Source organism: Tetrao urogallus (genome assembly GCF_951394365.1).
Source record: "Tetrao urogallus genome assembly, chromosome: 20".
Taxonomy (NCBI): domain Eukaryota; kingdom Metazoa; phylum Chordata; class Aves; order Galliformes; family Phasianidae; genus Tetrao; species Tetrao urogallus.
In genome coordinates, this window is record NC_136833.1 from 8,615,084 (window position 1) to 8,892,691 (window position 277,608).

At 48.5% G+C, this 277,608-nt stretch overlaps 6 protein-coding genes across 10 annotated transcripts; 2 read left to right on the forward strand and 4 right to left on the reverse strand.

The window, feature by feature from the left end:
- Window positions 1-6,451: 6,451 nt before the first annotated feature.
- AATF (apoptosis antagonizing transcription factor) lies at window positions 6,452-46,939 on the forward strand (the record flags this gene model as incomplete). The annotated part of the gene is made up of 12 exons (XM_079545039.1): window positions 6,452-6,536; window positions 7,442-7,630; window positions 8,178-8,588; window positions 9,093-9,230; window positions 22,669-22,783; window positions 23,117-23,321; window positions 23,833-23,997; window positions 24,745-24,828; window positions 32,718-32,785; window positions 34,139-34,219; window positions 37,394-37,465; window positions 46,876-46,939. 12 exons carry the CDS (start codon window positions 6,452-6,454, stop codon window positions 46,937-46,939), a joined length of 1,677 nt encoding a protein of 558 aa, XP_079401165.1.
- Window positions 46,940-53,131: 6,192 nt separating this feature from the next.
- ACACA (acetyl-CoA carboxylase alpha) lies at window positions 53,132-150,060 on the reverse strand (the record flags this gene model as incomplete). 3 transcript variants are annotated; one of them, XM_079545010.1, is made up of 55 exons in its annotated part: window positions 53,132-53,258; window positions 53,807-53,943; window positions 55,713-55,883; window positions 56,084-56,238; window positions 62,538-62,650; window positions 63,614-63,791; window positions 67,549-67,684; window positions 68,312-68,408; window positions 70,233-70,329; window positions 72,490-72,610; window positions 73,345-73,488; window positions 84,647-84,757; window positions 85,211-85,331; window positions 86,459-86,556; window positions 86,909-87,178; window positions 95,478-95,624; window positions 96,200-96,355; window positions 98,214-98,417; window positions 99,875-100,030; window positions 100,530-100,745; window positions 101,267-101,308; window positions 103,879-103,923; window positions 104,233-104,289; window positions 106,297-106,404; window positions 107,598-107,694; window positions 108,256-108,399; window positions 110,416-110,439; window positions 117,012-117,130; window positions 117,576-117,665; window positions 118,054-118,167; window positions 119,492-119,605; window positions 122,563-122,687; window positions 123,392-123,480; window positions 123,632-123,732; window positions 124,306-124,494; window positions 125,000-125,146; window positions 125,972-126,106; window positions 127,381-127,531; window positions 128,414-128,559; window positions 129,230-129,311; window positions 129,581-129,684; window positions 130,237-130,387; window positions 131,180-131,343; window positions 131,899-132,060; window positions 133,631-133,801; window positions 134,327-134,536; window positions 134,857-134,967; window positions 135,336-135,442; window positions 136,029-136,127; window positions 137,560-137,641; window positions 138,086-138,195; window positions 138,539-138,677; window positions 139,254-139,386; window positions 148,920-149,172; window positions 150,018-150,060. In XM_079545010.1, 54 exons carry the CDS (start codon window positions 149,144-149,146, stop codon window positions 53,132-53,134), a joined length of 7,044 nt encoding a protein of 2,347 aa, XP_079401136.1. The 3 variants fall into 3 exon arrangements, with proteins under 3 accessions (XP_079401136.1, XP_079401137.1, XP_079401135.1); XM_079545011.1 differs by lacking the exons at window positions 103,879-103,923; window positions 150,018-150,060 and having other exon boundaries at window positions 148,920-149,110; XM_079545009.1 differs by lacking the exons at window positions 103,879-103,923; window positions 110,416-110,439; window positions 150,018-150,060 and having other exon boundaries at window positions 148,920-149,146.
- Window positions 150,061-200,076: 50,016 nt separating this feature from the next.
- Window positions 200,077-200,673, forward strand: DUSP14 (dual specificity phosphatase 14; the record flags this gene model as incomplete). The annotated part of the gene is made up of 1 exon (XM_079545030.1): window positions 200,077-200,673. One exon carries the CDS (start codon window positions 200,077-200,079, stop codon window positions 200,671-200,673), a length of 597 nt encoding a protein of 198 aa, XP_079401156.1.
- Window positions 200,674-207,185: 6,512 nt separating this feature from the next.
- SYNRG (synergin gamma) lies at window positions 207,186-239,624 on the reverse strand (the record flags this gene model as incomplete). Of its 2 annotated transcripts, XM_079545035.1 has the most annotated exons (23): window positions 207,186-207,317; window positions 208,431-208,466; window positions 208,912-209,022; window positions 211,129-211,277; window positions 211,420-211,516; window positions 211,886-211,939; window positions 212,696-212,859; window positions 213,201-213,794; window positions 221,120-222,064; window positions 223,912-223,974; window positions 224,150-224,265; window positions 226,279-226,415; window positions 226,670-226,924; window positions 227,774-227,970; window positions 228,655-228,732; window positions 229,742-229,966; window positions 230,695-230,994; window positions 232,197-232,308; window positions 232,911-233,016; window positions 233,375-233,505; window positions 234,860-234,978; window positions 236,259-236,299; window positions 239,536-239,624. In XM_079545035.1, the coding sequence occupies 23 exons, from the start codon at window positions 239,622-239,624 to the stop codon at window positions 207,186-207,188; spliced, it is 4,251 nt and encodes a 1,416-aa protein (XP_079401161.1). The 2 variants fall into 2 exon arrangements, with proteins under 2 accessions (XP_079401161.1, XP_079401162.1); XM_079545036.1 differs by lacking the exons at window positions 229,742-229,966; window positions 230,695-230,994.
- A 743-nt stretch (window positions 239,625-240,367) lies between these two features.
- On the reverse strand, window positions 240,368-247,006 carry DDX52 (DExD-box helicase 52; the record flags this gene model as incomplete). Its single annotated transcript, XM_079544978.1, has 15 exons — window positions 240,368-240,516; window positions 241,171-241,263; window positions 241,887-241,958; window positions 242,410-242,485; window positions 242,857-243,007; window positions 243,218-243,340; window positions 243,820-243,910; window positions 244,080-244,283; window positions 244,427-244,499; window positions 245,027-245,138; window positions 245,337-245,480; window positions 245,743-245,928; window positions 246,123-246,256; window positions 246,555-246,735; window positions 246,920-247,006. 15 exons carry the CDS (start codon window positions 247,004-247,006, stop codon window positions 240,429-240,431), a joined length of 1,815 nt encoding a protein of 604 aa, XP_079401104.1. The 3' UTR covers window positions 240,368-240,428.
- A 6,608-nt stretch (window positions 247,007-253,614) lies between these two features.
- On the reverse strand, window positions 253,615-269,960 carry HNF1B (HNF1 homeobox B; the record flags this gene model as incomplete). Of its 2 annotated transcripts, none has more annotated exons than XM_079545025.1 (9): window positions 253,615-253,635; window positions 255,230-255,348; window positions 255,690-255,881; window positions 255,986-256,118; window positions 258,731-258,894; window positions 264,360-264,601; window positions 265,145-265,331; window positions 266,514-266,713; window positions 269,623-269,960. In XM_079545025.1, the coding sequence occupies 9 exons, from the start codon at window positions 269,958-269,960 to the stop codon at window positions 253,615-253,617; spliced, it is 1,596 nt and encodes a 531-aa protein (XP_079401151.1). The 2 variants fall into 2 exon arrangements, with proteins under 2 accessions (XP_079401151.1, XP_079401150.1); XM_079545024.1 differs by having other exon boundaries at window positions 265,145-265,409.
- Between the last annotated feature and the right edge of the window lie 7,648 nt (window positions 269,961-277,608).

The window sequence follows — 277,608 nt, forward strand, 5'->3', positions numbered from 1 at the left end:
GTTTCATTGGGTGTCTGAGAAACCAAAGCAGCCCCGGGAGAGCCGTGCGTGCAGCTCAGTGCCCTGCAGAGCCCAGCAGCGCCGCTCCGCGCGTTGCTCAGCCGGCGGGATGGGGTGGAACCGGGCTGTGCTGAGGGCGAGCACCGAGTGCTCAGTAACAAAAGTGTTTGAGCAGCAGCAAAAGCGTGCGGATCTGTGCTTGTAATTGCTGAGAGGTCATTCTGGTTTTTTCCTTCTTTTTTTTTTTTTTTTTTCCTTTTTGTAATTGGCTGGTCTGCGAAGCAGCAAATCCTCAGCGTGGTTATTCTGTTCTTATTTCGGAGCTGACAAGGACTCAATCGTTTGATGTTGCAGTATTTGTGGAGCGCTCGGCAGGGTTTGGCAGGAGAAGCACGCGGATTTTCTGGGACAGAAATGAACCAAAGGAGGATTTCCTGCAGCCCGGAGCCGCGCAGGTGTGGCGGTTCTGTTACGGCTCCCTGCAGCAGTCCTGCAGCTCGGGCGGCGTTGGAGGGTTCGCTTCGGCTCTGCAGCATCGCAGCTCAGCGCAGCGCCTTCCACCCGCTGCGATAATGGGATGGCGGGGCGGTAATTGCGTCTTTCCCTTCATCTCTCTGCTAATTGTGATTCCGTCGGGCTTCTGTTTTATTTTCTGTCGGCGCGGAAATTCGCTGTGAGGCGCAGATTTCTCCGCTCTCAGCACTTGGGCGCTTTCTCTCTTTGCTCTGAACTCGCGATGCTCTCAAGTTGTGCGATCTGTAATTTCAGTGGCACTTTTGCTCCCCACGCCGTTGCTGTGCCCCCGTCCGGGTGAAGCAATGGTTCACCTTCAACACAAAACGTCTTTTATATATATATACATATATATATATATATATATATACTATAAAGACAAAAAGCAGCAGGGATCCATTGGTAGTGTTTCTAAACAGTTTATTAAAGGCAGGGAGACTTCTTAACCTCGAGGCTCAGCGCCTGGCTCATCCATTTGCCTTTTGTATCCTTGCCGTGATTTTTCCCTCTGTTTTGCATTTATATGAGCATACAAGGGGTAATCTCTTCATTACAAACTTTTACTTCTCTGTGCAAACGCTGTTTATAAATACTGCTATTTGTGCTACCGGTCTGTGCTGCTGTTTTATTGTCCAATCAATTATTTTAAACGAGGATCTCATTTTGCAGAAATCATGTCTGCCAACTGGTTTTTCCCTTTTTGTTTTTTTTCTCCTTTTTTTTTCTTTTTTTTCTTTTTTTTTTTTTTTCCCCCTGCACCGGGATGTTCGTACGGTTTATTCATGCTAATTTAGGCAGAGATGTGATGTGGTTCAGTTTAGGTCACCGGTTTCTAAAGGGATGCAGGAGAGCCTGCCTTGTTCCCCATGCTGCCGCTCGCTCTCGGAGCAGCTCTGCCATCACAAGGAGCCAACCCAGCAGTGGTTCCCATGCTCAAAGCCAAACGTGCCCATCACGGCTCCCGGGATGCAGCGTGGAGGCCCCAGCCCTTTGCAGATTTGAATTCTGTGCTCTTCAGAGCGGCGCTGGGTGTTTCTGAGGACCCTAATCCAGCAACAATCGCAGAGTCAAAACTCCTTTTGAAATCATTGTGGCGTCGGGTTCTTGTAAGTCCTCGTTTACAAGAGCGTTTCCATTGACTTCAGTAGCATTACTTGCGTGAATGGAGGGCTGCAGGAGGAGGCCCTCAGAACACATGTGCTGCTTGGAGGGCTTTTAGTGCGCATATTAATTCTTCCACTGCAGCAAGGCGGCCGCGCCACGTCCATGGCTGTGTGTGTGCAACGTGCTTCCCAAAGTGCGTTCAGAATAATGGCTCTGATCTTTTCTCCCTCGGCTGCTCCTTGTTTTGGTGCCGTCCCCCCCCAGCAGAGCGCGGTGCCGTGGGGCTGCTTGGTGCCCACACTGCAGAGCTGCCCCGGGGAGCAGGGCATCCTTTGGCACGGACAGGGATCTCTGCATACATGGGCCACGCTGAAGGTTTTGCAATCCCACACGTAGGAATGTACTGCTTTATTAGGAAAAAGGACACTGGGAAGACATTGTGAGTATTATTCATGTTGAGCTCATTTATTTGAAGGAGATACTTTGCAGGATAAAGCGCCTTTAGAATGCAGTGGGTTCACAGCACTCAGAAGCGCCGCTTCGGCCCCGCAGGGCTCCTCTCTGCCCTCCGTGCTGCTCTCCTTCCCATTCCCACTTTGCTCAGGCCCTGGCGTGGGGAGCGGGAGGGGGTTTGTAAAGCCGTGCACCCCGAGAGTAGGAACGTACTCAAACTCTGATTTGAGGCCAAATGGTGTATATTATTTTAATGTGTGTATTTGTACCCAGGCGCTGAGTGACGGGTGCATGATACCAATCTATAAATAAATATAATTTACAAGTATCAGCGGTGATTTACATGCTCCTGCTATTCTAGGAAGTGGCCTAGAGTTTTTCCCCGAGCAGGAATGTTGTGTTTAAGCCTTGCATGCTCATACATACTAAATATAAGCAATCAGTCTGGCTTTCTGTTCCCATCCCAGCATACAGACTAAGGTATACTTTCCTCTCTGTTCAGCACAATCGACCGCTGCGTATCTGTAGGGCCGAGGCAGATTACAGAGGTGCTTTTATTTATGTCTGTGCTCTGTATTCCAGATGACCACAAGATATTCCTGAAGTTCTAACTAAAATTAATGGGACCATTAAAGAAATATATTTTGAGTGCGAATCCATTTGGGATTGCTGTCTGCCTGTTTCGAAACGGTATTTGTTGTGCTTTCAGTCACAGACCCGGCTTACGATGCCGAGTTGCTTGTTGTCTGGAGAGCTTTTCATTCATTAATGGGAGGAAGGGCAGCCCTGCGTTGTGTGGCTGCTGGGCAGGAGTGTGCCAGAAGGGCACTCTCACCGACTGCACTGTGCTTTACCCACCTAATCCCTGAGCTGGCTGCTGCCTTGCTCCCATTGCACACATCCTCAGTGCGGAGGGGCATCGCAGACCCGAGCTCAGGGCTGTGTGTGTGCTCTGATGGTGCTCGGTGCGCTCTTTGGGCAGCGTTACTGGGAGCTGTGAGAACTGGATTGATGTCCTGCTTGGTTTCAGTACCAGCGTGCTTCCTGCAGAACGGCCGCTGTTGGAGAGGCTGATGGTGTCTCACTGTTTGGCACTCACTGCTCAGCTCCGTTAACGGGACGGCGGTGGTTCGAGGGCCGGAGCAGTGCCTGTGTCAGAGCTGCAGCCACACGTGTTGGGTGCGGGGAGAGGTGGAGGGGGAACCTCAGGACAGAAGCTGCTCCGTGGGGCTGGGCTGTGTGTGCTGAGGTTTCCTGCTGCGTTCCTCTCGGTGCTCCAGAGGCCACACACACGTGGTTCACCCTGGGAGATTTCTCTGGGGCAAAAAAAGAGGTTTTTGCTCCATCTGAAAAGGTTCTGTGGCTGTCGCTGAGTGGCCTTAAAATTCCTGTCTGCTAGGAGCATCCTCAGTCCGTGTGTCTATGCGGATAAGCTGTATTCATCATGTTTTTAGGTGTAAGAACAATTAAGAGTTGATCAAATCTTGGAAACAGTTGTGGTTTTTGACTGAATGATCATTAGGGATATTGGAAATACTCAAATAAATACGAAGTACATTAATAAATTCATCTGTAAGTCGAAACAAATATTTATAGGGAGAGATTTTTATTACAGACGTCTAAATTCACTGCAATGTATTTCCTTGTAGCAGATGGGTTTGGTGTGAGCTCTTTCCTTCTTCCCCCATCTCCTTCCTCTTCTTTTTCTCCTTTTTCACCGACGAATCAATCGCTGATAGAAAAAGAACATCTGAGAATAAAATAGTGCGGCAAAAACGAGAAAAGGACGGATTGGAAAATGACACTGGCTTGCCAAAATGTAGGAAAGGGCAGCTCTGTGCTGGCTGGTGGCCGTGCTGGGGCACACAGCATCCGTGGATGGGTCACGTCCTGCTGCTGTCAATGCGTCAATGTCAAAACACAGTGCGTGTGGGTGCTGCTGCTGCGTGGGTCTCCCAGAGCCCTGGGACGGATGGCTGCTTTTCTTTATAGACGTATTTAAGAAATGCACTGAAAGAAAAAGAGGATTTCTGTGAGTTACATGTGAGGGTACAGACACAGCAGTGTGAGCCCTTCGCTGCCGGAGCTGCCTCTGAATCAGGCAGTTTCCTGGAAGATGAAATGTTCCACCAATACGTGGGAGAAATGGAAAGTTCTGCTTGTAGTGCGAAAGTCCCTGTGACGTGCGTGGGGTCTGTTCCCCTTTCAGCAGATAAGTGTGTAAATGAAAAGTAAAATGAAGAGCAAGCATGCCGAAGAAACGATGTTGGGTAGTTTGATGGCTCCTGCCTGTAGCTTCTAAGCTTGGAGGGCTTGGTGGGATGCACTGCCTTGCAGGAACAGGCTTTTGTGATGGTCTGAAATTAAAGTGTTTGGATATCGTGTTTGTCCAAAAAATGGTTATGAACCAAATCCACAGCAGCGTGATTTGAGGGCACGCGAACCAGAAATTAAAACTGAGTCTGAGAGCCTGGTTTAATGACCCCACTAAGTGGAAGGCAAAAAGAGAGAGAATGGACTGTGAAGAAGGAACCTGTGCAGGTGGAACATTTTAACAACTCCGGACTTTAATACCACAGATTCTGCTTGATGTCCTTATCCGAAGCCAATCTTTTACTTACAGAAGTCATGCAACTCGCTGTGCATTGCTTAGGGATTGCACTGGGCACGTTCTGATGAAGCCCCTTTGTTGAGGGGGGATTTATCATTTGTTGGGGTTGGGTCGGAAACATCCCTTCTTCATCCATGAAGTGCAGAGCTTTGAAAATGCAATTATGCATGGGGCAATCACCAGTGCTTCTGTGGTTGGCTGAGTCCGTCCCAGGAGCTGCTCAGGTAAGCATTTGTTTCTGCTCCTTCACTTCCTCTGGATTTATTTCTCCTGCCTTTGTTTGTAACGGCATCTTTTAGTCTGGAAACAACACGGCTGTGAACTTGGAGGGGAAATAAAGCAAAGGTGGTTTGCATCTTCTGCTTTGGAAATCTGTGCGTAACAATCGTGGAAGAGCCTTAATTTCACATCACAACAGCAGCAAGCAAATCCACCTAAAATACAGTGCAGAGCATTAGAGCTGTCACTCAGACCATGAGAAAATAAATACAAAATAAAGCTGAAATAGAATCGTAATATTTGACCGCATAAAATCCAAGGCTTTTGTTTGTAATGATAACATGCATTTCCAGCGAGCATTTCTTTTTACATAACTTGAGATGCAATCCTCACAGCAGACGGTACTGCACGGGTTGCTAAGGAGCCGTAGGGCACCGGGGAGGGGGAAAAGGGGCCAAGTGCCCCCCGAGCTCCTCCTGCGGGTGCCGTGTGGGCCGGCAGGGAGCGGGAGCCGCCGGGCCCGTAATTAATGATATTCCTCTGCCCTCTGTAGGACGAGCGGCTGCACTGAACGCTCCTGCTGCGGGGGAACCAAAGTGGATCCCGGAGCCGTGGAGAAGCGCCGGGCCTGGCCTGAGCCTTCCTGTGCTCTGATTAGAATGCATGTCGGGATTAATCTTTGTAACGTTCAGAAGCAGATAAGCAGTGAGGGAGAGCCGGGTGCTGGCAGGAAGGGGACAAGTGAACCGCCTGCTTGATGCAGTTGAACTTTGCAGCTTGCTGCTAGCAGCATCACAAACCCACCGGTGCCACCACAAACATGGGGTCAAAACAAACCTCATGGGGCCCTTCCTGTGCAGGTGGGAGATTTGGGCCCCCATCTGCAGCTCATGTTTGAGAAGCCGATTTGGGTCCGTTCTCACTCTGTACAAGAGGTGCACCGCCCTCTATTCCCAGCCACCGTTTCCAGTTGTGTTTGGGGGCTGGGAGGGGGTTCCCAGCCTCTCATGGGGTCACTCATCCCGCACTGCTTTGCTGGGGTCCCGCACAGAGGTGTGGGATGCAGCACAGGTGTGGGCAGTGCTCCACAGCTCGCATGGCAGCACTATGCAGGTATGTGCTGATTGGGGGGGAAAGAAGAATAGTAGCATAGTGAGTTATATAAGACAGCTGTGCCGTAAGAGCCCGTCATTCTCTGCTTTCCGGCTCTGGAGCACTCGGCACGTATGAATTCTCACAACACGCTTGCGTAGGGTGAGCGTTCTCCCCGTTGTAGCGGTGGAGGACAGCCCGGCCCTCCGGAGGGCTCGAATGGTGGATTTCGGTTTTTTTATGGCGGTTGTTTCCGCTCGAACCACCGCGCTCACTTTAACGCAGACAAAAGACGAGGGGCGCGGGACGCACCACTGCCGCGCGGAGCGCCTAGGCCACGCCCCCACCGAGGCACCGCCCACATCCAGACCACGCCCATTCGAGGCCACGCCCACTCAAAGACCCCGCCCCTACCGGACCCTGCGCGCCGCCAGACCCCGCCCCCCTCCGCTCGGGAAGATGGCGGCGCCCTTAGCGCAGCAGCTGGAGGAGCTGCTCAACCCCCGGCCCGACTTGCGAGACCCCGAGGACGACGCGGAGGAAGGTGAGAGGGGATCGGAGAAGGGTTCCGTGCGGCCGGGGCCGGACCGGAGCCGGGGTCGGTTAGGGGGGCCGCCGTTTGGGGGCCGCACGTGGCGGCGTGGAGCATCAGCCGCTGCCGCCGCCGTGGGGGATGGGGCGGCTCGGGCCGGAGTGCCGCCCCGCTGTGCCTCGACCCGCAACGCTGCGGGCTGGGAGCCCCGGGCGGGCACACGGCTCTGCACGCAGCCACGCGGCGCTCCGCGAGCTGAACGTCCAGCCGCGGCTCCGCGCGGGCTCTGCTGCAGGCCGGGGCCGAATCCCGTTGGAAAGTTCTAGAAAAGCGGCCCCAGAAGCGTCCCTCGGAGCCGGGGGGGCCCTGCTGAGCACCTGCGGCTCTCCGTGCTGGCGGGCGGGGGAAGCGGCGCTTCGGAACAGCGGGGAGGTACGAGAAGAGCAATAATTGCAGTGCGGTTGTTTTGTCTCTTTAGCCGTCCTGAAATGTTTGTGCATTTATGTGATTCGGGTATATGGGCAGAGGTTAAAGTGTGTCTGAATCGCAGTTTTTCTCTTTGACTCGTTAAACGCAAAGTGAAGGCGTTCAGTGCTGTGAGTCCTGGGCACCACACTGCTCCCGAAGCGCCCCGTGAAGGGCAGGGCTCTGTGGCAGGGCTTCAATGGGCTTCACCTGCACTCAGCTTGCTGTGTGCTCTCTAAAACGAAAAGGAGATGGGGAGAAAGGTGTGAATGCAGGCAGTGCTCGTTCAAAATAAAGCACTGCCATCCACCTCACCTTTCCAGCGTGTTTTTGTTTGTAGAGGCGCGAGGAGTTTCCCACGCAGGAGGATGGCTGCTTTCTGCAGCTGCTTCTGGCCTGGAATTCAGTTTGGTTTAGACAACCTTCCTCCATTTCTATTTCTTTTCCTGTAGCCACAGTTGCTAAAGTGATTGACAGGTTTGAGGATGAGACTGCAGATGACATTTTACCTGTTGGTAATATACGGAAAAAAGCTTCGGCCTCCCTCTTAGAAGCTGATAAAAGGTACAGTGGAAAAGCAACATCTCGCAAAGCCTTGCAGGAAGAGCTCTGGGGAGATGCTCTGTCTGAAGAAGGATCTGGTAAGAAATCTTATTTCTTTACGCTTTTAATTACACTGTTTATAATTGCAGCATGCCAGACCGAATTAGGACCATCTCAACTGAGGTGAGGAACTTTAAATCCTTGGCAATCCTTGTTTGTAATAAGGTACAAATAAGTTGGATGTCTTTTTGGAGTGCCCTCCTGAAATTCAGGCCATTTTGACCATAAGGAAAAGGAGATCCCCAAAAGAGGGCTGCTGCTTCAGGGTGAGAGGGGCTGTGAATATCTCTGAGCCCTGGCTGAATGCTGTGTGGAGGGAAAGAAGTAGATCTTGAGGACTGTAAGTGTATCTTATTTTAAAGATACGTAAAGCAAATTGTGACCAGCTAGTTTGATTACTATGTCACTAATTATTGTCACAGAAGATGAGAGTTGAGATATTTTTCTGGATATAATCTCTTTTTTTTTTTTTTTTTTCACTAATTGGTCAAAACAAAAAAGAAAACAGAGTTTGCTGCTCAGATCAATAGCCATTGATGATGCGTGCTGCAGAGTGACAGATCTTTTTTCTCTTTGAATTAATAGCTGAAGAAACCTTAGATGAGTGGTATAGTGGCAGTGAAGATTCAGAAGACAATGGCAGCTTGGGCAGTAAAACAGAGGAGCAGGCCAGCAGTGCTGGCAGTGACCAGGAGGATAATATGGAAGATGATGGAGAGAGAGGTTCCTCTGCCAAAGCACCAAAGTTCAGTTTCCAGAATGTCACGGACTTTGAGAAATTTGCAGAGGGGATGGATGACATTGGGAGCAGTGATGGAGAAGATGAAGATGATGCCAGCATGGAAGAAGGAAGTGATGATGAGAAATATGAGGGGGAAGACCACGACCACATAAAAGACACCAATGACAACGAGGATGACGGGGGGGTGATGACGTTCTCAAAGGGACAAGCAAGTGATGAGGTGGAAAAAGGAAAAGCGGTGAAGAATCAGCTAGGTTAGTGCATGTTTACTGTGTGTTTTGATGAGATTCACCTTGCTGACACTGCACATGCTGCCCATGCTAGAGGAGACACTGCAGCACGTTAACTTGCCAAGTTGCAGCAGCCCATGTCGTTTGCAGATGTTGCACTAAATGTGCTGTGCGTGCTGGTGTCACTATTCCTACGAAATGTAATGTTATGGAGTGTATCTGCTGGCTTAATTGAACCTGCACTAAATATACTTGTAGTTTGGGTGGGAAGGGGGACTTTACATTGTTAGTTCTGTGCTGTGGTGCTGTGCTGTTTTTCTTCAAATGCTGAAGTTTCTTCCAGTTTATTCAGTCAAATTACCAGCGTCCATTTACGAGTAATTCTTCTAACCAGAGAAGCAAACAGAATTTTTGTGATTCTCAGGGTTGTGGTCAGGATCACCGATAGGATGGGGAAGGGCTGCTTTGTGCTTTGTCTTGTGAGATGGAATAACTTTTTTTTTTTTCTTTCCCTTTTCTCTTATGAAGCACTGTGGGATCAGATCTTGGAAGGCAGAATCAAGATGCAGAAGGCACTTGTAATAGCCAACCGGCTTCCTCAGCCAGATACTTTCCCCCTTTTCAGAAAGGAAGGTGGACAGGAATTCGACAGTGCTGTGGAGAGCTGTAAGAATTCTTCAAACTTCTTACTTTGTGTAGAGTCTGCTGTAGCCAATGTGTTTTTACCTGTGTGAGAGAGCATTAATAGGGAAGTGAGGGTTTGAGTTATGTATGTTTGTAGTATTAGCTGTCAGTTTATATTGCCTTAATTGTTAATTAGTGTATGGGAGCTGCTGAGTCACAGCCTGGACCACTGATTGAGCACCTGGAGAAAGGAGCCAGTCAGCCTTGGGAGCACAGGTGGAGGCAATTCATCTGTGCAACCAGGAGGGGTGGAGCCAGGCTCCACTCCTCTTAAATCTCATTTAAGGGCTGACTGCCACTGGGGAAGGATCTCTTACTAGAGGTCCTTCCTTTGTGGAATACTTCTGCAAGCGTAGATCTTCAGAGAGAGGTGAGCTTCCTTCTTTTTGAAACAGCTTCTCCTTGCGCTGCTCCTGCTGCTGTTACGATTAGGTGCTGTGCAAGCATGAAGTATTTCTGATCCTGGACCAAGAAAATGTCTCCCATCACCCATGTCTGTGTCTGTCGAGTTGTTCTCTGGCAGCCTGTGTTGTCACTTATGTGATGTTGGTGAGCCTCAGCTTGGGTCCTGCTGCTGCTTCTACTTTTTGTGGGTACTGAAGTTCATTTATCTCTATTGGATGTAAGGAATAACTGGCTTGGTTATCAGTGCTCAGTGAGGAGTTGGGGCGCTGCTTTGTCCTGAGAAACTGTGTAGATGCTGGGTCTGTGATTGCAGGGATTTGTCCTAACCAGGAGTAATGCAGCACAAAGGAGAGGGCCTGTGCTGTCAAAGCAACAGCAAATACCATTTCAGTTTGGAGTTGCTTCAGATGTTTGGTTTTTAGGATCACTATTAATGATACTGATCTGATGAGACTTGTAGCAGATTCTCCAATATGGCAAATACCTGCATGTTCCAGCTGATAAACACAAAGTATTCAACTTTAGTGCATTGTGGATCTGTTTAATTTATTAATGCTTCAGTTTGTATGTGCAACACTGATACCAGTGTGTTTGAGAGACTTTGACCTAGGCTGGCACAAGTTATCTTAAAACTGCATTAAGAACTTCTGCTGTGAATCCAGCCTGACCCTGGGCCTTGCCCCTGTGCCAGGGTTTGACTGTTATCTTACAGCTCACACCTGACCTGAGCATGCAGCTAATCAGCTTATCTGGAGTTATAGCAGGTGGGGCTCTTTGTTTTAAAGTTAACTCAGCTGCTTTAAATGAAGTGATTAAGGAAAAGAAGGTGAGCTCCCAGCAATACTAAGCTGACCTTTCAGTAAAACGCATGTTATTAATGTGTTTAATGAGATGCATTACAAACTGCACTGAGCACCATGTTTCATTACAGGTCTAAAATGCAATATCATTAAAGACCTTTAACAGAAACAATGGTTGACATTTTGATATTTCCCATAAGCAAAATACATCCAGGAACACGTAGTGTAATACCATGCACAGAACAGCAGAGAGGTTAATCTGCCAGTTGTCCAGAACGTTAAAGGAAAATCTGTGTAATAGCTGCACTGTGATCCCCTGCCCATCCTGTTTCCATAATCCAGACAGGAAAGTCGCAGCAGTTTGCTCTGCTGTTCCAGGTGATCTGTATTCAGGTTCCAGGTTGAGTGGGGAGGCAGCAGAACAACCCACCTGGGTGGCGTTAGCAGGGGACGTGCCTGGGCTGATGGGTGGGGAGTAAGGAGCTCAGGAACATTGTGATGCTGCTGTTTGTTTGTTGTAGCGTTTGCTGGTGTTCTCTAAGGGTCTGAGTTTAAACTTCTTTTTATATATTTTAAATACAGTCTGTAATTGTACAGTGAAGTAGGTTCCAGCAGCTGTTTGTGATGATCTGCACTGTTGTCCAAGCAGGTATTTCTCTGTTCTGCAGAGGTGCTCTTACCAGAAGTTGGGAAGTGCCAAGCATGAAACATGAGGCACAACTTTGTGTGCGCAGGTTTTAGGAGAGTCTAGGGATGCAGTGGGTGACAGTGACCAATTTCTCCCCATCTTGGTGGCGTTGGGCCCTGTGAGAGGGATCTGGGACATTCTAACTCAGCAGGGGCTTTGCCCCGCACGTATGAGCTGTGGCATGGTTTCTGTTAAGGAGCTCAGCACTGTGAAGCCTTAGTTTCAGTGAGTGAATTTAAGTCAATTAAAAAAAAGAAATACTTATATTGTAATCTATTTAAAGCTTTTCTTGATGGACCTTGATTTAGGAGGGCAGTCTCACTTTTCATCAGTCAGCTTCCAGAAGGAGCTCTGATTGAGAGCTTTGGTGGGTTCTATACAAATAAACTTCTAGAAATTGGATTTAATAGAAATGAACTTCTAGAAACTCAGTTCTAAAGAGTGAGGTTGTGGGCTGGGTGTACATCTCTGCACTCCTGCGTTCTCCTCTGAGTTGTTACCAGCTTGTGGGCAGGAGTCCATTCTTCAGACAGGAAAAAAAATGAAAGAATTGGGCACGAAAAGGTTTAAAGATGAATCATTTTATCATGGATTTAAGGCAAGGCTTTGTGAATGCTGGATGTTGAGCTTGTTCCATTGCACGTAGCATGCTTCAGACTTGGATGGGATTTAAGATAATCATGACATTGACACTGTTTTGGAATGGATGATCCTCTCCTTTCAGGGAAGCCTCAGCAATTCCCTCCAAATCCACAAAATAAATCTGGCATGCTTTCATGATCTCCTCTGAATGAGAGGAAATGATCTGGTGTGTGAAGCTGCCCGAAGTCCTGGCTCTGTGCTAGGAGTGCTGCAGGCTCTAGGCACACAGGTCTCTTACACCTCTTTCAGAGCTTCCCTAGCAAGCTTCTGGTGTTATCCAAAGCCCTTCCCTTGCTTGTGAAGGTTCTGCTCTCTGCCTGTAGGAAGGATGAGTTTGTTGAGGTGGAAAACAGCCCTCCTCTATTTGCCTTGCTGGCGTGTCCCACTTGTGACAGCTCTTTGTGCGGCTGGTGGTGGCGGCGAGGCTCCCCAGGGACTGACTGATGGTGTTAAAGAGCAGGCAGCAATGATGTATGTGCTTTTGCAGTTTTACAGCCAAACCTGAGCAAAAATGGGAAGGTCACACGCGTTTCCCAAATTCTGAGGTTGCATTTTAGGAAAAACTCAGATGTTTAATTTATTATTTTTGTAATCTTTTATGGAAACAAAAAAAAAAAGACGTACCTTGGACAATCTTGGATTCCTGAGATCTCAGGTTCTGGTGGATGATTTACTGCAAAATTGCTTATAAATTGAAGTAGAAAATGTTTTGCAGACCTGGCAGCTTTCAGGCTTCACACCCATTTGTCACCCAGCATTTCCCTTTGTGTATAGAACAAGAATTAATTAGGCTGCGCTGCAGGAAAAGTTTATGGCCATAATTTATATAGGATGAATTCCTGTTTAAAGAGACAGCATTGCTTTGTTTGCACCGTGTTACTTTTTCTTTTTTCCTAATCTTTAATTATATCCCAGATTTTTTTTTTCCCAATCCTCCTTTTTACCTGCACATGGCAGCTGTGCCCGTGCAGCTCGTGTTTCTTCCTGCTTTGCATCCATGGAGAGAGTCGGGGAGCTCTCTTAATACCAAAACCACGGCGGCTGCGCTCTGGAGGCAGTGCAAATTGTGAATGCACTGCACACGTGAGCTCCCACAGCTCGTGTTTGTGAGGTGCTGCTGCCCAGGGCAGTCTGTTTCTCCAAGATACGTTTGTATTCTCTCACACCGTATCTCCTGGTCTGGTCCAGGGCTTGAGATGTTGCCTCCATTCGGGGTCTTGCACGTTCAATTAATGTTTTTCATAATCAATGCAAGTCAGAATTTGCAATCTGCTCCTGATTTGCACATTAAAGAGACCCATTAATTAAAAATTCCAATCCCTGGCATGTTCCCGCAGGATCCTTGCATTATTTACATAGAAAAAGAGTGCAAGGTGCAAGTTTCTGTGCTGTGTCTCTGCGCAGATTGCATGCTTGCCATTCATGTTTCTGTGTATGCTTTCAGGCAGGAGGAAGGTTGGAAGTAGATGTTGTGAAAATGGCACGAAAATTACCTCAAGGGCAGGAAGGAGTCGGGGCAGAGGTGGAAGCCACGCTGGTGAAGCCGTATCCAGTGTCAGGAATTAAACAGTGCCGAGGTTTGGATCTCATTCAGTAACAAAAAGCCACAGCTAGCTCTGGGGAGGGGGGCAAGCAGAACTGTAGGCAAGATCTCTTGCTCTCAGCAAAGGCCAGGAGCTGGGGTTGCTCTGTTGTTGTAACTCCTTTCTCTTTACAGTCCTGGTTAAAAATACCTGGGGATGTGACAGTGATGCTTTGTGATTCACTAACAATAACGGGGATAATGCATTATCTTCAATTTTTAGTTGGAGAGAAAGCTAAGCAAGAACGTACAGAAACTCATGTGGGTCTCTTGCAGGTGGCAAGATGCTGATGCACACTGGAAGACTTAAAGGTGATCACTATTTTTTCGTACCCATGTCCTTTCACTTGCCTACAGTTAGGCAGCTCCATGAAATAGAAACTCCCAGCTAAATGGGGTTTTTTTGTTTTTTAACTTTGGCTCTGTCAGTGGGCTGAGAGGAAATACCAGACTGTGGGTTTCCTCAGTGTGAGTCCTGGAGAAATGGCAGAACACAGCTGTGATGGGAAGCAGGCAGGGTCTGTGAGAGTGGGTTGGCTCACGAGAGGAGCAGGAATGATGACAGTGCATCTTAACTGTTGTTCACACTTCGAGTAACTTCTGCACAGCCCCACGAAGATTGGTGATCAATAAGAAAATCTGAATGAAGTGAATCAGATTAAAATGTGTGTATTTAAAAAAAAAAAAAAAAAAAAGCAAAACAACCCACAGTGTAACTCCCCTGTGCTTGCAAGGCTGTTATCACCAAAGCTGCCTGGGTTATTAATGTGTTAGTGGAGCAGCAGCTCCTCCTGGCAGCAGCCTGCGTTGCTCAGCACAGTGTCTGAGTGGCTCCTAATGGTTACAGCATTGCGTGTTTTTTAAATTCTCCTTTAAATTCTACTGGAACTTGCGTGTCTCTTCCCAACTCGCAGTGATATTTGAGCTTTGATTTGTATTGTCTGTAGTCAACTTTATCTTCTTTTCCTGGTCATGATGGTGTTTTCTCTGGCATGGTGCCCACGCGCAGCTCCAGCGCTCCTTGTGCTCAGGGGCAGCGCATAACCCAGAGAGAAGCCCAGTTTCCTCGTACATAGAGCACTGGCATGCTGTCCCCTTCAGTATCTCTCCCAAAGAGCAGTGTGGCACGTTGACACACAGAGATGAGCACTGAAGGGTGCAATTTAGTTGTAGTTCATTGACGAGTAGGGCTAAAAGGTGCGCTAACAAAACTTGGTGGTGCTTGCCTGGAGCTGCACAGCACTATCTGGGAACCTCTGGGAAAAGGAGGTGCTGACTTCTTGTTCCAAGTATTGTAGTCCAGTCCAAACACTTCACCTCTCTTAGAAACGTCTCAGTTTCTGGGATGGAGTGAGGTTGCGTTTGTAGCGGGTGCAAAGGGCTGTGATGGCCTCGGGGCTCCGTGGACCTTTATAACGGTGGCCTGTGTTGGACTCCTGGTTCCTAGGGTTGGTTTGCTGCTCCACTGGCAGCTATCTGGCTTGTGACTGAGTGGAGCCCATCGGTGGAGAAGGCTTTTGAATGATGAGATAGAGAATCCCACTTGCATTGAAGACAGTGGGAAAGATTCAGTTTGCTTTCTCTGTAGTTGATCTTACGTTCACAATGATTCCCCATCTTTAAAACATATTTTTATTTACTATCCATGTAAGTCATGTCCAAGAAGTCGATTAAGTATTGGCTAACTTGAATAATCATGGAATCATAGAATGTTTGGGTTAGAAGGGGCCTTAAATAACACCTAGTTCCAATTCCCCTGCCACAAGAAGGGTCACCAATCACAAAATCGGGTAAGATCAAGGCTAAATCAAGATAAGGTTCCAGAGAACCTGTCACCTTTCCTGTACAAGAGGACGTGTTTGGCAGGAGGTCGTCTTCTCACTGCACAGCACAATGTGTCACCCCCTGCCTTGTCATTTTGCACACCTGGTTATAGGGAAAAGATGCCATGTGAAATGTGCTGTATCAACGTGAGCTTGGGATTTCTCAGAGAAGCCTGCAGGAATCAGCTGCCAATGATTTTAGTCAGAATTTTGTTATCATCTCAATTCGTGGATCACTCTCAAAGCTGAGATGTAGCCCTTACGTACGTCTGGAGCAGATAATGCTGTGATACAGTGCAAGGTGGGTGTCACAGGGCTGCAGGGGGAGGGATTGAGGCACAGGCAGATTATGTGGTTTCCAGTTACAGGATTAATTGGTGCTAGGCGAGATCATGGGCTTAAATATATTCTTGCTTTGAAGATTTTGCTGGGAGCCTGCACAAATGTGTGACAGCGGCACTGAGTTTCAAGCCTGAGTGTAAATTATCATGATCAGATCTAGCCCAGTTAACACTGGTAGTTCATTTTAATTGAATTGTATTAGTCTAGACACTTTAATACAGAAGCATTGTGCTTGTTGGTTCATGAGGTGGTGAGTTTGGTTTTAAATAGGTGAGGATGCAGGTATCCCCAGATTTCACCTTTCTCTCTGATCCAGTGAAGAATCTCTTCAACTCTGTGTGGGACCGAGCCAAAGCCTGGTGATGTTAATAAGGACTTTACTCTCAACTGAAATGAAGAAATAAATGAGGCCAGCTTTTGCTGAGAAATAGGATCTGTAAGGATGGGCAGCCATTCTGCGTATGTGGCAGCAAGAAAGATAGAGGAGAGACGAACTGCAAAGCTTAGAGAAAGCTACAGTTGTCAGCTCCACAGCTCTGCTTTGTGTGCTTATTAGTTGGGTCGTGGGGCTTTGAGGTTTTGTACGTTCATCCCAGTGTGGGGTTTGGGCTGTGTGAGGCACCAGAAGCATATTTTGGGGATTGTCCTTACTGCCTGTGGGTTGAGCAGCAATTCTGCACGAGGTATTTATTTGAAGTGGAGTTTGGGGCTTTTTTTTTTCAGAGCAAAAACCGCTTGCCCTTCCTTGCTGATTGTCAAGGCTGTTAGCCAGTGGTATTTAGTCATCTGGAGCAGAATTTGTATGTGCTTCTCTTGTACAGATGGGCTAAAATTGAAATGCTCCCATTGTATAGGTTATCTCCATAGCTGTGTGTGTTGGATGCTATTCGTGTTTGAGGCTTCTTTAAATTCTAGTGCAAAAAAAAAAAAATAAGGGAAGGATGTAGTTGTTGACCTGATACATCCGAGCTCCAGACTGTGGGATTTCACCACACTTCAGGAACGTCAAATGGGTTTGCTTACGGTTGAGTTTCTCAGGATAATTAATAGTTAATTAAATGGAGTTTAACTAAATACTTGTGCGCGTTAGTGTGCGTACCACACAAACAAGATGTGGGAAAACAAAGGCTTGCAAAGCATCCAGAGAGCATGTGCAAATGTCAGCTAACTCGAATTAATTGGCAATTGGTTACCTGGAGATGGAAACTCACTGCTTGTCATGATAAATGTAATTAATGACCCGGTATTATATGGGGAGGTCAGTCTTGATGGGCTACTGCTCCCTTCTGGCCTTAATATCGAGATAACTATGAAATTTCACATTTCTTCCTCCTTTCTCAATCCTGCCTGCGCACTTGGGGAATCCTGCCTGGCACAGACTGGAACACACAGTGTCAGCTTCTTTACACTTACAGTAATGTAAAACATCAGTTTTTATAAATCTCATTTTTACGAGCCCCATCCCTCCCTGCTTCGGGCTGATATCAAAAGATGATGGTCGAGGCGAATCAGCAGAGCATGAACTTCATGGAAGTGTTTCTTTCTCTCCTTTCTCAGCTTTCCCCCTCCCCCAGTCCCCACTAATAACATCCTCCAATACCAAACCTTTATTCTGTTGCTGCATATAGTTATTTGCTTTACTTTTAGCAAGCTCATCTATGTCTGATCCTGTTGTTCTTACTGTCAAATGCAGTAATATTTGAGTGAAAGGAATAAATTGAGTCCATTCTGTAACTTTGGGAGCGCGTGAAAGCAGTTTGCAATATTGGCTCCTTTGTGCCGAAGGAATAAAATTTTCCCCTCTGCAGAGACTTCTGCATCATTTGCATTCCAATGGAACCAGCAAATTGGGGCTCTGCTGCGGGGCAGATCTTTTCATCGCCATCAGCAGAAAGGTAGGCTTCTTTCCTCCCATCCTTCATAAAGAGCCAGGAACTCGGTGTCTTGGGAAGCGTGAAGGGAACGTTGCTCCAGTTATTTCCTAAAAACAAGCCGGGCAGACTTGAAGCGCTTCGTGCTTGCACTCAGCTGATGATGCTGAGAAACATGTTCACTGCGTTGGGTGCTGCGCTGCCCAGGGCTTGGTGCCCTGCTGCTCCTGTCTCTCAGCTCACTGCTGGCCTTGTGTCTCCACGCCACCTCTGTGTATGGGGGAAGCAGGCAGGACAGCAGGCTGCACCGGGAGCTGCGCTGCGTGGCCATGCTGCCCCGTGCTGCTCCCCTGCAGTGCAGTAGCAGGAGGGTGGTTGTCCTGAGCTCGGTGTTGTGGGATGCCGTACCTGGAGGAGCCCCTCCGCCCTTTCCAGGCTGCGAGCATCGCTTTGCTGCTGGGAATAGAGAGCGAGCTCCAGAAGTAACACTGACAGACTTCAGAATTACGATACGGTGGAGCTCCGGCGTAATTCTTTGTTGAAGAAGTTAGAGGCCTAAAATGTTAAGGCTTATTGTTATTCTGAGTTGATAATCTCTGCCTTGCTTTAATAATTTTTCCTCATGCCTGGATAGCCTGCGAGTTGCACAATAATCACTCACACAGCTTTGTAATCAATGCCCAAAGTAATAGGATTCCGCTGGCCAACGGCAATTAATAAATTTGTGTCTTTTTTAAAACACTAGCAAGTCGGGCCTGAAATACGACTGACTGGCTTTCCTCATTTGCATATTTATTGCAGTGGAAAAATTCTTGCCGAATGATTGATGTTGAGCCTGCCTCTTGAATTCCAAACAGCACATTATTATGAAATGAAAAATGCCGGCCATACAGTTGATTAAAGTTGAAGACAGTGGAATCGGTGTTTTTTAAGATTGTGGGAGAATTAAAGGCATATTTTAATAGATGTTGACAAGAAGTGAACTAACAAAAGCAAAGCAAAGGATTTGCTTGAAAAGATTTAATCAAACGTGTTTCTTGGGGGATTAATTGCTGGGGATGACTAGTGCAAGTGGCTGGCTGGTGGATTTGAATGAGAAGTATTGTTCTGGGGCCGGCGTATTGAGTGCCATTTTGACCTGTAGTTTAACTCCTGTCCCACCGCCGTTTGAAAGCAGAGAAAATTTCCCCTCTTCATCTGAATGTTGGGATAAATACGTGCACCTGATAACAATGCTTTTCATTATGCACAGCTGCTATAATAGAACCCATTGGAGCCCTCATTCCTGTTGGCACGCTGTGACCGGTGCAGCTCGCGCTGCGCGGTGGGGATGTGGTGGCTTCCCATGGTGGGACAGAACCCCCGTGTTTGGCAGCTCAGCCCTGGGAGGTCTGTGATGGTGTTACCAGTTTGCTGGGCAATGTGAGCAGTGTCTGTTTTGCCCATGAGCTTCCAAGTGCTGTTAGTTCCCAGCTGCCTCTCTCAGCGCTTCTCCTTCTGTGCGTAATGCATTGAAATCCTGGAATTTTGCCCCAGTTTTTAGGATTCCATCTCTGACCGCCATAACCACACATCTGTGGCTCGTAGCCCTGTGCTGGATGGAGGCAGCCATGCAGGGAGGAGCCTGCCTTGTGGAGCTGCTCCAGGAGCCTCGCTGGTTGGATCTCTGTGAATACCTCTGAAAACGTGGCCTCGAGGCACCCGCTTTTTCCATTGACTTGAAGTGTCTCTGCGTGCAGCCACTCCCTGCTGCTCCACGCCAGCTGCTGCTCTCTGCAGCTGCTTGGGAAGATGAAATGAGACCCCATTTTTAGAGGTCATGGCGAAGAGCATGGATGTTTATCTGCACGTGAAACTGCCTTGCTGTAGAAGCACTGAAATGACAGTGATGAGAGCCGCCAGGGCGAGCAGGGGGATGTGCTGATGGGTTGGTACCTGCAGCCAGGAGCTGGGGATGTGGCAGCAGAGTTGGTTTGTCTGTAGCCACTAGCATTGACAAAACTGATTTCTGTGGTTTGAGAGCAGTAGGACAGATTCCATCTCTGGTGGGGCTCCTGACACTTTGATACATGGCAGTGCTATCCCTGAATGGAGCTGAATACTCCAGGGCTACTTTCTGAATGGGTGAAGGGATGTATAAAATGAGAACGTATGAGAGAGTATTAACAGAAAGGCACACTTTGATTTACTGGTCCTGGCTCACAGCTTCCTTGGTGGATTGATGTGCTGTCTGCTGAATCTGGAACAACTCTTTCTCTCCTGTACACAAAATGAAGGGGCTCCCATAGACTCTTAAAAGTGACTCCTGCAAGTTAACATCTTACCCAGGCACTCCGAGTCCCATTGAAGCTGGAAGTTGCCTTCAAGCTACGTTTGCTGTATACTTGCTGCAGATGGATCCTGCTCAGCATCAATTCTCCTTTCCCATGCGATAGTGTTAGGAAAGCTCTGATGGAAGGGGGGGGGATTGCCTTTGTACTAGGGTTAGTTGGCCACTCCATGCATGGAGTATGGGTTGTTTGGGGATCTGAGTGGCTCATATTCCACAAAGGGATCTAGCTGCTTTTGTGCTGGGGCACCTGTCCTCAGAGAACATGGGTTGGGTGTACAGAAGTAACTTCTGCAAAAGGAGAGAGTTTTGTGGTTGTTTTCTTTAATGGTTTATGGCCCAGCGTGAGGGCAGGTGTTAAGCTGTACAGAGGTATTAGCTTTGTTCTGTGCATGGAGCAGGAGGTAGAAGCCATGGTTATCATGTGTGAGGATCGCTGGTCGGTTTTCTTAATGTATTGGTGTGCCTGAAAGCTCCGTGTTTGTAGCTTTTCTGATTGTCTGTTTCAGATGATGAGCAGCATTAAAAATGTAGGTATGTGCTGGGAGGGTTGGAGAGCAGGAGGGTTAGTGCCTGGCTTTCCTTCAGAACAGCCCAGCATGCATCTGTGGAATGGTTTTGCTTTACACAGCCTTTGTTCACGAGTGACTCAAGTCTTCTCCCCAGTGCAGGTGGTGTAAAAGCAGATGAGGGCGTTGGAGGGAGGAGGAGACAGAGAAGGGAAGGCGAATGGGAAGGAAACAGTCCCTCCAGGAACTGTGTGTGAAATGAATAGGGCTGTGTTGGGTGAGGAGAAGGCAGGGGAAGGTGGCACTCAGCTTCTGAAGTTGAGTTTACAGCGCACTTAAGCACCCAACGTTAACGGTGAGAAACCATCCAGCAATGCTATTAAATACACACGAATTGAAAGCAGGAAATTACTCAGCTGTAAGAGGCTCACGACGAAGCTGCTGTCTGCAATAATTAGCCCTCCCACCTGGTTAGATGTACGGTCATTGTCTTCCCTGCCCTCTCCATCCCCTTCACTCCAAATAAAATTGCTTCCCATCCCCACTTCTGTTGGGGTCTGTATTTCATAGCCTGGGGGAGCTTGAGCCTGTCTTTATTCCTTGCCTGCTTGCCGTGGCCCTGATATACCCCAGAAGAGCTGGAGTGCTACTCCAGTTGTAATTGACAGGATCAAAGCTGCCTGGGGTGCATTAGCACTGCTGCTGGAGGATAGACAGCGGGTAGAAAATAAACAGTTTCAGAAGCTCTGGGGGCATTTAGCTGTGTTGCAGGCAGTGGGAAGGATTTTGCTGTTGTGAGCTGTGCACTCAGGGTAGGGTGGGGGCAATTTCCTTTGGAAATGATGCTTTAGCTGCAGACACGTACAACAAATGCATTTTTAAGGGCTTTTGTCTGTTTGTCTCTTAGAATTGTTTTGATGCGAGCGCACAACTGTTTTACAAGTACAGCAAACCTAATCCGTTAATAGGTTTATATAGAAGAGCTGTCAGAATGTATCTGTAACGAACCCTGGGCTGGGGGAGTCCGACTGCTGATCTGCAACAGAAATCTGAAATCTGACAGCGTCTCCTCTCCAACATTGCTGTTAGTGAGGTCAGGCCATGATAGGTCTGAAGTTGGTGACAACCAGACGATATCACAGCGGTCACGTATTGAGAACTCTGCGTGTCAGGGCTGAGTTCTTCTCGTGCTGCCTGTGTCCGGCTGATGAAGATCTGCTGTTCACGTCCTCCATTAACAAAAGAGGAATCGGGTGGTGAGAATAAACATAAAGGAATCTGTACAGCTCCCTTTAGGGTTTTGGATAGAGGCGTGCTCTGTGGTTTTGCCTTGAAGAGCTGAGCCTGTGGTTGATGTACAGCAAGGTGCAGAAGGAGTGTTTGTGTACACCCAAACACTTGTTTAGATCAGGGTGTTCTGCAGGGGGCTTGCTGCATGCCACAGAAGAGCTATTTTTAAAGAACAGATGTGGCAGCAGCGTGCAGTTAACCCTTCCCTACAGCCAGCTCCACTGTATGCCCTTGGAGAACATAAGGTCATTGGAACAGAGATCATTTTCTCTGCATCCACATCTGCATCTGTTTTATAGATACAGAAAAATTACCAGCTCTGAGAGCCTTTGGATAGGGAACATCAGATCAACCTTCAGGATTTGTGGCCAGCAGTTCTGCTTTCCTGATCAGAGTCCTCTCATTAAACTCGCCAGGTCATTGTTTAAGTTTTCCCCGTAGATCACATCTTGCTACATTTAATTTTACTTACGATCTAATTTCTATCACCTCCTGCGTGGTGAGCACAGCAGCAGAGAAACCAGCAATAGTCACAGCCCCGCAGGAGTTCGCTTTTTCTTTGTGCCCTCCCTCCTCCTGCTCCCTATAGCACGCACACTGTGTACAAGAGAGAGAAGTCAGAGGTCACACGGAGAGGCGATGTGTTTATATACATTTTCCTTTGTGTTGCTTCATAATATTTGGCTGAAACCGACCTCTGTCCCAAAACTTAATGCAAAGAGAAGTTAGTTAGTCAGCAGAGAAGGCTGTTGTCAGATGTGTGTGTCACGGAATGCTTCTTCACATGTTCTGTGTTTCTTCAATATCTTACTCCTTCAGGCTGTGCGGACTGAATGTTTGTCAGTGAAACATTAGATCAGTGTACTCCCAATGTGCAGCCAGGCGAAGGTTTAGAAAGCAGCCCTCCCTCTCATCCTCCCTTTTTGGGAAAAAATTGTTCTTTATCAATGTGATGTTATTCAAGATTAACAGTTATAAATCAAGGTGAAGTTAAATCCACAACTCGGCTGGTTGGAGAGAAACATTTGATTGGACATGAGGCAGCAGTTCAGATTTGAGAAACTAGGCTCTGCAAAGCAAAGTTTTTATCAAAAGCAGCAATCAGTAGAAAGTTGTCGCTTGTGTCTCTTGTTCTGCAGGTTGTAAAGCCATAGACACATTGCTGGGAGTACTAGTGGACATTCAGGATGAGTTGCTTTATCAATGCCCGGGCACAAGGCACCTGGTAGATGGAAAACAATCAAAGCCTGAGAGGTAAATACAAAAGATCTTTCTGAATCCTTTGCTCTCCGATTAGATGAGAAAATGCCCAGCTTTCCTGACCACGCTCGTTCTCTGTTTTTCTCTCCATTGCCTTTGGATTTGGGTGACAGCCATGCTGGGTGAATGACGTTCCTTCCACCAGTGTGGGAAGTCTGTTTTGTAATCTTTCTGAAAGCAGAGGAGAGACAAAACTGCAGCTCCTTCCCCATCAGTATCGCCGTGGAATGGAACGAGTCTGACTTGTAGCAAAGGGGCTGCTGAGAATTCACACGTGTTGCCTTAGACCGGTGCAGGGTGTTTAGTCTGTATCTGTTTATTTTTTAGTGATGATGAAATTCCCAGCAGCAGCGACGAAGAGCCAGCAGGTGAAGCTCAGGAGAAGAGGAAGCGCCCTCCCAAACGAAAGCTGAAGGCGGAGGACTTCCCAGAGTTCATAGCCAAGAGGTACAACGACTACAGGACGTACCGGAACAGCATCCTGCAGAAATGGCATGAGAAGACAAAGCTGGCATCTGGCAAAATGGGCAAGGTGAGTCTCTGTGCGTGCCGACGTGTGGTTGGTAGAGATCTGTGGAACAGCACTTGGTTTGGAAGTCTCCTGTCGTGGATATTCCAAGCTGAATCAAGTTCTGCTTGATCAGCAAGTAGTTCATGTTTTACAACACGATTAGGAGTTACTATGCCCCTCCTCCTGTACAGCATGTATACTTTAATACTATGGGTAATCGTGTCCTCATAGGATCCAGGTTCTCATAGCATCTGTGAATTTAATATTAATCATTGAGAAGTTCATCTGAACCAGAGCAACAAAGGCATTTTATTATTAAGCCATGCCTCAGGCTACCTCAGGTTGGGAATGGAAGGAGAGAGAGAAATAAAAAAAAACAATAACAAAAACAGCAAAAATCTGTGCAACAAAACCTGAGCCCCTTCCTCTTGGAATGCTGTCTGCTTATCCGCTGACATGGAAAGATAGAGGAACATTGCTGCCTTGAGGAAAAGCTTTCTGCATTATCTGACACTAGTTAATGTTGTTGCAGGGTTTTGGCGCCTTTGAGCGTTCAATCTTGACTCAGATTGATCATATTTTGATGGACAAAGAGAGATTGCTACGGCGGACACAGACCAAGCGATCAGTGTACAGAGTGCTGGGGAAGAAGGAGCAGGATTCTCATCCAGCCCCTGAATATTTGCCTGAAAATTCGGTAAGGGTGCTTTGTTTGTATGGCTCGTGCTGTAGAACCAGTGAAACTCTCTGCAAAACAATTAGCCTTTAACAGGAAATATTCTTGTTTGTGAGACTGATGAAGAACCTGAGCGTTGATTCGTGTAATGCAGTGACTAGCAACGGTATGTAGACGTTTCAATTCCAGTTTTATGGTGTGTGTGTTACCTCTTGTGCCAGTTCTCAACAGGATAAAACAACGTTTGGTCTCTGACTGTGCCCCTCCTGTAGGAGCTGGTGGTCACTAAATCTGCCCGAGGCAGTGGCTACAAAGCTCTGTTTTGACTCTGGAGTTTAGAATCTTTAACCCAGAAAGTCACAGAAAATCATACTGCATGTCACTAGAGAGTGTATTGGTAGTACTTTGGTTATTAATTGAGTATTTAAGAATGAATAAACACTCAATTCAGATAGATCATGTGGAATTACTGCGCTTGCAAGATGTATTTTTGCCGTTACATTACAAATATCTGTAGTATTTTGCCAGTCAGACTTTGTGTAGTCCTATTTATTTCCTAGCAAAGGTATCATAAATCTGCTTTGGCATTGGCAGCATTTCTGCCTTGCCTTAAAATGTATTCCTAGTCCTTAAAAGCTTTCTATGATGGGAGCTGTTCTCCATTCCTTTCTATTTTCAAGTGTTTACAAGCTGCTACATGTGAAGTTGTCAGAGCTGGGGATGAAAGCACGTGAATATGAGCGTTCAGTATTTCCTTTGTGCTTCTAGGAAGTCCTCCCTGAGACAGATTCCAACAGGCACCTGAAGGACATAGATGAGGAAATATTTGATGATGATGACTTTTATCACCAAGTAAGTGTCAATCTGTGTTGGCATTATGACTGCGCTTAGTTTTGAATATTCACCAAGCTAATGCAGCTGGCTCTGTGGTCTGAGTCTGTCTGATCAGTGAATGTGAGTCAGCTCTTAGATCTGCAGTCTCTGTAGATTGTTCAGGAAATCTTCACACTCAGCTTTCCATATAGGGCTCAAATTTGTGCTGTGAATATGAACTTACTGCTATTCCTGGTGCTGCTGTGTTGGAGAATCAGGGCTCCAGCATTAGATCTCCATGCATGATTCTCACAGATGAACATTGCTACACAATAGAGAAAAATTACTGAATTATCCAAGGGTGGCTTCTTGTTGTTGGTAGAGTACAGTAATGAAAAATGATAGTAGTAGATCCTTAAAAGCACCGAAGTTATTTCATCTCAGCTGAGCTCATCTGCTTAGAATGGAAAAACGGCAGAGCTTCTGTGGAGCACTTTCCTTGGAGTTAGGCCAGGTTGGATTTGGGCCAGCTGTTCTTTTTATTTGCACGATTCTTGGGAACAAGGTATCTGTGCTAAGCACAGGAGGCTGAAGCTTAGGAAAACCTTGTGCTTGTAATGTATTTAATAAATGGCAGTGCCAGCTTCATAAAGTACCGAAATTGCCACGTGTTGAGGAGTACGTCTTATCTCAATGCATGAAAAACTGCTTTTGCTCTGATGATCCACGGAGTGTTTTCATGTCAGGACTAAACAAATATAATTATATTCTTAGAAAGGCAGACATTTCCAATCTGAATTAAAATAGGTAGCGAAGTGTGTGGGCAGTGAAAGAGAGCTGTCACCATGTAGCTGTGCTGGGTTGACTGATGTAGCCAGAAGAATTCAAATACTTCCAAAATTTGGGATTTCACGTGCAGAGCCAGGACTAGAGGTGAGTAAAACAACATGGTGACGCAGGTCTGGGGATGGGAGAGCACCTCCCAGCGTGGTGTTGGCAGCAGTGGCTGAGGAGACCAAGTGTGTTATGCAGTGAGATGACATCGTCCTGGGATTTGGGGTCCAAGTGAACTGTTAGGACAAGAACAAATACAGTAAGTGCAGTAAAATAGAGGAGTGGTCAAGGAGAAATGTCTGTGAGTGACAGCCTTCAGACCTGTGCAGGTAAGGTGCTTATTGACTATGAAACGTTGAAATTTTTGTAAGAAAACTAGCAGTGGTCTGTCTTCATTTCTAATAACTTTAACTTTGATAAATCCTAACTTCAGAATTATGACTAGTTACAGCTTAGCTTTTCCCCTCACTGGTTAATTGGGGTGCTGGGGTTAATCTAAATTAAAACTTAAACTAATAGAGGTCGTTGAGGGAGGAGAATCACCTGAGTAAAACAAATGGGTCTGCCAGGCACGACTGTGTCTTGGCCATTTCCCAAGAGGGAAGTGGCAGCAAATTGGAGTTGTTTCAGCATTCAGGAGAGGTGAAGGATGGGTGACACCAGTTTAATGTTCGGCACCTCCGGAAGCGTTCCAGATTGCATTCCTTGCTGTACCAACTGCTGCCTCCTGCGCACACTGAATGGAAGCGGGACCCGCCGACAACATCTGGCTGCACAGCAAGGAATGGGTGCAACTTCTGAAACCCCATGGACTCTAAATATGGTGCTTAGCCTGGCGGAGGTTTTAATCACTTACTACTCTTTGGCAGCGGGCTCCGACAGCTTATCCTAGCCTCGTACATCACGCACAGACATCTGCTGAGCCGCGAGGCAGCTACACATTCATTTTCCTTTCTTGTTGTTGTTTTTTTTTTTCTTTTTTTTTCCCATCCCTCCCTCCCTTCCACCCTTCTCCTCCCGTCCCCAATATGCTTCTTGGGAGAGATGATCTGTAAAGATTACTGCTTCATTGTGTGCGAGTAATTGTGGGGTTGCCAGCCCCTTGACAGACACGGCGCAGCACCTGTTCCGCTGACCTGGTTAATTTCTTCTGTTGAGTGGGATTTGGCAGAGATTGGAGCTGAAGCCAATTCAGTGATAAGGCTAAAGAAAATGGCTGTATGTTTTCTGTCACCTCCCAATTAAATTGGTTTCATAAAGTGCTTTCCTTTATTTGTCAGGGTGGTAAGCTGAAGCTGAACATTGCATTCAGAAAGGGTAGAGTGCATTACAATAGAGTGCTGACAATACAGAGAATGTGTTTTCTTTCAAACGGGTCATAACTGTGCAGTGCTTTGTGTGTGTATATGCGTGTGCTTGTCTGTGTGTACACGTATAAATATTGGGTAGAAAGGGCACTGCTTCTTCAGCAGTAATGGGCAGCAACATGGTTGGAGCTGAGGCTGCTCAGGAACAGTGCCCTCCATGCATAATACTTATTGCACAGCATATGTGTGCATCTAAATGGGGGCTTTTGTCTTTGTTTGTAAATTTAGGTCCAGACCTTTTTTTAGTATTGCTTTCATTTCTCTGAATGCCGTTTGGTAATAATTTATTTTGGTTGCTACTTATTGCAGAATGGTGAGATATATGAGAGGAAGAAATGTGGGTAAAGAAGGACGTGAGACACCAATTCCTGTATATTTCAGTGCAAAATTAAGCAATTAAAAATGAACGAGATCAGATCAATGCACACAAATTAATGGTAACAGAATGCCTAGCTGTACTATTTTATTATAGAATATAATCCCGAGCTGTGTAATGAATCTGTTTTTCCTTTGGATAACCATAATTTTCTTGTCCAGACTTTGGAGGCTGATGGAATTCACTGTGTGGGGCTGGGGGACCTTACAGGGGTAAGGTTGGGGTTGAACTCTGTTCTGTTGTTGGTCCCTCTTTGCCTTCCCTCATCTCCTTCAGTTGGTGATAAGCAGTTACAGCCCTTGTTGTGGCAGCCCAGGCTGAGTGCTGATGTATGGCTGGGCTGAATGGTGCAAGAACTGTTTCCAAAAGATCCTCATTAGTGACAGCAGCTGAGAGGCCAGACTCCATTTCCTTTCCTCCTAAACTCTTGTTGGTACGTGGTTTTAAGGAGAAGAAAAAGGCTGGATGTTTTTAGAAGTCGTGTTTACATGGAATTCACTACAGCCAATATTGCAGCATTAGGGCTTAACATTCCGTCCTGCTGCCTGAGAGCTGCTGCTCTGCCGTGCTACAGTGGAGATTTTATTATTACCTTGAAATACTTCGCTAAAGAGAGAGTGGAAATGGGTTTCTTTCCAACAGGAATTAGGGTAGTGTTCAGATGCTAAGAGTTGCACCGATGGCAGCTCTTTCCAGAACAAATGTTCCTCATTGATGGCAGCAGGTACGTCTAAGGAGAGGCAGGAATATACGTAATTCCTTTTTCTCTCTGTTTTCTTGCTCCCTCCTCCCCCTGATGTGGTTGTGTTGTGCGTCACTGTGTTTTCTGACAGCTTTCTTTGCTCCAGAAATGGTACAGAGCTGGGGATGGGAAGGGGCAGAGAGCTGCCCTTGGGCTGCAGTTTGTTGGGACACTGCATGAGGTCTGCATGGCAGCTGAGGGACCTGTTTGTGCCTGGGCTTTGCTCCCAGCAGTGGGAAGAGCTTTGTTCTGTTTGTTGTGCTGCTGTTCCGTGGGGAAGGAGTTGATGTCATGGAAAACTGTGGAGGAGCTGTGACTCAATCGTTGTTCCTTGTAGAGTGGCATCTCATGTACCCACACACAGGGTCAGAGCTGGCAGCAAAACGTGCTTCCTTGTTCCTAGCTTTGCATTTGGAATTCCTCCTTTAAACTGAGTGAGTGCAGGCGAGCTCCTGGCTCCCTTGCTAAGGTATTTGTAGCTCACTTTGTTCCTCTTCTGGGTTGTGTGCACTGTACAACTTTTTAAGGCTCTTTACACCTTTATATCCCAGCCAGGAGTGGCCCTGAAGCAGTTCCCAGTCACACGCCGTTTTTCTCTCCCAGGTATTTGATAATGCCATGAACAAGTGATTACTAATCTGGTAACTATTACAAGTGGATAATGGTGAAGAGTAGAGAGAAGACTGGCTTTCTGACAAGCTGGTTTACCTTAATTAAACTGGTGAGTGATTAATATGGACAGCTGATCCTGTGACTTTAATGAGACGTGTTTTGAGTTTTGTGTGAAGAAGAGATGTCTCGAACCATCCTGCAGGTTAATGGCAATACAGTGCTATTATGCAGCGTGTGTCTTTCAAATGCCTGGGTAGATGGTTAATAACACATTCTAAAGCTTGATTTGAAATGCCTCTTAAGGGGATATGAGAAAACACGGGTACGCCATCCCTGTTTTGTCCAAAACTGAATTCCAGCAAAGTTTTTTTTTTAAGGTGACCGTCCAGTGATTCAGCTTGTGCTTTCGGTGTGTATGTTGTAAACAGATGATGGGTAGTTAGGTGTTGAAGTGTTTCATGGGGAGTTCAAAGTAAAATTTGGGCTGTGGTATAAATTTTCTCTAGAGCTGCTGGAAATCCAAATGGAGTTGTGACCACGCAGTGCCAGCTTAAAGGGGAGGAGGAATGTCTTGTTTCCGTGTCCAAGCAGGGTGCACTATGAGGTGCATGCTTCATAGAAACCACCTCCTTCTTATTTATGCTGTTCTTAATAATTGTAAATTGTACGAGAAGGAAACAGAAAAATAATGTGACTTACCACGTCTGTCCAAAGAATAAAGGAGATAAAAGAAATAAATTAGAAAGCATTGGAATGGCACTGATAAAAGGCCACGTTGTCAACTTTCTGCTGGGGAGCAGAGTGATTTTGCATTTTCACCACCAAGGAGGGTAAGCAGTTGGTGTTCCTGTTCTTATTGCTTTACTTGGACTTCACACGTTGTCCTCAGCTTCTCTGCTCCTCACTGCCCAACCCTGCCCAGGGCAGCAAAGGAGCGCATGGCTCTGGTGTGCTGTAGCAGAAAGCTCTGAGCCTTTCCTGCAGGCTTTAATCACATCAGAGAAAAAGTGCTTCTCGTGTTCCAGTTCTGTTTCTAAGGCTTGTAAACTAAACTGTACCCCATGGTACACTACTTTAGCAAGATAGGAATGCAGAGTGGCCTGTGAGGGTGTAGAAAAGGCCCTTTTGTCACAAGGCTGCTTTGGGCTGCGTGTAGCTCTTTGTTCCAGCTGGCAAGTCCTCAGTCTGCACATCAGAAAGGTCAGCAAGTGTAGTACTAAGAACACTGATAGATAGTGCATGAAAATGAGACCTAACCTCTGCACTGCAAATTGACCTCTGAAATGAGAAATGAATCTCTATTACCCTTGAACAACACCCTGATGGCATTTCTAAATCCCCCTAATTTTGTACAGTGTGCTTGCTTCTCTTTAATCAGCAGAGAAAGGAGTCCTTGTGAGGTGAATTCTTCAGAAAGCACACATCCTTGACTCCAGTGTGAGCTTTACCAAAGGCTTTGGTGCTGGTAGAGGCAGACACATGGCTTCTCCTGGCTTGGAGCAGGCAGCTGAGCCACAGGCTGTGTTTGTTTGCAGAGCAGAGAGAGTTTGGGTTTCTGAAGCTCAGGGAAGATGGGAAGGGGTGAAGGAGGGAAAGCAAAATAGGATATGTTTCAAATCAAAACCTTTTGATGCTGACATTGCCTAACTCAAACTGTCTTCACACATCAGAGCTTAATTCTGATAGTGATTTACCTACACTTCCTAGTTAATAATTAGACACTGGGAGACACCATATATCACTCCTAATGGAATATATGGGGTCTGATGATAGTTTTCTGTTTTGACTAATAAATTTTAACCCGAATCTCCAAGCTTAATGAAATATTACAGCTTCGGAAGTGTTTTAAGTCTTGTGCTGTGAAAACAGTGTTACGTTATTCAGTAAATGAGTTTATCATTCATTCCGTACCCCGAGCCCTGGTGGCTCTGGAGCATGGGCTGAGTGCAAGACTCTGAACTAGAAAGCGGAAAAACTAATCAAATCCTTAAAGACCAAAGGCAGCGAGGCAGGTCTAGACTGACTTTTTCAGCAGTAGCCTCTGGCTACATCCGCTTTTATTTTAGTAACCATTGTTAGTATGATTTATAACGTAAGCCTTAAGACGTGCACTATTTAGATACAGCAAGATGCTGCACAGCTTTTATTTCTCTTTCCTTGTTTCCCTCTTGTGCCTGCTCCGCTGTAATTCCCCCTCACCTTTGTCTCCCCTGCCTCACCCCAGCCTGGCTGCTGGGGCTCCTTCAGTGCAACGTTCAGCATCAGTCCTGAGGTCAGCAAGGCTCAGTGCCCCACGGAGCAGCCGATCTGCTGGACGTCAGGGGAGCGCAGAAGAGGCAGCTGCCTGCAGGGCTTGTCACCTAGTGGTGCACAGGGTGCTCATGGTGTAGCTGCAGGTCTGTGGGGTCGGTGGGCCTCCAGGAGGGTCAGGTCCTGCTGCAAAGCCTTGCTGCTCAGCTCGGAGGAGTTCTGCTGCCTTACCTCTGCCTGCACAGCTCTGCACTTTTTCTGCACGTTGTGCCAAGGAAGCGAGATAAGAGGAGACAGTAAACACATCCTATTGCCAGTACAGGAAGAAACCACTGTAACATAGCTGCGCCTTTCCTTGCCACTGTTAAAACCCTCCCTCCCACCTTGCTTTTGACAGAATATTGACTAGAAACCAAGATCCCATTTCTGCTTAGCCTTAAGGGCAGCTGTTTACAGAGTGGCAGTGTTACATAGGTTTACTGTGTCGTATGTCTGTGTAACACTGGATTTGGATCTTGTATTTAGCTGCCAGAAGTGACGGTGATGGAGTGGGAGAGATAAACTGATAGATTGTGTGCCAGAAAGATGTTGGGAATCAATCAGATAAACGGGGCAGAGAAATAGCTTGCTGTTTTCTAGTGATAATAAACCAGAGACCTCAGTTCCAGGAATTTTTAAATGTAATTGCTGCAGTAATAATCTCTAAAAATAAGCAAATAGAAAGAAGTAGTGGCAGGGTTTTAATTGGACTGGAATTGCACTTTGTTTTTTGTTTTTTTTTTTGGTGCTAGAGTGTCACTGGTATAGAAATTAAAAAAAAAAAAGTCATAAAATGATTACTGCCTACTTTGATGGCATTTTCTGTGGGGTGCATGCCTTGCACTTCATTCCAGTGGTGCACTTATGTGCTCAGGAGATGCAGTGAGTTACGCAGTGCCCAGGGGCAGCACCCGTAGCTCTGTGGCTGTTGCTCAGCTGGGACTGACCGTGGTGCTCCAACCTTCCTCCTTCAGCAAAAATACAGGGGAGAAGGAAAGTGCCACTCATCCTGTCTTTAGTACGCTTGTTGGGTTGGCTGGGCCTCTCATTTCCAGGGCTGGTTCTGGTTTGGGTGCTGAAATGGGGGCATCTAGAAGAGATCTGTGCCCCTGTGTTTCTGAGGGTTTGTTTCTGTTCTCTGTGTCGCTGTGCAGGCTCATCCCGAGGCACAGCACGTGCCATCTACAGTGAGGGTGATAAACATGCAGCCCTGGTCAAGTATCCAAAAAGGCTGTTCACAATGTTCTTTGCTCTCAGGAAGTGAAAAGGACAAAACCTAACCCTCAGGATATGAAAAGAAATGGAAAAACCTGCTTGAGCATTCCTGCTCTGGCTGTAAAAATTACATTGCTGTTCTGTTCCTCAGAGTGTGAGCGCCGAGCAGCGCTTGTGTTCTGTTTTGTGAAGCCGTGTGGGGCAGAGATCTCACTGCACATCTTCCAGCGTTCCACCCCACGTCAATAGGAGTTGTGTACGGCAGCCTGTGAAAGCTCCCATGTTTTCACACTCCCAAAAGCCCAACAAACAGTAATGATCCCTCCAATGCAAACTCAGCTCTTCATTCTGCCCCATGGTGAGGGGCGGCCGTCTCCCTTGGGAACTTGGGGCAGCACATTTCTCAAGCTTTCGTGAGGAAAGTTTTCTTGAACCTGTTTGCATTCACTTGTCTTTATTCTGCTTCTAACAAGGATTGCTGTCTTTCTTCCAGCTCCTTCGAGAACTGATAGAGCGTAAAACCACTTCATTGGACCCCAATGATCAAGTCGCCATGGGCAGGTGAGTAGGAAGCTGTCTGCAGCATCACCAGCTCCTTCCCAGCCCTGAAATGCAAAACTGCTTGTGAGCTTCCAGTCCTCCCTGCTGGGAGAGGAGCTATGGGAGTGTGTGTGTGTGGGGAGGGGGGGAAAATTCATTAGGTGAAATTTTGGAAGTGAAATAACTTTTACCCTTGTAAAATACTACCCAAATTTTAGTGCAGTGTGTCAAATGTATTTTGTGTACGTCTGAAATACTATGGAAAGCCATTCACTATAATTTAACACGATATAGACAAAATTACATTTAAGTGGTGATTACATTGTACATTTATCTGACTTTACAATAAAATAGATTACAGTAATTAAGATTATATTAAGATTGCAGTAATTGGATTTTGGTAGATTTTTTTCCCCGATGTTGAGTTTTCGTTGTATAAATCAGGTGAGATGACGCTCATTTTCATAGAAAATATATTTATAACTTGGGGAAGTTTTTCCCTGCTGAGAACTTTTTTGGCTTGATGGCGTTCTGTCTGAGCACTTTGAGCCCTGCCTTCTCAATTCCATTGGGAATCAAGCAGCACTTTCTGAAAACGTTGAGTGCTTTTCTTTTTTTTTTGTAGTTCTCCTTTGTAAGACGTGGAATGATATGTGGGACTTCCTGCTGGATTTTCTTCCTGCTGGTTTAATAGGCAGAGATGGTGGGAAGAAATACTTGCTTATCATTCACCATGCTATGCAGAACTGAGGGAGGCAATAAATTCAGTGCATCTGCTGCACTGTGGTGATTCTGTTCATGAGGTTGGCATAACCTGTTTCACCTGAAGTGTCAGTTTAGAACGGGTCAGACCATCTGCTCCACTGTGGGCTTTCTGCATGGAGAAGAAGTCTCTCTAATGAGCAGTGCTGAAACAAAAGAGGAGTACCTTTAAAAGATATGTTTTTAATAGGTTTTAGCATTTGTATTTGGTAAATATTTTTTTCATAATTCTAAAGATTCTTGAAAAAAGATAATAATCTGTAATCATGAAAGAATAAAAAGCAGAGCCAACCCTGTGGCTCCCATGGGTTTCCCTGCAGATGAAGAAGGCTCAGTGAGCAGTGGTCATCTCTTTGGGACCAGCAGGACCCAGCTTGGAGCCTGGTGTGGCTGGAATGAGAAGGGCTTCTTGTTCACCTGCCACGTTCTTGGAGTGACTCAGTGACGTGGTCCTTTGGGGTTTCATACTTGTTGTCCTGAGGTCCTCATCTCCTTTATTTTTGCAAATGCAGCAATCAGAAGAGCTGGGAAAGGCCTCGGACCTCAGTGTGCCTGATGCTCGTTTGCCTTGTGGTTTTAAAAATCATGTAACTGTGATTTTACATTCCTCAGACAGTGGCTGGCCATCCAGAAGCTACGAAGCAAAATAAAGAAGAAAGTGGACAGGAAAGCCAGTAAAGGAAGGAAAATCCGGTGGGTGACAGCTTCTGCAGGCAGCCTGAAGTTCTGGTTTTGCCAAGTAGATTTGCACTGCAGCAGGTTGGCTCTGGGGTGCACTGGCACACTTGTTGATCCCCTTCAGGGCAAGATGGCCTGAGACTTCCTCTGGGGAGTCTTAATGTTCTTTGAGCCTAAGGTGAGGGGTTGGTTGGATGCAACCTGTGAGTGCTGCCAGATCAGTCTTAGCAAGAATGTTTGGTCTCAGAACACGCCTGCAGGGGTGTACAGATATCCCTATGCAATTTGGGGTTGTAACTTCTGGTGAAAGCCAATAAGCACTTCTTGTGCAGTATATATTTAGCAGGCTGAAATGTGGAGAGCAGCTTGAGGGGAAGACCTGTAAGCAAGCCCAAGTGAGGTGGATGCCTGTTTCCCACTGACAGTTGGAATGTAGAGTCTAAACTTTATTTTCAAGTCACACCACAGCTTTCTTTAGCTTCAGATTCTGATTCCTCAGTCAGTAATGCGGGTTTCCCATGGAAGAACTGTCCATTCTGCAGGCTAGAGAGGGAAAGCAGCCTGGAGAAGATAGTTGCTTGTTTTATTTTTCCCCTCTGCAGAGCAGATATATTAGTCTGCCTGAGTTTAGCATGACTGCATGATTTGTAGTGAAGGAGGTGTTTGTGGCAGGGAGGCATGCTGAAAAGCTGCACCATATCCTGAAAAATCTGCAACATTAACCATCCTTTTGTGAGTAAACTATAAATCGTGAGTTGAGATGGCATCTGATAGAAAGTCAGTGGAGTCAGTCTGGGTCAGGCCTGGCATAGCAATTTTTAAGATAGATGTCATAAGATAATTTATTAAAAGAGGGAAGAGCTACTTTGTTGGCCTGAAAAGCCTATAATTATTGACTATCAATATTCTTTTCTGTCAGCATCACGCGTAATTGGATATATTTATGATTCAGTCAAAACTACTGACAGCATCACACAACTGAGTCAGACTCGTAAACCTCCGAGTTTGGACTCGGAGTGATGGGGGATTCTCGTTGTGAGCAATCTGTGTGCTTCAGCGTTCCTGAGATGGGCCATCTTGCTGAGTCCATTGCCTCAGATCTTAGGTGCCTCTTTATTTTGTTCTCTGAATGAAAGTTGCACTGACCCCTCAGGAAAAATGTCAGTATTAACATGGAGGTAAGCTCCAGCATCTTGTTCAGAATAGTCCAGTAGAGCCCAAATGGGTATTTTTAAATGGATGTCACCCTAACCACATTGCTTCTAACATTGCTTAGCAGATGCTCTCTCTTCCCCCCTTTTCTCCCTTAGATTGAGGTAGTGGTTCTTACATTTCTTTTCATACAGGGTTTGGAGATCCTGGGAAGCAAAGTGTCACGCGCTACATTTCATCCATCTCTGTAATTCTTCGTTTTTTAGCAATGTTTTTCCAAACCTTCAATGTTAGAGCGTGTCCAGGTGAAATGTGCCAGTTCACTGTGTGGTATGAGCATCTCCAAGCGCTTTCAAAAGCATTTGCCCTTGTGCTTGACATGAGAACCTGTCCCCTTCATATGTGGGGAGGTTGAGGCACCAAGGGGAGAAGCAAGCCATTCCAAAAAGGGTGAGCTTAGGAAAGCTGGTGCCCAGCCCTGTGCTGTCCTGCTCAGACATTCCTTTGGTAGCTGTGGAGGAGCAGTGTGTGCACACTTTTGTTCTTGTCAGTGATGTCTGGTCCTTTGCTGCTGCAACATGGGATGTGGTCCTGTGGATGGAGATAGATAGCTTGTATCTGCTAGAGCAGGCTTTCCAAAGTCCTGCTTATGAACACATGGCAATAATTAGTTCTGAGCAAACAAATTTGTGCCAGAGAATTTATCAGAATTGCTCAATCCCAACAGCACTGTGCAGCCTGTAAGCTTTGAACTGTGGGAATCAATCAGTTGTTGATGTGAGCTGTTTCACGGTTCAGCCTGTTGACCCACTGTCTGTTGCAGCACTGGCGCGTGGTGCTGTGTCTGTTCCCCAGTTTGATCGTACTGTGTTAGGTCAGCACAGCTCCTTCCATTCCCAGAGAGGCCCTTGTGTGAGGGTGAGCCTGTGCTGTGCCTGAAGAGCCATTCTGAAATATTCTTGTAAGTTTAAAAAATCCCCTCAAGGGAATGTTCCTGCATAAGCAAACAAAAGGGAGTGCAGAGGTGACAGAGAGAAAAGGTGATTCTGGGCAAATGCTTGTGAATCCTTTTGCCTGCTATTTGTCAAGCTCTAAAAATAGCAGCAACTTGGATAAAACATTTCTGAGCCGGGAGGTGGTGTGGCAGCGTACATCAGAAGCTGCTGGTTTGGAACCTCCTGCACTTACACACGAGGGTCTGAAGGCACGTTCTCATTCTGTTAAATTGTGCATGTCAGGTCCTGAGTGTAAGTCGTGAACAGCTTCTGCCAGCTCCTAGCCCAGGACGGAAAGCAGGAGGGGATTCCTGTATCTGTAGGTGCACCGTAGCTAGCAGAAGTATTTTGGTGGGTCAGAAGCTGAGACAGATGCAGAGCTGCATCACCTTGGGCATGCCCCTTCTGTTCTTTGGGGTGGTCTTTCTCCTGCCTACTTCTTTGCCTCTTTTTACATCCAGTGCTTCAGAGTTACTCGAGGTAAAAGTTTCCAGCTATGGGTATTGCTAGGGGAGAAGGATTTTGATATCCTTTAGGTCCCATGCTACCAAAGAGCGTGGAAAGCATGATAGCAGATGGATGCTTGAGAATACCTGATGCTCTGGTGCTTCTGCTGCCTGCAGAGGTCTCTGGGCACAAGCTCCAGAAGGCGATTAAGACTCTAGCTGAAGGGCAGGCTGAAAGCAGGAGTTCTTGTTTCTCTGCCTGCCTTTTCAGGGCTATCTGTCTGGGAGTCTGATGAGGTGCTCACACACAATTAATGGATGCTGTATGTCCTCATTCTAGCTGTGCTGAAAAAAGGATTTGCTTGTTAGTCATCCATTCAGTTCATTGTATCATCTGATTATTCTTCTGTCCATGTTATAAGAAAGGAGGAGGAGGGAAGGGAGGGAGAATTGCCAACTGTCAGTAGTAACTCATTAGATATCAGCCACCAGGAGAACCAGCACTTCCTTTGCAGGGGCTGATATGTTTCTATTCAAACAGCAACTTTTCATTAGTAGTTACTAATGTGCTGCCTGCTTATTCCTGCCCTGTTTAGGTATCATGTCCATAGCAAGCTGGTGAGCTTCATGGCACCTATTGACCACTGTACGATGAATGATGATGCCAGGTGAGTAACAGATTAATTATGTTTCTCAAATGGCTTCATGACAGCGTGATATTGACCTGTTCTTCAGTCTGTCGCCCTCTCCATTTCTTCTTATCAGTTAACCATTTGTCACTGGCATCATAGCCTGGGTGTCTTGGCCACATCTGTCCAGGCAGTCTGCCTGAGCTTTCATGCTGTAATTACTGTGACACCAAACAAGAAATTTTCATAAATCTCGGTACCTGCGTTTTTACTCCTGCTTTAAAATCACATGGATGTTGAAATCTTTTAGTTTTGTAGAATTATTCTAGAAATTGTCAACTATGTCACCTAACATCTACTGGTATGATTGAAAATTACAAAGGATTTGTCTTCTGACAGAAGTGGCAGCTATTTTAAATTCTGTTCAGTGTGCATTTCGTAGTGCAGGTAACAGCTGGGATGGTTCTGTCAAGATTCAGGCAAGTCCTAAAAGTTGCTTGTGTTTATCGCTATTTAAAGGTGAGATGTTTTATTAGAAGACTGTACTGTTTTAATTTGCTAATTACTAAAGAGGGTACGAGTTAAGTTTTGTACATAGCTGCTAGACAGTTCTATGTAAACATGCATAGTTCTGCTGGGTAATTATGATTTTTTAACTAAATCTTGAGGTGGGCTTCTTGTGGGAGGGAGCTGCTGTAATCTTTACAATGACTGGATGTCGGAGGCTCAAGCAGTGCCTTTCCCCTGGGTTGTGGAACACGTCTGTGCTTTGTGAGAGTAAGATGTCATTTGTCACTTTGGGAAACGGGAACCGAATACCTGCTGCTCTTAGGTTGTTGCCTTGTGGGATATTTCACAGACTTCTGGGTGAGAACTGTTCAGAATGCTGGCACTAAGACATCTTCTGTGCACAGTTAGACCCGTGCTGTTTTGTCCTAAAGAGTTCAGGATGCTTGTCTTCACTTGCGTACAGTTCCTATTGCACTGCCCTGCAGGTTGGGCAGGCATGCAGGTTGCTGCCCTGTCCCCACAGTGAGGGAAAGCTCAGTTTTGTGATGTGTGTGACAGGGAGGTGGAGAAAAAAAAGATGCTGATCCTAATAATCCAAAGGTTATCACAGTGTGCTTGCTGTCCCCAGAGGTGACATTGCTTCCTCCTTCGCAGCCCACTGCGCTCACTTGTGTTCCAGAAGTTGTGCAGAAAATGCATTCTGCAAGCCCAAATTCTCCAAGTGCATGCAAATGGAAGGGCAGCAAACAGCTGGACTGTCATTTGGCTCAATGGGCTTCTTGGGCCTCGCTACACATCCTCTGCCTGCCATCTTCATAACCCTGCCTCCCCTTACCCCTCAGCAGGCACCTGCAGCCCTCCTGGGAGTCCAGCTGACCCTCAGAAGTATTAGAGCTAATGGGGTGCTGTCTGTGTGGTGCTGTGTCAACACAGTTATCATTGTGGTAGGGCCAGAGTGTTCGAGAGCATCTCCTGGGAGTTCTCTGCACTTTGGAGGGGTTATTACATGGCTTGCATGTTTTATGGGTTCTTTGGTGGCAGCAGCGTGGCAGCAGCTGCTGCTGCTTACTGTCTGACTGCAGGAACTTATTCCTTACATTAAGTTTATTAGTTGCTTTGGAGGCCGCCACACTTTCTGTTAATGGCATTTTAGTCACTTATCTCTTGGTGCTGCTTTAGCTGTCTAGAATGGAGCTGCCAACTGATGTGTTTGCACACCAGCAAGTGGGCCTGAGGGCTGCATTGCGTGTGCAGCTGTGTCTCATTCTGCCAGGATTGGGCTTTCAAGCAAACCCTGGGTAGGACAGGGCAGCACAGGCATCAGGCTGGGCAGTTCTGCTCACAGTTCTGCTCGTGGCCCCGTGGGTCGCCTTGGATGGTTGGCTCAGTGTGCTTCTGTGGCTATGAACTGGGATGCCTGGAGGTCTGCAGAGAGGAAGTGTAAAAAACAGTGGTTTAGTAATAGCAGTATTATTGCTTCCTCGTTATAAGCCAGCAAAGCTTTTGTTTTAGACGAGGTGGAGCACCGTACTTCTCTAACAGCACGCAGCCACATTGGACAAGAAGAATTCACATGTGCTTTAAACTGCAGGTGTATTAATAAGAAGGAGCCAAGCCTGTATACACGAGAGGGAAGCAGACACGATAACACCTTTCTTCTGTGACAGAAGAAGGTAACTTTATTGTTTCCACATGTGAATTACTACATTGGAAATGCAGTGTATGCTTGACAGGGATGTGATTGTGCTCTGAGCTGTTTTTTTTCTTGCTCAGGCACTTAAAAGACATGACCCCAAAGTAAACATGCATCAGAACAGCAGAGTGCTCTGTGTTGCAGTGTGAGAAATGTAAAAGTATCAGTGAGCTGTGCATAAAGAAGAGCAGCAATAGAGCCGGCTGAACATTTCTCCTTAAGTTCTACCAGTGGCCACAGTGTCAGGTAGATACCTGGAAAGTGGCAGTGAATAAATACGGATGTGCAGATGTGAATGGGCAGAGTGGTGCTCAGGCTCTGGTTCTCCTGGGGCTGTGCCAAGCCCTCACACCCCAGGTGCAGCCCCTTCACCACTGGGGCAAAAGCAGAAAGGATTTGTCTGTGACTGCAGCACTGCATTGCCCAGCCCCTTTGTGTATGTTTGCATGGATAACTGAACGTAGGGATAAATCTGAGGCCTGGTTCTCCTGTGCTTTTGAGCCATCTTACACTGCTCTGGCTGTGCAGAGAAGGGCATAGCTTCTTGGCACAACTTAAAATCATGCCAGGTGATGCTGGGGCTCGCCTGAAGGCTCCTGGGTGGCATTGGTGTGGCTCTGGACAGCCAGGACTCTTGGGCACATCAAGTTTAACACTGGCTGGGGAAACAAGGAGCAAATGTGTGAGGAGAAACAACCTGTGCACTGCGTGGGGAAGGGGATGGATGGTCACTCCAGAATTGTTTTACAGCCTGAATTTGAAAAAAGAAACGTACAAGTATAGTGCTGCCTTTGTCAACATCACTGCCACGTTCTTTCTTATCCTTGCTGCTGGTTGGAATAATAGCATTCGTGCAGGCAATTAATCTTCCACTTGCCAGTTTTTCATGCACCCTACGCATGGGCATGGCTGTTTAACCTCGTGCTCACATATATTATGTTGTAATGTGTGGGACACTGGTGGCCTCGAGCTCTCCTCTGTTTTAACCCCTCTCTGGTAGTATTTTAAAACATACACTGGAAAGTGATTTTTATGGTTATCTTGGGGTATATGTTTATAGACTTAAATACATTTATAGTACTCTTGGGCCAAGGTTCTCCTAATCGGTCCAAGGTCATTGCTATGTAAATGGGCCTGTCCTGTGACAAGGAAGCTGAAGGCAAAAGCTTGAATGTGAGTGCCCTGCAGTGGTGGATTGGAGGAGAGTAGTGGGCTCAGGAAGGAATGGATCTCTGTCAGCTTGTGATTCTTCTGGGCTTGAGAATGGCATCGTGTGGGTGTCACCTCCTGGGCTTCCCTTGAAATGTGCTTTTCCTGTCTTCTCCACCTGGGGTCCCTCCTTTGACACCAGCAGCTGCAACAGAGCTGGCGAGCTGCCTATCTTCTCTACTTTCTACCCTGGGAGAAGAGGCACAGGAGATGACAGACCGAGCCTCGAGGTTCCCAGTAAAGGTGTGCAGGTCCAGAGCCAAATGAGCGCATTTTCGTAGCTGCAGGAGTGGAGCCTCCAACCAGTCTAGTTGTGGTGAGGTCAGGTAAGGTCTGTGCTCCTGGGAGGACGTGAGTGGATTCTGGTGGTGTTACATCTCTCTGTCAGCTTTGATATATGGACCTTCAGATCTCTGCGCTGTACGTGTGTGCAGCAGAGACGAAACGTGGACATTTTGGAAGGAGGTCCAATATCAAATTACTGCTCTGTTTGAGGAACATCCTCATCATTTCACCTCTGGAGGATGGGGAATTTGTGAAAGAGGCATTCTTTAAGGACACAGATGTTTGGTCCGCACGCCTTTATCTCCTGAGACGACTCAGGTTATTCTGACAGGTAAAACAAGATTGTGCAAATATGCAACAGTGATCTAATCAGCTGGAACAACAGCAATATTTTAACTGGCGCTACCTTTTAACAGCATCATTAAGGGCTCTCATTACTCTTTTATTAGAGGCTCGCTCTATTTCTTATCAGATTACAGAATGAACATAACTCATGGCACTGATTTGATCTCTTGTTAAAGAGGATTACAGCTTTGCATTAACTTGGATTGACACGGTTTATAATTTGCTGTTGATACACATGCTGGTGGTGTCACATGTTTGACCCCCCTCCCCACAGCACCGCTGAGGAAAAGGACACCCATACATCATCATTAAAGATGGCACTGGTGCAGGAATGGGAGGCGAGGGGAGGCCTTCCTGCAGTAAGGCAGGCAGGACAAAAGAGGTGCATCCTCAGTGCAAGCTGAAGTTCAGTGCTGGCTGAAAGGCAGCTTTGGGATGGGTCCTTTCTCACCTAAGTTAGCCCACAGGTGGCTGCTTTTGGGCAGAATTGATCGTGCACCAGGACCCCTCTTTGCCTGGCAGAAGTTACGTGGTCATCGTGTCCTTGCTTGTAGGAGCTGTGGGGGCTTCAGGTCCTGGCTGTGTGCCCCTGCTTGGTACGAGAGCAGCCGGCCTGCTGTGCTTTTGGCTGCTTTAGTGCAAGCAGGCTGTGCCTGCTGGGGAGCAGAGTGAAGGCACAGCTTATCCTACTGTGGATTAGAGCTTTGCTTTTGGATTTGGCCAGGATGTTGTGCGCATTCCCAGGCAGCTTTCTCACTTTTGGACTTAGTGCTGTTGCTCTGTCGCAGTGTGTCTTGCAGCAAGCAGAAGGGGGTACGTCGTAGGAAATCCCGGTATTAAAAGATTAATTTACTTATGTGACACAAGATTTTAACGTAAGAAAAGTATAATAAAAAAAAGTTGGTGAGATATCAGCCTTTAACGTAGCTCACTTTGTGCTGTGGGTATTAAACACCATGAGACGAGATTAATGGGGGAATTTGGGTGCTGAGATTGTCAATCCAGCACCGTTCATCACGACAGAAGTCCCTGCCAGCAAGCAAAGCATTTCTTCCTGGAACAACTGCAGCTCCTGTGCTGCATGGCACAAGCACTGGCAACTGCTAATGAGAAGAACCTTCCAAGTTTGTACAGGCACAGCCTGGAAGAACATCAGTCCAGGTTTGCACCTGCGTTGTTGTGTGAAACAGAGGAGCGCTGGCATCGAGGGCTGCGTCTACAGCGTGACATTTTGGGCATCGTTTGTTTGGTGGATTTTGACCCCATAACTTTTGGCTCAGCCTTAGAAGTCGACTCGTGTCGATGCTGTTCTGTGCCCCAGGTGGCCTTAGGCTGCAGTGCTTGGAAGGGCTGCTGTTGGAGGAAGGAGTCGCCGTACGTTTGGAGGCTGGCAGTAGTGAGGTGGTACCCATGCCCCCAGCTTGTGCCAATGGGCTGAAATCATCGTGTCCCAGTGTCTGATGTTTGATGTCCCTGGTAAGAAGACAGACGCCTCTGTTATGGAAATTTCCTGTTTAAAGGGAAAAAAAAATAACCTGTTAAGAGCTGCAGGATGATTTGTCGTCCTTCCTTTGTGAGACAATTTGTCTTCTCCTGCATCAAATCTGTTATAAAACAGTCAAGCTGTGAAAGAGGGAAATCATCCTAGGAATATGGGATGTTAAGGTACACAAAGAATGGTCCCTCCGTGTGGGGTGTGCGCAGCGTTACGGTGCCTGCTCTGCTCAAATGCCCATCTGAAACAGGGTCCGAGAAGGCAACGTTTTATGGATTTCATGGGGAAATTAAAGCTGCTAGGAAACGTGATGGCAGAGCGTGCTGGAGCTTTCTGAACCTTTCCGTCTTTTGCTGCTTCTCCTGCCACTTCTGCATCTTTTATATGTCATGTTGTAAAGGCTCACATGAAACTGTGAATGCTGTTGGGACTGAAATCAGGATGAGAAACCTTCCTCTGCTGCAGTTGCTGATTGTGTCGCATGTGAGGCCGGTGAAGAGGCAAGAGGCCGTGTGCTGGCTTCAGGGGAGGGTGGGCAGCACCGGTGATGGGTGAGCATTGTGAAGCCTGGCAGATTCCACAGCAGCAGCCTGGCTGTCCACCTGTCATTTCCCACTCCCTGGCCTCACTGTGCAGAGTCCCTTTGTTTAGGGCAGGAACCAGCTTCCTGAAATATTATAAATCTCGTGCCTGGTCTCAGGAGACAAACCAGAGGTCACATGTCACCGCTCATAATTTAAAGCCATGGGGCTAAAAGCATTTGCACGGACTTGAAGGACCCAATCCTGACCTGCCTGAACGAGAGGGAATAGCAGCAGACCTTTCTGAATCTCCTTCAAGCACTGGGCACGGCGATGAGAGCCGTCTGCTGTGTAATTTATAGCTGGAGTTGTGTGTCTGGGGTTGGGTGCTGGGAAGTGAGGGAGAAAGAGAGAGAGAGTGCCATCTCGTGGGGCTGCCACTGGTGTGGGATGGTCATCGTGTCATGGGGCTGCCATCAGAGTGGGACGTTTGGCACATCATGGGGCTGCCAATGGCATGGAGCTGCCATCGACACAGAGCAGTCATCGTGTTGCGGAGCTGCCATCAGTGTGGATCTGCTGTCATCCTGTGGGCTTGCCATCGTCTCCCAGGCCAACCATCTTGCTGTCCTGCTGCCCTGCAGCCCCACATGACCCCACAGCACTGCAAGCACACCGCTGTGCTTCGCGCTGTGTTTTTGAGGCCCCTGGCTTTCAAAGACCCCCCGGTATTTGAGTGCTGCTCTGATGGTGGCTGCCGCTTGTTTTGCTCCCCATCATCTTAGAATTGTTGCTGCAGAAGTGTCAGAGTGGGCAATGCACGCTAGGTGTGTGAAAGCAGAGCCAAATCCCATATGCTGTGTGCTGATTTTGAGCAACACTTTGGGCCAGAAATTGAGAAGGAAAGCACTGCAGCTTATTGTACCTTCCTGGGTTCCTGCTGTGCTTGCTCAGAACCCAGTAACCTGAATTTCCTACTGGTGGACAAAAGATTTCTTAGGATACAGATGGAAAACTTCCCAAGCAAATGACAGGCAGCCTTCTGCGTTCATCAGGTGTGTGCTTTTCATCCTCCATTTCTTGAGGGGTCTTCATGCTGTATCTTCCACTGGTTTTTGTGAATTAAAAATGCATTGTTCCCGGTGGAGGATGTCACGAGCAATGGGGTAGTTGTAGTTATTTCAATACTGCTTGGGGCATCTTCTAAATTATCTCTTTTTTTTCATCCTGGAAGAGGAGAAGAAGGAAAAGGTACATGGGAAAAGGCACAGCGATGTGTTGGAGGGTATTTTTATAGAAGCAGCACAGCAGTGACTCAAGTGGCAGTGCTGTATTAATAGCACTCTGAAAAGAAAGAAAAGAAAAAACCACCAGAAATGGAATTTTTCCCCTTAATTTTGTTCTTCTACCAGCGTGCAGAACTGTATTTTTTTTTTTTATTTATTAAAAAAAAGGAAATGGCATGAATGTAATTACACCAAGTGGCCCGGCGTTGGCTGTTCGGTGCTGTGTGGGGATGGCTTTGTTTTCCCTTTTGTGTCTGATGGAAGAGGGGCCGAGCAGTGGAGCTGGGGAGAAATGCCCAAATAATGAAGGTGTCGTACTCACACACATACTTTATGGCACATGGCTCTGTGGCTCGTGATCATTTGTTTCCAGAAACGGGTTTTATGATAATACAGTAAAAATATTAAATTAGAAAATGCCTCACTAAGGGTGATAAAACCTTACTACAGTGGAAATAGGTAATTATCCCCTCTACAGCCTAAATGACAGTTTAAAAGAAATAAAAACGTTAGTGCTCATTACTTGCTTTTGTAGGTTGCAATAAAGGGTAAGTTAAATTTTAATTCAAGGAAGACCCCTGTATCGACCTGCTTCCTCGCACTCCACCTGAGCTGTGAGTGCTGTTAATTACTCAGCGCAGGTCGTTCCTCAGCACGGCGTTGGCACCGGTGCCCCTCGGTGCTTAAAGTCACCTTCCCTTGTCCGAAGGCAGCAGCCTTGTGCTGGGCTGGCTTGTCTCAAGTCGGTGGCTCAAGTCTGATGGTTAATAGACGTGGGTGGGGGAGAGAAACTGGATGTTTTGTAGCCAAAATCCGGGCTCATTACGCTTAGCCTTAAGGGGGCTGGGAGTATTAAAATCCACACTTACCCTGGTGAATTGAAACAGAGACAAGGTTAAACCTGGAGGATTGATGAGTTTTACTCTCTGCATGGTTAAATCCTGCTGAGGGGAGATGCTGTGAAAGAAGGGCAGCCTGGATGGTGGGAGGAGGGGGGGAAAGGAAGAAGGTTGTGTCGTCATGTTTTCTTTAGCAGGGTAAAACGCTCGTTCTGATTCAGATCGGAGGGACCCTCTGGCTTTGCATCCCTGCTGGGTGTCTGCCTGTGCTGTGTGCTTTCCTGGGCTGTTCCATGTTGGGTTTGGCATCGTGCTGGGAGGAGAGGAGCAGTGCAGTGGGCAGGGAGGCGCTGGGCTGGCGCTGCCTGCAGTGCTGCCTGCGAGCAGCAGGGCTGGATGCTGCCTCCTGGGCACCAGCTGTGTCTGAAGAGTTGGGAATGTGTGGAGTCTGTGCTGCCCCTGAGCAAAGCGTGGAGGGAGGGAGGGAGCAGTGTGTGTGAGCTGTGTTGTTTGATAGCCCACCTTCTCCAGAACACTCACTGCTGGAGCTCAGGGCTCTCTGGGTGCTGCTCACAGCACTGACCCCTGCTGTCTTGCTCTCTGTAGCTCATCACAGCTTTCCAAGCGCCCGTTCTGCTTTCTAGAGGTGCACTCTTGCTTTAAGGCAGGAACTCCTTCAGGCTCTGCACAAGAGCTGTTATCCCATGCGTTCATTTGCAGAAGGTAGAGCAGCCGACTGATGAATCACTTTCTGCACTGAAATTAAGAGATGTGACCCAGTGGGTTACGAAGGGCCCTGTCCTTGTGCTCTGCCTTTGTGCCACCACTGAGCTTCGTCCTTTGAAGCCACTGGTTTGTCCTGGAGCAGTGAGAAGCTCTCCTTGCTCATCCCACAGCTGAGTACAACCAGCGTATTTCTTTCAAAGGGAAACTTGCTCCTGTGATTTCAACTGCTGCCATGTTCGTTGCTTTTCAAGTACTATCAAGTGCAAGAAAATGTATGGGAAGTAAATTGTAGCCTCATGCAGGCTGTCTGATTGAATCTCCTTATGGCTCTGCGGTCTCAAACATCCTGTTAAAGTGCTCCATCGTGTTTTCTGACTTGAAGGCCCTATCTGTAAAGGGCAAACTTTCAGAAAACTTTCTGTCTCGAGCGAGTCCTGCCCTTTGCTTGTGTTTATTAATGAAGATCGTTAAATGCATTTTTAATTATAGACAAGCTTTCATTCCAGGGAATAACATCTCCCTCCTGCCTCTTCTCCCCAGGACGGAGCTTTATCGTTCACTCTTTGGAAGAATGATGCGGCCTGAAGACCCTCAGCGTGGTTAGGATCCGGCACCGCCGCACCTGCAGGTTCTGCCCTGTTCTCTTTGCAGCTTCCCGGCCTGCTCAGCACCGGCCAACCGTCGTGCCAGGAGAGGGATGTGCTGTCCCTGCACTTCTATTAAACCCTCAAAGGTTTTTATTTTGAAGATTGGTGGGATTTTTATTTTATTTTCTTCTTTTTTTTTTTTTGAGGCGTGCCGTTCTGTTCGTTGGCTGCGGGGCTGGATGGGGTGACTTGATTTCCACTGAGTCAAGAGGATTTAAATGTCATTTACATAATTAACGTGGCCTTAAAACAGAGGTGCTCTGCCTTGCAGCAGCCCCAGCTCCCGGTTCACGTTCCAGTTTCAGAACGGCCTCTTTGCAGCCATGGACGTCACCCAGCCTGTGGTAGGCACGCTGTGGGGACACACCTGGGGGTACTTCTGCAATTAGAACACATTGGTGAATTTTTCAGTCCAGCGTTGATTGTGGACACTTAATTATTTCTGCTGATTGTGACTGTGAGCCCTCTTCTCTTCGCTGTGACCGTGACACACTTCTGAAAGATGGCAGCACTAATGCAGAGCTGCCAGAAGGCATCACGCAGGGTTTGTGGGCTTTCTGTAGCCAAAGGCCACAGTTTGGAAATGAAACCTCCATAAAGGGAATCTATCAGCCTGCTGTGATCAATGTGAAACCGAGGTTATCTCGTGTAAATAATACGTGCATATATGTGTATAATGAGAATAGCCATTGCTTGTGACCACAGGAACTGCACTGTCTTTGTTCTGTGGGATTTAATTAAAGCACTTTGTGAATGGATTGTCCAGGTTTGGTCGGTGCAGAAATGGCACCAGCAGCTCTAGCCTCTCTTGGGCCCAGCAACAGCCAGTTCTTAACCGGAGGCTGTGGTGTCACTTTGCACAGAGCTGCCTGAGCACCAGCAGAGTGTGCACAGAGCAGCTGGAACTTTGCTGCAGAGCCTTGGCTGGTGCCTGTCGTGATACTGGTGTGGGGCACAGCCGTGCAGAGCAGTCATGGGGCCGGGGCTGTACAGCAGGAGCTCATTGCCTGCACTGCTTCAGATTTGGAGTAAGTTTGTAGATTTGCTGTATCTAAATATGTGAGCTGACTAGATTACGACTAGTTACAAGCATGCAGGCACTGCTGCAATTAAATCAGATGATACTTTTGCCCATGTAATCTCTGGATTTCCCTTCCTCACGCAGCAGATTTGATGTGGTTTCACAGAAGCACTGCCAGCACTGTCGGTTCCTGCAGGCAGGACATGGGGCTCAGCCCTCCAGGGGACGATGGGTGCTGGAGCAGCATTGCTGTCCACAGGGCCTGGGTAAGAGCTGCTGTACGGCCTGGTGGCTCAGCACAGGGCAGCAGCAGTTGAGACTTAGTAGCTCCATCAGGTCCCCAGAGCTGTCTGCAGATCTGGTATTAATTAATCCTTTTTACACCTCTTCATTACAGCTTTAAGTCTCCTTTCTAGTTACCTGCTTCCAGTAAATAGCTTCCTGGCACGTCACACGGTGTATTGAGCAGTCTGCCACAGCACAGGAGAACGTGCTGAGCTGCAGAGAGCTGGGGCTGCGTGTGGCACCTGGGGCTGGAAAGTGGACAGCAGGATGTGGGTGCTGCTCTGCTTCATCCCACCGCCAGCAGCTTGCAAACAGTCCTACCAGGTACAGAGGCACCTCTTTGGGGAGAGGAGGACTTAATTTACTCAAGGGTCCGTGACGTTTCGGTGTTGCTTTTTTAATGTGGGGAAGGAAAACTGTAATTGTCCAGTTAAGCCCAGCTCGTGTGTGCTGCTGCTCCTTTAGGTAATGTGCCTGGGGATGCTGTGCTTCAGGAAGCTGTGAGCCTGTGTCACATGCTGGCTGCACTCTGTGGGGCTGCATCTCAGCTGCTTGTCAGTGGGCAGAGCACGGCCTTCCCTGTCTCGCAGCTCTCTGGGCAGGCTTTGCCCCGTTGCCCCCACGGGCTGCTTTCCACAGCCCTTTCCATGTCAGGGTGCTGCTGACACGCTCTCCTTCCCCACAGGGGTGTGAGCAAGGCCATTAAGCCAAGAGCCATGCCCAGCATCGCACTGCTGCAGAGTCAGAGGGCCAGAACCCCACATCCATCCTCTGGGTGCGAATCTGGAAGCGTCCCCATAAGCTGCAGCGTGTTGGTTGCCAGCAATGGGCAAAGCAGCACTGCTGCAGCCCCACCAGTGCCCCAGGTGGTTCCCCTGCCTTCAGTGGTACCTGCACTTCTTTCCTGAGCAGCAGCAGAGCTGTGTGGTCGTCTAACATCATTAAAATCTCATGGTTTAATAACCGCAATTCTGAAAGGCATCAAGGGGAGTAAATTGGCTGCTTCCAAACTTTGTGTCGGTGGAATGGTTTCACGCTGCTGGCGCTGGCAGGGCAGGCATTATGGATGGCTGGCAGGGAGCGCTGTGCCCCTGCCCTGTTGGGGTTTGCTGTGCTGGCAGGAGGGCAGGCTGCTCTGCAGGGCTGCTGCTCTGACTCTTGTGTCCTTTAACGTGGCACCAAGATTCTGGGTATTATTTTTTTACATTTTGAGAGCTGGATGTAGCGTTAAAAGGGTAATGTGGAACACTTTAAATGTGATAACTTCTTCGTATTGTTGGAAGAGATAAGAACCAAAGCCCTGCTAAGCATGCTTTTGAATTCACTTATCAGTGTTTAAGCAGGCTTCTCTGCCCGCTGCCCCCACCACCTGCACGGCCCCGCAGCTCCAGCCTGCTGCCCTTCATGGGGAGGTCAGCACTGGTTCCAGGCGCAGGCAGGTGCTGCTGCTGAGTCCCTGTGCCCTGGTGGCAGCGGTCACCGTGCAGCCAGGTGTCGGCAGCAGCTGTGTGCGCTGGTCAGGGAGGGCACAGGTGTCCGGTGTGATTGCAGCTAAGTTTTCCTAATGATGCCAATTAACGGCCGCTGAGATTTATTTCGCTCCCCGATGGAATATCCGTTCTTTATTCATTCATGATACAGCTGCTAATGAGTGCCTGCACACCCGGCCCAGTGCCTCTGTGCAGCATCGCGCAGCAGCCAGGTGTGCTGTGATGGGGAACGGGCTGCGAGTGCTGGGGCGGCGCGGAGGGCTTCTCCTCATCCTCTCCCCCCATAATAGCAAAGAATTTCAACTTTCAGACAAACAACTTCATTTACAAGTGTGTCTCTAATTAGCTGCAGAATTAGTAAAGCAGAGTTTTCCCCCCATAGATCGGCCAAACCCCTGAGGGAGGCTGTGGAATAGAGAGAATCGCATTTCCAATTATTTTGTTGAATTGCTAATTTAGTTATTGTGCCTGGCGTAATTGTGATGGGTATTGGGTGTGCAATTCAATTTGTTTTAAATATTTGTGGGAAGGCTGATCAGTAATGGAGCTGACCTATTTCATGGCCCAAATTGAGAGAAGAGACTAAAACAAAAAACAGCTACAAAGCCACAGTTTGTCTCAGTTTTTATTTTGATGTCTCTCATCCCTCTTAAGACTGTTGATGCAACAAAAGGTTTACATTAAAAGATGATGGCACTTTGATCTCGGGCTTTTGAGAGCTTACAGCTTTGGTACTTCTTTTCTTGGCATTTTAATATGTAGATATTTTAGGCTAAAGAGTTTTAAATGCATTTCTGGAGTTCAATAGCCCCCTGTTTCCCCCCTCCCCCAGCTGTATTATGTTTGTTAAGGTGATTTGTGCTTTTACCCATCAGGATTCTGGTTTGAGAAATGCACAAGATAACAGCTGGGATTTTCCTGGCTCACGTTGTCCAGTTGAACACATCACACCTTAACCTTTAACAGGGAGAACCTGGAAGAAGGTGAGCAGGGAGGGTGTGCAGCCCAGTGTCATGCCCAGTGTCTGTCACAGGGCTGCTGTGCCACCTCCCTGGGGGGGCTGGTTAACAGGGGGCTGTGCCAGCACCTGCAGAGCTGCAGTCACTCAGTGTTAAAGAAGAAATCTGGGGATGGGAGCACCTGAGTGAGGCTCAGGGACGAGGGGTGACAGACTTACACTCCTGGCAACAGCGAGAGATGTAATTCATTCTTTTTATTAAAAGAAACTGAGGTAAGTGAAATACTTCAGCACCAGCAAGAACAGCGTGTACTGAGGGGGGGTTCCCGCAGTGCCAGACCCCTCACCCCGCTCACAGCCCGACCCACACACACATGGACAGGGCAGGGCACTGCAGCACTGTGCTGCTGGGCTCCAGCATTCACCAACAGCTGCTTTACCCCCAGTTAAGCGGTGCCTGAGCCCCTAACACTGAGCTGGAGGGGGCTGCTCTCGCCCAGCAGGCAGAAGAGTTTGGCGGCTGCAGCTCCCCCCAGGCACAGGGCGCAGCGTGGTGGCACCAGGACCTTTCCCATTAACACCTGCAGAAAGGCTGGTAGCAGACCCACGTGTGACAGACCCCAGTGTGCCACCACCACGTAGCAATTCCTGGTGAGGCGCCCCGTTCTGCCTGGCTGAGACATTCTCTGTCCTCGTGTCCGGCTGCAGCCTGGATTGGCATAAGTAAAAGCATCTCTGGGGGTTGTTTGGGAGGGAGCTGGAGGGCAAAGAAGAGCCTTTTAAGTTAAAGTTAGGGTGCTGAACTACGAGGATGAGGTTTGTCCTTTGGGTGGCAGCTCCTGGTCCTCTCAGAGAGCAGAGAGTAACCAAGGAACCCCAGCACTGCACCTCAATCTTACAGCATTCCGGCTGCTGTGCACAGAAGGGAGCAGCAGGTCAGAGGGAAAGAGCACTGGCGTGAGGCACTGGCTTTGTAATTAATTCTCTTGTAAAAGCATCCCTTCTCATTCGCCCTATGCTAAAAGAGGAAGTGTAAAATCTGGAATACTTTTAAGACAATCATTGGTGTAAGCCCCAGTTTTACTTTTCGCAGAGTTCCTGCCCCTCTGCTCTTGCAGTGCTCAGATGGGGCCCTGGACTGGCTCAGCTCCCTGCAGGCAGCCTGCAGCCCTTGCCCAGAGTGACTGGAGAGGTCACTGCAACAGGTGGAGCTGCCACTGGGTGTTAAACAGTGTGATTACCAAATTGCACCTCCCCTCCCTTTTTCTTTTTAATTTCTGTCTTCTTGTGTGAACAAGGCAGTTCTTGTGCTCTCCAGCAGCTCTGGGGCAGAGGTTGGTGCAGAAGAAAAGAGAAAAGCTCAGGTGTGCTGAACCAAATTTGCCCCTTGAAGTTCTAACCACATCTGTGCGTTGGACTCATCCCCTCCCTCTCTTGCCTTGGCAGGTTGTAGCTGCTTTTCTGCTTCAAGTCACCTATCCAAATGGAAAGAACTAATGAGCACTTTTAAGTATATGCAACAGTGGGTCTGCCCCAGAAATAAGCAGGGGAGGAAGAGCAGAAATGGGCAAAAGCCACATTTTTACTCCGCCTCCATCTCCTCCTAGAAGGGCTTTTCATGCCCTGATTTGCCTTTCTGATGGAGCTGTGCACACAGGCAGAGTACACAGGGCTCCAACCCCCCTCTGCCACGTCCCCATTCCTGAGTGCTGCCCTCGTGGCAGTGGACACAGCACTGCCTGCCCCCACGTTCTGTTGTAACACAGATGTTTGCAACAAAGCCCACAGGGGCTGATAGCAGAGCCTCTGCTCAGCCACAGTACAACACAGAGAAGTCTTCAGCGACCGCTGGGACGAAGGAGCTCCCACCGCTCCCAAAGGCAGAGCCCATCCTCAGCCCTCAGCAAATGCTCCTGCAGGTAAAACTGGCGCCTGCCAGCGCTGCAGGATGTGTGTGAGAAGCAGCCAGGGGCACGGGGTGCAGTGTGGGAGCCCCCCCACTTTGCTGTGCCCAGAGCTCATGGTACTGCTGTACCCGTCATTGCCCGGCCGTGCTGCTTTCGGTGGCAGCGGAGCAGCAACTGCTGCGTTGGTCCAGTCCCACTTTGTTAAATAAATACAGTACAGTTAGACAGCTGTAACTCAATCCCGCAGGCGCTTGTGTTTATACATCTTCCTCGTGGCTCTGGCCAAAGGACACGCTTCCTCTGGTCAGTCTGATTTGAAAAAATAAAAATGTCACTCTTCCAGCATTTCCCTGAGCCTCCCGTCTCGGTACAGTGGTTGCAGTTGAGCAGACAAAGGGCAATTCTGAGCCTTTTTTTTTCTTTTTTTTTTTTTTTTTTTTTTCCCCTCCACTGTACCGAGCAGGGGGGAGTACAGGAAATCGATGCTCTTACGTTGAAGAAGGAGAGTCCATTGTGGAGAGGATCCGCACGATCTCCGCTCGCTGGGTGGGTGATATATGCTGGGTCATGTGCACGATCGAATCCATGGCAACCTCCGGATTGGCCTGGACCAGGCTGCAAAGAGGAAAGAGTTCAGTGCTGGCAGCCCCAGGCCTCATCTGACAGCTCTGTCAGGGAGTGCTGACAGATGGGCTCCTTGGAGAGCAGGAAGCAGCGGGCGCTGCTGGTAGCTGACTGCAGGCTGGGCAGTGAGCTGCTGGCAGGGCATGGGCACAGCTCCCTGCTGGGCATCACTGCAGCACAGGCAGAGGAATGGACAGGAATGCCTGGAGATGCCGTGCTGAAGTGGGTGACATTGCTGTGCGTGTCAGCGCCCTCCTCTAACGCACAGGAGTCAGCTCTGTTAGATCTCTTCAAATCTAAGGCAGGGCTCTGCTCGTGGAGCTGCAAGGAGGAGCGCCTGTGCCAATGTGCGGTAATGCTTAGAGGCAGGAGGGACAGACCTGATTCACCACTGCTTCGCTGTCGGAGGGGTGTGTTTGCTATAGTTCTGTACTAGAATCAGAAGGGATTCAACATTTTATGGCACTGAGCACAGAAGCTTGCCTGCAAAGACTACAGCTGGAAAAAGATCAGTGGGTGGAGGCCATGCGGGTGCTCACCTGCGGATCTGCTTCAGGATGTAATCCCTGGAGATGTACTTGATGTTCTCATCCACGACCGAGCGAACCCCTTCCTCCTCCATCAGCTGCTTCTCCAGCCACTCCACCAGGTCCTTGTTGCTGTCCCACAGGTATGCCTGCCAACAGAGCACACTGTCACCCCCTGTCCCTTTGCTCAGCCCTGGCTCACCAGCACTGCTTGCAGCCACGTAGCGCTCTGGAAATTCGATTCAACTCGAGAAGTTCAGGGCTCAGATGCTGACCTGTGGGCAGGGCAGCTTCTGCATGGCATCCCAGGCCCAGCACAGTTGCACAGCCCTCCAGGAGGGGGTCCTGGCAACAAAACCCCATTTTCTTCTGCAAGATCATTTCACCTGATATTTGCGAGGTAGTTGACTACATAATAATTCAGGAGTGTGTTAGGTGCCTAATAGCCTTCTCGCTCCTCTCTTCTCCTCTCATTTTCTTTACAAATCATTTAAGAACCGTTTTGTTAATGGTTTCCGGAAAAGCAAGTACCACCATTAGCACTCATTCATATTTATGTCATTTTATTTGGGTAATTAAACACAAAGCTCGTCATTTAAAGGTGCACTATCCTTCTCTGTTATCACTAACAAAGTCAAAGTCAGAATGACAATGAGCTCCGCAGCCAGGGGGTGGCTGGGGCACAGGGGGACCCAGCACTGCACAAACCACCACGCTGCTTTTGGTTTTATCCATAAAAATTACGTGTGTGGCTCTCTGAACCTCGTGATGTCATTTCAACCCAAAGATTCTGCTTATTTCGTTGTTTTTTTTTCTTATTATTATTTTAAACTCATTAGTTTGTGCTCCTTGCTGCTGCCCCCAGACATGGCAGGAACACTGCCTGCATACAAAGTAGGGCACTTTGGAAGATTTCAGGAAGGAAAGAAAAGCCCAAGCAGCCGCCTTACGGTTGCAGACCTGCATAAAGCTAGATTTACCCAAGAATCCCAAAGCTGTTACTTTAGGAGAATATTTAATACTCTTATTAATCATTTTTAATCCGTTTGCTTTTAATTAAGAAACAGCATGATGCTTTCCTATCAACATATGCCAGGGAGCAGATTAATTGTGGCTTAAGATAACTCTCCTTGATTGGTGTAATGTATTAGCTAACGAGATGCCCGCTTTTAAAGACGCTCAGACACTACCTTGGAAAGCCTGCTGCCCTCCAGAGAGCACGTTCATCCCCCCTGCTTTCTGGAACCCCTGAGCGTTTGTGACTTTAAAAATAAAATAAAATGAAATAAAGAACTGAGATCGGAGGATTGCGACAAAAACAACCTAAGAGCTGTGCTGGAGATTGCTCTTTAGAGATTGCCAGTTCAGAGTTGGAGCACAATTAAAGACATCCTCAGCACAGCCATCGGATGAAGATGCTGCTGAGGTGATTCCCCACCTCCCCCCAATTCCCAGCAGCTAAACCTGGCAGTGAGTTGTGCCCTGCCTGCTGGCACACTGCTCTGCTGGCGCTGAGCAGCCCGGGGGCCATGAGATGGTGGCAAAGAGTGGGATGCCCATTTCCAGCTGTGCCAGCACCTCCATGCTGCCTTCCTCTCATGGCTGCCCTTCCTCGCTCTGCCAGCAGAGCTGCCCACCTCTTCCAGATGCTCACCTTTTCGTAATGGTAGTGCTATGTAGCTTCGTGCTCGGGGAGAAACCTATTGAAACTGATTGTTTGTGCTCTCCTGGCCTGAAATACGGCATTCCCATGAAGTAACTCATGATCTGGAATGTCCTCAGAAGTTCTCTTTCATCACCCAAAATATTTTTGGACACTACACAACTGAGAACCAAAGATGAAGTTCCACTTGGGAGAACTTCATTGGACTTACACCCACGGAAGACCACAGCCTGGCACAAGTGTGTTTCCACTTACCTTTACTGTCCCTTCCACTTCCACAAACCAGCGCCGCAGCATGGCCTGGATCTGCCCGTCGGTCAGCTCAGGGTTGGCATCATGGATCTTCTTTTTGACCACATCCTCCAGAAGAAGACGTCTCAGCCTCCAGTAGAAGAAGGTACGAGAAGTTTTCCAGTCTAGAATGTCCTGCCCAGGACAGAGATGGAGAAATGAGTGAGGGGCTGCATTTCCATGGAGAAAAGCTTAAGCCTTGCTCCGCACTGACGTGAATGGCTCTCATTCATACACCCAGTTGTGCCCTCACACAAGAAACACAAAAACGTCTCTGCTCAGCCCCCCCACCCTGGTAGCAGAGTTACTGCCCTGAGCCAAACCCCAGCACTCACCGTGATGGCACCCTTCTCCTGCATGCGGCCGGGTGTGTCGTGCAGATCAGCAAACTGCATGGCCACCTGGTGGTAAATGGGGATCAGGAATTCCTCCCGCTCCTTCAGCTTGCTCTCCAGGTCTTTTCGGTCGGCAGCACTCAGCTCAGGGGTACCTGCAAGCAGGCACAGCCACAGGTCAGCAACCTCTGACAAGTCGAGGCAGAAGAGCAGAGGTTTGTCCTGTTCCTGCACATGGGATGCCTTTGGCCAGGAGAAATGCCAGCCCATCAGCTCCAGGCAATGCCAAGAGCTCCTGAATCAAACCAAAGTGCTCCAGCCTGGATTTCCTGCCAATAGTATTCAGGCAAAAGCTCCAAAGCGGAGTTTCACCATGGAAACTCTATTTCATTTAAATGCCAAATGAGTTGAGCCATCAATTGAGTGACAGATTTACTGGAATTGCTCCTAAAAAAGAATTATGTTCCAGCACAGCATTCATTTCAGCCCAAAACACGGGCGGTGTGAGACCACTGAGCACCACTGCGTGCTTTCCTGCAGGCAGTGACACCTCACCACGCCATCCACTTACCAGCAGCCAACACAGCTCCCAGCCACAGAGCAACATGATGGACAGGAAGGAAGGCTGTGCTGCGACACCGTCCTCTGACATTCATAATTTTTCACTTGTTTTGAAAAGACCAAACTCCAATTAACAGTGATTAAAACACCTTAACTTCACCCTGTGAAGTACAGGAACCAGACTAAGCCAGGAACTCTGCCTCTGACACTCATGCACGAGGTCTGCATGCAGAGGCAATGTACTGAGAGCCAATCTCGGCTCAGTTCAAGCAAAGATTGCAGTCAGAGCCAAATTCCACGTTGGTCTCATTGCCCAACTGCACGGGGCTGCGAGAGCGATCCTGCACAGAGGGCAGCAGAGCCACAAAACAAAGAAGTGAGAGCAGTCGATGCGAGAGCAGGGCTGGAAGCTCCATCCTCAGCACCCCATCAGCCGAGCATCCCGACTGCTGCGTGCTGTGCCAACACACTGAGCGCTCTGGGTTTCAATCTTTATCATTAGGGGAGGAATACTGATTAACCACTGAGCTTTTCAACACCTCTCCCATCCCCTCAGCACCCCATGGCCGTGTCCCTGCAGAGCTTCCTTCCACCTGGGCACACACAGCACTGTGCTGCCCGGTCCCTTCAGCAAAGCTCCCCAGCCAAGGCGCACGTCTGAGTGCCTACCAATACAAATGCTGCCTAACCTTTCCAGTGCGAGTAAGAAGCTTTTAATTAAGAGCAGCGACTCTCATAACCTTCAGAATAAAGGATGGGACGTATTTATCCACGTTCAACTCGCCCGTTCCTCCAGCCCTGTTCCAAATGGCAATGCGTGCACTTGAGCCCACGCTGCTGCTGGATCCCGGCCTCCATGCACGCAGTGCACCCGGAGCAGCCAGGCCCAGTAATGATTTAGGTGAGATTAACAAATATGTCAATGTCTATTTTCTGCTTAATTTAAAAGCGGCGTCTATAAAGATTTTTGACTTCTGAACCCTGTTCTCCTGAAAGAAAGAAGGTAACAATGAGGAGGGGGGATAAAGAGTGATTATCCCATCATCGATCGTTTGTCAGGAGCATTTCTTATTCACTGGACTATTGTAAAAAGCTAAGCTCTCGATCAATCCTGTAAGCCCCCCGTACAATTAAATATCTTGGAATGGTTTTCTTTCTTTCCAAGCAGATCTCGAGGCCTCAGGGCTTTTCAGAGCGCTCGAGCCTTATTTATTTATTTCTCAGGAAAAGTCTCCTTCCACAAATCTCACTTGGCAGGGGGAGCAGGCTTAAAATATGGGATTCCTGTGCTCTGAAGGTACCGGACAGTTAATGAAAGCGTCACCGTTTAAATCATAGGAACATTATAGACCTGGAGGTATGGATCAGCTGCTGATCAATGGGGAACAAAGGAGCAGTGCTGTAGCAGGGGGTGCAGTGGGGATGTCGGGGAAGGAGGGCCTCCCTGCTCAGCAGGAACGTGCTCAGGTGGTGCTGGAAGTGCCCTCAAGGTGCCACAAAGTGCCTCTGCAGCAAAGCCCAACCACAGCACTACGTATTTCCCACCTCTTCATCCCACCACATCTCTTTTTTGGATCGATGGCAGAACTGCCTCGGACTGGCTGAGAAATTACCCTGGGGAAGCAGCATTCGTGCTGGGAGACACAAAAGATCACGTTCTGAGGGGAGAGGTTCGGGATGCAGCAGGGAAGGGGAGCCCCGCAGCCACCAACCCGCATGCAGACGGATGGGAGCTCCGTGCCGTAACTCTGCAGGCACGGCTCTCCGATGCTGAATCTCCATTTACGCTGCTCTCCAAAAGTTAAGGGGAGGCATCACAGCAGAGAAAGCAGCACCTAAACTATTGTGATTTGTGCCCCATTAAACAAACCCCCTCTGCGGGAGCAGCCCCCCACCTCCAATAAAGCTCCTGCCTTTGGGGAGCAGCTCCACAGGCCCATGAATCACGGCCTCCCATAACATTTAGTAGCAAAGCGCTTTTCTTAAATATGACCAGTTTAACAGGTTAGACAAAACAACTTCAAGAAATGTTATTGTAGGTTCCCTCTGATTGCAGAAAGTCAGGCAGCTTCTGAATCAATTTGATGGTTTATAGTTTCTAAGCTGTTAAAACGTGGGATTTTCTCCCTTGCCCTCTGCACAGCCTCAGTGTGGCAAAGTGTTTCCTTGGCCATCTGCTCACCTCAGACATCCCCAGGACCCGGCCCAGCCACAGCTGCACACCCACAGGCCCACCTGGGGATTTGCTGCTTCCCAGGTAGCACAGTAAGAGCCACCCAGTGACATCAGGACTTGCCTGTTTTAACCCTGGTCTCGACCGCCCCATCCCATTTCCAACACCTGCAAGAATCCCCATGAATCTCACCTTCTTTGCCTCTGCCTTTCCCCATCTGCTGCCGGACAGAGCCGGGGACAGGAAGGTCACTGTGAGCTCACGTCCCTGCACAGTGGGCGGCTTTGGGCCATCGCTTGTTCCTTTAAATGAGACTGCTTGTAATTGCTTCGCTAAATATTCAGCAGGATTTATGTTACAAAGGTGCAGTATGCAATAGCAGTGAAGGTCACACGTGCCCGTGACATGGGCTTGAGATAGCCTTGTGCAGCTGCACACACGGTGCTCTGCCCTGGTCCTGTCCCACTCTGCTCCCAGAGCTCTGTTAGCAACACAGCACGTGGGCCACGTGGCAGATGTGGGACTCCTGAAGGTGTATTTGGGGGGAATCCATTTGGGCCCTGCAGGGTTCAGGAATGCCGACGGAAGAGGTGGCAGCTATCAGCACTTGCTCATCTGGGCTCCTGACCACACAGTAACGATTCAAATGCAGCAGCACTTGCAGACAGAAACAAAGGCAAAAAAGTTACAGCTGCACCAACTGTGTTTGTCCCAGACTTCCTGAGAGATGGCACCAGCACAGCACCATTTTTCATAGTCATTGCTCAAGAAAACAACCAGCATTTTGATTAATTACAGCACAGAGCAACAACCCACCCCCAGAAAATAATTACCGGACCTCTGAGCCACAATCCTCCTTTCTGAGCTGGAGCTGGGAGAGGGCCTGGCCATGGCACAGTGTCCCCACTGCAGGCTGGTGGCTGTGTGAGCTGCCTTTGCATTCCAATGCAGACAGAGCCCTCCTCCCACAGTGCACAACTGCACCCGGGCACACAGCTTTGCACGGTGCCAGCACACAGCTCAACACTTCTATCAGGAGAACCACAAATACCCGATAACGTAACTGAGTCTCGCTCTAACTGGAACCATTCTGCCATCCTTTCACATTCCACCCAATTTTTGCTCACATTGCACCATACAACCGAAGCACTGCGTGCCTGGGATCCGCATGGCAAAGTTGGTATTTATTCCACTCCTGCCCGTTCCGTTGTAACAAGGATAAAATGAACGGCATCGCTGTGCTGCTCTGAGCTGTGCCCACGGTCCCCCTCACCCGGGGGAAGCGGGCAGGACGGACCGCCCTCCCTCCTCCCTGTTTGGGATCAGCACAACTCTGAGTGACACCGCAACACAACGCGGGGCTAATAAACATTTCAGGACTAGTGCCAGGGAATTGATAATGAACAGATTTATGTCAAATGATTCGATATCTGCCGGCCTCCGCTGCTCTCGCACTCCCCCACTGCGGCCGGAGCGCGGTGCAGGGAGATCCTCCAAGGGGAGCGCCGGCCCCGCTCCTCACACCGCGCGCCTCCCGCTGCAGGCAGCTCGGGGAGGGATGACAGCCACTCAGGGGTTAAAGAGAGGCAGTGAACCCCCAGCTAATGAGTAAGAATTCAGCAGGCAGTGTAAGATAAATGGAGCTTTCTCTGCTTCTGCTGGAGTCAGCATGAACTGCGGCCCTGCGGCTTGTTTGTGGCAAATGGAGTGCGCGAAATATCAAAGGGCAGTGATCCAGAAGAAGACCGACTTTGACAAATTTTAAATTGGCCAGAAAGAAAACCAGCAAAAAAAAAAAAAAAAAAAAAAAAAAAAAAAAATTATGCAATTCAGTGTGTCCTGCAATCTTAGCTTTCCTGCTACGGTACGGAATTAGCAGCAAAACAACAGCAATGATCGCCTGATGCTGGCAGCAATTACAGCCATCTAAGTGAGATGCTTATCAGTGACTGAAGCTTTTAGAGCTCTCCCTACGTACAGTTGTAAGTGACTTGCTCTTGTGTTGCAGTCATTTTAATTAAAGTGTATGGAGTTTGCCGGGAGTAATTGCCCTGTGCCGGAAGAGGTGGCAGAAGGGCCCACACGGCTCCTGCCTCCTCCCCCAGCCCGGCCGGGCACAGAGACCCCCAGCAGACCTGCCCCCATCCCTGTCCCCACACCTGGGCTCTGGGCAGCACACTGTGGCTGCTCCCAGCACGCCATGAGCTCTGCTCTCCGCTTCTGCCACTGCATCAGGACTGGGCCGTTCCCAAGCCCTGTGGCAGCTCTCCTGTGTGCTCTCCTGTGTGGGTTGCTGGGGACCAGGAAGGCAGCACCAGGAGCGGAGCTGGGAATTGTGGCCATGTGGGGAAATGAGCTGCAGTCCCTCACCCCAATCATGCAGCCCTGAGCTGCAGGGCCACCAGGACCCTCTCCTGGGTGTCCATGACTTGGCACAGTCACACTGTCAGCTTCCCATTGGATGCCATCAGTCTAACGTAGGGCCAAAATGGGTTTTGCCACAGCTACAAACATTCAGATGGTTTTCCACTCCAACGCAGGCAGACACAGGCAGAACAACACAACCACGGGACAGCTGTGTCCCCTTCCCCAGTTCCTGGAGCAGGAATGCACAGGAGTCAGACCAGCTCAGACAAATCACCAGACCCACACACTGCCCACCTGCTGCACACCAGAGAGGGAAACAGAGACTTTTAAACTACCATCAGAGAGGAAAGTCTTTGATGCCATCAAAGACATCAGCAAGAAGCTGACTTTCAGCAAGCGCTCTCATTCCCAACACTCCCAGCACCCTTTACAATTACTGTTCTCCTCCCAAGGCGTATCTGAACACTTGTTTTGTATATAAATTGTTGCACTACCATAAATTAAAAAAAAAAGCCAAATAATAAAATGTAACTGCAGCAACAGAGACGATTTATCAGTCATTTGCAGAACACTTCTCCTCCTGAAGGATCCCAGAAGGCTTTATAAATTCACTCCATAGCCCCGTAGCCTGCTTCCTCTGCGAAAATGTACTCAATTTTGGAGGTAAAAAGAGGTTCTGTAAGATTATACTCTTATAGTAAGAGCCAGTAAAGAACTCTTTAAGGAGTCTATTCTCCTGAGAGAGAACACGTCTGATATTAAGTGCATTTTGCTGAACACTCCGTATTTTGGGCTGTTGGGCATATACCAGGTGTTGGGATTGTTTGGAGTGAAAGGCACCATAATAACACAACACACACGGTGGCACGCCGGCTGCTGAGCACTGCAAATCACCCCATTTACCAAGGAGGTGAGGAATACGTTTTTGCTTTCTTAAAACTGAAAAGCAGACACCGTTACCTAAAACCGCCTCGGGCACACAGAGACAGTCCAGCAGCCAAAGTGTCTCTGGCCAAATTCTTAATTACACCAAATGACACCAACTGAGGGTTCGGCCAAAAACTGCTCAGATGGAAACTGGAGCCAAGCATCTGTAGCCAGCGTCTGCCGCAAGGCCCCATCAGTTAAATTCAGCTCACAAAGCCACCTTCCACCAGCCACCCCTACGTGCACCACATGCACACCGGTTTCCTCTCACACGCCCTCAGCCCGTCCCATCTGGTTTTCTTCCCAAGTTAGGTGACAGTCAATAAAAATTATCATGAATTTGATCAAATGCCTGAGTGCCCCTTCCTAAGGCCCATGCCCACCCTGGTCAGGCAGCAGCAGAACGCTCTGCTGCCCCGCACGTACCCAGCCGCTCGGCCAGCCGCATGTAGACGGGGTCCACTCGCCGCATCGTCTTCACCAGGTCCTTCCTGCGGAACTTGATTTCCACCGTCCCCTCTGGCTCCAGGATTCCTCCTCTGATCGGTGATGGGCAAAGAGAAAAGAAAGGCAAGTTCAGGTCATCGGACAAGGGGAAAGACAAAACGGGATGGTTTGATGTTGTCTGGAGAGTGTGTAGAATGAAGCAGAGAAGGGAGGAGGGAGACAAAACAAAGAGAGAACGAATCTCAGCTGTGGTTTACCCAATGCCATGCACACGAGTGCCCACCCAGCAGCACAGAGCGCATCCCGGCACCAGCACTGCTCCTGGCAGCCTCTGTCAGCTGCGACCTGAAAGCTTCTCCGAAAGGTAAAGCCTTGTGACACATCAATTAACCAAGCACATTCATTAGAGGAAGAGAAGAAGGTCAGTGCTGAGGTGGTGGAGCAGCACTGGCAAAGGGAATTATCACAAACGCACTGCAGTGTGTAGGGACAGGACGGCAGCGCTCCCAGAATTATCTTTTTGGCTACAGGAGCTGAGGGCAGCAGAGCCCTGCTCAGCACTGCCAGCAAGCAGGCTGTGTGCCCAGAACCTGCCTGCTGCTCCTGATGGCTGCGGGCGCCATCCCCAGTAACTGTGTGCCTGTCCTCCCGGCTCACCCCATCCTGCCCACTGCAGACAGACCAAGCAGGGCTGGCTTCTTCCTCTGCGTGACTGAGCATCACTATATTTTAGAGATTCTCATTTAAAAGTGTTCTTCCAAGAGTCTGCCTGTCGCTCCACATGCTGTAATGAGGACTTCACTTTTGCAAGCGAGTTGTAGTTTATGAAATGAGCGCGGTGACCCAGAGAGGTGGCAGCGCCCCATCCCTGCAGATGCCCAAGGTGAGGGGATGGGGCTCTGAGCACCACTCTGGCTGTGGGTGTGCCGTTAGCGGTCCCTTCCAACTCAAACGGTTCTATGACCCCATGCCCCCATCGGAAGGACAACACCAGGGGATGCTGCAGTGCACACTGACAGCTCCGTGCCCGGCACAGAGGCTCTGAGCAGCCCTACCTGCTCTCACGGTCCGCGTACATCTCCATGTGCCGGGGGTTGATGGTGGGGTCGATGACGGCCCAGGAGCCACCCCTGAGCTCTGCCTGCGGTGGGATGTAGATGAGCACAGGCTGCCGGTACTCCCGCAGGCCGTCCACGATGTAGGCACCAAACTTCAGCACCTGGTCGTACATGTCTGCAGGAAAAGGACACAGCGTCAGGCACAGTGGGTCAAACTGGAGAGAGGAATGCAAGCGCCCACTTTTGGTCAGCCCTCCTCCCCCTGCCGTGCTACAGCTCCAGTGGTGCTGCTGGCCCAGGGCAGGGTGCCCAGGAAGGAGGTGCACATCTATAGACCCTTATATGTCCTTATAAAAAGCAGTGAGAGCTGAGGGTTCAGACATGGAATAGCTCTCCTCCCCTCTTCTGGCTTTACAATCTATCCAAGACACTCTGCTGAAATTCTGAAGAACTCCACTGTGTACAGACAAAGCATGGGAAGTATCTGCCCCAAAGGTGATTTACATAAAAGAGAAAAGAATGAAGGCAATGAGAATTTATATGAGATGATACTGCTTGTAATGGATGTAGTTTGTAATGGAAACAGGCAGCCTCGAATACATATATTTTGTTACACATAATTATATTTGGAAGCATCAAATCAGATGTATAAGAAATGAGAAACACTTATCAGGATTATCTGGTCCGTCTCTTTGTCCACACAGGACCCCATCCTCTGCTTCTTTCCAGTGCTTCTTAAAGCCTCCATTTAGAAATCCCAAACCACCAACTCTCATTCTTCAGGGCCATTTCCACAGCATTCAGCCAAGTTCTCCTTCCTTCCCCATCTCAATTCATTTCCCATTGTTCCTTCTTGCATCACCCCACACTCCATCCACACCTGCAGTCCCAGTCATGAACAGATCGGTGCTGACATGCACCTGAAATCCTCACATCCTTTGAGAAAGCCATTGCTGGGGTAGGACAGACTCCATCCCCAGTCTGCACATCACAGCTTAATGGGGCGCATCAGCACACAGTTATGCCCAACTCTTTGGGCAATACTCACACAGTAGGAGTGCATACAAAAAGTGTAGGTATGTATGTACTGCTACCACAGGCTCTGCTGTGCTCTGCCCAGCTCACTTGCTGCTCGCAGTCCAAACACCCAAGAAAAGGAATTTCCTAACATTTAAGAGAAGCCAAATGCCAATGAGGAGGAGGATGATCTACTTCCACTAGTTGTGACTGACTCTGAATTCCAGCAAAGCAGCAGGCCTGGAACCAAACAGAGCTCCAACCTTTCCTGAGCAAAGAAAAAGACCTCAAAAGGGGTGACAAATTTATTACTAATTACACAATTATTTTATTATGTAGCACTAGTAATAAACCACTTGAAGTACTTTCAGCTAATTCTAGTGTTAAGAAAATAATTGCTCGATTCAAATTATTTTAACTGAATTAATTCTTTACTAGACATTTTTTACTAGAGCTACATAATAAAATAATTATGTAATTAGCAATCCATTTGTCACTCCTGCCAAGGGTATGTATTTTACTCAGGTTAAGTCCTGGAAGGGAGGCATCCCTTGTGAGAGGACGTGGGGGGCAGCAGAGGCAGCGCTCCTGCAGCCACGGCTCCCCACGCACACGGCTGCTCCCCTGGGGATCCTGCACTGCGCTGCTCCTCTTCCCTGCCGGGTCCCAGCACACCGTGCCTCAGGTTTTCTATATGGATTTTCATGAACTTCAGGTTTCTCTTGCACGCTTAGAACTTCCACCAAGGCCATTTTCCACCTTCCCAGATGCCCCTTCCTGCCTTCGACAAGCTACAAACTCCTAGCTGCTAACACTAGGATTAGCAAAATCAAAATTAAACGTGAGATTTCTGAGCCAAATTTCAGCCCTGTACTCATTTGAAGCCGAGCAAAGCAGCAACGCTGCAGCAGTCCTCCAGGAAGAGCAGTGCTTGCAGTTCAGCAGGGCAGAGTGCTCACAGCACACCTCCCCACGCCGTGCCTGCGGCGCACCGACCCTTCCCTGCGTGTGCAGGCGCAGTGCTGGGATGCAGCAGGCGTGCTGGATCGGTGCAGGCAGCTTTGTGCATTTGGGGCTGTGTGCCCTGAACCTCTGGAGCTGGAACGGATCTCATCAGCTTGGCTGGATTAGCAGATAGGACCCGAAGGTAAACACCGGGCGCACGTTGGCTGCAGACACATAATGAACCTCGTAAACCCATTACATGCAGCAGCACCGCCGTTCAGCACCAGGTAATCAGAGATTTAAAACAGCCCTTTCCTTCCGCTTAGATTTTTTTTTATTGTTATTTATAACCTGTCCCAGGGAAAAATAATAAGTGAAACATGAAAACCCAACCGCGAGTGACCCTGTAGCACAAGCAGCGCCGCCGTTAATGTCGCGGGGATTTGCATGCTATCAAACTATTCATGCCGAGTCCAAGACCCCGGTGCTAATTTCCAGTAAATTTCATGCTTGATGTCTCCCCGTCGTGGGTCACTGCCGGTTCGCCTAAATAAACCACTTCCAAATGGCTCCTCCATCTAAATACTCAAGCCAGTTTTTATAATTTAATTTTGCATTATGCTGAGGAGCCTCCTGGCCAGGCAGCGCTCGCTGGGGAAGCGCCGGCGCGTTGTGAGATGCCTCCATTTCTGTGCTTCCTTTATTTATTTTACTGCCCGAATCGGACCTCCTAGGCCGACGAGTAAAGGGGCTGGGCTTTTCTCCTTTGCTTGCCTTTTTTTTTTTTCTCCCTCTGCTAATGTCAATTTTCAGCATAGCAAGAGCTGTCTCTAATCTTTTCCTACTCATTACACACAATTTTGGAGTCATTTTACCCACAGTGCAGCCGGCTCCTGGCAGTGTGTTTGTGTGCACTGAGGGGTGGCATAATTGTTTATTTTCCCTCCCTGCATAATCCCCAGGCAGCGCTGAAACCAACACTGCCAACACGGCCCCGAGGAGCACAGCGAGCATCAGCAGGGAGCAGGGCTGCCACCGCCCCAGCAAAGGCCAAGCAGAGCAGCCTGGCACAGCGCACCCTGCGGCAGCTCTGTGTCTCCGTGCTCTGCCAGGAGCTGCTGTGCAGGTCTCTGGGGATGCACAGTGCAGCACTGGCATCTTCCCACAAATGAACACCTTCTTTTCCACCCCGGGCCTCCGGTTCCAGCTCAGAAGCCACCCAGTTTCTGAGGAACACTCACACTGTCACCACGGCAGCCCTCCCCAGTGAGAACTCCTGCTGTTAGTGGACCTATAATGTTCCTTCTGTGTGCAAAGTGCTGCACACAAGTAAAGGGCCGTAATCCTTCACTTATTTAAATTTTATGGTATCAATCTCACGTTCCTGGCACTTCACAGAATTTCAAGCAGCACTATGTGATACAGAACTCTAACTGCCAGTACATTAACTGAGCAGTTTTATAACTGCGTGAGCAGGCACTGCCACCAAAAGGACTGCCCAGGACAGGGAGCCCATCCCTGGACACACAGTGCTACCAGTGTGAGAAACCATCAGCAGGACAGTGCTTCCACTTGCTACAATGTGCCCTTCCATTACCCAGTACTGCTGGCTTACCCAGCCCCAGTTCTAAACCGAGGCAGAAGGATATAAAGCAGAAGAGGTTTCCTGAGATTACTGCTTAATTAGCCCAGGCTGGCAGCTGTAAATTTGGTCAGCAACTAGCCCACAGTTACAGACCAATCACCTGTTCTCACTGCAGCTGGTCTGGTCAGGTCCTGTAACCCTCCATTAGGGTACGTATAAAAATACAACAGTGTTGTTACGCTGAAAAGAACCTGATTTCAGATTTGCACCTGGCACATTTGGTGTTATTCCCACACTGGCTGTTAAAGACAAGAGCCAAGAAGGAAGGAAAGGAACAAAACCACCCAACAGGACAACACCATCAGGGTACAGAAGTGGCCATTACCTTTCATGCCACCAGAAAAGCCTCTCCAGTTGGCAAAGACCATCAGAGGCAGCCCCTCCCTGTTGAAGTCGTTGATGGCCTGGGCTGTCTTATAGGCAGAATCAGGGAACCACACCTGACCAGCCTGCTGGATTATCTGTGGGAATGAGAAAGATGAGCAAACCCTGTTACCTTAGCAGTCAGCACAAAAAAAAAAACAAAACACACAGAAACAGTTGCAGCATGAATTGCAATGTGGAACCATCAGTGCAGAGCAGAGCACACAACATGCACGGGATCTGCTTGTCCACAGAAAAACTGGGACAATCCTTCTGTCACCAGCATCAAAAGGAGTGATGTTGCTGATTTACCCATGGGGAGACGGCACAGGAAGCCCGATGCTGAGACTGCTGTAACAATGTGAAGGAGAAAGAAAAGCACATGCAAAGGAGAAGATGCAGAAGACATGATGTAGGGCCACAGCTGTGAAATCAGGCAGGAGAAAAGCAAAATGTCAAAGCAGCAAGAGCATGAAACACTACAATCACAGCCATGGAACAAGGAAACCATGTTTCCAATGCCCCACTCCCCATATCTCAGCCCACAGCAGAACTACTGGGGAATGAGGAGCAAACAGCCAACACAACCATCCCTGCTGCATCAGCTCCCAGCCAAGGACTGGCTCTACTTTGTGTCCTGTATTTGGAAGAAAAAAAATCCCACCGAAACAAATGCTCTTTTCTCAGAGACATTTGCAGAGGACAACCACACACACTCAGCTCACCTTGGCCTCTGAGTCCAGGTTTGCAGGATCAGCAGGGATGCTCAGCTCCACTGTTCTGGTTTCTACGGCAACTACTCCTACAGGTATTCCTCCCAGCCTGAAAGGAGGTGAGACACATCAAAATCCGTATTTTCTCTGTTACACAACTAGACAATTTTTCCAATTCACATCACAATACTCAGAAGAGACAAACAATGCAGGCAAATGGAGGAGGAGGAGGCTGCGCTGCGGCCTTTTTGAAGAGTTTAGGTGTGCAGCCGGATAATTTCAGAGCTGAATTTAGGGCTTTCACAGCAAAACCCAGTTCTAAAAACTGCCACGTGCCTCACTGAGAACGAAACAGAAGAGAACTGGCTGCACCTGTGCTGCTGCTACGACCCACTCTTGCTGGCAGCGGTGCGCAGAGGTTTGGGGCTGCCTGCCTCCATCCCAGAGAGCTGCTCCTGCAGCCACCCGAGGAGGGACAGCACGGCCAATGGGCACCAGGGGGCTGAGAACATTCCCATTCACTATGATTAAGAGTCTGCCCAGATACCCGTAATTGCAGAAGCCGTCTTAAATCGGTAACTTATAACTTCTATATTAGGGCCCATGTGACCTAATAAAGAACATCTTTATCCAAGTATTACAGTTATTTATTGAACTTGAAAACAGCTCAAAACAACTTCTGTTTTCCATTATACTTCATATAAATTTTATCAGGCTAGCACATGAAGATGCTACATCTTGTTTTATAGTGTGTCCCTGGACAAGTTGCCATAGAATAATAAAAGACAATTTACAGCCAACAGCACACATATTCCAAACATACATACAAAAGATGAGTTTTGGCAGCACTTATAGTAACAATCCCAGAAGAATATATTTGTATTTGTTTTTCCAAAGTGCCGCTGCTTTCAAAAGAAGTCGGTTTCATTTGTGTTATATATATATGTGTGCACGGGAGAGCCCAGAGCAACTCGGAATTTGTCAGAAGGAATTGCAAGAGGGGCTGAGAACCGGCCTGGACAGAGAGCTTCCAGCTTTGCCAAACCACCGGTTATTTCTTTTCCCTGCAACACTGCTCGATCTAAAAGCCTTTCCAAGATTACAGTACGTCGTGAGATAAAACTTTAGTGTGTTACAGATGGCAAATAAAAATAGTGAAGTGTATCAAAAGGTCAAAGGACAACCCGGGGTTACGTGCTGCAGTTAGGAGTGGAGTCTGCAGGTATTTCAAGTTCTTTTCGAAGATGTATGAAGATCAGACAATGTTCTGAGTGGAATGGAATCCCTGGGACCAGCAGAGGTCACAGACACAGAGAGATGGCAGGGCTGAGCTGAACTGCTCAGAGCCCTTTGGTTGGGCAGGAGCAGCCCACGTTCTGATATGGGATCGAAGGAAAAAGGCCTCCTCCTGATCACATTCTGCTCTAGGAGAGTCCTAAGGAAATCCCAATCCCATTTTGCCACACCTCTCTGCAGCACAGAGGAAACCCGAGATCATCAGGTGCTGCACTGGAAAATGCTGCAAGCAATTCCATGCAAGTCTCGATGTTAAGCTCTTCTGTCTCTTGTAATTTATTCCAGTTTTAGATGAACTTCTCTTGCAAGGCAAATGTGACCTCAGAGCACTAAGCTGTGCACCCTTCCTTTGGCCAACAGCTGTGGGAAGGCCTCACTGTGACCACGTTCCCAGAGAAGCAGGTTTTGTCTTCCATCATTTTTAACAACCTCTCTCTCTTTTTGGCTTTTGTGCACGTCCCCTCCAAGCAAAACAGGAGCAATGATCAGTGCATGCTCCATTCGTGTGGTAAAAAAGTATCCTATTCAAGTAATGACTTATTCTTACTATCAACTTTGAAATGAGGTTTCAGAAAAAAAGTAACGCCTGATGAAAACATGATTTCCACAAACGTCTAAAAAGTCTCTCAGCATTTACCTTGCTCTGCCAACCACAACTGTCTGTGCCCAGGGCTGCATGATCTCCAGGAATGAGCCATTGTCGAAGAAACCACTCTGCCACTGTCCTTTCTGACCTGAAAGGAAGGGGAAAAATGGAGACATCAGAGGTGGGAGGAGAAACGGGAAGTCAGCACACAGAAGGAGCAACAGAAACTTGCTTAAAAATGCCAACTGGAGAACGTGGTGCTGCCTTTTGATGTATTTATTTATTTAATTTTAAACAGATTATCATACAAGGGAACATTAGACAGCTGAGCATTTGTCTGCCTTCAGCCATCATGTCTTATTTCATTTGCCAGCCTGCATAAAAACAGTCATTTATCAGCAAAAGCATCATTTATTGTTAAACGATGGGGTTCAGATAGCAGAGGGACTTTGCATGCTTTTAAATAAATAACTTTTTTTTTTCGAGATAGGACAAACATTTGTCAAAAGGCAGCAAAGTCGTTAAAGATGTTTTTCAAAATGCCTGTTTCTATTTTAAAACTCAGCTCGCAGTTTTCTCTTGCTTCTGCCTGATCTCTCCTGCAAAGAAATGCAAAAAGTTCCGTAATGCTGGAAAATGAGATGGCGCATCCGAGAGCTTCACACATTCCTTGGGAAAACCTGAAATGAAGTGCTGCATATTGAAAGCCTGCTCTCTCTGCACAGATACCAGCTGCATCCCATAAACTGAAGCATGCTTTAGCTCCTAAAATGCTTTAGCTCACCATGCACTATCAGATCAATTCGTTGGCCCAGAGGAGGCAGTGACTTCCCAGTGCCTCGAGGAAATCAAACCCCTGAAGAGCACAATGCTGCCAGGCACTGCCCACCCAACAGGGACAAAACTGCTCTGTGGCACTCTGCTCTGCTCTGAGGCTTCATGAAGCTTCTGCCAAAAAAAAAAAAAAGCCAACAAAAAAAAACCTCCCAGCTTTACCTCTTGGCACAGAGCTTCTGAGGAATACTTTAATCTGAACAAGCACCTTTGCTTCTGCAAACCCAAGTCCAAAACCAATTAAAAGTGGAGATCCAAGCAAGCTAACCTCTGCTGACTTAAACAGGATGGAGAGTGTTTTATCAAGACCAAACTTGTAATTACTGTGTTCTACATTCCCTGCCTCTGTGGCCCCACTGTAAAATGTGACCATCCATTTCAAAATTATCTCTTTATCGTGAGCCCAAAGCTGATCGTTTAGATTCTGGCCTCGTGTCGGGCGTCAGTTTGAAGAATATCACGGCAATATCTCCTCTAATAAATGGCTTTAACTTTTCACCTAGGAGATATCTGCTTTAACTTATCACAGGGAATCATCTGCTTTCCTTAACGCTTCCACTAAATTAAAATCTGAAGTCACTCGATTTGGAAGGCAGCGCTTGCTGCGCTCAGACAGCTGGATGAATTACTTGAGAGATGATGAAAAAATATTATCCAAAAACAGAAAACTTAGTTTATCACAAATCTCATTTTAGCCTCCCAAACTCGTTAATAACAGCAGGCATAATGGTCACCCAGTTTGCAGCTGGTTCACACGCAGGCTGCACAACCCCAAGCGCAAGCGTGGGGGTTCAGTGGTTGGCAGTGCCTCCAGTATATTTACTCTCCAGGACCTGCAGGAATGCTGTGCATTTCCTCGAGTATGAAGACTTTTGTATTTGCACTTTCCTCTGAACTGCAAAAAGAAGGTCTATGAAAGTAACTATTACTTGTAAGTGTTCCCAAGCACTCAGATGCTCAGATGCCAAGCACTCAGAAAAATATGCTATTTTTGTATATTGCATCTAAATCCCTTAGAACTAATCATTTCATAAGCTCTGAAATGTACTTGGGCGCAGGCCTTGGACTTCTCTTCCCATTCCAGCCAGCCTGATTCTTTTTAACTACCCACATTCACAGGGTGCCTGGCTGTGGGCTGGAGGCGGAACGGAATGCTTCAAGTCTGGAAGCAGATGCAGAGATCTCCAAACAGAACAGACAGATTCAGGCTTCAGAATGCACCTGGCTTCACTCAAGTCCTAAAGTACCACAGAAAAAAGATCCAGATTGACAGGGTGAGCACACAGGGCCTCCTGCCCCATTTGCTAACCATACCTTCATTCTTTAGTCTTTGTAATTCTAATTATGCAACAGGCATAGAACTCACCAGAGTAATAATAATTTGATGCTGACAAAGCAGAAACAGATGTGGAGCTTTGAGTGTCTTGAACCAAGACACAACACAACACGTCCTGACCACCAAAGATCTACGTACTTGGATTTGGGCGTCCAGCCAGCATCCAGCGAGGATCATAGGGAGTCTTGGTAGGAACAAAGTCTATGGTTCTGTCTATAGGATCCTTGACCTTGAGGATAGGAACAGGGCTGTATACGCTCTAAGGAAAAAAGAAAAATATTTCAGGTAGTAATTCTACATAGCTTTGCACCAAAACCCAAATCTAAAGCACCTGGTCAGAGTCTGCTTTCCACCACATGGTACAACCCTGTAACATGGGATCACAGAACCTTGGTACGAGTCTCAAGAAGTGCTCCAAATACTCTCAAAACCCTCCTTTCAGCATCATCTGATATGCACTCTGCTATACTTGTTCCTGAGCTTCAGGCACTGACAGCATTTGCAAGGCGTTGCAATTTAATTTCTAAAGGTGACCAGGCCATCAGACTCATTCATGCAGTCTTTCCTGAAAGAAGGTGACCTGCATGTTCTTACCGCTGCCTTCCTGGCTGCGGAGCAGCTAACACACATACATCAGCTGCTTCCAATTACTGCCTCAGAGAGGAACTTCTAGAGTCTTTCCAGGAAAAGACAACCCACTGCCGACATCAGGTCCTGCCACCCAGAGTACTTGAGATAGGGCTCCAGGATGGGATGTGATGTGGAAGTACACCCAGCAGAGCCGGGCTGCCCCCATCCCAGCTTTGCAGGTCAGAAGCTGCTCTGTGGAGTTCAGTATCACAACGCCCAACTGCTTCAATCATGAGTCTAAATCATTTTGCTACAAACACAGGATAAGAAAAAGCATTCAAAGAGCCTGCCCTCATCCCCAAAGCCCTGTGAACAAAGAGGACACGGAGTGACATGCCACACTCCTGCAGGGCCAGGAATTACCTTGGGCATGTAGGAAAGCCACAGCAGAATAGTGTAGACTCCTTCAAAATCGTCGCACACGGTGCCGTGGGTCACCCCGTTGTTGTGCATGATCTGGATCCCGCCCAGCTGGTTGTTGGAGGTGTACACCTCCCGACCAAGCACCTGGAAAGGAAAAACAGGGAAGCCATCAGGGGATGGGATGCGGACTGCAGGTGCAGACTGAGGAGGTGCGTACAGCAAGTCACGCTCACTTCAGCAGCAAAGGATGGAGCGATGGCTCCCAACTGACCTTCCTGCACATAGCTGAGATCTGCAGGTATGGATTTCCAAGGGAAACTGCACTCGTGGAAAGCTGAGGCAGCCGTCCCACCTGCCCTTTCTGAGCAGCTGAGACATGAACAGGTCTCCTGAGCACTGACCCGGGTGCAGAGAAACCCTTAACTGGGCAGAAAAGCCACGTGCTGCAGAAGGCACAGCAAAGACAAAACCCCAGCTCTGAGAGGTTGGGAGATCAGATGAGTGCTGCGTCTGACTCTCCTGGCTCCATCGCCAGCCTCAGCCCGGGCTCTGCAGCTCTTTTCTCATTCCCCTGCTGTCTCTTTCCATTTGCCCTCTTGCTGACTGATACACTGATCTCTCGGTCACTCGGCTTTCTGCTCCACTGAGTCCATATTACTAATAACACCTCTGCCACGGCCAGTTTACCTCATGAAGGCAGGAGCACATCATTACAAAATAAACTCATAACTTTGACATTCTAGCAAATATATGCCGTTTGTTATTTTTATGGGTTGTGTCTTTCTAACAGACAGAGGGCATTACATACCTGCTTCATTTAGATCTTAAAACCCCCTCAGATGCAGGCAGACAACTCGTCCTCCCCCAGCAACCCACCAGCACAGCTCCATTCAGGATGAGCACCCTCGGCGTGGAGCAGCCCGAGCCCAGGCAGGGCAGCACCAAGGATGGGGTGCTCAGCTCTGACTGCTTCCGAGGGCAGAACAGCCGATGTCCTGCCAGGAGAGCTGCAGGGACACGGAGGTGCTGCACTCCTCAGGATGCGATCCTTTGGGCAGAGAGCAGAGGTGTCGAAGGGGTGGGAGAACAGAAGCTCTGAACTGGCCGTAAGCTGCCTGCATCAGCAGTGCTCTTCCTGCACACACCGGTTCATCGAGGCTGGGGGTGCCCTGTGCCCGCCACTGCCTAACTGCAAAGGTGCAACACCACCATCTGCCAACTCCAAAGGAAAGCACGGATCTCGGGATGCCAGTCACCAGCCTAGCTAAATGCCTTCCACATAGGAAAATAAAAATAAAGAGGATTTAAGCTCCCCACCTATGAACTAATGCAAACGTATGCACATGCAAAATGGGCCTCTGCTGCTGCTTATCTGGAGACCGCGCCAACAGCGCAGGTTTACCGCCGCTGACAGGCAGTGAAAGCAGCCTAATATACCTCCTGCTCGTGGCCCTAAATCCCTTTTTGGAGATGAAGACAGATACGCAGCTCCTTCTCCTGAGTGCTGCAGACATCTCCGTGAAGTGGCAGAGCACTGCGAGGGGCCGCATGAACAGAACCCCCCCGCAGCATTCACCCATCAACGCTTGTCGGCGGCGCAGCCCCGGGCTGCACTGAAGGCTGTGCAGAGGGGTGATGTGCTGCCCCGTGTGTGCTGCTGCAGCTGAGCTCGGGAGCAGAGGTCAGGAGGCAGCGAGGGGCCAGCGGTGAGCACAGTGATATGGGGCTGGAGAAAAATGAACGCTATGGCTCATCCATTCGGCTCCGCTAACCGCCTCATCTCTGACCTTGCAGGACTACATTTTTAAAGGCTGACAAGTAATTCAATCTCCAATTAACAATTTTAAATGGTGCAATGCATATTGCTGTATAAATGTTTCTGCAAGAAAATATCCAAGGGTGAAAGAGAATACGTCTGCTGGAGGAGCCCAGAACTGATGCTTCTGCAATTAACCGATTCAGATATTCCTCATAAGACACATGGTCAGCGGAGGCATGAGTGGGTTTAGAAATGCTCCAATCAGTTAAATGGAGAATGCCAAACCAAGGAAAGACTGCATGGGATTAAATCCCACATGGAACACAACACAAGGGCTGAGTGTGCAGAGTGGGTCCCTCCTGGCAGAGAGGTCACTTCTCCAGGGACAAAGATACAGCGACTACAGAGCAGAGATCAGGAAAGGCACAGCGTGAGGGGTGGGAAGGGACAGGATCCAACTCCCACAGCTCTGATATGCATTGCACCTGAATTATCAGTAATGCTTAACCTCTGATCTTTCACCTTATATGATGGGAAGCCAGACAAAGAAGAACATCCATGAACAGCAAGGCACTGGACAGTAAACTTCTGGCTCCAAACTAAAATTCCATCCACTCACTCTTCTGCCCACCCCCCTCTGACACGCTATCAGTAACGAGGAATGGTCCCACACTGGTCCATTCTGAGGTTTCCCCGTACTGTACTGCAGCATTCTGGTGCCTGGCACTTGGGATAACATCTCCAGTTTCCCATTCATTGCAGCTGCTGATTCCTCTGTGCCTCCATCTCCACAAAAAGATGAGGACATCAGTCAAGTGCTCCAAAGGAGATGGGAGATCTAGAACTGCACGTGTTAAAGCTCAGCCCGTGGCTGTAAGAACACACACCACCTTCCAGACAGTGCAACCCCATGTTTAGAAAATACCCCAGCAGAATTGCCACCATCTGTTCAGCTCCACAGAAGCCTTCCTAGGAGGACATCACATCTCTTTCCACTACACAGGATCTTTTGGGCAGTACAAAGGAGAGCAGGGTTCTAGCAGCCCTTTCAGCCTTCAGAAGGCCCTTCCCACCAGCCCACAGCCACGCCACGTGCACGCTTATTGTTTTCTAGCACTCCAACCTGTGCTGACCAGCAGCTCTCCCTGCACTTTGCAGAAGCTGAGCTGCTGGAGCTGAGACATTCACTGCAGAGCTGCTCCGGCTGGAAACTTGATTGGCTCAAATGTTTCATCAAAGATGAAAGATGTGAAAAAATGACAGCAGAGGGCTTGAATGGGAATCATCATGTAACATAAGTGCTGTTATTATTCAGAGCATATCATGTGTTTATATCAAATATAAGTGCCAGATTTTTATCCAAATAATTTCAATAATTGCAATTCCCATCCCACAATTTATATTATCTGCCTGAAACCTGAAGCAGAAAGGCACATGCACATACTATAAATAGCCTATTTTTCATAAACAGGCAGAAATGATCAGACGAATGTCTCATCAGAAAACACAATGTAGGAACTTAAAACCTGACTGCTATTACGTGCAGTCAAGCCTCAACAGATCTTACGGCGTTCATTTCCATCCCTCAGCTCTTCCTCCACACGTATCGTGTCATTAGAGGGCAAAAGAGAAGCAACCCCAGGCAGAGAAGTGGGCTGGGGGAGATGCTCAGGAGCGGGTGCTCTTCTTGCATCTCTAATCTACCGGCGTGTGCAGTTCCTGCACTCTTAATTTACGAGCGTTCGGTGGGGGACCCTTCTGACTTGGGAACATATTGGCTCGGTCTAATGCTTGGAGATTATTAAAGTCAGAGCTATACTCCACTATCAAGTCTACAGATCTTTTATTTAGAAGATATGGTGCTCTAAATGCACAAAGAGCTCCCTGTCACCTTCACATTAAAGCCCCTAGTGCCTGGTAAATGGAATTATATAGCTGTCATCTCCTTTCCCCAAAGTTTTAAGAGTACAATGGGCTCATTTTTTCACACTCCATCCCGGCTTCAGAACTAAGAGACCTACTTTGTATTGATTTAAAGTCTCAGAAATAAATAAACCTGCTTCACCAATGTGATTCACAAGAAATTCATGATACACTATTGCATGATATATTTCAAGCTGTGGCTCCAGCTCTTTTTTTCCTTTGGTGAGTGATGGGGGAGGTGGGAGGCAGGGGGAGGTGGGGGAAGCTGACAGCCTGACGGTTATTGGAGATGGCTCCTGACTGCAAATCCAGAGCAGGGCCTGCCGGTGGAGGCCTCTCCTTGCTTTAATTTGGGGAGATCAGAGGGGGAAGGGGAAGAAGCAATTGCACGGGAGGCAGCAGGGGAAGAGGCATCCAGATGGACGCTGCTGCTGCAGCTGGCCTTGCCGTGGTGCCTTCTGCCTGATGATCCCAAAGCACCTGGCTAACGCAGATGGCAACACGGAACGTTTCTGGGAGGAAATCACCTCCTTCCTGTAAGAATTTATGGGGGCTTTGGAACATCTCCTCCTCTGCACTGCACAATTTGCAATCCCAAGATGTGGCCAATCAGACAGGATCATGACTGCTTCTGACATCTTCGGTGTAGGACATTAGAAATAAAAGTTAATCCGAAATGAAAATTCAGTTGGAACAGAAGAGCTTTTTGTTTGACAAAATGAAAAAATTCTGAACAAGGAATTCATCAAAATCAGTACCTTTTCCTGAAGAGTTCCCATTCCATTGAATTGGCATTTTCAAATGAAAAATGTCTTGTCAAAGAATTCCTGCCCAGCTCTCCTTCTGCAGTGTAGGGAGACGGCATGTTCTGCTCAAGGTCACTCCAGCAGTCAGTGGTAAATCACAAGGACTCAATACATTTTGCAAACTAAAATTACAGCCCCCTGTTCTACATGGTGCAAACACCCATAAATCCCTTCTGTCCCAGCTAGGGGTTCCCTACTCTCGACAACAGCCCTATAAACAGCATTAAAAATCGTCTCCATGATACTTAGTGATCTTGCTTTTTTGGTCATTCCTTTGGCCACCTTCTAAGCCCCATCAGAACCCTCTTGTTCAGAAACCAACCCAGGGGCAGCTCCAGCACAGGACAATGAAACTTTGCTCACTCTGTATCATGGTTTTGGGTTTAACCGTGAGATTTTTCCAGAGCAGCTCCTAAAGTTCCCACTCAACCATCCAGAATGGCAGAAAATGTGTCTCCAATTCACAGCTGAGAAAAGCCATAGGCCATCATCCTGACACGCTCCCAGGGACGCCCCCAGAGATGGGAGGACCAGCTATTCTGGGACACATCTGAAAAATGTCTCCTTCCATTCAGCTCCAGTGGGATGTCAGGTGGCAGAGCACTGCACTGAAACGTACCTTAAAGGGTCACCAGGAACTGGGATGCAATTCCTGCTATGTGAAATGTATGCGGGGTTTAAAACACAAAGAGTTTCCCTAGAAGGTGCAGGGAGAGATTTAGATAGGCAGAATAGGGGCCAATGTGCACAACTGCTGCTCAGTGGGAATAAATACCGCGCGCCCACACCGTACAAGCACCATCCACACAGATAAACTGATCGAGATCCATATTAAAAATGATAAAAGGAGGGAGGAAAAAAAAAGTCAACAGAAATCTATTAGACTTTCTTCCCTAAGCAAACATAAAGGGACCGATAATGTGATGTCTGGAACGTAAATTGTCTCTAATGGGAACAATACACAAATATCACCACTTAAAGAAAGGCAATTAAAAATAAAATGTAGAAATGAAGGCCGGCGCTTGTTTATTTGCTCTTGTCTGAGCTCAGGCACCCATCCTGCTCACAACTTCTCTAGGCAGAGTGAAGCCCTTTATGCCACCAGCCCAGGTTGTGCCCAGTGCCACGGATGGGACCTTGAGCCCCTGATCTGCCGGGGTGCAGCCAGTCTGCAGCAGGGGTTGGGGCAGGACGGACCGTAAGGCTCCTTCCAACTCAACCATTGCATGACTCCGTAACTATTCTGACCTCCGTTCCCAAACCAGACTGGCTTCGTAGGGGTGTGAGCACTGGTAACCTACAGCAGGGGAACCTCCACCACCCAAGGTCCTTCATCTGCTCTGGGTGAGCACAAAGAAGCAGCCTCCACCCAGGAAACCGCAGGGCTCCACCGTGACCCAGTAGTGGGGGAGCCCCTCCTGCCACTGAGCCAGGAGCAGGACAACCTTGGGGATGTCCCCACGGAGCTGCTGTGAGCTCCTGGCTGACACCTCTCAGAGCCCCTTTGGGTCAGTATCCTCCAACAGCCCGCACCCTAATGTGTCTCCCTAATAGTCTTGCTGTGCCTCTACAGAAAGATTCATATCATGCATTAATAATTATAATGCTCCTTTGAATGACAGGGATGGCACTTGCTGTTCTAACTCATATGATTTCTCTCACATGATTGCTTTGATCTAATCCCAAGACTGGAGTCATCTGGAGCAGATACTGAGCTATCCTGCCTTGAATCTCAAAAGAAGAGCTTTTCACATTCTGTATTTTACAGTAAACCCCCCGAACAGCATCAATCTCACCAGGCCTTTATTTATTTTTCCAGATTGTGAAATTGAAGGGTAAATATTACTGCCTGCGATGCTGAAGACGGATCACTCGCACGAGACAGACTGGCAGGCTGTGAGCCTCCCATTCCTCACCCGCAGCTCCTCCAAGGAGCCCCGTGCTGCTGCTCCCCGTGTCCCCACCTGCTGCACACTCCAACCCAGCCCCAGCAGCCCCAGGAGGTTCTGCAGTTTCCTCAGCAGCAACCTGCCAACATCTGTATATTGCCTCCTGAGCTCCTCCAGGCCTGGAACAGGCCATAATACCATCAGATATCATTTAAATGAATATGATTTTGAGGACGAAAGAAAGAAGCCCTGAGGATGAAGATACCACCAAAACACCACTGCTGGCAGGTGCCTTCCCACACACCCTGCAAGCACAAATGGATTAAGGCTCTTGGCAGCTCCCACTTCTCCCTCCAGTATGACCATCATTTACTTCCAGTCCATCTGCTGCATGCATTCACCCAACATTTTAGGAGTGCCCAAGCAGTAACAGAGGCCACAGCGGTTCCTTACCTCCAGATATCCACAGCACAGGGATCCATTCCCTTGGCATCTCCCAGCCCCCTGCTACGCAGACTCTTTGCAGCCCTGTGGATGCTCTCTGACTATTCTTCCTATGATACAGAGCACCCTTCTTAGGGGGAAATTTGCTACAATAAATGGAAGAACTTCTTTCTTTTTTCAGAAAAGAAACCCTTTAGCGACTCTCACTGATCCACACGGTTAACAATGCCAAGGAAAGAATTTCAGAACGGTATGAAAGATTTTGGAGACAGCAGGCAGAGCCCAACTGTCACACCTCATCCCATGACAGTCACAGAGCCAAGGGGACACTGACATTTTGGGCAGGCGGCACTTCATGGGACGGGCAGCGATGTGATGGAAAGCCACTCTTTGTTTGCATTAATGAAACAGCCTTAAAGACAGGATTTCTTTTCAACACGAAAGACAAGGAGAAGCAAACTAATTAAAAATAGGTCAGCAACAGACTTGGGAACATCCCTGGGAGGACTGAGATGAAATGTAGTCCTGGAAGCTCGAACCATGTAAGCAATGCATAAATTGGGAGTTCTTCAGCTTACTTCTATTAAGAAGAAAAGCACTGGAAATTAACCTGTGAGTGCACAGCAGCAGCACGTCACCTGCCCTCGGAACCACAGCACGATCAGCTGGTGACGAGGAAAGGGAGCTGAGGGAGGTGCAGGAAGGCACAGGGGTGGGAAAAGGGGGAGGCAGCCAAAGTTAAAAAAAAAAATAAATAAATAAAAAAATCTCTGCCTCAGCAAAAGTTTTCATTAAAATTTTAGACAAATGATCTCTGTGTCCTTCTCCCATGCTGCCTGGGGCTCCATGCTATTTCTATGCAAATAACAACCTCGTGGTTTATATCTTATTATTTCCACCGGAGCTGCGGCGACATGACCCGAGACGTGTGTGAGGTAGACAGCGAGAGAGAGGGAGAGAAAGAGAGGGAGAGGGAGGGAGGGAGATGGAGTGGCTGCTCGCTGAAGTGTGAAAAAATATTGTCAGGAGTGAGCGGCAAGAACAAAAAAAAAATTGCAGGGATAACGTGTTTATTTCAGCCCCTCTCCCCATGTGAACCAGCACCTTTTAAAATTCATTGGGCATCAGGCGATCATGCACAATCCATCTGCTTTCACTTTATCATTTGCATTTCATGCCTCCTGGCTTTTGATGTGCTGATACTTTGATGCAGTCAGGAGACGCGCATTATCATTATTTCAATTTCCAGGGGGGTCAGCGGGCTCAGCACAGGCGCGCACACGCTCACGGGAGAGGAATGAAATGTCATTTCCACCTCTCCACCCCCTGCTGAAACGCGCTGGCGAAGACAAAAGGGGTGCAGATGAAATGCAGCCCGGAGCCCAGCGCACCTCTTCTCGGCCGTCCCCTGCCCGCAGGTCTGGACCGCAAACAAAGACGGCTTCATCACCAGCACAGGGAAACCCGGCACGGCTCCCGCGCTTTCTGTCACCCATGCGGGCAGCAGGGCCGAGAGAATGCCGACCCTGCCTGCTGCCAGGGGCCTCGCCGGGACGTGCCTCCCCACGTGCAGCGCGGTGCCACGGAGGCAAACAGCCAGCATGCCATCAGCCAGATCCAGCAGCACCAGCCCCTGTTAAAGCAACGCTGACCTTGAGCTCATCGCCTACGTTCCAGGCCACAGCCTGATGCTGGCAGCCGGACCTCCCCCTTCATGCCCAAACTCTCCAACTGGGTTCACATAACGATAACGAACGAATCTGCTGGCAAGTAACGCTTCTCACAGTTCTCCTCTGCTCCCCTTCTACGTTACAAACAACCCAGCATTCCGCAGGAAAATTAAAAAATCAAAACTTTCACTGCTTTTGGCAAGCCCAACTCCCTCCATTGCTGGGGGACCATTTTTACATCGCGTTTTCAAGATACGTATGCAGAACACAGCTCTGCGTATAATGTTTGCACAACGTCTTCTTTGAAGGCAGGAATTAAAGTCAGCAATAAAAGAAAACAGTCCCACATTTCTGACACCAAATTGGGAAAAGCCCAAAGATTATTTGAATGCAGCTGTATTAGAAACATTCATTTCTAACTGCCATGCAAGACAGCAGTCTCCATCTATTTATCTCTGTTGCAGGCACAACCCTTCCCCAAGTCCCTGCCCACTGAACTGGGGATCACCTGAAGGCCACAATGCAAAGCGCCGGCTTTCCTGCACAGGGCTCTTCTCAGCATCTCATCCAAGAGAACAACAAGAATTGAGGCTCAGTTGCTCCACAGAGGCAAAACTGTAATAGGTTCCCACCATCAGGCTCTCCTGGAACCTGATCCATGCACTGGTAAGAAAGAACACATCAAACTTCATGCCATCAAAAAGAGCCCCTGCATTCCTTCAAGGGAAGACTCCACTTAATTGCCTCCTGGCTGATGGAGACCCAACTTCTAGCCAAAAGGGAATGCAAATAAAACAAATAGTCCATCCAAATTCAAGGGAGAAGTGCTTAAAGGTTTACGTACAAGAACAAGGAGACAGAGTGTAAAACTTCAGCAGATACTGCCTCCATGGCAAGACGACACAAACACATCAGCTCTCACCATGTGCTGCGCACCCTGCTGAACATCTCAGCTGGAATGAGCTTCAGACATTTTAGGAGAGCACTGGAGGTCACTTCACTGCCTCAGATGGGACACAGACAGAGCTGGATCCATTCAAGAAACTCTCACCAGAACAGCAGGGATTGAAAAATGAAGATCATATAAACTAGCAAGATGCATCACAGACACATCCAGATGAGTGGGGACTCCCAGCCTCCTGCTCCTCAAGGACAGCTAAACTTTCTCGTGGGTCTGCGCCTCAGCTTCTTACTGGGAAAGCTGGAGAGAATGCAATAGGCTCCTCCTTTGCCAACCTTTAGGCAGCTGGAGGTTCAGTGCCTACATAACAGTACATGCCTTTCCAACAGAGCATGGAAAAAGAACACAATCAGACCACTAAAGGCCTTGGGATAGGACGGGCTAAGTTACACCCTGAAAGCATCTCCTTCTGCCTATGCCTTCTGACAGATGTCAGGTGCTTAATTTAGAGTAAATCCTTAATTTTTAAGTGCCTAAACCTTAGTGAGATTAATCTGGTCACATAGAAACAAACATTCACTCCATGTGCAGAGCATGCAGTTAAACCCAGAAAGAAGAGAGAAGAAGAGAAGACTTCACAGGCTTGCTGTGCCATCTGGGAAACTCTGCAGGACCCTGATCACCAACAAATGACAGCTGGAATCAAGCAACGTACTTCACTTCAGCAAGCACTAACTGGCTCAATCTCTTTTTGAAGGATGGATCTTCAAATGCCTCTTTTCCTTCCATTGATGCAGGTGTGTGTGATGTGTGTAAGAGATCTAACTGAGGGTACCGCATCCTGGAGTTGATAGGATCAATGCTTCATTCTCTGCAGAGCCCCCTTTATTCAGGGGAATAATTCAACGAGAGACTATTTTCCTTTTATCTCCCATTGTCGGGCAGGCACTCCTTGAAACGCAGCTTGCGATGAAGCACAACCACCCCAGGTGCTGGAGAGTGCCTGCGAACAAAGCTGCACAATGGGGAAGGGCACCGGCGCCAGCACAATCCTAACTGCCATGTAAACAAAGCCCTCAGTGAGAGGGACAAGAGCTGGGCTGGCTGCGAGCCGCGTCTGATGCGCACAAGGAGCTGGAGGCTGGGATATTAATAGGCAGGGGGCAGCAAGGGAGAAAAATCGCCTCTGGTGAGAAAATGGCTCTGGTGAGCCATTTTAGTAGTGAAAGCACTAAGTTTTCTTACAGCCTCAGTTGTTCCTCCCTGCACCGACAGCTGAGGCTTCCAGCAGGTTTCACCCCTTGAAAATCACCATCCGCTCTCTTTCCCAAGGCTTCAGTGCTCTCCCAGTGCTAACACCAAGGTCAGGGCGATTCTGGCCCATGTATTTGGAAACATGGTCATCCAGATACTGGAAACAACTCTGCTTCTCCTGTAACAGTATACAGGGGGTGAGAAGGTGCTGCCCAAAGGGCTTCTGTCTTTCAGCCACTGCGCACAACCTGTGTTAGAAGCTGCTCCTCCTTCCTCCCTTTCACCTGGTTCAGGCTCAAGCCCTTCAACCTGCAGTGCTGCCCAGGTCCCCTGCCCATCACCAACCAGAACGCCTGCAGCAGTGCCTCTGGCCATCAACGTAATGTTCTTGTCAAGAAGAACAGGTGCAAGAAAGGACTTTTCTCACCAGAAAAGAATAAAGAGACTAAAAGTCATTCTGGATGAACCCTGTACCACTTCTTCTCCTTGTCGGGGCTCAGTCCCTGCGGCCCTCCCTTCCAGCTCTTCCAGAAGCTAACAGCAAACGGGTCCAAGTATGGAGCAGGTACAGTGATGGCAGCTCGAGTGTCAGGCACAACTCACAGAAGCAGCCATTCAGCCCGCATAGCTCTGAAGACTGACGTGTGAACACTTACCTTGTTGAGGGCTCCACAGCCAGTCAGGATGATGTGAGAGTTCTCAACCTGGATAGTCCTCTGCCCTAACCGAACGAGGTAAGCCCCAATTCCAATTGCCCGACATGTAACCTTAAAAAAAGGATAAAAGAAATCACATTGATTTCTGTCCTACCACACAGCCAAACCCTATTGATTCAAACATCTAGATAAAACAGTAAAACTAGCCATGTTTGCATTACAAAGTTATAAAACCTACTCCTTACTGCAAAACTCCAGAACCTATTGTTTCATAAAACACAGCATCTCACCATCTATGCATTTTATTTAAAAAAGGGAGAGAAGTAGTAATTTACTGACTGAGCAAACACGAAGCCCAATGGCACCTTTCTGAAAAGTGTCTTCCATTTACAATGAATGGATCCAGCCTAGTACTGGTGTGCAAACAGTGCTGCTCGATGCCTACAGGAGTCAATTTACATCAACCAAATGTCTGATCCCAGGTGTATCTCCTGGATATCACTACAGGATTTTTAGCTGAAATAGATGATAAAGTTTGAAGAATAGAAAGCAGCAAGGGATTACCAAGTTGATGGTGATAATACTCTCATAGGCTAAAGATGATTCTCCAGCAATCATGCCAGATCCTCTGAGGTTCTCTATTCCAAGTCCGTCTTCCTTCCCGATAATATCTGTTATCTTATACCTGAAGGAGACACATACAGCCTTTGAGTCACAAGGTCCAGTGATTTGCTGAATCAGTTTGCTATGAAGAAAATGAAAAGTGACTAAATATCATTAAGGCTCTGAAGAGCAATGTGCATAAAACCCATTTCGGACCCACAGAGGAGCTCATTCTGCAGCCTTGCTGAGCATCATGAACAGCCCTATGTACATGCGAGGTGAGCAGCACTGCGAACAGGAAATGTCAAGGGAGAGAGATCCCATGAAAAGCATTGTGTCACCCCCACAGGACGTGAGATGCAGTCTGATTGTAGAAAAAAAAAGGCAAGAAAGGAAGAGAATGCAGCCAAAAGAAACAAAACAACAAGAGATTACAATGAAGCTCTCACCTTTACTTTCCTCTTTCATGCCTTCCTTCCCCAGCACGGACCCTTCTTACTCAGCACTCTCAAACTGGCCTCTATCTCCCACACTAGGCCCTCGCTAAGCAAAGCACTTGAGCATGTGCTGAAGTGCCTCACTGAAGAGCCGCTGACTTTCGGTGCGCAGGCAGGCAGCACGCAGCCCCACACCCAGAGCCATTCCTTTGTTCTCCCAGAGCCTGCCAGGCTGCAGGCCAGGCTTTCTTCTTCCCACGCACATCCTCCTCTCTCTTGCCAGCAGCAGCACTCCTGCTTCAACTAGCTCTGAAAACTTCTTCCCGCCTCATCTGCAGATGAGCTACCTCTGGGATGCAGCTGAGAAAATACAGCCGCCTGGAGCAGAGACGTGCATGGAAAACCTAATGCTGTAAGGCAGTGCAACCCCCAGAAGAGGCAGAGGGCTTAGCCTTCATCCAGGAATTCTTCTGTCCTTACTCTAGAGTCTACTCAAAAAGCAATTTGCAAAATTTAGACTGCAAGTCCCCGGGTAGAAATCATCATCCTGGTGTCAGAGCATTTACCACTGCAGGACCCTTGGGAACAACCTGGAGCCCCAGGCAGCACCACAGTGTCAGCGCAGCCCTTCCTCAAACAACTCCTCACACCCCATGCCCTGATAACACAGAACTCCAGCTCTCCAGCTGAACACAAGGGTGCGACACGCACCACCCTCACACTCACCCAAGGAAGTGCAGACAGCTTTTAATTCAGACTCATCTGCGCTTACCTGGACTCTCCATTGTCCTCCACATGTTCACAGTGAACCGAGTTCAGAGCGCTGACTTTCTTATAGTCTTGTGGTGTCAGGTACAAGTACTTGTATCCCTGAAGGGAAAAACAGCTCATTGATTCATTCCCATTTGTAGGCCCTTCCCGTTTCCCAGCAACCCTACCCAAAAAGAGAGTTTCCAGGGAGCAGAATTTAATTTAAGAGTGAGGCAAACATCCTGTCTCAATATCAGAGCTCCAGCTGAAGTCACTGGAACCTGGGAACGCTTTCAGCGTTCCACACTAACTCATTCTGGGTAATAGCTCTGTGCCTGACAGATCCAATACCAACTTTGGACCTAACGGTCTGGCAAATACATAGCCCATCTCGATTAAGACAGGCTGTGTAAAAACAAGATAATCTCCTGAGCTATGCAGACTTTCATCACTATTTCCCGTGCCTCCTTACTTTGTACGGGTCATCTGGGTCCTCCCATGCAACGTGGAACATGTGTCGGATCTCCTCAGCCAAACCAATCCTGGCTCCGCTGTTGGCAGCCACGTAGATGCGGGGGATGCCGTGAGTTCGAGCAAGCTCTGAAGCCCTCAGGAACAGCACGTCCTCCTGAGGCCCAAAAGAACCTATCCTGTATGTAATGTCATTGCCAATGACGATGATATCACGGCCTTCAGGATACTCCGGGGTCTTGAGGGTCATTTTCCAGGCTACCATCCCAATCTGCAATAAAGGAACAGAAAGCCACAAAAGGTCAACGAATACTTTCAAGATGTGAAAGCAAAGAATTGTGCACGGGTTCTCGTGTATGCTGCACTTCAGTCTTTTCCTTGGGAACCCCAATAACAGCAGCATGCTTCCCTCTGACCCTGTCCTCATGTTAGCAACTTTTTCATTTCCTCCCTCCCTTATTTACTGTCCTTCCTTTCATCCCTCCGGCTCTTCCCCTTCTCCTCCACAAATACTGCAGCAGTTTCTTCCCAAGCCCGCCAGGATAAGTAATGCTTTTTGCTGCATATTTTTCTTTTTAACATCACTAGACGATTTCTTCTGGCCCATCTTATGGAGATCAGCAACATCTGTACCCCACGTCTCCCATCCCTCAGCCGCGTCCCCGCGCTGGGGAGTTGGCCATCCCGGAATGCCATTAACAGATGGGAATAGCAGCGTCCCTTGAAAGCCACATGCATCACCCAGTCTCTGCTTGCCCAAGGATCATAAGCTCTGAGTACACATTCCTCAAGCCGATTGCGCATCCGCTGCAATCAGGGGTTTGAAACTCTCATTGTGGAGACTCTGAATTCTGAACATGATGAACTGAAACAGGAGGGGGAGAGCGGAGAAGCAGCAGATAGATATGTGCCATTTAATCCAAATCAAAATGGCACAATATATAGTTGAGATCCAATCAGTATCTGCAGTAAGATATGCCATAACAGGCTCATTAAAAAAAATAAAAAGACAGAGGGATTAATCAAAGGGTCACGGGAAGTAAAGCAGGCAGCAACCCAGAAATCCTACAAGCGGCAGATCCGCGCCTTCTGCCTCCCTTCCCAGAGCTGAGGCTGCGGGTTGGCAGAAAGATGGTGTTTCTGTTCACCTTCTCCTTGGTCTCAGTTTCATCCACTGCTGTTTTGAAGGATATGTCACACAGGATTAATTTGTTTGTTTGCTTCCGAATATTTGCAGATTTACAGTTACATCTCAGCACCCAACTGCAGCGTTTGGCAGAGAGAGACAGCGCAGCCATTTCAAACGCAGGAGCATAAATCCCTAAAAGGTCAGCAGGTTGCTTTGCTGCAACAGCAGCACGACAGCAAAGTTGTAACGCCCCAAAACAACGGAACGCGGCTGTTGTTGGGCACACAGACCTCCACCCAGGCTGGTGGTGGAATCACCGTCCCTGGAGGCGGTCAAGAAACATTCAGATGCTGCGCTAAGGTTACAGGTTAATTAGACAGGCTGAGCTAATCACCTAAGAGCACCGTCAGAACAACAAAGAGTGATGGCAAGCGGCAGGGGCTCCCAAGCGGGCTCTGTGCAGAGGCAGCACGGTTTGCCTTCTCCAGCCACAGCTCTCCTCCCAGCACACCCAGCAACGAAGGGGAGAGGGAGGAAAAAAATAAAAGCAGGAACCGTCTTATTTAACTGTTTTTATGTTGGCAAAATGATTTGTGCCACGGTATTTCCATAGGAAGTGGGACCATTATTCTCCTGTAGGAACACATTTGGTTTGAAAAGTATCACCGGACAGAACGTGAAAATCAAACCGGATGAATTATTCACAACCCCCGATCAGAAGTGATCATTATTTCTGATGTTCCAAACTGTGATTAGGATTCAGTGCTCAGATGCCATTTGCTCCCTGAGTAACACCAGCGACACAGAATTGCACAGCACACATACATTACGCACCAGTTTTATATATATAATTTTATACACATCTTCTCCCAATAGATCTTTGCCTTAATGTAACCATTAACAGATAGTAAAAACATGATATTAACTAACATTCGTTTTCATGGCTCTCATAAACGCCGTTCGTTTGACACACAGTGTCAACACTAATCATGGCCTAAAATTAACACCAAAATTGACTTCAACATTAATTGCGCTATCGATGTGAGCAGTAATACACACACTGATGCAGTGACAAATTGACTGCTGGCGGCAGCCGGGGCTGCTGACAACGTGCATGGAGGGAACGGCAGCATGCCGACCTCAGCCGCCCCGAGAGCGCGAGCGTGGGGCTGGGGAGCCAGCAGGGCCATCGCGGGCAGGGGGACATTCCAGGCCTGTCATCCCTGGAGCAATGCGGCTGGAGGAGAACCTGGATTGAGCTGCAACTGCGCAGTGTTTGTCCGCAGCTTGAGCCACGCAGCGGTGTTATTTCCTCCTATCCCACCACGAGGATGGTGCTGATGTACTGAAGTTGTCATAAGGAAGGAAATGTGGCAGCTGTAGAACCCTGCATGTGAGGAGCAGGTGCCAGCCCACCCCTCCTGCCATGCACACTCACCCCAACGCTGGGAGAACACAGGTACAGGCACTTGTTTCATTCCATATAGCCTGTCTATCCCAAAGCTAAACCCAAACAGTGAATCACTGCACAGCCGTGGGCAAGGTGTGCTTTATTAAGGGAACAAACACACCCCCAGAAACTTTACTTGATGCAGCTGTACCATTTTTGTGTTTTACCATTGGATCCCAACACCCAGAAGAAAGCCTCTCCACACTCAGCCATGACCAAAAGCCAGAACGCTATTTTCAGCACGAACCAGCTCCCAAAAGAAAGGCACAACAGACTGCTGAGGCCTTTAGCCTTACTGCCTTGACAAAAGGGGAACAGCAGAATCCAGGATCCCTTCTTCCTCTTCCTGGCTCTGAAAAAGGCATCGTCAGCAGCAGGAGGTGCAGCCGAGCTCACAGCAGGCGCAGTGCTGCACAACGCAGGGCCGTGAGGATGAGGCACGGGGAAGAATGGCTCCAGGAGATGTGGCAAAGTGCTGCTCAGTGCATGAGCTGCAAGGCATTGGGACTGGAAAGAACCCGACATGAATTCCTGCTGCCTTGGCTCCTTCCACCAGACCAAGGGCACTTGGCTGGCTGATGACCAGCGAAAGTGGGTGGACGCACAGAGCTCCAAAAGGAAAGCTCCAACAACTGCTGGAGACTGCAAAACTAGCTTGGACTGCATCCACACCTGTGTTGCAAGGTTTGTTGCAATCTCCGGGATAGCTGAAGGCATCGTGTTGAACTAAACCACATTCTCCATAAATTCAAGCTCCTGTCTGAGCCCACAGATTAATTGGGAACATCACTGCCAGCTTTTGCATCAAAACACAGCGCTTTGGATGAAGGTTTCCACACAAAATGCTAATATCTTCTTCCAGGCAGGTGTAAAGCTTGAAAACTTCAGCCAAAACAATTCACATCTCATAAAGTAACAGACCGATGGATCACACAGACCACGGGGCAACCTTCATTAGGAACTTCCTGCACTGTAGGCAAACGTGTGTCCAACTGTTCAAATATATACACCAAGATACAAGTTAATCTTTGCACCATCACTTCTGAGCTCTACTTACAAAGGTATTGGAATAAAACCCTGCAAGAAATTTGGGCCATTCTCTTATAACATCCAAAAATTTGTATTATGTTCCAATCACCACCAGACATTCTATCTTTTGCTTAAAAAAAAACAACCTCCTGTTTGCAGCAAAAGCATGCTGTGCACCAACCCAGCCACTGCGCCTCGTTGTGACACCCAAGCATCTCGCTGATGGGGGCTAAAATCATTCTGCCAATGGAGGATCACCTCCTGAAATTGTACCGTGTTGCAGATGAGGAGCCACCACTTGCTGTGCAGCACAAATAGTTGTCCAGCTTCCCTGTTATTTAAACCTATTCCCAGTGCCACGGGGGCCTTCAGGTCAGGATTGCTCCCACAACTCATCAAGAAGAAGGACTGGGAAATAAAAGGGAATCAACTATTTTTCTCCGTTAGGTTTGGGGTGTGAAGATGGGTGGGTGTTTCCGTTCACCTTCATGTTAATTCCCCACCTTCGCCATCCACATTCTCGGCTCTCTCAGAAGCGCTTATCTGCCTGCTGCACGGAGCCCAGCGGATGTTTTAATGCCCTGTGCCTGTCATAAAACGCAGGGACATGGGGTGACAAAGCAGAACGTGCAGTTCAACTGCGAAGCTGTGCTCGTATAAAATTCATTAGCTACACCTCTGAGCCCCAGGCGATCCACGGAGCTGGAGAAGCAGCGCCGCTGCAGCCCTCAGCCCAGCGCTGGCTGCAATGTCACCTGGCCAGGGAAAGGTGCCTGCCAACACACCTCCAGCTAGGATTACTTCTGAGCCTCACGCTGCTGAGAAGGAAAAACTGTGACATCTAGCGCCAAGAGGGGAAATGACACATTTACAGAGAGACTGAGCTGCAGGGCGACGCGGGGTGCTGCCGCAGGCTCTCTGCCCTTGGAGCTCAGCTGGCTCTTACCAGCGGGTGGTGAGGCCCTGCTTCTGGGACTGCCCAAACCCATCCCTCCCAACATCAGCACGTCTCAGCCACACGCTTCTGTCCCACACTGAACCCGTCCCACTCCTGAACCATGTGAGATTGTGTCACCGTGAAGAAAGGCTCCCATTTTTTTTTTTTTTTTTTAAATTAAACTTGCAGGAATGTTAGAAGTCTTGTGCTGTAATCGAGATCTAAGCATGGTATGAACTTGAAATTTTCCTGTGAAAAACACTTCAGTGTAAATGTACTTTTGTAACCTAATGCAAGTGGATTTGTTTCCTTTCACCTATATTAACTCTGACCATTTCAAAGGCTCATGTCTAATAAACTGAGAATGGAGATGAGCTGAGCATCCACCTTCTGCTGCTTAGTTCTTGATGTGGTCACAGTGGTGCATTAAGTGCCTCATTTGTCCCACAGTCCTCATCCAGCAACACACTCAGGAGCATCAGAAGGGAGCTACTGACTGGTGTTTGGTTCTGCTGATAAAATACTGTCTCCTTCAGCTCTCTTACATATACCTACCAGCTCTGAAAATTATTTGCAAATTGTTCTTAACTTTTTAGGATTGCATATTCCATCTTATCAAGTGTGCCGGCCTGATAATATTCATAACTGAAATGTTACGGCAGCAGACAGAGCTAACTGGAGCAGTCTCACATGTAAGCAGAGGTGTCAAAGCAGCCAGCATTGTAACAGAGGACACATAAGGAGGAGTAACTGGGGACCAGAAGACTGTTCATGAGCTTACTGAGAAGGATCTGGAACAGACATCGTCTCACAGACAGCTCGAGGCAACATCCAGGATTCTGTCTGCAGCCCAAAGAAACAGCAGGTGTGTTTCAGCAAGAGCTCTGGCTGTACTGAGAGGGCATGGGAATGGAAAAAGGCCCAGCATTAGCGATGCCTTCTGGGCTATGAGAGCACACGGCACGGCCAGCAGCACTGCAAGCTCCCCCGCGTGGCCATGACAGGACAGATCCTCTGCTCAGAAGGAGCAAGCACTGCCTAGGAATAAATAACAAGTTGTATTTTCATGGTCCATTAAGTCCTTGGCTTCTTTGTTGAGACTACCAGCAAAGAGATAATTAGTGCCAAATGAGGTGGTGGGTTACATGAAGTGGTCATAAGCTAAACGGAGAAAAACCTCTCACATTGTGAAAGTTCTTCGAGATTTCCCATTTCACAGATCTCTCTGAAAACAAAAACGGCATCAGCCTGGTTAGCCCAGAGCACAGCCAGCAGAGCCTGTGGGGATGGGAGACTCCCTGCTCTGAGCTCTTGCTCTGCCCAGGATCAGAGCAGGGACTGCAGCCTCTCTTGTTGACATCCAGCTGAATGCAGTGGCTGCAAATCTCCAGATTTTATGCTAGCTTCTCAATTTCACCGGCTGGCTAAAACAATTAGGGCACTTAGCTGAACTGAATGCTTTAAGAGGAGGAGTGTCTTGACCCCTTTTCACATGGAGAAAATGTAATTGTTCAGACTGCTTAGCACAGCCCCAGCAGAACAGACAAGCCCTGCCCCAGCACAGCTGATACCAGGCTGGAGAGGCGCTCCTCACGTGGGGGAATAGCTCTGTTTGAATCTCTGATATAAAACAGGTGTAAGAGAATGACAGAACATCCTGAGTTAGAAGGAACCCACAAGGATCCTCAAGTTCAACTCCCGACTCCACGAAGGATCACCCAAAAACCAAATCCCATTTCTGACAGCGTTGCCCTGATCTTCCCAGCCACCAGCAGGCAGAACAGTGACAGAGGCCTGAATGTGCTGAGCAGCAGCTGTACTGATTACAGGCAGAACTTTCCTCTATAAAAATAAGTCCTGCTCCCCTGGAAATGCCCTGCCCAGCAGGCCCAGCCAGCAGCTCACCAAGGCTCGCAGTGGAGCAGCTCACAGCTTGGGGCACTGCTAGCCAAACCTGGGGGAGCACACATGCTGTAACAACCAGCACCCAGCAAGCACAAATTAAGACTCTTAGAACGTATTTGCTTAAATTATCCTTGCAACAGTCCCAAGTATTTCCCCCTTTGAATTTGAGCAGCCCTAACAAAGGTAAGGCCCCTGCCTGAACCCCGCCAGCACCCCGCCTCCATCTCTGCTGGACAGAGAGCCTCGAGCGCACGCTTGTGAAAATTTGTTTCCTCAGCTGAGCGAAATTAAACCCTGAAAGCCTCAAGTCGGCTCATCCTGATAAAGGAAGTGCAGCGGGGAGGAATGAATCCGCTCGGCAGCTCGTCACCCCGTGAATGTCACCTGTCCTTCAGAGTGCCGCCGCAGCCCTTGCTCAGATTGACCGCTCTCCCATCTGAATGAGCACCATTGTGTGCAGCAGCTATTGGTAACAGAATTCAATACCGACGCCTCAAACCTCATTCCAGCTGCACAGGGTCCCACGGCAACTGCCTGGCAGCTGAGCACCACCGGCCGTGGGCTGCACGCCGCACCCCTCGCTTGCACCGCTCGGCACGCAGCCAACCCAGCGCTGCCCTCCAGGCCCCCACCTCAGCCCTGCTGCTGCTGGAAGGCAGGGCGGCACTGCTGTGCACCTCTGTAAGAGATCTTGAGGAGACACAAAAACACGGGGCAATGCTGCATTTCAGTGTCCTGCTTTCCAACGGCTGAACCCCTCAGCCTGGCTGCCCCAGGAGGGTCGGATCCTGCACAGGACATAACACCGCACACACAGCAACAGCCACATAGTTTGTTTGCAGACTGAGGGCAACGAAGTCTACCAAGGGTTAAATAAAACTCCTAATTTTTTTTTGGTGGTCTTTGGGTACAAAATCTCTTATAATAAGACTATTTGTATTCATACTGGCAGAGTAAACAGTACATGTTCATGCCCAGGCAGCTCCGTGCTTGTAATTTCAGCAAGAGCAGAGCTACGTCCCCGAGGGACTTTGCTGTTTCCCCAGCCACCATCCACTCAGACACTGAATGAGTGCAGAGAAAGAGAACGATGATGGCGTGAGGCTCCACAGCAGCACAGCCCCGGCCTGGTTTAATTGTCCTGCTTAAGGAGGTTCTGCCATAGGCCAGCGAGGAAGCACTGCTCTCGTAGTCACCACTGACTAATTAGGTTCAATCTAAAAACACTATTTTCGAAACCTTCCCCCAATAAGAGATGTGTAATAAACAGTGATAGCAACCCCTATTTCCTCTCATCACCATCCTTGATGTTCTCAGTGTAACAACAACGTTTGGACAAGTCTTATGTTCCATAACCAGTAAAAGGCACTACGCTGGTTCAGCAATGCCAAAAACATCAACACCATCATTAGAACAGTTCAGATTTAAATTACTGCAGAAGCATTCACTTATGGAATCCCATCTAGCCAAGACCAAACACAAACAAAAACAACCCCAAACCTGCTACTAGTTGGCTATCTTCTCAGGCTGCTTTAATGCTGCAACCCACGGCTTGCTGACACAACACAGCAGCAAAAGCCCACAGCTGTCCGGCCTCCTCCACGGGCAGCTGAAGGAGCAGCAATTAGTCTGGCAGCATTAGCAGCCCGTTAGTCCCACGGAAATCACTCACTAGAGGGGGATGTTGCACACACCTTGCCCACATGCTACACAAACATGGCAGTATTTCAATGGCAAGCATAAAATTGGTTTTTCATTTTTAAGCAGATGAAAACATTTCTATTTAGTCTTGTAAAACATATTTGGTTCAAACATAAACCCCAGTTACCTGGAATAGCTGAACGAGCACTTTTTAATTATGAAGGAAAAAATAGCATAGGCACAGGTTTGAAATGGAATCATTTACTATGGAGTTTAAAATATCCATTGTATGGAAGGTATTAATTTTTAATGAAACAAAAATCCCATTTCCAAGAGGGAGATTTCATCTATGAAAGACTGAATGAATAGATTTTGTGCCTGGCTTGGTAAATTTTCATTACAATTGTCAAACCTAGTCCAAGACACAACGTACTGCAGGACATGGAAAGGAAAGCAGTGTTAAAGGAAGTGCAACTTGCCTCGTTTCCTCCTGGCAGCCTGTTCATGTGCACGAGCTGGCCCTGATCATCCAGCACCAATTCAGTGTACGTCAGTATGTCAGACGGCAGCGGCGGTGTTGGCAGGAATGCGTGTTCATTCATGGAATCCCAGAGTTTGATTAAAGACTAGAGAATGAAGAGACAAATTCTTGTTGAGAAAATGCTTTTGTTCAATCCGCTGTGAATTAACATTCAAGACAGAGCCCTCTAAAATCTCCCCTCCCCACAATTTGACTGGCAGTATTCAGTGGATATCACTTATTTTGGAATTTAAACTATGAAACACAGTTTCACCCAAATTAGCATAATTCAAATTATGTGATTCAGGACAGAACCCAGCAAATCAGATACACAATCAATTCTGAAGCTCATTAGCACGTTTTATAATGCATGCACTGGCCAACCTTCAGGAAGGCTGGATAACAGGGTGCTAAAACAAAGAAACACAAACAAGAAACGCAAGACGGTTTACATTTCAAGTTCTGCTGTTAGATTTATTAATGGAGCTACAGCAGCAGTGTATCAAGAATCCTCATTTTTTTCAAAGCCAGCGCAATTCAGAGTTGTGCAGGCCCTGGGGATCCACTGTCAGCCATTCCAGGCCACTCGTTTCCCAACAAGCAGGGATGGCAATGCACAGAAGTGCTTTGCAGATAGAGAAGTTCAGAACGATCCACCAGGCCTTAACAAAGAACTCTCACCTGCCGAAACATCTCAGGAATGTCATAGACATAGGACGTCCCTAAAGACTGTGCCTGGAATCTCTTGGACTGAAGAAGGTCCTTGGTCACGTATGGGGTATTTATCAGCATCCCATGAAGTGGTCCCTGTTTATCCCCATAGGCCTGGAACATAATCTGCAGCAGAAGACACAGCCAATTACAGCTTAATCCACCAGTTCCACAGACCTGCCTCATTCATATTTTAACAAAAATCATCTGGATATTCCACATTGGCCAGGCTTGCTTCTGTTCCCTACAAATATGTTAATACTCACATACCCTATAACACCATGCCTCATCATGCATTACTACCCTTTGGAGACAGTGCTGGACCATAACTGTGTGGATCTGAGCATCACTGACTTATTACTGCATTACAGCAGAAAGCAAAGTGAACAGAGCCACGTCCCCACAGAAAAAACCCGGTGACATAGATGACTTCACATTCACCAGTATTTCCCCTGACACCGTATCTATGCCGATGGATTGTGATGGCTGGGAGCAGAGAGGAGAACTCTGTTATTTATGGAGTCGAACAGCACTGTATCCGTATCTCCACTGACTGATCATGGAAGCTAGGTCAAGACTTGCATATGTCATTTGGCTTGAAGTTTTGATATTATAAGTTTAAAAGATTTTCCCAGAGTAGCAACATGAATTATCAGCTGCCATGCTTCATGGCACTATATATTCCACTCAGCCAGGACTTGGAAGGAAATCTATTTCAACTGAGAAATAAACACGAGGAGCACTGCATAACTGGGACAGGGCTGCACAAATGCTGCCTCACAGAAATGCACCTAACAAAAGCAACACGATCGGGCTTTCTTATCAACAGAACAGATATCAGATCTGATACTGTGAACTACAGATGCTTTCTAATTGCGGGGGAGATAATTGAAGAATTCCACAAGAAAGAAAATTCAGCAAAAAAAGTCTATTTCAGGCTTTATATTCAAAGGAACAGTTCACACACTGTTTTCAAAAACACTCCTCTGTGAAGCTGCTCTGGTGATGGCTATCTGCTCAGGCCAACACGCATTTGGGCCAGGGTCCCCGTTAGGAACCCGTACTGATCCACAGTGACCTTCACAAGTTTCTAACAAAACTTGAGGGCAAAGCTCAGCTACTGCAGATTACTGAAACGTTTTTTCTCTTTTCTTGTCCCCACTCAAAGGCAGAAATGAAGCAAAACGTGGCTGCTATCTGCTCGGAGATCTCTGAGAACTGGACAGGCTGTGCAGCCAGGCTGCAAGAATTCAATGGAGGAGAGGGGGAGAAGAGGTGACTCAGCACTCTGGGCTGCACATTAACGCTGCCCAGGCAATTTGTTCTGTTGCTACTTCTGCATGGCAGGAAGATTATTACAGCAGGAGATGCAAACATTCCTGTATTTAAATATTTTTCATGCTTCCTATGGTTCGTGCACTTCAGGATACGTAAGGATTTGAGTTAACCGCAATATTCTCACGCCATGAAAAGCACAAAGACCTGAGAACAGCTGTAACCACTACAAAAAAGCCCATTACGCTTAATAAAAATGACATAAAAGCACCTTCCACAGTTTTATAGCACCCTACCCCAGTCATTCCCTACACCTTCAGAATCACAGAGCATGCTGGGCTGGAAGGGACCCACAAGCATCAAGTCCAGCTCCCGGCTCCAAACACGACACCCAAAATTCACACCGCGCTTCTGAGAGCACGCACAAAACAAGTAGGGGACATGCACTTTTAGGGGACATGCACTTTTAGGGGACATGCACTTTTAGGGGACATTATATTTACTACTCCTATGTTCCTCTTGCAATTTCTTTACAATGATATGCTCTTCTTGGTGTGGCGAAGTTTTATATTGCTATGGCTGTTTTATATTGCTATGGCTGTTTTATATTACCTGAAAACACAGCAAACCACAGAAGAGCCCTATCAGGTGTAATACGCCCCCCACAAATACTGTGAGCACGAAACCACAGAGCCACGTGGAACCATACCTGCGCTGTCCTGGAATCCGTCACCTCTTTGTACAGGCTGATGTCCAGGTAGTAGCCCGACTCGTTGGTCAGGAAGAGCCGAATGGGGATGGCCTTTCCTGTCGGTGTCAGCCGAATGTTGATCTTCAGCTCGGCCTGGAGGACGCGGAGCTTCCACAGGCGGCTCCCATAGCGCATCACCATGCTGCGCACGGATTCCTCGATCTTAAAACACAGCAGAACTTGCCTCACCTTTCTGGACACAGCACCCCGCGGCTGTAAGCTTCTGCTCCAAGGGCAGCCCAGCATTTTGGGGCCGTGGAAAGAGAGCTCCAAACAGCAGCACACGAGCTGCTACCAGACCCTTTCTCATCCTGACAACTCTTGATATGCAGGAGCAGGACCCAAAACGCAGGGATGGCACTGAACTCAGACACCTCACTCCCCAGCCAAGCACTGCGTCCCCTGCACTGACCTCTCTCCTGCAAGCACAGCTCAGAGCTCAGAATTACAAAACACAGGAAAGTGAAATCCTTGACAAACAGTTGTATAGCACTTATATGCACAATAATCATGTTTCACAGCACACACGGTACAGTGCTTTAAATCAACAAAGTAATTACTGCTTGGAGCTTGGCCTTCTGGTGTTCTATTAAACTTTGTAATATACTACTGTTGGCAAATAGCGCATATTAAAAGAAGGCAATTTATAGTCTGTTTTTAACATTCTTTCCAAAAAAAAAAAAGTCTCCTTTCCACTGCTGCTCAGGAAAAAGTCACGGTGTGCATCTGAAGGCTGCCCAACATCCGGGGCTGCACACCCCTGGTGCTCCTGAGAACTGATGGGTCAGGATTCACTGAGAGCGCATTTATTCAAAAGCAATTTAAATCACCAGTTTTTAATCATGAGTTAAAGTCAGCAAGCAAGAGATCTTTACTCCGATAACCAATTCATCTTTTTAAACTTTCAGTTATTCTCAGGAGGAAAGGTCAGCTCTCATATCCTTTGGTAACCATGAGCAGAATGTTGATTCCCAACCAAACGCAGCCATGCAGCCTTTACAGCATATTCAGGACTTGCTTTGCAGTGGTCTGCTAACCACAAATGTAATTTATGCCTACAAACTCTCGTTTATCCATTCTAATCCCTCGTCTTTAAAAGACATAAGGAATATGAGAAGTGGTTCTTGCAAATAGCACAGGTGTTAGAGCTGTTTTTACCTAAAAGGCTTCCAAAGCTACCCCTAACAGATCTGGGTTAACACACAGCATTACTCTCTTTCTATCTGGTAGTAACATGCACTACCAGCCCATTCCCAAGGCAAAAGTATACTCCATGTGACTTACACTGACAAGAAGAAATCAAAATTAGTCATTAAATAACTGAACAAGCAGTGCAGAATCTCTCAGCACTCCCATGGCTCACTACTGAAAAGCAGAACTCCAATATTTGGAGGAATTAAACAGACCCTCATGTTATCACTTGTAACACTAGTCCCCAACTTCTTGTGATTTCTGCTGTAAAAAGGCTGGTAGGAACTGCACGTCATTCACCAAGCCATTAAAATGCACCCAGTCAATAGGTGCAGTTACACAGCATAGAGAGACAACAAACGACCGTTTATTCTGGCGAGCAAAGCCCAAGAAAAACAAACAGTTCAGGGTTGGCAAGAAGGCCATACCTTAGATGGGTCCATGATGACAGTAGGCACAAAATTTAAGAAGATGTGATTGCAGTCAGTGCGCACGTTGGTATTATTAAATGCCACCTCCAACTCATCCATGGCTTCCAAAAGCAATCGCTCTCCCTCGTTTTGCAGATACTCGAAGGAGGCTTCCTGCCAGACATTGTCAACAAATAATTTACCTTCTATTCAAAAATCACAACCCAAGTAAACAGCCTTTGAAAAACTGCAGAAGGACTTGACTGAGAAAATAGGTTACATTAGTATCAGCAGGATGCGCAGCGCTGAAACAGATCAATCACAGTCACAGAGGCAGTACTCCCACCTTCTGGGTCCACATATCCAGCTGACTTGTTTAGGTCAGCATAAATACAAATTTGGACAGGTAAAACTATTGCATCAGTGGCAGGAGGAACAGGGAGAAATAACTACTGCAGGGATTTCTGACTATCCACAGCCCAAGAAAAATCTCTGTAAGGTACAGGAATATGGCCTTTGAAGACATGCTGCTGCAAAGCCAGTGTGAGCAAAGAGAGGGCACACAACTGCGGCACTCTATGTGTGCTATAGGTTTTCAGGCAGATTCTCAAGTGATTTACAGAGTTTTATAGGCTGTCTTGGAAAGAGAGCTCAGCTGGGTGACAAAACTCACCTTGGTAACTAGGTCTGAATGCCTTATAATGGCCCTCACAAAGAACCTGTAGTCTGTCACTTCTGTTCCTACTTCAACTTTAGCTGCTCCCAGGTAGAGATGCATTTTGTGGTTGGCACACGGAATGGCAGTGAGGTCAAAGTTTCGCATTCGGTTCAGCTCCAGCTGAAAAGCCAGCGCTGGCTCCAGATGGCGGTAGATTCTGTCTTCTTCAAACTGAAGGAACGCAGCATGAGCAGAGAGGGAAGGATGTAAAGAGGAGGTGGGTTAAGAGGGTGGAACGCTGAGGATGTAGAAATCTGGATGATACCCACTGCATTCATTCGTACATCCATTATATTACATTCACATGCCCTAAAAGGCTACAAATTCAAACTAAATTGTTGAACTACTAAGAGTGGAACACACACTGTAAGACAGCAAGTTCTCCAGCTCTTTCCCCTCTTTTTCAGGGAAGCCAAGAAGTTTGATATCGAATCGTTATACAGCTTCTACACTTCCCCTGTTACGCTGTGAATGAAACCCACAAACACAGAAGCTTTAAGTCAGGTTCCAAATGCATTAATTTTTATGACTCATCATTGTTCCTGGAATCTACTGCTGTGTGGGAAGGTGAAGATACCACACTGTGCAGTGAAGCTGAGCTGAAGCAGCTCCCTGCAACAGCAGCACGAGCAGCTATGTGAGAGGATACAGTAAATGCTTAGAGAAGAAAGACTTTAGATTGTACAGCTTACCTTATCCCGGGCACGGAATGTGAAGAACTTTGGGAATTCCCTCTGAAAACAAAAACGATGACATTAATCCTCCAAAAGTTATCCACCTGGGGTAGCACCGTAACAGAGGAGATCACTGAAGTTGTTCCCAGCTACTTTTGCAGCATTACAAAGCAGTGGAAAACCAAGCTACCCCCAGCAAGGCAGCAGAGGTAGTTCAGGCCTGTCTTCGCCGTCAATGCAACAGATGCCACTTGACTGGCTTTTTATTATTGTGGTCAAATATCAACAGACAATACAATTGAACTTCTGCTAGTTCTGTTATTGCTGCAGTGATTGTGGAAACGTTTGGGAGCTGTACAATCACGTTAACACCTTGTTATGTAAGCTGATGTACACAAAACAATCTATATTAACTGTATGAAGTTATCTTCACAGCCTTACTGTTAGAAATGCCCTCTTTCCAATGAAAATTATGAATTGTAATAACAGAACTTCGTTCCATGTGGAAGTAGAACTCCAGAAAAACCTCCCAGCTATGGTTAGGTTTCTCTGTTATTCTATTGCTCAGATGATATCCTAGCAAAATGTAAAAGGTTTGGGTTTTTTTTTTGTGGTGCACTGAATGTCTCAGAGGGCAGCAAGTCTAGACAGCATCCTGCTGTGTGCACCCTCAATTCCATCCAAGAAGTCATCTATTTCTGTGGAGCTGCACTCGCACTGCGCGGAGGAACATTTCTGAATGCTTTGCACCAACACGAGAACACCAGCCACTGGTACTTCAGGTAATAGAAAGGAGCACACCCAGCTGGCCAGAGCTCTCACTGAGAAATAAAGGCGGTCTCTGACTTGAAGTCACTGAATTTCTGAATCACATTCTCACCATCAATAAGGGCGTGCAAGCGTAGCTTGATTCAGTGTAACAAACAGCAGATAAAATAACCACCTGGTAAATCATCCTAACCTCCCACAAAAAACAGCCCCTGGAATGCCACCTGATAGCTCCCAGCTGAACAAAAGAATCTGTGTTTGACTGGAGTGTGTCTTCTGGACCAGCCAGAAGTAAGGGAACCCTGCCTGAACATTCAGACACCGGGCACATAGGTGAGCCTACAAGGACCAAGCACTCTGCAACAAGCACAGGCAGGACTTCCATGTTTCCTCACTTCTCTTCCAAATCCCTCCCACCTGTTCCCCCCTGCACACTGCCAATTTCCCCTAATATCATCCATGCCCATTCTATCACTAATGTAATTGCTTTCAAGGCATTTGACTATTGTTGTGGGCAAATATAATAATTAGATGTGCACACAAAAAAATTGTCAGTGCTCTGGTACCAAAATCCAAAAGAGTGCTCCATTTCCTAGGCAGAAGAATTATACCCCTGCTGTGTTCTCATCAACCAACCATCATCAAGACAATCAAAATAATTTGCCTAAATTAGCCAATCAAGACACCCTGCAAATCGCAGAATGTGAAAAGCTACAACAGAAATCATCATAGTTGATTATTATACTAATAATCACGTTAAAAACCTAATGAGATGAGGAAATTGGAAGCTTGCTGGAGCAACTCTCTATTACCTCAACATGCTGGGAACTAATTATATAGACTGTAATTAAAACAAAAACAAACCCAAGCCTGGGCCCTGGCTAAGTTAATAGTTGGTCCAATAATAAACGGAATAGAACAGGAGATGGTAATAAAGACTGACACAAAACGTCCCAGCGGTGCTCTAGAAACTTTGCAGGCAGATGAGATGTGCAGTGCACCCTCTGGCTCAGGAGCATCCTACCAGCACATCACATCAGCACAGCTCAGGGCCAGCACAAGGCTGCCTCGGTCCAAGCCTGATCTCTGATGCATGCTGCAGAGCTTATCCGTAGACTTCTGCTTTGCGTTCTTCAACTATCAATCCAACTCTCTAAAAATTCATTTTTTCCCATCTAAAGCTAGGGTTTCCTTCTAAGAGTCCAATTCCTACATAACCCTCTCACCAGTACCTGTCTGTGCACCGTGGTCACGGATTCCCAGCAGTGCTCAACTTGCTGAACCAGGTTCATTAAACACAGGATGAATTTCTTGCACTTTAAAGACTCCTAACAACCTCCAGAGTTGTAAAGCAGCTACAGAAGGGCTAAAAATACTCTTTATGCTTTGCATTGCCACCTTGAAAACAGGGCCAAGCTAAGTCTTGCTGATGCCAAAGCCCAGGAGAAAGAAGTAATTCACAGCAGCAGAAGCACCAAACATTTTCCACGTCATTAAGTCATCAGACAAAATTTAGCAAGTCACTTCAGTCATTCCTCTAAGTTATACTGAAATCAGGGAGAAGACTGAAGGAATCCCCACAGCATGTATGAAATAAAAAAATGTGATTGCATTTCAGAATATAGAACGATATGAATACAATGAAGACCTTGGTCAAAGTGCCAGCCATGAGGTTAGCCAGGCAATGAGCATGCAAGCAGCCCTGCTGAATGCAGCAGGTCCAGCCTCGTAGTGAAATTCAACTCTGACACAATGCTGGCATCAAAGGCCTGGCTAAGAACCAAATGAGAAACAGAGTCGCTTACGAGTCTCTTGGCCTCTCATCAGAAATACCACCATGTTCCAGAGCCTTTTTTACTTACGTGAAATCTCTGATCCACCTCACAGTTGACCTGTTTCCTGAAGTCCTTACAAACGAACCACACAAACACAGGAAGAGAAAAAAAAGAAAAAAAAAAGCAGAAGAAAGCTAGCAATTAGAATGAAAATCAAAAATGAATTATCAAGATTACAAGAGGTGCCAAGATTGCTTACAATTGTAAATTAATTTTCTTAAGCAAATGCATTAAAACAATCTCCAATTTTAAAGAACAAAAACAGTGAAGTCAGAAATAACTGCAGTTATTGGACTTAATTTGTGTCAAGCACAATAAATTCAATGCTTCTATGAACTAGAAACCAAAGAGTTTTTAGCAGCATGAGAGACACCAAAATACCTTCTGTGCCACAAGGAACGTCAGCCTCCGGATGCCATGCTCAATCAGGACTGATTTCTGCAAAAGGAAAAGAAGGAATCAAGACTTAGCTTCACAGAGAAGGAACACAGTAAGAACGTGTGCAAGTCTTCTCTGAACCAGAAAAGCTCTACAGATGCTCCTGCATCTCTGTTGCAAGTTCATTCCCAGCCCGTTTTGATCTACTCACAGCTACGATCTCCCATCTGCTGACTGCACTGCAGCACACATAAGCAAATTCATAAAGTCTGCAGTTAAGTAACACAGGGCAAGGGCAAAGCACGCAGCTGAACCTTGCCAACAAGCAGAGCAGAAGAGTTGGCTACAAGTCTTGAAGGGCTTTCTCTCATGGCCAACACAAGTTGGTCTTTTTGCAAAGATTTCTTTCTTAGCACAAGATAGGCATGGCGAGGCCGTGGAAAGTGATCCTTTTAGAGGAACTGACCCAGCGAAGCACAACACCACGTACTGTTTGTGCCAAAATCAAGTACATGAACAACCCTGACCGAAGGACGGATCCATCGATATCACAAAGGTGACAAATGGTATTTGTACACCGTCCCTCAGATACCTATCAGATATGCCCATTCTGGTTGCTTCTTGAACCAATTCCAGAAAGCCACATTGCAAATGAAAGTGGTGTGATGAGCATTTGCCACATCGCTGGGTTTTTTTAAGCGTTAAAAAACTCGTAATTTTGCCCCTTTAAAACTTTATCCTTTCTCCTCCTTTTTCCAATTGAAAAGCAAAAAAGATCAAAATAAAAAAAAGAAGAACAAAAATGAAATGAGAACTTTGCTAGCCCAGGAACAAAACAGCCCCTTTCAGCACAGACAGCAATGTTTTACTAAGGTTAAGCCCTTTGAAAATGAGCATCAGCGACTATATTCATAGCAAGAGGAAGAAAATAACTTTAATAATTCCATGATTTAAAAAGCAAAAATTGTTATTGCTTTTAAAATTCCACAAGTGGCAGACAATAACAGCATAGCAACAGGATTCTGATTACATCGTAATAATGCGGGTCTCACAGCGAGTCCACAGCCATTACAGAGCGATTAGCCATCAGCACCTGGAGAAACTCCATTTACACCGACTGCCTCAATCTCCTCCACAAGTCATTTACAAGTATATGATCCTAATTTCTATTAGAAAAAACACACACAACATGCTGGGACGAGAAGATTATTTGGACAATTTGGATCAACCTATTTGATAGTTTAATGTGTTTGGGAATTTTTTTTTTATTTTTTTTTTTAATTTCTTTCCTTTTATCCCCTCCCATAAAACGCCTCGAGCATGATCAAGAAGATGAAAAGTAAAACTAGTTTTAATTTTTATATTTGATTATTTTCTTTGCTTAAAGAGGCAGGAAGCTGCTGAAGTCTAGCAGGTACCAGTCCCACCTGGGAACCCCTCTTCTCTGCAGAACGTATGACTAACTTTCAAGCTGGGAAGTGAAGTTAGAAACTGCTCCCTCAGTGCTCTCACAGCCACTGCAGGTAGCATGGATGCAGCAGTGCCCAGAGAGCCATTCATACCAACAAGCCTGAGTTCTTCACGCCCATCAGGAAAGCAAGTGAACACAGGCACCAGTGGCTGTCCTCAACACAGCCTTCTCAGAAGTGGCCACAGGATCAATACTTGATACCCTGAAGTGAATCTCACAGAGCAATAAAGCATACCAAAGCAATTCCACTTGGTGCAAAAAACATCACCTGACAAATATATATATATATTTTTTTAAGGTCTTTTACCCTACCAGAAATTGAAAGTCCTGAGGTGAAGGATTAGAATGGACCACGAAGTACTACAAACTAAAATGAGAGCTGTGTGGTTTTCAGTGTCCACCTTGGAGGCTTCAGAAAGGGGTAGCGATATCCAAACAGTGAAGTGGTAAGATTTTAGATGGCAGAAATTAAGGATGCAACTATTGCATTTATTTATGGAAAAAACATCTGAGAAGCACAATGACTTCCCAAAGCAGCCAGACCTGTCCTGAACAGCCAGCCTGCTCCAGAGCGGGAGAGAACTGAGCTGACTTACCTTGCTCTGTGTGAACTCTCTGAACATGGCTGCCAGCCCATCATCATCAACGTCCCCATCAGTTTTAATAGCAACATTAAGAATGTGAATGGGCTCCTCACGGGCAGCCTGCAATTTGAAGAACACATGCCACATAAATAAACTGTGAACAACAACTCTTAAACTCAGGTCCCATAGGAAACAGATGACTTCAGCAGAGTTTGCTATCAAATAAGGAGAACTACGGAGGAAATCCTTGATCAAGCAGCCTCACAAGTTCATGTTTCAGAAGTAAGAGAGAAAATCCACAAACAGAAAACAGGAGCTTCGTTTGGAGGATCCAGTTCTGACTTGGTGAACTCAAGCATGCCTCATTTGGATGCAAAACGAATGCAGGGTCAGGGCCTCTCTTCACGAGATGCAATGCAGGCAAGGCATAAAAGGGCTCTGGCATCTTGAAAGGTAATGGCATTAAGTAAATTTAGTATAAGAGCAAAACATTGTGCACTTTCACATCTGCAACAGAATGAAATAATGTAATTGGAAGTGTCAATGACATCGGAGGTCTGAGAAGTGACAAACGTAGTGCTCAAAAATTTGTGGTTAACTCTGACAAACTGAGTATGAACTGAAAATTTTCCTTGGTGAAATGAGGAGTTAAAGAGAAAGATCTGAGGACATTAAGGTTGATGGCAATGCTCTGGAACAAGGCCTCAGTATTTACACACATCCAGATCAACAGCTAAGTTTAAAACCAAGCCCTGCTCTGAACACAGACTGTACTGCACCAGAGGTCCCAGCTGCTGGGGGCAGGACTGAGCAGTGAGCAGCTACCTGTGGTGCCAGGGACAGCAGTTCTTCTGTCACTAAGAATTACAAACCATCTGCTTCCTCTGCACCTGTTCTCCATGCCAGTACAAAAACTGTCAGGGCTCCAACTCTCTTTTTTCTCATAAAAAGAGTTCTAACTGGCAAAAGAGAGAGAACAGTCAGAATGTAAAGCAAGTGGAAACCTACTCTGTCTGAGCTCTCAGTTACACTGCCATGGATCCAGTAATTCTACTGATGCTAAAAGCAACAATCTGAATTTACATGGAGAGTAAGACATAACTCTGGTTTTAGAACAGTCAGGAAATGGCCACCTACTTTTATTCACCTGCTGTGAAAAGAGCAAACAAAACACATACATAAATACATAAAGCTCTTAACTCCTGCTTCCAGCACTGGAACAAGTGGAAGGTATCTAGCCTGCAGTCACTGCAGCATTCTGCATGTCTTCCATTTCCAAACTGAGCAACCTCCAGAGAGAAAAATTACTGTACCTTGTCTTCATCATAGAGGGAAGCATGGCCAGCTTCAGGGAAGGTTGGGCTCTGGGGAGGAGAGTCGCAGAAACAACTCATCACTTCATCAAAGATTCTGAAATACACCAGAGAAGTATTAGTCATAAACACACTGCTGTAGCTCACTGAAGGCATACAGCCCTAAAATCCACAAATCACATTGCCAAGAGGAGAGGAGAGAAAAGGACTGCTTCCATGTGCAGGACTGAGACTCAAAAGATGAGGAGGCAGCATCTCCTCCACCCTTCCACCTGAGCAGAGCCTGCATCTTCCTGCACTTGTCACAGATCCTATGGCCGCAGGCACTCATGACTGCTATGAGCTCTGCTGTCTTTTTTGTCTAGTCCAGAAACACTGAAAGCACAAAGAATATCCCCTCCCCTGTGTACAGGAGCACTGGAAATCAGCACAGAAGCAGACGATCTCCAGCCAGCAGCAGTTCTGGATGCTGCTCCTTCTGGCCGCACGCTGCTCTGGCAGCGGCCTGAAAATTTCCATTAGCTGAAGGAGGCAGATGAGAGGATCCCAACAGACACCCCAAGAGCTGAACAAACAAGCTCAGGATCGCTTTGAGCCTGCTTCTAAACAGTCCCATTTGCGCCCACCAAGGAACACAACCATCAGCCTCCCCACATACCTGACAAAATCCTCAAACGTGCGGAAGGAGACCATTCCGCCCATCCGCTGGCACGGCGGAGTGAACGAGTTGTCCAGCAGCACATCACTCACACTGGCTACGTGGACCATCCCGTAGTGATTGAGGTTGGAAGAGAAGGACATTCTAAATGGCAACGCAATAACAGCACAGTCAGTAGGGACAAGGGAGAGAAGGTCACCTGAGGACAAACGTCTGTGTGTGCGCACGTGCTCCGACCACCCAACGCATGGCTGTTTATCCTGAGTGACACTGCAGGACTGCTGGGTTCTCGGCACGCCAGAGCTGCTGTGCTGCCATTTCCTAGGGCCCTGCAATGGTGGCACGTGTCTGCTGCCACTGATTCTCTTACCTGGACATCCTCCCCAGGCACAGAGTCAGGAAACAATGTTATAAGCCCTCAGAACCAGTACTTCTTAGGGTTAAGTGAGGTGACAGGTGAACTATGACTATGCAAAGCTGAACACATTTTTCCCCCCCATATGGTCCTTTACTTTACAAGTGGAATAGCAGCCACTCCTCTTCTGCTCCTGCCTGTACAGTGAGTGCAGCACTCATCCAGGGCCAATTCCTGATGTCAGTGAGTGGCACCAGGACAGATTTACACAAGCTCAGAGGAAGGCACCAAGTAAAGGACTTCTATTTAGGGCAAAACTGCTCACTGCAAAGGTCAGTATTCTTTCCTGGAGAAGGCATGGTCCTGTGCACATTAAAGTATCACTGACTTCTCAGATAGTTCAACAGCTGTGGCAGCATACACTGTTGTGAAATTGCTGGTGTTCATTTGGGCAGTGAGCTTTTATGTTAATTTGGGCAGCGAGCTTTTGTCATCTGTTTCTTCTGTGTTTATTTTTCTGATTTGCTTTTGTTGTTGTTACAGCTCCACGTTGTCATGGCCAAGACTAGCAGAGGAAGCTCCTTGCATGTCAACACAAATACTCCAACCAACTAAACACCCCCTCTCCAGCAAGCAGAATGGGGTTTTGCCTTCTCTGGAGTAAAGGGGAACACCACTCATTTCTGTACTGCACACTACAGACCCAGCTGCATTCCCTGCAAGATGGGCTCCTGCAGCTCAGGGCAGCCCGCCCTCCCTTCCCTCCCCTTGGGGCTTAGGACACATCAACAAAGTCAAGTTCTGTCCTCCCCAGGTGGTGCCGTAAGGGCAGGAATGAGGGCACTGATTCAGCACAGCACCACAGCAACGTCCACCTCCTGCTGTCCCACCAGCGCTCACGTGGTGCCGGATGGGCATGGCTCACACTGCTGCTTCATTCACTCCCCTGTCCTTCCCACAGAAAACCACTGTGACACGGCCCTAAGAACACCAATAGCCACTCTAAGCTATCATCAGTTTGATTAATAGCTCTCCGTGTATAAAGTCAATGTTTCTGTAATTTATCTCTGATTAAGAGCCATGAGACTTTCGAGCCCGTTTGTACTATTTTCCCTAAATAGGCATGTAAGCAATAATAAATAATAAGTATTCATGTTTTGAAAGAGAAAAATGTTTCAGGACATGCCTTGGTGTACATTTCTTACAGCCAATACAAAACATATCACAGAACAGTAACTAAACAAAGAGACAGCAGACATTTTTCATGTATTATTTAAAACGAGAAATACTTTTCAACTGAGACACGGGAGGAAAAATTAGCATCCAGAACACAACAAAACATGCTGTCAGCTGTTGGAGATGTAGATTCATCTATGGCACGAGGGAGGTAAGACAGCCTCAACGAATTCTAAGCTAGTTGCGAGAAACCAGAGCGGCAACAGGTGTGCTGTGAGCCCGAGGCAAAGCCCTGCTCCCTGTGCCACCCCACAGAGGGACCAGCTGGGATCCCGTTCCAAAAGGAGAGACCCACGCAGGAGCTGCGCTCCGCACTGCGGGCGCACCGAGCCACCGAGCAGATTTAACTGTGGAGACTGCTGCATGCAAAGCTGCTTTTGAAAAGGGTGGTGAAAAGCTGAAAACATGTTTTAGACAAAGGGAGAGGAAAAGGGAGGGAGAAGAGTTACGTTTGAGAGCTTCCGAAGCAAAGAGAAGGGCACTACAACAAAACATGTTAGAACATTGAGCACTAGACTACTTCTTTCTAGTCTTTCTGTTCAAGTTTTAAAAGATGATGAGTACCGTACCTGTTTAGCGTGGGGATGTTCCCTCTGTAATCAAACAACCACAGTTAGTTACAGATTGGTTAGTGAAAGCCATCATCAAAAACTATCATCAGGCTGGTCCGCAGACCAGCGGCACCTTTAAATTGACCGAACCCAAATTTGTCCAGCAGAAATTAGGCAGAATTCAATTTCATTGACCCTGAGGAGGCACCCACCACCTGACTTGCCACGACTGCCACAGGAGTAAACACAGACCATGCACATGACATGCAAATAACACATATGAGGAAAGCACGCTGCATTCGCAAGGCACCCTGCATGCCTACAGCACCTCATGGCACTGCTGCAAGCCCTGTGCAAACATCAACGGAGCTTCAAAGGTCAGAGTGGGAGTCAGCCCCACCTGACAGAAGAGCAAACAGCAGCACAGATGCAGAAGAGTGACTGTGTCCCATAGGGAGACTGCAACAGGTTCAGAAAAAAAAGCCAAATCCTCATTGCCAAACCTCCCCAGTAAGCAGCAGCCCACAGGGCGAGAACAAAGCAAATGCACACAAACACCACGGAACACTTGGCATTTGCAGCATCAAGGCCGTGAACACCAAAAAGAACAAACACAACTTGAGACCAACTTCAGCAAAATTGAGTGGTTCTTTCATAACATCAGCCCACAACTCCCCGCATTTCTGCTTGCAAACCACAACTCAGCAATGGCTGCGAGCTTAATGGAGCTGAGGTGCACAGCTTCCCAGCAGTGGTCACACTTTGCCCATCCATTCACAGGAGCACAAGGTGGCAAATGGCTCCATGCAAGATGCAGAAATGGCTGCAGCGTGGCATTCAAAATAGCAAGGATTGAATCAGAAAAACACACATGCGCCCAGGAGGCTTGTGCAGAGATCAGCAACGTGGAAAGGTCAAAAGTAAAGCTTCAGGGAGCACAGATCTGGCCATTTGTCCTTCCCTCCCTACAGAAACCTGGGGAAGATCAAACTACAGAGTTTCCTAATGCCTTTAGCCACAGGCAAGGCCCTGGGCTGCTGGACATGAAATCCTGGTGATCAGCGACCACAATGTTTCCATGGTCACAGCCCTCGGTGAACTCAATGCACAAAACAGATTTTGTTACATCAGAATCAGATTCACTGTGAGGCTGTACGTTCAGTGCTTTACTGACAGAGGCACAGAAGTTCCCCTGACTTCCTTAAGCCATAGGGCAGAAAACAAAACTTCTTGGGCTGAAGACATGCCTATCTGCTGCTTAATGACTAAATTTAAATAACTCCATTTGCAGTCTGAGGGACAGACAGTTTGCTGAGAGCCTGCTGCTAGGGACACAGGGATGCAGGGTTTTGTGCCTTTTTTCTGTCTTGCTAAGTGGTGGGAAAGCTGCATGTGATCTCCTTCAGATGGAAAGAAAACAACAGCCTGGTGAGAACAGGCAGCTCCTACACACGGTGCACTCACGTAGTGCTCCCTGGGACGCTTTCAGAAAACTGAAAGAAGAAAGCCAACCAAACAGTGCAACAAACACTCATTTCTGCCTCAAAGAGAGCACCCTGCTGCCCTGCTCTGGGAACCACTCCCAGACCACTTGGAATGCAGGTGGAGAGATTCTGGCAAGAATCACAGCAGGAAAACAGATCTCAAGAAGGAGCGGAGCGCAGCAGCAGGGCTGTGCCATAACCACAGGCACGGCTGCAGGAACCCTCCTGTATCCCAGCTCAGCTGTCACTGTCACCATCCCACACCGAGAGCCAAGGGCTGATGCGTGCAGCACAGGCGGGCCCTGGGGCGAGGTGTGACTGAAAGGCATCGCGCCTCCGCAGCTCCACGAACAAGGCTGCAAAGCTTGCAGGGGAACCAGCAGGAGCACAGCTCTGGCACAGCGCCGCTGCCATGCGGCTGGCCACGACCAGGAGCCCTCCCACCACCCCTCACCCTGACGTTCACCAAGTACCCCCCACCCGGGGGGCTGATCCCACAGCAGTGTGCCCCAGCCCCATGCAAGCAGCACCGCACGGCCTCATGTCGCAATTACTCCTCCTGCTCAAGCAAAGGAAAATCCCCCCAGGTCCTTCCTGCACCTTCTGGGTGAATTTCCATTCCTTCCCCCACCCCCGGCAGCTCTGGCCGTGCGTGCGAAGCGCCGCGGGTTGCAGCAAGCTGTGATGGAGGTGCCGGCGTGGGGCAAAGCTTTTGAAATCAGGCAGCAAAGCAGAATCAGCAGAGGTTGGCTGAATAACCCACTTGTAGTTATTAACAGCAGTAACACAGGAGAAAGAGCAATTCCACTGGCTGTGACCAGTGGCACTCCTCTTATGTTTCTTCATTTCTGTAGAAGAATCTAAACAGAAGGCTGTGAAACATGCCTCAAACCATACATTTTGATTGGGTTTTTCCTCTCCCTCTTTCTTCCCTTATTCTTCTGCTCCCTCTGTGATTCAGCCAAGCTGAATCTGCTACTGAAGTCCAATTTGCATAAAATTATCATCGTTCCATTCAGTTTGCTGCCCCTTCAACAGCCCGTTCTTTCCTCCGCTGGAAGATTTCGCCCTTTCTGAAACAGCCAAGCCAAGGGAACTGCAACCCATTACTGCTGCCTGCTGTCTAATTAACATCAAACCCTCAGCACGAGGCTGCCGGGATTTACAGGTGTCCTGGAATCATTCCCCCCTCCCTCCCGGCAGCAGCCGCTCTCCTGCAGCACGGAGGGGACCTCAGGCTGCTGACGGCACATTTTGGGCTGCGCTCGGCCCGCAGCAGAGCAGCTCTTTCCACACAAGGAATCCAATGGCTGAAACAAGAGGCTGTTCTAACAGCTATTTCAGGCCACAGGAAACATGTTCACTTTGTTAGAAATTCAGATCTCCTGACTGTGCCATTGTAAAATGATGAGGCAGGCTAGTGGGAAGGAACTTAAAGCTCTGCTCTATCTGTATGCCAGTTTGGGCCCTTGATTCTTCTATAAAAACCACTGTTTGGAAACATCAATGTAAAATTTGGCTTTCAGCTTTCAAAATGGTTTCAACCTGTAAGCTAAGGAAGAGGCTGACAAAAAGAACAACCAAAGTACTCCATAGATGACAAAACATCAAGAGACAGCTCCAAGAAACATGCATCGCTCTTAAGCTTTGAAATCAGCAACACCAAAGTCCAAGGAAGGTGCCAACAAACATCCACAAGCACAAAAAAGAGATACTGGGCAAAAACAGGCACAAGATAGTTGAGACATTGATGCTGAGACGCTTGGAAATACAAGACAACCAACGACAGGACCCAAGTTCCACTCTCAGAAGCATCAAGGACAACAGAATGCAGTTCCAGGAAGGGATTCAGACAAACCTAAGGCATCTGCTTGGATGCACGTTTGTGAGTTGCGTGCATTCTCAACTCCAAACACAATCAGAGTTAGCAGTCCGTTTGAGCTGCCAAATAAAACTTGCTTTAAAGCTAAGTAAGACAATTGTCAAATCTTAAAGTCCTTGGTGGCTTGGAATGTACCCAGAGCAAACCTGCACCACTAAAACCTTCCATCGCTTCCACCACCCGATCTCGTCCAGGTTTGAGATTCTCCACGACATTTCAAGGCCACCTGTGTGGCACAGGGGACAAAAGCCCCGTTGAAAAAACACTGTATTTCCCTCTTTCTCTTCTTATACCAAATACACAACGTTTCTTTGAACAGGAGTTTTTAAGCCAAGAACAGGGGAGCGCTGCTTCCCGTGCTGAACACCTAAGAAAGGCCTCTCAGTGCCCGTCACCCAGCTCGCCATTCTTACAAAGGAAACCAAACCTCTGAACAGCAGGCAATATCCCACCAGTCTGCCACCTCAGCAGGGCAGACTGAACAAAAGGGAGGCAGAGAGCAGCTCAGATCAGGGCTTATTTCAATCTCACAGGCTTTCTCACCAGGACTGGAGACAACAGAAGGAGGCAGGTGATCCCAACACCAGGGCTCTGCACACAGGCTTGCAGTACCCTGCTGCATCCCGGAGGTGCCCTTGGATTGCTTCCTCCAGATCCAATTACTGCAATGCTCTTTACTTGGAGAGGGCTGGGAGGCTCCATTTACTGCAAAAGGCACCAGATGGTTGCACCGTGCTCCTCGTCTGGCTTGCACTGGGCAAGGAGGAACGCTGGGCTTGATCTATACAGCCCTCTATGGTTTCAATTATAAGTTTTTCTCCCTACGCTTTGCCCTTGCAATTAAGATCAGTGGGGATTCTTACAACAGGATGTTTTCTATTAATTTAAACAAATAATTCCTTCCTTCAGCTTCTACCCACAAAACCCACCAGGAGCGGGTTGCATTTCCATGATTTTGATATTCAGAATTAACAGTTTTTCTTTCCTGTTTCCACGCAAAGTTTTACTGGGGGCAGCTGATGGCAATCATTCAGTGGCCACAAATACAGAGTCTGAGTGCCTCCTGTGACCACCAGAAGTAGCGGGTGGGATTGTTTCAGTTGCAATTAAGTGAAGTTATATAAGGGTAAGTACTAATGGCAAAGAATTTAAGTATCCCACAGCCCTATCAGTCTGCAATTTTCTCTGCGTAAAGATTTTCTCCATTAAATTGTTCACAGAAATCAGTCAAAAAAGGGCCCAGGGTTTACAATTATCTGATCACATGTTAGAAGATGTGTTGCATCGCAAAAGAACAGCTCCAAAACAGAATGCTGCCTTTGGGCCCTCAGGTACCCATTTCTGCTTGAGCAGGACCCAACCCTGCAGCGTCTCAGGGACATTTACTCAGCTGGGATACTTTGGCCTTGGGATTTGCCCCTTATTCCATCTGTCCATGCTAAAGAAGATAGAGAAGAACATATGAGGGTCTCAGAACATGATCAAAAACAACGAAGAAGACTTAAGCAAGGCAGTGGCAGAGAGTTTGGAGATTTCATTGCTGCGTGTCCCAGGATTACCATAAGGCCTGCCTCAACGGGGTAGCTTAGATCTGTACATTCTGAGCTAATTTAATTCCCCAGGTATCCATACCCTGTTATCTGTTGCACTTCAGCCACACAATAGCTGCACAAGGCGGTATGCACTGCAAACAGCTGCATTAAGCAACAGGAGCAAAATTCAGCACCAACAGATGGAGGTGCACTCGAAGGAACAGAACCTGCCTGTGCCAGCAGTGAATTTGTCCCCAAAGCCTGCTTGCCTCTGCACAAGGAATGCAATGCATTTCCACTCAACCATCCGCGTGCTGACTGTTGAAAAGCAGCATACAGCTTCAGAACATTGCTCCAGCAAATTCACAATAAAGAGGAGAGGAGATTTCAGGACAAAGAAGCTGTTCCCCAGGCAGGTAACAGTTCTCATCTCCCAGCTGACCTTGTCCAACTATGCTAGCACTCAGTACCAGCACAGTGGGCAGTATGGGCAGCCCACGCAACCCGCAAGCAGAGGTGACAGACTAGCAAAGAGAGGAAATAGAGAACGAGGGGCTGCAAGGGAGGAGTATTGTAAAGAAGTACCAAAAATAGTATGCAATTATTTACAAACATTCTAGAGATGTAGGAAACAGATGAGACCAAATGCTTGTCCCATTTGTATCACGAGTGTTTTGCGCTGCTTGTTGAGGACAGCCATTCATTTCTAGCAAACCAGATTCTGAAAACCATTTCATAAAATGTACTGATGGATTCTCAATGAAGCGAGACTGGACCCCATTGCCCAGCTCTACCAAAAATAAAATAAGGAAAAAGATGCTTGGAAACAAAGGAGGAAAATAGCACCTGTACCACACTGCCACCCAGCACAGATCAACAGCGGCACCCGGCGGCCACGGAGCAGCACTGCGCCTCGGCTCCAGCACACTGCAGCCCGGGACAGAACCACATTCTGCCCCAAGCACCTCATGAGGAAGACTCTGGGACCAACTGGCCTGACAGATGCTGGAGAAGTTCTGAAAAAAAAATCAAAGCTTTTCTTAAAATACCCTCTGCACACACGAGAAGACGTGACTCCTCCACAGGGCACAGCAGGGTACGGTTGGTGCTTTTGGTTGCAACTGTAAGATTCAGTCATTGTGAGAAATACGTTCTGAAAAATACTGACTGAAAACCAAAGTATTTCAAAACTCGAATGCTTCCGCATAAAACACATCCACATCTCCTCAAACAAACAAAGGCTGCTCGTCCTTATGCCATAAAAGGTGTAACCACGTCAATAAAGCCAGGTTTAAAAGCACAACCAACCACAAAGAGTTACAAAAAGCTGGCGAGGGAGCAATGCAGCAAGAGGAAAGAGCCCAGCTGTTCTTTCTGCCTGGACCTGCATCTTTCAGAAAGCTCAAGATTCTGCCAGAACCGATTCTGTAGAGGAAAGTTACTACACAAGCTGAACTAAAAACTGGAACACATATGAAGACTGCAACATATTTAAATGAATCCAAATTGCTGGAACTACTGCCCATAGCTCTTGAGAATTTAAATAATTTAATAGAAAGAACTGGGTAACGTAGGGTTTTATCCTAAGAAATGTGCGCTTATTTGATGCCCTGGGATCATCCTTTTCTCTACGAGTTCTACCGTGAGATTTCTGTGCCAAGATAGCAAATCCCTCACAGATCCCCGACTCCAAAGGCACTGAATGCATGATCTGACCTGTTTGGGTGGGAGGTGGGCAGCATGAACTGGAACTCCACCACGCAGGTGTTGTCCTTCAGCTGGCGGTGCTGGACGCTGTTCAGCTCGTAGGCAATGTACGCCCTGCGAACGTACACCTGGTTAAAGAGAAACCCCGTCAGCTGACTGTGCTAAGGAGGCAGAAGGAGGAAAAAGACTAAGGACAGATCAAGAGAGATCATAAAAACACGAGTTACCTCCAGATGAATATAAAGACCTAATTCAACTAGAAGGATTAAAATATCGTTATTTGAGAAAGGCCGCTCTGGTGGCAAGCAGCCACAAGTTATAAGGTGGGCCGACCACATTCTCTGACAGCAGCTTCACCTTCCATCCCTTCAACCATGCGAGTCTTCTTCAAGCAGAGAAGATAATTTGCATCTGAAATTCCAACCAACTATGAATGTTAATGCTGTTAAATGCCAGACTCCAACCACGCCAAATCCCACACAACCTACAGCTCCCAACCCTGCAGGGTAACACTGATTAAAAATTAATTTAAAATTATAAGTACTTGTTTTTTTCCCGTGGGCAAAAACTTACCTCTAAAGCTGCCATTCTCACCACCTGGTTACTGTGGTAGAAAAAGTTGGGTAGCACATCAAAGATGGATGTCTCTGACAAAATGAGTTTCTAGAAGAGATGACATGAAGAAGATAAAATAGCACTGCCTGTCTCGCAAACATGATTTGGCCAAAAAACAAACAAACAAAAAAAAAAAAAAAAAAAAAAAAAAAAACAACCCCTACCCCCTCCAAAAAAAAAAAACAACCAATCAACCAACCCTGGTTGGTTACTGACTAGCTCTATTTGCTTGCTTCTCCTGCCATTCCATGAGGACTAGGATGTTTTCATACTACATGGTATCAGCGTAGTAATGGAAACATAAAGAGGGGAAGTCAGGAACCAGGCTGATACAACTCAAAGCCACGAGGAACTTGGGACCACACATGAGTTTTAAAGCAGCAACCTGAAGCTCAGCGAGAAGGGAGCAGGGAACCAAGAAGAGTTTGGCAGATACCTGCAGGTTCTCAATGCAGAACTGGTGTCCATACATGTCAATGGCAGACAGGAAGATGGACTCCACCTGGTTGTGACGCAGCTCGTAGGACGGCAAATGGGAAGCAATGAGAACCTGGCAAACAGCAAACACAAAGCGTGTGGGTGAGGGGAGCTCTGCCGGGCCACAGGCAGCAGGCCGTAACTCCAAGGCAGCAATATTCTGCTCCATCCAAGAAAAGGCTTCTCCTGTGAATTCGGTGGCACCTGGGTGATGCTGCAAACTCCCTCCCCTCCCCAGCCTCATTTGTGTATCCGCTCGGTTTGTATTATTGGCAATTCCCCACGGAGAAAAGGAACGGCTTCAATCAAGTTCCATCAGTGCATGTGATTTAGCACTGCAGAGCTGTTAGTCCTGGGGATTGCCTGACCGGCTGTTAATTGGAAAGCAGATCTGGCAGGCAGCAGCTGTGGGGAGGCCAGCGCTGGAGTCCGCCTCGCACAGCTTCTGAGCAGAGCAGGCAGAGCTGCTGGTGCCAAGTATTAAATGCCCAACATGAAGGGTACGGAGATGGGAAGGGGAAGCAGCTTGCAGGGGAAAATGAAGTGAAGGAGCAACATAAAGACATCCACAAGGACTGCAGCACTATCCCCAGCATGCTGCTGAGAGGTTCAATAACTCTGAATGGTTCAAGGACACAAACACAATCCTGAAGGAAACATAAGGTCACTGAGCAGCTTCAAACACCACATTCATTTTCCACAGTCAAGCACTGAAATAAAAGGAGAGATCCCCATAGTGTCAGCTTCCCTGCTGAAGACTTTTAGAATGGAGATTGGGACTGTGGAGTGAGAGGAGTGATCAGACTGTGGGGTCAGCCCTGGTGTGAAGTGATTATGCCCTCACACTCCTCCCTGGCTACACACTCACTGCTAACGAGGAAGCTCACAATCATGTACAGGTGGATGTTCTGACATCCAAATTACTACCTGTACTCTTGGATATGACTAAAGTTTTTCCAATTATTTTCAAATTAAATTAACAAGAGTAATTCAAAAGCTAGAAAAAACTATATTTAAAAAAAAAAAAAAAAAAAAGAAAGCAGCAACATATTCATTGCAATAACAATAATTCCTCAGGAACATCTGATTCTCATGTAAATTTCTCTCACTGTTCTCTGCCCCAAATGATTCACTTTTGTAGGGCAGCTGCTGAACCCAGACAGCAAACCCTGCCTGTTCCAGGCAGCCTGTGCTTGGCAGGTTCACAAAGCCAGAAGAAACCACAGTGACCATGGATTTTGTCTTCCCTTAACACACAAATCAGTCATTCCTTTTTAGGTCAGATAACACTTCTGGAGGAACAGAGACAGAGGAACGTGGTCCTAACTTAAAATGCAGTGGCTGGGAACCCACTGATGCGATTGGAGGCTGAGCCCAGCTGCAGGAGCGCTCCTCACCTGCCGTGCCCGCAGTGCCACCTTGGCATTGGTTGTCTTGCTGAGCTGCGTCAGCTCCGTCAGAATATTGATCAGCTCGTCTGTCAGGGTGGGGTCACGGCCACAGAGCTGGTCCTGCAAACAGAGAGAGCTGAAAACATCAGAACTGGAGAAAACCATCCTCCTTCCTCCCACCAAGGGGCTTAAACACGACATGTGTACACACAAATGTTCTCTGATGCTGGCCACAGAGGTCTCTGAATTACTCTGTAACTCTATGCCATCAAGGGTGGAAGTATTAGACTTTCAGTAAGTTCACATATATTAAAAAAATATATGAAAAGAAAAACCTTTGTGCTATAGGTTAATTTCCCTGGCAGGTTTATCAAAGGAAAAAAAACAACAATCAAAATAATACAAGTTCCACAAACCAAATAATAAATAACAGCATATGCCAGGTGCAATGCTACAGCTAACTAGCCAGCCTCCTCACACAGTTCTGAGCCCACGCCAGCGTGATGCCATCCCCAGGAACGATGCCATACACCTCTCAGGGACAAAGATCAAATTAAGGTTTTGGTTTTTAAAGTGATCGATGTGAACAACTCATGAGTTGGCATCCAGGGCCAGCAAACACTGCAGTGACTATTTCCAAAGAAAGTTCTGTGAATCTCATCACTACAGACCAACGTGTGAAAGCACAGCAAATAATTTCAGAGCTGCCTTCGTTGTAGTTGAGGTCTGAATGCCTGGGTGCTGCTACATTGCAGCTCAAGGCAACAAAATCCCAGCAGGACTCAGGACAGCAGCACAGCATCAAACACGGGCGCTGTGGCCCAGTTACAGCTAGGATGTGCATACAGCAGTCAGTTAAGTACATAAAATGAATACACAGCTTCGAATCGCACTATATTTCATCAAATACATGAAAGATGGAGTAGTTCCCATCCTGCCTTAAACGCCTGCTAGCTAAAAAGGTGAATGATGGCAGCATAACACCATTACTAAAACCATCCTCAGAGCCTCTTGTTAATAATGGATTCCTAGGGATACATCAATAACAGCAACATAGCATCAAGGTGTTCTGACACGACATCTGCCCTTGGAGGACAGCTTCACCATCGCGCACAAATGGCCTGGCAACCCAGAGAACACCACAGCCTCCGCCACCATTACCAGATGTGCCAGGGGGCCCTCAGACATGAGGAGTAATGTGAAGCAGAGGGGAGACGAATGATGGTCTCTCAGTTAACAGAGTGAACTGTAATTCAGCAGAGCAGTTCCTCGCTTTGCCATAGACAGCTCGGTGCTCAGAGGTATGCTGCCCTTCTTAAGCCTCTGACACCCACCTGATGTGAGCAGTCCCCATCACATCGCCCACGTGAGGGCCCAGCAGAGCCCACACAGAGGTACCTCAGCTGTGCCCCTGCCGCGTGCAGGAAGGTCTCCCCAGTATGCTTCAAACTGGGATGCTGGCCTTTAGCTGAGATGAAATATCTGACAGCGCTGAGAAGAAAGAGCACGCACAAAAGACAAAGGAAAGCTCAGGTGGTTTTTCATCTTCTGCTCTTCCTGGCTCCCAGCAAGCTCCTCGCTCCCTCAGACATTGTGCCTACCAACCCGAAGACACAGCAAGACTCCATCTCTAAGACATGGCTTGCATGGAGGTGAACATCTAGACAAAAAGTTCCAGTCCTATTTTAGCAAGAAATAATCAGGATGACAACAACAAAATAAAGCAGGTAGCTGGCTTTTGCCTGCACTGATTGGCAAAGGCAGTGAGCAAAGCCTCAAACCAGCTCTCTGACAAGGCCTTAACGCCTCCCCGGCACCCCCGTGTAATTACACACTTGAGTGACTGGACTCTGAAGAAAATTGAAGGCCTGAGCTGCGAACAGCTGCCATTTTCTCTCTCCATCACGCCAGCATGATTACTTGAGAAATGAACAGCCCCGGCTCAAAGCTACTCCAGAATTCTCAGAGGAAATATGGCTCCGTGTTCAAATAATGAGATTCTTAAGGCAAGCGTTACTTACAATCACACCACACACCAAAAAGGAAAGGGAAAAAAAAGGAAAAAAGGAAAGCCAGAAAGAAAGAATGCCAGGCTCCTTATATCTTACAAATTAGAATTCAAGAAACCCAGCCTCTGACCAGGACAATTATGACCCTTTCTATGCTTTTGAGAGTAATTTTGTGGATGGCTACTTTGGAAATACTTTTCACTGTAACAGACCACGTTTTATTATTTTAAAAAGGAAAAAAGAGCAGGAGGGGATTGGAGGGGGGGGTAATGTTGTAATTAGCCTCTTAACAAGCAGTACACCTAACTCTAGTCTGTGCTGGAAATCACGCTGTAGCTGAATTCATCCTGCCCTGAGGAATGTGGATATTCACTCTGCTTCAAAGCCTTAAAGTGGAGGAAGGATTTTCTGAGGCTTTTTAGGAAACATAAAAAGAGAAGCAGGACTCAATTGCTGGCTTCCTGTTTATTTTCCCTGCAAATGTAATTTAACGGGGGGGTTACCCATTAGAGAGCAGTGGAGGTTAATAAAAACAGAGATTTTCACAAGCCAGTGAGAACACGGATGATGATTCCAGCATAAGGATTTCTGTGCGTTTCTAAGCTAGAATCTGTGTCCAGGAGACTCACCATCCCTTCCCAAGCCCTCTGGACAGCCACACACAGCATCCCAAGGGTGAGACACCTTGCCTGGAGTGACCAGCTTTGTGCTGAGATGATGGGTCCCAGCCAGATCCTACCACACAGCCCAGAGTGCAGCTGGTCAGAACACACTGCAGCAGATCTGCCACGAGACACTGAGCCTAGAGCCAGGAAGAAGGTAAGACAGCCTATGAGATCAAACATGGCTCATCAAGAGAAAGTGAATCCACTCTTGAATGTCAATACAGGCTAATGCCATTCACCAAGAAGAGAACTGGAAGAAATTCCACATTGCTGCTGCTGCTGCTTCAGAAGCTAGAAAGTTAGCATCTTTAAGGATGAGAGGTGTCAATTCAGTACCTTTCAAAGCATGAAACATACAGTCACAAGGAGAGGCAAATTTCTAGAGAATAAATAGACAACTTACAATGAGCATTGTGACAAGCAGGTTCTTCTTGGTGACCTGAGCATGTGAGAAGATGTAGTTCAATACAGCATTCATGTCGCTTTTATTCTCCTCCCGAAGGGCAAAGACACACTTGTCGTAGTGACCTGCGATCAGAAATGCACATTTTTTCAGCCTCCAAACTCTGACATGGAACACGAGACTAGATGTGCCTATTTTTTTTTTCCCCACATACATTTTTCACATGTTTTGCATGATCTACACAACCAGCTCTGGGATGAAAGCATTCCTCCCAACACATCTGCCCTCAACAGAAAATTTAAAGCATCCCATTCTTATTAAAACAGCCAAAAAAACAAATTCCTCCCCTGCGAGTAGTTCAAAAGAACAGAATAAGAACAGAAAAAAGACTTGCACCATCCTCTACCACCAGCAAATTGAAGTGGAAGTGAATCTACAGTAACATTACTGTAGGAATAGGGGCAGGACAAAAAAGTGTAACAGAATCTAACTGAATCTAACTACCTGTGAGAACTAGAGCCTCAACATCAGCCAGTGCATCATTGCCACCTTGTGCATGGACACAGTAATGCAATACACTTATTTCAATTGTGAGTCAAGCTGAGGGTTTGAGGTTTGCTCCTACGAATGCTGAAAACACCTCTGTGTTATTTCACAGCAGGTATTTTCCTCTACAAAAAAAGAAAAAGAAAAAGAAATCTGAGAGACCTTTGAAAGAAAATCCAAGTGGCTCAGCCTCTTGGATTTGTCTTCCTTGAGGAGGGTAAATGGCGAGCTGCTGGAATCAAATGTGGGTTTTTCAGAAATCAAACACTTGAGAGAGACTCACCATGCTGAAACTGAGTCTCCACCTTCAGATACTGACGGAGCAAATCCATTACCACTGCCTTCATGTGGCCCCGAATACCACTCCGGTACCTGTGGAAACAAACAGATCAAACCCAGTGCTCAAGCTTGATTTAAGACAAACAGGCTCAGGTCTTTCAAGTAGAAAAGGGAAACTGGGAAAAAAGGAGAGGAAAAAGAAGGGAAAGGAAATAATTAGGGATCACCCCTGAAAACAGCTCACCTCTGTACAAGCTGCACGATGCTCTGAGTGTTCATGAAAAAGACCTCACGCTCTGATTTGCGGTTCAAGGTGGCTGCATGGCTATCCAAGATATTGGCAATCTGAAACAGAGTGAGTCTCATGACAGCTCCTGAACAGAGGTGAGACAATCTGGCTGACAACTAGTGACAACTTCCAGACAAACCAGACCAGAGCTTTAGCAGACTCCAGAAAAGGCCAGAGCCTCAAACTACGTAGGAAGATAACGACGATACAAAAATCGAAGCATGACATTGCATAATAAGGAAATCATCTTCCAACATCTCCTTGACCAGGCCTTCTTAGTTTCACTCATTCCTTTTTAAGGTTATACTGACACTAGAAACGGCAGTGTAGCACACGTACCAGCCAAAAAGCAAGTAAATAAATGCCCACAAGGCCATTCTATGATTAAACTCTTCCTAATTCTTAAGCTAGCCTCTTTAAAGCTACAGTGAGCAGAGAACACACAGCCTTCAGCACAGGAAAAGTCAGCAAATAAGCTTAAGTGATACAATCAGTATCTTTCATCACAAAGATTCTACATTCAAATGCATCCTTAAGTCCATCTGATCTCCAGTTAACTTAAAAGAATTTTCTCTCTTTACACCAACACAAACCAGTTTTGATCCCTTTATACAAGTGTGGTTGATCACCTGTTGGCTGGGAAACTGGCAAAGGACTGATGTGATGTTGCTGGCATACTGGGCCATCTCCTTCTTGATGGACTTCTCCACGTTGGGTGGGATGCGTCCAGAAACACTGGTCATGATGTCCTGCAGCTCCAGCAGAGGCAAAGATGGATCTCTCAGTGTCTTCATTAGTCGCTCAACCCAACCCTTCACCTACAGACAAGTCAGCATAGAGGCAAACATAAGAAAAAAATAAGCAGCAAGAAGGGAGAAATGGAAAGCTCTCAGTGAGCTCTCTAGGACTCTGCATCACACAGGTAGCACAGGGGCTAACCACGAGAACTGGAGCAGCTGCAGTGCCACCTTTCACCAATAGCTTGCTCAGATTCATTCACCTTCATTTCTCCTTCCTCCAGACTTCCACCACAGCTGGCTATGCAGGTAGCTCATGCTTACAAGGCTGCAGGCACGAGCAGTAAAGCTCAAGCTCAGCTCCTAACTTACACTCTTTTTGGGTACCACAGATGGAACTCTCCCATGTTACTCTCTGTTGAGACTGGCTATCAGGAAACGTAAGAAAGAAAACCAAGGCCAGCCAGCACTAGCAGCACAGTACTGCTACAGTCTTGGTCCTCTGGCAGTGATGTGCCAACTGGCCAGCCTTACATTCAATAGAAAGAACATTTGCTCCCTGTCTGAGCTAAGAAGTAACTGGTACCTTGCTGCTGAAGTAGGGCTCTGGCAGGCAGTAGCCGTTCATCACGTTGACCAGGTTATCCAGGACATAATGGAAGATGCGATGGAGTTTCTCGCCTCGAAGTGCTGTGCTCTGGATCTGAGGCAAGGTGCCCGTGTGCAGTTCAGCCTGGAAACACAGCAAATACCACAGTGTCAATAATCCTCCAGTTATCCTCAGCTGGAGGCTCAGAGTTAACCTGGAAGAATTCCCCAAGTGGAAAATGCTCATGGGGAGAGAGAGACAGAAGTTATGAGCTGGATCTGCAGCAATTCCAGGTTATGTTCACCCACAAAAAAAGCCTCCAGCCTCTCTCTAAAATACGTTCCAGTTCATTTATATCTCTACAAAAACTAGAGGAAAAGCCAGCAGTTCGATGCTGACAATTACTTTCCACCCCCTGCATGGCAACTTCTCAGTTTCCTACTAGCTATTGCTAAAGGAACAATAAATTCTTTTCCACTGTCACCAGCTACATCCCAGGCTACGAGGCCTAAAGAAACGCACGTTTGCCTTAAAGAAGATCCAGATTTGCTACAATTTGCAGGGCCTGACACTCTTGGAGTTGGATTATCTACTCCTGTCCTCCAGAAGAGGGCCAAAAAGAAGTAAAATAAGATGAAAAAAGAAGTGATAAAAAAAGAAGTAAAATAAGCATGCAGACAAATAAAGCAGATGTAAAGATCCAGCCAATCTCCAGTGTCACATACAGCCATGGACCCACAATAGCTTTGAGGTAAGAAGAGAACAAGCATGGGACAAAAGCTTTGCCTGAATCAGAGGACCACACGATAGTCTGAGCCCAAATCACCACGAGACAAAGAATATGGTGATGTTTCCAGTACAGTGCACAAATCTAAGACTGGTTCAGCACACTGGACCATCTTACAGCACTCTCAGCATTGCTCCCCTATAAAAACACCACAAAAATCTGTGCTTCCTGCAACTTCTCACCTGCTGAACCCTGCTGGGATCATCCAGCTGGAGTTTGGCAATCACACAGCCTGGATCCAACACTGCCCCAGGGCGTTTGACATAATGGATGCAGCCTGATTCTCCTGCTGTTAGTGTCATCACCATTTTCATCACCTGTAGCAAGGAAAACAGGTTACACACTCAGCTTCAATAGTCCACAAATGGTTCTAGTTTTGTGAACTAGCAGCCAATAGCCTACCACAGACAAACTAACCTGCATGAGCACCTTTTGCATTCAGTCTTTCTCAAAGGTCTAAAAGCACATACACTGTGAATGAAATTCCAACTTAAGTAAATGGAACAAATTACCAGGACACAAACCAGTGCAGCAGGAAGCTGCTTGGACCAACAGGTATTTAAGAAGGTCCTACATTCAACACAGGGAACAAAACAGATACAGATCATTGCAGCTGCTGCACTCTCATTGTTTGAAATGCAAGAGCCACTCTGAAAAGCTACAGTAAGATACTGTGCTAGCAGAGGAAATTAGGATTACCTTCCAGGGGTCACAAATCTCAGTCTGCTATTCACAAATAGAGATGCTCCCACAGTTTAGCCACAGAAGCTCTTGCCTTTAAGCAGAAGCGCTAGGTTTAGGGAAAGGCAATCTAGTTTTACTACTGCTGTAGCATATACCACAACTGGGAAAACAGGAATTGAGTAGGTGGTGCCTCTTTAGCCATGGCTCTGTTGCAGCATAAAAGCATTTACATGAAAGTATCCAGATCTCTGGCTTGATATTCTTCTCCTACACAATCTTCCCAACTAGTTTAATTGCCCCTCTGCCAACACACCCTCCCTTCCTTCATATCTGTTCAGAGCCATGCACTCCTACTTTCATGCTTTCCTCACTGTGGTGCAGCAATTGTTCTTCACCCTCCTCCTCTCTAAGCATTAAGTAACTTCCAGGGGAGAAGGCAGGAGTGACACTTATTTTCAGCTTAATTTGTCTGATCAATCTGATAAATGATCAGGTGATCAGAGAAGTCTTAACTTGTTCCTTAATACCACCATATGCCTCTTCTGAGTCTCCTTAAGAGCTAAGTAGTGGTTTACAAAAGGAAAGCCTTCTTCAGTGTACTTAGAAGACATGGTACACTCTGCTTTGGCACCATGGCAAGACAGTAACTGTGGTCTCACTGCTCAGAAATTTTACTCATCACTTAGTGAAGTCATTAATACTCAGATTTCAGCTGTTAAAAATTTATCCCCCACCAAATTATTCCATTTGCTGATTCCTGAATTAGTCCAAATTAAAACACGGATAAAATTTAGAAAGGAAATGCTATGAATTACTTCTCATTCTCACTTTCCAGTTCAAGAACATTCAACTTTTTTTTCTCCCCAGCTTCTGCCTGGACAGCATCAGCAACAGTCGAGACTTTTACCTCTATTTCTGCAAAGCATTGGCCTGCAAACACGTGTCCCCCATCCTCCACCACATACTGGATAAGCTTCCCAGCCGAAGGTGAGCGCAGAATGGAAGGATCATTTTCCTTTTCAAACACACAAGTCTTGTTACCTATAGTGATGCGATACCTGGGGAACAACAGGCAGAACAGAACCACTGAACCATTTAGGTTGCAGAAGACCTTCAGCACCATCAAGTCCAACCATTCACCTCACAAGACAATCCACTGCTAAATCACAGCCCTACACACCACGTCCACGTCTCTTAAGTGCTGCCAGGGAGCAGAATGCTACCGCTCCCCTGGGCAGTCTGTTACAACACCTAACTGCCTCTCCTGTGAATGAATTATTTCTGGTATCCAACCTAAATCTCCCCTAGCACAACTTGAGGCTGTTGACTCAAGCCCTATCATTATCACCTGAGTAAAAAGACTGGCATCCACCTCACTGCAACTCCTTTCAGGCAGTTGTGGAGATTTCAGCCTGCACCTGAACACGAGTTTACCATTCATGTGCTGTGGTTAGCTTACGGCATCACTGTGTTCTGACAGCAGATTTAAAAAGCACTCTGAAAGGATACCAATGTCACTCCAGTCTCCTTTGGGAAAGTTAATCCAGTGTACAAGCATCCGAGCCAGCAGATATTTTAGATCACAAACCACGAAGCTTTGGGAAATAGGAATCTGAGCTCCTAAACAACCCCCAAATCAGTTCAGCCAACTGGAGGTCAGAGTACTGGGTCTCTTACAGGTAACCACACGCAATCCAAAAGGGCAGGAGATCACAGACTCCCTACTGGTGCACTTACACAGGAAAGGTCTGAATGCATCCCAGACACACGTTTCAGATGAAAGCAACTTCTCCCTTCAAACTCATCAATAATAACACATCTAGGAATCCCTTCCTTGGAAACAGTTCCATTTCCAGCTGTTCATCAGGAAGCATAAGGCGAGCAGTACACCTAATCTGGACTGACACACAGATGTTATACAATAACCTACAAGTTGTTACCTGTCCACTTCTTCTTTCATGTAGGTGGTATAGCTGCTACCATCGTAAGACAGGAGCAGCCCTCCGTCGCTCAGTCGGTGCACGTCAACTTCCACACAGGAGCTGTTCATGATGACCACGTAGGAATTGGGAGACTGTCGGGTCACCTGCAGATCCACAAGAACAGGAGGCAGCACATGAGAGAGACACAGCACTGACACTGCTTTGGTTGCCACAAAACATACAGATTTCCAAGTGTTGCAATGGTGGCAAATAAAGAAGTGGAACAGAGATGTTTGTTCTCATCTTGGGGAAAAAAAACATGAAAAAGAACTTGTATGCTTCCTTTTGCAACCTTTAAACAGTATTCTTAACGCTGATTTGTTTGGGTTTTTTTGTTTGTTTGTTTGTTTTTGTTCACAGCAAAGAAAAAGCAATGCTAAAGAGAAAAATTGCTACAAATTCTACCACGCTCATGAAACCAGAGCCAAACACCCAACACAGTGTATCTAAATATTCAGAAACATCAACTGAAAGTTTCAGACAACCAAAAAGCAGTGGGTCCCATATAAAATTCTGGTCTAATATCCTCAGCACATGCAGAGGGGACTCTTGATTCTGAAAAATTAACGTGTTTACAGAGATGCACAGAGATATTACAATAAAAAGATGTGACAGGTGGTCATCTTGATCATGATTTCCTAACCCCACTAAAGCAGAGCACATACATTTTACACAGATTTAATTCCAACAATTACAAAGATTAAGCCAGAGCAGCACACAGACATTTCCAGCTAGCAGTGGCGTGGGGATGGTTTCCTATGCTGTGCAACATACCTTCAACACGTATTTCCGTCCTTCATAGATGAGTTCCACATCTACAGTGTTCAGCAAAGTATGAGCAGGCAGGACTTGGCCCCTTGAAAGAGAAGTACAAAGCAAAATTTGCCATCCAGAAACTACCAAATGACTACCAGGGACCCAAGAAGGCTCAAAGAAGCATGCAAGGATTTAAAAAACACTAACAGAGACAGAGCAGGCCAGTTTTCTTAGGCCTGTAGATAAACAGCTTCTTGGGATTAGAGAACAGACAACAAATAACAAGCTCCATGCATTTCTGGATTGTACTGCATTCGAACAAAACTTCAAGTCAAAAATAATTACTACCTACCAGACAAGCAATTTTACCTTTCTAGAGAGTGCAGGAAGTTTGAGACGCTGTTCCGAAAGCTCACATCAGCCACATGAAGAGCTCCACACACCACCCCCAGCATGGTGTCAGGCCTTTCAGCCTAGAAGGAAAGGGCACAATAATACAGTTACACCTTTGTTAGCACCGCTCTGTTCCACACATCCACTTGTAGAACCAATGGTCTCAACTCTACTTTTGGCTCAAGGCCAATCTTCCACTAAAATTAAGCTGTTGTAGCACATATCCAAATACTACACAAAAGCAATCACCTCTATAAAGAAAACCACTGATCTTTGTTCTTTCTGAATCAAATCCTGAGACTCAATCTATTTGAGCCTTTCCATCAGCATCCATTCCAAGCAGTATAGTAAAATACTAGCCTTAATTCTCACATACACTAAGATGCCATTATGGCCAACTCTAAGACCACTTTTCCCTGACAAGGCAGTGACGTGGAATTTTGATACGAATAAGAATCAAGCCCAGTGAAAATCTTTATTTGCAACATGTTAAGTGGAAATTAAGTACTGCTAAATACTCCTCATAAACAGAACATACCAAGCTTTCCAATCTCTCCTTTTCTCTCTCCACCCCACCCTTCCCTCCTCCTCTCCCTCTCTCCAAACTAGTCCTGTAAAGCACACAGCTGCACCTGCACTTTCTCAGCAATCAGCCGATCCAACCAGCCGGTGTCAATGCGGTTCTGCTGGAAGCTTTCTGTTTCCAACAGTTTTATCAAGTATTCAACAGTGGTTCGGAAATCCCCTCGGATGGACAGCTCCTTCAAGGCCACCACCATGTTTCTGAAGGAGGAGAGAAAACCTGTTATCTATCCCACACAAACAGTGCAACCCAGTAACTCTGAACAGTTCCCCGTGAGTTGCCTGGAAAAAAACAGGCTGAGGGTAACAGCAGAAGAACACGTGCACTTGTGCAAGACCCCGTATGGTATGCTTGGGAATGAAACAACATTGATTTTCTTCAGTCTGCTGCCAGTGTGAACCAGAGAAACTCAGCCAGCACTGGCTCTGAGAACAGGAGTTCCATTGTTATCAACATCTAAGCACCTACTGCGTGTGAAAAGTACACAGAACGTAACAGACACTGTCACCATCCCACCCAGAATGGAACAGAGGAAACACTCTGGATGAACAACAGCACGGATGGCAGGTCAGACAGTCCTGTCTTATGATAAGCTATTTATGTCCCACATCACATAAGAACACTCAGTTATTTATAGGGCATTGGCATAGCCAAGTTACCAATGCTCTTCCTGTTAAAAGCCTTCCACCTGAATGCTTTCAAAGAAGGATTTCAACACAATGGTATCTTACCCCAGCAGCAGGCACAGAAGGCAGAATGAAACAGAAGAGAAATAAACTAAAGAGAAGTAATCAAAAAGTGAGAAATGTAGGTGCAATGCAGTGGGATAGCAAAGCAAGACAGGATCGGGAGCCTGACCACAATGTGTAAAGTGAGAAGGAAACTTCTCTCAAAAACACCAGAACTAAAGAGTCTGGTTTCATCCATGGCACTCTGCAATAAAGAGGAATAAAATGAACAATTTCCAAGGCTTTTTTGATTATACTACTTACGAGATGGCTTCTTCACGATTCTCTCCCCAAGAGAAGCAGTGACCAAACTGAGAATCAGCAAATTCATGAAGCCCTCCTGCAGCAGCAACACTGAAATAGCCCCAGACATTCTTATTGCTGCGGAAATTCAGTTCCTGGACTGTACCAGAACTGGGCTTAAATCCCTGTAAAAACAGACAGACATTGCTATACACCCTAAAGAAAAAGTAAATAAACCAGGATTAGGGAAATAATTAGAATTGTAAAGAGCACCATTTTGTTTTGCAACACAACGCATACACAGCTAAGCTGATCCTGCTCACTGCCAAAGTAACAGCAAAGGTCTGTAGAACACAGAAGCACAGGAACTGCTGTCGTTCAGAAACTACAGGGAACTGAAGACCTTAGCTTTTGTGAGGTCAGTAGCACCTTGGCAGCTAATAATGACAGTGTGCCTGGGGGACAACCAAGTCACAATAAAGAGGATTTATAATCCTAAGGCACAGATAAAATCTGTTATACTCTGGGAAGTTGAGGAGATGAAGGTGAAGATACTGTACAGTGCACCTGTGTCAGTCCACGTTCTTCTAGCGCCTAGCCACAGTGTACAGAAGCATCAGCTAAGTAAGATAAGGGAAGAATCTTTTAAAGGTGCCAAACCTTCCTGGAACAGCAGCAGAGATTGAACTCGCTGAGGTTATCATAGCACGATAAGGAACTACAGAATTTAAAACACTCACCTCATCGGGATTCTCACTGGTGATACGGGCAGCAATTACATGGCCACGTGGACAGGGGACATGGGCTGAATTCTCAAAATCAATAGATCCATCTCCCCATGGGGAAACGCCGTACATCACTCGGATATCCTTGATCCGGTGGAGTGGAATCCCCATGGCAATCTGAGGAGGAAGAACAGCATTTGCCACTAATCAGCAAGTTGCCATCTTCACAGAGCGCCTCTTGTCCTTGCGGAATTAACCCCACCAGTTTCTGCAGAAGCTCATGCTGCAGTTCTCATACAGCAAACACATATTCCTATTTTCCTAAGTAAGCCCTCTCCACTGACATGCCTTGTTACATTTGTATTTCTCAAGACAGCTGAACTCAGTGTAACATCCACCTTATGACTTCCAACAAATATTTTCCGTTGACTAAAAGACTTCAAAGAAGGTTGGTCACTGCTAGGTCAGCCAAGGATGGGCCTGAATTAAGCCTGATAAAAATATACTGAGGTGCCAGATGACCCCTAACCAGTTGTATGGAACCTTTGAGGATTTCTGTAACTATAAAATGCAGACAGTGACCTACAGAACTGGCTGCTGACTGGAGCCTTATGGACCCAATTCCCAGCTGTTCTGGTCAACAAGAAAAAAACCTACTGGTTCACACAAGCCATAAATGTCACTCACTGTGATGATTTCTCCTTGAAAGAGTAATAAATCAAGACAAATTCTTGGTTGCTTTGCCACATCTATTCCAGTGCCTAATAATTAGGCACAAATCCTATTTTGTAGAAAGACTTGAAGAGCAGGGACCTCAGCCAAGAAGAGGAAGCATCTGCTATTAGTGAGGGACTTGGAGAGGTGGAAACAATTTCCCTGGAAGTCAGGAACTGCTAATCAAAATTAAAAAGACCAAAGTCACTTTCCTGAACTTCAAACAACTGCTGAACTTGCTGAAAGATGAAAAAACCAATCGTCTGCTCTTTTTTCACTCCCTTTGTCATTGGGAACTCTGGGAATACTGTTATCTCTTGGAGGCAGTGGACTGGGCAACGCACTGCTCCAAACTGGCACAGCATTTGATTGCTCTGCTAGCCTCAGAAGCCAATTCATTTGACAAAATAATTTCAGGGCCTGCTGAACTACTCATGTCTAAAGCCTCTTAAGACAGAGATTTTACACACAACCTTACTTAAACCAGTTTTCTTACCTTTATATTTTATTATTCTGCTGCTTCACGTATTCTTTATTTTTTTGTAACTAATGGTTTCTCTAAGAATTTCAGGAGGAACAACTAGAAAATTACTTCTGTTTGCTTTCCAAATCAGAACAGAAGGGGAAGAATATTTTGGAACACAGAAGCTTTGCTCCTGAAGCCACAGAAGATAAATCCTAAACTGGGGAAGTAACAAAGTTGCTCCATTAATTAGATGACTTGGGTTGGGAAAAAGAAGTGGAGGAGTCAAATATCCCCATCTGCGTGAGAGGACACAGGCCATATGTGGTAGTGCTGATAGCTGCCTTACACTCTTCCCTCTCTAAGTATTAAGATCCAGTCATCTGCTGAACATTGGTATGGGATCCAGTTTTAACACAGAAACCTGGCAGTGATTCAGCAAGAGTCCGATCCCTTAATTTCACTCGGGCTTCAGCAGAACAGGTTTTTCACGCTCAGCTTTCTTCACCACACCACAATTTGAGCACTTCTGAAATCCTCCAGAGGTGCAGGAATTGGGTCCTGACTCACCTGGAGCTGTGCTGCAGGAAGATTCACATCAGCTACCATCTCGGTGCAGGGATGCTCCACTTGCAGACGGGGATTCAACTCCAGAAAGTAGAAGCTGCCATCCTGGCTGTAGAGGTATTCCACAGTGCCTGCACTCACATACCCCACCATTTTTGCAAGCTTCACTGCACACTAGGATGCAGGAAAGAAGAGCATTTGTTTTCCACGCCCCACATTCAATCTTCTATGCCCTATTCACCCACCCTACCCACTTTAGAGTTTTTTTGGTGGCATTCTAAAACATCCAGCATCTTCTAACGTGCCCAAAAGCTGCTCAAAGCAAAGCACACGGCACCAGGGTTTTGGTTCCCAGGTTATTTTGTTTACACTGTTCACAGAAGGCAGAACTGAAGTATTTTTAACAGCCAGCATTAGAAAATTCATATAACTCCTGCTGCTCACTTTTAATGTGACACTGCACATTTAAAACACATCTCTCTCATTTTTGAGGTGCAGACATTCTCAGTGGAGCTCAGCAATGGTGGACTCAGTTTTGGAAATGTCAGCGGTTGCACACAAAGCAGTTTACAACACATTACCTTACGCTGCTCTTTTAACAGAATGAACAATGCAAAATTATTGCCAATGACAAATAAAAACATCCTGGCTTTTCCTGGAGTCTCACATGAAAAAGAGAACTTGCAGAGCCACTCTCACCTGTTCCATGTGCTCAAAAACCACTGAAGTTGCAATGGAAGCAGGTGCTTCCTCAATAATCTTCTGGTGCCTGCGCTGCACGGAGCAATCCCGACCAAAAAGAGAGATGGCATTGCCATACTGGTCTGCCAGGATCTGCACCTCCAAGTGGCGGGACTGTTTGGCCAGCCTCATTACAAAGATCGGAGAGCCTGGGACTTCAGCCTGAACCTACAGCAGAGACACCTTGTAAGTGGACAAATCATTTTTTGTGAACAACCGCCTTAATCCCAATCATCCCCAGTTCATTTCTTGAGTAACAAATGTCCTGAATATCTACTCAGGTCACTTATGACTAAAAACAACCCGTGCTCACTTACATTTAATTACAGCGAGGTTAAAACCACCTCAGCTTTCCTAAATAATCCATAAGCTAAACAAGGCTCACAATAGTGGCTTCTTCATTTCCTCAACATCTCCCATTTAGTGCTCTCAGAATCACCCAACCTGAGCATCTAGAAAAAGACAGCATAAATCAATGGAAAAGTTACCTGTCTAAATAGGTTGGGGAAGTCATCTGCATTATTAACTTTCCTAATTCCTTTCCCTCCTCCTCCTTCAGAGGCCTTGATCATGACAGGGTAGCCAACTTCCTCAGCAGCCTGATCAAGATGGGAAAAACATGGGTAAGTATAACAAGCTAGCAGAAATAAGTTGAGAAGACCTTTATTTATGAATTATTCATGCCCAAGTCCCCACATTTTTTGACTCTGTTTAGCAAACTAGACATGAACGAGACACAAATCACATATGCTATTTCAGTAGTTGGAAAAACAAGGGAACAGTTGCTGCTACTGCAGCGCTCTCGTTTCTTTCTCCTAATCCCACTAATTCTGCAGGCTGAGCCCAAATTTCCAAGACTCAGTCCAGTCCTGATCTGTTCTCCCATTAGAAATAAATTAATCCTCCAGGCAATCTCCAGGTATGCATGCAGCAGGCTCCAACCAGCTCTGAACTACCAGCCACCTACCCGCAGGCCGTCGTCTGCATCTTTCACATAGCCTTTTTCATACAGCTCCTGAGGAACGTTCAGGATACGCTTCTGAAGATCGTTCTCCTGCCAATCCACTCGAAGACCTGAAACATAAGCATGGCCTTCTAGCCTGTTCTGCTGCAAGGCTCACTGAGAACTCACACATCAGACACTGGTGAAACAAAGGGCTGTAACAGATCCTTGAGGAACCAGTCTGGAAGCACGTACAAAAGAGAGGATGCTGAACACAAGCAGATTATTACTGTCGTCTGGGGAGCAAAGATTTTTAATTGGAAAACTAACAACAATTATGCCCTCCACTTACCCTGTGTAATTCTGAGAAACAGGCAGTTATTTACCATCCTACAGAGCTTTCACAGAAACAGAGTATTGGCTGCGTGCTCCAGAATTACTGGACAGATGCTAGAGAAGTAATGGCTGCAGAAATACCAGATGCCACAGCTGCACTGTCAGACTGGCAGCAAGGTAAGGAACATGTCCTTTTTGCCTGACATATCCACAAATACCACAGCCACTTTGTCCAAGCCTTGGATAATACAAGTTTGAATCTATTAGCAGATGGAACACATGCAACTGACCTTTTTATGCACAGATACTTATTAAAGATTAGGCATGTTGAAGAAAAGCGGATTAAAATGGTCTTTATATGCTGGGGAATTTCCTTCTTACCGCTGCCACTCCAAGGAAGAGTTGGGATGCCAGCAGTCTGAGCCACTATTGACGATGCAATTTTATCTCCTAAAGCCCACATTGCTTGGCTTGGAGGACCTGCAAGGAGCAAAAGCAACGCATGGAAGAGTCACAAGTGGTATCAAACTCCAGGGAAATGCCTACAGGCTTGATTGGGATCCCATGTACATGGAATAAATAAAAGCTCTCAGCAAGCCTGACGCAGGCCACAACCCAACTGGTATAAATCAATATTTCCAAATCAAACCCAAAAGCATTAACAGTGTCAGCCAGGAATTTAAAAGCAGACTGGAGCACCTTTGACCAAGAAAGAAGAAAAGGCAATTGTAACTACAGTCAGATCACAACAGCTTGTTACAGAAGCCTTGGAACACTCAGCTTGCAGGCACCACTATCTGTCCACGTGTTTCTCTTCAAGCTGTGCCAGCTCTCAGAGATGGCAGGTGCTGGTGATTGGTATTAGGTGTGCACATCACATGCTATTGGAATAGTAACTCAGTGCCCTGATTTTCCTAGAAACATGGCTAATGTGGGACTGCAGCACATGATTGGCAAGAGATTTAAGCTGGAATTAAAACGCAGATTTAAAATTCACGCCTATTCAAAGGTTCAGAGTATTTCCACAGCTGTGGCTCAAGTTATTACAGATCTGCTGGAAGTCAGAACACAACACAACTGCCCCAAAGATAAAAGTTATGTTCACACCATGACTTTTACCACAAGTCCATCTTTAGTTTTAAACACAGACCATGCCCAAAGCCTTACCCTACATTCAGATATGGAAATGACTCTTACTGCATCAAACACCTCCAGGACTCAATTAACTACACTGCTAACAGACCACAAACTTCATGTGCTGTCTGCAGAAAACTCAATAAAATTTAACTGTGAACATTCTCTTTAAACTGACAGCAGAAATATCCACTGCTTTAACACTGTGTTCTTTGATTTTTTTATCTCAAAATACTCAAAGACATTTTGGAGAGCTTGCCACTTCTCCCATACAACAATTACTTCCCAGCACATGTCCAAACCTTACCCACTGCCATCTGCAAATAGCTGTACCATCATTTGGAGGAAACAGCAGGAAACATTATCATAAAAGCCCAGCATGTCTAAAAATGGATAATTTCTGAAGTTAACTTTGCTCACCTCTATTTTTAATATGAGATAAAGAAAGGCTTACAGCTCTTATTACAGTCCTCATGGAAAAGAATCTGTCCCTCTCTCATCTTCCAGACCCAGAGCCTTACTGAGCTAAGCCCTCTATCATAACCCAGGGTCTATTCCAATCCAGTTTCATTAGCCTCAATTACTGGAAACACATTACACTGCTAGACAGCATATTCTGTTGCTCTGACTACTGTAACGAACAGATCATCCATCTTGCACTTGCAAACCGTACCTCGTGGCTCTCTTTCAGGCTCAGGATTTTCTCTCATTAAACCCACCCATCTTAAAATAAGGACTAAACCTCATCAGACATCTGGTCAGAAGTACATCTGCTCACCCATGAAAGCAATCCCATTTTTGTGGAGAAGTTCTGGTAGTTTTGGGTTCTCAGAAGCATGGCCCCAGCCAGCCCATACAGCCTGCAGAAGAACACAACATAATTCACTCTTAGTTATAACAAAACAGGCACACGAGCAAAAATACAAAGCATGCAGATGCTTCCAAATCTTTCTTTTCTCCACTGAACAGAAAACAGCCTCATAACATCCACAAGCCAGAGGATGTTATGAAGTACGCTCAGGCTTACTTTAAAGGGCCAGAGCATTGCATCTGGCAGACAAGACCAAGAAGGCTACTAAAGGAAGCTAGGCATGGGGAAGTGAAAGGGTGACTGGAACCTTCTGCCTCCTGCAGATATTCATACCAGGAAACTGACTGCATTCTAATATTCACTGTCCTTACTGCTAGTACAGGTTTGTCAGTTCCATTTCTTTAACCTGCCTTTTCTCCCAGATACAACTCATTATTTGAGGAGAGGGGATTCCCTAGTGCTACCTCATGACTTGAAAACTGGCATTTCTCACCTGCACTGGAATGCGTTTAGCAATGTCAAGGATGAGTTCCACATTTGCATAGTTGTTGTTGTTTGGTCCTCCTGGAACTGGCACGTAGTGATCTGCCATTTTAATGTACTCTGCAAATGCAACAAAGGTCACAGGTAGATCACAGATCTGGTAAATGGTACTTAGGTCTAAAACTTCCCAAACCTGCGGCATAACCAAATCTGAACATCCGTATCCACACTGCTTTCTCATCAATCCCAGAAGTTAATTACAATTATCCAGTGGTATTTCCTACACAATAAAATACCCACAGGCAAAACTAAACTTAATGTCTCTAAAGCACTTAATATAAATTCGTTCCAAAATGACCCAAAGCCCTCAATCCGCTCCTGGTCAGAGCGCTGCACGGTGCAGTGATGTCCTCTCAGCCTCTTGCATCCCCCTGGGCACAGAGGTCTGTGCACCTTCACTCACCTGCGTTTGCTTTCAGGTCCTCAGGAGTCACCATGACAACAAATCTGATCGCCCGCTCGTTTCGGAACATCTCGTAGGACCAGCGCCGGATCGACCGCATGCATTTCACCGCTGCAATCCCGTTGTTGGCTATCAGGACCTGCATATAAGAGATGCAGGGACGAGACAAAAGTCTAAATAGCACAACATGCTGAGCAATAATGAAAACAGACATTTTCTCCACAGGTTTTTCAACCCCTTTTTTGCTGTTCCGTTTTCTCAGTTGGCTTTCAACTCAATAAGGAATCAGCTCTTGCTTGCCCATGAAGATATTAATGTCTTATGCTCTGTTGGGATTAAAGAACAGAAGGGCCCTTCAGAACTGGCATAATGAGTTGCTAAAACTTCTGTCACCTGAATGGAAGAGACCTCACTGTTACGTGTTTATGTATTTTGAAATAAAATTCTCAGTGCTTTGTCCAGTCTGCATTTGTTGTATCTGTCTGTAAGTCCTCCTCTATCAGCAGAGGCTCATTCAGATTTTTCTTCTGTCACATTAAACTAAAACAATTTATCACATTTAAAGTTAAAACAGAATGACTACAGGCAGAAATACAAGTTGTAAGTTCAGGAATCTCAGTATTTTCAATATGCAGTACTGAATAAAGAGAAGTCATAGCTCTAGAGAAGGGAACAAGAATGCAATATGCCAAAGCCCGGAAGGCCAGCAATTTACCTTTTCAATAACTCTGTTCCCTCCGAAACGAGTAACAAATTCTGCAGGAGAAGCCACAGTGAAATCCCGCTGCACGTCAACTTTCTTCCTGTCCCGGCCTTGCTTTACGAGGTGCAAACCAGACATGCTGGGCCTGAGGGAATTTGAGGGGGTCAGAAAAAAAGCAACACTGCAGTGCAGATGAACACAAATAGAGCAGAGTACGATGGTAATTTCTACCTGTCCCCTTGACCACATTCCCCATGACAGGCAGAACATTCCCCACTTCCAGTTTGCAGCTCTTACAAGCATGATCTCGTTTTGCAATTAACTGCAGTTGTATCTCAGCACGTTTCAGCCCATCTGGGGAAATTCGAGTCATGCCAATACATGAGCAGATGAAAATGCACTCACTGCACATCACTGCCCGTCACAGAACAACTGTTAAACCACACTCCATGCTGCTCCTCAGTCTTCCAGGAGAGCTGACTAATGATAAAGTTTCCTAGCTTTGGTATAACAGTGTACTAAGTCAGATTCCATGAGGAAATCTTATTAGAGAACCACAGCAACTACACTTCAGGTGTAAACGAGAGGCTCCGCCATCCCTGTGCCTGGTTACTCCAACCATTTCCCAAGGATGTGCCCAGCAGCAAGGCCAGCTCCTGGGGGCCGCGTGTTCAGTTGGAATTGGCTCAGGATCCTCTGCCTTCATCAGCTGAGGATGAGAAACTCCATGGGGAGATGGGAAGAGATGGGCAGAAAGCGACTGACCTGCTGGGGAGGGCATGAAGGGCAAACAACAGCAGCAACAGGCCTGGCTGCACAAGTCCCAGCCCACTGCTGCTCAGCCCTGACTCTGTCAGGACGTTCAGAATAAAAAAAGCACAACAATGGCACTTCACAATTACTTTGGAGCTGAATTTCAGCTCATCAATCTTTATCTCACACATGGGATATTCCCATGGCCTACAGTCAAGGCGGTAGAGAGCTCCAAGCTACAGGCTTGTAGAGAAAGCAAATCTGGAGCTTAACTGGGAAGTGAAAACCTGTTCTAAGCACAGCAACAGAAACATTGGAGCAACCCCTGAAGCCAAAGATGGAGAAATGAAGGGTAACAGAGGGGAGAGCAACAGAGTGAAAGAAAGAAGGTAAACAAGCCTGTCTCCCAGTGACGTGCTGGGAACTACAAGTGTCTGTACCAGGTCAGATCAAAGTATATCCAGTTCAGCAACCTGTCTCAGAGGCAACAGCTGATATCCAGAGAAGGGCAGGAGATCACACTGAGCGTACACAGGTACTTCCCAGGAACACTTTCCCTTCTTCCAGCAAGCTGCAATCCCGAGAGGCAGTGTCACTGTACCTAATGGGGCTGCTGTCAGCAAGAGCTCATGGACTGCACTGCAAAAATCACAGCCTGCAAACTTGAGGATGGGGGCCAACAGGCAAGAAAGAAAGCAGAAGTGTAGGCAAGATACAACTTCTCCTAAATTTGTCTTTAAAGAAGATCAGAATCTACAGCTTGGCAAGGAAGGAGTACAGCCCAAGAAATCAATGAGACAGGTTTGCTCACTGAAGGCTCGTTGCATGCGGTCTCAACCAAAGAGAGACCAAAATTTTGGGGTCAGAAGCTGTGAACACGGATGAATGCGGATGATGCACCAACTCACCAAGTGCAAATTACCACACAAATGAAGATTCTGCTGCAGTGAAAATGACAAGATAACCAGATTTTCCATCATTCCGAATCAATTGCAAACACTTGTTTATAAACAAGTATAGTTCATTTTACTCTGTGATGGGAAGTATACCAAGAACATCAAGTTTTATTCAGTAGCAATCACAGGCTGCCCATCACAGCCAAAGCAGGAAAGATTTTCTTCTTTTAGCAACGTAAAGTGCGGGAGAAGCTGGGCAGCCATGAAGGAAGAACACTGAGCCCTAAACAAGACAGAACAAAAGGCAAATGGGTAACAGCCATCTCTGCTGTTCTCCAGGTCACACGTGCAGTGCTTTCTCAGGTAGGAGCTTCCAAAAAGCTCATCAGTCCTTCAGTTTGTAGAGGTTAATGGTTGTACAGAACGTCACACTTTATAAACAGATTCTGCACCTAAAATGCAGTCCAGCGCCTTTCTTACAGACTGCACACACAAATGCCTCACGGTAATTCAGGATGGCTTCAGGGGGATAAAACAGACAGGGGAAAATATCAGTTTGAATTTCTAGCACAGAGTGCCCAGCTGTCTCAGCCCAAGACGGGTGTTGCTCTGAGGAGACAATCATAGCTGAAACTCTTACCTCTGCAGCATGTGATAGATCATTTCCTGACTCTGATCTGCAGGCTCCTCCATGCTGTCTGTGAAGGAATTAACAGATTGCAAGTGCTGCTATTTTGGTTTTTCCAATACTGCAGCTCAAAACCCAGCAGCGCAGAGCAGCGAAGAGCCTCCCGTGCTCGTATGGTTCTCCTTGAGGCAGCGGCACTTCCCGGATTGCTTCAGTCTTTTAACCTTTGTCCCCTGCCTTCTACCAGCCCTCTGTCACTCTTTCTTCCTGTGACGCAGCACACACAGCGGGTGAAGCAGCCTCCCTGCAGCGCAGGGGGAAAGCAGCTGATCAGAGACAGAGGAACCCCCAGTTACGTAAGGAGCTTTGCACAGCTCTGTGCTGTGTGCCGGAGCCCCACGAGACGAGGATCCCGCAGGGAAGCGGCTGCACAGCTGGCTCCCTGCCTGCCCCGAGCCCCCAGCAGCCAGCACAGCTCCTGCTGCCAGGAGGCAGCTGTCACAGGCCGGCTGCAGTGCCCATCAGCTAGAGAATTCATTCAGCAAGCAGGATTTTGTATCAGGTGTGCACAGAGGGTGGGGAGGTGACAAGGAAAGCACCTCCATGCAGGCAAGCAAAGCCCAGCGGCGATCCGGGCAGCAGAGCACACAGACGCCAGCCTGAAGCTGGGACAGGTCAGCCAGGATTTCAGCAGCTCAGTTTCTCCACCCATTAAAGAGAGACGAGCTCGCTCCAAACACTACAGGAATAAACGCCCCCAAAACAAAGGTGCTGAGGTCCTGCAGGGCCTGTAACAGCCCTGCAGAGAGGATGCAAGTTTGCTCAGCACCAAGCACATGCAGGAACAAACTGCAGGTTTGGACTGGAACTCGACACAGCAACTGGGCTACACTTTGAAATTTCATGACATTGGGGCCTGCCTGAGCGTAGGGCCATCCATACCCAGGCAGCACAGCCCTTATTTGAGGCACACACTTTCCAAGAGTCTGAGCAAAAGCTATGCAATTATCCAGGAAAGAATCACTCAATAATAATAATAATAATAATAATAATTTAAAAAAAAAAAAAGCAAATACCCGGAGAAAATAGAGACGTTATGAAGACAGGCAATGCTGAGCCCTGAGCAGCAAGGCGAGGTCACTTCGGGAAAAAGGGACCTAAGAATAGCCAAGCAGTGTGAGCAACGACCGACAGCAAGCGCCGCGTGTCTGATAAAGCACAGGCAGACAATTCCTGCAGATCCAATTCCTGCAGGCATTGTCAGCAGGAGGGCAAAGCAGCACAGCGACATGCTGTGGTGGTGGTGGTGAAAAACGTCACAGGGAAATAAATTCAAGCCAGGCAGCAGACAGGTGACAGTGAGGGAAAAGAGAACAACCAAACAAAAACCCCAAAGCCAGGCAGGTCAAGGATTTCAGCTCCTGACAAACGACGTGCAGCACAAAAGCCACGCAACCCTCTCCCACGTGGATGGCTGCAGAAGAGAAGTCCCAGCCCTGCAGGTCAGAGGGGACTTGCATCAGCATCGTGCCATTGTATAACACTGGTTGTGCTGGAGTAAGCCAAGAGGTGTCAGATGGAAGACACGATAAGATGGCCCTGCACTCTGCATGGGGAACAGCCTGGGGCACAGTCCCTAAAGAAAGATGTAAAGCATCCAGAGAAGAGCAGATGAAAATGACTGCGGGTCTGACGAACAGAGCCCAGGAAGTGAAGGGACTGCCAGCATTGGATGGGCCTGGTGAGGATGGCCAGTGACAGTCTTTAAATGCAGGAAAAGAGGACAAGGTTCCTGAGAACGAGAAGTAATGAACTTAAATTATAACATGTTAGCAAAGCTTTCAAACAGCACTGCAAATGCCAGCAGTGGCAGAAGGACTGCACAGATTGCTGCTGGGAACAAGGTTTCGCACCGGGTTCATGCAGTCCCTGATCAGGACCAGCTCAGCATCCAGATGACCAGACCTTGGGGCAAACACACAGCCCAGATGACTCCTGGGATCTCTTCCAGTGTGATACTTTATTAATTCCCAGATAGAAAGCAGAGGTTGTGTTTGAGTGCATTACACACCTGCCTAGTTACTGAAAGCCTCTCTCAAGTGCCAGCTTACTCCCTCTTTGAAGAAACGTTCAGACCACCCAAGAGTGGCAGAAATTCCTCATTTAATTCATTGTAAGACAGAAGCACGTAAGAAGAAGCCCCCTGTCTCGAGGTACCTTCCAGCACCAAGTCCATCCCAACAGCCCCTCAGTTCAGCACAGACCCCACTCCTCCTGTATGCACAACCCCATCTGGATACCCACTTCCCTGAGCTGTGCAAGCTCCTGCTCCCACAGCCCTGCTGGAGGCTCCCACCAACCCACCAGATCCCAGAAGGCCATCACAAGGGCAGAGACTTAAGAAATATCAGACTCAGCTTGATAAAATCTGCACTGCTTTCTCTCCTAAAGCCCACCATGTATTCAGAGACTTCACTGGACACATATTGCATACAGAAAATGGTACATTCCACCTCTTTCTAAATAAAGTTCTTGCATGATATTGAATTTCCTCAGTTTTTGATCCTGTCTTTAAGATTTATTCAATGTAATTGGAATTTATTTTTCAGTTTTGGTGAAATCTCTTTCCCAAATATTTGCCCACGCTCCAAAAAAGCCTACTCACAGCTCCCAACCCCAACAGCTTCCAACCACTGTAGCTGCAAGGAAACAAATCCCACAGCTCCACCAGCCTCATGCTAGAGAACAGCTTCAGCTGGGTTAAAAGCACTCATTGTGCTTCTGCTTCAGCATCAATGGAGACGATCGGCCGCAGCATCCCACCAGAAGCGCGGCACACGAGGACGCGTCACGGTGACACAACACTCACCATCACTCGCACAAAGCCGTTCCCTGCACAGCGCTATTCAGAGCCCCGCTGGCAAACGGCGCGTGCAAAGCTCCCCCCTCCCTGGAGCCTCAGCCACAGGCAGACAAAAGGGAAGCCTGGGTGCTTCTCGGCTGTTCTGAGCAAACCCGCGCTGGTTGCACACGTACCTGACGCACATCGCAGCCAGCAGCCTGCACTGATCCCAGCACTGCAGCATGCCCAGCGCTGCCGGTGACGCTGCACTCTGCTCCAGAGGCAGCGATGCACGAGCTGGCGTGTGTGCAAGGCAGCCGTAAGGAGGCTGTAGCACAGCCATACACACACACACACACACACACACACACACACACACACACGCCCTGAGAAAAGATTATTCTTCTTTTTTCCCCATGTTTGGCCTTACAAGGTGTGGAAGCAGGGCAGCTCTTATCACTTAGGGATTTTGTAATGTGGCCATGCAGATGCGTGCGTGCATCCGGTCCGGGTGGCAGGACTTTGTGAAGCATCCACAGAACCTGCCCTAGTGCCAGGCCTGCCCCTGCAGCCTGGTCCTCAGAGAGGCATTGGGAAGGAATGAGCACACACGTAAGCCGGCAAGCAATGCAGAGCTCTGCAGCCAGAGCAAAGGGCGGCTATGGCCAGAGGAATGGACGCTGGGAGGCAGCAATCCAGACTTATTCAAAGACAGTCTTTCCTGCAGCCTTAAAGAGACAGAACTGTTAGCTTGAAGGCAGAAATTGCCAGAAGTCAGTGCCTGGATACATTAACCAAAACCAAGAGTCTCATGGCAGCGCTGATACGAGGCTGGGCCCAGGAATTTCAGAAAGCAACAAAGGATACAGCACAGATTACAATGGTGAGGTTACAGCACAGATTACAATGGTGAGGTAACTTCACATTCAGACTGATGCAATTTTAAACAGCAATCAAGGCAGGTATGCAGCCTAAAGCAGGAAATTCGGTTCCGAAACTACAGAATCCAAACTAGAACACTGCTAGGACTCCTCTATAAAAAATACAGAGGAATTGCTGAGTACTGTGGCCACAAGCCCCTTTCCTCTCCTTCAAACTTCTCTTTCAGAATCCATTTCTCCATCACACCCTTCCTGCTGAAACTCTGGTACCCAATTCCTAGCACCACATTTCAATTAAAATCCATACTCCAGTTCCCAAAACCCCCAAATATCCTCACTTTCACATCCCCAAGAAGCATGAAATTCTACGTGTTCCTGCAATAACAGCTTAACGCTGTCCAGATGAAGCCTCACCACCGAGATAAATGCAGTAAAAGACAAGTTATGCAGCTGAGAGCAGATCTGAAGTCCTTTCACAAAGTTTTGGACAGATCTGCTCTGCAGGAAAGACAGAATGCATGTTTTGTACCAACCAGAACTAAGGGGTGGGTGGGAGAGTTTTGTGCTGTTTGTCACTGACAGCTTTTGCCTCATACAGGCAGCACAACAGGGCCCACCTCTGACTGCAGGCACAGTCCCACCGGACATCTGGTCTTAAAGACAGAGTTACAACAGGTGCCAAGAGATCCACAGCATTCTCTACCCTGGGGATTCAGCATCACACAGCGACACTTAAGCCAACAAAGGGATGGAGGTAAGTCCTTTGTTTTGGCAGGGCTTCCAACTGATCACGTGCAAAGGAAAACGCTTTAGCAAACATCTTATTGAGACTGTTCACCAAGAAGTACAATTAACGCTCGGCACAAAGGCCAGCATCTCTGTGGGTGCACTACCAGAGCTACGAGCTGGGATACCTCTCAAAATGTGGCTTTCAGTTGTTGCAAGTAGATTGCCAGGTGATTTCCTACACCCCTTTCATTGCTTATGAAACCAGTGCCCTGATAGACAAATACCAGAAGGCACGCAAGATTTATTCTATTTTAAACAAGAATTTGATACTGGATGCTATCTTTAAAACTAGGAATTAAATATAGCATCAGCCAAGAACAATTTATTAAACAAAACAAACTGACTCAACACGTGGCATTCACAGAGAAGTTACTTTATCTCCCACTGCCTCCTCAGCAACACAGCTAGCAGCCCTGCACAGCACAAAGCACCACGTCCATGGCACTGCTGCCCTCAGCTGGAGCACCGAACTCAAACACAACACAACTACACCCAGAAACAAAAAGGGAAAACAGTACATCCTGCTTTATCACCTACAGGTGCAAAATGCAACAAAGAGCAAATTTTGTTGGCATTAGCTGTATGCAGCCACTTTCTTGAAGGATGCCCCTTGTCGTAATTAACTGAGCAAGGAAGACATTTACACAAGCTTTATCACTGATACTCTTTAAATAAAATACAGCTACAAGAAAGGAAAGAAACAGAACATTCATGTGCACAGCTACTCTTCCAGCACACACTTTTGTTAAACACTGGTGTAACAGACACTGATTTGAAGTTCATTATCAGATCATGGCTTTCTCAATCCCATCTCTAGCAGTCAGCTAGCTCAATCAAAGGCCTGCACGGATATCTAGTGGTGTGAAGCCTGTATTGTACAGCCTGTCCCAGCAAGACCGGCTTTAGCAACAGCATAAACACTTACCCAGATCAATCAGGCGATGGATGGAGCACAGCCACACACGCTCCGCATGCTCAGATGAAGAAACATGAGCTGGCACCCAGCCTGCCCACAGCTGGGCCAGGCCCTATCGGTCAGGCACCACAACCCGACCCCAGCAGCCCTTCCCAGCTCAGACAAAAGGCCTGCGAGGTTTCAGGTACGGAGCAAACGCCAAACCGCGCAGTGAAGCACCACCCGCCCTGCATGAAGTGACAACGCGACGCTGCTTTTTATTTGAATGCATGTCTTTGCTACAAAACAACAGCTCATGTAGCTAATGACCAAGGAAGAAACATTTCTAGTTAGCAGGGTCATTTCCACAGGGCGCTCCTTCCAGGAGTGAAAATTTGCTTGGGAGATCAAGATAAGTGCTGGGACAGCCGCTGCACAGAAGGCACAGGCACCAGCACTCAGTGTTACAGGACAGGATAGACACAGATAACCTCCACAAAGCAACAAAATGTCCAAACTTCAGTGATCTGGAGCATGAGAGGGAAGAACAACCTCATAGCTGACAACCAACCCTGCTCTTCCAGGCCTCCTGCGCCGCAAGAAGTAATCTCTTTTCTCCAGCCATCAGAGCAATGGGTGCACTGCCTGCCACGCTCTGTGAAGAGGTAACGGATCACTCAGGTGCTCTCACAACCCTCCTGTATCTGACTCAGTTCTCTAATTTAGAGATAATTGCTCCCTGAGAAGGACTTCTCTGCAGCAGTCACTCACCTCAACTACAGGCTGTTTCTGTGGTTAGCTAACCAAACCTTCCTGTGTGGTACAGCGGGGCTAACCAGAAAATGGAAAGATTTTTGGCAACTCCTCACAAAGACATTCTCCCTCGGATCTGCAGCTTGTTTGAGCAATACTGCACAGAGCTCCTCACTCAATTTGTCTTTGACGCTCCAGAAAGAGTTGCACCTTTGTGATTATCAAAAGAAAGCTGTAAGCAAGAATGCCAGTGTTCCATTGATTCACTGTCACACCGTGACTGCAAGCAAGTGGTTTACCTTGTCTGTGTCTCAGTTTCTCCATCTGCAAACATTATTTGGAAATCTTTTGATGAAAGAGACTACCATCCTGGAAAACCATTTCAATTCACCTAACCTTATCTTAGAAAAACAGCCTAATGCTGTAACTTTTTTTTTTTTGTTTATTTGAATTGGCATTTCCCTCCAATTTAACTGAAAGTCAAGTACCCTCAAAACAGAATGCCAAAGTAAGCACGTTACAACAGAGGTGCTCAAGGTTGCACATCTATTGCATTATAGCTCTCTCGTGCCAGGCAGTGTCCTCGAAGTTGCACACAGACACTGCCTGATTTTCTTGCTCTCCCGTTGCCTGTTTCACACTAGAGGTTATGTCTTCATACAGCTTCTTCTGTTCCTCAAATGTATACAGTTACAAGACTAGAGCTTTTCCCACTTCAAATTTACCTTTTTTTAGCTGCCTAATTGTTACAACTGACAGCCAGGGCAAAGGCAATCCCCTTCACATTTGTGTAAGGTTTTCTATCACCAGCTGGCTGACCATACCCAGGAGCCTGACCAGAACAACTCTCAGCTACGGACCACTGTCGCCCTCTGGCCCCAGCCCGGACTCTGTGCATGTTTTCAGAGGCTGTCTCCATAAAGTGACAGTGGAACCATCAACAAAAGGGACAAATAAAACAGTCCTCCCAGCTGTGAGGCCAACATCTCCCTGAGCTGCAAGCAGTAGCTACTACATTAAGCTTTGGTTTACTGCCACTTCACAGGTTACCAATCATTTCTTTAATCAGAACTTTCTCTATCCAAAACAAAAACCATCCAAAAATCACAGCAAAAACTTTTGAGGCCAAACCCAGAATCGAGATACAAAGGTGAGATTAATTAGTATGCAGCCTGCAAGGAGCAACTTCAGACTTTCTTGGGAACTGACAGAGAGACTGCAGCTGAGATATTTATCCATACCTCATATGGTTTGCCAGGCCATCTTGAGTGCTAGGAAGACCCAAGTCTGAAAGCGAATCCGAGCAGACAGAAACAGGGGACAGAGACCTCTCTTTCTCCTCTAGCAGGTCAAGTTTCACCAAGGAGCTTGTCTCATCTTCTGAGTTATCCTCTGACACAGAACCAATAATAAAGCGAGAGTGAGGGTTCATCTCCAGGGGTTTAGCAGGCTGGGAAGACTCTTCCATGGCTCTTCCAAATTGAGCTCTCAGCACTTGAAGGGACAAAAGAAAGAAGAGAAACAAAACTCAAGGTTAATATCTCCTATTGCAAAACAAATAAGGCAAAGCAAGGTTTGCTTCCAATTGGAAATGCAATGGTACAACACCAGAACACAATAGCTGAACCTAGACAAGAGTCCAGGGAACAGTAATTTCTGTTACAATCACTGACTTTTCTGTTTGCACAAGGACTCTGAATTCAAAGCAGCTGCAAAACCTGCTAGTTTTTGCAAAAACTGTAAAACTGCAAAAGGTACTTAAAAGAAGAAAATGTAAGGCATTCTTTCTTACATTTTTTCTAAGCACCCCATGTTACTTAGGATTCTTTCAGGAATCTGAGCTGCCCTACTGAAAACTGGGGAGCAGACAGCACACAGCTCCCAGCCAGCAAAGCAGGACTGCTTTATTCCTAACCTGAAATGCCCAAGTTTATAAAGACTTCAATCTCCTAAGCTCACTCACATCTGAGGACAAGTTGCAACAGGATGACTTCAGCAGCACTAACAACACAGTACTGTCACAGGGCAAAGGCTCACTCCGTTCATCCTTCCCTCTTCCCTCCTCTGCTCCAGCTACATGCTCACACTGCAACTCCCCAGCAGCTCTGAAGCTTTCCTGACCACTTGAGTGCAACAACTGCCACCAACAGACTAGTATAACTTCCTGTGAGGTTAGCAAGTAGGAAAGAAAGAAAATGAGAGATGGAGAACAAAGGAGTACCTCAGACAGGTGGGATGGTGAATTACTGTCTGACACGTTCAGCTCTGCCCAACTTTGATGCATCTACACACAAATGGAAATCAAATAATCAAAAAACCAGAAATGTTTATGCACTAACCTCTTGTTATTCTTGCAATCTGAGCAGTTATCCACTTCCAAAATGAACTGGAAAACAAAAGAATTAACAGGTAAATATTGTTATGAAAAATACTCTGCAAGTGATTAGAAAAACAGTAGAGAAGTGTAGAGAACAGAAAGGCCCACACATCTGGGGCCACTGAGTAAAGCAGGAGCCAAACCTGTGATGCCCCAAGGAGCACACATGAGATAGGAAGACCCCAACACCCTGCAGGCAGTTTTGCACTGTTTGTATAGGAAATGACACCCTGTGCCACTGCTACCAGCTTACGGCTTTTTTTTCCTCTGCTGTCTCTGAACTTCTCAATCTGCTGGCCACTATCAGCTGAATCTGATGGTCAAGAGCAAATCCCAATAATAATTAGAACCCTCATGAAAAACCAGGAGGTAGAAAACACAGCTGAGATACCATAAAACCAATAGTTACCTGTAAAAAAAGTGTAGTACCGGCGATGCAGCACTACAGACAAGGAGCCACCCCAGGGCCCAGCCCTTCCAGAGGGACGTTACCATGCAGAAAAGATGGGCTTGGTGCCTTCAGCACCTCGCTGCCATCCCAAAGGAAGGAGGGCCGTGTCAGCCCTGCCAGCACGGCCGTGCGATGGGGCAAGCACAGAGATGCACTGTGAGCAGTTTGATGGGAACATGACAGCTTACATCCGGTGCACAGGCAAAACCAGACCACGTTATAGCACTAAACAGGATACAACCTAAGCTCTAATTAGAACACGGGCAAGGAGTTTACAGATACTGCAATCCTTGAGCACCATTTCTTTCCTCCCATCAGTAACTGAAAATTAAAAACAGATCCAACTGGCTTATGCAATTTTACCGTGACCGTACCGACTGAATTATTCAGACCCAACTCTGTGTTGACATCACTCCTCCCACAAACTCCAGTTTCACCCGGGCCAGGGGCAGTTCATTTTACAGGGAGATGTCCTTAACCATTTTATGACTGGAAAGCCACAGGCGCCCACCCGATGCAGGTGTTAGAGGGTGGAAGAAGGAAACAACAGGAAGCGTGACTGCGAGGTCTGCGTGCCTACCTGAGAATGCAGAAACTAAACCATGAGATTCCGTTACCAGGCTGCTCAGATGGGGCTCATTCCCACTGCTCAGACAGAAAACCTTGACCACGTTGGCTTTGTACACAGAAACTTGAAGACAGTGTTATGTGCACACGCACTCTTCCATCACACAGTTCCCAAAGAATTTCATTCAGGTGGATTTACTGTTGGCAAAACCAGCACCGGATCTGGGATGCAGCCAAAGTAACACCAACTCTTTCTAATAAAGGAAGGGTTTTTTTAAAGAACTTACACTTTAATAACTATATTTTTAAGGCTTTACTTTTTTCCCTAAGAAGGAAGCAGAGCAACAAAAGGGGAGCGCTTCAGGCAAACGCCCCATGAGAAGCACCAAACCCCAGCACTGCACTCCAACAACTGCATGCACGCAGCTCAGCCCCACAGCAGCCAGCTGCCCACAGCCCCACTCAAGGGCACTTTGATGCATTTCTGACCCCCACAGGTGCGTCCCAAAGCCGTGAGCTCTGCCGAAGCCTTGTGACCAGCTGTGAACTCAAACTGGCATCAAACTGGACGGAAGTTCAGCTTGTTCTCAGTACACTGACATTCATTATCCACATTTTACTTAACCGTAATGTTCTCGGGGGGCAATTAAAACATATAACTTCTTAGAGACGTCTCTGCAGATGCTGTTTGCTCTCCCTGCTGCAAACAGAACACCGGCGTTTCACCAAAGCATGGTGTGCTGCATCGGCCTCCTGAAGCCCGGCTGGCAGAGCTTGGAATGCAGCTCCTCACCCCAGCAGAGCACCGCCACACTGCCTGTGTGCCGCAACCTTTGCAGATGTTCCAGGTGTGTGAAGAACACTGAACAAGTCACTACAAAATAACTGTCTGCCTCCTCAGCCATTTACACACCCTGTGCTTATTTCTGCGAGTTGCAACTGTGTCAAATGGGCTCACCTGCAGATGTACACTAAAAGAAACTCTGTACGCTACAGCGGGATATGTCCTGAGAATTCCATTTTGCAGGGATTTAAGAACATGTAATGTCACGCACCGTGAGCCTGCTCAATTACACAAACATGGGTTAAATCACAGTTTTATCTTGCAGAATCTGAGCCACGCTCCTCCCTCCTGAAGGAACCAGCTCCCATCAGGAGCCAGAGCTCCATAACACGTTCCTAACTCCCCAGCTCTACAGACATCAAGGTATTTAATACCCAAATCAGACTCTTTGTATGCCTAATGCTACAAGCAATGAAAATTCTACAGTCCAAATTTACAGATAGACTTGTTTTCGCCTGAGGGAGAGCAAAACTCAATTATTTCTCCACAGCTCTACAACCATAAAGAGACAAATCTGGCTTGCCAAAGAAACACACACAGAAAAACATTAGATCTTCACAGAATCACCAAGGTTGGAAAAGAAGTTTTCATAACAAGATGTTTTATTCTTGTAAATTATACCCAGGCATGAAGCTTACTTAACAGCAGATAGAAACCAAGTTCTGAATGTCTTTCAAGCCACCCCACAGAGAAAGGATTTACACAGCTGAGTAGAGCGGCACAGCGCCTGCAGAGGGCTGGAAGCTGAGTCCAGAGGGCAGAGATGCTTCTGTTCCCACCCAACCTCCTGAGCCACTCTCTCCTGCAGTGTGGCTGCTCCATGTGTGCCGTGCCCCAACCACGCACTGCCCCACTCAGTGACCATCCAACTCCCAGTGAAACTCTTTTGCTTTTTCTGCATTTGCAAACTCTCGCATGCATCCACAGGTGGAAGTTTTTATGGATTTTAAAGCTCACGACATCTATCTGAAACACACAGGTAGCTCAATACTCATTAGGGGTATGCGCTTCCAGGTCTTCCCAGGTAAAACATTTACCTGTCATTTCCACCGAGGAAACATAAAGCTAAGAAGCAGAGCCCGCATTCACGCCATTCGCACTTTGCTAAGTCACCGGGGGCTGCGTCCAACTCCCACCGCCTGAGAGCACCGGCACAGCCGAGCACCCGCAGCTCACTGCTCCGGATCGGGCTACGATATCACTTCGAACCACCAATCGACGCGGTAAGTCGCACCCGAGAGCCCTCACAAGAAAATGCAAAAGCACAGAAAGAGAAGAGCGCAACAACGCGGCGCGCCGCTCCCATAAGGCCCGGCCCCGCGGAGCTCAGCCCACCGCCGGCTGCGGGAAGGACCGCGGTCCCACGCCGCACCGGGTCCCAGAGCTCGGCCGCGCCGCGCCCATCCCCGCGCACGAGGCGGCGCGCCGCCCGCATCCCCGCGCCGCGAAGGCCGGGAGACCCGAGGGGGCGACCGGAGCCCCGAGAGCCGCGCCCACGCGGGACGCCCGCGGAGCCTTCCGCTCCCCCCGGGCCGCGCGATGCCGGCGGGCCCGGCCCCACGCGCTCCCCGCGGCTCGGGCCCCGCCGCCTCCCCCGAGCGCGGCTCGGCGCTCATCGCCCCACGCACCGCCGCCCGGCCCGGCCCGCCTCGCCGCTCACCTCAGGGTGCCGGGCGCAGCGGAGGCGCCGCGGGCCCCCGGCCTGGCGCAGGGCAGCGGCGGTGCTGGGGGCGCGGCGCCGCCCCCCCAGCCCCGGTCCCGCCCGCGGCCCCGCCCCCCGCCGCCCGGCCCCGCCCCCCGCCGCCGCGGTGGTGTGATGCGAGGGGTTACCTCGGGTCAACCACCTCTAACCCCTCCCCTCCCGCCGCCCGGCCGTCCGCCGCTCCCATTGGCCGGCGGCGGGCGCGAAGCGGGGGGCGTGACCAATCGGGCGGCGCCCGCGGGGCGTGGCCAATGAGGAGATGCCGATGGCCTGAGCGGCGCGGCGCGGCGCGCCCATTGGCTGCCGGCGGAGGGGGGCTCCCCCTCTCGCGGTGCCTCGGACACGTGTCCCTTCCCGCGCCGCGCGATCCGGGGCGCCGCGGCCGGAGGCCCTGAAGATGCATTGAGTGCAGCGCAGCCCCGATGCGTCCTCACGCGTGGAAGCGGGAGTCTGCTGCGGGGCTGGGTGGCCCGGTCCCCGTCCGCCACTCAGGCACGGGTGGCCGGCCGAACCCCGCCTGAACCCTCCCTGCGCGCCCCCCGGCCGCGGCAGCACGCGGTGAAGAAGCGCCCTCTGACTGCCGCGCCCTGCCGTGCGGGGGGAGCTGCAATTCTCGTGGGCGCCGCACCACCACTAATTGCTGCGCTCCGAGGTCCCGCTGTCGGGGCGGGCCGGGTAGCTGCGTGCACACCCGGAGACCCGGCTGCTGCGTGAGAAACCTTTCTACAAACTGGAGAGCTTCTGAAGCAGACCAAAGGACGGTGATGGCCCCAGCGTACGGTGCTGTGCCCAGCATGGCGGCACGGAGCAGTGCCTGCAGCACTGACAGCAGCTACACGCAGCCTTGCCTACCCCGGGTAACCACGGTGCTTGGCTCATCCCGGCTCTCGGAGCACGGTCATGCCATAACCTGCAACTGCTCTGCCCTGCCCACGTCATCCCTCAGCTAATAAATGCTATCCAAATATGCTGGAGGAGTGATTGCTACATGTCATTAAATCCTGTAGCAATTCTCTGGTTCAAGGGCAAAGAGAGAAAAGGATGCAAGAAAATAGCAAGAAATACATCAACATGAAAAAGCAAGCACGGATTTGGGAAGTGCTGCTGGAACGTGGCAGGAATAGCAGCCCGCGGCCGCCCTCCCAGCAGCAGCTCATTCACCTCTGACAGCCATGTGTGGCCTTTCCACAGACGGATCCCCACACACATCCCACACCAGGACAGCCGCCAGCAGCCCGCTGGCAGACATGCAGCACAGAGTACCTCCCCAAATATTAAATTATGCCACCTGGGCACAAGCAAATAAAAGCTTTGGACTTTCTATATCTCACAGCTGTTCCTTCCCACTGAAGCCAGCTGCAATTCACTGCTCTTCATTGTGAGAAGCACTGCTGGGAGACTTTTCACAAGAAATGCCATTTGGGAGGAACTGCAGTAACTGATTTAGGGGTAATACAGTGCAGGGTAAGGAGCACTCAGCAATAATGATTTGCCATGCTGAATCACAACCTGCTTTTAGGCCCTTCAGTGAAATTTCTGGGACTTCTATAGCAGCAAAAATGCATTCTAGGTTTCCTATAACTTTAGATTGAACTGGCTAAAACACGTTCAAGGCTTCAAATTGTGGATAGCAATAATACGAACACAAATTCCACAAATTTCAGAGACTTTGCAACAGCAGAGAATTGTAACCACAGTTCAGGCCCTTGGGAGGAGGGGGTGTTGTCTAGACCCACATCCTTTTCCCACTATGTTCAGACCTGGGACCCAGCACCTTACTTTGCATGGCTTATAAATGCATGCACTGTTCACACGTGGAACCCCTCCTCAGATTCTCAAAAAAGCAATCACACCCTTAATAATGCAAATAAACCATTTTCCAAAAAAATACAGGCAAAACATTCTTACCTTCCATGAGGCCAAAGCAGGGTTCCATGGCTCTTCCCCAGGCTCTGATAACATCACCACGCACACACCAGAGGGATCATTCCAGGTGAGGGGGTGCTGAGGCCATGCACGCTGGCACAGCTTGCTTCCTGGCAGGCGAGGAGCAGAGAAAAAGGTCAGATCTGCTTTTTAAAGCAAAATCATGTTTTAGCTGTTTGCAGAAGATTTTAAACATCGGAAACGAAACACAAACCCTCGCAGTGGCAGCAGCTGCGTGTTCTCAAGGATAGCCATAACCCTGCCTCTGGCTGGAGGCTGAGCTGCCGGCTCACTCGGTCCATAAGATGTGCTGTCCTTGGCCCTAAGTTCTCTCACCGTTTCAGGAAGTGTCCTAAGATGTGTTGCAAATCTGCAGTTAGGCTTGTGCCAGAACTCCAGCCCAAAGAAACAGCAGAAAGAATCACAGAGTGAAACCAAGTGCTGGGATGGGAACACTTAGCAACAGCATTAGGCAGCCACATTAAAAATGAACATTTAGTTGCTTGAAATTATTTAAAATCTACTTCTCTTTTTAATACTTTTGAGTTTTTATTTACAAGGCTGAGAAACGCTGGATTCCTAGTGATTTCTATCTTGGGAACATTGCATAAAAATTAACAAGCATGGAAATATCACTTTAAAAGGGGATACAGACGTGAATTCTCTTATCCAAATCAAAAACCCTCCCCAGCAAACACCACGGATACTACAGACACATGCTCAGATGCACCGAGTGAGAACACACTCATTGACAAGATGATGAAATCCTCCTCTGCAAAGGATCCTGGCAGATCTCCCTGACATCTACGCACTACATTTCACAAGCAGAGAAGTGAGCGAACATTTCATTTTATTTGCAAGAATACACTATTTCCAAGATAAAAGATGAATTCAACTGCTGATTAAACGGTGATTTGCAGCTTCATATTCTTTACACTGTGCTCTAGGTGGGAGGGCTGGGGGCTGTAGCTCTCAGGAATATTCAGACTCTTGGTTTTTTTCTCACTGGACAATGGTGAATGACATTTATTCTATAGTCATCCTTTATGATGGGTGTAGTTTCAGCTTATGGTAACTGGATGTCACTTATGAATAAACTTGGCACCTCAGGAAAATATTTAGCAGTTTTCTCAAGTCTCTGGGCTCTCAGTCACATGAAACACCACGGGTCAGTTCAGATTCAACAAAAACAGTCTACCTTTCCTCTTGTGATCGGGGACATAAACCTGTGTTATTCAGCACTTAAAAGCCAGGGACTTTGGAGAAAGAAATTATTTCCATCGCCATCTTTTGACTAATGTAGAAAATGCCAGTTGTCCAAAACCAATCCACCCTGCGACTACAGCAATCTCACCAGGACTCTGGTTACAGCTGCACTCTGGCCAGGCTTCCCCACCCATTTTGGCTGCAGGATTTGCTGGGCTTCGCTGCCCCATAAGCTGTGGGGTTTCACTCTCCAGGGCCAGCAGGCAAGCACAGGCTCCCACCCTTTCCTAAACATTTGCAGCCCTCAGCATCAACATCCAAAGTCACAAAGAGCCTGGGCTGGAGATGAGGGTTCTGTTGGCTTCCAGAACAGCTGAGCCCTTAGCAGCCAGCGTCTCCACGGCAGCCCAGTGCCCAGTGCTCTCTCCCAGCTCCACACACCAGCATCACCCCTCGCAGCATGCAGCCCTGAAATCTGTGCTCAGGACCACACCTCACCTGGGACGAACCGACTGAAAGGGAGCTTGACTGACAGAGAAGGCTTCCTTCGGGTCTATTTCTTACCAAAGTCCACATTTTGCTGGACTGGCTCAGAACTAGAAATTCATACAACCTATCACGAATCAAGACATTCACTTTAAGCCCTGCATGAGTCAACCATTGTAAAGATACAGTTTTCACCGGGAATATATGATTACAGAGCTGTTCCGGGAGCTCTGCTTATCAGCACAGTATCTGCTTAAACACCTGTACTACAGCTCAGAGAAAGCAGTAAAGATAAAAACTGCTTCAAGACTGTGAAGAGCAGGCGCAATTATGGTCACACTATTAATACTCAGCTTGGTGATAGTGCACAAGAGTCTTATCAGAGAAGGTAAGTTGCTCACATAACTGCAAGTTCTAACTGAATATTGACTTTGCAGGAAATTTATAAAAATATTCATTGCTAATGTTACATATTTTGTCACTTTACTGTGCTGAATTGAATCTCTACGCTCAACAAAGTCTCTAATGCACTGACGCTCCCCAGATTCTAGCACTTTTGCTGTCAGCAAAACGTTGATGTTGAAAATTAGTTACCAAAAAGAGGGTAGTACTGACCTAACTGCATCGCAGCTTGAAGGCACTCATCCCTCACTTTGCTCCCTGCAGACCTCAGGGACTACAGATGCCACGTGGGAAACGCCTGGGCAGCCAGCCGCGTGCGAAACCTGGATGTCTTCCTGCAAGGTGAGAGCCCATGAGCAGGAGAGCTGTCACGGCTGCCAGGGGTACGGTGAGCCTTTTCTGTGGTCTCAGCTCTTCCCCAGCTACCTGGCCAAAAAGGATTACAGAGGTCATGCAGAATTCTAGCTCTGTATCACTAGAAACCAAAGAGACCATTCCAATAACCTTAGGTGGGTTAGTGTCACTTGCCTGCAATCATTATGTGCAACATCTGAAATTTTCAGCCAACTCTTGCAGCAAAGAAAGCAAAGTTACTGCAGGATTTACTGCAAAGCTGGACTGGATAGAGCTGCCCCTGCCTCATCACAGCAGGGTACCTGCACCCAGCTCCTGGCACCTGAGTGCTGGGGCTGAGGGCACCAGCTCCCACTCAGCATGAGACCACAGGGCAACAGGGACTCCAAACAGGAGGTCGGCCTCTGGCCACTGATCAGGGAGCTGCCCACAGCAGGCTAGGCTGCTGTAAGGTTAGCTGGTGCCAAGGTTGTCCTTGGGAATGTAACACTGTAACACTTGAGCGTTGGGTGGTCCAACATACAGAATAACAACAGAAATAAGAACAGAGAACCTGCTTGAATTCTCCTTGTTGTAACACTAACACCAAGCTGTCTGTGCAGATTTCCCTACAGCAGCGCATCCCTCACAGCTAACTGCTGGCTCGAACCTCTCGTGGGAGGAACTTCATCCAAACTAAGAGAAACCTTTACTAACATTTACCTCTTATCTTTTTCCAGCCCCTGGGATAGCTGAAACCAGAGGGACATTAAGCAGAAACCATAAAGTCACATTTCTGAAATGCTTTAGTCATCAAAGCTCTGTGCAAGTAAATCTGCTGCAGCTGGAGAAGATGCACGGAGATCTGACAGAGTGGGAAGCAGAGGGCTGCACTGTGGAGAGCCTGCAGGTCGTCCCCAGCACAGCCGGGGGAACCAACCACACCTGTGTGTTACGGACATCCACGAGAAGGCAGTTCCATAGAAGATTTATTTTCAGAAGCAAAGGTAAAAAGTTCAGTGTAACAAATGTCTGTTTAAGTATATGAAAGGATAGCAGTCTTCATTTTCATATAGTTCATACGATAGTGGTTATTTAAAAAATTACTTGTACCTTCTCAAACAAAGAAATGGAAACTAAGGAGAGAGTAATGGTGCAGAGTTAACAGTACTGAAAGGTTCACGTTAGGAACAATTCCACGCTGCTTTCTCCCTTCTTTTGGAAGAGACAGGAGATTCTGGCAAATATAGTTTCCAGTATTAACACAGAAGGAAAATTCTGCACACTGGGAAGTGGCACATGGCAGAACGCCCCGTGGCTCTGGTACTGCAAACTGCCGGTGCTGCATCACCTCCTGTCAGCTGCTTCAGATTCTTCAGTTCAAACAAATCTCTAGCTTCACTATTTGTCATTTCCAGTCTTTCTGGCAGTGATTTCGAATCACACCGTAACAGCAACACCACTCAAGCAGGAAGTGTTTTCCAATGGCTCATCTACCCCACGTGTGCACCCAGAGCAGCAGACCTCCCCAGGTAGGTGCCAGCTCTCCCTGCTGAGCCACAAAAGCAGTGTAATGGTAGGTGTAAGGATGGGAGGGGGTAGTGCCTTTCACACACACAGCTCAGCCTGACTCCTCTCAAGCAGTAATTTCTCTGAATAACAACACTGACCCAATATATCATCCCAGGTCCCTTCTGAGTCCACAGCTGTAATAAGAAATCAATATTTAAGTACTGACTTTCATCCATGTTCAAGCAAGGGCTCTTAGCTTTCCTTGAAAACCTCACTGGCCTTCAGCAGGAAGTTCCACAGTGCTCTACAGCACTTACATACCAGCTGCTTCTGGGGAGCTCTCAGCAACTGAAAGATAACTGAAATATTTTCAAAATAAAAAGATTCTGAGATTCCAGAGAGATGTACAGCTTCCACTGACAGCCGATAGGAGATCCTGCACTGTTGCTCTGCTCAACCCAATGTACTCAGCCCAGCCTCACCAAAATGAAGAAGATCTCGAATGGTCAAAGACTTGCAACGCGTCTAAAATATTCTTTTGTTATCTCATTTTAGAGAGAATTCCATCCACAAATGGCAAAGATTTGCTGATCAGACAAAATATAGGTATCATCATGAAAGCGTTCATCGTTTGCATCCTGTTAGCTCCCATGATATGCTACATCATATGTTTCATACATGAAATAAGCCACTTGGTAAGTTTTTGAAGACAACAGCTTCTCACTCAGTCCCATGCGCTGCCTAGCTGAAATACTGCTACTGAGTTCTGAGGGAGGGAGAACTGTATTTACAGGTGTGGACAGAACCTGCCTGCTCAGCCCAGTAGGACAAGAAAAACTCTCGCTGTGAGATGTACACGTGTCCTGAAGTCACTGTGCTGTGCTGTGCTGATCTCACAAACCCCTCCGTGTGCTGGGACAGTGCTCCTCCTAGAGGAAACACTGCTCCTCCTTCCCAGCAGAGCAGAGTAGCACATTAGCAGCTACCGCTTATGGCTGGCATGTCTTTTTGCTTGTAATAAGCTACAACCTAAATCACAGCTGTCAGTGCGAGGCAATTCTGTAGAAAGCAGCCCAGAACAGCCTTGTGCTGCTGGCCAGGTGCCAGATGTCACCCCGGTGTCACAGGAAGAACAGATTAGGGGACAGAAGAGCATAGGTAAGACTTTGGAAGGAAGCTTACCCTCTCTTTCCAGGCTGTAGGATGAACTATTTTAGCATACTGGTGAGCACATACATGCAAGAAGGAGACACTGAGATCAAAACACTGGGGCTGCTATGCCAATTTACTTCTGTGAAGTCGAATTACTTCGTTTCCCAAACATCCCCTAATACTCACCATGGCCTGACCACAGTCTTTTCCTAGCATTGAGAAGCTGGTATTGCCCACCATCTCCTACTCTAACTGATTCTGCTTCTTTCCCAAGTGCTCGTGCTGTGACCGGATCGGCAGCAGATGGAGCAGAAGCAAATGCATACCTGCAGCCTCTGTGCCAGCGGATCGCCAGTCAGGAACACTCTCAGCCCAGCTACCTGAGAACAGAAAGGAGAAGTCAGTGCTATGTTTTGCCTGACTCTCAGAATCCCTTCCACAGGTATTACCAGCCAGTGCCACTCAAACTTTGAGCAAAGGGTAGCAGGCCTCAGTGCAAGCAAATTTCAAAGTGAAAATGAGCTACTGTGTAGCAAGGAGATAGCCAAATCTGTGCCCAGGGAAGCTGGGCGGGCTCAGCCTTGCTGTCCTGCTGCAGCCGTTGGGGAGGGAAGCAGGTGCTGTCAGCACTGAGAGGATGCATGGGGCCAGCCTGCACTTCACAGTCAGCTCAGTTTGGGGGCATCTAGGCAACAGTGACTGTGTTTGAAGACTTCCTTCCACTTTAAAAAAAAAAAAAAAAAAAAAAACACAACCTAAATATCCCTGCAGCCCTGGAAATGAACTCTTAAGGTGCCTTTTCATGAAGAAATGATTTAATCTTATGCTTCCTACCCCATTAAGCAAATTACTGAGGTACAATTGCTATACTCTACTCCCTCCTCACAGTGAAGGAGTCTGTCACCTTCCCCCTCTGTTGCCTCCCGCTGAGGTTGGAGAGCTTAGCCTGCTGGCAGGCAAGAAACTCTCCAGATACTGCACATACAGAACAAACTGCTCAAGAACACTTAACTTGCAGGAGTTATCAGTAAATAACGAGGGGAGAAATGAAAATCACTTCATTTGTTAAAACTTCTGAGTAGGAAAAGGCAGAAGGAGAGCACATTATTCATTACAAATTATCCACTTAGACCTTCCTGGAGTGTAACAGTGCTGTGAGAAATGTGCTACAGTTGGGAGGTTAGGAAATTAAACTGGGACCCTTAAGAGCCATTTCCCACGAGCCATTGAACCATTGGCCATCAGGTGGTAACACATTTTGGCCTCTCCTAAACTGAAAACCATTCAAACAGAATTAGGGCAGAAGGCTTTTTATGTCACTGCTACCTTTAGTTCAGTTCAGCCAGGAGATGTCACTCCACTAATTACCGATTTGAAAAACAAAGCACAAGCACTGGTGGAGCTCGCTAGGAAGAGGGGTGCTTCATATTCCTCGTGATAGTTTTTCTTCCTTTGCCAGATCCTTACATGAGAAGATCCCAAATTGTTGTTATCCACAAAACCTACTTACGAAATGCAGGCTTTAGAGAAACACCCTTTTACCAACAAAAAATGCATCGTCTTCCTCCTCACCACTTACTGGAAAAAGCAGATTGAACATCAGCAGCTTAAATAACCACAGCTTCAACCGCTGCAGACTGAAACCAGACATGAGAAGCAACATCTACCTGGTTCGGAGCAATCACATCAATTCACTGCAAAATGAGCTGCTGGGAAGACACACACATGCCAATTCCTTCCATTAACTACCTGGATTCATGTTTTAATTCCCAGATACTAGAAAAACCTGTTGGCATAAGCAATAAATACTTCATTGACTTCATTTATTCATAAGCAATAAATACTTCATTGACATTCCAAACTCTGCCTCCCTCAACTATTTATTTTTTACGCACTCACTTAGAGCCTGGCAAGAAGGAAAAATAAATCAGTCCCAATGTTTTTTGGTCTTTGCAAACAGCTCAGAGCAGTGAACTCATCAGACAGCAGCACCTCCTCCTCCCCAGCCTCGCAGCAGCACTGTGGATATTCACTGCCCGGCTTTAGTCTGAGGCGCTGCACGTTTCATACAGCGCTCATACAGACTGAATCTCCGCTTTATTCCCCATTTCAATCTCACGCCATCTTCACCTCCCAGATACGAACTGCCAAAGGCTGCATCCGCCTGCCAGAGAACAGCTCTCATCTCCGCTTCCCACGCAAGGGATTAAACGCTTCAGAACCCGTATGGCTGAACGGGAGCAACCTGCGGCCTCACAGGGCGTTCCTCCAGCAGCGCCGCCATCAGAACCACCGCCACACGGCTGTGAGGGGACAAGCCGCCGAGCTGCACCCAAAATGGACGGCGGCAGCAGCCGGCTGCTGCACGGGGCCGAGGTGACACGGGACCGGCGCCCAGAGGGCTGCAGGCAGAACCTCGGCTGCGGGAGCAGCGCCGAGGGACGCGCAATCAAACTCGTAACGCGTCCTCGAGCGCCGGTGCCCGGCAGGCACAGCGACCTGCGGCATCGCCCCGAGCTCCGGGCTGCAGGGAGGCCGGGCGGGCCCCCGTGCACCCCCCAGGCCGCGCTCGGCACTTCCAGTCGCGCGGCCGCGTGCCCTCAGGCAGAGCGGGCCTCGAACCCGCGGCCCGACGGCGCCCCGCCGCCTCAGGAACCCAAAACGGGAACCCGACATCGGGGCTCCGCACCCCCCGCCGGGCGCGCGCACTGCCCGCAGCCGAAGGGCGGGGCGGGACGGCACGGGGCCGCGCACGCACAGCGCCTCGGCGCACGCGCACGGCCGTTACGCGGCCGCGCGAGGGCCGTGACGCGCGGGAACTGCCCCGGCGCGAGGTGAGAGGCGGCGGGGCGCGGCCCGGCAGCGGCCAGGGGGAAGTCGGGAGCGTACCACGGCGGGGAGGAGTCGGATCCGGGGCGGGGGAGATGGACAGTGCGGCGGACAGGAAAAGGGAGCGGGCGGGTGGCGGCACGCTCCCGCCGCTCACCTCGCGGCCTCGCGAGGGGGCGGGGCTTCGGGAGGGGGCGGGGGCTCGGGAGGGAGCGGGGAGGGCGCCGCCTTGCGGTGAGGGGAGGACGGTCCTCCAGGCTGTGGCCCCGTGTGGGACCCCACTGAGCGCCGCCCGTCGGACTCAATAGGAAAGCGCCCGAATCTGCCCGACGCAAACACGGCCCCAAGGTTCCCGGTGCCGCCATCGCTTCTGTCACTGTCTACTGGGGCCCTCGGGGTGTGTCCCCATCACTTCGCACCTCTGTCAGAATCACACAATCATTCAGTTCCAAAAGACCTCCAAGGTCCCCCACCCATCCCTCTGTGCCCTCTGACCGCATCCCTCAGCTCCACATCCCTGCACGGATCTGGAACACCTGGCGGGTCGGTGACCCCCAGCTCCCTGTGCCAACACCTGGCTGCTCCTTTAAAGAAATGATTCCTCAGACCCAACCGGACCTTTCCGGCACCACGAGAGGCTGACCCCACCTCTGTCCCTGTGACAGGCTGCTCACAGCTGCTGTCTGCTCAGAATGCTGTGAGGATTTCAGCCCAGAACACGGCTTTGGACGCAGCGCGTTTGGGGCAGCACAAGTTTCAGGGAGCAGCGCAGGATGGAGCGCCTGGCCTCCTTCGGCAGTGAGTACCGCAGGGCTGGGAGGTGTTTGAGCTGGGGAGGGAGACAGCAGCAGAGACGTCTGATCCCTCAAACCCTCAGCTGCATGAGGACAGCAGTGATTGCTGGCGGTTCAGACCTTGCTTCTGTCCGCTTTTTACTACTTAAATTGCAGTTTAGAAAAAATATGGCTTAAGACAGTATTTTGACTGTTTTGCAGTGAACTCGCAGAGCAGTGTCTCACTCCTCATTCAGCAGCCCGGGGTTTGGACAGGTTACAGAACAATCAAGCCAATGCCTTTGCAACCACAGCAATGTGCTTTTTGAGTCAGACGAGAAGGATGGATGGGAGAGTGCTGCTGTCTGTGCAATATTCTCCATAAAGCCTTGGGTCTGTGGGCACTGAGTCAAGTCAGCCAGCTCACAAAGCTGCCACCCCTGTTGAGCAGCACCAGGCGGCTGCTGCAGAGCTGTTCCTTGACTCCAGCATGATCGCACAACTTGCCCTCTGTACCAGGTCCATAGCAAAGCTTAAACGCCAATAGCTGTCTTACTACTCCAGCTCAGGAAGGAACTTTTATCAATAGGGAAGAGGTTGCACACAGCTGAGTTCATTTTAAATTGCTGGTCACCCAAAGTGAATTTGGGCAAAAGCAGCACCACGTTTGTGTTGCATGAGATTTACTTCTGGCTTTGCAGATGACCCCTTCGATAAACCTCCATGCAGAGGTTGCTCTTCGTACCTCACCGAGCCCTACGTGAAGTGTGCAGAGTGTGGGCCTCCTCCCTTCCTCCTGTGCTTGCAGGTGAGTGCAGGGATGAAAGCAAAGACATTCATTTGTCTGAGAAAGTCATCAAAGGCCGTCCGGTGCCACGCTGCTCCATAAACACATTAATAACGGGTCTCTGCAAACTCATATCAACACACTTATTTGCTCAGGGACAGGGAAATGGCAAAGAAAATGTGGGAGGCTGAAGAACTGAGACACGAGCAGCTGAATGAGACCTGGGTGAAGGCAGCCAGAGCTTGTTAAAGACATGCAGTCGGGCTGACTGTAACACAGCATGCCCCTGCACGTCTGGAGAGGCATTGTTTCTGTCACTTTTATGGCACAGAAAAGAAAATCCATCAAAAAACACCCTCTCCCTGTCCTCACACCTTTTTTTCCTTTCCTTTTTTTTTTTTTTTTTTTACCTCCCATATGGCAAAGAAAATCAGCAGGAAATTTGCAATATAGACAGTAATTCTGACCAGATTAAAGTTATTTACAAATTGTGTATGTGATCAGATCACTGCAGAAAGGATCGTTAGTTTTAATTATTTATGACTAAAAAACAGCAACGACTTCTAATACTGAAAAGGGAGCTTTCTCAAAGCTCCAAAAGGAAACCACTCTTTCAATACATGCAGAATGCTCAGAATTCCAGGAACGACACATAACATGGCACCAAGCTTCTTTCACCTGCCTAACTTGGCTATAAATACCTAACAGAAAGCGTGGAGGTGCACACGAGTTACATCTTAGTGTAAAAGACCAGAATACTGCACAGCTTCAAAGTTATAACACAAATTGCTATAACTGCTGTTACACCATTTTTCTAAAATGAAATCAGAAAAAATAAATATGATTTTCAGCATATCAGGTGGTCAGTTTTTATCAAGGTGGGTAAGCGATGGTCAGAGAATAAAGGGAAAAAAGAAGCCAGTCACAGTGTTTTCAGTGCAGAAGAGGGTAACATAATGCTCCTCTTTTGTTCTGCAGTGTTTCACACGAGGATTTGAATACAAGAAACACCAAAGTGATCACACTTACGAGATAATGGTAAATATTCCTTTTGGGTTACACCTACCCAATCCTGAGCTCTCATATTTCCCAGACCTTGCTTAATAACAGCACATAAAACAGTAACTGGCACAGTTCTTGGATTCAAAAGTTTGGACTATTAAATAAACGAAAAACTCTTCCTTGTGAGGAAAGAAAAATGTCCATCCACATAATGGAATAGTGGAGATGCTTCTGTGATGTTTTTCCTTCTGCCTGGACAGCACAGTGCATCTCCTAGACTTTCCAATTCTTGAACCATGTCAATTAATTTCAGTTTCTCAGTTGTTGTCCTCCCCAGAAATGAATTGCTTAAAAAGTTTTTGGCAATTTTTACTGTTTCGTGGCATAACGTTAAATTACAAGTGGCTGAGAGCACGTGTGGCAGCATACTGAGATCTGTAGTGACAAACTGGTATTTACTGCAATTGATGGACCAGTGACTTCAGTAATTTGACAATTATCAGGATTCATGACACAGTAGAACTGAAAAACAGCCAGTACTTCGTGCTGCGTCGCCCTGTAGCCTGCAGCTTCTTCTTTTCTTCGTATGGTGGATTATAATTGAGAATCACAGCAGTTTGAAATGCTGCTTTTTTTTTTTTCTTCAGACTTCAGATTTCCCTGTCTTGGATCCTAACTGGACAGCTCAAGAGGAAATGGCACTGCTGGAGGCTGTGATGGACTGCGGATTTGGAAACTGGTGAGCATGTGGGGGCTCAGCCTCCGTCAGTGAACGATGGGGAGATCTCCTCTTGTTTCACTGGATCTTACTGCTGAATGCATCAGTGCACAGTGAATGCTCTGAGTCATCGTGGGTGAGATACCAATTTAGCAGCTAAAGCAGAACATGGATTCTGTTTTCATCTCTTCTATCAGACATACAATTGGTACGGGCCTCTCGTGTATTTAATGGCACCTCTAGTGAAGGACAGAGCTCCCTCATGTCACACTGAAGCCACCAGGTTTGGAAGAAACTCAACTATTGCATGACATTTTCTTTACCTCAGTTTACTCCTATGTAAAAATCAAATGCAGAGTTTCTCTCATGTGGTTTCAGCTTGCTTACAGTGGCCCAGCCAGGAGTTGTTACTGGTTTCCTGCTTCTATGTCATGTTTAGAATAGTGTTGGAAATATTTAATATTTTCCTGTGTTCTGTTAATTTCTGTAGTTGCTACAGGATTTTTATGCATCTGTAAATAAAGGAGATCTGTGGTGATGTTATCTCTCTTCTCCATGAAAAGACTGCTATGATAAAAAGCACAGAACGCCAAACTACACAGAAAGAACTGTGTGCCCTTATGTAAACCTTACTGTTAACTAAGACTGAAAGCTGGTTGCAGTTGTGCCTGCAAGTATTCTGCCTAGTGCACCTTGCCCTCAGCAACACAAGTAATCTTAACTTTTTCCTTAAACATTTGGCTTTTTTCAGCCTATTCTGGATAAAGGGAAAAGTGACATTTCTTCCTGGAATCCCTTGCATCCAATTTTTACTGTAACAGAAATTGGAATGATTGCTGCTGGTGTTGCGATACGGTTTTTTTAAGGCTTCAGCTTACACAGCCATTTTACTAAGACAAAACACCAAGTTCCTCCTCTGTCACTGCAGAGCAGTTCTCTGCACGCAGTGCAGTCAGTTCAAAATTAAATTTACCTCTTCAGAATAGAAAAAAAAACCTCAACATTTCCGTGTTCTTTGTATTAAGCTCCCCTCTTTCCCCACTGCAGGCAGGATGTGGCCAACCAGATGTGTACAAAATCCAAGGAGGAGTGTGAGAAACATTACATGAAACACTTCATCAACAACCCCTTGTTTGCATCTACGCTGCTGAACCTGAAGCAGGCTGAGGAGGCGCAGCACAGTGAAACAGCCATTCCCTTCCACCGTGAGTACCTCCACCAGCAGCTCGCTGCTGTCTGCGTGGTCTGTGCTCTGCAGGAATGAAGCAGGCAGCCTGTGGGGGAAGGCACGCACCACACACACACAGTTGGTTTTCATTCCCAAAAGGAGAGCTGACTTGAACAGAATGGTCTTCTGTGCACTGTATTACATCACGGGGTATCAAATATAGCAGACTGCACATGCAGTGGGAACAGGGAGCAACAGAGTGGTCTGATATCACCATCAGCTGCTGAAAACATTCTGCCCAACTGGTGAAGGTGGTCATTCAGAAATCACCACAGCAAAAGCCTGGGTGTCCATAATGTTCAACAGACAAACCTCAAAGCTGCTTCACATGGAGCTCAAAATAACAGCACGTGCTCTTGTGATCACCACTGTGAGCAATCCCCCATCGCTGGGGTGGCTGCTCGTCTTGTCCAGACCTCAGGTTTCCACCTCTAGAACATTCTATCTGATGACCCATTTCCTGGCAGCCTGTTGGTTGGTGTAATCTGTCATAAAATCACTCTCTTTGAACAACGCTGATTTCACAGCTCTCTATTTAAAAGTGTCTTTAAAATGTTTATCTTAAATTTCAGCAATTGGAGGAAAACTGGTGCGTTTTGTGCAATCTAACATCTTTAGAATTCCTCCAGTCTGTCAATGCAAGGCTCTCCAAAATGGCTGGGCAAAAAGACTGCTTGCTATCTGGAAGTTCTGATTTCATGAGAAAGTGCTTAGGAGGAACAGGCCCATTTTGCTTCTATCCCTGGCTGCTGGCATTGAGTTTTATGTGACCTGTACCAAGAAAAATTCTGTGAGCTCCAGCTTTCTTTATCTGTAGCATGGGATTTACAATTCTTAGCTCCTTCACGAGTGTGCTGTGTGCCTCGGTCCATTATTGTCTGTAAATTCCAAGACCCTCAGTTGGGAAGCACTGTAACAATTCAGTTGTCAGGCTTTAATTGCAGTGCTCTGTAAACAGCACCCAGAAGATGGCAGATTGAACAGCCCTGCTCCTGTGCACCGAGAGCACGACTGCAGAGGTTTAGGGGGAATGCTGAGTTCTGAAATCTGGAGTTCATGTTTTATAGTCTGTTTATTGCATCGAATTTCTGTTTGACTTTTGAGAGTACTCTGCAGATCTCAGATTCCTGCCTTTTCCTCTGGATTGACTCGGGCTTTTCCTGACCATAACCCTGCATAAACCCCCAGTCGTTTTTTTCTTCACCTATCCCCACTTCTTTTGCACAAAAGTAACACAAGCCAACACACAGAGCAGTTTGCATCAGAAGCAGCCCATGCCCTACAGTGACTGAGCACCTTTCTTTTCCCAGCTGCTGATGATCCCCCCCGGCCTACTTTTGACTCCTTGCTCTCCAGAGACATGGCCGGGTACATGCCAGCACGGGCTGACTTTGTCGAGGTAAGAATTCCTCCTCCCATTATTGTGTATTTGCGACTGAGTGCAAGACCAGCAAACACACAGCTGCACAGCCCTGCCTGCAGGTGTGCAAGGCAGAAAAGCCACAGGCGGTGCTGGCAGGACGGCCGGTCACAGCGAGGAGGAACAGGGCAGTGCTGGGACGTGGCCACCGCCTGCACCTCTGATGTGAGCAGGGCTGTGAGCTGGCGCTCAGAGGAGCTCACGTTCTCTGTGCTTCTGTTCCATGTGCCTCAGATGTGGCTGTGTGATCCACAGCCTGCCTCATTTCAGTGCTCTAGCTGTGGGCTCGGCCATAGAGGTGCACGCTGTGCATTGCTTTGTTAAGGCAGCACGGTGACGTGCGTTGCTCCAGATGGAACCTTGTGCAGCCACAAATGAGTAAATGCCTCTGTTGTCTTACATGCCTCTGAGTGCTTACATGTGTCCTGAAACTCGGTACCGACCCTTTAGCACTGGCTAAGTGACAGTTTATTAATTATCTCTGAACAGGAGTTTGACAACTATGCTGAATGGGATTTGAGAGACATTGATTTTGTAGAAGATGATTCAGACATTTTGCATGGTAAGTCTTGTTTTTGTGCACTGCTTGAACAGTATTTCACTGGGTCTTTTTCTCTACAGACCTACTTTAAAGTGAACATTCATTTTTAATGATCTCGGGGGTTTAAACTAACATTTCTATGGTTTTCTGTTTCAAATCCCTTAAAAGCTCTTAATGAATTGATGTACAATTGGTACTTACATATATCATAAAGCACTTTACTCACTACTGAAACGTAATCAGTTGTAAAGTAGAGCATGACCCAAACAGAACAGTGTCTGTCAGTAATTGGCATCTCTGTAGGAGCAACACAAGCGATGCTTGATGCAAGAAGTAAATTATCTGAGCTAGCAATTAGTCTGGAAACGGGCAGCAGTACATCAGTGCTTGAATAAAGACCCACACAACCATTGCAACCAGAAGTGCAGTGCTTTCATAGCACCTCCCTCCATGCCTGAAGGACGCTTTCTACTCACATAACGCTTGTGAGCACTGTAGCAAGGCAAAGCAGAAAGAAGAGGAACACCTTCCCCTCTGCTGCTAGTACCCTTTTCCACTGCTGTATCTCATTTCTTAGAAGATTTGCCACTTATTCTAACTGCTCATTTTTAGGAAATCTGTTACTAAGATAGGATTGAGACTGGAAGCAAGGAGATGTGTAGGGTAGGACTGCAGGCAACACTTTGGAACAGTTACACTCTTGCAGTGCATGTTTTTCAGTTGTTAGACATGCCTGGAGTCTCAGCACATTAGCTGTACCTTAGGAAGTTCATTAAGAAGAAGAGTCACTGTGCGGGTCCAGCTACCACTGCTGATGTCTGTGAATGCCACTGCCTTAATAATACAAATATCAAGAAGTATTACAATTAAGCTTTAATCCATAGCCAAATAAAGATTACATTTACTTACGAATGTGGGAAAAAGTCTGATATTTAAAAGTTCCACATTTGTGTTTCAGAATTCCCCCTCCCTGTCAGGCAGCGCTCAGCTGAGGCAGACAGATCCTGTTACGTACAGACAGCCTTTCCAAACTTATAAAAATCAGTTTGAGATTTAGCAGTGCGCAGAGTTCTAAGGAATGCAATCTCCCTTGGTTCCAAAAAAGTTATGAGAATCATATATCAGTCTCTTTTCCCTTTTAACTTTTATTGAAAGAGGAACTGGCTTGTGGCTGTCACAGATTCATCATGCCCTCTCTCCACTGTTACTTTTTATTACTATTAAAACAGCCTTCCTTCTGTGTCCTGTAGTGAGTTCTGGCAAACTAAAAAAGCAAAACATTTTCCTAGTTCTGTGCATTAATGGATTGCTTAATGGTTTACCAACACTTTCTTCTATACCCCTCACACACATTCTTCCTGTTGCTGCACAGGTCAGCCAGCTGAGATGTCTCCTCTCAGCCCCCTCTTAAATCTCCAGTCTGAATGCAAACAATCACCTTTCCTCATCTCTTTGGAGCATCACACAGCTCTGCAGGGCCAGCCCACAGGTCTGCCTGGTGCCCTGTTGTCTCACAGCAGATGCACAGAAGAATGTAAGAAAAGTCCAGCTGATGCTTTTCTTGGCTTATCTGCCAAGTTTTGTGCAGCCAGATGTTAGTAATGTTAACCATAGACCATGTTCATACCATTTTGACCACAGTTCCCATCCTGCATGAACTTAGCAACTGTATGTATTTGTGATTTTCCCCTTAACATCCTGTAGCACTGACTTCCACAATTGAGTTAGGAGTTCCACAATTTCATTACGTGATGCATGAAAAAATACTTCCTTCTGTCGGCCCAATCTTTTGCCTGATAATTTCATTGGGTGTCGTTTAGTCCATTCTTTAGTTGTCTCCAGTATTTAGTATAGAATGTCAGGCATTCGCCTTGTGAAAACTCTGCTCAGAAAACTCAGAGCCTATGGAGCGTGACCGACTGCATTTTCAATCCCTTAGCTCAGAGGCTCTGGCAGCATCCTTCCCACAGCTGTTCCAGATCTGCCTATGGAGAGAGAATGCTTCTAAAAAAGTGAAGTCCCAGGGCCTAGCCAGCTGCTTTTCTCTTACATGAGGCACCTTAGGGAGGGAAATAATTATTTTCTAACAGCAACTTTGGGATCAGATCTTTCCCTTCTCCAGGCTAGCACAAAATGGCTCAAGGTGTGCATCTAAAGGAAGGGACGGGCAACAGGCTGACTGAAGTCCTTGCACTTTCCTGTTAGGGGCAGAGGAGGCTGCAGGCAGCCCTGGGGCTGTGCTCTCACACACCCCTGCCCCAGCCCTCCCTGGCAATGTTCCTGCACAGCACCTCACAGAGATGTCCTTGAAAAGCAGTGCTGTTGCTGCCCTCCACTACATCTGCTTGAGATAAACTCCTTGCTGGCCAAACAGTAAACTTTTCTGTTTTAAGGTACTGAGTTTTAGCACATTAATCACCCAGAAAAGCCCAGGTAGGTTCTGACAGCATAGATTGCACTTCAGCTTTGTGAAAAATTCCTCAGTCTGTTTTCCTGCTGTGTGTTGAACCTCACTGAGTCCAAGACTGATTTTTCGGAGTACTTTTATTTTTCATTTGCTGCAGGTGACTCAAGCTAGACCTTGCCACAGTGAGCAGAACAACTTCTGTGGTTTCTCAAGCCATAGATTGTGCTGCAGGGGCTGGGTTGCTCATAAGGCAGGAACATTTGGCGCTTGCATTGAAACAGAATTCCCCCTTCTTCCTTCCCATCACTGCTTTTCTTAAAACTATACAAAGTTCTGCATCTGAACCGCTTGATCTCCATTCAATAATCTCATTGGGTTTTCTTGCCACACTTCCCTGCATCACCCAGCATGTTCTCAGTATTTCCACAAGAAAGAAGAATGTTTGATGCGAGATCCTCCTTTGTGAGGAGCACACAAACCTGCACCCCCTGCTCCACACTGCTCCCACCGCTCTGGCATCGCTGTGCCACATCTTGGTCTCAGAGAGATGGTACAAATTGGATGAAATCCTCCAGATTTCTGTTAGTTTCCCAAACTGTTTTGCTGCAGCACTCACAGCCTGGTGAGTACATGCAAATAAATACTGCAGTGAAACAAAACCATAATGGACGGATGAAGTGAAACAACGAGTTATAAGTGGAATTCAGCCCAGAGTGCTTGAATATTTCATGAATTACAAGTTTTCATCAGACTGAATTATAACATAAGTCATTTGTTTTTCCCAGGCTCTTTCTCCCTCTCATGTAAATGATTTTTACTTCAAATGTGAGGAAGTAATTGCTGAGACTGCAAGTTTGGAAGTGTGTTGGGAATAGACTGCAGCTCTGGACGTACAGTAGTGACATTTTCATTTCATAACATACAAGACAGCTGATGTCCTAATATTCCATGATGCTTATTCTCTTAGGTCCTGACACAGTCTGAAGGCCAGTCCTGTGCTTGCTTTCAGCCCTGCTTTCTTCTGCAGGGGGATATCAGGTTGTGGCCATGAGGTTTGCACCACCCGAGGCACAACCTGTTTGATGGCTTTGCATTCCTGCCATTATTTGGCTCCTGCATGCCAAGCAAAGGTTAGCTAGAGTGAAACAAAAGTTTCACTCAGTGTTTGGAAAGGTTGTGCAGACTAAATGAGGCTGCAGAGGAATGAAAAGCAAAGAAGCTGTTTTGGATGCTGCCTTGGGAAACCAAAATATTTTGATTTTTTGGAATGCAGAAAGGAGCCTTGAATTTCTGCCTATCACTGGACCCCTCAAGGCTGCTGTGACCATCTCAAAAACTCTTCTTTCCCAAAGCTGGCACTTTGAACATGATGTCAGCTTGGATTATCTCAAGTTACCAGGACAAACAGCTGCCTCCCCAGTATAATCCAAGGGGAAAAGCAGAAGCCAATCATCTTCATTTGTAAAGCATCTCTTTTTCTCATTTTAATGCAGCATGTAACAGTGTAATAGTCTGAGTTATTCATGCATTCCAGATCTTGTAATAATCAGTTATCTCAGTATGAATGTATTAAAAACACAAGCCCCTCCAAAAGCACACATGGCAGCAAATACTTATTTTTCCTATATGCAAAAGCTCTGGTTTTGCCCTTCACCCATTCTCATGTGCTCCCTTTCCCCTCCCAGTGAATCAGAAGTTCTTTCAGAATGTTGTGTGCTCAAGTGAAAGCACTGAAATGCAGCAGTTACTGATGCACAGTTACCTGTGATATTGACAGAGGCTCTCTGTGCAGTTTCTGCACGTGCTCACGGAGCACTGCCCACACAAACCCCACAGGATAACGTGCTGCCTGGGCCTGCATGGGCCTTAAAAATACAGCGTTATTTTCCATCAGCTGGCACCAAAACTTTCAGATATATTTCATTCATGTTTCCGTTCTGGCATTTCCCATTCTCTTCTGCTCATGTTTAAACACGAAGGAAAATTTCCCACCCTTAAATTAGGGCTTATGAAAATACACAGGGGCTCCTGAGCACTCTGCTTTTGTAAGGGATCAGCAAAAAGAAGGAAGGACGTTGTACCACCCTCCTACCTTGGTGTGCAATCTTCTGCTCCTGCATTAGCAGCAAATCAGTTTGTATAAATTCAGGAGTTTCTGTGTTAGCAGAGGATCAGCAAGTGGAACGCGATGCTGCCGGCGCTCAGCACTGCCTGCAGCTGCAGCTGTCCCTGCTTGCAAGAAGTGTTGTTACCCCCAGGACTGCAGGGATTGATTGCTGCAGGCTCAGGGCTTCCTGCTATTTACACACAAACACGGATTTTTAAATGGATGCAAAACCACACAACCACACTCCTCTCTTCACTGCGCTATTCAGTATTTAGCAGGGAGTCCAGTCGATGAGGTGCCGCTGTTGGTTGTGCCCTGTTTGTGTGGCTGTAGAGAGGAGCACATCCCAGCTCCCAGCACATCCAGCCACGGCTCCCCTTAGCTGAAACTTCACACCTTGTCTCCGCAGCCTGAACCCGCAGTCAGGTTGTAAGCTTACTTCTGGGAGTGTCTGGAAACGCTTAACTGAAGGAACCAACCGACCCAGCAGTCAGCCAACCCCAGGCGAGCAATGGCCGAAAATCTGAGCACTACTTAAGAAAATGAGGGAAGTGATGCTGGTCACCTCAGCTTGTAGGGATGTACCTGAAAGGTTTATTGTCCCCATGGTTACAGGAAGGAGAAGCCAAGGATCTCCAAGGGGATCAGTCAGGACTTCGGACTGATTTCCTCCTGAGAAGGAAGTGGTTCCTAACGAGCGTGGCTTTTTCACAGTGTGCTGAACCCTTCTCTTTGTTCTGCCAGCAGACAGATTCATTTAGAAGTTAACGAGCTAAAATCTTGTAGATGTTTTCAAGAATGGTAGCAAAGGCTACTCTGATTCTTCTCAATGCAGAATTCAGCCTTTCTGTTTTCTGGAATCCTCTGTGTGTGCTGAGAAGCCTTGCTCAAGGTGAAAGCTGAGGCCCATCCATCTGATAAACTTGCTTTTCGGGAGAAGCGATGTGTGACAACAGCATGTACAAAGGAACAAAGATGTGCTAATAGTAAAACTCTCCAAGGTTGTGTAAAGGAGAGAAGTTCTTGGGTCTACCTAAGTTCACACTTAGAAGCAGTAACGTGTGTGAAAAGAGGAACAGAAAGAAAGGCTCTATAGTTAGCATATGCTTCTGGTGGTTTTATGTCCATGTAAAATTACCATGGGATTTTTAAAACATCAAAGTAAGTGACAATTTCAGCCTGCCATGAACATAAAGGCTTGAAAATTAGCATTAATACAGTGATTCGTCACGTATTTTGTAATCCTCTTCTCTGTTTTGCAGCTCTGAAGATTGCAGTTGTAGATATCTACCATTCCAGATTAAAGGAAAGACAGCGAAGAAAAAAGTGAGTTTTCAAGCAGCAAAGCAGTGACTGTGTTTCTTTGCTTCCGTGCCACGTTTGTCGCCCAGCACTGTCGCAGCACTGAGCAGAACTGATTCCCTGCAGCAGCCTTGCAGACTGCTCCCATGCAGGGAGACCTGCAGCTGGGAGGTTTGCATGGCACGGGTCATTCTGGACATGTAGTTCTCTTTCTGTGCACAGATTTACATCAAACACGTGGCTTTAGCAATGGTACCATGCCAGAAAACATATTAACAGACTGATACTTGTTAGGACATACGGGCGACAAAGGACATCCACACTCCTTTGCTCTCCTTTAAGTGCACTGAGAACAAATCACTCACTTAAAACCTGCTGTCCAGGACTCCCTGCTGCAGGAAAGTCTTGTTCCCATTGCATCCACACTGCTATCCCCAGTCCAGTTATATTGAGCAAACTAAGCTTCTGGCATGTCTGCAGAGCTGCAGGTTGAAATACTGCCTGGGAAACTGCTCACACACAGAGCCAGTACCGGGAAGAGGAGAGGAGACAAGTCTCTGTTTTCCTGTTCCTACGTAGTGCTGATGGACCTCACGTGGTTTATTTCCTGCTTTAGGGAAAAACAACCTGTGCCTGGTTGCCAGAACCCCCACTTTCTCCATAGGGCTGCTTACATCAGGATTTCTGATGCCCAGTGGTCCACGAGTTGGTTTTTCATAACACGTAATGAAGATAACTGTACTGCCGACATGAGTTTGAGTCATTAATTCAGTTCATTTGACAGCTTTTTCAAATGACTCAGTCTGTTCATTAAATTCATTTTTATTATTATTTCAAATACTTTCTTCAATATTTAAATTATATCTTGCTGCATTATTGCCTGTTGGAAGCATGAGTAATCTGTAGTATGACTCCTCCTTTCCTTCTCATGATACAGCATGGTGCTGCTGGAGGACAGGTTCAGAGGTGCTAGTTACTGACCTGGCTCTTTGTTGTTTATAAATTAAAAATACTTACATGCTATGATTTCCATTATGGTACGTTGTGTTTTACAAAAAGAAAGTGCTATAAAGCTCAGTTACATGACTCACTTTCTGTAATGTTCCCACAACAGAATCAGGAAAATGGCATAAAAACACTGAGGTCACTCAGAAAGTCTTCTCTGCCTAGGAGAGGGCCCTTATTTGTACACACTGAGGAAAGTAGAATGGATTTTATAGAACAAAGTCCAAGCTGACCCACAGGAGCCAGGCCTCACATATCTCCTATCATTTGCAGAAGTCAGATGCTGATCAGGTTGCCAGTCATGACCACACGGCACTGGCAGAAACCTGTGACAAATGCAGTTGTCATGCACTTGCACATATCTTACCTGCCTTCTTACACTGCTCATTTCCCTGTTCCTGTCACAGACATCTCAAAGTTATGTATAACCTAAGCACTGTCTCTGTAAAATCCAAGCTGCCATGGAAAAACACCACCATCCAGTTCCCAGTGGCAACATTTGCCCTTCATCCCTCACCCCTGCTCCATGAGAAGGACATCTGCCTTTCCCTGGAGCTGGAAGTCACGCTCTGTGACACATTCGGTGTCCTTCCAATTTTGGAAAGACAAGTTGTGAGATGCTGTAGATGTGAACTCTGTCTAAAAAAAGAAATTTCCAACCCTTTAAAGCAGCTGTGGCTCCTTTTGTGCTTAGCGCTGTCAGGGTTGGAGTGGTGCACAGCACTTTCCAAAACCTCCCTGATGAAAATCTCACTGCATCACACTTCTCAGCTCTCCAGCTCAAGGGCCATAGAGATTTCACTTGTTTGGTTTTAGGCCCATCTCACAGTTTAAGTCAAAGTTTCTGCTGAAGCCTCCGTATTTATGTGTAATACACAAGTTAATGCCTCTCATTAATACCATTTTGCTCCTTGTTACAGAATTATAAGAGACCACGGCCTAATCAACCTCAGGAAATTTCAGAGTGAGTATCACACGTAACTGCTTCCTGATAAAGTTCAGCGTTGCCATGAAAATACCTCTCTCTCCAACATCACCTCACCAAAGCGTGTCACTCTTTCCCCCCTCAGTTTTGGAAAGACGATACCCAAAGGAGGTTCAAGACCTTTACGAAACAATGCGGCGCTTTGCACGGATTCTGGGACCAGTGGAGCACGATAAGTTCATTGAAAGCCACGCACGTAGGTGTTTGGAGGGCTCTAACATCCATGTTCTTCGGTAGGCATAATAAGGGGTTGCATCATCTGCAGCCTTTCCTGCGCGCTGCCGGAGGGCAGGAAGTTGTTCCCCCCTCTGGTCTGACTACCTCAGGAAAACAGCTGTTTGTGGGCTGGTGTATTAGATGGACAACAGATGTTTCTTCCCACAAATGTGTGTCCCAGTGCTGTGACTTCTCAGCTGAGCAGAGCTGCTCACCTGCTAGATGAAGTGCTTTCTTACCTGAAGCCCACTGCTCATTTACTGATCTGCATATCACGGAGAGAAGAAAATCCCTAAAACTTAAGTTTGCATTGAGGAATAGGGAGCTGGCAGCAAAGTGCAAATTCTTTGAAAGATATGCGTTGAAACTATTCTGTGTGTGCATAATTACATAGCACAGCTGTCATTACGTTCCCTGCCTTAAAGGGAGAGGCATTGTTCCATCTCCGAATCATCTCGAGTTCGTTATGCATAATCATAGCATGCATTCAGTCAGATTCCAGCACGAGTCATTGCATCCTGCTTAATTCTGTGACTTAAATGGGGAAAATTATTGCTCATTAGAAAGAACAAAGCATTTCAGCAGTTGTGACTGTACTCTGGAGACACTAGTGTTAAATACCAGAGCCATGACCCTGCAGATCATGCATCCGACACGCATGCATTTATCCTCAGCTTCGTGTTGTCACTGCAGTGACAGCCAAACCCTCCAGCTCACCTGTGAGCTGCACACAGGCACTGAGCATGTCCTCTGAGAAGTTGAGGAAATGAATTTGAGACTGGCAGGCTTGCTCACTATAAAACTGGGCGATGTCTTGGAGCCAGCTCATAAAAGCTATACACAGTAAATAGTTCTGAGCACAAGAAACAAAGGTATTTAATCTCAGCAATCGCAGAAAAGGAGAATTTTCCACAAGGAAACATTTTGAGAGGTCCAGTTATGAAAACTGTAGTTTAAAGACAGCAGTGGATGCTATAAAGGAGCCAGGATGGAGTCGTTTTTCAGAGCTAGTGAAGCTCCTTCCAGAAATGCTCTACTGTTGTTGCTTGCCTTGGTGGGGGTATGGCAAAGGAACTGTCAAAGCATGAAGGAAAAATAATTCTCCTGAGCACAGGAATGCTAGAATTAGCTAACATCTGCCATCAAGGGGTGTAGTGGTGGGGGCAGAGAGTCAGGAGGGCTCACACAGGCTCTTGCAGAGAGGCTGGCCCTGCTGCTGTTGTGTACACTTCACAGCTCAGCTGTGCAGGCAAATAAGAGCAAGCCATCTTCGCCATCCCCACTGACCCACGTTTCTCTTTTTGGGTTTCCCCTCTGCTTCCCATTGGGATACAACAGTGGAATTTGAGCTGCGAAGGGAAATAAAGCGCCTGCAGGAGTACAGAGCAGCAGGAATCACCAATTTCTGCAGTGAGTACCTGATGCATTATTAAGCTGGTTCCCATTCATCAAGGTGTGGAAGGATGAGTTTGCAATATTTAGGATGTGTTGAATAAAAAGGCATTTTTAAATGTGTTTGCCTGTCACTTTAACTGAGCACAGCTCTGGCGGTGCTTTATGCTCTTAGAGCTGCTCTGAGACGTCAGCTGGGAGAGCTGCTGCCCAGCACAGCTCTGCTTCACTCAGCGCCCCTCAGAAGCCCCAGAAAAACACACCTTGTGGCACAGTGGTCTCCTGTGCCTCGTGCTGAGGCACTGTCACTGTCTGCCACAAGTGGGCTGCCTGGACATAAGGCTGCTGCCTCTCCACAAATAAAATGCCTGGCTTTGGATCATGGCAGCCTCGTTTGTTTGGTTTTGGCCTGAAATTGATGGTGGGGAGGGGCAAGGAGTGGAATCCAATACCTTCTCATGCCAAGTAGTTGTCGTGAGGGAGAATAGCAGAGTCTGGTCCAGAGCTGGAGAACAGTTTCTCCCTTATCCCCAAAGCAGAACAACAACAGTCTGAACACTTTGACCGAGGCAGCACACGAGGTTGTGGTATCTGTTACCCACAGGTGCGAGGACGTACGACCACCTGAAGAAGACGAGAGACGAGGAGCGCCTGAAGCGCACCATGCTGTCTGAAGTGCTGCAGTACATCCAGGACAGCAGCGCGTGCCAGCAGTGGCTCAGCCGGCAAGCTGACATGTATGGGCACAGTAAGGCCGTGCTGTGTGCTCCTGTTTGCTCAGATGGAGCTGAAACACTTTTCGGTCTGATAACGAACACGTTCCCAAGCTATTGCAGTAAGAACAGTCCGCACCACTCAGAAGGGTGAAAGGTGGGAATAACAGCAACAGCACTTGTTGGAGTTCAGGGACCGAAGGGCCTGGCGGGGGCTCAGCATCTCCGTTTTCTGCATTTTATATTTCAGGAGCTTAACTGCCATTAATGAAGGCGTGGAGGGAAATGAGGTCTTTCAGGATATTAATGAGAGCAGAGATGACACTTGGAATGTTTTGTGTGATTTTAGATGTGGCAGCATTATTAATGTGTCGTCACCTCACACAAGCACTTTGATTTCAGGAGCAAGCTGCAGTGCAAGAAGTGCTGCAGGGCTGAGGAGATGATTTGTCATTTCCCCAGCCGGTCTCCACTGAATTTCTCACTGCCCCCCCAACTCCACACATCTCTTTTTTACCAAAACAGGTTTCAGACATGGTCCTCAGCTGGAGAGTGGTAAATATTTAGAAATCCTGCTGACTTCAGGTTGGGTCCTGGGTTATGCAAGCTGAATTGTATAAGCATTAGAAGCTGGAAGAAAGTCTCAGGGCCAGCATAGACAGTCACACTTACAACAGATGACAGCAATTGAAAATTTCCTTTCTTTCCAGTGATTCCGGCCCGACTCCCGCAGCGCCGATCCCTTCCAATTCAGGTACGTTTCAGATGGTGGTAAGGAAACAGGCGTCCGTTGGGAGCACAGCCCAGCCTGCACCCGGAGCACAGCTCCCACACGGCTGCACGAGTGCTGGCCCTGTGGAGAAGCGCTGCCTTCCCCGATGCTGCCTCTATCTGAAGCTCATTCCACATGCAAAACTGACTGCTTTTGCTGAATTTCTGGGTTGTTCTGGTTACAGACCAGAAACCCATCTTGAAGCCACATGAACAAGGCAGGAAAGAAAATAATTTTCACATGAGAACAAAAACTATCTTTTAAAGATAAGCTAGTCTGGTATAGCACACATCACAGCAATATGAACTGCTGCTTTGGAGAGAATGCAGCAGCGCAGGCTGGCACCCAGGTGGGGATGGTGTCCCCTCAGCTGAAGGGCTGCTATGCAGGATGAAGTTAATTGGGAAGTATTTTGTGGCCGGTGAGGGAGAAGACCTCAAGAGAAAATGAACTGTTTTGCCTGTGGAATTCAGATAGCATGCAGTGTTTGCAACCAGTATCTTGTGTTGAACAAAGCCCAAACAAAATACCAAATAGTTGCTAATTAAATGAACATCCTGCATACTGAAGGAGGCAGGGATACTGTGGAAAAACTGCCACGTGTCTATAATTAAAGGCTGCATCATATTGAATATACAAGAGGGCAAATTATTGTTGCTTAACTTTAATTCTAGATTTTACGATCTTGGCTTTGCAGCCTTAATGTATTATCTTTAATGCAGTGTGTATGCATGTGTCATTTCCTACGTTCTTAGAAATTCAAAACCAAATTGTCCCATACAGCACATTGCTTACAGCCCCCTGCACCCTGGAAATCACCTGCCCTGCACACAGGCTGCTCACTGCAGCGCTTTTCCTCCCGGTCGCTGGGCGCTCGGCCCTCTGAGCAGGCGACTGAGCAGAGCTGCCAGCACCACACTGGGCAGGGCAGGGCCTGCAGCATCTTTGGGAAAGCAGAGCTGCAGATTTCCCAAGATCTCCTGCTTTGCCAAACCTGAGAAAGCTGACCTGGGACAGACCTAGCCCTGACAGTGCCAGGCATGCAGCCTGCAGCTCAGGGGGGCAGAAGACTCCAAACACCAATAAATGTCCTTCATTCTGCTCCACACCCTGGAACACAGGGGAAAAAATCCTCAAACCTCCTGGCAGTCTGAGCCACATTGGTTATAGCTCCAGTTGTGAACCTGAGAGCTGTCAGAGCGCCTTGTGGTAGATGCTTCCTTCAGAACCGTTTCTCATCACGAAAATAAACGCACAAACTGCATTTGTTTTGCAACACCTGCATCACATTCAAAGGCATTTAAAGAAAACCATGCTTCAGGAAGCTGCCAGCACAGCCCATGTCAGCAGTAGCAACCCCTGCATCCCACACTGCAGTGCTATGGGCAGCCCCAGCTCTGGGAGGTGCAGCTCAGCCCACCTGACAGCAGCCCTACGCCCACAGATCCTCCCTAACACCGGTGAGGCAGCATTCGCTGCGTAAGAGCCCTCATGCATGCATGCACAGCACTTAACTACATCTGTTGCAAAACCAGACCGTTTGTCAAAATAATGCCCTTTTTACGTTAAGCCCTAAATACCTCTGAGCATGAGCCCTCGGATCATGCAGGGTTAACGTCACCAGGATCGAATCACTGCGGTAACGCCCGGCTCTGCCGCTTCCAGGCCGCCCCAATGGTTTGTCAATGTTTCCCTCCCTTGTCCCCGCAGGCAGAAGGAGCGCCCCGCCACTGAACCTCACCGGGCTGCCAGGGACGGAGAAACTGAACGAGAAGGAGAAAGAGGTGAGGAAGTGAATGCTGCACAAAGCATGGCGCTCACTGCACGCGTGCACCCGCACCGTCTGCACCAGGTGTGAGGATAACGCAGCAGCTTAGGCCCTGGCTGCCTGTTCCAGCTCACAGTGGCCTTCCAGGCCTTCTGGGTGGCTTAATTTCAGTTAGTGCTGTGTGTGTGCTGTGGCAAATTAGCTTATTTAGCAAAGAAAGGTAGAGAGAGCCAAGGTGTCATTACAGGCAATTACAACATCAGAGATGGCATCCTGTCCTCCTCCATCAGGAGACAGGGCTGAGTGCAGGGGTGATTTTCTTGATGAACATCAGTTTTCAGGTTGGCAGAGGATTTTATTAGGGGCTGCCTGGACACCTCTCTGAACCTGAACGGTGTGGTTCATCTCACACCGTGCAGCTCAGAGCCAAGCCTCAGCCCTCAGCCAGCCGTGCTGTGCACAGGGCACACTCAGGTGCCAGTGAAACATGGGTCTGTTTCAGACTGCTCTCTCTGACTGGAGGTGCGTTTCCCATCACTGGGATGGTGGCACTGAAAGCCAGCTCAGAGGTTCACTGCAGAACGTGGCACTGCAGGCTGCACCCAGCACACACAGTTGTGGCTCAGACTGTGGTGTGTTTGGGGCACCTGTTTCCTTCTCTGCCAAAACAAAGTTCCTCTGAATTCTGCCATTTCTTACCAGTGAGAAACAATCATTAAGCATTTCCTGATTAAAAGGAGGAGACAGCCCACGTGTGCTCTGGACACAGCACCGTGGGGCAGCTGCTGTTGGAGCAGATGGGAGCACAGCAGCAGCGCAGGCACAGCTGGCAGCAGCTCCACGGCACTGCCCAGCACTGCCCAGCACACGACTTACAAATCCCTGCATGGTTTCCACCCTAGATTTCCAGAAGGCTTAACGTGTGCATAGCTGCTTTTGTAGAACGGCATTGAGGACTTTGTGTGCCAGGGATTAACAGGCAGATGCCCGCCGCGGCTCTCGCCCAGCAGGCTGAGCTGCTGCCTGCGCGTCTCTTTGGCATGCGTGCATCCCTGGTTCGTGGAGAACAACGCCCACACGGGACACACTCATAGCTACGCTCCTGTGGGCCCGGAGCTCGCTTTCATCCTCCTGCTTTGTTTCTCAGTCAGGAATGTTTTTGAATACAGCAGCCGTGGGCTCCTCCCTGCCCACCTGCGGCTCCTGGCCGCCATCACCGCCTGCCCCCCACCACAAAATACGGCACAGCTGTTCTCAGGAACACGACCGCGGCCTTACTGCCCCAGAACGGATCACCGAACGAGAGCAGGACAAGTGTAGCGCTTATTAACTTCCCCTTTGCCTTCCAGCTCTGTCAGATGGTGAGGTTGGTCCCCGGAGCCTATTTAGAATACAAAGCTGCCTTAGTGAACGAGTGCAACAAACAAGGAGGGCTGCGGCTCGCGCAGGCGAGAGCGCTCATCAAGATCGATGTGAACAAAACGAGGAAGATCTATGACTTCCTCATCAGGGAAGGGTACATCACCAAAGCCTGAGGAGCAACACGGCACTCTGCTTGGAGCAAACGGACACGGAGAAGCTCTGAAGTCACTTTGACAGCACTGAAAGATTTTAACAGTGTGAAATGAAGGACATTTTCTATTGTTTAAAATCTTTTGGACCTTTTTTTTTTTTTTTGTAAAAACAAGTAGGAAAGCTTTGTTAGACGGTATGAATGCTGACATTTTGTCTGGTTTCCTTTTGACTGTGCTGCTCAACTCTGCTGCTGTCAGAATTGCACACCACGTAGCACTGCCAAGAATCCCGCGCCGTATCAGCCGATCTGTAACGCGAATGGCCGTTCCTTTCCACATCTTGTGTAACCAAAGGAATTGCGGCACTTTTATCCTGGCAGTGCAGAGAACGAGGACAGGAGGGCAGCGCATGAGAGTCACACTGACTCAACCTGAGTACAGGCAAAAAACGCAGTGCCCTCCCTCCTCTACTCCTTCCTAAAAGTGTCAGCTTGCAAAGGAGATAGCACATGCCCCAAGGCTGCAAAAATGGAGCTCGCAATAGTCCGATCTTTTTAACTTAATTATGATAAAGGATGGGAAAGGACACTGCGGGGAAACTCCTGGGCAGTTGTTACGTTAAGTGATATTAGCACGTATTGCAGCACAAGAGTGCTGTGCGAACCTGTGGGCTTCATCTGCTGCCACTTCATTTGCCATGGTCACATTGGGTAGATTCCTTCAGCTGAAGTCTGGCGTGGCTGCTGCGGCTCCGTGGGAAGGCCATGAGGTGGATGGAAGGCTGTGTGTGACAGCCCCAGCTGCCTCACATCAACAAAAAGCCGCCCCGTTCCCCAGCATTCCCTTCCACCAAGGAGAGGAGAACACTGCGCACACCAGGCCATGGACTCTTAGCCCTCCTGGCTGTGATGCCCCGCTATCTCTGCTTCACTCTGTGTGTCCTCAGGTCTAGGTTCTCACGCTGCAAAGCCCAAGCTATAACTATACCGGTGCATATTTAAGATGTTTGGCTTTAGATTTTTGCTTCCCCTCCAGAAATGTAATTATCCTGTGTACCTGAAGTGTCACTGAATGTGCGGTATGTTGGTCTGCAATAAAATCAAGTTGATCTGAAACAACCTTAGATGGTATTCCTGGGCTCCAAGTGAGACAAAGCTGCTTCTGCTCCATCCAGCTCTCCGGTGCTGTGAGAGGGGAGAGCTGCATCCCTTTGGGTGGCAGGGAGCTAGAAAACAGTTCTCTTTCCCAGGGAAAGTAGGAAAGGTGAGGCAACGGGAAACGGGGCAGGGAAGTTTCCCTCACACAGCATCAAAGCAGAAAAACAACAGGTTTTTCTCCTCTTGCAGGGCACCACGCAAGCAGGCTCCCAGCCTGTGCCACACTCAGCACCTCCTCACTCCTGTTATTTCCAGGCTCCAGCACAACACTCCTGTGCTGCAGGACAAAGGGCAGGGAGCCGTGCTGAGAAAACGCTGTGGGGTCACAAACCTCTGTCCACAGAGGGCACACAGCACCATGGCACGGCCGGCCCACGCTGCAGCCTGCGGTCAGGTGAGCAGCAGTCACACCACGATGGCAGATTTTTGGGTCCAACCCTCGTAACACCAGCGGGAGGCTGACCAAACTGCACCAGGAGGCAGGGTGGGACCTCCACTCCCCCCCCAGGAGCTTTCAAATCTCTTCCAACACAATATAACGCAACGAGCAGACAAGTACATGGCACCCTCCTCTGCCATTCTGCAGAGAGGAGGCAGCGCTCAGCCAAACCGCATCCCCTGCTGCGCTCAGCCACTGCCAGGGAGGGGGACATGGGGACAAAAGCCACCCCGATCTGCCAGCCGCCCTGCTGCTGTGCCAGAACCTCCTTCGCATCCCAGCTCCTCTCCTGCTCCACAAAATGTCTCCGTGCCATCCAGCCCAGCCTCCAGGAGCTCACAGCAGCAGCAGTGGCATTGGAGGGGCTATGAAATGGGGATCTATCTTTATCAGCGCCGGGAAGCACCGTGTGCAGCTCTGGCACTGTTCAAGTAATTAACAATAATGAAAAGTTCACGTTGCCATGGATATGGTGTTCTATTTACAACACGCATCTCTCCCTGTCACCCAGACCCGCGCAGCAACCAAAGGAAATCAGAGCCCCATTCACAGCCCTGGTGCGGGGCTTTATTTATAACCAGCGCTGCTGCAGCATCACGGCCTCACCGCTGCCTTTCCTCACCAAGACCCCCGGTTCCCCAGGCAGCAGCTGCCCATAAAGAGAGACCCAGAAAGAGGCTTTTCAGACACCTCCTGCTAACTGCTCACATGGGTTTTTTTCAAACCATGCAGTCCCCATGCACTGCTTTTGAGAACTTTGCTGCTAATGGGCCTCATTCCTCACTGCAGGGCAGAGCAATATAAAGACAGAAGCAAAGGAGCAGAGGGTGCCCATGCTTGTTTGCACATGGGTCTTGCTCGCATGGCACTCCACGAATGCCAGCCCTCCTTAGCACACTGAGGGCACACTGCTAAGAATCGCAGTTGGCTTAATTAAGGACTCAGGTGTACATGAAAGATTAAATACGGAACAAGGCTGGGGAGGGATGGAAGGCAGCCAGTTTGGACTAATGTGCCTATCTGGGTACCTGCAGCATTAATTACATCCGAGCTCAGGAGATAGGGAGAGGCTGCAGCTGCTCCATCCCATCGCATTCCTGGTCTCCTGCAACGGCCATCACACAAGGCGTGTGATCTTTGGGGCTGTTATCTGCCTGCCACTAACAGCATTGCTGCTTCTGTCTGATTGCAGCTCTGAGTGCTGCAGTCACACAGCGGCGATGCGCTCGGCCTCTTGGTGATGCAGCGCCAGGAGTTCAGGGCTGCACACAGTGGGTCCCCTGGGCTGGCACAGCCCCAGCACAGCACTGGGCTCCTGCGGTGCTGCCAGGCTGCAGCGGAGCAGGTGATGCCGATAGCAAAGTGACAAGAAGTGCAGCTTTAGCACCTGCTCAGGTTCCTATCAGGTGGGGCCCGTGAAACCTAAACCTCCTGGACACAAACATCACTGCTCTGGAGCAGCAGCATTTCAGCGACAGCTAAAGGAAAACTGCAACTGTCCACTTGGCTTCTTTGAAATAAAAAGAGAAAAACTCACTTGGAGATGCCCCATAGCAATTTCCTCTGCTATTCCAACAAACAGGTTCAGCAACCTTCCGGGGAAAAACAGCATGGATCTGCCAACACGGAGAAAGCGCACACTGCGACCGGAGCTCACACCACGCATCCCCAGCACAGCTCAGCACACCACTGCAGCACTGGGTGCAGCAGTGCAGGAACCCAACAAGCACTGGATGGAGGAGGAAAGGGCACAATAAACATGGATGTGGAGTCAGTCATCAGCGGTGGCACAATGTTCTGCACTTTTACCACTCGGGAGCCATTAGGAAACACCTGCTCTGCCACAGGATTCCCACTGGCCCTGAACACGGATCACCTTTTGCACCACAGAAAGCAATCCCGCATCCCTTGAGCTTTCTATGAATTGCTTCTATCTCATTTCTTCCTTTTTTCTTTTTTTCCCTGAGCAGGAGGTGCCTGCAGTGAGGCAGTGACCTGGCACAGCTGTCCCAGACTGAGATGGGATGGGATGGAGCCACAGTGGGAGAGGTGCAAGGGAGCAATGAGCACCTTTAGAGGCTGAGCAGCCAGGCCAGGCCACGTCAGCCCATCAGCCCTCACTTGCCCCCAGTTGCAGCACACAGCGCTGGGGCGCAAAGCATTGCCTGCCAGCTGGGCCAAAGGCAGGCAGATTGTGGCTGCACGGCTCCGTAACTCAGTGGGCAGACACCTGGACGGAGCTCACCCCATCCTCTGCTGAGGGGACCCCAGTGCCCCTGCACCTCACTTCTTGCCAGCACGCAGCCTGCACCACGGGCCCTGCAGTTCCCATTCTCTGCTTTCACATCCAGCAAGAAACCCATCAACTCAACAAACAGCAGAGCTGTTTCCCATGACCCTACAGAGCCCACCAACACCCACAGAAGGGAGAACTGGCCCTGGCCAATGGGCAGGGATGCAGGGTGTGAGTTTGGCCCCGTGCTGACTCAGCCCTGGCACACAGCTGGGCGCAAACACGCACCTGGGCTGCGGAAGCTCTTCGCACTCCACTCACCAGCCCCATGAATCACAGCGCCCCATGCATTCAGATCAATCAGGTGCCCGGTGCCAGGGCGGCACTGCAGCCACCACGGGATGCAGGGACACGGCAGCAGAGATGTCCCCCTGCCAGGACACAGAGGACCCACCCTGTGCATTGGATACGTGGTGCTCTGCTCCCTGTGTCGCTTGAAAGCGAGCAAAACTACTGCTGTGCCCTGACATCCGCCTGCCTCCCCAGAGAGGCCTCTGGTGACCTATATTTGGCCGCTTAAATCATAAGCAGTGACCTCAATCTCGGGTCTTGTTTACCCCCATTAACAAACAGTGGCCTGAATGCCTGCTCAGGGTTCCCTCTGCTCCACACCGTCACCTCGCATCTAATGAGAGGCAGCCGGCAGCTCCTGGGCCAGAATCACCCACAGGAGAGCTCTCGCTGCCTCCCCACACGTTCCTGCTGGTGTCACTCACAAACTGGGGGGCACAGAGGGGAAAGCAGCCCCCCAGAACCACACCACAGCCTCACAGACCCCGCAGTGCCGCTCGGTGAGCACATTCGCTAGGAGGATGCTGTGCCACGTGCTTTAACCACCCCGCGATGGGGAGGCTGGTGCGGATAACACGGAGGGCCCAGCATCCCTGGGCTGCTCGCGTCACGCGGGGTCCCTGCCGCCCTTCCAGGGAAGGGTAAACTCCCGCGTAACCATGGAAACTGGGGAGGATGGCTGGCAGCAGGGCTGGATTCCTGCTCGCATGGCGCTGGGTCTGGTGCGGAAACCTCAGCCGGCACGCGTGGCCACCACTGATCACAGGGCACAGCAGGAAAACACCCCAGTGATTAAGCTAATAGCCCTAATGACCAGCTGATGAACCGAGGGCCAGACGCACCCTTTGGGAACGCACCCAGCACCGCACAGCGCTCAGCCCAGCATGCCAGGCACGGCCACACTGCGCCCAGCTGTGCTCAGGGCCCCTTCACAGCACAGGACGCGAGTCACATCCCAACCAACAGTTCTCATCTCTCTTCCAAGAGAAGAGCCCTGTGCTCAGTCCTGGGGGGTGCTTCCTTTGCTGTGCCCTTGGGTCAAAGGTGCTCTCTTTGCCTGCCCCGACCCACGCCGAAAGCACACCGGGCTGCAGCAGGCTGTGCTAAAGCCATCCACCCAGCCACGACACAGCCAGCTCTGCCCAGGAACGCGCTTCATGGTGCTTGGAGGAGCACTACAGGTGGCTGCCACCCCAAAACCATCTCCGAAGGTGACGCCCCGATCCTGAGGACCCGATGTGCCCTCTGGAGGACTGTGCCACAGGGAGAAGCCTCACACCCGGCTGCAGGCCCCTCACTGAGCATCGGCCCCGGGTCCATCCCAGCCCACAGAGCTGCTGCTCAGAGCGAGCAGAGGGAGAACAGAGCACATCTGACGTACCACGGAGGCAAAGCAAAGCCTCCAGCTCACAGAGCTGAAATCCTCACATCTTCATTTTTTGGCCTTTTGAGAGCTTTTTTTATTGTCTATTTTGTTGGGGTTTTTTTTATTTGTCTATTTTTGTTCCTCGCCCACCTCCACACTGAATGTGCTGAGCTCCTGGGCTGGAGAGGCAGCGTTTTAAGGGAGAACACTGGTGACACAAAGCAGAGAGCTCTCAGAAAAACAGCCTCTGGAGCAATAAACAGATTTGGTGCTGAGGGCTGTGAGGGACGGCTCCATCTGGGCTGCTGAGTCACAGAACCTACTGAAGTGAGATAAAAGCCAGAGGGCTGGAGGTAAGGGAAGCTTCCTATTAGGGATTTTTGCTATTTTGGTCCAAACACACGACGACGACAGCAGGAAGCAGAACAGGGCCAGGGCGGCGGTGCTTCGGCGGCCGCCGCTCCGCTCCGGCAGCCGGGGGGTTAAAACGCAGGCTGCCGCCGCCTCCTCCTCCGCCTGCCAGGCCCCGCTCGGCTCCCAGCCCCGCCGCCCCCGGCAGCCCACCCCGCCGGGAGGGCGGCGGGCCCGGCAGCCGGCGGCGCTCCCGGAGCGTCCTTGTCCCCGCAGGGCCGCGTCCCCACACAGCCCCACGGGGACGATCCGCGCGACCCAGCACGGCGCCCCGCAGGGGCTCCATCGCGCTCCCGTCCCGTCCCGCAGGGACCGCGCCACGTCCCCGCCGTCCCAGCCCCGCACACGGCGCGCGTCCCCACGGGGCCCCCTCCGCACCCTCCCGCACGGCGACCCTCGCTCGCTCCCCCCTCGTCCGCGTTCCCAGCGCCGCGCCGCGCCCCCCCGCGCCCCCGGGCGGCGGTTCGGCCCCGAGGCGGCGCTGCGCCTTTAAGCGCGGGCCGGGCGCCAGCTGCCTCCGCCCGGGGGCAGCGCCGGGCGGGCCGGGCCCCGCCGTAGCCGGGCAACCGCACACGGCGGGCGGGCGGAGGGCGGCCCCGGCAGCGCCGCGATCAGGTGGCAGCACCGAGCCCGAGCCCGGCCGCTGCCCGGCGGATAAAAGTGCCGCCCGCCGCGGGACGGCCGCCAGCCGAGCGGAGCCGCCGAGGAGCCGCGGTAAGCCGCGGGGCGGGACGGGACCGCGGCGGGGGGTAGGGGGGGAAGCCGGGCCTCTCCGGGGGCGCCCCGCGATGCGCTCCGGAGCCGGCCCCGCTGCGGGCTCCGGGAACTCCGGGTTCTCCGCGCTGGCGCAGCGCTGCTCGCGGCGCGGCCCGCCCCGCTGCCCCGTAAGGGTGGCGGTACCGGCCCGCATCCCGCACGGCCGCACGCCGCGGTGACCGCAGCCCGGCCTGCCGCCGCGGGGCTCGGCGCGGTCCGTTCGGGCAGCGCGCGGCCGTCCCCGCGGCCACCGCCTGCGCTGCGGGGTGGGCACGGAGCGCACGGCCGGACGGCGGAGACGCGGCGGCTCAGCGCGCCCGCAGCCGAGTTCGGGACGGGCTGCTTCCCCGGGGGAAGCCCGACGGCGGCGCCGGGCAGCGCATCCCGCCCGCCGGGCGCTGAACCCCGGCACCCCTGGCGGGACGGGGCCGCGCCGCGCGTCGAATCGTCGCCTGGGCGGCCGCCGGCAGCGGCGCGACTCACGGCGGCGGGGCCGTAACCTGTTCGACGGGACGGCAAACGAGCGTCGTGCCGCGCGGCTTTGCCTACTGCCGGGTACCCCGATGTCGTGTTGTGAGGTCGGTTTGTTCTTAACGCCGCAGGAACGGTGGAGGGGTTAGCGATGGCAAAACATTGTTTTCCCTTACGATAGGCCACATCGGCTCGGGCAGGGAGCAGATTGCTTCTCCCTGGGCCTCTCCACCCACCTCTAGGCACGCTGTTGCCTCCGGTGCCTGGGTTCTGGCCTTTAGCACAGCTCCAGCTCCCAGGCAGCAAAGGTTCAATAGCCCCGGCTTGGGGAGTGCACTCCAGCAGCGCTCTGGGCAGTGCAGCCCTGTGAGCACGGCAGATGGGAAGCATTTTGCTTAGCACCAGCAGGGGCTCGATGCTGCTTGTGCTTCCTGCCCCCAGGACGTACACGTCCCACTCCTCAGGGAACAAGCGAAATCTCAGGGATTTCATTCCTGCTCCAGGGTCTCCCGGCTCTGGCTCAGCTTCCATGTTGGTCTGGTCAACATGGGAAGTGGCACAGTTTAACCAAACAGCTGAACCCAACTATGTCTCAGAACTGGAGAGGTGAGCCGAGGCTGCTTTAGTGTTCAGAAATATATGGGGGGGGAAAGATGGAAACCCTCTACATGGGATATTATGGGAGAGAAGAACAAAATGCAGAACTCTATACAGGAGAGGCAGTGCTGGCTTTGAGCCAGAAACATCACATCTGGGACCCAGGTGGAAGTGAGGAGCAAGGAAACCCAGTGGAGTGAGGCAGAGCTGTCAGTGCGCCGCACACACAGCCCTCCTGCTGCCCCAGACCATAGGGCTGCAGGCAGCCCTCCCTCCTGCCAGGCTGGTTTCCCATAGAAAGCAACATTCGTGCCTCAAATTGGGTATGGGAGCTTCTCCCAATCCACTCTGTCTCTAGATGTATGCAACTGAGTTCCAGCTCCAAACCAACACCTGGCCAGGGCTCTGGTGCTTGGAAATGGATTGGAGGTCTCTGGAGCAGAGCCCCTGAACCTAGGGCCCTTCCCGCTGCTGGGCTCATCCCAACCAGCTCCTCTCCCCCTTTAAATAAGGCAGCAACAGCCCTCAGGCAGCTTGTGTTAAATTAAACCACCACAGCTGGCAGCTTCCTGCAGGACAGCTCACCAGTCAGGTGCCGGTGTCTCCAGCGGGGTGTTTGGAGACAGCACAGCACTGATGGGACTTCGTGTTCCCCCCATAAAGATTGCACCCAGCAGGACTGAGCACGGCTGCGTTTCCTTGGAGCCGGGAATCCCTATTCATGAGCAAAATTGGCATTCGCTGTGCCTTGTGCTGAGCAGCCGCCCATACCAATGGGAGCACACGGAGACCAGGGGTGCTGGCTCTGTGCTGTTTGCATGGGAAACATTCCCTGCTGCATGTAAACTTGATTTCCAGCTAATTGATTACAGTTGGCCTCCATTCCTGTTACCCTAAGCAACCTCATCAATGTGCTCAGAGCAACCTCATTCCTTCCAGCTGCTGCGGGCAGGAGGCTGGCAGGGCCAGGCAGCTGCTCGCCAGCCCCGCTCCACTGCTTTTCCTCCAGCTCAGCTTTCCACTGGTACAGCCCTGCACTGAACAGCCCCAGGGCCCTGGGCTGCCCGCGGCCCCACTCACCCACCCGGAGGGGTTCCCCACCACAGGCACACAGAGCACAATGCTCTGAGATCACTCAGGGAAAGAGGGCTGTACTTAGATGCACACTACTTGCAACAGCCTCTGGAAGAGGTCTGGGTGAGCATCGGCATGGAGGTGCCGTGCAATTTCTAGCAATCACAGCAGTGAATTCACAGCTGCCTTCAATTGTATGGGTTTTGGTGCAGGCTGAAGCTGAGCACAGAGGTGCTGCCCAGCAATGAGAGGCCAACAGCCTGTGGCAGCGGCAGCAGCCTCTGAGCCCTGGGTGCAAACCACGCCACCCCAGTCTTCAGCAGCATCACACAGGCATCAGAGCAGCTGTTTTTTGTGCAGCACATGGGAAAGGGAAAGCATCTCTCTTATCAGCTGGGCACATCCCTAGGAGAAGGGAGGCTGCATCACACACCCCAGGAAGCACAGCCCTGCCCACTGCTCTGCTCCACGCAGGTGCCCAGGCAGCCAGGGTCTCATACCCATACAATATGGGAGCTTCTCTGAGCTCTGCCTGCAGCCCAGATGCTGTCAGCTGGTGCCAAAATAAGCAGCATAGCTTTGGAACAGACACTCTCCCTCCCCTCTTGCTTTGAGAGACGTGGAATTGAGAACAGCCCCCAGAGCTCAGCCAGCTCACAGCCCTGACGCTGCACACAGCCATAGGATCCAGCTCACGCCGCCTCAAGGCTTCATTCTGTTTTTTAGAGAGCATTTGATGCACCCAGAGTGAGTTTAAGCAAGACACAGGTGGCTGCACTATGGGCCTGAGCAGCAGACACATGGAGTGCTGGAGCATCCCAGGAGCTCCAAAATAAAAGGCGCTGCCTTAAAAAAAAAAAAAAAAAAAAAAAAAAAAGGCAGCTTGCTTCTCATGGATAAAACCAGTTGCCAAGGGAAGCTCATCCCTGCATCACACAAGGGTTCATGAATACCCACATGCTGCAGGCCACGTCGCTCCAGCGCCCAGGAAAGGAGCAGAGCCGTGTCACCAGCTGTCACCTCGCAGGCAGTGTCACAGAGGCTGGGGCACCTGGAGAGGCTCAGGTCATGGGAGCAGCCCAGATTCCCACCGAGTGGAAGCAGCGCCACACCAGGGAGATAAAACCTCACTCTCTCCAACCAGATGTGCTAGATGCAGGGCCACTGAACAGCGATAAGCCCAGGACCTCTCACAGCCAAACCACGCACGTCCCCTGTGTGGCAGGGAGCCATGCCTGAACGCAGCACTGACAGCAGTGTGCGCCGTGAGCATGGGGGCTGTGGTTGTGCTGGGGGATGTGCAGGCAGCCGGGCCTGCTCACAGCTTCTGGGAGATAGATTGTTATCTCGAGTTCACATCTGACAGCTTCCATCCCATGCTTGCCTAAGAAGGTAATGCAGGCAGCCAGCAGGAATCAGAGCAGGGCTTGGCCACAGGTGCAAGGTACGGCTGAGGCATCCTCCGTCACACCCACATCACCCCATGTCCCTGCTGTTTCCCAATCCAAAACCCAACCGCTCATTTCTCTGCTCACGAGGACACACCAATGGCAGCTCCAGCAGTACATCGCCAGCGGGGCAGGGGCTGCAGCTCCCATTCCACCTCCCAGCTTTGCTGTGGTGGTGCCCGCAGAGGCAGGGCAGCCCTCTGGCCTCGAGCCCATCTTGAGCTCCCTCAGACCTGGCACGAACGAGCTGTGACCCTGAGAACAGCCATACTTTGTGCTCTCTGCTGAATTATATTTTAAACGCCGTTCTCCAAGACCATTTCCAAAGCAATTTGCTGTTTGGCCTAGCTAGGAAGGGCCCTGAGCAGACTCGTTTCAGCACCTGCAATATTGACTCTTCTCTTTACTGCAGCGTTTGTCATCTCTTAAAATGAATAACTTTACCTCTCCTGGGAAGGGGGAGAAACAGCCTCAGTGCCGATACCTCATACACCCAGCCCACAGACCTGCTTCAAATCTCAGATGATGCTCTGGGAAAGAAATTGGGGGCTTCTGCTGCTTTGCTTTGTTGGGAGCGAGGCTCTCTCTGCACCTGCTCCTCCCCATGCCCTGAGCTCACTGGGCCCCTCTCGGTGCATTCTCACCATCCCCAGTGCTGCACCGTCCTTGGGCTCTGGTGGGGATGAGCAGAAGGCAGCACCAGAGCAGGGCCACCCCTCAGCACCAGCCTGCGGGCCCAGGGCTCGCCATGCAGGGGGAGGAGAGCCAGAAGGTGTTTTCACCTCTGCTAGGTACAGTAGCACGGCACCGACATGTAACGCAGTGCTTACTGCAGTCCTGACTCACTTAGGAACAAGTCAGTGCCTCTGCTCTCAAGCCAAAAGAGCTCTTAAAAAAGAAAATCCTCCAAATCCCCCTAAAAAGTCACAGAAAAAGCCACCCAGCACCCCTGGGATGAGAACTTTGAAGTTCAGAGCTGCCAACTCATCACTGGGAGACCAACAAGCAGGGCCCTCCGGCATCCCAGAGACCACAGCACATTTAACCATGACGTCTGCCTGTTTCTGTCTCAGTCTCCCGAGCTCTCAGAGGTGCTTTCAGGCCTTTCTCAGAAGACCCAGAAACCAAGAATGCTTTCCTGGGGGAATTTCAGTTTTCATTAATGGAAACCTGTGTCTCTGGGAACCAAAGCCCGAGGAAGAAACACCAACCACTACATGACTTGGAACAAGAGAGCTGTAAGCACCATCAGCAATAGCCTTTCTGAGGGAGCAGACCGCCCAACACACAAACTATTACAGAGATATTATCTGACTGCTTCTAAAGCTCCCCTACCAGGAGACCCAGCCTGGTGAGCACACTCAGCCCCACAAAGACACGCACGCAGCGGCCATCTCACCCATCTCCTGCTACATGCACCTGTCTCTCCTTTCTCCGGGGGGATCAGCACAGACAGACCGCACAGCTTAGCAGCAGAAACGCGCACGGCGCCCAACGCAAACTCACCGGACTCGGTAGAACACGGACATGGAGCACCTTGGAGCCATCAGGAGAGAAATGCTGGTCGCAGTGGGCAGAAGCAAGGTGCCTCCTGCAGTGAATGCTGGGAAGGACCAGCTGGTCACTATGAGCCCACCCCCAAGGACAGCCGGTGCACACCTGGGGGCGTTAGGGGTGGGCTAATCCAGGCTGTAATTAATGAGGCCCTTCCCCCACCCCTCGTCAGGCACCGGAGAGAAACAGCAGCTTCCACCTGGGGCAGGAGGAGGACTGCACCAGTCCCCAGAACTGTTACCAGGGCCCCCACTGAGTTCAGTACATGGCACAGAAGCACCCCAACCATGTGGACACGTGGGGCAGTGCCACCTCTGTGATGTGCGTGTGCCTGTGTCCTGAAGCTTGGTTGCATAGGCTGACTGCTCACATGCAGCCAGGATGGAGTCGTTTACTTCAGCCTTCTGTAACAAACCCTGACCCTGCCAGCACCTGGAGCCTCCCTCTGCAGGATGGGTGGCCGCTGGCTCTGTGGGGCTCACTGCTCACTCCATTCCATTCTCAGTTGTTTGTTGTTTTGGCTTGGTTTTTTGGCATGCAGCAGGAGTTGGTAAGAGCCTTTTCCTCTCTGCCCCAGCATAATGATGGGACTCATTTCATGAAGAGTAACAGCTTTGGGTTACAGAGGGGACGAAGCAGAGTAAATTAGGCATATTAAGAATAGCAAATAGTTTCATACGAGTGAAATCAGAAGCTGGCTGGGACTAGGCAGGAGTGTTAGGAAGGTGCAGCTGTGAGGGCAGGTAACGACGCACACCTGCTGCTAGCTTTGGTCATCACCCAGGACTACCACAACCACCACGGGCATGGATCTGGCACACAGCAGAGGCAGCATGCTGTACATCAGCTGGCTGATGCTGGGGAAGGTGCTGCTGTCTGCATCCTCCTGCCTCCCCAGCCCTCTGCTCTCATCGCTGTGCACCTCGGTTGTGTTGAGTTTGCTCAGAGCATGGCAGCAGCCTCAGCAGTTGCTTATGTAATGAAATCCTTCCTGAAACATTAACTGTTTCTGGTCCAGAGTTGCTCTGCTTCACACAGAGGCAGTGCTGCCAGGTATCGGCCATTTGGAGCTCTGTTGCTGCTCTTTTCCTGGCTGTGCAGTGTCCACTTAGTACAGAGCTGCTCGTCTATCTGTCCTTGGCCTCTGTTGAGAGTGAGCTGTGCACAGGCAGCTTGCTGCCAGCCCGGAGCTGTGGAGTTTGCAGAGCAAGCCCAGCTCGTTGCATGCAAATGGCCAGATAAGTTGCTGCCTGCAAGCAGGAACCACTTTATGGAAAGCAGCAGAGCCCTTCTCAAAGCACCCCGAGCCCCCGCAGCACACTTGCAGGGCTGGGTCCGCACGGGGCTGCCGCTGGCTGTCATGCTGCCAAAACCAAGCCTAGCTCTCACCGCTGGGAAAATCCAGCTTGTCCCTATTCATGTTGCATACCAAAGGGTTCCCATTTCCTCTCTGCTGCCTTTTGGCATTGATGATTTTTTGGTGCTCCTGTGTGGAGCCAGGAGTTGGACTCGATAATCCTTATGGGACCCTTCCATCTCAGGATGTTTTGTGAAGATCTCACCTACAGCAACTGCCCTCCCCTTTGCCAAGTCCAAAGCCCAGAGTGACCTGAACCTCAACCCTCCTGCACGTTGCCACTCATGCCACCATGAGGACTTGGGGGATGTTTCTGCTCAGATGTTTCTCTAAAGCAAGGAACTCAGCACCCAATGGCCAGGAGGAGACAGATCCCTGCCCTGCTGGAGCTGCCCAAGTCCAGTGCTGAGCTTCCTCATCCTAGGCAGCGGCAGGTCAGCTGGGCAGGTGACATCAAGAAAACAGAGATCAGCCAATTTTGCTGGCCGACTCTCTGCGGTGAAAGCTGAGCTGAGACTGAGCAAACAAAGGCCTTGGATTCAGCATTTATTAGATGAAACAGGCCAGATCCTCCTGCACAGCCCTCTCTGGAGCAGCCCTGCCCAGCCCTGCAGCTGCAGCGTGTTTGCAGGTCACCTCCCCACTAATGCTCCCCAGCCCTCCTGGAGGACAGCGTGGAGTTACAATCCTGTTTGGATTTGTGTGCTGCCAGAGCCGCATCCCGCCCTGCCTGCCGGCCCTGCAGCGGGCGCGCTGCCTGCCAGCCTCCAGCACCGCTCTTGTTGCTCTCGGCCCATTTCACCTCACTCTGTTTGGCTCCTTCCACTCTCAGGACGTGTGTTATCTCTGGTCTAGATGGAGAATCGAAAGGGGATGCTGTCTCAGTCCTGTTCATCCCAAAAGCAGATGCTGTGGCTCTCAGTACCAACTTGCCTTTCTACAGCCTCTGTGTCCATGCAGAGAAGCTGTGATCCTCCTTTCCAGTCCTTGCAAAGCTACCTAATTTGGTGGCTAAACATCCTCAGGGTGAGATGCTGCCTGGTGCCCTCTCTCAGACCCAGCTGGTGCATAACAAACCCATGCTCTCTTCTCTTCCCAGCTCAGTGTTGGATGTTCTCTGAGATACCCCAGTTCCAGCAGCCCTCTGCCTCCAGGTGCCAGGCGGTGCTTGGGAGTAGCTTGTTCTTGAGTGTAAGTGCCCAAATCCTTTGTGCTGCCGGTAGTAGATACTTGAATAGGGATTTCCCCTGCTCTGAGAACCCAATTCCTTTGAAACACCATGATGTTCCCTGCTGTTCCAGCTGGGTGCCTGCAGTGGGAAGCTGAGTGCTCACAGCTGCAGCAAAAATCTTCCTGTTGGAGCACGAACTTCTGCAGCACCGGCACTTTGGGCCCACAGTTTCAGGAGCTGCTCAAGTAGCTGCCAGCAGGGAACAAGCCACAGAGGAGACTGCGTTATGCTCATTAAGTTACCATACTGCAAACCCGTGCCAAAAATCTGCTGGCAGCGCTTACCAGCCACTGCTGAGACCTGCCAGTGCTTTCCAGAGCCTGGGATGCTGACAGACCACTGCATGGCAGCGTCAGGCCTGGGGCACTGCAGGCACTGCAGGCACTGCAGGCACAGTCTCAGCCCTTCGAGGGGGCCCACAAGAACTCTGCCCCCACCTCGGCCTCTCCCACACCAGGCTCCAGCTGGAGGCCACATAGGTAGACTTACATGACTTACAAGGTATTAATGCTTCGTGGCTCATCCCCTTGCTTGCAGCTTCTAAACTGGCTTTGGAGAAGTCCTAAAGGAGTAAGGGAGATAAAAACAGAACTTTTATTTTCCACTCTGGCCTTTGAAATAGCAGGAGTGCCCAGAGCGTGCCCTTCCTGGGGCCCACAGCGGAGGTGGCCGGGGATAAATGGCTCACACAGGCAAACCCACACCTCTGTGGAGCGTGTCTTTCTCCAAAACATTAGTCAGTTATTAAAGCAGCAGGAAAAGAGCCTCCCTTGTCCCTACCTCTGCTTCAGTTTTACTCTCTGTTTGACATAACCAGGTCACTCTTTCCACACTTCCCCGGCCTCACTGGGAACCGATTACTGATCGAGATGGACGTGACTCACTGCCTTTTTTAATGAGCAATTTTCCTATGTTTATGTGCTTTGGCAGAGACTTTCTTATACCTAAAAAAGGAGAAGGGTGGCATTGGGGAGAAGGCAGGGTACATTGCTGGCATCTATATCCAGTCTGCGTGAGATGTTTCTCACCCTCTCCTTGGATTCCAGCCAGTTGGGAAGTTACTGCTTTTGAACACGAAAAAAGGCGTCACTAATCTTCCACAAGCTAATCTGGATGAAACGCTGCCCAGGCCCACAGGTAGGCTGCCTAAGCCCTTGACAACTAATTGGAGCTAATTAGGTTAGAAGATTTTTGTGTTAATATCTGTTTAGGCTGTGCCTGGGGTGCCCCATGGTAATAAGCATCGTACAAACCCAGGGCAGCCTTACCCACGGAGGTTTGCCAGTAGGAGATTGTCCAGGCCACAGCAGGGTGAGTTGGGTTTTCCTTCTCTCTTGCACAGACTCAGGCTCATCGGACAGGTGCCCCACTCACGTGGTGTTTGCTTGTGTTTTGCAGTGACTAAGCGGAGGAAGCACTTGCTATCCTTGCACTACCGGGCCAGACAATCCTTCCCTCGGCTGCAGATCCCACTGGATCCCTTCCCATAATGGAGGTGTGAGTGCCAAGATCCTCCATGACCTCCAGAAGCCACAACTCCTTGCCGAGAACTCTGATGGCTCCACGAATGCTTTCCGAAGGTGCTCTGGGGGGCATTGCCCAAATCACCCCCTCGCTGTACCTGAGCCGGGGCAGCGTCGCCTCCAACCGGCACCTGCTCCTGTCCCGAGGGATCACCTGCATAATCAACGCAACCATCGAGATCCCCAACTTCAATTGGCCCCAGTTTGAATATGTCAAAGTGCCTTTGGCTGACATGCCCAACGCCCCCATCTCCTTGTACTTCGACAGCGTTGCCGACAAGATCAACAGCGTGGCACGGAAGCACGGGGCCACCTTAGTCCACTGCGCGGCCGGCGTGAGCAGGTCAGCCACCCTGTGCATCGCCTACCTGATGAAGTACCATAAGGTGTCCCTCTTCGAGGCATACAACTGGGTCAAATCAAGGCGCCCTGTTATACGCCCCAACGTGGGCTTCTGGAGGCAACTGATAGACTACGAGAGGAAGCTGTTTGGGAAGACAACGGTTAAAATGGTACAGACACCATATGGCATCATCCCAGACGTTTATGAGAGAGAGAGGAGACCCCTGATGCCTTACTGGGGAATTTAATGTGACTGCAGACGGGAAGCACAGCAGAAGGGACATGCTGTTCCAAGTCGACCAGACTGGAGATGTTCCCTTCTCTTTCTACAGCCAACTTTGGTTCTTTACCATACAGCAGAACCTCAACTAATTTTCACCTCACTAACCCGCAAGGCCAACAGTTCCCTTCGAAGCATTTCTCTCTACAGGGATTCCCCCATCCCATTTTTCTCTGATTTAGCAGAATGAGATCTTCTTATAAGTTTCTTCCTTTCATAAAGCCTCCCTCTCTTTTTAGTCAGTTTATTAGTATCCTATGAGGAAAGGCCTACGAGGCGTTCGGCAGAATTAATGAACAAAGTGCGCTTTGTGATGCGGTAGCCTGGATATTTCTTTAATAGCTTGTTTGCTTCCTTGCAGAATCCTGTAGTGGTTTGGGAGCAGCACTGGCACCACAGGGAAGTCCAGCTCTAACAGCATGGCTTCCAGGAGCAGGGAGGAGGTAGTGCAGGGTTGTGTTGCTAGTGCTGGTGTTTTCTTTAACATCTGTAGTGACTCTCAGTATATAGTGTTTGAGATCTTTAGTCAGCTCTTAATCTGTATTAAAAGTCAAAAAGAATGAAGTCAGTCCGTGTCAGGCACAAGTGAAATAAAATTTGAATGATTGGAATCGAGTAAATACCAAGCCCTTCTTCACTCATTCCATGCCAGGGCAATAGTCCTGGAATACACTGACACTTCTGAAAAGTACTGCTGGTGTTCCGTGGGTGGAAAGGAAACACAATCTGTGAACGTGTGGCTCAAAGCAGCAGCAGGAGGTTAACCCTTCCCTTCCCACCACACAGCCAAGGGGATGTTTAGGAAACGCTGTGTGCGTGGCCACCTTCCTAAAGGGCTGAGTTGCATTTCCTAACATTCAGACAAGCAGTGGACTGGAAGTAGGTACACCCACTGGAGTACTTTGCTCTAGATACGGTCGTGATCTGCCTTAGCCCATTTCTCAAACACTTCATTATGTCCTCAAGGTTACGTTGCATTCTAGAATTGTTCTGCACAAAAAGGCCATCTGTTTCACCTCCGGATGGGGATGGCGGTACGGAAGAGGCTTTGCCTCGCTCTGTTCGTGATGAGAAAGATTCCAACTGGAGACGTGGGAGAAACCTGTCTGTGGTACAGCTGCTGCCTCCTGGGCACCGCTGCCCTCCCCACAGATGGAGCAAGACCTTCCTGTCCTCTGCTGCATCCCTGCCGGATGAGTACGCAGATTGCTGGATGCTGAGATAGCTATCTGATTTAAATGAGATTCTATACTTGTAAAAAAAAATAAATCAATAAAGAGTAAACTAGAACATGTGTTGGCTTCCTGTTCAGAACTGTGCTAATGTATCTGAAGTAGCAGTGGGAACATGGTGTAACCCTGAGCAGCACTTTACAGAAGTCTGGAGAAATAATTTTGTGTTCCAAGCAGTTTCGAGGTGTCCCCCATTCCTGACAGTCATTGCAACATCCAGGCGGTTCAGTTAGTGATGCAAATTCCTCAATATTTTAAGGGCATCCAGAGTCCAAAAAGAGTTTCCTGTGTGCACCTACAGCCCATTCCACCTGCAAACCTTTCTTGGGGTGCAGTAGCCAAAACTGCAGCTGGAAAACCCCCAGCACTGAGCACCAGGTTTTCCAACTCCCAGCACCTGGATCTCAGGGCACTTCCGTCTCAAGCACAACAGAGCAGCCCTGCAGCGCCAGAGGGAATTCTTTTCAGATGAGCAAGAATCGAGTTTCAGCCCGCAGAGATAAAAGGGAGATTTGCCACACGCTGTGTTCAGCTCAGGTTTCAGCGGTCGTGTCTCTTGGCACTGTTTGCAGTGACAAACAAGCAGGCGTATCACACTGACTGTCCATTTGAAAATATACTTTTTTTGTTTTCCTTTGGAGTTAAATATCACCAGGGAAGTGGTAAGAAAGGAAGTACAGATTAAAAACAGGACTAAGAATTAGTTGGGAGAAATCCTGAAAGCATGTCACTTAGAGGGAAAAAATACTTGGAAAAAAAAAAAAAAAAAAAGTCTTTCAAAATTAAACTTTTCCTAAAAAATTGAGTAGGCCTATTTTAACAGTATTTTCTGCACAAAAACTAGAAGGGAAACCTTCTCCACTTGGAATAGCTAGATGTATATTTTGCACACACACTGCTTCAGTGCTGGGGGAGAAGACAGTACCAATTGTTCAACAACCAAAGCACAGAGTGACTTGGAAGCAATAAGAAATGCAATCCCCTCACAAAAAGCATATCATGAAATAGAGAACTCATCCAGAATGCCCAGCAGAGATTTGAGAGAAGCGCAGTGGTACCAACAGCTTAGAGGCACCTCTCCACAGAAGTTTCTCCTTCCAAGAGAAGATATTTACCTGCGCCTCATTTTCCCCCAAACGGTTTTTGTGCACCTTGAAGTCAACAGAAGCAGAAGAGGTGACTCCAAGCATCTGGAAGCAGGGCAGCACGACGTGAGGAAGCACCATTCCTCCTGATTCCCATTGTCCAGAAGACGTCCTTGTTTGCAGAACACTGTAGGTGCCACTCAGTGAGACACCTTCCTGTCGTTGGCCACAGGGATTCTGCATCCGCGAGCATTCAGCACGTGGCCCCAGCTGTGCCCTACAAGCATCCCTGCAGGGATTTCTGCAGCGACTCTGGCACAGCACAGACTGAAACAGCTCCAACTGCAAATGGTGAAATCACTTCTAGAAGACAAACAATGCTCACCCAAAGGGGACAAGAAGGAATCACAATATAAATAGATTTCTTCTGACCTCTTTTCTTCATAGTATTGAGAACTGGAATTAAATACAGGCCCAGAAATCAAAAAGACATCTTCCAGAAGAAGCAGCTTGTACAATAGCAGCTTTTATTGAAAAGGCCGCCTTTGTTTCAAGTTTAATCAATCTGACACAAAGCTGAGAAGGGAAATGCATTCCACGGGGTGTCAGCTTCCTCCCAACCCTTGGCTTCCCCTCATGGCACCATGTGCTGCTCAAGGAGAAGCTGCTCAAAGCACGCCAGGCGAGGAGAAGCTGCTGCCGGAGATGGAGAACCATCAACACCAAGAGCTGAGCATTCCCATCCCACACAGCACGGCAGGGAAATGGGGCAATAAGGAAACAGGGCAGTAAGGAAACAAACAGGCTAGAGCCACCGGTTTGCTCTCCAGCACTTCATCCACCGAGACAAAGCACACTGAGATAGCGCAGAAGCATCAGGAGTACAATGGGGCAAACCATGCATAAATTAAAGTAACCGAGGGAACAATCTCTTCAAACTCCAAATATACACACAAAGGAAGATCACTTTCCCAGCTCCAGTGATTACAGACATTAGAAAACACAAAACCACATTTCTCAGTTTTTTTCCTAATCAGTGTCCAGAAAAACGAGTTGCATTTACAAAATTCAGCACAGCCAAAGCAGAAGGCAGCAAATCCATCAGCCCGTACGCAAAGGAAGCAGGGAACGCGGTCTGTTACAATGCACCATAGAAAATACCATCACCTTGGATACAGATTGGCTAGCAGCGCCGCATCCGAGGGAGCTGAATGCAACAGTGAGTCATTGTAACGAGCAGGATGTGCAAGGCAAACGATCCTCCTGTGCAATGCCTGTACCGAGGGTATCTGCACGAACAGATTTGGTGTTTGGTGTGCTCCCGTGACGTCAAAGCCTTCAGAAAAAGCATTTCTGCTGCTCACAAACGCAGCAATGCTGCCAGCTGCTTCCCCTTCTGCAGGCAGCAGTGACGGCAGTGCCGCACCTCTCCATGCTCCTCTGCAACTGTTAACACAGATTCCTTATTTTTATGGCCAGAAGACACACTAGATCCATCTCAGAGAGGAAACTTCCCTGCTTAACAAGTGCATTACGAGAGAAACATCACTGAAACGCATTTTTATGACAGCACAGCTCATATGGTATTTGAAATATTGATTGCTTTAAGTTTCACATTGTGGCCTGTTTCCTTCATGGCGTTCTCTAATTAAAGACAAACAAACCTATCCAGTTAAGTGCTCAGGAACCGCGATGGAAACCCATGCTAACAATAAACTCCCTTTTCCCAATATAGCACTTCCACAAGCACAGCCTTTGCGTCAGCCAGACACTCCAAACCACTCGAGAGGTCCCCTCGCTCGCAGCAAGGAGTGCAGCAGTGCCCAGGTGCTCCAGGCATTCAGCTGCACGCTGTGTGCTGCCCTGCACAGACCCCAAACATCAGTGGGAACACTTACCCTGGTGATGCATGCAGCCCCTCATTAGCAGGGAAAACAATCTCAGAAGCTATGGTGCTGTCACTGTTTCATGCCTAATAAATGAAACAGCAAATTGTGACTGCCTTTTTTTTTTTTTTTTAACATATAATTACTGGGCAGCAGAAGGCAAGCAGTCACTGTCACATGATGAAAAATCCACCATTTGATGAGCTTGAGCTTGCAATTGGAGGCACGAGTTGTTGTTCCTTGAATGAGCTAATCTCAGGAAGCAGGAAGGTTGATTTTAATTTGTCTGAGTAAGGGACCAGACATCTTACACTCCTGTTAGCCAAGATTCTTTCATTTGGCATAATTAATAGTTTAGTATAGTTAAGAATTAGTAAATAAATCAATCACAGAACCACAGAATGGTTAGGGTTGAAGGGACCTCAGGGCCCACCTGCTCCAACCCCAGCACCATCAGGCTGCAGATATCACTACTGAAACTCATCAGGCACGACTTCCCCTTGTGAAGCCACACTGCCTACTCCTGTTACTTCCTTCTCCCTCGTGTACCTGGAAATGGTTTCCAGGACGAGCTGTTCCATCACCCTGCAGGGACTGAGGCAAGGCTGAGTGACCTATGAGGTTCCCTGGGTCCTTCTTTTTAAAGACAAGAGGACATGTGCTTGCCTCCAGTCTTTGGGAACTTCTCCCATTTGCCACAATTGAGCAGAGATGACAGAAAGGGGCCCCACAGTCACATAGGTCAGCTCCCTCAGTACTGCATCCCATCGGGGCCCATGGACTTGTGAATGTCCACTTTCCTGAACTGTTCTTTTCCTCTTTATAATTTCAATTTCAGCAAATAATTATGGGTCAATGTCAGTTATTCATAATGGAGGCAAGGCTGGAAAAGCTGGAAAAGCTGTTGACATCCTTGGAGAAAAGGGACTTTTAACTTTGACAAGTCAAAGAATTAAGCAGCAAGATGTACCTGATGGATACACACCACAGTGCATTCTCTGCAAACTGAACAAAACTGTGCAGAGGTAAGGCTCTTAAAATAATGCCATGAAGCTCCCAATGGGTTTAAAATTCCAAAAGTAGCTGCTGATGGCACTGTTATCTGGGTGTTGCACTGGAAGAAAGAGTCAGGTATTTTAGATGTCTGCGTAACACTTTGCAGTAGTCTATGACTTCTTCCTGTTTAGGCAGGTGCCCCTCCTGAAAGCAACAGAACAGCAGATTGGCAACAGACTGCTTCAGCAGACAGCCTGCTTGAGGAGACAGCTTCCAGGGTGAGATCACACCTGTCCCCAGCAGGAGCTGAGGCCCACCTGTGCTGCCAATTCTGGGAGTCAGGAAAACACATTATTACAGCCAGCACTAGGTTGCACACGTTACATGCAGGCATCCCATCAAGTAACACATGTTAAAATACAAAAAGGTAATATACACAGGAGCAGACATGGCAACAGTGGAGTCCAATTTTCAACACTGATGCAGCCACACAACCACCAAAGCATTGGGCAAAACAAACCCCACCCGCAGTTTAGGACAAGTCCAAGAAGGGATGTTACCTAGGATTTGCAGAGAACAGCACAGACTGCAAGTTCCCAAACCCAGCTGTCTGCACTAAAGAACCTGGATACGAAGGGGAAATTTGTAACAGTTTTCCAAGTTCTTATCCTCCAGTACTAACTACTTAGGAGTTTGAATATGGTATAATTTACAATTCAGAACGGTGACAGCATGAATATAGAACGCCTCTCTGCCATCTAATTCCTCCCATATCAGTAATTCACTTTGCCTTGAAAGTAACCACAACTTAAACACTGTGTGCATGTAATAGTAGAGCAGCAAATATTTAAAGAAAAACATCATGGTCCAGACACCAAAAACATTAAGAAAAGATTTGTTTGACAGTACGTACTTTGAGTACTTAAGTAGTCATTTCTATGCAAATCAATCTAACACTTCAGTTCCCCTTGGAAGCTATGTCCTCTCTGAGGTCTGCATTTGGTTAGCAGACTGCTTGTTTGTTTGACAGAGGCCAGCCCACCCTCATCTTGATAAAGATTGAACTGCCACATTTTACGCCACTCGACAATTTTTCCCAGATGTTTCTGAAACCCCAGCCGTTTCCAGGAGAATTCTTCATGGTGAACTTCTATATGTGGCAGTGGCTTTCATTCACGATTGTACAAAAGCCAAAATGAAGCATTTCAAACGAAGAATCCTTTCCACTCACTCGATCACACCATTCATTTCACCTGATCCTCCACCTTCGGCACAACCGTTTCAGAGCAGGTCTGGCAAAATGAGACCCGGAGGCTTTGGTTCCACACAGTTGATCCAGAAGTTTGCACAGCTCGCATGGTACTGGTGCCCTCCATATGCCAGCTTAAAATTATCCGTTTCTGAATTGAAGGCCTGGAGTAACAAGAATTGAAACAAGCGTGACCGTCTCACCTCCTCCGTGCTCCAGAAACTAGAGTGGAAAAATGGACATTACCCCAGAATGGCAAATCATGGTACAGCCTGGACCCTCTTTCTCTGAACTGAATAAACCATTTTCACTTGCAGAAGCACAGCAGCCAAACTAATCCTTTCTCTTAGTCTGCAAAATGCTTGCAGGTGGGCAAAACCTACCACCCTCATACCTGCCTGTCACACCACACATCAGCAGTGCCCCATCTGATGCCTGTAACTCACTGTGCTCCACGCAGCTTCCAGAACAAGGCCAGTTCTGCCAGCCAACAGCCACCTGCCACGCTGCTTCACCAGGTCAGACTGCTGTGACCGAGGCTGGTGCTGCCTCTGATATTAACGTTATCCCACCAATCTCCAGGCTGAGTTTGGTCCACTTCCTTCTGGTAATCGAATCTGTTTTATGACTGGATGCACGAAGCCACAAACAAGCTTAAAATTTCTCCATGTATGTTGCTAGGTGATACTGCTTAAAGGTGACGGGGAACTGAATTTTTATTTTTAAGTGAATCTAGACTGTTTGTGATATAACACTGATTTTTTTTTCCCCAGTTCAGAAAGAGAACATTTAGCAGCTGTTCCTACTTCAGCAGAATTTCCAGTGCTTCACAACTACCTATTTAAAAAATATTTTAACCATGTTTCCCAGATTCTGGATTTCCTGCACAGACTTCTAAAAATGCCATTGCCTACTGCATATAGACGAAAGTCAGTATTTGTACCAGAAACCCCTGCAGCTCCCCCCTCTTCTGCCACAGACATGCAGGCAGCTATGAACTCAGAAACTCACTGCAGGGACTTTTCTACCACACAACAGAAGGAGCACAAAACCAGAAAGCTGTTCACAAGGTATGAGCATGCAGACAAGACGAAAGGCAGGCTCTGGAGCATGTTAGTTGATCAGATCAAGTATTAATAGTAACAGAAAAATGACTGGAAGAAAAGGGGGTCATGATTGGTACAATTGAGAATGACAGCTGAAGGCCAGCTAGCAGTTCAGCCTTTCACACTCAACTAGGAATGATTCTATAAAGAATGTTTTTTACACGTTCATACTTTTTTAGGAAGCTCTTCCACAGGTTTCTCTTCTTTCTGAAATAACGTTGAAACCAAAAAGTCAGCAAAACTGCCGATACACATTAATTGGTTGGCATAATTACTCTGTACACATCCTGGGATTCCCTCCCAGCTCTGCTAATTACAACAGTCCCCTCCTGGTGATCCTTGGAGATGCATTTCATAAAGAAACGTTATTATAATACTTTTAATATATACACACTTCAGTCTCAGCATCCCAGTTCCTTCCCAGCAACGAGCCATTGACCTCATCAGCCCTTTCTCCACATCCCTGTCACATGCAGAGCCCAGTGAACGCAGGCCATTGACTATGAGAGTCCCATCTATTTATGGGTCAGATTTTGCCTTTGCCACTGCCAGTTACAAATTAAAACTCAAAATTCATAAATATGTCCCAGGCCTAAATGGAAGCCAAAACTATAAATAAAAAGGAGTTTAGTGACAGAGGCCGTATACTTACTTTACTTCTGGAATCCACATTTAGGAGGCACACTCCACAGGCAAGGTCTTGGGCGTTTTTAATCCCTGGGCGCAGCATACAAGAAGAGAAATCCAGTGAGTTTTCATCTGGCTGAAGAAATGAGACAATAAAGTTTAGGCATTTTCAATGAGTTTCAGACCTCATAATAAGAATAATCGATCTGGTTGCAAAAGAGAGCTGTGGTATCCCAACAGGCAACGTGGAAGAGATGGCACAGTGCATTTCCTCATAAATTGATACGTGATTTAGTCAAAGCCGCTCGCAGATATTTGCAGTCCTGCTATGCAATCTCCATCAACATTGATTTATAACACTCCAGCTCTTGAAAAAGGGTGAGACTACAAAGGAGAGAATTCTTCAGTTCCGTGTTCCCACATCAAAAGGAGAAGAAACTTCTGAAGAAAGAGCTCAGGCGGCTCTGCTACGTTTCAACTGCAGCATATTAAGAACTGGACGAGGATAAACAGTGGTATGCAGCAGCTGTTTGTGCAGCTGCGAGGAAACAAGGCAGCGGCCAGCACTGCTTTCACCAGTGTTTGAAGTGGTGTCTGTATCTGTGTTTATTGTCCCGAGTTCTGTACTACCGCCTGCTCAAAAAGGGCAGCTCTTATTCTTTCTGAAGGTTTTTCTGAAACTAGAATATGACACAATGTACAACTGGAATATTAAGATTAACCACAGCACCTAAGAATTCAGGTCATCAGCTATTTCACGCCAGACGCAATTCAGGTTCAAGAGAGACAATGGACAGAGGAGATGAAGCCTGCAAAGAAGAAAGAGAGCAACTTCTCTGGCACATAACCTGAATTTCAGCGACAAGATAAATGGCAACAGAAAAGTCTCTGTATGGATGGTATAAAACGATGTACTGCTTGAATGCAGAGGCACAATTAAAAATAATGACTAGAAATGCAGGAAACTTCGGGGAAAAAAGAAAGAAAAGAAAGAAAAGAAAGAAAAGAAAGAAAAGAGAGAAAAGAAAGAAAAGAAAAAAAAGAAAGAAAAGAAAGAAAAGAAAGAAAAGAAAGAAAAGAAAGAAAAGAAAGAAAAGAGAGAAAAGAGAGAAAAGAAAGAAAAGAAAGAAAAGAAAGAAAGAAAAAAAAGTAGACAAAAAAATGTGCACTCATCTCCACAGGTCTGGAATGCTGATCACGCTCCCTGCAGAACGGCTAGAGATTAATTGAAGTCCTTTAATCTTTAAGTAGATCAATCAAATTAATAAAGGCACTGTAATATTTGTTTACCAAACACATGAGTGAAGCAAATGAGAAGGTCATCCTGTAATTTGCAATGAAAACCACAAGGCTGGGCATAACATTACCTTGTAACGAAATGCTTTAAAAGATAAAATTAACCTTTCCAAGCAGACGCCTCTGAGCTAGAATACTTCTCAGCACTTAATTGGCACTTCTGTGCCATTTGGGATCCGTGCTAGGGGAATGTATGGCTGCACACAGTTCCACAAGGAGAAGAGAAACAAAAAATGATGATTGTGAGAACTGTAGGAATCAGGAGTCCCAGGAGTCCTTCTGATAACTCTGCTTGAGAAATCACTGCTCCAGCTCTGAGTGCCCTCAACACGTAGCTGCACTGACACAGAAAACACAGCCAGGCCCTGGACCTCGGGGGTTCCCTGCCATCTTCCAAAGAAGGCACTTTAGAACTAGATTTTGATCTGCTTGTTTAAATCAAGAGAGGGCTGTTCCGATTGTTACCATCAACAACGCCAGGTTTGAAATAGGTGAATCTTCATCTATCAACTTCACCTGCCGAGCGGTAAGATACTGAAAGAATCAATCCCAAATTCTGACAAAGTGTCATCAGAAACACCCATCTGCCTCCACCATTTGTGGTCAGCTAAGCAGAAATCTCCCAAGCTCCTACAGACTGTCTCGGAGCAGCCCAGTCTTGTCTGGCAGATCTGTTCAGAGAAGGGAAAGCTATTTTGTCTGCAGCGGGAACCAAAACAAACTGAGGCACTTCCAAATCCAGAGAGAAAAGAAAACAGCTCTGTTATGTGTGTTGCTACGTTGCATGCTCCTGTGTTGTGAGCATTAGAACTAACTGTAGGTATATTATACAGACAAGTCAAGTCCATGCTATTCTGGCTTCATAAAATGGCTCATTAAAACTGCACTAATTTTCCCTTATCAGAGCATTTCTTCTAGTGAAGACGTAGCTTGTTTTTGGCCTTACCGTTAAAGCAGCAAGCGACATGAAGCTTATGAGGTTGTTCCACACTTTATCTATATCCTTCAGCAGCTGTTGGAGTTTCTCACTACAAACAGCAGTTGCTTTGATTCCCAGTTCAACTCTCTTTGTTACTCTGTACACCTCAACAACCCCTGTTGGAATAAAACACAGTGGAGAAACACAGACAGATTGACTGTGAGCACAGGTTCCTGTGCTGAAATACACATTACAATACCACAACTGAAATACAGAAAAGAACTTTCAGTGTAAGAGATGCAGTAAATTAAAACATACCCAGCAAATATTCCATGCCTTGAGCAGACTGGATAACCTCAGTGCAAACGGATGAGCTGCTTATTCCATTCAAGGTATCATTTGCTTTCTTTATGACCTGGTGGAAGCGAGTTTCACGAAACGGTGCTGTTAATTGCTACAAACAAGATGGTCACTAACAAATTGTTAAACAAAACACAGAGGCGAGTTAAATAATTGCTGCACTCCATCACACAGATCGGGGTAGAAGCACGAACATTTAAAAACTTAACGTGTTCCCTCAAATAATTTCACTACTAAAACAGCAGTTTTAAGTGCACGCATGCATCGCTATCTAGTTGAATTACATGATTAAAAATATACGTATTTTTAACTTACTCTGGGGCTATGAAGTACCACATTACCTGGAAATTAATGGTCTTTGCCTTTTCATGATAAACATCCTACACTAAGGAGGAAAAGGCTGCAGAGGAGGTTACACTCTTACCTGCAGGGCGCTCTCCAGGCACCTCTGCCATTCATACGCATACCTCTCACTTTCCTATATGAAAGAGAAGGGTAGTCTGAATCTCATTTCAACACACAATTCCCTTTCTCCTATCACAACAGACATACAGAAGACGTATATTTAAAGAGATTATTTGCAAGTTATCCATGAAAACTCCTAAAATACCTTTTCCTACCTTTTTTCCTCATTTTTTAATTAGTCTCTTTGTGTCCAAATTCTAAAGTTTGATTTCTGGGGCTCAAAACTAGATTCAAAAGGAAGAAGGTATACAAATGGGTAAAAGGTTGGACTGCACATACCTACTCCCAACAAATCCGTTGCAGGTCTGCTGTTAGAGAAATGAGGATTAGCAGAGTTTAACCGAGTCCTTTTACTATTTGCTCTCAATATGAGCGAGAGAAATAACTATTATACAGCCAAAAAAGGCCGTTTCCTAAAGCCAGTGGTCTCAGTGCCAAAACTGGGATTGGATTTTAGTTGCAACCAATTTCCAGTTATAGGCTTAGACTGCAAGGTCAAACGATTCAGACAACAGCATTTTTTTCCATGCCATGAGGCTTTAAAGCCAGAAAAGACAAAACAAGTTTTATTAATCATTTCTTGCTCATAAGAAGGAAACAAAGAAAAGAATCCTTCCTTTACGAACAGCAAAACCAAAACACAAAACCTCACCCAGGTTCCATCTTAGGATCATACTCTAATTTCAAGCAGCTAACGCCCCAAAGGGCTGGGATACAGATAGTGATAAAAGTCACTGCTGATTTACTTGTGTTCCAGGTAGCTCCTTACCTCAACCTCCCCAGTCAGGTCTTTGTATTTGTCCCGGATGACAGGCAGAGCAGGCTTCTCACTCAGAGTATTTGAGCGATCCCTAAATGGCTGTTCCAGAGCTGGTAAAGGTGAGGAGCGGCTTATTTCTCTGTCACCCAGGCTTAGGCTCCTTTTATGAGACCCTAAAAAGTTTGGAGATAAGCAAAACTATTCTTCTATTCAAAGGCAGCGACTACCAAAAATGCCCGGAGCGGTGCCAAGGGATGTGCTGCTCATCAGGACAACACAGCCCTCCATTCACTCTGTGACTGGTGCAAACCAGTTCTTAAATTCTGACAAATTTTTGGCACAACACATTTTTTACTTCTAGAAAGAAATCAACTCCAAACACCATGGAAATCAGTAGAAGCTTGTTTCCAATCGTCTTTGAAACAGTCCTCATCAGCAAATTTATCATTTGATTGGAACAAATAGCCTCTGGTAAGTGTATGCATCACGAGCTTCTGCCACAGAGCAGGCTTACCTTGAACAGACAGGTCAAAGGTCGCCAGCTCACTCTTGATCATTTCTTCACTAGATTTCACCTTGCCTTGGGATGTTGCCACTAAGAAGTCAAATTTGCTGATTTTCGGCTTTTCGCTTTGGAATTCTCCAAATTCATCTATGGATTCTCTCTGGATTTCAGAGGAGATCCCGCCGGCGAGGAAGTCTGCCTCTTGGTTTGGGTCAGCTGCTGCATCTCGTGCTTCTGACGAAGGTCTCGCAAACTCACCAAAGTCTCCATTGTCATCATCACTTGGACCACTGGATATTGGTCCGGAGTCTTTAAAGTTTGCAAAGGCTGCAAATGAAACATCCTGTAAAGCATCCTCACTAGAAAACGTCGTCACTTTGGAAACAGTTGTCATGGTGATGTTTTCTGAGCTGCCAAACAAGGTCTCCTTCTTCTGAAGAACAGAAGTAGCTGCAGAGGATCCACTTCCTGAAGCCTGGGCAAAGGAGGACTTCTTGCCTTGCTGAATGTCGTCTTTGTCAGACCAGTCATAGCTTGCCAGGCTGCTGACTGCAGACCCACTGTTATAGCTTCCAAACGGGGCACATTTTAATTCGTCTATATCTGAGAAAAACAAACCCCTACCATTAGAAGCTGAAGTTCAAACATTAGTCTCTCGAGACCATCTAGGAGTAAAAGCAACTTACTAAGAGCCTTAACAAACTGCAGAAGCAAACACAGTGAATCGCTGCTTTGATGAGGTTTAGAGTTGCACAAAATCATCTGAAAAATACCTAAGCACTGAATACAAAAAACTCTCCACTTACTAAACGCAATCCTTAACCTCTGAATATTATCTTATATTTTAAGCTGAAAGTCACCATGCAAAGAAACACTGAAAGCAATGTGTCTAGATGGTACGGAGCGCACAGGTCACCAGCAGTTCAGTTTCCTGAGGCTGGTTACAAAACCTACAACTAAAACATGAACATGAGCAACGCAAGCATCCCCTTAGTTCATCTTAAGAAAAGCAACCACACAGAAAGCAAGAGCAGCTTCCCCACCCTCTCCAGAAAAGTGTTAATACACCTAAGTTTTGTATTCATGCTTTGATACAATGTACAGAAAGGTGCTGCGAGAAGTTACAAGATATAAAGTTGCATCTGAGCTTCTCACCAGTAGGGCAATGCCGTGTGCCTCACTGCTGGAGGAGCGCGTTTCAGAAACAACACAAACGTGGCAAATATCTTAATGGAATAGATAGCTTGTGAGAGCTAAGTACAGAGAAAACCCAATTATTTTGCAGAAAGCTCCAAGCACTTATACTCACCTGGCAATTACATGGGCCAACGGGCTTTTCTCCCCGCCATAAGGAGGTATGGCACACTTAACTGCCTACACTGCAGCCAGCAGAGGAGACTAGGGTCTGCCAGGGTGCACCCACTACTCATCCAACTCATCTTTCACATTTCAGACTGAGACTGATCCATCGCGAAGGCACGCAGAGCCGGAGAGATGTCATTAAAGCATTTTAAAAAAGCCCTTCTGCACTGCACTTGGCAGTTGTTTTCCTGCATTAATGACTGTCAGCCTGGATCAGAGCCTCAGCTGCTGCTCACTGCCTACGGCCAAAAAGTCCCAAGGCAGAGCAGGCGCGAGGCAGCACCGTGCTTCCCAGGCAGAGCCAAAAGCAGCGCGCCTTGAACTGCGCACAGCAGGCACAGCTGGGGCAGGGCAGGCAGGCAGGGAGCAGGCTGAGCCTCCAGCTGCCCTCTGGTCATTAATAGAGGATTAAGACATTTGAACCACGCATTTCTGCCTTTTGTACTCATTTGACTGAGAGAGGAAAGCATGCCGCGCTTTAGGCTACTTTCCAGGCATGAGCCATATATACAGCTAATTAAAAAGACCAAGAAAAACACGATAGAATGGTACAGTTTAATGGCTAGGACAGCACAGGGAACGTCCCTACGCAGCGTGTCACCTCTCAGGTTTTCCTAAGGGACAGTCCTCACACAGCAGCTGAGCATGGAGCACCTCCACAACAAACGTTACACTTTGAACACGTACAGCAAGATTTCAGAGCACCATTTGAATACTAGATTTGTAGAGCAAGCAGTGCACGGGAGAATAAATAGAGATGAGAGCATCTGCTCATGGCAGAGCTGAACAAAAGAGGGCTCCTGGCTGGGAAGGGGCTGACCTGGGCTCCCTAATTTGTCCCGAGAAACCAAATCTGATGACTTCTAATACAAGGCTTTGCTCAGAGAAGTTAAAGGAGAGTTTCACTGCCATTAACAAGTGCTGGGATAACATCCAAACTGCCATTAACCCTGAGATCTCAACAGCACCACCCTGCACCAAGCACCCTCCTTTCTGACTCCAAAGCACTGCTATTGTTCCAGTGTTCACTGAGATACAGGAAGGAGAGTGAGATCCTACCACAGCCCAGCACTGGCGGTGCCATCCAGAACCTGTTTGCCTCTGTGTGAATTCATGCAGACACGGAGCCCACCAGCATGGGCTTAAGAGCTGAGATGAAACATAGTAGTTCAACCCTATACGTTTCCATGATTCAGATGCATTCACTGATTACAAAGCGTTACTGCAGTGAGTAAACTTTCTTAGAGTTTTGCTCTACAGAAAGATACTGTTCAGAAACAAAAATTCTATGGCTGAAGCAATCCCAAAGCAATGTATTAGAAAGCACAGACATGAGAACGGATGTGCCGCTGCGTATAATTCAAGGCAAATTAGTTGTTATAAAAAATCTTGTTCTATTGAAGGGAAAAAAAAGCTATATTAGTTTGGCTGTGCTGCATTGGTCACAAATTTGGTCACGAATTCTGCACAGAAAAGGAAAATCGTGACCTTTGTCATAACAACAGCAAACGAAAGGCTTATCTCAGCTCCCAGCACATCTCCTGGGTCAGAAAGAGCTTCCCCCGGTGGGGAGCAGAGCCACTCACCATCACACTAATCAGCACAGAGCAGCTCACGTGTGAAAAGCACTGCGTGGCTGAGCCCAGAGCACTCTCCACAGTGCAGAACTCCATTATCAGCACAGATTGTTTACTAAGCGCTGTTACTTCTCTTAAAGGCCACAGATGCATTTAATGAATACAAATCTCCAGTTCAAATGCTGCAGTAATAACTGCTGATGTAACACAAACTTCATTCTGCTGTTATGGCAATCCAAAAATCTGAAGAGAGGCGTGTGCATCAGTAATATTTTTTTCAAAGCAAGACGTGATTCAGTGGGACAAAACGTGAATTAATTCTGATGAAGCCCTGCATTTAGCAAAGACACCTGCTGCTGAGTTTCCACATTTCCTCCTGAAGGATCTGAACTGATAAGCATCTAATTTTATTGAAAAGATAATAAAAAACAAAGACTGCATCTGTACAAAACTCTAAGGAAATACTTTCTTTTAAGGATACACAATCATTTTTCTCAGCTGAGAAGTGGTTTCTTAGCACTTTTTGGAGACCAGAGTGGATTGTGCCATGGAAGCAGGGCAAATTAAAATATTCAAGCCACTGTGTACTGAGAAACCTCTAACTCTATCAATAGGGACGCATCAATAGATTTTAGTGAACCACATCATAATAAAACAGTATTCCTTAGTAATCCCAGCAGATGCTGAGTTCAGATTTGTTCTAGAAATCCAAATGCTATCACTCCAAATACAGATAAAACCACATGGAATTGGCACAGCCAGCTCTGCTTGGCAGGCCTACAAACACACACCGTGCTGAACACAACAGACCTGATTCCCAAAGCTCTTGGAGCTGCCTGGGGGAGGAAAGCAGCCATGTGCACACTACCAGAGTCACTGACACTGCACGGATGCAGTTAAGACACAGTGCTTCCCAGTGTTATCTAATCTACTGAAGTACAGTTAATATGCTGTTTCCCAATGCTATCTAACCTGCAGAAAAACCCAACATCCTTCAGTGGAGCCAACCACAACAGCGTATTTCAGCTTCCAAGGATCAAGGTATGTCTGGAGGCAAATGACAAACCGCAGGCTTCCGCGTCCACCGTTTGATCACTTAAGGAAAAGCCTGGGCAGCATTAGCTACATTCTAACAAACAGAGAAAAAAGACAATTCTCAAGATTTTAACATATCTTTGTAATTGTAACCAACACATGACTCAGCCTGTTCCTCAGCTGGTGAAGTCTGGAAAAGCTCCAGCAAGGAGATGTCCCAACAAACACCTGCTGAACAGCAGTACGCAGCACTGCCAGCGTGGAGAAGATACTTTAAAACGAAGGAACAAGGAGGGAAAATCCTTCAAGCTTTTGGGAGTTAAAACCTTCACTCAGTTCCTTTTTTACCACGATGGACACTGCCCCACAGTGGCATCAGGACCCCACTGCCAGGGACATGGGGATACATAAGGCTCATACAGATCTTCTGTTTCAGAAGAAAAAAAAAGTAAAGGAGAGCAACCTCGTCAAGTCCAGACAAAATACAATAAGGCAGAGTCACCATCGTTACTGTCCTTCCTCCAGGTATGATTAGCTGAACAGGTACTAATAGCATAAGCACAGCAGAATTCAGCCTCCCAGCTTTATGTTCAAGCCTTCAGTTTAAAAAGCTTTATGGCTAGACATAATGTGCTGCTTCTCTATAACAGGAGAGGTTTTTAAGTCTAAAGATTGGTGTAATGAAGAAAAATCTGGTTCTGGTGTGTTTTGCTCTTGTGGCAAGGAACGTCGAAAACCCAGTCTGCTCTGGCACAGTGTTTGAACTTTATCCCACAGCTCAATTATTTTTAGCTTTTTACCTTGTCTGCTAATTTGACAATCATCCAAAGCGGTTGGTGGCCCAGGATTTGGAAGAATTTGAAGTGACACAGAATTCTGCAACACAGATTTACAGCTGTCATTTGTGTTCAAAAGCACTTCAGTATTCGGCAAGCCAGGATTTTCAAAGCAGAAAAATGAAGCAGGCCCCGTAGTGCAGGGCACCAATTAACTCACTGCCGATCAGCTAAATAAATATCAGAATCCTGTTTAGAGATCTCTCACCAGCAAAGGCCTCCCCAGCAACACGTTTCCAATTGGCCCCAGCAAAAAGTGGTGTTGTGGCCTTGGCTGGCAGCAGGGAAGCGCACACAGGGGAGGACAGGACAGAGGCCCTTCTGTGCTCGGTCCCAGTCAGCACGGAGCCCCCCAGGGCACGGCACAGAAGCAGCCCTGCTATGCACATGGCTCCCGCTGCCCATCCTGCTGTGCTGCCCATCCTGCTGTGTGGGGCAGCAGCTCACCCACACACACGCTGGCTCGAGGGGATACCATAACTTTAAACTTTGTAATTTTGGGTTTTTTGTTTCCTCTCCAGGAAAAAGAGGTAATGCTGCTGGACTGCAAACAAATCACACGCCCCCACGTTTTCAAAATATGCCAAGATAATATTTATTAACACAGCAGGACTTACAGATCACAAAAGATAGTGATACACAGGAGCTCAGAAGGGTGTTATCAGAATAAAGCATGCAGGTCAATACTTGCAGAAGAGAGATATCAAAGCAGATCTGAGAAGGCACATTCACACAGGAAATGTTTAGTTGAAATTAGACATTAGAAAAGCAGCAAAAAACCTGAAGTTGATTAAAATATACAGAGATCTCCAGTAATGCCAAAGAAAAAGGTATTTTACAGATTTGTAAGTGCAGCAAAGTGGATAACCCTTTGAGAATACCCCGAGCAGGTACGCTCCGACTGCAGCGTTCGGCAGGATGCAGAACAAATTAGGTTTACAGAAATGACGAGGCGTTAATTAAAAAATGCTCGAGTCCCGGAGCGAAACATAAATTTGGTTGAAAAGAAGCAGCCCGGTTCAATTAACAGCATGCAGGCAGTGCTCAAAGGGTTATACGAAGTATATGCAAGAGAAATCAGGCAACATTAGTATAATCCACCTTCCACACAAAGAATTATCACCAAGTTTAAAGAGACAGTATCCCCTTCGGAGAGCAGAACTGAAAGCCTGGCTTCCCGCACAGCTCCAGCGCAGCCCTGGGAGCGGCCAGGCAACGTCCTGCAATTCCCAGAGCCAGCAACCCACCTGCCCGGCCCACAGCCTCACACCAGCAACACTCAGCAGAGCTCCATACTGGCACATCGGGGACGCCCAGTCGTCCTCCAGCAGCCCCCACCTGCGGCTCCGCGTCGCTCGGGGTGCCGCGCATTGCTTGCAATCAGCAGCGAGCACTGCACGGGATACTGTCCCTTTTGACATCGGATTTACAGGTCAAAAGAAGTGGAGAAAAAAAAAAAACTGCTTTTTAAATTATGCAAACTGAAAAAAAGACTTGAACATTAGCAGTTCGTAGCTTGAGATGCATCCAACATACACAAAGGAACAGTGAGCACAGGAGTCCTGGTAACAGTGCAGAGCACGCTCCGCTGCGAGAGCCAAACAGAATTAAATAATGGAGTAAAACTCTCCTTGTGGAAAAAACACCTAGCTTGGCACCATAAGAGAATACAGACCTGTTTGAGTTTAATAAAAATAGCTTCTAATTAATACTTCAAAGTCCAAAAGTTCAGCAAGGAGCACATGATCGCCTAACCCCCTTAAACAAACCGAGAAAATCCCTCCTGCCACAAAGGGAAAATCATTCATCACTGATTTCTGTGGCAAAAGCTCACATACTGTAGAAGAGCTACATAAGTCAAGCTACCACCAAAAGAGGCTAGAAAAATATTACGAAAAAGTGCTTTCAAAACCAAAGTAAACATTCAAGAATACACGGTAGGTGCTACGTTTGACAGCTCGCTCAACTTGGAATTTCACCAAGCAGCCATATGAAAACTAAACGTCTTTGCTAATAAAGTTATTCCTGATATTTTGTACCCTGTCATAGAGTATCTTCCATGTCAAAGTTGCCAACTTAGTTTTCTCTCCCCTACTTAAAAATAGCATATAATGCAAAATTACAGTACTGTATATTTTTTCTACCCATATCTGCAAAAATGGAAGAAATATTTCATCTGAGAATTACCAATTCTTGCAGTAACAGCTTTTACGTTTGCAGTTTGTATGCTCCCTCCTGCCCATAAACATCTCTGGCTGTGTAATGCTTTTCCCTAGAGCACAGTAATGGTTCCCATATTATTGAAGGCCACAGAACATTCAACTACACCTTATCTTCCTGTGTGCACATGAAAAGAAAAAGCAGGACACTTGGGAAATTTCATGATATGCAATCAGGTTGGAGATGGCTAATTCGTTCTCTCAGGAGTACTTTCAAAAAGGGAAATTAAAGAAGGTAAAAGCTTGTTAAGGATAACATAGAAGTCCTGTGGTTTTACATTGAGGCCCAAAAGCCATCAATCATGACATCAGCACTTACGGATCCTCTGCACTATCATTCCAATGAGGGTTTTAATTCTGTAGTGTACACGATTCCTGTGGTCCTGCAAAATACTGGCTGTGCTGATGAGCCCCATGAGAACGGGGATACAGCAGTTTGATTAGACAGCTTTTGATTAACAGCGCATCTGAGTGTCTGCCTTCCCTTTCAGCAGCACAGAGAGGGTTAAGACCCCAAGCCGAACGCTTTGTTGAAACCAAGAGATTAAAGTGAGACTCTCTGCTATTCATCTTGCTAATATAAATGGAATGCTGTTGTTTGCATTAGAAAATTTTCCACTCAAATTCCTTAAGTGACAGTCGCTAACGGGGATCAGTAAAATGATGTTGTCAAACCTCAAAAATAAATGGGAATTGAGTTCAAACTGCTCCATCTATTTATAGTCATCTAAGACAAGAAATAAATGCTGCCCATTTAAGGGGCTGTTGGCTAGCAGGTGCACAGATTTAGAAGCCTTTCGCTACTGAAAGACTAGTGCATAATACTGTAACTTAGCACACAGAAGAATACTGATATCTCCATCACCTATGTTACCAGAGCAATCTAACCAATTCCTCACCTGCTGCTGGCGGATGCTGGCCACTAACTGTTGGCAAATCCAAAGAGCTATCAGACATGACATGCTTAAGATCTCCTTCCACATCAGTCAGTTTCATGTCAAACTGAACAGACAACGCATCTTCAGAATCCTCCTTGCCAACGCTGCTGCCACCAATAGAAGGGAGATCCAGAGACTTCACCGAAGCAGAGTCTTCTTTGGCCTGCTTGAAAGCTGCGACTTTGTCCACCAGGGACTTCTCTGCGTTGCTGCACGTGGAAGAAAACTTGTTTGAGTGAAAATCGGCAAAATCATCATCGCTCTTCACTGAGGAGAGCGTGCTGTCCTTTGTCTCCTCAAAGCCTGCTCCAGAGCCTTCCAGAGAGAGCTGCTTGAAGATGTCGTATTTGGTGGGCGTAGCGGCGGTGGCCGAGTTCTGCCCACTCCTCCCTGTGCTGGCAGATGAGCCGGGCTGAGGAACAGGGCTGGTCTCTGCCTTAAGTGCATTGTATTTGTCATCTGGTTTTTGTTCAGAAAACCCACTGCTATTGTTGAAAGCCATGAAATCTGCAAAGTCGTCCTGTCCGCTGGCCGATGCGCTATTAGAAAACTCCCCAAAAAGGTTGAACTCTCCAAACTCATCAGCTAAGCTCGAGCTTTTGCTAGGTGCTGGCTGGGCAGTGGTGGATGGTGGTGGGGGAAAGGAGGATGGTTTTGAAGCATTAAATGCAGGTGGAAAGGACAGCTGCTTGTTTTCTCCAGTAGAGGAAAAGAGGTCCAAGTCTGCTAGGTTAAAAGAGGCCTTAGCTTGCGTTTGCTGTTTCGACTGGGCGGGTAAGGAAGGGAAGGAAGTGGGGAAAGTTTTGTCCTTTGTAGGTGGCTCTAATGGCGAGATGCTGTCAGCGGTTTTAAAATCTGTGAAGCCATCATCGGTTCCTGCAGCCTTGAATTCTGCAAGGTTATCTCCTGACAGGGAAGCAATGAAAAAGTAGTAAGATACTGCAGTGACAGTGAATACATCATACTCACACCATGCAAGCAAGCAACTGATTTCATGCCATGTCAGGCAAACTGTTTGAACTAAGTCCTCAGGATGCACAACGAACTGCAAACAACTTCCGTGAGCTACAGCGTTTGGAGGACAGCAATTCCAACAGTCATTCCAGAAAAAACCAAACACCCTTGCACCTGACAAACAGCCTCAGTAAATGCAAGAAGTCAGGCACCTTCCTGCTTCTGCTATGCCTGGTTAGTTTTCCTAGGAAGCCTGGAGATGGACTTCCACATGAAAGTGATTAATCATGGAATGATTAATTGTAAAACATGGAAACCCTCAGCTAAACCTATTACTGAATGTGAGATAGTGTAATAATAATGTAAAAGTGCTTAAATATTAGGTAGCAACGTTTTCATTGAATTTATATTACATATTTTGGTGTGCTATGCAATTTTTTTCCTATTTATACACTATTTTTAAAAATTTACACTATTTTAAACTTGAAAATCAACAAATGCTGTTTAACCCATTCACCAGCATGTATTTACTTAGATCACTTGTAATAAAATGTACTCATACTCTGAAATTACAAGTGTCCAATAAACAGATTTTGTTCTATTTTAGAAACACACCATTCCCTTTTAATTCTTTAGTCACCACACAGTGCCATGCTTTACATTACTTTAACCAACATTTGAAAGACTCCTCCATAGAAGTGGAGTAGGGGACCATGACTGTACCTGACATCCTGCTGTGCTCCCTTCCCTCCAAACCAATTCACTTGGCCCAACGACAGTGCAAGTATTGGTGAAATTGCTATTTGCTTACTAAAACTAGAACATCACAGCAAATTACACTTACTGATGAATTGCAAACTTTTCCATTAGAAAGGTAAGCTGGTGAAAGGGTTAAGAATGGTCAGACCTGGATAGCAGGCACATACAGTCATTTCCCATATCTTAGGACATATGCAGAAAGACATACTGCATTGCATTGCATGCATTTAATCCTAAAAGCAAGCATTGAACATGGAAATTTCACAAAAGATGGCAAGAGCTTCAAAAAAGTGTCTGAAAAAGAGAATTTCCCCTTTGAAAAACGTGGAGAAGGAATGAACCAGGGTAAGCAGTCTTATCCCAGAACCTACAATTGTTTACTAACAAGAAACCAAAATACTGGCCAAAGTATAACTCTGTGGAAGCCAGATTAAATTTGTAATACATTTATCTTCTGATATGTCTATTGATCATATGAGAAAGTAAAATTTACGAGTAACTCACACTGCATAAATGATACACACAGATCTGGAAAAAGCTTAGGGAGGGACTGCTTGTATAATCACACAGCTACTACATCTCACATGCCATCTAGCTTTCACTTTTCCCCAATCAACAAAAATCAATTAAAACATATTTCAAAATGAGTGACCACATTTGTTCTTAGGGCAAAGGCCATAAAAGGTTTAAGTTCTGCCCTGACCATTTTGTACAGAAGCATCTTATTCTTCTTCCTTCTAAGAATCCTGACTTGAAACAGACAAATTCTAACCACGCTGTTATTTTAACATGAACCTCAGAAGCATCCAGAAGAGATCCTGTCTTCCAGAAACACAGTCCTTGGATTGCCCAAGAGTCACTGCACTATTCTTTCCAGGATGTTTCCTGATAAATTGTTTGGAGGAGCAGAGGGACCATTATTCTGCAAACCTAGCAATGGGAATTCTACAGCTCATGGAGAACCACACACACACACACACACAAAAAAAAAAACCCTCACAAGAACATCAAAACCACCCCCAGAGCCCCATCCTGCTTACCTCCATACTTGCTCTCTGATGGCTGCTCCAATTCACGGAAAGCACTGTACTTGTCTCCAGAATCTTGCAAATATGAGAGAAAGAAATACATTTACTTAACCATTATGAATCCATAGTGTAAATTTTACATTGGCATGATTACTCTGATTTTTTACATTAACTTTTAATCAATGCTGAAACAAGACATACAAAATGCTGTAATAAATTGCCCAGAGTAGCTGCATACTTTCCCTTTTACCTCCAAATGTCGCTGTACTTTCTGGCTTCTCAGCTGCAATTCCTTTAAACACAGCATACTTATCAGTTGATGAGAGTGCCTTGTTACCTGGGAGTGGCATGAGTAAAGAAGGAACACTAAAAGCAAAAGAGATAAAAGCAAAGGTTCTTGATTTATCCACAACAAATCTACACTTCCAGGTTTCACTTAAAGGACCCTCTTATTTTGACCACAGCTTGGATCACTAGACTAAAGCTTCTACCCTAAGAATTCTGAATTTCTGTCAGTGCACACCTGTGAGTTTAGACAGCCATCTATTCAGCAGCATCAGGGTTATTCCACAGTTACTTCATGTACTTTACCTTTTGCACATAAACACACACCACTTTATACAGTAAAACTGCCATCATTACCTAACATCACACTAGCAATTGCTGAAAGATTTAGCAGATGCTTGCTTGCCCTCCACACAAGCCTCCTTACCATTTGCAGCATTACAGAACATCCTTTACATACGAATGATGTACTTCACCTCCAGTATATGTCACTCAGTACTGTGCACGTTGAAAACATGAATGAATTGCCATGGCATCCTTTGGCCTGAAGCAAGAATCCTTCTAGAGCCATTTACATCTCCTTACTAGCAGCCCACAAGCACACACAAAGCTAGCACTTGCACACACGTGCTAATGATAGTCGATGATGCTTGCAGAGAGACAATGCAGTGTCAAAAAATATAGCTTCTGCTAAAATAATTAAAGTTCACATGACTGCAAAGCAGGCTATTAGATATGCAGTCTTGGCAAATGTAATCATTACTCATCTGTACTCCACAGATGGCTTTTTTTTTTTAATTTTAAATAAAGCTCCATAAGCACTGAGATTATAGGTTATTGTAACCTTGTGTTTGTTTCAAAATCGAATGCTTTCACAACTTTACAACTCAATAAAAAGAATTGCTGCAATGAAGAAACACCTTTTATTTTTTTCCTTATGATCCCCTACTTTCCACTATGGAATTTAAAAACAATGTTTCTGTTGAAACTTTCACTACCCTAATAGCTGTTACTGCAAAATGAGATCTGACATATACTTAAACCACAGCCCCTTCAAATACACGTGGCATTATTGACTGACATCAGCAAAATTAAATCCCTTCCATGGAATGTCATTAGGAACAGTGTCACTGAGCAACCTGTTTTAGTATCCCCAGCTGACAGCACTGTTAAGGAAGCATCCAGTAATCACTGCTTACCTGCAAAGCTAGACAATAGTTCTGTCTGCAACTAAGGACAGACAGCTCAATACGCAGAAAATAAGTATGTCTACAATTAGATACCTACGTAAAATCTTGCCATGTGCAGTAGGATTAAACAACACTTTGAAATTTTATTGTCACGGGACTTTGAAAGATTGATTTTAAACTCTCAAAGGCAGTAAGTACACATTTTATTGTGCCCAGTTTGTCTGATCCAAAATTACATTTTGGCTGCCTCCCAAACAAACAGCCAAGACTGTTAAAGACTGAATGAGATCCAGATTTATAGTCAGCAATCAAAAGTTTATGTCTTGGCCAGAGAACCACAGAAATAAAACCCTGTCCTCTGGAGTTCTCATTCATTTAAAAGTACAGTGTCATGCTCTTGACGTGAACGCTAGGTTCCTTCTTCAGGGTCTGAAGAAAGGCCTTGGTGTCAGCACATGGTTTCTATCAACTCCACCAAACACTGGGTCAGACTATTAATGGAAGCATACAACACCAAAGGCAGAACTCCTCCGCCCTTGTGATTCTTTCTGAATAGCTTCATGTTAGATTTTTGCCTGAATGCACAGTATGAAGTAACTTTCAATTGCCTGTGCAATAATATAAACACTTGAACACTTATCCACATGCCCTGTATATGCAATTTACCTCAGCGTGGTGACTGGAATGGTAAAAACTGGGCAACCACCTGTGGCACATCAAATGTCATTTTGGATTTAGAAAGCCTAATTGTAGTTGTAACGATCTTGAAAAGAAATCCTCAGAGGAGAAGTCAGGCGACAGAAGAAAATTACAGACTCGAAAGCTACCCACAAAAGAGGAAAACATTTAATTTCTTAAAAGAATTCTAAAATACTGAAGGAGTGGAAATGGAAAGATCTGCTACCTGCTCCGCTGCTGTGAGCTGGCTGCTTTGGAAGAGCCAGCTCCATCCCCTTGGAAATCAGTGAAAGAGTCGTCTAGGGAGCCAGACTTTGAAGCATCCTGAAACTCCTGGAAGTCATCATCTTCTGGTTTTCCTACCTACATTGCAAACACGAAAATTGATACACCGCTGCCTTTCCAAAGTGTCACACAGCATAAGAGCAGTTCAGAGTAACGTGATCAACTTCAAACATAAAATCAAAATCCACAACCCTCTCAACACGAGTGAGCAAACTCAGTCTGGTCAGCGTCTCCACTTCGGCCGCACCCCGGGGTTCATCTAAAGCCACCAGGCAGCTCGGAAACAGGCCGGCTGTCCCTGCAGGCCCACGGCAGCCGCGCAGAGCTCTCACCTGGCCGGGCGGGTAGGAGGGGGCAAAGGCTCCCGCTGGTGGCGCTGCAGCTCCGCCCGCTGGCGCCGCTGCCGAGATGCCCAGGCCCATCACCGGCGGCCCGATGCTCAGCGGCAAGGAGGCGGGCGGCCCCGCGGGCAGCAGGGGCTGCTGGCTCACTGCGGCAGGCAGCGGCATCGGAAACCCGGATAAAGTAGGGACGGGGGCAGCTGGAAACTGGTTTAACATATCGGGACTCACTGCAGGGATTCCTCTCTGCAAAGGCAGAAAAAGAAAAGACAACCATATGGGACACGTGAGCAAAAAGGCATACTGCACTCACTCTCATTTCGAGCTTCTGTTACTGAAACTAAGAAAGAGCAAGGTTCCTTTCCAGCTTCAATTTCATCTTCTAAAACAAACCAAAAAAAGCGATCAAGATCCTATACTAAAAGAGTGAGTCCTATCCAGCACCCTGGCTGCTGGGTTTATGCCAAGGGTAATGACAACTTACTGGCTGAGCAGAGGCATTTGACAGCATTCTTGTTCAGCTCTCAGTACATCAATCTAGTGCGTGCTGGCAAGAAAAGCCATGCTGAAACAGGTGGGCACCATACACACCAGTCCCACAAGATCAGCTTGGATCTTTATCTCAGATTTCATACAGGGCTGGTATTTGGAAATAAACTGGTAAGAGATTATGCTGTGCTACCAACAGCCTGAAGTTCACACTCCGCTGGTTCCGGAGAAAAGTAACAAGTTTACTTGTTACACACTTGTTATTCATAGACTGAAGGGATACAGAATCCCTTGAGGTTTGAGGAGATCAACTGTGTAACAACAAAGAAAAACATTCAGGTATTTCCATCAGAAATACGCACACCTACTGCAGTTCGGTAGGTAAATTTAAGAACCATCTTCAGCTGACATTAAAGGAGAAACGAGGATGTAAGTACTGGGATGTAATTACAGTCCTCTCGAAACTACAAGGGAAGTTTCTCCTCTGGATTTCAGAAAAGCAGTATTTTTATTACAGGTGTGGTGCACAACCCGCCTGCAGCAACATGCAGTCACGGCGGATTAGCCAAGGGCACTGTCTTTGCACTCTAATCCCCAGAGCCATACCTGAGTTACTGCTATCATCGCCAGGACAGCATAGAGCTCTTCTTTCGTAAGCTTCCCAGGGGTGGTTCTATTGGCTAGAGCCCATATCTGTCCAAGAGTCTCTCTGGGCAGTCCAGACGACATCAGTATGGGATACAGCTTAGCAGTATCTATCCCAGCAGGAGTCAAAGTTGTCTCTAAAATTTTCTTATACAATTCTGTTACAAAGGAGTCACTATTAGTCAGGCAGTTTGCTTTTTTCAAGCGAATTTAAGATTGCTTTTCTACATCAAATTCCTAAATCAAATTAGTAACATGCAAGAGTGTAAGGTAAGGCAACAGCATTCGGGCACTGCACACTGTCATTCCTTTTCACCTAAACATGTTAGTGGAAGCTCTTTGTGCACAAGTTTAACAATCAAGAATAATATTTTATACAAAATAAAGTTAGTGCTTTATTTCAAAACATGTTTCTGTAACGGAACTGTGGGATAATCCACATCAAAAGAGTCCTAACAGCTTCACGTATTCAAACTTCAGTGTAATCAATATTGATTGCAGCACTTCATTGTTTCCAATGTTACTTGCATGTATAAGGTAAATAGTCTTAGGAAGTGAACTACTTAATTACAAGAGATGCCAAAAGCAGTCCACCCATGAAAGCAATTGCAGCAGCAGCAGCAACTTCTACTAGTGCGACCTGCTTTCACAACAATTCTAAACATTTAACACGCTTGAAGAAAATCCTTTCTTCAAATGCAGGTAAATATTACAAATATGTATCTCAGCAAAAAAATGAATTCATTTGATGGCTGAAGAAAAATGCTTCAGTCACAAACAAAGGCAATGTAAGCACACGTGTTCACACTTTGCCCACTTGAATGTCCACTCTCCCTGCTTACCTGGAACCAAGCTATCGTTGTAAATCCAAGGAGGCATCATTTGCTGAATTGGATCCTGCGAGGGGAATACTCCCACACCTAAAGGCGTTCCATTTAATAAGAAAAAGAAAGACACAGTTGCATTAAGACAAACAGATTCAGAGCATAGAGGTCTTTGAGACTAGGTCTTAGCTTGTCAGCATCATTTAGCATTTCAAGCAAAGTTTTCAGAGGAAAAGCAGCTACTGCATAATATATTTCAACATAATGGCTTGGGGTAGCAGCAAGAGTACTGCCATGTACACAAAGAAACAAGGAGCTCCTCATCTGCCAAATTTCTAGTTGCACAGAACTCGTCTCATAACTTCTTACAGTTGCACAACAGCAGTTCTGTGCAATATAAGCTGAGCCTTCCCATCACTATGGGGGCTACTGGTGGAAAAAACAAATTCATACTTATCCAAAGGGAAGCGTAAGAACCACTCACAACCAGAAAATCCTTAGCAGGGAAACACACAAACAGCCCATCAACCTGGATCTCAGCAAGTTTTCCCATGCTCACAAAAATGTATCCTTTGCCTCACTGTTGGAAAGAAATCACAGCTGTCTTCACTACTACAGATTTCCATGTGATCTGCCACAACTGTGTCTCTGTCTTACTCTCTTCTCCACTACATTAACTCTCACTGACCAAGCATGCAGTAGTCATCTTCAACAAAATCTGAACTAGAAATAAAGCTGGTGCAGCTTTTGAAATGGCCTCTAAAATACAAATAGTTTTAGACATAACGCCATGAGTGGCAAGTGTCTGGGAAAGAAACATTTTAGAGAGCGCATCTGTTTCTCCAAGAAAGAGGGCAGAATATTGCATAACAGAAAACCTGATTAAACAAAGGTGTTAAACGTGATTACAGCAGTAAACTCACGTGGGGAAAGTCCAGAGCAAAATCACAGCTGTTACTTTTAGCAAGGAGCAGGAGGCCCTGGCATATTATTCAAGCAGGCATTCAGAGCAAAATTATGCAGAATTGGTCTTACAATTAGTGTACAGAGTGTTAGCATTCAAGCAGCATCTTATTAAATTCCATTAAATGTTTCATTTGCTCACCACACTCTTCAATTGCTATGTTTTGTTCTGAAGCCTTGTGCACCTCTGCAGCAGTGGTACCACTTTCATGTCCACCTACAAGAGCCCAGTCATTGATGGCTAGACTGGGACGAGCTTGGCCTGCAGCCGAGGCTTTGTGCCCAACTTCAGATGCTTTAAGTTTGGTTTGCTCTTGTTCAGATTCATTTAAGCCATTATCTAAGACTTTCTCCTCCAAGGAAGAGCCTGAATGAACAGCAGGAGGAAGTATTTATATTTTGTTATTAAGCACCCAGATTGCAATTCCACACCTTCAAAGTATTACTGGTACCAACAGACGATCAGATGAGGACCTGTCCCATCTCAGAGCAGCAGCACTGCCCTGCTCAAATGCTTTCATGGCCCAATTCTGCTTTTCACTTGCTACACATGCACAACAAATTCAACTAATGGAGAGAAACACACAGGGAATACATGAAGCCATTCCCTGTGTTAGGAATACCATTGCATAATCACCTGGATCGTGCAAAAGAATGACTTAAGGCTCAGGTCAGACACCCACTTATAAATGCTAAGTTCTTCATGTCAATCTTACCTACACCTGCTTAGCCTCCAAGAGAGGAAGCATGCAAGCATTCCACATCAGCACAATAATTATTTCTTATACCATCTTTTCAGCTGTTCTATTACACAGCCTTCATACAGTGCCAGCACACAAGACTTAATATATTTGAGATGTGCCAGATGCATATTTAGCATCCTTCAATCCACACAACTTGCTTTTACAGCGCAGTTCTAAGAAAAGCAGGAAGGGGACATCATTCCCCACGGATCAGCAGGCTTCTAATTCATTGCCTATATCTTTCAGCCAGACTGAAGGGAAAAAAACAACAACAAAACAGGTGAAGGCTCTCTGTAGCTTTACAACAAAAAGTGATATTGGGAAAAACAAAATAAAATAAAACTTCAGTTACCTGTTTTATGGATACTGGGTGAAGATGCAGAGGTAGGAAAAAAGGGAACCTGCCCAGCTGTACCATGCAGGATGGATAACACTGGAGTCTGGGTTGGAGGGAGAGGTTGGACCACAGCCTTTTCTGAAAGCAGTTGTCCAGCCTCAGCAGAAAGGAAAGGCTGGAAAGGCTGAGAGATGGGCTGAGGCACCGCTCTGGGGCTTTCAGTAGGCCCTTGTATAAAGTCACTAAATTCTTCATCATCAAGAAAAGCAGAGTGGGAAACAGATACAGCAGAATGGGATGATGATGTGGGATGATCTGTAAAATGGAATGAACACAATGCAAAGTGATCAGGAGGAAAGTTTTTAGGAGGAAAAGCAGGGAAAACGGCAAATATAGCTATAAATAGCAAACGAGTGAGGAGAAACAGCAGTGGACATGTGATTTGACAGAGGTGAGAAGAGTGACTACTGCCAGCACAGCAAACACATGAGGTAAAGCTGAGCAGCCTCTCCCGACCATGCATCTTCTCTCCCAGATGTAAATACTTTGACTGAATCTTGATTCTTAAAACCCGCTATGGAAATACTGCATTTGTTGTAAACAGATTGGGTCAAAACAAAACAAGAGGAAATATTTCAAACTAGAGATGCTGGGTGGATGACAAGGTGAGGGAAACGTTCCCCCTCTGGGATGTGCTTTATCCTCAGACACTCAGCAATAAACCTTGAGATACAAAAGAAACACAATATTCCTTCAGACAGTTTTCTGCGGATGCCTTTCCTCGTCACCCACTCCAACAGAGCAGGATGGGAAATTTAACAAGCAATGGGAGAATGTGAGGAGAGCACTTGGAACTTCAAAATTATCAAAGAGCAAATCCACAGGAGAGATGAAGATTTTACATGTGACAATTCTTGTCCAGATAAGCTGCATTTGGGCTACACAGAGCGAGCTATGTCTTAACCCAGAAGAAATTTCTAGTAATAATTGTTACAAACACAGTAATTACTGAGAAGAGAGAATACCAAAGGCTTTGATTTGACCATGCCCAGGCAATGGTGAAAAAAAAAAAAAGCTATTACAGTACTCTGAAGTCTTTACACAAGGTTTTGATCATTCCTAACACTTACATAGCACTTCTCAGCTTCAAAAGCTCTCTGCAAAACATTAATTATTGCTTTGACTAGAAAAGAACTCAATTATAAGAGTTGGAATGGAAGTATAAAGAAAGTTATTAACACTGGGCTTAACACCCATTATCAATCCCCCTGATATTTCATGGTAAGCATTTCATATTACATTTTCTTTTAAAGATCATCAAGTCTTCCAGTGAAAGCTGAAATCTAGTATCTCACACCAAGTGTGTGAACAGTTGTTAGGATGACACTCAAGTTTACAAAACATTAATACATTCACTTTACATCATCAAATAAAAACACTTCGTTCAGTTGGTTCCTTCTGCCGAGGATTTCAAATATTAGTTTTATTTTCAGTTGGAAGAGAGGAAAATGACAAACCTGGCTTTTTCGGATGCGATGCTGGTGTTGGATGCATTTTAGCATCCCTAGAAAAACCATCTAGATTTCCTTTAATGGCTTCCAGTGCATCATCTCTGCTTTTTTCACCTGTCTGAAACGTTTTGGAAAAAAATAAAATAAAATTACAGCACAGTTCAGTTTCCTTCCAATACCCACACTTGTTCAGTACAAGACTTAGCACTGCCTACTGTTAGTTTAAACCCTTCTTTTTCCAGCAACACCTGAAGCTTATTAACAGTAACTCCCATATTTAGAAAGCTGTATTTTGCAGGCTACACAATAACAGCACCTTTCAGTCTTCCAACAGACACTTCATGTACAGAAATAACACATAGACCTTGTTCAGTTATTTGTAGTCTTACAGATAAGAGCCTCAGAGCTCACTGGAACAGCCCGAAACTTTGGATAAAGTGAACAATCAAGCCACCAAACGTTCTCTTCTCTGGAAATCTCAGTCTGTTCCCAAATGCTACACTTCAGGTTTGTTTAAATTTATTTTACAAAAGTTGGTTTTCATTTACAGACTTTGTTTGCATTGCAACAAGAGTGTGCAAGTGACTGAATATTCCAGATGCTTTCCAAGATCTGATGTGTCCTGCAAGCTCCCCACTCACTTCCCAAAATAAAGCACTCCACTAAAAGCCACTGAAAGCCTCGAGGAAACCAACGTGGCCCTTGCTGTTGAGGACCTACCTTAGGTTTCACACTGCTTAAAAGCCTCAGCTTTTGCTTCTGCTCTTCAAACTGGCGCCGTTTTCGTTCTTCTTCCAAAAACTTCTGCTGGTGCTCAAACCTCTTTCTGAAATGATTAAAAAAAAACAAACTATAACCAATTTTTCATTCAAGTTTCCACATCCAACTTCTGCTAGATTTTTTTCCATTTCTTTTGACTCAACTTCAGCTGGCTCGGTGCATACCTCCACTTTCCCTCAGAACTGTTTAACAGCCACTGTTAATTTTATAGGTTGCCCTCAAGTGCAATGAATTACCTCAAAACTGTTCCACAATACTAAATGAACTACTTTTCTAGAGAAACGATGGTTAATATTTCTGCTATGAGGACTGCACCTCCAGACCACGTCTCCCCCTGAAAATAAACAAGCCAACAAGCATAAATAAATAAGAACAACCCCCAGAGCAAATAAAGCATCACTTACTGCTGCTCCTCTGCAAACTGCTTCTGCATGTCAGGGCTATACTGCGGGGCTGCTGGGCGCATCCCTATGAAAGAAGCCTGTCCCATGTAAGGCATTCCAGTCGCTGGCATTGGCCCTAAGGACATGCCACCCTAGAACAAAATTAATAATACAGCTTCAAGGTTTTTTTCCTCCAGAAAAGAAGCCCAACCACTGACAATTACATCCTGCTAAATGACAAACCAGGTAGATCTCACAAAATTCAGAGCGTAACAACTGCTGTGACAAGCTGCTGCAGAACAAGGCAGTGGCCATTCAGTAGGTGGCACTCTTCCCCCTCGATGATGAGCTACAATTCTTAGGGGATTTTAGACAGCACGATGGCTTTCTGGGCAAATACAGAAAACGAAGACAAAATCGACACAATCTAGGTGAAACCATTACAGGCATCCTAACCTACATCACTAACAGATCCATGCACTTGGGTTTCCTTGTTTGTTTCATTTTTAATGCAGTTTCCTACTCTAAATGATTACAGAGTACTTCTAAACTCCATGCTGGGGGTGCATGCTCCTAACCAACAGCTGCTGCTGGCCAGACTGGCTCTGATCACTTCACAGAAAAAACTCATTTGGGCGTCCAAGAGGGCAGAGAATACAGAGCGACAGCACCAGGAGCCTCAGCCAAATGGACTGCATGAAATGAGGAATATTTGGTGATAGACATATCCTGGTGTGGTGGCAGTAGCAAAGCTTGCCTAATATAGGAGGAGCCAAAAATTAAATTACTTCTATTATCATTCATTTTGTTTTTGCTATCAGAACACACAGAAAGAGAACAAGTGCTACTATTTTTAGACTAGCACTCATAAAGCCATCTTCCTGCTATAAATTTTAGGAAATTAATTTAATAATGTCCAGGTGGGGGTGGGAAGTGAGAGGAGAGCATAAGGAGATGGCAAGACATAATAAATTCAATTTGAGACAGCAATTCGGTTACAAAGCTTTGGCAATACATAAAATTTCAGCAAAATGCAAATCTGTACATAAGCACAGATGGTACTAAACAGAAAACAAGTGATTAAAAGCAGAAAAAATATAGCACTGGCTACTCATACTTTGTTCTTGTTCCTCAATTAGCAACAGTTCAGATAAAGACCAAGTTGCTTTAAGCAAGGAAAAACCAACAACGTTAGAGAGGAAGTAGGACAAATGGGAAAACTGCTCATGCGAGACAATGCAGCACATTTCTCTGGAATTGCTTTCTCCCTGCAACAAGGTTCTTAAGAAGAAAGTTTACGAATCACCACTTGCACTTACACGCAGCTCTACTTCAGCATCTGAGTGACAAAGACACAAAGAACTCAGCGAATTGGTCACCACCACAGCATGTACCAGCTCACAAGGGGCTCATGAAATACTGCACAACATCCCACCTTAGCAGTAAGGATGTAGAACCAAAGCAAAAGCAGTGTCTCATTTCAAGCCACATCTCATCGGCACACACCTGCATGGCCATGGGTCCAGGAGGCATTTGAGAGCCATAATTCATGCCCATCATGCCTGGCATGTTGGACTGCATGACGGGAACCATTGGAAATCCTTGCTGTTGCATAGGAATCATCCCTGTAATAAAACGTTCAACAAGATGAGCACTTTGTGTTAAAGCTTGTTTTTTTTGTAAATATTTGAACTAAACCACCACAGCAAAGTAAAGGAAGAACAAAGAAATCAGTCCTGCAGTGAAAAGCAGGCTGCAGGGCAGGCACTGTGGGATATCCTGAAGTTAGCTACTGGTCAGGCTAAGGGAAGAGATGTTAGAGGCTTTCCCACAGCCAGGCAGATGAAGCCTCCCACCACCTGAAGGAATGGCTGTGGGTTTCTTCCCATACACTTTTCACAGGGTCAGTTCCAGCTAATGAGATTTAATTAACCACGTTGACAGCTGCTGATAATTAATTGTCCATTACACTAGAAAGGGAAAACTTTAAAACTGGGAGCATTTCAAGATCAGCCTCGGGAAATAAATCCCTGCAGCACTTTCACAGAGCGGCTTCTCATTCTGAGCTGGCTGGATAACTCCGGTCAATGAGCCCAACACACAGAGTGGAATGGTTAGAAGTATTTGCCAGTCAAAGCCACATTTGAGTAAAATTTGACAAATCAAACTGAAATATACTTATTCACAGAATGAAGCCAAATTGATTACGCCTCAGGATCTTTGTGTTTTGCTCTCCTGGGAGTCAGACACCGAGAAGAAATTCACACTTGCTACCAGCACCCCATGAGAGAATTCTGACCGCCTGTGGCTGAACATCACGTGCAAAGGCACTCCAGGAGGGATGCAACAAGCTCAGAAATAAGCCATAAATCAGCTCCCAACACATTTTATAAGAAAACTGTCACTTCTTCAAGTTCTCTCTGTATCTTTCATTAATTAAACAAACAGCGCTGCAACAGCAATGAGAACAAAGGTAATTTAAAACTGGGGCTCTCCTGTTGTCTGAGCACTTTCACACAGGTTGTAACTGCTGTCCCAAGGTCTTACAGAGCTTTGTAAATATTGACTGGGTACTGCAGAACCCACACAACACTGGTATGCACAGCTGGCAGAAGGAGCATAAGGAGGTTAAATGCCGTATTCAAAATAATATAAAAGTCTTAAAGGCAAATTCAGGGTCAGACACACCAGAAGTATCATCTTCCAGGGTCTCTAACCCAGCACTTTGCTTTATCAGCATTGCACAGAGCTTTAGAAACAGCTGCATTGAACTGAAGGGGCCGACCAGCTCAGGAGTTCACCTAATCACACTGGGAGCAGCAGCGCTGAACAGAGATCACTTGGAGTTGGTTGCCATCTCCAAAGGTAACGAATTTAGTGCTCAGAGCATTACATCCATACATACCTTGAGGGGGGCCCAAAGCGCCTGCCACGGGAAACATGAAGCTAGAAGAGGAGGGAGAAAAGGGAACGTGAACATCAGTGGATGAAAGCAGTCTCTGAAGTGCACCAGCCACAGTCCTCACACCGCAGTCGGCGCCTCCACCTGCTGCTGTGCATTTCAGAGGAGACATCAGCAACGTTACACACAGCCCCCTGCCACACATAGCCCAAAACTTCACAGCTCACACTGCAGAGCTATGAAGGAACAGACCTCAGCCTCTGTAACAGCACGAAAATGGCTTTGACTCATCCACATCACCCACAGGAGAACTTCCAGCACCTGCACAGGTCGGTGACAGGTCAGTCTGTGAGCTCAGGCTGGGCCTTCGAGCACTGCAGAATGAATAAGCATCTCCTGCCAGAAGCATCTGATTCAGCAAGACCATGAAACGCACCAGAAAACGGTCCTCAGCTCCTCGGTAACTATTTTCAACAGGGAATAAACTGACCATCAGACCCCACTGCCTTCCCCTCTCCCCCCAGAAATGGTACGCATCACAAAATAATGCCGTGGCTGGTTTCTTAGTTACATCTCAGTTCAAGAAAAACTGTTGGTTTGCAAAAAAACTATTCATCTAGTAAAAAACACCAGGTACACCTGGAGGAGGAACTGCTGAAAATTCAACCAAAATTCGAATGGAAATGCTATAGCGAGCTGTGCTGCCAAACAGGAGAAAGGCCCTCGCTGGGAAGCCTCACTCACAATAAAATCACCTGAGCAGTAAGTCACAAAATAAGAACTTGAATCGGTGCCCCAGCCAGCTGTTCCCTCAAAATGCCACACAAAGACAAACACGCTCACAGACGTTCAACACAAAGGTGGACCTAAAACCACCTGGGAGTGAAGGAGAAGACACTACAGCTGACTGCAGGCAGTTCTGCACACCCTGCAGGAAGTCACAAAGCCAACCTCATTTATACTTCCAGAAGAACCGAGCAAAATAAATTCTAAGACAAAATAAAGAATCTGGTTGATGGATAAACACAAAATTTAATTGCAGGCAGTTGCTGTACAGACTGCAGGTGACACAGTCACCAGCACAACCCACAGCACTCCTCAGTTCAGTCTCTAACTTGGAATCTTCTCAATGCTTCAGCTTCTTTTCACCTATGGAAACAGCTGATTATCTCCAGGCTGTCAGCACCGAGTGCCACCTCAGCCACAGATCCTCTGAAGCCACATGTAATTTCAGCTCCTGCACACAAAGCAGTTCTGTGCATCTTAAAAATACACCACTCCTCATTTCTTTTGAATTATAAAATATTTAAAGTTCATTTGGAAAAGCTCACAAGTACCAAAAAGCGTTCATAGCTTTATGTTGCACTTTCTTGTCAGGGAATCTGGTCAAAAAGCGTTCTTCCAAATTAGCAAACGTAATGTAACCTGAACAAGCGTAGCAAGGTACCACTGCCTGTTGGAAGCAAATAAAGGACAGGCAATAAAATATTTATCCCTTCCTACTGAGCTCCTGATTTATTTATAGGTCTCAGTGAAAGATGAATAAATAAACAAACCCTGGAACTAATGAGAGGGCACTGGAAGAGGAAGCTACACCAAAGTGGCAAAGCAAGCTCCTAGCACAGCTCTCCTCATGGTTCTGCTGTGCCACTGCTGGGAGCTGCCACCAGCACGGACGCTCAATCCTCATCATCATTTCTAAAGGCAAAAACCAGAAGCCTTATTTCCACACTGCTTTCCAGGGACACAGAAGGTATGGTCACAGCCAGCTAAAGCAGCTGATCCGCAATGCTGAAATTAAGCTCTCAGCCACTGCTGAGATAACATGGAGGCAGGACAGAAAACCACAAAACATGCTGATAGAAACAACATCAGGAGCAGCTTTATTAAAAAAAAAAAAAAAAAAAAAAAAAAAAAAAAAAAGACATTTTAAGTCCAGGTACCTCAAAATAATAGAACTGATCATAAGAATAAGCAGGTAACAACAGGACTGCCTTTAAAAAACAAAATGAAATGGGCACAATGAAGTACGTCTGTAAAAGCCAATATGCTTCTCAAAAGCCAGAAGAGTGTTTATTCCAGCTAGTTGGCGGCAAACTCCAAAGTTCCCAAATGCACTTTCCTGAGAATGGAATCCCTCACAATCTTGATTATTTAGGGCAGCTGACTACCACCAAACGTGCCATTTCAATGGGGTTTCTTATTCCTCATTACTTCCATAAAGGATTTAAAAGCAGCTGCAGGATTTCTGTTGTTCTCAATGTCAGATGCCCCCCCACCAGCTGGGCTGATGCAACTAGATGCAACACTTGATGTAATACAGTAAGAAATCGCTACATGTGTCAGATAGCCTGCACAAGACAGAGTAAATATAAGGAAAGCAAAGCAATTACCCTACAGCACTGCTACTGTGAGAGTTCTGTTAATCCGTGTGCTCCTATCGGATAAGTACCTTAAATGAGAAGCTTCAAAACCGCAAGTCAGCCTCGATCAAACCACAGGAGCAACTCCTTTGCTGTATCTGTGCGTTCCATCTGCACGCAATGCACTCCTAACCACAAGCAGATTTTTGACCCCCAAGTTCCCAATGAGCAAAGCCTCATTCTACCAACGCGCTACGGGATACGCCGGAGTTTTTTTCAGTGGCAAATTTCAACACAGAAATCCACAGAAACGAACCCCCGGCGCAGAACGTGAATCGCTGCCGCCGGATTCGCTCTCAAAGCATCCAAACGCCGATGGGAAACAAACAAAGGCTCTGCGACGAGCGCACCGTCGTGGCCTTCAGCTGACTGACAAACGAACGCCCGCTCCTCGCAGGCAGCGCTGCTCTGAGGCCGCCGTTTCGCAGCCGTGCCGGGTTTATGGAGCGACGCGCTGCACAACCGGCCCTCGGACCTCGAAGGAGCAACTGAGCCACCCGCCCCGAGAGCGGAGCCCCGGAAATACCAGAGCCCGGCTTAAACGAAAGCATCGCTGCTTTCACCCGACCCCGTTCCTCCACCTCACACCGTGCCCGCAGCGCCGGTGAACCAGCACAGCTGTCCCTGCCGGCACCCAGCGGGGCTGCGGGCCCCGCAGGAACCCGCAGAGAGAGACGTTCGGAAGGCAGCGACAGGCGGGCGGCTCGCACCGAGGCAGCAGGCCGGAGAGCCCGGCACGGCAGCAGAGGGGCACGGCGGCACTGCGGGCCGCCCGCGGGCCCCGACCCCCGCCTCCCCCGCGGCCCTTCAGCCCCGCGCCCAAGCCCGACGGCCCCGCCCCGCTCCGCCGCACCGACCCTGCTGCCCCCGCGCCTCCCGCCGCTCCAGCTCCGCCGGCGCCCGCCGCTCCGCCGCCCGCCGCGCCGGGCCCGGCCCGCAGCGCCATCTTCCCGCTCCGGCCCGGCGGTCAGCTGAGCCGCCGCGCTTCCGGGGCCGGGCCCGACTGCGGCCCGCCTCAGCGCCGCCCCTCGTCCCGCGTGCAGCCCGGCCCCGGGCGGCGGGAAGAGGAGGAGCCCCTCAGAGAGGGCGGGAGGAACGGAGCCGCGATCTACGCCCGAAGGAGGCAGTGCGAGGAACAGAGCGCGCGCTCCTCAGTGACCGCAGAAACGGACACGGCTCCACTAGAAGCCTTTACGACCTTATTTATTCTGCTGCGGGGCTCAAACGACACGAAACTACAGAGACTGAGAAGCACTTAAAAGATCCATTATCCCAAAGGCAGAAGGAAGGTTGCACTTCCCCTATTCGTTGTTTTGCATTGTTAGAAAAACGCGTCCAGGGAAGCATCTCCCAGCTGCAGTTCCCAGGCCTGGCAGTACCCCTTTCCTCTCCTTCCCCCCGCAACCTGCATTTTCTGTAAGGCTGAGAAGTGTTTTAGGGAACACTGAACTGACAGCAGTTCCAAGCAGTAATATAAAAGTGACAGTAACACAGTCTTTTGAACAATTGTTCAGTAATATGAAGTGTTCAGTAGCATTCACTGCAAGAGCACAGTTTGCAGCTCCTATAAGAAGCATTCAGGAGTCCTCATATTTTGGTAGGGACTTTTGTGCATGTAAACATCCCACCTCACGCAGAAGGAAAGAGGAAGAAATACTCTTCTTCCTTCCCCTTCGCCATCATCTTCATTCTTCCATTCTTCAGCGTGGGCACAGGTGTCACTCCCAGTCCCAGAGCCATCTGCCACTGTTCAGCTTTTTGAAGCAGTCTTCAAATTACTGTTATTTGTAACTTCCTTAACTTTCTTCTTTTCCTTAACATTTTCCTTTGCAGTTCTCCTACAAAAAAGACCAAGGCAGCTGAGCACTGCATATTAAAAATAAAGTACATAGAAATACAATCGACATCAGACATTTTGCATTACAGTAGAGCAACTGAACTTAAATCTTTCAGTAGGAAGCATCTGAAGATAAAACAATGACAATCTACCATACAAAATTGCTACACACCAGCCAGCCTTATTTTGTGAGCTCTAGCCATTGCAATTTAAGATTTATTTCTTGTATTATTGCTTGCCTACCCTGCCTGTAGCAGGAAGGTTGGAACTTGATGATCAGTGAGGCCCCTTCCAGCCCCAGCCATTACACAAGTCATAGGACAGAAACAAAGCAAGCTCTTTACCAGAAGAGGAGCGGGTTCTGGAATTCTGCTAGGACAGCTTTACAGCCTGTTACAGAGCTACCTGTAATGCTGTCTTCTCACATGCAGCCGTGTAGGGTGAACTCAAGGCATTAACCCAATTTCCAGTAGCAGATTCTGACACTGAAACTGCACTGTCACTACATTACAAGCGCTGTGACCTGGTGTGTCCCAATGAGATGTTGGTTAGAGTGGAGGAAACTTGGTGGGCCTTTTCTGGACAAAGGACATTTTGAAATTAAAGAAAACGAATAAAAAAAACCCACAAACCCTCCACACACGCACACTCTTACTTTTTTCTTCTGTCTTTTTTTAAGAAGCACTGAGGAGTGGTACAAATTGCTTCTCTCGTTAGTGGTTTCTTAATGAATTTCTTCTTCTGTTTGCTGAGAATGACATTTAGTAAAGGATTAACTGATTTTAAAGGATAAAAATTAATATTCAAAAGAAATAAAACAGACAACGAAAACCTGCACTAGTTTGTAAGGTACTGTTGGTCTGAATGTATTTTCAGCATTTATTCCAGAGTCAGTTCAGCTATATTATCTCCACGGCATTCAAAAAACTTCATTTTAATACTTATGGTTAATACACACACACACAAAATTTGAAATTAATTTTGAAAGCTATTAAAAATCATCAGTCAAAATAAAGCATTAAGAAATACTCTTTACCAACCTATCCAACACCCACACCCCATTTTAAGGTAACTTACACACCATTTTAAGGTCATGTACTGGAAGTGATTCATGAGTGCAGGCCTGGGAAGCCTGGGGCATGTTTCAGGGAGCTCCCTGTGCTCCAGGAACTAACTGCTTCTCTACATTAGAGAATTCTTTATGTTTCCATTTTTTTGTCTGGGTGGAAAAACACGCCATCACAGCTCTGTCAAAGACTCCTTTTGCAGCTGAACTGCAACAGTAACTTCTGCAACCCTCACACCCCAACCAGCCCTCATGCAGGATGTAAAAATGGAAGACAAACAGGTAATGTATTCAAATGAACATACCTTTGGAGTTTGGGAAAGTGTTTTATGTAGTCTGGCACAGGACAGCCAGCTCGCTGGATAACACTGGCTATGCTGAAAGGGAGAGGAGGGAAGAGATTAGCTCTGGCAGTGACTGTAGGGAAACGAGAAGAGCAAAACCAGCTGAACAGACTCGAATCTTCCCCCACAGAAGGGTTCAAGTCAGAATACCAGGTTTCACTCAAAAACACTATGAGGTACGCCTTGCATTGCCATTGTTCACAGCACAACGATGTAGCAAAGAGTGCCGGTTTCTCACTTGTTGTGTTAGTGAAAAGCTTCAAAACAAAACCTTAAAATCCAGGCTTTCCCTTACTGTTAACACCTTACAGCTTCACCATGTGAGTTCTGAATTCTTGAAGAGCATTCTATATCAAGGTGAGTTTTGCAGAGCTCAGCAGCACCCTGCTCACAGGGTGTGTGGCATTAGAAAGGACCACACAGCTCAGCAGGACACCATAGCAAAAATATGCTTTATTCTTTGTATAACATGCTTGAAATTTACCTTCGTAATAAAGGCTTATCATCTTCTGTAAAGAAAGTGACTGCTTTCCCTGCGTGTCCTGCTCTTCCAGTACGACCTGTCAAAACACAAATTGAACAGAGCACAGGTCTTCAAATATCTTTGTTCTACTCCTCTTCATAGCCCAGGCCTCCCAAAGTACGTTGACACACTAAGCACACGACCACACAGCTGATCCCAAACGGTCATTTCTACTGCATGAAAACAACAACTATACTTGAAAGGTCTAAATGTTCAAAGTCCATAGAAGCCTGACAGAAAGTAACTCTTTTTTACTGAGAGTTGAGACGAGGTATGAATCGACTCAAATGAGTCAATGCTGTAGCAACAGAGGAGTCTTGCTGTCAGGAATTTCACATATGCATAAGAGTTTCTCCATTAAAGATCCGCAAACTATGGAAAAGGACATATTGTGCAAACAATACTCACCTATTCTGTGGATGTACTCCACTGCACTTGTTGGCAAATCGTAATTAATGACCATATTAACTCCTTTGAAATCAATCCCTCGAGCTAGTAAAGCTGTGCAAATGAGCACCCAGATCTTCCCAGCTCTGAAACTGTGCACTACATTATCTCTCTAGGAAAAAAAAAAGAAAGGTACTTGGAAACATCTTGACTAGCAGTCTGATGCAAACATGTTTCCTGAAAATTGTCACGTTAATAAAAAACTAAATCTCTAAACCAAAACATGCAGATAATTACTGTTAAACTTACCTGAAGTAACGTTTTAAAAAGGAAATACCAAGTACTGTAAAGCATTTTGGGGAAAGAAGTTATAACCTCCTACCTGCTGTTGAGTTTTGTCTGCATGGATGACATCTACGTTGATGCCTTCATAAATAAGCTCATGGAAAAGCTCTTTAGCCCTCTCAATAGACTGTACAAAAACAAGGACTGGGGGAGCAAAACCCTGCAAAACAGAAAGCTTCTGTAAGGTTCAAGCCCTTTTCCTACTGTTGCTGGCTGCAGACTCTGCTGCTACCAACTTAAATGAACCCCGCATTTACATCTTAGAGGATTATCTTTTCTTAACTAGCAAAAATCTTTGGGACATAAGCAAATTCAACTCCACTACCTTCAAAGGAATTACTCTTCACTTAATCATCAGGCTGTAATTTAATCCACAGAAACTATTTTTTCCCCACTCAATATGAACAACCCCTTTCACACTGCCTACTACAATTAACTGTACCATTAATGCAGACCACTCCCAAGCAGGGCTCAAATATGTAACTAACACTGGAAAATCCTTTAAAATTTCACAGGGAGAGTAACATTCCTCTTGTACAAGAGATCTGGACAATGCTTTAACCCAGAGAAACCTCTAACTGAGAGATAGAATACACGGCTCAGTTCAGAAGCAGGATGTGCTCAATCACTCCAAAATACCTTTTTAACAAGCTCTCTCATTGCTGTCAGTTTTCCTGTCTCCGATCCAACAAACAACAGCTCTTGTTCCACCGTCTCTGCTGCAGAGTTTCTGAAATCAGAAATGCAATAAATACATATAAATCTTATGTGGTGGGTGAGAAGCACTGCATGCAAGACAAACTTTCATCAGTACATCCTCCAAGGGGGTAATGCTCATTTGACAATGAAGTAACAGGCAAAGGAAAAAAGAGAGAACCAGAGCGTGACTGCACACCTACCTTGCACCAACAGTCACCAGAACAATACTGTCAAGGTTGAGTTTACACCACTCCTCCACATCACGCGCAAAGGTTGCGCTGAAAAAGGCTCTTCTCACCACATGGGACGTGCATGCCAGGAAGATGGAGGCCAATTGCTCTCGGAATCCTGACTTTCCATCTTCAAACAGTTTGTCTGACTCATCCACCACCAGCCACTCCACGCTACGAACAAAGAGGTTTTCTTCTCAGTAAGAGTCATTTGCACAGAAGCCAAAAGGCCTAAGGAACCTTACAGACACAAGGACTATACACACATCCGCTTCCCAGTAGCAGAGCTGACAGCAAAACCATATTTGATATAGTACCTGGTCAAGTCTATTGCTGGAGGATCTTGTTTCAGTAAATAGATGAGTCTGTTCGGAGTAGTAACTAGTATATCTATTAAAAACACAAAACAAGACAAACAGCAGAATGTTAGAACAGACAAAACAGACTTTAGCAGAGCACTGAGCAGAGCATTGAGAAACATGTTCCTACCCAATCAGAGATTTGTTGGTCTGGGCTTAGGACAAGGCACTTCACTGTTCATTTAGGGTAATATTTAAGCAGCAGAAGATATTGCAAAAAGGCTGCGAATTTCTTTTATCATCACAAGACCTTATGGGTGTGGCTGTTAAAATTCAGTGGAAATAGTTTAGATACTAAAATCAGTTCCACTCTTCTCTTGTTTGGAGCCCTATCTACTGTAATATTTACCCACAATTATGACAAGCCCACAATTTATGAAGGTTCACTGTCAGGCTCACTCCCTATTTCTTCCATACAAGCTCCTTTTTAGTGCTGAGCAATAGACTGCATAAGCTTGAGTGGTGTTAACAATCTCCATAAAACCAACACCAGCCAGAAGAGCAAAGTCAATGACATTTCTGAGATTTTCAAAAAGCACTTCAGTGGTGAAAAGTTACCAAACTTCTTAGACGACTTGGGCCCAAACTTCTTTGCTGCTTCAGAGGCCTTGTGGATCATATGGATCCTGAAGCCTGTCCCCTCAGCCAATTTCACCAACTCCCGATGTGTCTGAAAAGACAGCAACACAGATTAAATTTTCAAACCAAGATGATTCGCTTTTGTAATCTGAAAAACCGCAGGCATCCCTCAATGAAGTTTCAAACATCATTCAGATTTCAGGATTTGAGAAAGCTATTTAGTTTGCAGAGAGTAATAAATGAGCAAGCACACACATTTGAAAATAATTCCTTCCTCCACAACACACACCTGGCCAGCAAGTTCCCGGGTAGGCGATATGATCAGGGCTCTGAATCCTTTGTTCATGGGTTGCTTCAGGTGTGTTAAGAGAGGAATACAAAATGCCAGTGTTTTTCCAGACCCAGTAGGAGCAGAAGCTAGAAGTTCTCGGCCCTGGAAGAAAACAAAAAAGGGACACTGTATTCTCCTCAAAGAAGAAAGACAAAGCAAAAACAAACAACAAAACCGAACCTAATCCCAAGCACATTAGCAAAAGCACAGACCAAAAATCTTTCATAGCTGCATTTTGAAATGTGATGCCTTTGATACGTTTCTAAAGCTGTACAACTGACCAATGACAGGACTCTAAAAAGAGAGCCCTCTTTCCAAATTGTGCCACGCACCCTGTAATAATATATGATTCTGTAAGACTTACATGAAGCATGACTGGAATGGCCTGCATCTGGATTGGCGTTGGAACCTGGAAGCCAGCAGCTTGAATATTCTCAATGACTTTGGGGTGGACTTTGTATTCCTTCTGAAGTTGATCAAACGTGGCAATTGGGTCAGGAAGATCTGTCCCTTGAATGTTAATCCTGTGTTGATTTCTGAAACGGTTTATCTGAAAGGCAAGAGATACACTCTTCTTCTAGTTTGCCTTTTAACTCTGTCATAAAACTAAATGCATATGAATTCACCTTCTGGTTATTTTCCCCATACTCAGTCAAGCTCCTCCCAGAAGAAACTACAACTGTTGGATGCAACTCCCACAGAAAACAGGCGATCAGTTGCTACACTGGAATGCGGTGGTCCTACCTTCTCCCTTCTCAAACGTTCAAGCTTTTCTGCAGTAGGTTTTTTGTTGTCTTTTGTATCTTTGACTTTTGCTTCCAGAGAGGACATCCACATTATCCCACCGCTTTCTGACAGCTCTGGCATTGACACTGTTTCTGGAAGTTTCAAAAAAACAAAGCTTCCATTGGTAAAATCCAACCAAAAAGGACACCTCAAAACCTTTTTTGTCTCATTGCCACTGAACGGAACGAAGATATCAACTACGTCCCAAAACCTCATTACCGAATCACAACGCAGCCATTCTATCAGCAATAACGTTGTGCAGCTAAAGAAACCACAGACCCCTTTTTTCCCAGTCGAGTAATCCACAATATCTGCATATTTAACGCAAACCGAAGCAAGAAGAATGAACTCTGTCAGGGTACTCTATCGCATACATGTACACATGGACACCTTGTATCTTTTTTCTTTTCCTTTGGCCACTTTCTGCCGTCCTTTTTCTCTTCCCCGCCATCTCCACATCCTTTCTTCCCGCTCCATCCTCCTGCTTCCCCGCGGACCCCAATGAGGCTCCTCCCTCCTTGCGCCCGAAGAAGTCGAGGTTCTCCGGTGTGCCGCCACTTCCCCGGATCACCTGGAGGAGGTGGCGAGGCACAGGGTGACAAACTCGGAGAGGAGCGGTGAGGATCCCGAGCGCCGCCACAAGGCCGCGAGTGCGCGCGGGGGAACACCGAGCGGATGGGAACGGGCCGGAGCCCCGCTGAGCCGCCTCGGGCCCCGCCCAGTTCCTCCCAGCCTCCCCCCCGGTAGCTCCGCACCCCGAAGCGCCGCGCGTCCCGCCCGAAGCGCTGTACGTCGAAACGAGCCCCGGCGCCCAAGCGGCGGAACAGCTCCTGCGCCTCCATGCCGCCACCAGCTCCCGATTCTCCCCGCGGCGCACCGGAAACGGAACGCCGGAAGCAGAATGCACTTCCGGGAGCGCGGGGGCGGGGCTGGAGCGGCACCCCGCTGTCATGGCAACCGGCGCTGCAGAGCGCCTGGCTGGGGGAGGTTTAGTGAAGCCGTACCGCCTTCTGTCAGCGCAGCGCAACTCGGGGCCGGGGCCGCCTGTACGACTGTGGGCCGGCCCGAGCTGAGCCCTCGGAGACCCTGAATGGTGCCGGAGGACCGGACCGCGCCGAGCCGCAGCACGGCGGGCGTTGTTACTCCCCTCTCCGTGACTCTCACGTTCCGCTCATGAACGATACCAGAAGGTTTCGTAGATTGGGGGAGCTGGAGAGCACCCCGCAAGTGTCTGTCTTTCGTAGTACAAGCTGGGATCCAACCATGCACCCAGTTTCCGTCTGTCTGCGGTCAGAACACAGCTTTGGGTGAGGGGGCGGAGGAGGAAAGCTGTGAGAGGCGGTAAATTTGGTTCCTGAACCAATTTTAAGCATTACTCAGCCTTGAGGCTGAGGTTATCTGCATGAGATCCAAATGAATCAGAAATATCAAATCTGGAGTGTGAGCTGTAAAGCTGTTCTACATCTTTATAGGCTCATCACAGCACTTTGTCCTTTTGTGTATTTCTGATGGTGAGTTAATTACACTGACTGCTGCGCCTCTTTTAAAGGAGCAGCTCATTTAAATGAAGGGACAAAGGCTTTTGTAAGAAGTTTTTGTTCGCACATGTCTGTGCTGTCATGATTTACAGTATCATTAGCTGGTCTCAAAGGGCTGGTGGGCAAAGTGCTCTTCTATCAATCACAGAGAGACACCTTCGGTCCACCAGGCACCAACGCTGCTCCCAGAGCTGCAAACTTGGGCCCCACGTATTTCTGAGGAGAAAACCCAGTGGTTTATTAGTTCTCATCTTCTCATTGTCAGGATCATCCCTGGTTTTACACTGTCTTCATCAACTGTCTAGGAAGTCAGTTGTGGCCCTGCCTTGCTGTGTGAAAGATTGAGCGTGTTCTCTCTTGCCCTGAGTCAAATCCATTGCAGCCAGGAATACTGCACTGTGCTCTTGGTTTTAAGACTCACGCTGACAGATTCCCACACACATTTGGCATGAAGCAGTGTAGCAGTTCCAGTGATTCCTACCTCGAAGTCAGGCACAGGAAGAGTTTGTTTAATCTTTGATGCACACTGATACAGTTTCATCTCACATGTATGCAACTGTGCTTAAAGAAATTATTTTAGAAGCAAAACAGGAGCGCCAGAGCAACTGGCTCTGCTGTTCAGGACAATCAGAGAAAAATCAGAACTTGGCTAATTAATGTAATTATTCATTATGATAAGCCGTGAGACACAGTAGTAAAGGTAAGTCTCCATGTACTTTCTATCAGATCAAATTATACAGATATCTTTCCTTGTGGGCTTGAGGTAGAACAAGCAAATCCCATTAAGCAAAGTAATATCAGCATTACAAAAACCATTTCACATAATAAAATTCTCAAGGACCAAACATCTACATCACTGAAGTCTGAGAGCCCCAGAACATCCAGGCAATGGCTGTTCCTCCTGTAACATTCATTACTTTAATTACAAGCTTTGAGATGAAAAATTGCATTAACGAGGTCCTCCCCACAGCCCGTATCTGCCTGATTTATAGCACTTTTTTTTTTTGGGGGGGGCCAACCTTTTGACTTCCCAGCAGGGTGAAAGCAGCTGTGCAGAAACCATGAGTGGGTGGGTACAGCTCACCACTGTGTCCCTCCTTGGTGCCCATCTCCACTTGCAGCTTCTGCTGTGTGCACAGAGAGTAAAGCAGTGCAGGAGAGACCCAAAGGAACATCCTCTGCGCTGATCCCAGGCTGAAGCTCTTGCTTTTCTGCTGGGAGAGGTGGCTGATGGTTGCTGTGTGAGGACAAGGAAGAATGTGGAGGAATTTGTGTAACAAAGATCTATAAATCATCTCCAGTATCCATCACTCCCCAAGAGATGCTGTCAGCAGATTCAAGAGCGAGGAAATGGGAACTACTCTCTTCATCAATTGGCTGGGAAGTGCCTTTGTGGCCAGGCAAAGGAGCCCTGCACTGAGGTGGGACTTTGGAGGGAGCAGAACTGGAGCTTGTTCCCACCTGCTGGTGCAGAAAAGGAGAAATTAAAATGTGAAATTGAAACAACCTGAATGAATGCAAAGCAAAACTGCTCTTGCGAAAGCATCAGGTTTAGCTTTGCTTCCCTGGTGCTTCTCTACCAATTACTCCACACTAATTGCCAAGTCCGTGCTGACAGCAGATGACCAGCTAAGGTTTTACAGGGTACCTGAGGTGCATGGGAGTGCTCAACCCTGAAGCGATTTGGGGGTTTGTGCGCTCCGACAGCCTCGTGTAGCAGGGCAACCCTATCTTAGGAGAGCTTGCTGGGCTGAGTCTTAGTTCCACAGAACTCAGCACAAAGCTGCACCAGACCCTCAAAAGTGATCCCACGTCTGTCTCATGCATGAGGCTGCTGCAGGATGGGAGCACAGGCAGCCTGAAGCTGCTAGTGGGGAGCTGGGCTGGGATCCCATGGGTGTGCTGGGCATTTCCCCTCAACGTTCGTCAGGGCCACGTCCCAAGGTGGGGCTAAGGTGAAAACCTGCACAATGGCAAAGCAAATGTGGTGAACAGATTTAGTTCATGCACAATCAGATCAGGGATGGTCACCTGTAGCTGTGGAACTCCCTCCCAAGGAAAGCCAGTATCTTTTTTTTTATTTGGTATGCTTTTTTTAGCCCACATAGGACCACATTCATCAATGGCACTTCTGCATATCTCTGCCCAAGTCCCACCATCCTACTAAATGATCATCACTAATATGCACATAACAGTCAATTAGCCTGGCTGGGCGCACTCATGACCTCTGATCCCTGCTGTGTCCCTCAATCCATTAACAGGCCCTCGTCCTCCAGCTCCCAGTATGAATTGATGTCGCATCTATTCTCTTTCGGCAAAGGAACACGCTTCCTCATTCATCTGTCCATTTCCACTTTCTGTTCTTTTGTCCCCTCCTTCTGTTCCCTGTGTTGCTAACCTGGTCACAACTTCTTGACCCCGTGTCCTTGTCCCTCCCGAGGGTGCTGTTATCCCAATCACTACCAAAAAACTTTTACTTTTTTTCCCCAATCTTATTTAGCAAAAATGGTTTCCAGCAGTGTGAGAGCTTTGATCCCCTATTCAAGAAACCCTTGCAATGTTTTTTTTTTTTAAAAGGCTTTCTTTCTAAGGCAAATGAATTCTTCATAAAAGGGGAAATGGCGTGCTAGTTGGTCTCTGTTCATCTGAAGAAGACAAATGATCTCTTTTATTACTTGAAAAGCATAACAGTTGGGTGTGTGGACTTGTGATTTATCTGCAATTAAGAATTCATTTGAAGCAGCATATTAATTACAGAAAGGGGAATTAATTTTGCAGGATATACAAAGAAAGTCAAAGTTCCTGGAATGAGAATATAAAACTGAGGCTTGTGATTTGTACGTCCCTGCATGAACACGAAAACTGGGCTGGGACAGCTCTGCAGTGTCTGTGCAAGGTTTTTGACTTGTAAGTTTAATCCCTGGGCTGGAAAAATAACAGCCTGGGTCAGAACTCCACCCCTGCTCTGCTGAGCCCATCACCACAGCACAAACCTGTGTGTTGGGCAAGCTCCAGCCCAACCAAACCTGCCCAGAGCCTCCAAAGGGTGGCCCACATGCCATCCACAGGGCAGCAATGATGCTTTCTTCCCAGTGTCACACAGGAAGGAAGCACAGCCCTGAAATTTCCTGCCCAAATTTTCAGCGCATGCAGCCACCTCGCCAGACTGGCAGAGCCGGTCTGGAAATGCTGCATGTTTGAAGCTGGGCACTCTTGTGCAACTTGGTGTTACTACTACACATGCGACAAGCAGCAGTTCTGATGCTGCTAAAATAGCTTGTCTGTATTCCAGTGTCCATCCAGAGGCTTTTTGGTAATGCTGGGATCTAGGAGGTTTCCTTTGTACCCGCATCTGCACTCTAAGTTAAATGCAATGATATGGGTTTGCTCCAAGAAAGAGGTGGCAGTTGTTGTGGATATAAAGGCAGCCCTTTAAAGCTTCGTGATAGCCCATGGATCCTCATGTGCAGGAATTCCCCTGCAAAACGTCTTTGTACTGGGGAATTATCACTCAGCCTTGTAAAACATATTGGTCATAAATGGGCTTTGTCATGTTTCTGCCAGGTGTCCCTGCTGTATGACAACTGCATCACCAGATACAAAATGCCCATTAGCAAAAGAAGCTTTCTTCCTCCTGGCCCTCTGGTACCCAGAGCTGACAGCACACAAGCAGCTTTTTGGCAGCTTCATGCATTCACACCTCTTGGGTAAACACTTCCCCTTCTTAATCATTAGTTCTGTTAATATTATCAATTTTGTCCTGCCTTCTTTATCACACACTCTTTGCTCCACAGTTGCTGCCTTCTCTGCCCATGCCTTTGTTCGGTTGTGCCCTGTGCCCATTGCCCATTTCCCTTGCGCTCAGCCCCTCCCCTGACCTCCCAGACCTTCTCCTGTGGGGCTGCACCTCCCCAGGGGTTTGCACTCACCTTCTCTGTGTGGCATTCTGGAGAGCAGTGCTGATACTGGGCTGCTTTGCCAGCAAGGCTTTACGTAGTGCCTACGTAGCGCCTATTTCCCTCCTTCCTTCCCATTGGGTTACCATTCTCCTGTGGGACAAAGTCAGCCTGACACTGGATGTGCACCAGCTGGGGAACATTCATCCCCCTGCCTTGATGAGCCACTCAGGGTGCAGAGCACCAGCTGGCAACAGCAAGAGAATCCAAACTGTTCCCACCCTGACCTGCTGGGAACTGAGCCCAGGCAATGTCTGAGAGCAGAACCTGAGCTGATTGAGAAGGTTGGCTGAGCTGCACTGAAAGGGCATTGCTGAGCAGGGAGGGGCAGCGGATCTCTCTCAAGCATGCATCTTTTCTCCCAGTTTTTGCTAACAGAGCATGTTGCTTCTGAATCTCTGTGAAAGGGAACAAGCAGTCTTCATGCCTCCCATCCTCTTCCAGTTCTTGTCTAGGGCAGCAAAAAATCACAGAAATTCCATGGGAGGGTTTTGACTGGGGTGCTCTGGCCCTAAATGTGAACACCAGATCAATGCTCTGAAAGCCCCTCCCTCAGCACCCACATTGAACAGATGAAGCCCCCCGAGCCCCACATCCCTGCTGTGCCCCACCAGCACTCTCAACTGCAGCAGGAATCATAGATCACATGGCAGCAACGAGTCTGAAAAAATGGTTTTTAATTATGGTATACATTAAATTAAATGTGATTTGAATATCGGTCTCCGATTCACGATGACTTATTCCCCATAGGGTTGCTCCTATCAGTCCTGGCAATGGTTACTGTATAAAATAGCATTTCTTGCCCCAGAAAAAGCATCCAGCGTTGTTCTGAGCAGTGGCTGACTGTCCACAGGCACCTCCACTGCTCTTCGCCTCTTTAAAGCACTCTCAGCATTTGGCACACATAACAAAGTTTAAGAAGAAATTAAACAACCAAGGAGCATGCGATCCATTTCCAAAGGGATGTGTGTATGGAGGAGCTCATGTCCCACGGCAGGTGAGATGATGCCTTTCACAGCTTTGGAAAGTCAGGCTCGGGTAGATGCAGCAGGGCAAGGCTCTGGCAGTGCACAGCACAACGTCCCCAGCGGGTGCTAGGCTGGGACATGCACTGGCTGTGGAGTGGCCCACCCCACTCTGTGTCCCCAAACACAGCAGAGTCCCCTGAGCTCCTCGTGTCACCCAGTCCTGGGGCCAGCTGCTGGGGCTCAGCTCGGTGCCTGTCCTTCTGGGAGGCAGGGAGCTGGTGTCTCTGCAGAGGCACAGGGCTTTCTTCGTTAATCAACTCCATTAAGGGAGGAAAGAAAATACAAAACCAAAACCATGCAGAGCTCTGACCTTTACCAAAAAATAAAAAATAAGACTGAGGGAGAGGAGAAAAGCAGGAACAATATATACAGATGGGGGAATTGCACTTAATTACAATAGTTTACATCAATTGGACAACATTTACTTCTTTTATATAAATCTCTATGTATAGGAGCGGGGATGGGTGAGGGTGGAGCAGACTGTACCTATATTTACAGTTTAACTGGCTCAGTTCAACAGCACGAGATTCCTCCTTCCAAAAGCCAAGTAACAGACCCGGGTCCCTCTCAGTCCATCGGGTGGAGGAGTATAACTTAAATACGATCCATCTTCTGCCACGTCCCAGTACAGCTTGTTCCTATTTCCTCAGGAGAGCCAACGGCCTCTTGGAAGGCAAATACTTAGGAAAAAACAATCCTCAGGACACGTCTCGGAAATACTGCGTGGAGGGGAGGAGAGGCGCGGTCCCATGCTTCGGGTTCGGGCTGATCCCCAGCGCGGGGTTGCGAGGCTCCGGCCGCACGTCGGGGTAATGAGCACCTCGCTGCGGCACTGAGCTGCGCTCTGGCTCGACGCGTGGGTCACCAGCGGGATGTTGTGGAAAATAAGTTCCCGTTGCTATGTGCAAAGGCAGCGAGGTGTGAAGCATCACCAGGCTTGCAGGGGACACTGGGAAGGGAGAGAGCAGCATGGTGAGTGGTGGGCCGGGGCTCCGCAGGTCACCTCCTCCCGCACTCCAAGCCCTCAGCCCTCTGCACCCCCAGGGGGAAAGCACTTTCTGAGCCAGATATTGCAACCCTACAAAAATGATTTTTTTTTTTTTTTTTTTAAATAAAAAAGGGCCTATTGCAGGAGTTGTGCCAGGGAGTTTGTGCTGGTCAGCTGGACAGCAGTGTTTGTCCCCAGTGCTGCTGTCACCTCCGAGACGGACGGGCTGGTCCCTGTGGCTCCATCAGTGCCACCACAGCTCCATCCCCCGGCCCCTCCAGGGTCCCCCGGTCACCGCTGGGGTGGGGGCTGGCAGCCGGGGTGACCTTGTGGGCTGGAGCGCACAGCAAACATCGTAAGGCGGAGATAAGGAGACGCCAGGAGCCTCCCGTGACATGTCATTAGGGACGGGCCGCAGCTATCAGGTGTTTGCTAACGTAATAAACATGGTGGCTCGGCCTCGAGCATTGTCAGAGGAACCGGGAGCCGCATGTCCCTTCCAGCCCCAACAAACAGCCACATCTCCCCCTTCTCTGCTTTGATTAAAGCACGATGGGGGGAAGAAAGGGAGCGTCACCCATCCCAAGCGTGGGGCCTGCAGGCCGCAGCCCCGTGGCAGGGATGGCCGGCTGCTGTTCCCACATGAGGGACATTTCCTGTGTGTGCCGGGCTCGTTTTGGCAAGCCGGCATCAAAGCCAGCCCGTGGCAGGAGAGCACAATTAATCAGGGGCAGTTCGGGCTGAGCGCACAGCAGATGGGCCGATAAAGCCGTGCAGAGGAAATGGCGCTCCTGAGAGCGCGGCTGCGCCTGAACGCTCCCGCACTGCGGGGCGCAGAGCAGAGGCACCCAAAGCGAGCTGAGCCGGGCCGAGGCACTTTGCCTTTCCCCTTGGTTCAGCCCCAGGGCCCCCGCCATCCCCACCCCAACTCCAGCCCCTTCCTTGCCCCCAGCAACACACAGTGCCAGGCATCCGTGCGGAAGTCCCACGGCAATCCCACGCCGTATTTACTCTGTGGTCATTGCAGACATTTTTTTTCCCCTCTGCTGTCTAAGGTTGGTAAGAGAGTTTATCTGGATACAAGTTCAAGGCTCTCTCATATTTATCTAGCAATCAATAAGGGCCGCATATTTCCCACAGTCCCCAGAGCTGGCATTTAGAAAGGGGCTATTGTCTGAGCGAGGCCTTGTGCAGCTGATTCGAGCTGGGATATGTCTTACAACAACATGGGGCAGATAAAGGTGGGGTTGAGGCCACCATGCCATCTGCAGAGCTGCCCCGGCACCGCTCACCAGCCACGAAGGGACCAGAGCTGCTCACTGCACGGTGCTTGGCCAAACCCCAGCACTCAGCATCCGGCACGGCCTCTCATTGCGCAGATCCCCATTGGGTTGCCATCCATGAGCAGGTTTTTCAGAGCCCATGCAGGGGCTGAGGCTGGGTTTCCAGGGCTCAGTTTCCAGTGCTGGAGGGCTTGTACCACGGGGACCCATGGGGCAAACACCCCAAATTACACCAGCACACCCCAATCCTGCTGCCAGAGCCCAGCCATTACCTGCTTGCTGGAAGACATGTTGGTGAGCGTGCTGATGCTGCTGGTGTCTGTCACCACCATCGCCGAGGGGAAGCGGGAGGTGTGGGAATACTGGGGGGGCTCCTGCTTGTGCGCATACACTGTGGAGAGAAAAACAACGTCACCCACAGCCTTTGTGCAGGAGCAAGGCAGGCAGACAGCGCGCTACATGCATAGCTGTGGGGATGGATACTGTGCAGACAGGAATATAATAAAAGAAATGGAAGGAAATCACCATGTGCCTCTGGCATGACGGGGAAGCTTTTGCTTTTTCTGACCACAAGAGCCAGTGGTGGCCAAGGCAAGAGCAATAAGCAATATGTGACAATAATAACCCACAAAGAAAAAATTCCTTGCACAAAGCCAGGCAGGGAGCAGCAGCAGAGCAGAAGTCACTTTCCCATAGGAGTTAATTTCCCAGGTGTTCCCCTCAGCCCCTTACTGTGCGAGTTCTGCAGCTGGGTGACGGTGGCCATGAAGGGCTGCTGGGCCATGTGGCTGGGCGACTGCTGCATGAGTGGCTGCTGGTGCGGGCTGTGCAGCTGCTGTGAGAACTGCACCGGCTGCAGGGCTGCCAAGCTGCCGGCCACGCTGTTGATGACAGGGACGCTCTGCGCCTGCGAGGTGTTCAGACCTGGGAGAAGGGAGAGAGCGCGGCAGGGTGTCAGCACTGGGGCTGGCATCTGCAGGTTGGGGTCAGGAGATTGGGATCCAGATGTGCTCCCATTTCACACTTACTCTGTGCAATAGCCATGACTCCTGAGAGCGGCGTCATGATGAGGTTCTGGGACTGCTGCGGGTTGTGGTGGGACAGGCTGTGGATGTTGGTCAGGGTGCTCACCGGCGGCAGCCCACCGCCCGACACAGAGATCTGCAGGGAGCAAAGCAGACAGGGGCCATCAGGCACACGACGCTGGCTCCCAGACACACCAGCACCAAAACCAGCAACAGAGGGAAAAGAAAAAGCCCCCCAGGAGGTGACAAGCTGCACCCACACCAACACCTTCCAGTGGAGCACCCCTGAGCTGCAGACCCTGGCTGGAAGCACTGAGTATGACGTTAATAAATAGCAAAGCTGCAGCGGTGTGAAGCCTTCCTGGAAGCAGCTGCCAGTGCTCCAGCAGAGCACAGCAGGGACAGGACGTGTCCCACACAGTCGCCATTTGCTGGCCAGGTCCACATTCCTGCTGCTGGGGACAACTGAGGACTCTCACACTTATTAACTTCCACCCGTCACAGATGTAGGGGAAAGTGAGAAATACAAACTTGGGAAAGCTTAAAAAAGAAGGCGAAGTAAATTAAAGAAAAAAAGACCTCAGAGTGATCTTAGTCATCAGTTTTACGAAACAAATTCCAGCTGAGGGGCTGCAGCCGCACCATGGCCGTGCCAGTAGGGGCAGGTGCATGTGGCCAAAGGCAGCTCCTGGTGTGCAACCATTGCAGAGGCACTTGGGGGTGTGCTGGGATGGTCCTGGGAGTAGCAGGACTCCGGCAGCGCCTGGTTATTGCTGCATTATTGACCTGCTGCACACTCACCTCACCCCTCTGTGTTACCTCCTGCACTGAGCAACCTCAGTGCAGATTTTGAAGGCATCCTTTGGGCTCTGTGTGACACTTTTGGACACTTGGTCCTTGTTTATTTTACCCATGTGAGCCTGAGATAGCCTCATTGCAATCGAAACAAAGGCATCAATAAATTCCAGAGCACAGGAGTGACTCATGTTTCCTTATCCAGTACTTTCCACTTTGAAAGTTTCTTCAAGGCCAGGCCACGCCACAGTGCAGTGTGCTGCAGGCAGCCCATTGCAAGCGCATGCTGCTCACCTGTGGCATGGCACGTTTCGGGGAGAACTGGGCAAAAGTGCTGCACCCAAATGGGGTCAACCAGAGATAGCAGGAGCGGGAAAGACTCCACCAAGCACTGAACAGTCTGGGACTATGGGAAAGCACAGCAGCACCACAAAGTATAACACCATCTCCATAGTGCTCCTCCTCCCCCGAAAAAACCAACTGCCTTCAGATGCAGCAATTTCCTTGGCAGCTTTTGGTTTCATGTAGGGCATTAAAGGCACATGTTTACCTACTAGAAACCACAGCCTACAGCATATTTTCATTAAATAACTTGCAAGCACTAGCTAGCCTTGCTTAAAGATCAGAGATAAGCTGGCAGAGCTGCATGCTGCTGGAGGAGCAGAGCAGCCCCAGACGGCGCTGTGCAACGGAGAGCTCAGCAGTGCTGCTGCAGCCTGCAGGTGCCTTTAGCACACTGCTTTAACCCTCTGCATCTCTGAGCAGCCCCCTGCCATGCACTGAAAATATCCCCTTCCAGGGGGCTCCTGTGCCCCTTAAAGAAACTGCAAAGAGTGCACCGAGATTGCTGTGCTGCTGAGCTCGTGGCAGCGCTTTGTCCTCCCGTCCCCCACCCCACACTGTCTGTGCCTGCTGCTGCCTTCCTTCGTGACTCATTTTATGACTTCAAGGCTCAGGGTTACAGGCTCAACACACCCAGAGGGAGAAATGGGTGCGTGCAGGGTGTGCAGCGAGGGAGAGTGCCAGGGGGTTCGGGGTTGCTCTGGGATGGTTCCCTTGCATGGCTGAGGATATTCAGCTACCCTGGAGCGGTGCCTGAGTTCAGGGGGCTACAAGGAGACCGCATGAGTTAGAGGCAGGCAGAAGGGAAGGCAAAGCAGGGAAATGGGGGGCAAAAGCAGTCAGGCTGTGGCAAGAAGCATGCAGCTTGCCCTGGTGTAGCTGCCAGGCTTGTGGGGACCTGCAGCTGACGGCCCCGAGGGATTGTCTTAAGAAAATGGAAGTGAAATCTTGTGCCAAGAGCCATGTATGACTTTCACTTTCAGCAGGAAAACCTCCTCCCGGAAGAGCTGCCGAGTGGCCAGACCAGCCACACGGTGATGCTGTGCCAGCTGCTTCAAGGAGTGCCATGCTCGTTTCCATCCCATCCCATCCTATTCCATCCCTTCCCATCCTATTCCATCCCATCCCACCACTCCTTCCTGCACATTTCTGCACCGCGCTCAGCCAGGAGCACTTTGAGCTCTCAACCAGCACAGCCCAGCACAGCCACAGCACACTGGGGGCACAACTGGGAGCAAAGGGCTTCCCAGCGGAGCTCAGAACTCAGGAGGGCTTAAGGAAAAGCAATGAATGAGAGCTTTATCAATGCCCATGTCATCGGCAGGGGAAAGCAAACAGTGATCCACCCAGCGCGCATTCAATTCACAAGGCATGCAATCAATAAAAGCGGAGCGGGCTCTGTCAGGTTTATGGGCCGCACTTGTGGAACACGCCGGGGCTGTGGGGCCGCCTTTGAGGCGGGCGGTGGGGACGGGCGCGCGCCCACACCCCCACAATGCCCCATTGTTCAGCACGGGCCGCGTGTGAAACCCGGGGAAAGCGTGTTTGCTTTGCCCGCTGGGCCCTCTTATCTTATCAGCACCGCCGCCACAATAGGCCAGGTGTACTCACCATTTTACCGTCGGGAGAGAGCAAACCGTGGCCCGGGTCCAAGCCGGCTGGGGAGACCTGCTGCAGGACCGCCTGGCTGGTGGTGACCATGGCACCGCTGCCGTGGTGGCTGATGGCCCCGGAGGATGCCGCCTCGCTGCTCGCCCCCTGGCCGTATCGGACCCCTGCAGAACACGACGTGGTCAGCAGGCTTGGGGGAATGGGTTCACGGTTGGACTGGATGATCTCGGAGGTCTTTTCCAACCTTAATGATTTGGTGACGCCGTGTTTCTATGAAAACTGCGGTGGGAATGGACGCGACTCGCTCTTGATACGTGTGTGATTAACACAGCTGGACGACACGGTGATGGCAGGAACGATGGCCACAGCCTGCCACCACCCAGGAGAGAAATCTGGCTTGAGCATGGGTCTTCAGTACAAATATATTTAATTTGGCTAAATAGCCCCGTACTGATAACCATATGATCAGCCGTGTGTCATGGAAAGGCATCTACAGATCACAAATAATTAACTGAGGGAAACCCACGGGAAACAAAAGCGCTTTTTACAGGGCTGCCCTGGTGAGAAGCCATTTGTTATGGGCAGCCAGCACCGGGGTCACTGAACTCCCGGGGATCGAAGTGGCGGCCCAAGATCCCTCCTGGGAACACAAGCCATGGGAGCATCACCCATGTGCTGGGACCCTCCCCAGAATGACCCGAACTGGGGGCCTGGGGCTTCGGGGCTCCTTTCTGCAGGCACCAAGAGTGCCACTGGAGCCCCGAGCCTGCACTGAGCCTTGGTCAGGAGGTGCCAGCACTGCCTAAGCTCTAGTTCTGCAAGGATGCTCTGAGGGCCACCGTAAAACCTGAGTCTAGGAAGAAGAAAAAAGCCATAACTTGGGTCTGGGAGCTTAGCTCCAAAATGACTGAATTAGGTACAGCAGGCTCCCTGCCACCTCCACCAAAAGCACAAAAAGTCTCTCTAATCACCTCCAAATTTTCCAAACATCAGCTGGTCAAACATGTCCTGCAGATAGGAATCTCCCCGCGCTGTCTGGTTCCTGATCATTTCCCAGCAAACCCCTTTATCCCTGATAATACAAGAATGTCCTCTGGCAGGTGGATATTTGCCGGTACGAGTGGACGGCCGGGTAAACATTACTCAACCAGGGCACTGTCACCACATTCTTCCCTGCGGTCCCAGCCTCGTGCAAAGTGTGCTTCAGCCGCTGCCGGTCTGAGACGCTGCAGCACTATTCAAACAGTGGGAGCGGAGATGAAAAAAAAAAGCCCTTTCTTCTCACAGTGGTCTCAAAGATAGATGAAGAGCACAGGAGACTAAATGGCAGCTCCTGAGCCCATGAAACAGTGATCGGATTGGCTGTGCAACTGGAAGCGGTTATGAAAAACATGGGGCAGAATGAGACATTACTCTTAAGAACAACAGCCCATAGGGTTTCAGTGGGAGGGACGCCAATGCCTGCTAACTATCAGGGCAGTCTTCACCCTCTTTTGGATTCTGTGAAGCTTTCAGTAAGAAAAAAAAATAGAAAAAAAAAATTAAGTCCCAAATCACACTCTACCCAATTCAGCCAAGAACCCCATCATTACAAATTTGACTTTAAGAAGCAGACGTTAAAAGCTGATCTTCAAACTTTTCTCTGCAATCCGAAGAGTTTGGGTCATTGGCACATGGGGCTGAGGGAAAGGATTTGCCCATGTGCCCTGTGGGCCTCTGGGAAGCCACAACCATTTCACCTTGCTTTTTTTTTCCGTTCCTGGAGCAGGATGCATATTATTATTCGTGTGCCCTCGCCGTTGGGACGGGTTACGGCACATTGCATCGTTAACAGCAGGAGATCCATGCTGTCGCTACCACCGATCTACCAGCGCTCCCACACAGTGGAGGTGCCATCCCTCCCTGCTCCCCATCCCCACTGAGCTCCCACCCGCTCCCCATCAAAGCACCCACACGGAAGATGGAGAGCCGCAGCCACACTGCTGGAGCAGCCTCCAGGCACGAGATGCTATCTAGGGCGCCATTTTCTGGCCTGTGCCAGCCCTGCCCCCAGAACCAGCCTCTCCCCATGGCCCAGCTCCCTCTGCCCACCCTGTGCACTATGGTTCCCTCCTGGGGGCTCTGCGGTCACCCAAGCTCAGCTTTATGGCACGGCAGGGCAGGCGGCCGTGCAGAGCCAGGCACAATTATTGTGCCGCCACTCTCTTGTGCTTCCACAGCGTGACGCAGCCCCAGCATGAGATTTATTCCTCCTTGGCCTCTCCCCGTCCAGCCCCAGCAATGAGTCTGCCCGCCAAGCCTGCGCCCTTAAAGAGTTTGTTTCCAACTGGAGCTACAGCTATAGTATAAAAGTCTGTTTATGGGACGTAGCTATTGTTTGGTCCCTGAGCTGCACAGCCCGTGAAATGCTTTACTGCTTCCCCACGGCTCCAGACGACCTGCAGGCTCCGGCTGCCATAGCCTTAACCCTGTGCCCCAACCCTGCAGCCAGCACCCTGAGCTTCCCAGAGCCCATCCCAAGAGCAGTGCATCCCATGCAGCATCCACGGATCATCCCATGGAGCATCCCGAGGCGCAGCCAGCTGCAGTGCTCACACCCGGCTGCGCTCCTGCCTGGGGCTGATTTTGGGTCTGCCACTCAAATTGTCCCTAAAGTGTTAATCTTGCTATGTTACCGAGGTGCGGAGTTTATGTCCATTATAAAGCTGTTTATTGGGACTGGACCCTCCCATTCTGCTGCTGCCATAAAGTCCTAATTACCCCCCATAAAAGCAGGAAAAGCTCCTAAGAGCACACCGTACCCACAGGGCCGCACAATGAGCGCAACAGTAAAATCTGACAACGGCTGGCACCGGGTCTGCAATCAGAACCTGCGCAGCCCAAGCTATCAGAGAACAGCCTGCAGGATCCAGATAGAAAGCGATGTACCTCTGGACCAGGGTGCTATTAGCAGGCTCTTCTTGAAGGAAAAAAAAAAATAGAGTAAAGTCACCCAAATTGCCCTTTCAGTTTAGGGAGAATCTCGGGACATGGAGCTGAGTTTTTACATTTTTATGTGTGGCTGTAGAGATATCTAAAATGCATATAAATAATGCAAAATGCTGTACGTTCCTATGGATGTGCACACACACGGGGTCACTGCGGTGTTCGCAGAGCTGTCGGTCAGAGTGGGGCCGGGTGACGCGGGGCCTTTTGTATGCGGGGTGCGGGGGGCGCGTCCCTAATCTCATCAGCACTGATTGTCCCCGGGGCTCTTGAAGATAAAAATGGCATAAGCCAGAGTCTGCCGCATGGCACCGAGGAACGAGATAAAGCCCCGAGTGACCTTCAAATCAAACAGAGAACCGAGATCTCTGATAATCCCCTATAGGAAGGGAAAAGTCCAGAGTCTGAGACACCTCCGAGATAGATAGGCTTGGAGTATTTACCTCCAAACAGTTAAAAACCCTGCACCGAGGGGCCGCCCAGGATGCTCGGTTTTACAGCTCTCCCGCTGTCCCCAGCCATCAGCTTGCACCGTTCCCATCCCGACCGTGGGGCAATGCCCGCTCTGAGCCGTACTCAGCTCCATCATTTCCTTTCCTGGGGGGATTGTGCAGGCCACAGGGTGCGGGCAGTGTCCCAGCACCGTCATTAAGCTGTTAAAGGCATTGAGGGCTGCAGACAGTGCCGCACGTGGTGCAAGGACAGTTCAAATCCCAGCACGGATGGGGTCAGCATCTCTCAGAGGAGCTGGTGACATTTTGGAGGCTTGCAGCCCCAAAACGCCGCTGTGACTGATGGATTCCAGTGCAGGCTGAGCTCATCCCAGCCCCTCACCCCTAAGCCAGCCCCGAACCCCATGCGCAGCCCTCACTGCGCCCACCTCCTGCTCCTTGGCAAGGCTGCTGCAAGCCAGCGCAGAATTCCCGCAGCTGAGCCCTCCTGACCCCTCTGTGGCCATCACTCCTGCCCAGCTCAAAGCCCCCACGAATGGGCTGTCAGCAGCCCTATAGCCACGGCTGGCTCCTGCTGGCCGATGCTCCAATGGGAAAATAAAGGTTGGGGCTTAACGGCCCCGCAGCCCCGAGATAAATGCCCACGGTTCCAATAATTGCAGTCCCCTAATAGAAGAAAACAAAGGCACTCGCAGGGTGCCTGCAAGCGCGCTGGAGAGACGGGGCCACATCAAAGGCAGCGGGGTGCGTTCAAAGCCCCAGCTTAATTGTCAATTAAGCATGCACGGGGGGGACAACGCCATGACAACGCAGGGCTGCATGCTGGTGCAGTATTGTAAAGCCCGGCGGCCAACACAGAAAACAGCTGATTTTGCTGACAATGTGCTTGTAGGGCACCTTGTAAGCAATCAGCCGGTGACAGGAGGGCAAACGTCCACCCCATCCCCGCCATTGTGTGGGGCATTCCTGGGGCAGGGTCACATTTTGGTCACTGTGGGCCAGCCCTGCAGGGAGAGCTGCACCATGAGACAGGCTGCCGGCCCTGGTGTCCCCAGTGCCCCCCGTGTCCCCAGTGCCCCCGGTGTCCCCGTGCCATTGGGCAGTATGCTCTACGCCCATCGGCATCTCCATGCCCTCCCACCCCATCACTCTACCATGGGCTTTGTGGTGCCTGGGACAGCTCTATCCCCATCTCCCAGCCCTCCCCACGGTAACCACAGTGTCCTCCCCTGGACATCCTCTATCAATTCCTCTTTGTAATGAGGCTGTGGCTTGCAATGAGCCAGGTAGGGAAAATTCTGGGAAGCAGTTGCTTTGTGTCTCCCTGTCCCTGGGGTGTCGTCCCCAAATCGGGACAGGGGTGGTCAGGGCACACGGCCTGCAGCCCGTGGCCCCGTGCTGACCCCTCGCCGCCCGCCTCAAAGTGCCCGCTCTTGTTTGCTGGGGCTGGCGGCTTTGGAGTGCAGATTGCAGGTAGCGGCACAATGGGGATTGTTCTCCCAACAATGCCTCTTGCCCCATGCTGCCAGGCCCTCCCTGATTACTGTCCCAGCTCTGCTCTCAGCATTATCTCCTGCTCAAATCCCCCAGCAGTGCACACTGCAGGCAGAGCAAAGCCCAACCGTGGGGCTCAGCGCAGCCCTCTGCCCACAGCCACTCGTGTCACCAACTTTAGTTCTCCAGCACCACATCCCCCAGCCCTAACTCTCCACGCCAGGCAGAGCAGCTGTATCCACGCCTCTGCCCAGCCCAGCCTGCACCCACAAACATGCCCAGCCCAGCAATCTGTCCTTGATGGGATAGAAATCCAGCCCCCGCCACGTGGCTGGCACTGTAGGGATCAGCATCCACACCTCTCTGCACCCATCGAAACTGTGGAGAAAGCAGAGTGTCCCAATGCTCCATTGCTGAGAGGAGTCCCATCCTACAGCCAATGGGGATATTGCACCAAGGGCTGAGCCTTGTTGCTGTCCCTTGTCCAACGTGGGCAGCATGGACCATCTTTCCCCTGAGGCCATCGCCACCATGGCCCCGCACTGCCTCGAGTGCCTCTTTCTGCAGCACAAATGGTGCCAACATTGTCAACAGTATCAACAAGGTCAATGGCCCACGACCACTGAGCTCACAGTCCCTTTCATCATTGGAAACACGACCAACACTGCCACTGCCCAGCATCACTGCTCCCATCTCACCTGGCATCTTGCTGGGCGGCGAGGCGCTGGGCTGGTTGTGGTGCGGGGAGCCATGGGACAGCAGCAGGTTCATGCTGTGCGGGGGCTGGCCGGAGCTGTAGGCGTCCATGGCCAACTTCTGGCGGAAAGCCTCCTCCTTCCGCCGGTTGGCGAACCAGTTGTAGACGCGCACCTCCGTCACCAGGTTGGAGCCAAGCCCATGTGCCTTGGAGGGTGACACCCCTCGCTGCAGACACTCGGCCCTGTGCATGCAAAGGGACACGTTGGAGCAAGGGTGCTGATGGGAGCTCCCAACACAGGGTTTAAAGCATTCAACCCTTCCTGAACACCTGACCCTCTTTCCAACTACACTCGTGCCATAAAACCCATCCCGCCTCCCTCTGAGCTTGCTATAACACCACGGCATCGCTGCCGCGTCCCAGCTGCATCATGGCTGCATCATGGCTGCATCCCTGCTGCATCTCCACTGCATATCTGCCACATCTCCAGTGTATCTCTGCTTCTTTCCTACTGTATCTCAGCTGCATCCCTGCTGCACCTTCACTGCATCCCATCTCCACCTCCACCATATCCCAGCTGCATCCCTGTCACATCTCTGCTGTATCCTGGCTGCATCCCTGCCGCATCCCAAACACAGCACAGAGCTTGCTCTCCTCTGGATGCTGCCCAGCGCTAAGCCCAAAGCCAACAGGTGCCTCAGCAAAACCATTCCAAAACCCAGGGCCACGTGCCACGAGCCCAGCACCTCATGCAGCTTCTGCAGGATGGCACGAGGCGGCCGTTACCTGTTGCACTCCTCCACCAGCGCCTCCCGCTCCTCCTTGCTGGGGTTCTTTTGGCGGTCGTAGGCTTGGTACAAGATTTGCTGGGAGGCCGGCCCCCACTTGAAGCGGTTGCGGCGCATCTTCTTGCTGGGGGTTTCGGCGCAGGCATCGTCAAGCTGGCCAGCCCCCTGGTTCTGTTGATTGAACTCTGGAAAGAGAAACAGCAGCTGATCCTGACTGCTTTTGTCTGTCCTATTTTCACACCCCTGGACTGTCTGGTTGAACTCTGAAAGAGAAAGGAGCAGACGTGACCCGGCCTGTAGCCGCCGCTCAGAGCTCAGAGTCACCGTCACGCGCAGCGGCAGCCCCCACCCGGCCCCCACCCCGGCCCCCTCCCATCCACGGCCCCGGTGGGCACCGCAGGCGGGTGGGCACAGGTGGTTGTTGGCTGCACATGCAGCACGTACACATGCGTGGCCGGGCTCTGCTGGTGTGCGCTTGTTCCAGGAGGAATTTTGCATGTGAGGATGGGGTCACAGCCCCCAAAAGGAGCTCAGCAGGTGCGCAGCCCCCTGCCCGTGCCCACCCCGTGCCCAAGGGGCTCCCAGAGGAGCCTGGCCCCACACCAAGGTGACCTTCCCGTGTCCGCCAGGCACCTGTCACCACGACCATAAAGGGAGATTAATGGGAGTTTTTATTATTCTCCATTTTGCAGGGGAATTCTCCCTCTTTTTATAATGGCTTTTCCCCTTGTGACAACAGGGGAAGGCGAGGGGCACGGCTGGAGCAGCTCTGTTTGCTTTAACATCTCCAGGTGCACCTTCAAAGCAGCGGCACTCGGGGCTGAGCCCTTTTCTGCTTTTGGATTTTGCATCCTTTGGGGTCGGGGGCCAGGGGGGCTCAGCACAGCACCTGCCCCACGCAAGCACTGCTCCAAGCCAGGCCGTAGGGATTTACACAGTGCAGCTCCCCAGGCACGCAGCACCAGCACCGCTCCGGGTGCGCGGTCAAAGACATCCACATTGTAAATAATTCGGGTTGCATGAGACCCTGCTACAGATTTACGATTTTTTCCTTTCCTCCCTCTTTTCTTTCTCTTTTTTTTGCAAGAAGTTGCAGAAAGCGAGCGCGTTCAGAAAGCGGAGAGGAAAAGGGGGCAGAGGTGGGAGATGGATCTAATTGTGCGCAATCCCGAATCGCTCTCCCAGAGATCCAGCCGTTTTGGTGGGCTCGGGGCAGCTCGCACAGCACTGCTGCAATCCAGAGGGGCTCTCACGCGCTCTTCCCTCAGCCTCAATCGCTTGGACCCACAAAACCACTCTGGGGGGACCCGGCGTTCTGCCCCCACCCACAGCCGTGCCCCCTCCCCATCCCGCTCCCCGGTACTTACGCCGCAGGATCTCCCGCTGCTTGCGGACGTACCACGTGTAGAGGGCAGCCCGCTTCTGCGTCTTCATGGGGGTGCCTTTGTTGAGGTGCTGCGAGAGGTGCGACTGGTTGAGGCCGGTGACGTCCACCACCTCGCGCTGCGGGATGTTGTGCTGCTGCATGTAGCCTTTGATCATCTTCGCCGCCCGCCATGGGTCCTCGCTGGGGGTGCAGAAAAGCGAGGGTTAACTTTGCTCTGTGGTTGCTTTTTCCCACGATGGAACCCCGCTATTATTGGTGAAGACCCGCTATTCCCAATGAATATTTGATGGCAAAGATTCCCGCCCCGTGTGCCAACCCAAGCAGAGCCCCTCGCCGTCATTTTGAGCTCGTCTTCGGTATTTTTCAACACTTGAATTCAACTCTATCAGAACCAGTCCAGGTGCAGATTGGCTCTTCTTTAAATCCACGCTACTTTGATGTCCATCTGTTGCCTGGCACCACATTGGGAACCAATGAAACTGCAACGGAGGCACGACGCAATGGTGGATGGAGCGGCCAACGCACCCGCACAGCGGGCCGGCCCCACAGCTCACCCCACAGCACCCACAGATGTGGGGTGAAAGGAAATGGTTCAACACCGAGAAATCGGAGCGGAACCTGAACCTGGTCACAGTCGTGCACTCAAAGAATGAGATATTCTGACACTGCGCTCGGAATAACCGTCCAAGCACTTTTCCAATGCATTTGTTATTTTGGATCCTTCATCCTGTCAAGGGGGAAAAACCCAACAAATAGGTTTCTTACTTTTTGTTCCAAACTCAGCAAGGAAACAAAGCTTTTCGTGTCCAAAGGAATACCCACAGCCAGGGGGACCCACAGTGGGGATGGAGCCGTGTGCCCTGAGCCTGGGCGGGAGGAGCTGAGCCTCAGCTGGGAGCTGAGCCCCATCCTGCTCCCACCTGCTCCTGCTCACTAATTACTGAGTCCTAACGAGCTGGTGGAACAGAGCTTGTTCTGACAGCAGCCTGGCTAACACAAGGGCATCGTTTTGCCTGAGCCTCAAGCCAATGCTCCGGTGCGCACCGTGAAAGTGCAAAATGAGTGACTTTGGGTTACAGATTTCAGAATTGAAATGGAATTTGGCAGCATTCGTGCTGGGAAAAAAAAAAAAAATCAATGTGGGAATTAGTGAAATTCCTCAATTTTCCCTTCACTTTATTATTTTTAGAATTTCTAACTTCAGCATTTCCAATGCACTCTGGACCGGTGCTTTCCAAACAATCATTCAGCTCTGAATTTCTGAGCAACGATTTTCTTTACAAATCAACTTGACCGTATTCAGAAGGGTTAAACAGCCTGAAACCAAACCCAAACATTTTGTTTCATGTTAAACAAAATGTTTGGACTTGACCCAAAATGAAACGTTTGAGTGTTTGTTCACCTCTTCTATTTTTTTTTTTTTTTTTCCTCTTTTTGGTGAACCTAAAAAGCCAGAGAGGAAAACATTTCTATTCAACAAGTCGGCACAAACCCATTTTTTGGGTTCTGTCCCCAAAATAAAAACTTCATCAATTGTCCAACCTCCGTTGGGATGGATTTTACACGCAGGAAGAAATAAAGGAGCACACCCAGGTGTGCTGTGTGGCACTGCAAACCAGTTCACAGCCCTCACCCCGCGGCCTTTCTCTGCCCCGTGTGGCCGCAGGCACCGAGCTGAGCGCCGCGTCAGTACGGCCGAGTGGGGCAGCTCTGCCCATCCTGTGCTCCAGGCCCCCGCCCGCTCGCCCTCTGGGTCAGCCTTGGAAACAGGTAAATACGCTTCACATCCTCCGAGAAAAATGCCAAGAATTTATACAGATGGATTATAAAGCCGGCTCCCTCCATCGGATCTATCTAATCTGCATCTCCCTGCGCACACAGCGGGGTCCTGCACGGGGCCGTGGGGTCAGAGCTGCCCCAGCACGGAGCCCTTTGGGGCCCACGGAGGTGCCCACGGGGCAGCCCGGCACAGGTGGGGGCCGCGCACCTCCGCGGCCGCGGGGACCGCCTGGGAGAGGACCCGGGGGTCGCGGGGTGGGAGCAGAGGGGGCTCAGCCGCACGGAGGGGCTGAGATCGACGGCTCCCGACGCTCCTGCCCCGGCCGCCTCTCTCCAAGTACAAAGGGCTCTCTTAGAGCAAACAGCAGCTCTTTGCAGAAGGCTCCTCAGGGACATGTGCCTGCTCTTGTTTGCACCGAAGGCAAACTTTGCACAGAAACACCTGTGGGAGAACTGCGACGCGGACAGAGCCCTCCCGCACCCTCGGGGGCGCAGCGGCAGGCAGTGGGGCGGTGGGACAGCAGCGGCGCCCGGCGCGCGGGTTGCGGCCCGCAGCGGCGTCCCCTCCCGCACCGCGCGTCCCGTCCGAGCCCCCGCGCTGCCGTCAATGTCACCGACCCCGGGAGGCGCTGGGCTGCCCTGCCGCACAGCCGGGCGCGAGCGTCGCTGAGCACACGCGGGGATCGCCTCTGCGTGCTCGGAGCAGAGCCCCGCTGCCGGCCCCGGGGCCGGGGGGAATCGTCCCCGACAAGCGCGGGGCTGCTCCGCCGCTCACCGACGGCCCGACCCGGTCCGGCCCGGCTCTGCCCGGACCCGCACGGCACGGAGCGGACGGGCTCGGCCAAAGCGGGGCGCGGAGCCGCATCCCCTGGGACGCGACGCGACGGGACGGGACCCGAGCGGCCGCGTTTGGGGGTTTCCTCGTTCCCCCTCCCCGCCTGGTTTACAACTCCGGCAATGAATAACCCGCCTCTCCGCTCGCCCTAATCGCGGCTCTTTGTGTATCTTTCTGTTGATGATTTATAGAAATAAATTAATAGCACTCCGAGCTCCACGTGCTGCAGTTTATGTTTTATCTCCTGGCGCGGAGGGAGGACGGAGCCGAGCCCCGGGCGGCTGCAACCCGGGCACCCCCGGCCCCTGCACCGCGGCGGGCGGCGAACACCCGACGGGGCGGCGGCACTGCCCGGCACCGCGCTGCTCCCGGTGCAAGAGAGGGGGCGGCGGCGGCGCCCCGCCGGGACGGGCGCACCCGGAACGAATCCCGGAGGGGCGCACGGGGCCGCGGGAGCGGAGCGCTCCGCCGGTACCTGATCATCCTGTCCACTTCTGCCCGCTGCTCCACGGCCTCCTCAGTGTTGAGCGCCTGCAGCTCGCGGAGAATCTGCGGCGTGTCGAAGTCGTCGCCATCCTCCGAGCCCTCGTCGCCGGACAGCTTGCCCTTGCCGTGTCCGTTGGCCAGCGGCACGAAGCCGGGCTTGCCGTCGGGCGGCCCGCCGGGGGACAGCGGCAGGCTCTCCAGCTTGACGCCGAATCCGGCGGCGGGCACCATGTCCTCCAGGGCGCGGATCAGCCCCTCCTTGGTGGCCCCGGAGCTGAGCAGGGCGCCCAGGAGCTCCCGCTGCAGGGCGCTCAGCTGGGACACCATGGTCCCGGGTCTCCCCGCGCTCGGCCCGGCCCGGCCCGCCTCCCTCCGGCACCTGCCGCTCCGCCCCGGCTGGCAGGCTGTGCGGGGCGCGGGCCGCCCTCTACCTAGCCGTTAGGCATTATACCTTATGCAAATCAGCTCCGGGAGGGCCTCTCCTCCGGGAGCGAACCCCGCGTCCCCGCCCGCCGCGGTCCGGCCCCCGCCCGGCCCTTATCGGCCGCGCTGGGACGGACTTTGCGCGCGGCCGCCGTGAGGCCCCGAGGAGCGGCGCGGAGCGCTCGGGGCAGCGGCGGAGCGGGGTTCGGTTCGACCCGGTCCGGCCCCGAATGGTGCGGCGCTCCGAAGGAGCGGTTCGGCCCCGGCGCGGAGCGCGGAGTGCCGTCGGGGGCCGCTCGGAGCGGCACGGCGCGGAGCCGGGCGCTGCCTCGGGGCTGAGCCCCGCGCCGAGAGCCGAGCCCCGCTGCACAAAGCCCGTGGGGCTGCGCGGGGCCGGGCCGAGGGTCCTCAGCCGGGGTCCCGGAAGGGTCCCGGGGGTCAGGCTCTGCTCCGCGGAGGAGTCGCGGCAATGGGGCAAATGGGACTCTGCGGGGGTAGCGCTGCTCGGGAACGCGGAGCGCCCGTCGAGCCCTGATAACCGCGGGGGTGGGGCAGTGGAAAACATCGGGGACCTGAACAAAAAGTGCTTCTCCTCCTGCCGTGAACGCACTGAGTCACAAAAGATCAGCAAATTGACCCAAACCAAAGCAGGCGGGATACAACAGGCACCAGCACATCACTGGACGCAACGTGGTGGGCTCTGGAATCCCGCAGGGCAGGTGTGGGAGGGGAAATACAACATCTGAATGCTTCACCCATCACCTCCCATCCCTGCAAGCTGTGCAGCCCAGTGCCCTCTAGCCGTGCCCTAGCAATGGGTGTCTGTGCTTTTGGGAGATGGGCGCTCAATGCCCACCACTCCCAGCTCAGGTTCAGACTGCCATAGCATCCCTGGAGCCATCACTGCCCCCCACCTCGAGGGGTCCAGGAATCTCAAAATGTCCCAACAGCCTCCAGCACCTGGCAGACCCTGAGCCCTGTAGGAGCCCATTTGGGGCAGGATTCTCTGCCCTCACCGTACCCACTGGGAAAATGTGGGGTAGTGTGTTGAAGAGCAGGAAACCTCCCTGCATGCCTGGCAGGGATCTGGCAGACAGGTGTTGATGGTTCTGGTTTTACATTAGCACAGTGTACGGAAGAAAGGGCAAAAAAGGGCCCCAGCTCAGGGCCCAGGCCCACTCCCAATAGCCTGGCCAAGAGCTCTCCCTTTGTCCCGTTCTCAAACCCACATATCTGCCTGCTGGGTCCCTGACAGCCGCACTCCCATCACTGAGCCTCTGCTGCTGGCCGTGGCTCAGCTGTGCCGTGGGGCCGTGCGTGGGACCACAGCCTGGGAACAGCTTGGGCTGGGGCAGCTCCCCTGTCCCTTTCAAGTGGGCCAGTGAGCTTTGACTTGGTCTTTGCACGGCTTCATGGCATCGCATGATAATAATGTTCTGTCACAGTGGGTGACCTAGACTTTGTCCTATTTCCACACATTCGGAGCCACCTGGCTAATTAAGTGGATATTGTTTTCTGGTCCATCTCTCACCCTATTGCTCTTCCCCCTTCCTCCACACCCAGCTCCTCTGAGAGCTGTCAGGAGCCCCACTGCTGCCCTTTCCCACCGCTGTCGGGCACAGCTCATTAACTCCCTTCAGCAGAAGGCCGCGCTCACCGCGGCTGGGGGGCAGCGGCGCCCCGTGGGGTGGGAGCGCAAAGTTTCCCAGCAGGAAGGTGCTGGCGCCATCCAAGCATCAGGCTGAGCTCCCACATGGAGGGCGCAGGGGCTGGGAATGGGGAACCACGACCCTCCGTGCCCTGCCCACCCCACACCAGCTCTGTGCCTTTGTGGGCTGGACGCATTCTGCTCGCTGCCATGAGCCCCGAACCCCGAACACAGTGGGGTTGGGCATGGGCACAGTCGTGGCAGTGGTGACTTTGCTCCCAGCGCCATGTGAGTGGATGGGCAGAGGGACAGAGGGACCACGGCCGCACTCCCCCATCCCCGCATGCGTTGCAGGGGCACTGAGCGGTGCCCCCGGCTCTGAGCTCGGTGCCCAGTGCCTCCAGGCGGGGATTTCTCCCACAGGTCGCCCCGACGTGACTCACGCGGCACCGGGGGAATTCTGCCATGGACGCCTTCACGCATTTCGTATCTGCCTCTCATTTTTTCTTATAGTTTCATTAACGGCTGAGCTCATGCAGACACACCGCCCTGAACCTGCGGAAACAGCGTTCCCACCGGCACAGGGCCATTAAGTCCCCGCGCGGAGATGTTTTCTCCTCTGCACCCACTCGCACTGAGATTTTCGCATTCCCTCCCTGCCCCCGCCTCCCCCGCACCGAGGTGAGGTAATGTTATGGAGCCTTCTCCCATCCCCACCTTTATTAAATATGACCCGCGTTTGATCCCCGCGCGGCGGCGAGGGGAAGCTGTGGTTTGGGGAGGCTCAGACATGAAAGGCAGAGCTGTGCCGTGCTGTGTGCCGGCCTGCACACCCAGCAGAGTGCAGGGCGGGTGGCAGCCATCGGGAAGTGCCACACGTACCACTGTGCCACCAGCCAAGGGACGCCAGCTTGGGGCACCACGTGCTGCCCAGCCCCTGCCCCCAGTGGTCGCTGAGGCACAGAGCTTTTGGGGTGGGTGCTCGGCCGGAGGGTCCCCGACGTCCCCTATTCCCAGCCGTGTCCCCAGCACTGAGTGCTGCAGCACAGTGCTGTCACACAGTCAGGGACCCGCTGCCACCGCACCTCCTGCGATGGAGAGGAGACGAGGAGACAGGGCATGGGCTGGGGACACTGTGAGCCCATGGGGAGGCGGGCAGGGGGACACCCGGCTGCAGCGCTGGCCTGCGCTCCGATAATTAATGCTTCTCCGTACACTTTGCAAATAACTCGCCACTCTCTTTGTCTGGTGATAAATGGCCCCTTTGAAGTTCTCTTTTCTCAAAAGCAAAGCAAAGAAACACTTTCATAATCCGCCTTCACCCCCCTGTCCTTTGCTGAGCTGCAGGGCTCTGGGGGGGCAGCACCGTGTAGCTCCCCTGCACTGCCCACAGGGACACACCGCCCTGCACCCACCCACAGTCCCAAACCCACACTGGGACCCCCTGTTCAGGGTGCAGGGGCTCCATGTGGGCTCCCCACAGGCTGAGGCAGAGGGGGTGTTGTGGCCGAGCACCCCCAGGAGTGGGGTCTCTCAGAGGCATGGTGAGTGCAAACGTGACCGAGCAGCCACCCCAAACCCTGCTTGTGTCCCCTGCAGCTCCCAGCTCGGGTTATGGTTCACTGGTACAGGAAAACAAGTTCTGCTGGGCTATAAAAAGACATTGAAACCGGGGCAAGCTAGGAGAGCTCAGAGCAGTGCAAATGAAATCAGTGCCAGAGCGCTCATATTGTCACCAGGCTTACGTGTCACAGCAAACAATGCTATCTGCTGAGGAATCGCAGCACAAAGAACACCACAACAGTGGCCCAAACCCCAAACATGGGGTCATGAGGCTGAACCTGTGTGAATGGCTCCCCAACAGGAGCCCCGGCTCAGAGCTGCTCCCTGCGCATGGCTGTGCACAGCAGGGCCCGGCCTCATCCCATAGGCACAGCCCTGCCAACCCATCCCATTGGTACGGCTTTACCATCCCCATCCCTTTTGTGTGGCACTACCACCTCCATCCCATCAGCACAGCCCTGCTGCCCTCAGCCTGTTGGCATGGCCCCCCACACCCAGTGCACCAGATTCCCAAGACCTGAGCAGGGCAGGGAGGCACCTTTGCTTTCCAAAGCTCTGTCCCCCCTCGCGGGGAGCACATTGTGCGCATGCCATTCTGCGTTATTGAGCAGCCCCCTGTCCGCAGACTTTTTATTAATTTTAAGGCGAAGAGGAGGTGAAGCGAGCTGGAACCAGCTCAGGAGGCGGAGTTGTTTTCTGAGAAAACAAAAGCAGTGGCGCTGGAGGGATGCTGGAGGGGCTGCAGGGCCATCCGTGCAGCGCAAGGAGCCCCAGTTGTGTACCCATAGCCCCCCGTCTGCGCCACCCTCTGGCTTGTGCCCCATCTGTGAGTTCCCATCCCTGGTACAAGGACGGTGGCATGCACCGGTGGACGGCCATTGGGAAGGTGGGGTTGAGTGTGGCCGCAATGGCAAAGGGACAGTGCAGCCCAGCAGCCCGCAGACAGCACAGGAAGGTGCAGGGGGTCTTTTCAGGGCCAGCAAACACCACCAGATGTGGGCTCAGCCCACACCCAAACCCACCCATGGCATTCTCAGCCCGGGATGGGGCAGCCTCAGCCCCCAACAGGGTCCGTCAGAGAGGAGGGAAAAAAGCAGAGGAAAATTGCGGCGCTCAATGGTGTGGAACCGCGGCGACTGCAGCGTGACTTTGATTCCCCTATCATAACCCCGAATTAAAAATTCAGGCAATTACTTGCATGGCTTCCCTCCGATGAGGCTGGGCCTCGCCTTCATTAATGCAGGCACACAGAGAAAAGCCATTAGGGCCGGTGGAGGGGAATGTTTCTCTGAGAACAGTTCCGCTTCAGGAAGAAGCCCGACGAGAGCCGAGTTTCACACATTTCAGCGGCCGCCCAAGCACGGCCCCGTGGGTCCTCAAAGCCGCCTTTGTCCCGGGCTTTGGGCCGGGATGTTTCACGTGGCATCGAGGTGGTGGCATTGCTGGTGGCCCCAAGTCACCGGGATCTGCCCATCAGTGGTGTCGCTGCACGTAGGTCCTGCACAGCACGGGGAGATGCTCAAGCAAGAGGCAGCAAGTTGTGCACCAGCCAGCCCGGTTTTATGGGCAAATGTCACATTTCACACAGTTTTCCCTCCCCTTTGTTTCGCCCCTTGGTTGCAAACCTTTCTTCCATCTCAGTGGGAGAAAATGCCGGGCTCCTGGCTGCCTCTGTCCCGCCCCGGCCCCCCACAGCCTCTGCCTGAGCCAACACAGCCGGTGCCATCGAGGGACCCTATGGGGCCGACGCGTGCCAGCACGTCCAGGCAGACACATTGGGCCAGGAGCGCGGGGCCCCAGGGCAGCCACGTGTGGGTGGCACAGGGGGACATGGCTCCACGTCTCCCTGGTCCCCCCGGCCCCTACGTGGGGTGCGGGGTCCATCCGTCAGCGGTGACCCCGGAGCTGCCCCGAGGAGGAGCGCCGGAGGTCGCACGGGGCAGGAGGGAGAGGGGGGAGGCGGACAGGATAAAAATCACCGAATTAGCGGGGGCTGGGAGTGCCGGCTGCGAGACAGCGCCGAGCCATTATTTCACAGGGGAGACAGCGGCCGTGGGCTGAGGATCGGCCTCTCCCCTCCGACCCCGCCACTGGAAGCCACCCCTGCCCTCCTGCCCATCGCTCAGCCCCGGCCCTGAGCGCCGCGGTGCTCGGCACTGCGCTGCCGCCGCGCCATCGCCAAGCGGCGAACGGCCGTGCCCATCTCCTAGCGCGGGGAGGAGCGGAGCGGCGAGGCCGCGGGCCGCCGCAGGCCGGGAGCTTCGTGGAGCACCGTGTCGTCCGCGGCATCGTCCCCACGCCGTCCCCAAAAGGGTCTCCGCACGGCGGCCGGCACGGGATCCCGGGCCGCGGCGAGAGGGCCGTGCCCGGTTATACGGGGAGCAAAAGGGCCGCGGCACGGGGGAGAACAGCCGCGCTGTCGCTCCTCCGGGGGGATCCGCGCGGCCCTGAGAGGGGAACGAGCGCATCCCCGTGCGTCGCGCGGAGAGCATCCGCACGTCCAGCCGCGCACCCCGCACCGCGCTCGGTGGCCCCGCCGGGGCCGGGCCGTGGCCGTGGTGCCACCTCGTGGCCGCAGGGACTCCTCCGTGCGGAGGGCCGCGCCTCCCTCGATCAAATTCGATTAAATGTCCTTTCTGTTCAGGGCGTTGAAATCCTTCGGGTCCCCGACGAGCCGCGTGGAGGGACGGGCGCTGCAGCGGAGGCGTCGCTTCGTGCCGGGGCTCCCCGCTCTGCCCACGTGCAGCCCGGCAGCAGGGCGGTAACGGGAGAAGCATCACCGCGCAGAAGTAATGCGGGACGGGGCGCTGGGGGGAGCGGTGCTGCTGCGCGGTGTGCGGATACCGCGGGGCGGTAATACAAATAATAATAGTAATAATAATAATAATAAACAACGGGTTTTACAGCCCGAGCTGCCACCCGAGCTTTAAAGCCGCCAGGCGGGAGCCCACGGGGGGCTGTGCCACGGGAGGCCCCCCACTGCGGCCCCGCTGCTTTTGGCCACGCGCTGACCCTACGGAAACGCGGCCCTCCCTTCCAGCAGAGCCCACATGGGACGCGAACGGCCCCGGCCACCTCGGCCATAAATCACACCGCATGCGATAAGGTAATCGCTTCTCCTTGAAACCGTTCGTAGGAAAACACATAAAGCGCCCGGCCTGACACCAATAAAGCAGCAGGGCCGTAAAAGCTGCGCTGGGTGCGGAAGGCGCTGCGCGGAGCACGAGGCCGGAGCCCGGAGCGGTGAGCGCAGCGCTCAGCACCGCCCGGGGATACGGAAGGAGACATCCGCGCCCACCGACCCCAACGCCGCAACGGGATCGGGCAGGACGCGCCCAGCGCCCCCAGGGCACGATCAGCGCGGGGCGCCGCGCACAGCCGGGCCCTAAAACCAAACCCGCGGCCCCAAGGCCGTCAGCCCCGAGCGCCGCAGCTCCGCCCGGCTGCAGCCCTGGAGCCGCGCGCGATTTGCACCTCGGGGCGCCGCGCGGCGGCTGAGCTCCAGGGCGGCTCCGCTCCTCCTGCGGCGCTCCCGAGCGGCCGCCGCTCTCCTCGGCGCTTCCTGCGAGGCTCCGGGCCGCGGCTCCACTGAGCCGAAGGGGTTTCGGATACTCAAATACTTGAGGCCCGCCGAAACCTGTGGCGAGAGCGAGGAGGGAAAAAACAAAGCGGACAAACGGTGTGTGCCAGAGAGCTTTTATGACAGCCGAGGCTCGCTCAGAACTCTGTGCAAACATCCCCGCAGAGGTTAGGACAGCGGGGCACTGAGCTCCCCGAGCGCCTCATTCCCGGAGGTATCGATCAGTCCCCGGCAACGTCACAGGGCCCGGTCCTCCCGCAGTTATCAGCACGGGAAGCACAAACCAAACAGAGCGAGCCGAAGGGAGGGGAAGGGGACAGAACTCAGCGCTGCGCACGAGGCCACGCGAGGTGCAGAACATCACAGCGCGCCCCACACAACGGCAGTGGCACCGGTTTGAAGTCAGACCCGCTGCCTGCCGTCGCTCAGCACAGCCAGCGGGCGCCTGTTGGCAGAGCTGAGCTCTTGGGAGACAGGGAACGAAGGCAGCGGAGGCCAATCCAGGCGTGAGGTACCAGGAACAGACAGTTAAAGGCAAAGCGTGTTTGCTCTGAGCTGGTATTCAAATATTGGCATGTTCAGGTTTAGTGCAGGAACGTCAGAGTGGCAAAATTCGCAGTGCTTAGGAAAACAAAATTCCGCCCCCTCCCTCTTTTACAAAAGTGATTTTGAACATAGCAGCATAGGTAACAAAACGCTCCTGGAGCTCACACAACAGGCTCCATTTATAAAACATACAAGCAAGAAAAAGGCTTTTGTTT